General features: G+C 42.6%; 36 protein-coding genes and 2 long non-coding RNA genes across 58 annotated transcripts; 19 read left to right on the top strand and 19 right to left on the bottom strand.

Annotated features, from left to right (window-relative positions):
* Window positions 1–34,841: 34,841 nt before the first annotated feature.
* Window positions 34,842–38,925, bottom strand: Vha55 (V-type proton ATPase subunit Vha55). 2 transcript variants are annotated; one of them, XM_020955716.2, is made up of 3 exons: window positions 38,751–38,925; window positions 38,565–38,691; window positions 34,842–37,284 (listed from the first exon to the last, which is right to left on the bottom strand). In XM_020955716.2, exons 2-3 carry the CDS (start codon window positions 38,635–38,637, stop codon window positions 35,885–35,887), a joined length of 1,473 nt encoding a protein of 490 aa, XP_020811375.1. In that variant the 5' UTR covers window positions 38,638–38,691; window positions 38,751–38,925; the 3' UTR covers window positions 34,842–35,884. The 2 variants fall into 2 exon arrangements, with proteins under 2 accessions (XP_020811375.1, XP_020811374.1); XM_020955715.2 differs by having other exon boundaries at window positions 38,756–38,924.
* A 916-nt stretch (window positions 38,926–39,841) lies between these two features.
* On the top strand, window positions 39,842–42,237 carry Snx3 (sorting nexin 3). Its single transcript, XM_020955676.2, has 3 exons — window positions 39,842–40,429; window positions 40,748–40,843; window positions 41,375–42,237. The coding sequence occupies exons 1-3, from the start codon at window positions 40,253–40,255 to the stop codon at window positions 41,603–41,605; spliced, it is 504 nt and encodes a 167-aa protein (XP_020811335.1). The 5' UTR covers window positions 39,842–40,252; the 3' UTR covers window positions 41,606–42,237.
* Window positions 42,238–42,623: 386 nt separating this feature from the next.
* Window positions 42,624–45,116, top strand: Not10 (CCR4-NOT transcription complex subunit 10). Its single transcript, XM_020955726.2, has 6 exons — window positions 42,624–42,901; window positions 42,962–43,723; window positions 43,782–44,109; window positions 44,171–44,238; window positions 44,292–44,642; window positions 44,700–45,116. Exons 1-6 carry the CDS (start codon window positions 42,813–42,815, stop codon window positions 45,022–45,024), a joined length of 1,923 nt encoding a protein of 640 aa, XP_020811385.2. The 5' UTR covers window positions 42,624–42,812; the 3' UTR covers window positions 45,025–45,116.
* Window positions 45,117–45,180: 64 nt separating this feature from the next.
* On the bottom strand, window positions 45,181–48,545 carry LOC110186910 (lipase 3). 2 transcript variants are annotated; one of them, XM_020956230.2, is made up of 3 exons: window positions 48,033–48,545; window positions 47,601–47,770; window positions 45,181–46,285 (listed from the first exon to the last, which is right to left on the bottom strand). In XM_020956230.2, exons 1-3 carry the CDS (start codon window positions 48,147–48,149, stop codon window positions 45,343–45,345), a joined length of 1,230 nt encoding a protein of 409 aa, XP_020811889.2. In that variant the 5' UTR covers window positions 48,150–48,545; the 3' UTR covers window positions 45,181–45,342. The 2 variants fall into 2 exon arrangements, with proteins under 2 accessions (XP_020811889.2, XP_086696517.1); XM_086840391.1 differs by lacking the exon at window positions 48,033–48,545 and having other exon boundaries at window positions 47,601–48,020.
* Window positions 48,546–50,811: 2,266 nt separating this feature from the next.
* Window positions 50,812–53,304, bottom strand: LOC147642560 (uncharacterized). Its single transcript, XR_015273364.1, has 2 exons — window positions 52,136–53,304; window positions 50,812–51,582 (listed from the first exon to the last, which is right to left on the bottom strand). It is a non-coding gene; the product is annotated as an uncharacterized LOC147642560 (long non-coding RNA).
* A 3,024-nt stretch (window positions 53,305–56,328) lies between these two features.
* Window positions 56,329–61,550, top strand: Dtg (Dpp target gene). Its single transcript, XM_020955898.2, is given in 4 exon segments — window positions 56,329–56,783; window positions 59,267–59,620; window positions 59,682–60,444; window positions 60,446–61,550. Coding segments are annotated over 4 exon segments (2,028 nt in total). The 5' UTR covers window positions 56,329–56,644; the 3' UTR covers window positions 61,218–61,550.
* A 3,930-nt stretch (window positions 61,551–65,480) lies between these two features.
* On the top strand, window positions 65,481–65,926 carry LOC110186310 (protein Diedel-like). The gene has a single exon (XM_020955432.2). The coding sequence runs from the start codon at window positions 65,499–65,501 to the stop codon at window positions 65,841–65,843; it is 345 nt and encodes a 114-aa protein (XP_020811091.2). The 5' UTR covers window positions 65,481–65,498; the 3' UTR covers window positions 65,844–65,926.
* A 1,610-nt stretch (window positions 65,927–67,536) lies between these two features.
* On the bottom strand, window positions 67,537–69,619 carry LOC110186849 (uncharacterized). The gene has a single exon (XM_020956138.2). The coding sequence runs from the start codon at window positions 69,395–69,397 to the stop codon at window positions 67,661–67,663; it is 1,737 nt and encodes a 578-aa protein (XP_020811797.2). The 5' UTR covers window positions 69,398–69,619; the 3' UTR covers window positions 67,537–67,660.
* A 1,122-nt stretch (window positions 69,620–70,741) lies between these two features.
* On the top strand, window positions 70,742–78,274 carry LOC110186423 (xaa-Pro aminopeptidase 2). 2 transcript variants are annotated; one of them, XM_020955604.2, is made up of 8 exons: window positions 70,742–70,851; window positions 73,476–73,682; window positions 75,529–75,602; window positions 75,669–76,340; window positions 76,403–76,515; window positions 76,575–77,287; window positions 77,346–77,414; window positions 77,476–78,274. In XM_020955604.2, the coding sequence occupies exons 2-8, from the start codon at window positions 73,634–73,636 to the stop codon at window positions 77,889–77,891; spliced, it is 2,106 nt and encodes a 701-aa protein (XP_020811263.1). In that variant the 5' UTR covers window positions 70,742–70,851; window positions 73,476–73,633; the 3' UTR covers window positions 77,892–78,274. The 2 variants fall into 2 exon arrangements, with proteins under 2 accessions (XP_020811263.1, XP_020811265.1); XM_020955606.2 differs by having other exon boundaries at window positions 70,748–71,110.
* An 11,297-nt stretch (window positions 78,275–89,571) lies between these two features.
* On the top strand, window positions 89,572–95,414 carry LOC110186828 (uncharacterized). Its single transcript, XM_020956116.2, has 7 exons — window positions 89,572–89,830; window positions 91,741–92,104; window positions 92,163–92,407; window positions 92,467–93,285; window positions 93,388–93,685; window positions 93,741–94,018; window positions 94,091–95,414. The coding sequence occupies exons 1-7, from the start codon at window positions 89,619–89,621 to the stop codon at window positions 95,064–95,066; spliced, it is 3,192 nt and encodes a 1,063-aa protein (XP_020811775.1). The 5' UTR covers window positions 89,572–89,618; the 3' UTR covers window positions 95,067–95,414.
* A 626-nt stretch (window positions 95,415–96,040) lies between these two features.
* On the top strand, window positions 96,041–97,701 carry Gnmt (Glycine N-methyltransferase). Its single transcript, XM_020955982.2, has 4 exons — window positions 96,041–96,479; window positions 96,582–96,709; window positions 96,774–97,030; window positions 97,349–97,701. The coding sequence occupies exons 1-4, from the start codon at window positions 96,265–96,267 to the stop codon at window positions 97,616–97,618; spliced, it is 870 nt and encodes a 289-aa protein (XP_020811641.1). The 5' UTR covers window positions 96,041–96,264; the 3' UTR covers window positions 97,619–97,701.
* LOC110186711 (uncharacterized) lies at window positions 97,388–98,365 on the bottom strand. Its single transcript, XM_020955983.2, has 2 exons — window positions 98,129–98,365; window positions 97,388–97,911 (listed from the first exon to the last, which is right to left on the bottom strand). The coding sequence occupies exons 1-2, from the start codon at window positions 98,230–98,232 to the stop codon at window positions 97,731–97,733; spliced, it is 285 nt and encodes a 94-aa protein (XP_020811642.2). The 5' UTR covers window positions 98,233–98,365; the 3' UTR covers window positions 97,388–97,730.
* A 43-nt stretch (window positions 98,366–98,408) lies between these two features.
* Window positions 98,409–100,789, bottom strand: mbo (Nuclear pore complex protein Nup88). The gene has a single exon (XM_020955981.2). The coding sequence runs from the start codon at window positions 100,649–100,651 to the stop codon at window positions 98,522–98,524; it is 2,130 nt and encodes a 709-aa protein (XP_020811640.2). The 5' UTR covers window positions 100,652–100,789; the 3' UTR covers window positions 98,409–98,521.
* A 190-nt stretch (window positions 100,790–100,979) lies between these two features.
* On the bottom strand, window positions 100,980–103,309 carry Cyp313a4 (Cytochrome P450 313a4). 2 transcript variants are annotated; one of them, XM_086840387.1, is made up of 7 exons: window positions 102,956–103,309; window positions 102,700–102,897; window positions 102,459–102,644; window positions 102,314–102,386; window positions 102,142–102,268; window positions 101,492–102,080; window positions 100,980–101,423 (listed from the first exon to the last, which is right to left on the bottom strand). In XM_086840387.1, the coding sequence occupies exons 1-7, from the start codon at window positions 103,107–103,109 to the stop codon at window positions 101,263–101,265; spliced, it is 1,488 nt and encodes a 495-aa protein (XP_086696513.1). In that variant the 5' UTR covers window positions 103,110–103,309; the 3' UTR covers window positions 100,980–101,262. The 2 variants fall into 2 exon arrangements, with proteins under 2 accessions (XP_086696513.1, XP_086696514.1); XM_086840388.1 differs by having other exon boundaries at window positions 102,142–102,248; window positions 102,956–103,198.
* A 438-nt stretch (window positions 103,310–103,747) lies between these two features.
* On the bottom strand, window positions 103,748–114,244 carry kar (monocarboxylate transporter 10-like protein kar). Of its 4 annotated transcripts, none has more exons than XM_086840386.1 (6): window positions 112,722–114,244; window positions 110,323–110,712; window positions 105,683–106,047; window positions 104,852–105,620; window positions 104,679–104,780; window positions 103,748–104,133 (listed from the first exon to the last, which is right to left on the bottom strand). In XM_086840386.1, the coding sequence occupies exons 2-6, from the start codon at window positions 110,675–110,677 to the stop codon at window positions 104,096–104,098; spliced, it is 1,629 nt and encodes a 542-aa protein (XP_086696512.1). In that variant the 5' UTR covers window positions 110,678–110,712; window positions 112,722–114,244; the 3' UTR covers window positions 103,748–104,095. The 4 variants fall into 4 exon arrangements, with proteins under 4 accessions (XP_086696512.1, XP_020811646.2, XP_086696510.1 ...); XM_020955987.2 differs by having other exon boundaries at window positions 111,861–113,818; XM_086840384.1 differs by lacking the exon at window positions 103,748–104,133 and having other exon boundaries at window positions 104,218–104,780.
* Window positions 109,100–109,994, top strand: LOC147642559 (uncharacterized). Its single transcript, XR_015273363.1, has 2 exons — window positions 109,100–109,491; window positions 109,562–109,994. It is a non-coding gene; the product is annotated as an uncharacterized LOC147642559 (long non-coding RNA).
* Window positions 112,725–114,206, bottom strand: Su(fu) (suppressor of fused domain protein). The gene has a single exon (XM_020955838.2). The coding sequence runs from the start codon at window positions 114,204–114,206 to the stop codon at window positions 112,785–112,787; it is 1,422 nt and encodes a 473-aa protein (XP_020811497.2). The 3' UTR covers window positions 112,725–112,784.
* Window positions 114,245–114,466: 222 nt separating the features above from the next.
* Window positions 114,467–116,974, top strand: Arp1 (Actin-related protein 1). Its single transcript, XM_020956085.2, has 6 exons — window positions 114,467–114,623; window positions 115,374–115,438; window positions 115,498–115,672; window positions 115,735–115,886; window positions 115,946–116,492; window positions 116,557–116,974. Exons 1-6 carry the CDS (start codon window positions 114,576–114,578, stop codon window positions 116,698–116,700), a joined length of 1,131 nt encoding a protein of 376 aa, XP_020811744.1. The 5' UTR covers window positions 114,467–114,575; the 3' UTR covers window positions 116,701–116,974.
* On the bottom strand, window positions 114,791–115,452 carry LOC110186804 (uncharacterized). The gene has a single exon (XM_020956086.2). The coding sequence runs from the start codon at window positions 115,288–115,290 to the stop codon at window positions 114,859–114,861; it is 432 nt and encodes a 143-aa protein (XP_020811745.2). The 5' UTR covers window positions 115,291–115,452; the 3' UTR covers window positions 114,791–114,858.
* A 1,855-nt stretch (window positions 116,975–118,829) lies between the features above and the next one.
* On the top strand, window positions 118,830–121,285 carry NijC (Ninjurin C). Of its 8 annotated transcripts, none has more exons than XM_086840383.1 (4): window positions 118,895–119,643; window positions 119,700–119,908; window positions 119,969–120,145; window positions 120,629–120,926. In XM_086840383.1, exons 2-4 carry the CDS (start codon window positions 119,888–119,890, stop codon window positions 120,830–120,832), a joined length of 402 nt encoding a protein of 133 aa, XP_086696509.1. In that variant the 5' UTR covers window positions 118,895–119,643; window positions 119,700–119,887; the 3' UTR covers window positions 120,833–120,926. The 8 variants fall into 8 exon arrangements, with proteins under 8 accessions (XP_020811473.1, XP_020811476.2, XP_020811475.1 ...); XM_020955819.2 differs by having other exon boundaries at window positions 119,390–119,643; window positions 120,362–120,926; XM_020955821.2 differs by lacking the exon at window positions 120,629–120,926 and adding an exon at window positions 120,947–121,285 and having other exon boundaries at window positions 119,599–119,643.
* Window positions 121,164–129,207, top strand: Past1 (putative achaete scute target 1). Its single transcript, XM_020955813.2, has 4 exons — window positions 121,164–121,341; window positions 121,780–122,996; window positions 127,995–128,168; window positions 128,232–129,207. The coding sequence occupies exons 1-4, from the start codon at window positions 121,316–121,318 to the stop codon at window positions 128,435–128,437; spliced, it is 1,623 nt and encodes a 540-aa protein (XP_020811472.1). The 5' UTR covers window positions 121,164–121,315; the 3' UTR covers window positions 128,438–129,207.
* A 461-nt stretch (window positions 129,208–129,668) lies between these two features.
* Window positions 129,669–131,209, top strand: LOC110186514 (rhodanese domain-containing protein CG4456). The gene is made up of 3 exons (XM_020955711.2): window positions 129,669–130,783; window positions 130,852–131,011; window positions 131,077–131,209. The coding sequence occupies exons 1-3, from the start codon at window positions 130,663–130,665 to the stop codon at window positions 131,132–131,134; spliced, it is 339 nt and encodes a 112-aa protein (XP_020811370.1). The 5' UTR covers window positions 129,669–130,662; the 3' UTR covers window positions 131,135–131,209.
* On the bottom strand, window positions 131,034–138,273 carry PolQ (DNA polymerase theta). The gene is made up of 7 exons (XM_020955710.2): window positions 136,440–138,273; window positions 136,005–136,378; window positions 135,381–135,949; window positions 132,812–135,317; window positions 132,543–132,750; window positions 131,573–132,487; window positions 131,034–131,509 (listed from the first exon to the last, which is right to left on the bottom strand). The coding sequence occupies exons 1-7, from the start codon at window positions 138,022–138,024 to the stop codon at window positions 131,199–131,201; spliced, it is 6,468 nt and encodes a 2,155-aa protein (XP_020811369.2). The 5' UTR covers window positions 138,025–138,273; the 3' UTR covers window positions 131,034–131,198.
* On the top strand, window positions 138,228–140,792 carry LOC110186493 (kanadaptin). Of its 2 annotated transcripts, none has more exons than XM_086840378.1 (4): window positions 138,228–138,339; window positions 138,391–139,635; window positions 139,691–139,885; window positions 139,943–140,792. In XM_086840378.1, the coding sequence occupies exons 2-4, from the start codon at window positions 138,460–138,462 to the stop codon at window positions 140,693–140,695; spliced, it is 2,124 nt and encodes a 707-aa protein (XP_086696504.1). In that variant the 5' UTR covers window positions 138,228–138,339; window positions 138,391–138,459; the 3' UTR covers window positions 140,696–140,792. The 2 variants fall into 2 exon arrangements, with proteins under 2 accessions (XP_086696504.1, XP_086696505.1); XM_086840379.1 differs by lacking the exon at window positions 138,228–138,339 and having other exon boundaries at window positions 138,767–138,884; window positions 138,949–139,635.
* A 173-nt stretch (window positions 140,793–140,965) lies between these two features.
* Window positions 140,966–146,969, top strand: ChT (choline transporter). Its single transcript, XM_020955528.2, has 6 exons — window positions 140,966–141,639; window positions 142,527–142,914; window positions 142,972–143,556; window positions 143,651–143,972; window positions 144,049–144,321; window positions 144,379–146,969. The coding sequence occupies exons 2-6, from the start codon at window positions 142,641–142,643 to the stop codon at window positions 144,755–144,757; spliced, it is 1,833 nt and encodes a 610-aa protein (XP_020811187.2). The 5' UTR covers window positions 140,966–141,639; window positions 142,527–142,640; the 3' UTR covers window positions 144,758–146,969.
* A 988-nt stretch (window positions 146,970–147,957) lies between these two features.
* Muc91C (Mucin 91C) lies at window positions 147,958–153,741 on the bottom strand. The gene is given in 5 exon segments (XM_086839898.1): window positions 147,958–150,674; window positions 151,874–151,923; window positions 151,926–151,952; window positions 153,608–153,644; window positions 153,646–153,741. Coding segments are annotated over 5 exon segments (2,658 nt in total). The 3' UTR covers window positions 147,958–148,226.
* Window positions 151,610–157,168, top strand: LOC110186313 (uncharacterized). Of its 2 annotated transcripts, XM_086840376.1 has the most exons (3): window positions 151,610–151,678; window positions 156,226–156,710; window positions 156,781–157,168. In XM_086840376.1, exons 2-3 carry the CDS (start codon window positions 156,701–156,703, stop codon window positions 157,053–157,055), a joined length of 285 nt encoding a protein of 94 aa, XP_086696502.1. In that variant the 5' UTR covers window positions 151,610–151,678; window positions 156,226–156,700; the 3' UTR covers window positions 157,056–157,168. The 2 variants fall into 2 exon arrangements, with proteins under 2 accessions (XP_086696502.1, XP_020811094.1); XM_020955435.2 differs by lacking the exon at window positions 151,610–151,678 and having other exon boundaries at window positions 155,965–156,710.
* LOC110186906 (uncharacterized) lies at window positions 154,926–157,658 on the bottom strand. Its single transcript, XM_020956225.2, has 3 exons — window positions 157,441–157,658; window positions 155,310–155,396; window positions 154,926–155,232 (listed from the first exon to the last, which is right to left on the bottom strand). The coding sequence occupies exons 2-3, from the start codon at window positions 155,317–155,319 to the stop codon at window positions 154,958–154,960; spliced, it is 285 nt and encodes a 94-aa protein (XP_020811884.1). The 5' UTR covers window positions 155,320–155,396; window positions 157,441–157,658; the 3' UTR covers window positions 154,926–154,957.
* An 11,953-nt stretch (window positions 157,659–169,611) lies between these two features.
* On the top strand, window positions 169,612–179,719 carry VAChT (Vesicular acetylcholine transporter). Its single transcript, XM_020955336.2, has 2 exons — window positions 169,612–169,744; window positions 177,489–179,719. Exon 2 carries the CDS (start codon window positions 177,847–177,849, stop codon window positions 179,581–179,583), a length of 1,737 nt encoding a protein of 578 aa, XP_020810995.1. The 5' UTR covers window positions 169,612–169,744; window positions 177,489–177,846; the 3' UTR covers window positions 179,584–179,719.
* On the top strand, window positions 169,612–197,169 carry ChAT (Choline acetyltransferase). Of its 2 annotated transcripts, none has more exons than XM_086840372.1 (7): window positions 169,612–169,744; window positions 188,775–188,854; window positions 189,853–190,044; window positions 193,482–194,651; window positions 194,714–194,839; window positions 194,929–195,129; window positions 195,382–197,169. In XM_086840372.1, exons 3-7 carry the CDS (start codon window positions 189,892–189,894, stop codon window positions 195,577–195,579), a joined length of 1,848 nt encoding a protein of 615 aa, XP_086696498.1. In that variant the 5' UTR covers window positions 169,612–169,744; window positions 188,775–188,854; window positions 189,853–189,891; the 3' UTR covers window positions 195,580–197,169. The 2 variants fall into 2 exon arrangements, with proteins under 2 accessions (XP_086696498.1, XP_020811096.2); XM_020955437.2 differs by having other exon boundaries at window positions 194,714–194,860.
* LOC147642558 (uncharacterized) lies at window positions 190,097–191,144 on the bottom strand. Its single transcript, XM_086840374.1, has 2 exons — window positions 191,026–191,144; window positions 190,097–190,936 (listed from the first exon to the last, which is right to left on the bottom strand). Exons 1-2 carry the CDS (start codon window positions 191,033–191,035, stop codon window positions 190,281–190,283), a joined length of 666 nt encoding a protein of 221 aa, XP_086696500.1. The 5' UTR covers window positions 191,036–191,144; the 3' UTR covers window positions 190,097–190,280.
* LOC110186271 (uncharacterized) lies at window positions 192,194–193,617 on the bottom strand. The gene is made up of 2 exons (XM_020955383.2): window positions 193,032–193,617; window positions 192,194–192,975 (listed from the first exon to the last, which is right to left on the bottom strand). Exons 1-2 carry the CDS (start codon window positions 193,114–193,116, stop codon window positions 192,317–192,319), a joined length of 744 nt encoding a protein of 247 aa, XP_020811042.2. The 5' UTR covers window positions 193,117–193,617; the 3' UTR covers window positions 192,194–192,316.
* Window positions 196,853–197,896, top strand: LOC110186315 (uncharacterized). Of its 2 annotated transcripts, XM_086840375.1 has the most exons (3): window positions 197,238–197,378; window positions 197,438–197,529; window positions 197,596–197,896. In XM_086840375.1, the coding sequence occupies exons 2-3, from the start codon at window positions 197,523–197,525 to the stop codon at window positions 197,805–197,807; spliced, it is 219 nt and encodes a 72-aa protein (XP_086696501.1). In that variant the 5' UTR covers window positions 197,238–197,378; window positions 197,438–197,522; the 3' UTR covers window positions 197,808–197,896. The 2 variants fall into 2 exon arrangements, with proteins under 2 accessions (XP_020811097.2, XP_086696501.1); XM_020955438.2 differs by having other exon boundaries at window positions 196,853–197,529.
* Mekk1 (mitogen-activated protein kinase kinase kinase 4) lies at window positions 197,890–209,828 on the bottom strand. Of its 2 annotated transcripts, none has more exons than XM_020955761.2 (8): window positions 209,298–209,828; window positions 203,757–203,954; window positions 202,165–202,952; window positions 201,835–202,108; window positions 201,531–201,776; window positions 198,746–201,470; window positions 198,336–198,515; window positions 197,890–198,191 (listed from the first exon to the last, which is right to left on the bottom strand). In XM_020955761.2, the coding sequence occupies exons 1-8, from the start codon at window positions 209,507–209,509 to the stop codon at window positions 198,111–198,113; spliced, it is 4,704 nt and encodes a 1,567-aa protein (XP_020811420.1). In that variant the 5' UTR covers window positions 209,510–209,828; the 3' UTR covers window positions 197,890–198,110. The 2 variants fall into 2 exon arrangements, with proteins under 2 accessions (XP_020811420.1, XP_020811421.1); XM_020955762.2 differs by lacking the exon at window positions 209,298–209,828 and adding an exon at window positions 205,535–206,319.
* A 456-nt stretch (window positions 209,829–210,284) lies between these two features.
* Window positions 210,285–212,307, bottom strand: PGS1 (Phosphatidylglycerophosphate synthase 1). Its single transcript, XM_020956284.2, has 2 exons — window positions 210,961–212,307; window positions 210,285–210,904 (listed from the first exon to the last, which is right to left on the bottom strand). The coding sequence occupies exons 1-2, from the start codon at window positions 212,023–212,025 to the stop codon at window positions 210,485–210,487; spliced, it is 1,485 nt and encodes a 494-aa protein (XP_020811943.2). The 5' UTR covers window positions 212,026–212,307; the 3' UTR covers window positions 210,285–210,484.
* A 52-nt stretch (window positions 212,308–212,359) lies between these two features.
* On the top strand, window positions 212,360–216,124 carry gwl (serine/threonine-protein kinase greatwall). The gene is made up of 6 exons (XM_020956283.2): window positions 212,360–212,737; window positions 213,131–213,970; window positions 214,036–214,185; window positions 214,242–214,373; window positions 214,480–215,482; window positions 215,549–216,124. Exons 1-6 carry the CDS (start codon window positions 212,588–212,590, stop codon window positions 215,812–215,814), a joined length of 2,541 nt encoding a protein of 846 aa, XP_020811942.2. The 5' UTR covers window positions 212,360–212,587; the 3' UTR covers window positions 215,815–216,124.
* Window positions 216,125–216,243: 119 nt separating this feature from the next.
* On the bottom strand, window positions 216,244–224,767 carry Epg5 (ectopic P-granules autophagy protein 5). The gene is made up of 14 exons (XM_020956282.2): window positions 224,613–224,767; window positions 223,812–224,560; window positions 223,364–223,649; window positions 222,611–223,299; window positions 221,343–222,557; window positions 221,142–221,285; window positions 220,889–221,066; window positions 219,865–220,832; window positions 219,354–219,810; window positions 218,534–219,290; window positions 217,757–218,465; window positions 217,371–217,691; window positions 216,732–217,307; window positions 216,244–216,676 (listed from the first exon to the last, which is right to left on the bottom strand). The coding sequence occupies exons 1-14, from the start codon at window positions 224,640–224,642 to the stop codon at window positions 216,364–216,366; spliced, it is 7,392 nt and encodes a 2,463-aa protein (XP_020811941.2). The 5' UTR covers window positions 224,643–224,767; the 3' UTR covers window positions 216,244–216,363.
* A 942-nt stretch (window positions 224,768–225,709) lies between these two features.
* Window positions 225,710–265,178, bottom strand: LOC110186821 (sodium-coupled monocarboxylate transporter 1). 2 transcript variants are annotated; one of them, XM_020956109.2, is made up of 11 exons: window positions 264,909–265,178; window positions 262,073–262,138; window positions 236,355–236,587; window positions 236,130–236,277; window positions 228,478–228,652; window positions 228,268–228,403; window positions 227,633–227,792; window positions 227,154–227,372; window positions 226,714–227,092; window positions 226,498–226,640; window positions 225,710–226,428 (listed from the first exon to the last, which is right to left on the bottom strand). In XM_020956109.2, exons 3-11 carry the CDS (start codon window positions 236,563–236,565, stop codon window positions 225,942–225,944), a joined length of 2,058 nt encoding a protein of 685 aa, XP_020811768.1. In that variant the 5' UTR covers window positions 236,566–236,587; window positions 262,073–262,138; window positions 264,909–265,178; the 3' UTR covers window positions 225,710–225,941. The 2 variants fall into 2 exon arrangements, with proteins under 2 accessions (XP_020811768.1, XP_020811769.1); XM_020956110.2 differs by lacking the exons at window positions 262,073–262,138; window positions 264,909–265,178 and adding an exon at window positions 248,391–248,508.
* Between the last annotated feature and the right edge of the window lie 6,759 nt (window positions 265,179–271,937).

The raw sequence follows: 271,937 nt of genomic DNA, 5'->3' as shown, positions 1-271,937 counted from the left end.
GCCATGTTGGCCGATTGTACTTGTCTTCCAAGTTTGAATTGAAAAAGGCAACTAAGACGAGTTCAAGCAATTAATTAATTATTTATATAAATTAATGATAAACTAAAATATTTCAAATACCCTTTCGTAAAAGTATTCCTTACCCCACAACAAAAACATTACGCATACGCCATGTTGGCCGATTGTACTTGTCTTACAAGCGACTCAATATTGCCGTGACAGCCCGGCTGTTTAAGCCATTAAATGCATGACAAATTTGGCTTGTCAACAAGCGGAAGACGAGGCAAAAGTTTTTCACCAGTCATAAATTAGCGCTACGCAGCCCAGCTCGCCCACGAAAAAAGTCACAAAGTAAATTCCAATTAAAATTTCAGCGTAAATTCCGCAAAATGTAAATTATTCGAAATGAAGTCGTCGTCGTCGCTCGGCAGGAGTGAAGCTTTGCCATCAGGCGCTTTTGTCGGTGTTTTTTGCATTTGCGGTTGCGGCGACGCCAGTCAACAAACATTGAAAAAGGAGGACACCCTCCAAGCACACCCACACACACACACCACCCATACATGTGCGTAATCACCCCTTTTCAGCGTTCAGTTAAATTGTTTGTCTTCACTTGACGTGCTCACAGAATCCCGCCATCGAAATCCGAACTTACGCCGGGGTTAAGAGCCACCCGCAACTTGAAATTGCTTTGGGGGTGGATGGAGGGGTCCCAAGGAAGGAAGGAAGCCTTTAAGTAGACTATACATAAATGCCACCACCACCACCAATGTCATACCATGCACCCCCAACCCCCAGGCTTGAGGCCAACTAATACCGGCGAAGGAAAAAATAACGCCTTGCAGCAATTTTCTACATCAAAAGTCTTCACCTCTCGCTATCGATATATTGACGGGCTGTCAGGAAAGTCTGGCATCGCCGGCAGATATGCGAACACACACACGTGGGACTATTAGACTTCAATAAATTCAATTTACACAAATTTCAAATCCTGCCCCCATCCCAACGCCCCTGGCACAGACGCAACCTGCATCCGCAAACAAATCAAACAGCAAATATATAAGAAAACAAGGGGTAGTTTTGGGAAGCTTATAGGGAATGATGGATACCCTTTTGGGTATTCAGGGAAACCAGTAAAAGTATTGAAATAGTTACACATTAAATGAATAAAAGTTTATTATTTTACTTACATATATATTATTATAGATTATTATTATTATTATTATTATTTTTATTCTTATAGATACGTTTTAAAGTGAGTTTGAATATCTTATGGAGTTTTGACACTGCCTGTTGTATGATTAGTTAATCATCTTTTGTAATGAATCATCCGTTTATAATTGAAGCCATAAGGGTAAGAACTTAAATAATTGCACATCATATGTGTTTCTATATTCTTCAAAACCGTCTTTAATCTCTTGCAGGGTACTTTTCCCAAGCAGAAGTCAATCTTTATGCCAACTCATATGTATAAACAAGCCACACGCTCCACATGACACATACAACCGAATTTAAATTGGCAAACATCAAGGGACCAAAGGGTCCCACACGATTCCCTTTGACTTTGTCCCCCAAATGATATTAGGCATGCCTGCTGCAAATGCTCTGAGTTTTAACCAAAAAGTATTGCATCTGTCAAGGCGTTCTGGGGTTGCCAGTTGCCAGCCAAAGTGGCCCAGACTTAAGGGGAGCGTGTGAGATGCATAAGCGGCTTTCCCTGGCACGAAACCAGCTAAATTGCCAGGCGACTGACGCGACTGTCATACCCTCGAACGCTCTCAACTGCAGCTCAATATGCGACAGGCGACGCATCGTGCGACAAGATGCAAAACGCGGAAGCGGGAAACGCAAAACGCCAAACTGTTTTGGGCCAAATTCGACGAGCTGCGTGGCATGCGGGCAGCATAGCAAATGACTTTTGATTGACATGTTTGACATTTTGCACGACTGGCAAAAAATTGCTGGCTCAGCGCGGGCCCACGCCCATGGACACGCCCACATTTATTGCATTTTAAATGCGTCAGCATAATTCCCCCGTTTCCTCTTGCAAATGAAACTTTTGCGGGGATCGACTAAAAGGGAGATACACTAAGGGAAATGGAAGGATTGGCCAAAAACAGCTCCGAACAATTCGAGAAAATTATTTTATTTAAAGGGAAAGGGAAATCCTTTGACTGATATTATTTTAAGAAAGAAATATAAGTTAAAATTAATATTTCTCATATCTTTCCTCTAGTTTGTAACATTTTCTCTTACTGTATAAGATTGCTAAAATATTGAAAAGCTTGCAGCATTTTCTTGTTTCGGGGAAAAACCAACAATCCACACTCATCGTTGGCAACTATTCGACGTGCTCGTCTATGCCAAAGGTTGCGGCTGCTGTTTCAATTGTTTCAAGAAGAATATTTCTTTTCTCAAGAACCATCGCCTGCGCATGCCTTTTTCCAGGGGGGTGTGGGTGGAGTATAGGAAAAATAAGGACTCGAACTCATATAGAAAGGTCAGGGGAGGGCGCCTATACACACAAACATTTGCACAGTTCAATGCACAATTGATGGCAACAAAGCGCAAATGGAAGCGTCGCTTCTAGAGCTCCAAACGCAGAGCATATGAGTGGATTATGGACCCAGCAGGCACGGCGAACATCGATACCCATATTCCCATTCCGAATCTCATTCCAATTCTGATACCGATGCCCGAGCTATGCGATTCCATTTCGTTTGCTTCACCAAATTATGGCAGACTTGCGGTCAGGCGGTCATGGGTGCATGGGTGGGGCGACAGAGCCCGCCAAAGGGCCACTAATGATGACTAAAGTCCATTAAGTCGGCCATGTCAGCAGCAGGGACCGAGCAGACAATCGCCAAGGCACAATTGGCCATCAAATGGGTCAAAAGGATGCGGCGAAGGCTGGATCGAATCATTTGAATGCCGCGGGGTGAACGATAAAATAATGGGGATCTTCAACCCACCAGGACAAGCTAACACTAGCCCGATGTGGGTTTGTCATCTTTAAATATAATTAGGGCATATTATAAGAAGATGTAAAAAGATACAAAAATCTTTATTCAGGCAATAAATGACAAAGGGATACCTTTTGAAATTGAGCAAGGAAAAATGCTTACATTTTGGTATTTAAGCTGTAGACAAGCCTTTTTATTAGATATTCCAAAAAGGTATTAAATATATAAAAACAAATAATGTTTTACTCTTTCTTGTTTGACATTTTAATTGGACTTTAAATCTCACAAGGCAAACATAAAATATCTTTATTTTAACTTCAATATTTTTATATTCTAATTTCTTGGGTAAATTACACTTTTTTAAATATCATATCCAAGCTAAAAATGCATTAATTACAATTCGGATTTCTTTATAGTGCCAGTTTTAATGGGCTTAATAAATCTGCATATTACATTTAAAAATGTAAAACATTTGAAATTTTGTCAAATTTTAACAGTTTAATGATGTAACGTCTTATAAATTTTTGGAAAAATTAAAAAAAAAAATGTTTTTACCTGACATAGCTATATTGATTCGGCTGATCGTGCTTATCAAGAATATATATGATTTATAGGGTTCACTGCGTTGAATGCTTCTGACTGAAATTATTGTACCCTGAAAGGATATCAAAATGAAAGGTATGAAAGGTATATTACTTAATAATTAAAAAATATAAAACTTTTCAATAATATATGTCCCACTAGGAAAGAAATATCATTACCAATTTCAGACCCCCATTATTTTTGTTTGCAACACCAAGCTCTTTGTTTTTCAGTTCCTCCTCAGCCATGTTCTTTGATAAACCAAAGTTGGTTGAGGGCAAAGTTTCGTTGGAAAGTTTTCCCGTTTTAATTTAATATAGCACATATTGCCGGGCCGCCTGAACCTATAACCAATAACCATTGATAAAGTCAATTGTGCAAACGCGTCCAGGCAACATCTGTTTGACAATTACAGCCTGGGCTGCGTGCCTTTGCCGGCGGGCATATGTATTAAAAATATAATGCCCAACGCAACCAGATTACTGGCCGAAAATCATAATCGAATTATGAACAAATGGTTCCCGCAAAAACCATTTAATTGACTTTTGCACCGAACATGGCAGCAGGGAAACAAATGCAATAACAATAATCGTCATAAACATGGACATAATGTAATATGTATTTCGTGCGGTTGTGCTGCCCCGCCCCCCGATGGGAGCCTTGGCCCCTGCGGTGTCCTTGTATGCTTACCACCAACTTCCTGGACATTTGGGCACCTGGGCAGCCCAGGCCCAGCTGGGGAAGCCAACTAACGACGAGCAACAGAAAGCCATTTGACTAATGGATGCTGCCTGCCGCCTGGATCCTCCTCTCTTGCCACTTGCTACTGCCACTAAGGTTGCGATTGGCCTTCGCCCCGCCCCGCCCCGCTCTGGGGCAACTCCACCTCGTCCCTGAATCGCAATCTCTGGCCGGCTTTCAGTGACGGTTTGGCCCTGGCTTTGGTTCGGCTTTTGGTTTTGGCTTTTGCCATGGCCCAGAGCCATGGGTGGTGACTCCTCCAACTCTATACACATATGAGTGTGTGCGTGTGCCAGTCTGACTGTGTGATTTTGCGGATTTTGTCGAAATTACGAGCACGTGACAAAATCAACAAAATTAATTAATAAACTTTGCCAAGAATTTCCGTAGCTGTCGTCGTCCTGTGACAGTCCTCATATAGCCAGACAGCCATCTGAGTGCGGGATGTACTCGTATCTCTGGGTGAAGTCGTATATGGTGTTGAGCATCGCATACTGTGGCACTTTAACTTGAGGTATTTCTATACAGGGACGTAGTCGGGATCATAAAATAAGGGTGAACAGGTGAGAAGGATGTTTTGCCAAACAATTTGTCACTATAGTTAAAGGTAAGGTGAAACAATACTCAATTTTGTCACCATCTTTTATATTTTTCCCATTAAATTAAGGATTAATCCCTCTAGAGGAACCATGTGGTTGTAGGAGCCATTTATCGGAATGACATTCCTTATATAGATGTAATTTTACAAGTCCCGAGTTATCTCAATGCCAAAATCAAGCAAGACCTTCAAGAATGTTGTTCATTAGGTCTTTAGGCAATTAAATTCCAAACTCGATTAAACTTTTTCGGCCCCTCAGCGAGCTTGAAAATCGGTTTTAGGCCAAAAGTTGCTGAAAACATATTTGAGGTTTTTCTGGGAGCTAAGGGAAAATTCAGCGGAAGCCGTGTGGCATTTCTGCTGCGCAAATGATTTGCTCAACAGCTTTGTGCTGAAATGTACAAAATTAATAAAAGCATTTCTCTCGCCTTGTGGCACGATTACATCTGCTAATGCCACACAGGGAGCAGCAGCACCAGCAACTATACCTACCTACTTAACACCTCCCTCTGCCCTCTGTCCGCTTTTCCTGTCCAGAATTTTCCCCATGCTCCGCTTATCCATGGAAAAGCATAATTGTGCGCTTTTTTATGTGGCGTAGCCGTCTACAACATTTTCTACGGCTGTCATGTTGATATTACATCGCTTGTAAGCCGCTCCTCTGGTGTACTTCCCTGCCAATCCCTCCGCTATCCTCGGCTCGACATTTTTATTTTATTATGCTGCCTGCATAATAATTCCTGTCGCCTTGGCTCTCCCCACTTTGCCGGGCTTTATCTGCTGGCTCATAAAAATAAAGCGTTGCGCATTCTTTCACGCCATTTGCAGTTACTCTGATAAGAACTAGAGAGCTTCTTTAGCTTCTGCTCCCTGGCCACAGCTTCTGTTTGGCTGGGGCTACTCCAGATGTGTCGCGGGCACGGGAAGTGGGTCGCTTTTGGGGCGGGGTCAAAGGTCAGAGGCAAATGCCTTTTGTTTTGATATACGCCTGTCAATGTGCCAGCGATAACTGGGATCATAGAGGGAAACCATGAGTGTAGTCATGGCGGGGAAAAATACGCTGACAATAATTATATTTAATACGTAAATAACCTGCAGTCTTAAAGGAAAAACTATTCATTTAAACTATTAATTTAAGAAGCAGAAAAATGTGGAATTAAATGAAGGGATTAAGGGATTAAGGCACCCACTCGATTATTAATGCTTATTGTTGACTTCTTATTAACCTACCTTGCTCTCAGAATATATAAAAAATTAAGGGGTTTTGTAACTGGCAAATTCTCTTTTACAATCCTATATAATACTAGCTGTACCCTGCCACGTTCCTCTGTGGCATATTGTGGTTAAGAGGGCACTTCTGAATACATCAATGTTCCGGCAAAATCATCTTCCTGGCATAAGGTGAAGAAGGCAGTCAGAGTTGTCGCTGGCGGATTCAGGACTCTTTCTTGCACATTTCTTTCTGTGAAATAGATACGTTGACCATTCTCCAAATGGACTGCCAAGTGAACTAAAGCTGGATAGCTTTCATGAATTGGGAACGAACAAATTCTCCATGCAACCTCGTTGCTGCTTTTGTATCTTCCAGCCTGGTATTGAGATATTTCATCGACAACTCGTACTGCATTGCTGTCCCCATTTTCTGCCTGAACACCAAAAACTGCCATATCGCTGCCTTTATTCACGTACTTGCAGATATATTTAATCGATTTCACGGAATTGCAATATTCTACGTTGATGTGCGCTTTGTATGATTTTGACAATAGTGTTGAGTATGGAACCACCCAACGATTGTCTACCTCAATATCACCAATTCTCATGTTTAAAGTTGCCGAAGTCCCTCCATCTTCAGTTGACCGTCTCCTATACAGAGGATATCCATCGTCCCCTGTTACGGTGTTGGCTGTAAATGCTCGAGGATATCGCTTGGAACACTTCCCGTCTACCATGCATGGTGAACTTCGGTTGAGGGTACCACATGGGCCATTGATCATGTTCTTGATGACAACTGCATGCAAATCTGTATCAACCTCTGCCCGTGGAATCTCAGCGCATATCACATTGTCAATTTCGTCTGGAGTAATTTTATCATACAGCCAAATCAGTATGTGCGCATGCGGCAATCCTCTCTTCTGCCATTCTACTGAATACATCCAGCACCGCACAGATCCAAAAACTCCATGTTTCACAATGAAATCCATCAGTGACTTGAGCTTTTGTCTGAAAACACGGGCTGTGATGTCATGCCTATCCCTATACGATTGTCCAGGAAATAACAGCTGAACTATCTCGTCCCAAGCTGGATTGCATTTGAAGGTGATAAATAAGTCTGGACGGCCGTAGCAACGAACATATGCCTGGGCATCTTGAGCATATTCATGCATGTGGCTCGGACTACCTATGTATGAGGATGGCAAAATCGTGAGCTTTCCAACGTTGGTTGTATTACGGTCATTCATCACAGCATCCCTCAAATGGATATATTCCTCGGACCGAAGTTTGTTCTGATTCAATCGGAGGAACAGCAAACGTTGTTTCAATTTTTGCATACATATCGACAATGTACTGATGAAACATCTGACGACATTTCAATATATGATTGCAATCGGTCCTCCGAACCATTAACCTGTATGAGTAAAAGTTCATCGCGCAGCCGCGTCTCTCGGATGGAGGCCCGTTCTTCGTCAGTCATATTCGTAATCTTACGTCTTTTTGCTTCTGTATTGCGAATACGACGACCCAATCTCGACTTCTTTGGTGGCATGACTTCGTTTCTTACTGAACCTGAACAAAAAATAAAATTTGTATCTCCAATTTCTTCTTTCAATATGTTTTGAATGTTTGACAGGAAATGCTTTGATTTGCTTGTAGAGGGCGCAGTAGTAGGGGCACGGGGAAACGCTAAAAAATAGATATATTCGCAACCGCAGATAAGCTATCAACATCAAAAGTAGTCAATAACCGAGCTGGAACCTCAACGCATCTTCTCTAAAAATTTGGGCATAAACGGTTGAGAACTTTTCAAGTTTCTTCTTTCAATATGTTTTGAATGTTTGACAGGAAATGCTTTGATTCAGCTGGCTGCCTGTAGATGGCGCAGCAGTAGGGGCACTTGGAAACGCTAAAAAAATAGATATATTCGCCACCGCAGATAAGCTATCAACATCAAAAGTAGTCAATAACCGAGCTGGAACCTCAACGCATGTTGTGTAAAAATTTGGGCTTAAACGGTTCAGAACTTTTCGAGTCTATGAAGGATGTAGACACGAACAGAGCATTTTTATATATATAGATTATATATTTAATATATATTTCTTAGATATTTTCTCCCTCTGTAACATCCCACTCTTCAGGACCAATTCCAGCGCCTTGTATGCGTCATTATCAAGTGCAAATAATAAATCATGACAAGCCCTACCAAGCTCCAAACACAGAATAACAATAGCAATAGGCAAAGGGATGCTGCTTCTGGTGAGACTGAGATGCAGGACTCTCTGAGGCATAGATACAGATACTGTTTTGCTTTTGTTTGTTCATTTGTTTGCTCAGCAGATTTGCCGCCCTCTGGTGTATGTGTGTGTGTGTTGTCTTCAGCTATTGTGCCGCATAATTAATCATAATTTGTGTGCGTTTTGCGGCAATTAATAATTTGTATAGCATTCGCAACTGACACAGCTTTGATACACACACATACTCATAAGTGGGTTGAGCTCAAAACTAGGCAAATAGGTAATTAAATTTAAGAGGTCCCCGGACACAGTTGAGGTTGAAAAAAAGGGGGTTTCTATTATAAATTTCTTATGTAATAACTCAAAGATTCACAAACTGGCGATCTTTCGTCAATGCCAATGAAAGGGTTCTGCTTTGTTTCTGCCACTGCCACAGCTGCCTCTGCTTGTGATATGTTCTCATAATTGAAAAAGTTCAAGTACTCTCCGGGTGTGGGTGTGCCTGGCGGGAAACAGTGAATTTATATTTCTCCCGGTTCCATAACTCATACGCAGCGTTGGCCCAGCGAATTCCTAAACGAAACTTCCTTGTGACCATGGTTAAAATTCCTTTTTTATGGGTCATAAAAATTAATTTGTAAAGGGCTTACAAATATTATTCTACGAGTTTAATAAACAATGAGAAAAGGTAAATCAATTTCCTGATATATGTATTAAGCATTATAACTTAATATTATAAAGCATTTCGAATGTACATTCAACTTATAACTTAATCAATTTGTAACAATTGATGGTTATCTCATGACTATTTTCTCCCATCCTTTTATTCTTATATTTTCTACTAAAATTTAAACATTTTTTGCCATCGTACACTACACAGAGCTTGTCGGTTTATTTTGAGTTTTGAAATGAATTGACTTTCAAGTGCGCCACAATGTTTTGGCTGCCTTGCAGTTGCTGTTGCTGCAGTTGCTGCTGCAATTTTCTGTTGCCATTGCTGTCCTTGTGGCTGCTGCAGCAGCAGTAGCAGCAGCAACAACTGAAATTGCAGCCGACCCTTTGTTTTGATTGCAGTTGGTGAACATAATTTATGGCGGCTCAGTGGAAAGGCAAAAGTTTGCAGCTCCTAGACGCAAAAACAATGGGCAACAAATGTGGACAGTGACGTTTCCAGCAGGCAGAATTGGTAATAAACAAATAAAGAACCTTCAGTCGCTCAGCAAAAACTGCGTGCAAACTCTTTGCGTTTATTTGAGTTTGGTTTGTGTTTCCTGCCACAACTTGTGCTTGATTTTTCAATTTCTGTACGCAGAGAGGCAAAAAGTTGGCCGGTAGTTGATGCATTTTTTCCCCCAGCTTATCCTCCTTCCCCAGAGCGGCATTAATTGACTGATTATTTCAGTCAGTAAACTTGCGTGGAGCACTTAATTACATGTGTTCATTACGGGTTTCACAAGCTGCACCAGATGTGGCGTTGGTTGTTGATTCCGATATGAACTCTCAAGGATGACGACGGATGATGGCTGATGGCCTGGCTTAAATCAAGTATACATAGGCCAACTTATCGACAATGCAATTGCGACCAATGTCGAAAACAATGGACAGCAACGCTCAATCAACAATAATTGCCACAAGCCCAAAACAAACATGCAATCGCTTGGACGCACTTGGATTGTCCTCGAAATTTGTTTTGCATTCGTTTGTTTGCTGTGAAATTGGTCCAGCTAAGCTGAAATCAATTGAATCAGGGACAATGCATTGTAATGAATATTCAGCATTCATACAACAATCAATAAAACATGGGACCACACAGATTGACAAGTGCAGTTAAGAAATTGCAAGGACTAATGGGAAAATAAAGGAATCGTGCGGAGCTTGTGAAAATATTGTATCTGAATTATCCTTTTTTGTGTTTTTTTTATTAAATGTATTTTTTATGAAGCCACGCTCTGCATAATTTAATAGAAATCAATCCATTTGCATATTAGTTTGTCCACAAACTGTTATTCCATTACCAATCCTTACTACTCGCCTTGCAAAATGTTTGCATTTCGACGCGTACATACATTGTTTAGATTAAATTAGCATTGAAATTGAGTTGACCAACTTTCATTAACGAATCAGAATAACCATATTTGCCTTAATAATAAACAAAAAATTATTTAATTGATTGGAAATATTATGCTGATTAAATTAAATCGTTTATATATGTGTATGTGGTCTCAATTAATCAAACAAATTAATGCGAGATTAATAAATTTGATTAATTATAAATATTAAATGGGTTAAATTCATACACTCGTCATTTATGTGGTTCTACCATACTAATAAAAGAAGAAATGATTTCATAAAATATCGTTTGAATTAAACTTTTGTTGCGCTTTCAAGGAAATGTTTGTAACTTATCTCATTTTCCAGCTTTTAGGGTAAAACTTTCCTGTCAAAATTTCGACCACATTTAAAACTTTGGTTACTTTCTTAATACTTTTCCTTACCAAAGACTTGGCTCTTCCTTTTGTTTCTGTACACAGTAACTTTAAATTATCGATATCTTCCCGGGGAGGCCAGGACAGCGACCACTTTGACCTTTCTGGCCCCGGGAAGTGTTAACTCAATTTAAATAAATTCAACTATCGCCATGGCGGTGGTCCTGGCACTCTGGCCTCATAGAGAGGCCACGCACGTCTGCACGTTGCCATCGCACGACGCCATAAAAAAGGAGATTACCGGGATGCCAGGCAGCCAGGCAGTCAGCCAGCCTGTTCCCATTAAACGGCAAGGATCCTGCAGCCTGTCATGTGCAAATGAGCCAAATGCCGGAGCCACAACACAAAAGTGCGAACCGAAATGGTGTGACCCGGGATGTGACCAGGAGACGAACCTTTCCGACAAAGTGGCATGCCCAGGAGGAGAAAAACGAATCTCCTCCGGCTTGTTTATGGCGCATTTCTATTCATTATGAGTACTTAGGTCGGAGCCTGGCCCCAAAACATTTCTTTTATTGCCCGGCTGATGATGATTTCCATTTCTATTTTGGCTGTCCAAAGGCCAGCTGCTGCCCTGATATATCCCGCACTCTAATCGTCGGAGTTACACGCAATTAATTTTGCTTTGTAATTAACCAACGGGAGCCAACCACACAGGAAATAAATTTGGCTTAAATTTTGGCTTTCTTTTATATTAAATAAATTTATAAAAAAAAAGACGCAAGACTTTTGAGTTGAAATTAGCTTATAGCTTCATTACGCTTACAAGATTGCTTTGACAGTCGAATAATTAAGATTTTTTGGTATTCCAATCACAAATTTTATTTAAATAAATTTAATTATTAAATAATTTTCTAAGTTATAATGCCAAACTTTCTTTCTGTGCCGATTCTGTCTGCATTCTACTGCTGTGGTTGCTCTGCTCTTTTTTTATGTTCCTGGTTTTTATGGACATGCTCAAAGTCCATATAATTTATTGACAAATTTGCACATTTGCCACGAGGCTCAGGGTCCAGCCAATCCGGGATCCAAAAGGGGATTCAATCCGGAGATGAAAACAAAAGGGAGTGGGAGAGCTGAAAGCCATGCCGGGATGTGGGTGCCGGCGTGTGAAAACGTTGATTAGTGCAGTGCTCCGGCAGACGCTAATGAGTCCGCCTGGGGGCACAGTGCCAACGAATTCCAATTCCATTTCCAATTTGCGTCTCGACTCGGTCAAGTCACGCAAAAGGCAGCGGGGCACTAATAATAGCCGACGGTAATTACGCCCTAAGAGTTTTGTTACCACTCCCCACGCTCCGCTCCAGACCGTCTGAGAGCTTTTGTTGTTGCGAATAATGAAAATTATAAGCGACTTCCGAATTTCATTATCGGAATTAGATGTTCGACTGTGAAACTGGGAAGTTAGGGAAGCTGGAGAAGCTAGGGAAGCTGGAATCTGACTGACTGAGGCCTGATGGATTCTGCGGATGCTGCGCTAATTTGTCAACTGGCATAACGACAAAGTGAAACTCATTGTGGGCGTAACCGGGCGCTTCCGCGGCTCTTGGCCTTGTCAAATTCAAATTGACTCATTAAAAATTAAGTTCCCTGCCTACCCGCACACTTTTCCTTTGCTTTGTGAGCAAAGCAGCAGCAGCAGCAGAAGATTCGGAATCAGAATCCCCATCAGTAGCAGGAGTGGCAAAGGAAAATCCACAACAACGTTAACCAAATGATAAATAGCAAAATTAGATTTGACAGCCAAGCACGGGCCGCGTTTGGTTGGCAGCACAAATTGCAGCATTCATCTTGATTAAATTTCTGCTACGTCCATGGCTGTGGAGTTCTTTCCACCGACTTTAGCTGATTTGCTTGAGCTTGAGCTTGCTTTATGATGTGGAGCAGCCGCAACTTAAAGTGTGCTTAAAGGCGGGATTTCAAATCAAAATCAAATCTTTCAGAGTCGCCTCAGTCTGACAGTTTGTCAGAGTTGTACAGGGCTTCATGCCAGCTAATAATAATAATAATAACTATAATTTAACTGAATATATAGCAATGTAGAAGGAAGCCATATCTATCCGGTTGGAAGTGCAAACACTCTCCTGACATTGGCATTGTGTAATTGTGTCAGACACGTTGCCTGCTGCCGGGACAGGTAACTTAACAGCTTTAAGGATGTTAGATGCCTCTAATGCACACTGCGTCTTGCAATTAGCTGCCACTTCCCCCAGGTGTCACGTGTCTAGATGACAAAGTGATTCTGTTTCTATTATTCAAGCGAGCGAGCGAGCGGGCTGGCTGGGTGCAACTCATAAATAACATCTTTGCTGCTTGAGTAGCATCGCAGCTCACACACACTTGTGTGTGAAATTTTTTGCGCATATTTTTCACAGAGCACACATGTTGCACTTTCAGCTGCACCAGAAAACCCACCAGAAAACCCAGTGGCCACCCCATTCTTGCATGGCTGCTCCCGCTCCTGGATGGCACAATTCATTGTTCAGGTTCCGGGTGGAGTTTGTGCGGTGGGGAGTGGCCGTAGGACTGGCGTGTTAAATCAATTGGGAGCTTGTTGCTGGCTTACTTAGCTTCCGCTTCCGCCGGCTGCCATGAGTCCGTGCAGCATGCCGCATCCGCTGCTGCCGGCAGCACCACATGTGCTTCGTGTGCATTTTCTTCTTGCCATTTTTCATATTTCACTCCTCGAGTCTCCCCCCACACGGACTTGTTATATGCCACTTTAATGATGCCCAAGGAACATGCCAGTTTACGAGTATAGTCCCATTAAAGCAGATCCCACGAAACACTGAAGTGCACCCAAAAAAATAGGACATTCCTTGAACGAGAGTGAAACTGTGGGGATATACTAAAGGTTCATAAGGAGCTCCAATTTGGAAAGATATCATCATAATGGAATTTCAGGATTCTTGAAGTATTAAACAAATATTTTATTCCATAGTAAATTAAAGCTAAAGCAATTAATATCTAAACTCCAACTCAATATCCATAATCTAAAGGCCACATTTTTTGGCTAAGTGCTCTCTTTTCGGGGCCAGTTCGCTTTCGCTCGATTTCCCATCAAATAATGCAGAAATATGCCGAGCTAACTGGGCAAAAAAATAAAAGCAAAACATGGACCGTTCTCGGCCAGCCAGCCATAAACATGAAATGAAATTTAAAATAAAAAGACGAAAACGAAGCCAAATCTAAAAACAAAACTCAAGCGGAATCAGAAGCTGAGACAGGAAAAGGAAAAGGTAACGTAAGCTGGCTGCCATTAAATGTGAAGGTCATCGTGGCGTATGCGCAATATTTTATGCCATTAACTGCGGTTGACTGCCAAACGATGGCAAGGGGAACAGTTGAACACTTGAGTTCGCATAAGTAGCAATAGACATCTTTGATTCCACCCCCAAAAGGATCCCAGCCCCATTTCCTTCCGTTTCGTACATATCCCAGGACAAATCGCTTCCTCGACGAGCTCCATTGTCACTGATTGCATTTATATTTGCTGCAATTGTGTGTATGTGGTCCGGGTGTGTTTGTGTTTGTGTGTGGGGAGTTTGCCAAGGGGTGTGACTGCTAGTGGTTGTGCGATGGCAGATTCCCACAATGTCAATCAGCGTCACGCAATCAGTTTATTCTATTTATCAGCCAAGCAGCAGCTGACTAGCAATCCGCTCTGGAAGGACGGCGACAATGGCCCGAGTAAACACTGTGAATCCTTTGTGTACATAGCCTTCGTCCACACATAAATATATGTGTGTGGGTATTGTATACAGTTGCGGTCAAAACAAGAATGCTGAGACACAATGATGTAAATTTCTAGTCATTTATAGATTACTAAAGGAGGTACTAAATCAGTTATTACTTGAATCAAAAGAGAATTAGAATCTAGAATCTCCTTACATTTTATTCTTAAACTAAGTACATGTTCGAATCTATTTCATATTTATTATCTTGATATCAGGTGTAGGCAGCCCAAGTCGGTATAACTTTGTGTCAACCAAGACATTTCGATGGCAAAAGTGTAAATAAACAAATGCTTAGCAACAGTCAAGAGCAACGGACTGACATCTGGGACTGACTGACGAGTGCAAGAGCATTCAGCATCAGGAGGTTAAGGGATTCAGGATGGCAGCATCCGGTGGTGGATCGGAGGAGCCCCACCTGAGTGGCGGGTAATAAAATGCGCATTTGTGCACGAAATTACGACAGTTTAGAGCTGTTGCTCCAGTTGGCAGGCGGATTGACTGGACGCGCTCTGCTCTGAGAAGTTGAGAGAAAACCAGATCGAAGGTAATTCCCAGATGCCGGTGTCCAACGAAACTTTCCTTCTTACATTTTCACCTGAGGCCTGAGGCCAGCACAAGTTTCGGGTCAGAGCAAAGTTATTTTCAATAAGCAGCCGGCGGCTAAAATTGCGAAAATCAACAGGGAGCATAGTTGGCCACTGTTTTTGCAGCTTGTGCCTTGGCATCAGTTGCAAATACTCTGGCCGTGAAGTTGTGTTCTCAGCTTAACCCATTAATTACTTGCAAAATTTAAGTGTGGCAACTGAAAAGTACTAAAACTTGGATAGATGGCAAATAATTAATTTTACACCATTTTTTAAGAAGGTACTATTCTTCCTACTTAAGCATTATTGCACTGCTCCCATAGAAAAAATCGATTGAAAACTAGTTTGCTGACACAATGTAATTTATCAATGATTAAAGTAGGAAAAAAAACTTGTATAAGGTAATTTATTTTAAACCTCCTAAAGATTAGCCGACTGTTCCGAAAACTTTCCTCTTGTCCCACCAAAGGTTAAGCATTGGCCAAATGGCCAAAATATTGGGACAGCTTAAGGTTAACTATGGTCCAACTATGCGGAACATTATTAAGTCTTCCAGGGCTTTCTACCTGGCGAATGGCTAGTGTATACACGTAGCCTGGCGAGTACGCTTTACGGGTAATAAATATGCACGAGTGGCATTAGCGGCTCTGGAGGGCATGGCACACTCCTCCACTGGGCGATAATCTGGCTCTCCACCGAGTCCCGAGTCCCGAGTCCCGGAGTCCCGAGTCCCGGAGTCCCGAGTTCGCCCATTCATTTATATGCTGCTGGCAACTATTTTTATTGCATATTTTTTGGGGCTGTGGCGAAATTAATTGCACTTGAGCTATGTGCATTTACCGTAATGAGCTCCTGAAGGGAGTCATCCGTCCGGCTGCCTTCACGGGGGTTCCCAGTCTCTCTACAAAAGGACCCAAGTCGTGTGGGGGGATGGCAAAACGCTTGGCTGCAATTAACTTTAATTACGCCAACAATTGTCGCCGAGCTGCATGGGAGGGAGGAAGGGTAGTTTGCTGTTGCCGCTGCCGCCACTCGCTCGACTTGTTTAACAGCTACTTAAATCCGGGGCGCTTTTCAATTGTTGCACACATTGCTCATACGCCCCGTTGTGCGAGTAGTGGCATTGGCAACGGTTGAACGCTTAGCAGGCTACTAATGGAGTTATTCGTACAGGATTTTGTGGCACAAACCCGCCAGTTTCCGTCCGTTGCCATGGCAGAAGGCTTTTGGGCCACGATTGTGACTTGAATAAAATGCACATCAAAAAATGCAGCTTACTTTAAGGAACTAATATATATAAAATTGTTCAAACTGTTGTGAATATATGTTTGGTTGAAACTTATAATAAAATAATATGCACTAATTAAGTTTATCAGTTTTAGTCAGTATAAATAAATAAATATCACACCATTTCAGGGAATATAAGCCTCTTTAGTCTATAAAATCTCTATTACTTACAACAAATCTTTTCCCATACAATCACAAGTTAAAATCCCCAGTGATTCCAAGGGCTCTTTAGATTTTCTGGAAAACAAAGCTCTCTACCAAGTGCCTCGATATTTACCTATATGTTGCAGCATGTTCTGGGACAATCAGAGCTAATGATGCTGCCACTGCTGCACCATGTGCGCCATGTTGGGTTCGCAGGAGGAGGAGTCGGAGTCGGAGTAGGAGTCGGGGTCGCCCAGCGCCTCATTAAGCTTTAATGCCAATCGGTAGTTGGGGCTTTGGGCCATTGTGCGGACAGAGCCGCTTGTTAGCTGGCTGGTTGGCTGACTGGCAACATGTTTAGAGCAAGAAAGTGCATTTTCATTTACCATTTGCATTGTTTGCATGCTTAATTAGCCTCATTTGTGGCAGATGTAGACAAGCAGAAAGACAGCGGACGGTGAAACAAAAAAAGAAGGTGAAGTGAATACATTTTGCGGTGGCTCATTTTTACTCACATATTGACAGGAACCAGGAGCAGAGGAATTCAATTGAAGCACAATAGCATCTTGTGAATGAATGAAGAATGTTAATAATGAAGCTCAAAACAAACATGAATTTCAATCAGTTTCCATTTGAAAGCAACTTCGGACAATTAGTCAGGTCAGACACACACATTGTTTCCGCTCTCACAGCAATTTATCACTTGATGATGCCATGATGTTGGTTAAGCATCGCAATTAAATGGCCCGCGGAATGCATTTGCATCTTGAGCCGCAGAGACAGCCGTCAGATCGAGAACTTTTAATTGCTTGAAAATGCTCGCAATCAACGGCTGATGACTGCTGGCATTTGGCTCCGAGTGCTACCCCGCTGGGCGCGTTGATTGACCCAGCAAGCAAGACAATAATTTTATACAGAGAGAGAATTTAATACTACAACTTATGTATATAGTTACCTCCTACAGATTAAGCTTAAAACTATGAGGAAAACTAAAACAGAAATGTATATCTTTGAGGAAAGTTTTACCTTTACTGTAAATGGTTCAAAATATAAAGCATAATTTTGTTCGGTGTTTCCCTTAAGGCCTTCCTGGCTACCCGCATATCTGAATATGATCTGGCGGCTGTTGCTATTTTCTACTCGCCAAAAAGAAAGGGATATACACAGCATTCCCCTGACATTAAATTGTTCGTGATTTAATTTAATTTTAATTTCAATTTTTACCCCAATGCGCGTGTGGAGATCTGGACAAACAAACTTCACGGAATTAAAAACAAATTAAATTCTTCTCCGCAACATTTCACTTCCGTGCGCACACACACACACACACAACTCACGTAAGACAAACAACGTAAAGGACGAGAGGACGATGGGCGAGGACCTCTTCGCATAGTTTCCAAATTAAAGTTTGCCCCGAAGACACTCACACAGAAATCTATGGAAAATAAATAGAACAGTTTGGCCAAGTTCTATGGGTCGAACATGGACCCTCGGCCAGCGGCAACGTCATTAAAGCAATACTACGCATAGTTTGGAACTGGAGATGCTGGACGGAACAGGAGCTGGAGATGGAGCAGGAGCTGGAGCTGGAGCTGGAGCTGAGATGGAGCCCTATGGCGGCCAAGAGGTCAGCCAGGCTGCCACCCCCCAGCAAGTGAGCCAACGCTTCTCAGCAAAATTGAAACTTTTGATTGAATACAAACTACAATCTCGGCACCGGACGAACTTTCATTCAACACGATATAGAGGTATGGGTTGGGGTACTGCGTCTCGGATTCAGGAGGTAGAGAAGGAGGCATCCTTGATTGCCAGCCAAGCTCCTGGTTTACAGTTACCTGACCCCGCTCTGCGTTTGCCTTCGCCTTGGCCTGACTGTGAGCTTTCACGATGCCTTGCCTCCGGCTACAAACTTAGTTTTCTAAAATTAAAATAATACAATAAAGATTATATAACCGGCAGTCAGGGCAGGCAAGCTGAAAAGACTGCAACAAATGCACAAGGAGAAAAAAATTCATAAAAAAATATAATGTACAAAAGCTATAAACAAAAGAAATTGGTAATAAAATAATGCCAAGAGTTGTCAAGTTAATTGTCACTATTAAAATGCTTTAAAGGTAAAAACAATAATAATAAAAAGAAGAAAATATAATCTTAACTTGACAAGATACAAATTCAGGTACTTAATAGCATAACAACATATATTAAAATTAGACTTTATTCATATTTAATTGGTTATTTCTGCAATATAAATTTTCTGTGCACTTTAAAGATAAATCTCCGACAGATTTTATTGAAAAGCAAGGGCTGCAGCTTATAGTTTTTCCCTTTTGCCTCTAACTGGTAAATAATTTCACTTTAGATAATCGTTTTGGGGCAGCACATAATGCCCCCGAGATGAAGGACAGTTCTTGGAAAATATCAGCCATTTGCCAGATGTCCAATTCAATGTTTGGATGAAAAGTGGGCCGACATCGCTGGCATAAGCAATTGTCAGCTGCTCCCAGCATCCGATATTCCCAATATTCCCGCCAGAGCAGCAAGAGAGGAGGAGAAACAAGGACCCTGGTAAAATGTCTGAGGCGATAATAAGGATAATGAAGACAGGGAAAAGTTATGAAATCGTTGTCAAAAAGAAAGGCGAACGAAAGAACAAGGGGAGGAGGGAGAGAACAAAAGCAAAGGAAAATGTCTGGCGGGAAATTCATGCTGATGAAAAATGCTTTTCATGCGCGCTGCCATTTACCACGAATGTCGATGTGTCTGGCTTTGTGTGTTATGTTGTGTGTATTTCTTAAGCGCTGGCAGCATATTCATGACATGGCCAAAATTTGAAATAGGCCTAAATAAAAACAGCTGAAGGCCCATACTCACACTCACACCCACACTCTGATACACACACACCCGTGCACAAGTACCCATAGCCCGTAGCCAACAGGGACGACTTTTGGCCAACTCGAGAGCACAGAGTGCCTTCGGTCCTTCAAAGTAAGCCGACTTTAAAAATGTGGCTCAAACTCACTGGCAAACGGGGAAACCCACTCAACCGCACCCACAACTCGGCGAGCGGAGCGGTAAATGTGTCAACCAATGACCTTGAATTCGGCTCAACAGAGTGAGCGTAAAATGACCATTTGAGTGAATGTTTTGAGTGCCTCTGTTAGCCGAATTTTGAGTGCTGTTAGTGGAAATTTGATGAGATTTAATTGGGGAAACTCCCGGCAAGTGGAAATCCTAAACTTAAGCATAATAATTAGGTGGAGGAAGCATGTGGCCATAAATCGATAATTAATATCTGTGGCGCAGCATTCCCCCAGTGAGATCAGACTGGTTTCGAATTACACCTGGCCATCCATCATTGGCTGGCGGAAATTCAATACACCTGGCGGGGGCGGGGGAGGAGGGGATGGAAATGGAGATGGGATGGGAAATCTCAGTCTCAGGTACGATTCAGGTACCACAAGCATTTGTTGGCACGTTGTTAACATGCTCTTTGACAGTTGTCTCTCTGCCTCTGCCTTTGCCGTCGGCATAATTCTCATTAAAGTTGATTGAGCGAAAAACTTCATTACAAGGCTCTTCTTGCCTTGGCTTTTTCTTTTAGAATGTGTGTGTGTGTGTGTGTGTGGGTTCAGGAAATTAAATTTTGTGCCCCATAAGACACACGGGAGTAGGGATGACGGTGGTGAGAACAAGACATTTTGCAAGTGCTTACAATTCATTTGGCCCTTATTAAAATGCTTAACTAACCTTTGGCAACTTTTAGCTGCATCCGCAGCTGTCAGCGTCGCACGCCCGCTGCAAGGGATTATGTTAATCAGGGACTCTTACACAGCGCCAGCACTTTGCACTTTGCCAAGTTTCTTTTGGTTAAATAGGGGGGGAGGGGAGGTGGTGTGGAAAGATATCCCTTTGGTCCTTGAGGGGCGGCAGTGGGTTCCTTAAAGGCTGGGCAAAGTCACAAGGCCAGCGTTGTCGCGCGACTTTCCTGTTACTTTTCTGAAGCAACTTTTCGCCAGCGACTGTAAGCTGGCACTATAAAAGATGACTTCCTTCCGTTTTTTGTGCTCGAATTTCAATGCAATCTGCTGCCAGCAGCGTCCACTGTCCGATGCACTGTGGATAAGAATATTGATTATTTTAACTAAGGGTAATACTTGAGTAACAATTAGAATACCTTATATCAGCATAGGTAAAAAAGATGAAATAGAACAGGAGATGATGGAAAATCCTTTGTTCAACTTTTTGAGATATGTTTTGATGGAATGAAATACCGACTTTAATATCATATGGAAGATAACGTAATCTATGATACAGCGAAAAAATACTTATACGTTTTTACATGTTTATTTATACCCTTGCATTTCAGTCAGAAGCTTAAAATTAAGTGAATGAGTCATTTCCGACCCTATAAAGAATATATATTCTTGATCAGCATCAACAGGCGAGTTGAACTAGCTATGTCCGGAAAAAACTTAGTTTTTTCAAAAATTGTACAATTTTATAAGGGGTTACATCGTTAAAATTGGAAAAAATTGATAAAAATCCTAATTTTTTAAAATTTTAAATGGAGTATGCAGATTTATTAAACTACTAAAAACTAACATACGAGTGATTTCCGAATTAAAATTTATGCTCTTTTGGCTTAGTTATGAGATTTTTCAATTCGATTTGTTGAACAAATTTTCATATAAAAGTATAGATAAATATTGGGTCGAAGAATGGTATTATAATTATAGTCAGAAGCCAAAACAATGTGAAGGAGTCATTGTCGACCCTATAAATAATACATATATTCTTGGTCATTTTCTTTAAATACTGTCTTAAAAATATGTATGTACTCCGACAGATATAGTCTACAGACATCCCCTAATAATAATTATCTAATATTAAAAAAATTCTGTATTTAATTTATGCAAACAAAAAAGAGACCCCTCTGCCCCATTGTACTCTCTCTGTCCGATAGCGAAAGTAACATTTAATATAAATTTCATAGCATAAGTTTGTGCGCGTAACAAGTAGCCTATTAGCGCGCGGAATTTTTCATTTTCATTTCTTCTCTGGCATCATCTGGGCAGCAAATTAAGCTGATGCGACAGCTGCAACTGTTGCTATTGCCATGGGCCAGCGGCAAGGCAGAGGAGGAATTCCTGGGGATAATGGCCAGGAGTGGTGGTGCCTCCTGGCTTCCCGATGCCAATTTGCACCACCAAAGTCATCAACTACGCACACGCACGCCTCGATAAATTCAATTTACACGAATTTCCCAAGGAAAAGCGGGCAAAAACGGAGAAATTCCGCTATGTGGAGAAGTTTTGCAGGTGTGAACAGCAAGATAAACATACAGGTGTGTTTTGCGGGTGTGTTCGGGGGGCCTTCGAGGTGTGCGAACGGAACCAAGGGCGAGCCTTATTGGCATCGACATGCATTAGCCGGGCCGCAAATGCGAAGTACATACGGGGGCAAAAGTCAAATACACACCACACACACACCCCACACACACACACCACACACACCGCATACACCAACCACCAGCCACGTCCAACAACAATGGTCGAGAGGGGAAAAAAAGAGCAACAAGCTAAATTGCAAAAGAAAACTTTTTGTGCACTGCGGGCGCTGTTGCGGTTTCTGCGAGCTTGCCACAGCCGCCGGAGCTGGAAAAACCGCCGCTGGAAAAGCTGGAAAAAAAGGGGGTGGGGGTGAAAAGGGGTGGCATGAGTATAAAGTTGGTACACTTAAAGGAAAGAAGATCAGTCAACTTCCTGTTATGGTTTTTGGTCAGCCAAATGAAAGGAATTAAAGGAGGGGATTACAGTATTTTATTGATTTGAAAAACAAAAACTCTTAGGAAATTCCTTTTCATTATTATAAAGAAATTCTAATACTATTTTTTCTGAGTGCCAACAAAGATGTAGGTAGCCGGATCTCATTGAGCCACCGCTGATTGGAAGGACCCTATATATATACATATATGTATATACAGGTAGTGAACATCGACAGGTGCGTCAAGCCGCATTTATGTGTGCGGGAGCTACGTGCGGAGGTGTAAATTAAATTTTCCCACCATTACGGGCATTGCATGCCAAATACCAGTTGCCATAAAAAATTCAGTCATATGGAATAAAGCTATAGTTGTTAGCCGCCTTGATTTGTTCGACCAACTGCTTAAGACATTGTTCTTGCTTCACTTCTTCACTATAAATTTCATAATATCTATAAATGAAACTGTTTAAATATTCTCTATAATATCTATTGAAACTTTAACTCAAGTTCTAATAACACCGAAATATTTTCAAGAGAACACATTTTCCCCAAAGTAAAATCCAACATTAAATAAAAACCTGTTCTGACCGGGAAAAGTTCTCCTTCGGTAGTTGGGCTTTATTGTTCAATATTTTTTTTGGTAGGTTTCCTCCCTGCCGCAGCACGAAAGTTGCAAAGTTGCTGGCCTGGGTTACTAAAGAATCTGTGGCTGCCTCTCGATGGCTCCATTGCCATGTTCCCGGGCTTAATATGAAAGTAATGACTGAGAGGAAGGCAATGCCAAAAGGATTTTTCGCCAGAGGCATTCGGTGGCAAAAGAAACCGAACAACGCGAAGGACACTTTGTAATGGTGAGAGTGGAGAGTGTCCATTTCATTAAATAGCCGGGACAGCTGCCAGGTGATCCCATGATCCCGTTCCGTCGCCACTATGTGCCACTTTGCATGCCGGGGAGGAAGGAGCCTTTGAAAAATGCAGAACCATGGTAGCCCATTGACACGGGTCCTGTGATGCTGCTGTTGTCCATAGTGCTGCTCCTGCTGCTCCTGCTGCTGACCCCCATTAAATCGATTGGCCAGGTGCTGCAACGGTGGCTGATTAACAACGCGTAGGAGCTGCTGCCTCATAATCGATGGCCACCCTCAATCCAGCATGGATATCCATGAACCCGACCTGATGAATGGGCCCAGTGCGTCGTGCACACAGCAGAGTTTCGGACTGTTAAAGCCCCTTAAATATGTTTTAATTGAAATGCATTTGGGCGCATCGAACAATCGGGCAAACGAGCCAGCAGGAATGCGGCACAAAGGTCCTGCCGGTGTGAAGGACTCATTGTAGGAGCAGCCTGACAGTGTTGTCCAGTTCGAACTGGGAAATCGAAAAGCTGTTTAAACCTAACTAAATATAATTAATTAAAGACTTAAAGGGTTTCCAAGAAACTTTAATAATATATGAGAATTGATTGCGGTTCTTAAAATAAACAGTTCATTATAAGACCACAAAGCGCAGTATATTTGGTTGAAATTAATGAAACCTTCCTCCATTCTTAATATAATACTTTATAAATCATTTAATTAAGTTGAAATTATAATGCCTCTTTAAGCTCAACTTATAGATATATGAGAATTGATTGCGGTTCTTAAAATAAACAGTTCATTATAAGACCACAAAGCGCAGTATATTTGGTTGAAATTAATGAAACCTTCCTCCATTCTTAATATAATACTTTATAAATCATTTAATTAAGTTGAAATTATAATGCCTCTTTAAGCTCAACTTATAGATATATCTGTCCATTCAGCACTGAATCATTAGCGCTCGATTGCTCTACAACCTCAACCAATTGATGGCAGTGAACCGTCGAGGTCCTGGCCAGGAAACCCGAGCTGCCACAATGCTCTGCGTTAATTGGCTTAAACGGCTAGATGCCACATACACACACTCACAGCAACTCTTTGAGCCCCGTTGCTTGGAGATCCTGGCCACACATTTCGCCTGGATGCAGGACATATGTTACGGGCGCAGCAGTTCATGCATGCAAGGAAGCGAAGCCATTGCAACTCTCAAGGGGATCTGGGCTATGGGAAAAATGCGACTCTTAAATTGCTTAGGAAGCGTGCCAGACAGTGTCTTAATTTTCCGCAGGATGTGCGCAATGTCAAAAGCAAGGTTTGATAAATGGCCCAAGGGCCAGGAGCAGACCGCCGAAGTCAGCTCGGCATCCTGGCCACCCAGCATCCTGTGTGTGGTTGTGTGTGTGCATGCACCACACACTCTCTCTCTCACACACACACACATAAATATATCTACTGCACAGAGTTTTAGACTTGAATATTTATGTGATGCTCCTTGAAAAATGCAGAAAAAGAGCGTGGAAGCTCCGGAAAAGTTCGAAGGTTAACTGCTGGACAGTCGCACATATTTTGCGATTTATTTTTGCAGCTGCTTCCGGTTATATTTTTTTCTCCTGATAGAAGCACGCCCCAAACCGGACATAAAATATATATATTATTCGTATGTTGAGGGAATATTTTCAGCAATAAGTTACATTGTCATAAATCTCAGCGAAATGGGATTTAAATACTTGGGCAAGCCTTTCGGGGACCCCCACACCATTCACATCCCTTGTTAATTAGTCGCAAAACTTTCGCATTAATTAATATTTATGTGCGGCGGCAATGAAGTGGCAACCAAAGCCGACACTCAAAGTGTCGTCAAGATGAAATAAAACGAGTACGATTCGTATTCGTATTTATATTCACATTTATATTCACATTTACATTCAAATAATTTGCATTGCGCTCCATTGGAGTTGCGGGCTAATACGATTAGCTTGTGAAGCGTGGCAAGGACCGCCCCCCCTTAAAGGACATTTCAATTAATTGCGCATTTGCGGCTAAATTCGAAATTCAATTAAAATGCGAACGAGCTTAAAATGAGCAAACAGATCGGCTTTAAAGCGTGCTACATATTTTTTAATAATAATAATTCTGGCTACCCATCTCTTGTCCAATCAGCATTAAATTGCCATCAATATTTGTTGTCAGCTTTCTTTTTGGTAGAGACTTCAGCTATACAAACGTTGTGAACGGGAAAGTTTTGGTCGTCGCAAAACTTTGACGCCCCTGAACAAGTTAATGAAATTGGCAGCATTTGGCACAAGAAGAAGCTGAAGATGTCGTCCTCCCTTATCCCCATCTGTATGTCCTGGTTCCACTTGGTGCCAAAATGACAATTGAACTAATTGCTTTACTACCTAGTAGTACGTGCCTGAGAGGAGGTCCGCCAGGAGACCTCCATTAGCGGAAACGTCAGAAATATATATATTGTCATAATGATAAAAGTTATTTGTGCCGGCGAAAAGTTTCCGATTTTCAGCGAGCGAAATAAATTAGGCTGAGCGGCAGATATTTATCTTAATTTAGCAGGCACCTAAAGAGTTAAGAGTCAAGTTTAGGTGCCCAGCTGCGTACTAAATGCGAGATGCGAAATGCCAAATACGAGAAATAAAAGTACTTTCCAGTGCCTTTTTTTCGGTCGGTTCGCTCCCGTCGAAACATAAATAAATAAATAAACCGCTTTTCGGCAAACAAGCGCACAATAAACGGGGAGAGGCTGCCAAGGGACCAACGCGTCCAAATTCCAAGTGGCAAGTCCCGATCCCTGAACTGGACGGGGGCTCCAAACAAAAGGCAAAAAACAAAATGCGAAAGCAAAACAGAAACTTGGGCAAAAGCTGACTCCCGCACAGGCAGTGGTAGTAGCAAAATAAAGCGCAAAGACAAAGCGAAAGCAAAAATATAAATAACGAAAAAAGGTTTTTTTCGGGCTGGCCAAAAAGGGAAAGTAGCGCTGCCACTTGACGCCCACGAGTCGGAATGAAATTGCGGCAGTGTGGGAACGAGCAGCATGCCAATAATAAATCAGATCCTGGCCCACCATCCCCCACTGCCACTCCCACTCTCACTCCTACTGCCACTGCCGCTTCCGTCGCCTCTTCCCCAAGGAGGTCCTTTTGCCGGAAATGCGGCCTGCCCCAGCCGCCGACATCATTAACGCACGTCCTGAGCTCTCACAGGGGGAGGCAGCCCCCAAGGTGGCTCTTCTACCGAATTTAAATGCCAGCAAAGCGGCCAAGCCATTCGCTTTTCTTTTTTTCTTTTTGAGGGGAGACCTAGAGCTAGGGCAGCAAATCAATTTTGCTGTTAACACGGCATATGAATGATAGAAACCTAGAAATGACTCATGATATACAACGAAAAATTAATAAATATATTAATTATATTAATATATATCTCAGTGAACAGAAATAGTTGAATATATTGCGGTGCAGAGTCTTTCAAAGACTATTTGTATATATATAATTAATAAATATTTATACATATATAATTAGGTATATGTATAGGATATATTATTATACCTTTGCAGGGTATTATAATTTCAGTCAGAAACTCAAAACTACGTGAAGGAGTCATTTCCGACCTTATAAATCATATATATTCTTAATCAGCATCAGCAGCCGAGTTGAACTAGCTATGCCCGAGCAAAAATTAATTTGTTCAAAATTTTATAAAATTTTATAACGGGTTATCGTTAAAACTTTCAAAAATTATAAAAGTCATAATTTTTGTAAATTTAAAATTAAGTCTGCAGATTTATTGAACTACTAAAAACTAACATAAGAGTGATTTCCGAATTAAAATTAATGCTCTTTTAGCTTAGTTATGAGATTTTTAAATTTGCTTGGTAGAACATTTTATATAAAAATTTAGATAAATATTGGGTAAAAAAAATTGTTTTATAATTATAGTCAGAAGCCTAGAACAATGTGAAGGAGTCATTTCCGACCCCATAAATCATATATATTCTTGATCAGCATCAAAAGTTGAATCGATCTAGCTATGTCTGAGCAAAATTTAATTTGTTCAAATTTGTTAAAATTGTCAAAAAATCCTAACTTTTTTAAATTTAAAATTCAGTACGCAGATTTATAAACCTAATAATTAATGCATTTTTGACTAAGTTATGGGTTTTTAAAACGTTGATTTGATGAAAAAATTGTCCCATACAAATATTGACAAATATCGAACCAAAAAATGCGAATATTTTAAGATAAGTTATGATCGATTTCCGATTCGATCCTATAATTAAATTGCAAACTGCAAAGCTTCCCGATGTTTGTTTCCATACTTGTTATTAGAGTATTTTCTTTTCCTTCTTTACTTTTATTTACATTTAAATGTATTCAATTTATATAATATAATTTACAGAAGAATAAATTTCAAATTTCTTGTTAAGTTGCATGCTAATTTCTCCTCCTTTCTCCCAGTGTATGCCAATGTACGAGATGACCATTGTCGGACTCCCAGACCCTGAGTGGCGACATATTTTATGAGAAGAGCGCTGGTGGCCTTTGAAGGTCGCTGGCTGCTGTCAGACCCACGAAACGGAAATGGGAAAAGGGTTCCAGGCCAGGATGTTTGACTAACTCGGACATTTATATGACCCGGTAAAAAATATAAAAAATACAAACCCCCAAAAAAATGTCTTTATTGCTTCGCTGGGTGAAACAAAGAGGAAATAAAGGGAGCACGCCAAACAATAGAAAAAGGATCATTGCAGGACTCGGACCGAAAATAAAAAGAAGTGAATATATAAAACAATAAATAAGGCAAAGGTTTCATAAATATGCCAATAGCCGGCCATTAAAGCCGCCTGGCCGGGCTTTTACGAGGCCGCAGCAGGACGAAGATGCCGAAGGAGCCACTCTCCCACGTGAACATTTTCATTTGCGCCCAGTTTCCATTTATGTATTTATGTGCATACTTAATGAATTTAATGTTTTATTAATGCGAGCACGTCATTATTGTGTTCTTGTTGTTGCCTCGGCGCTGCTGTTCGTGTTATTATTGCTGTTGCCGCATGTGTCGGGCTCTTAAGTGACAAATAATTAACAGCACTTGTGTCGAAGGATCGCGCAAGGAGGCTGCACGAAGCAGGAAATTCTGGAAATGGCGGCCGGAGAAAGTGCCAGGAAAAGACAGCCAGGCGCCGCCGACGCCTCGAGCAGGAGAAGCTGCCACCGGCACCTGTCTATCCAAGTGAGTGTTCCATAATCTGTTTAATGTAATTTGCAATTTATATTAACCTATTGAAATTTCATTGGTATGAGCAGACGGGCAAAGCAATGAAAAAAAGGAAAATCATCTTCTTCCCCCTCCACTGGCAACTTCCGTTTCCGCTGTTGCCGCGGAAGTAATTTGAAGTCGCGTACCTTCAACATTTCTTTCCCACTGATCATTTTTAATATGTTTAATGGAAAACTTCGTTTCCTTCTCCGGCATCCATGGATGCGGATGCGGATGCGGAAGCGGCTTGGCATGTGGCTGGAGATTTGGAAGATGAGATGCCAGAGATGCCTCGACAGCATCGATTTCTCCTGTGCATCAAATGCATTATGAACGTGATTTATTCATAACGGTGCGCGGCGAATGCAAATTTTCGACATGTAACTGCAATTTGCATACATTCTTGCCAATATATATATACATACATATGTGTATAGACCAAGAACTGACTGCACAGTGGGACAGGGCCAAGTCAGTGAAGTCAGCCAAGTCCTGAGTACTCGTGGGCGTGCCCGTAAAATATTGTTGTATATGAAGATGGCGCACATGTGAGAAAATACGTACACCAGCCCCCGCTCCCAGGCTGTCGCATAAACGAGTTTATGTTGCAAGTTAGTACGCGCAATTTGCAATTTGATGTTCGCTTCCGACCCCCCCAAAAACCGCCTCCTTGAAGCTCCTTAGCTCCTCTCCCAGCTATATATCCATCCTGGCAGTGTGCAAAGTAACTCGGCAATCCAAATTATGGTAATTTGGCAAGCTCGACTGCGTGTCTTTGAGCGTGCACTTAATCTACTTTATGGCTGGTGGATAAGGCAGGAATCCCTCTTCAATTGCCACCAACTCAACTTTCTAGGGGTTAAGAGATTTAATTGGGAATCTGTCAGGGTTAGTGTGTAGTTTAGAATATAAATATTCTTTGATTCTGGATTTAAAAAAGAACTTAGAGAAATAGTTTGATTCTTATTGAAATTTAGTTCTATAAATACTTTGTTTAAATTAAACCTAAACTAAAACAAAGCTAGAAATTAAAAATATATATATATTTTTACATTCGTTCCCATATTTACCTAAATATAATGTTAACTTTTCATACACTTTTCCCGCCCTGCCTCGCACTCAGTTCAGAGTAAGTGATGTGTAAACAAAGCGTGCACCAAAGTGCGTACATTTACCGGAAAAAGCCAACCCAGCTTCCATTTGGTAACACACAATCAAACTGTCATTGAGTCGGTGGAAAACTCAATTGCGAATTGCGAATTGCCAGTGAGAGTGCCGAAAAGTGCATTTTGGCCTGCACTCGGCGGCACACACATCACGTATACGCCGCATGGGGTTGCACCCAAAAATACCGAAATACAGAAACCGTTACACTCCTTGCGCACATGTCCTGGCGAAAAACAAGCACATTATAGGCAAAACAAAGGCCAAATGGCAAAACGAGTGTGACGAGTAGAAAAGCCAAAAATTGCATATCCTGTAACGAGGAAAAAAGTAGAGATTGACGTGACAATCCTCTCTCTTTCAGCAAGTTACAAAAAAAGAGGAAAATTGCTAAATAAATATTCATGCCATGAAGTGAACCTGAATCCAATTTAATATTTACTTTTTTTTATATATTTTTACAAATTTTGGCACCCAGCTCGTTACTGTCGTTTGCATTGACTTTTCATTCAGGCCGGTAATTGAATTAAATGTCCGCTGACAAAAAGCAAATGAAAAGCGAGCTCGGGCAATGAATTAGCCAACTAAATGCGAGGCTTTAAAGCCCAACAAAATGGCTAAAGGAAGAAAAAAATATGCCAGTAAATCCCTTTGCCTTGGTAGCTTATAAAGCGACCTTTTTTTCCCCCTTCCGTGAGATGACTGATAAGGAAAAGGGTCACAATTAGTAGGTGTCGTCCTGCTGGTGCTGCCTGGGCAGCCGCTTAATATATCGAACTCTCGGCTCGCTTTGATATTGGAGCACGTTTCGGGTTCTCCGGTAATCTGGTCGATGCCATTAAATGCCAGGGGACGTCAACAATTGGCATAGTTGGGATTGGTTTGTTCCTAGAAGTTCTTGCCAACCTCCCCTATTCTTTTACTCAACCGACCCACCATTCGATACGCATGAAAATCAAACTACAATTAGGCACAGAACCGAAGACGGAAATCTGATTCGGAGCCAAGAAACGAGGGCCAAGAAGCACCGGAAAAAGTCAAAGAATAAATTAATATTTAATATCTTATAGCAAAAAAAACTAAATGAATTTCAAACCCAAATTCTTTATTAAAGTAATAAGCACGGAACACAGTAATTTATATATAAATTCAAGAGATTTGTTAGTTAATTTCTCTCAGTGCTAGAGTCAAAGGACTTGCCCATTGAGGCATTAAATGTCAGGCTTACACACTCCTCCCCCACCACAAAAGTCGGCTTACTCACTGACCAGTTTTGGGGGACGTGCTCTCCATTTGTTTTTATGCTTATGCTGCAGAATGGTCTTCGACTTGGTTTCCTACTTGGTCCCAGCTAGTCGCCGGTCCAATTTACCAGATTCCGGCGCTACTCTCCGGCCGTGACGCATCGAATTATCTGCGATCCGGGCTTAACTAAGCGGCAGGATAAATATCCTGCAGCGTTTGGGCCTGCCGGGCAGCTCCATCAAACCGATTGGCGGCAACCTTACGCCGGCGGTGGCGATTTGTTTAATATTTAATGCACAACAACAGCAAGAATAAACAGCAAAAGATGTCTGCGGGACCCATTTTATAAAATATCGCTCCGGGTCAGGCCAGACAAGTTTGTGGGCTTTCCCTGGCTTCCCTCCTTTGTGTGATTTATTTAGTTAAGCTGTCCCAAATCCGAGCATTGCACAAATCCCCGGCACACAAATTATGGAACCGACAGCCAGGGCCAGTCGAAGTTTCACCAAACTATTCCAGATTCGTTTCGAAAGGACTGTCTGTCTGCTCAATGGAGGAGTCTCCTGCTGCTCCTCCTGAAGCTGTCAGCTGGACTGTATCGAATGAGACGCACGAGCGAGCAGGCCGGACCCGGCTCGACCTAGGTGACAGACGCTTGACACATGGGGGTCCGGGACCTTTGGCAAAGTGTTAAATCGGTCGGCACTCGGCCGGAAGGTGACCCGGTCAGAGTCACCCTTTCACCCATTTCCCCATAGCAACTCCTAAGCAATTTTGCCACCGGAGCCCATCAATTTCCCAGCATCGATGTCGAAGGCGTTTGCTACTCCACAGGAAATGGAAACCGTAGATGGAACTGGAGCCTGGCACTCTGGCTGCTAATGAGTTAATTAGATGATTTAGTTGCCGCATTTTCGGCGCCACAAGGGCACATTAATTATAAACCCAATGCCGGAAGCTGGAGATGCTTATGAATTCCACATATTTACACACGCATTTAATCGAGTCGAGCACACAAACACACACAGCGGGCTCTGGGGATGAGTCCTGAGTCCTTGGCATCGCCAACTGATTGCTGTCTTCATGTCCTGCGCATCCTTCAGTCTGTCAAACACTGGGATAAATGTAGGGATAATATTAGACAATAAATAATTTGTAAAAACAATTTTGTATATTTTTTAAATTACCAGCTTATGTTCATAATTCCCAAATTGCTCATTCAAGATAATTCTGAAAGCGCTTGAAATTCTTTTAAGTGTGCTTGTGGGCTCATTAAAATCCGCATTCAAACGTTTGTGAAAACGCGTATTAACGAATCCTAGGCGCGAGTTCATTAATCGCAACGATTTTGCGGCCACAACCGCATCCTGGCCGCAAAAGGCGACATCTTGGGACTCTGCCAGCTGTCTAAGTGGTTTGTGTTTGGGGCATGCCGCATAAATCGAGCGGAAACGAGGCAGCCACCGAGGTGGAGGTGGGCTATGCGGATGCGACTGCGGAGGGGGGCCAGTGTCTGCCAAGTGGGCCGACCTTGCACTGACCATGACCCTGAACTTTTGCGAGCTGCGCCTCCTCCTAATGATGCCAGACAAACGTCTCGAAATGAGCTCGCACCGGGAACTGCATGGCCAATACCGTGACCCCTCCTTCTTTTTTCAGAGCAGAGAGTCAGCTTTTGACATGGCAAATCAGTGGAAGCCTTCTCATAAGCCCACTGTGTTGCAGTCTAGATACAGATACGAAGGCGAATCCCTGGCGCAGTAGGCGGCTGCCAATTGTCCTCCTTTGCTTTGTCTCTCTGCATTCCTTTTTCTTTTGAGTTTCCCCAAGCTTAAGCTGCTTAAATTGCAGCAAGCTTAGCCGGTCGCAATTTTCAAGCAAAGGCAAGCAGTGGAGCATCGCTTTGATTACAGAAATTAAATCTGCTCAAAAAAATACAGTAAAGGTCCGGCAATTGGCCAAAAGTTTTGGCAAGAACAATTTTGTTTTTTCCCTGCTGACGATGGGAAGGAAAGTTTTGTTTGTCGGGTGTATATTACACCATCAAACCGCCAGCGTCAACCGAATTTTTAACTTCATTTAGAACTCATTAAAAACTTTGGCATAATTGCATAAATTTGCAAAGTCAATGGGAAACTTGTCCAGGCAACGCGGGTGCCTGGCCAGCTTCCCTAAGTGGTGGTGGTGATGGTGATGGTGAAGCTTCGATGGCTTCTTGGAGAGCCCTGCCTATGGAATCACTCCAAGTTTGCAAGTTGGTCACGTGGTGGATCCACCTCCACTTACTCCCAACAAATGGGACACAGCTGTTGGAAGATGCAAAGCGCTTTAATTTTTATTTCCTTCTAATTTATGTATGTATACATTAACCTTTTGGTAATGAACGTAGTTAAATTATTTTTTTACGTAATGGAATATGAGGTATATAAGAAAACTTTAAAAATATGTATAGTTCACAATATTTTATAGAAAATATATTAAGATCACTAGGAATTAATGCAATATAAAATATATATTATTATGTTAAAAAAAATTAAGTAATTGCAAGTCATTGTTTATTAATGTTCAAATTTAGTAGCTGATCATACAACTTACTGGTCATAGGTACTTACTGTTCAGAGTTACTTAATGTTCATTGATACTTACTGATCAGAGTTACTTTCTGCTCATAGTTACTTATTGATTATAGTTAAATTAAATAGCTCGCTGCTCCTCTCTGCCTCTCCCCCTCTCACTCTATTTTAATCGCTCTATGTTAATCTCTAGAGGCAACTGCTTCTCTCCCACGCACTCACACTCACTTTCTCTGCTCTTCTCTGCTCTGCTCTGGACTATAAATAGAGGTGCTGAGGTCGCGCGCGCTTCAGTCTGTCCTAGGGGTACCTAGTGTTAACATCAATAGTGATAGTGCAAGTGATCAGCCTTCGACTTCAAAAATATGACGTGGCCAATAAAACACATCTGGATGACTAGGAAGAAACTCACTTTGGATGAAGTCACTATTCTTGGTCAATGTAAACAATGACGAAAGAGAATAGCCACGTGTCCTTTACGGCGGTAAGTCTTAACCATGACATTTATATTATGTATGAAGAAGCTGTAGGGATTAGGCCTAGTTCTAGACTTTATATTCCAATTTATTCCCTTATCGCCATGGTCCCCTTTACATACTTAGAAACTTACTAATACTTTTCAATACTTTAGATACTTACTGATCATAGTTACTTTCTGGTCCTAGATACTTACTGATCATAGTTATTACTGGTCCTAGATACTTACTGATCATAGTTACTTAATGTTCATTGATACTTACTGATCATAGTTACTTATTGGTCATAGATACTTATTGTTTAAAGGTACTTACTGATCCACTACATTCAACAACGGTTTCCCTGGCAGTTATATTAAAGAGTTATCCGATTTTCATAAAACTAAAAACGAAATTCTATAATAATAAAAGATAGCTTTGAATCAAATAAGATAAAAATATAATTTAAAAACTGTAAGTTATGATTTTATATTATAATTTATTTTCTGCAGTCCCTGTAGTAAACCATGATTCTATTATAATAAAAAAAATCATTGAAGTCATTTATTGCTCAGAATGACGGTGCCTTGAAAATCAAAGCTCCATTTAAGTATTTTTTTCCTATTAAAAAAACATTTCTTACCACTGTAAAAAAAGCTTTCGATAAGCTAAAAGAACCAAATATGAGCTATAGATAAGGCAAAAGCTTTTATATCTGTTAAAGTTTGTACTGCTGACTCGCCTAATTTGGCAGAAACTGTTAAGATAATATAGTCATTGAATTTCAAATCTATACCGATTAAATAATGATTCTTTTATGTTTAAACTTTGATTTTAAAATTAGAAAAACCTCACTTGTTAAATAATAAAAATACATACAAAATTAAGGCAGAAATTCTCTTCATAAAAGATATTAACCCACAATTGAAATAAACATTAACGAAATTTATTTAACATGATTTGGTGTGTAGTTTATTCATCATTCAAATGTTCTATAATTTATACATATTACATGAACTAATTAGCTGGTTTAAATACACACATATTATATATTTTAACATTTATTGTGTCGGCTGTGTTCATGATTATTATTAAGTGTTGTCGTTGCTGAAATAATCGGGCCGTATCATAGAACATTTCCCCTTTTCACGCTTGCGACCAGAGAGACAACAAACAAACAAATATATATTATAATTTATGCAACTTTATGTAATATTCATTAATTAAGAGACAAGGAAACAAACAGTATTTCATAGTTCTTTATACTTTCTCGTAGATTTTCCACATTTTTAAAACGATTTTGTTGCATTAAAGCATTTGTTTTTTGCACTTAATATTCCATTGTTTAGTTGAGTTGCTGTACAAATTGTTCACAAGGTTCGGTGCAGGGACAGGGGAACCGGGGGCGGGGGACTTTTGTTTAATACTTGTGCGAACTGGTGAAACGTCTAAATAAAACGCGGTTACAGGGGGGGAGCAAACGAAAGTAACAAAAAGAAGTTATTTTTTGTTGGAATGCTACGATTCTTTATGCGAAAATGATTAGACAAAAATTATAAACAATTCAAGGAGCACACACTTAAAACCTAACAAAAATAGTAAACTTTAACAAATGATTATTACAGGACAGTGTGTTTAGAGGCGGGGAGGCTAACGACAATCATTATTAGCAATTCAATTTATGTACATTGCAAGACGGTTTGTTTCGATTTCAATTTCAATACTAAAAACACACACTAGACATTAGAGTAGGTTTGCTCGCTTGGACAATATTCAACTAGTTATTGTTTTTGGCCGCGCTGGGGCGCAGGATAGATATTTTGTGGATGTATTGTGGTTTATGTATATATAGATATAGACGCATACACAGCGGGGATATTGCAGGTGGTGGTGGAGGACGCGCCGCACGATGCGCCGCCGCCGCCAGCTTAAATTATGAATGAAACAAAATTTTGGACAAAAATCAAAAACAAAACAATAAACAGAATCTAATGGCGCGAGTCCCTGGGATAGAATTCGGCCAGGATGGAGGCCGGAATACGCTTGAGCATCTCCTTGGGGAAGATACGCAGCAGCTGCCAGCCAATGTCCAGGGATTCGAAGACAGTGCGGTTCTCGTAGTTGCCCTGCGAGATGAAGTTCTTCTCGAACTTGGTCAAGAACTCCAAGTACAGCAGATCGTCGGGCGTCAGGGCCTCCTCGCCCACCACGGCCTTCATGGCCTGCACGTCCTTGCCGATGGCGTAGCAAGCGTACAGCTGGTTGGACACATCGGAGTGATCCTTGCGTGTCATGCCCTCACCGATGGCGGACTTCATCAGACGCGACAGCGACGGCAGCACGTTGACTGGAGGGTAGATCTGTCTGTTGTGCAGCTGACGGTCGACGTAGATCTGGCCCTCGGTAATGTATCCGGTCAAATCGGGAATGGGATGGGTAATATCGTCGTTGGGCATAGTCAGAATGGGGATCTGAGTGATGGAGCCGTTGCGGCCCTCCACACGTCCGGCACGCTCGTAGATGGTGGCCAAATCGGTGTACATGTAACCGGGGAAACCACGACGGCCGGGCACCTCCTCACGGGCGGCAGACACCTCACGCAGGGCCTCGGCGTACGAGGACATGTCGGTGAGGATGACCAGCACGTGCTTCTCGCACTGGTAGGCCAAGAACTCGGCGGCGGTCAGAGCTAGACGGGGTGTGATAATACGCTCAATGGTGGGATCGTTGGCCAAGTTCAAGAACAGGCACACGTTCTCCATGGAGCCGTTCTCCTCGAAGTCCTGCTTGAAGAAGCGGGCCGTTTCCATGTTGACACCCATAGCGGCGAACACGATGGCGAAGTTGTCGGTGTGGTCATCCAGCACTGACTTGCCGGGCAGCTTGACAAGACCGGCCTGACGACAGATCTGGGCAGCGATTTCGTTGTGGGGCAGACCGGCAGCGGAGAAGATGGGGATCTTCTGGCCACGGGCAATCGAGTTCATCACATCGATGGCCGAGATACCGGTCTGGATCATTTCCTCGGGATAGATACGCGACCAGGGGTTGATGGGCTGACCCTGGATGTCCAGGAAATCCTCAGCCAGGATTGGGGGTCCCTTGTCGATGGGCTTGCCGGAGCCGTTGAACACACGGCCCAACATATCCTCGGACACGGGCGTGCGCAGGATGTCGCCGGTGAACTCGCAAAGCGTGTTCTTGGCATCAATGCCCGAGGTTCCCTCGAACACCTGGACGACGGCCTTGGAACCGCTCACCTCCAGAACCTGGCCAGAGCGCACGGTGCCGTCAGCCAGACGCAGCTGCACGATCTCGGCGAACTTGGGGAATTTGACCTCATCGAGGATGACCAAAGGACCGTTCACACCGGACACCGTCTTGTAGGCTGTTTTTTAAAAAAAAAAAGATAAAAAAAGTGTTAAAAGTTTAAGTAAATAAGTTAAGTTTTGTTATAAAACACAGGTGAAAATATGTAAAAAATTTAAATACATTAACCAGGCTCTAATTATTTTCTTTAAAATAGTATTATATTTTAGTGTTACATTTGTTTCATAACCATTTTTGTTCCTATATTATATTTCTATATATATTCTAAATGGTAGTAGTTCATAATTTCCACTTACAAGCACATTGCTTTTCTTTAACTTCTTATTAGTTTTCATTACAACAAAAACACTAGCCGCGCAACGCTCACATGAAAGCGAGAAACTGATAAGAAAGCAACTGTCGAAAGAGAAGTGTAGTTGGGATGGGTTGTAGCGGGGTACGGTAAATTATGTCAGCTGACTGGCCAACTGGTTTTTAGCCCTAGCCACGAGAACTGCAGTTGGAATCTCATAAGAAATAGATAGCAAAAAGGAATCCTATAAGCTATTGATAGCGAAAAGGGCAGACGAAGTGCAGGAATCTAATGAGAAAAATGCAATAAAGAATGCGAAAGAGAAAGCAAGATAAAATTGGAAAAACAAACACGAAGTTAATTTACAATTCTCATGCAAAAGCACGAATAGTTGATTTATAAAAAAAGTAACTGATTTATGCAACATTTTCTTGACACATATAATTACTACTTATATTTAACTATCTTCTGAAGTATATTCCAGTTAAATGTCGGTTATAATCTTTATACAATATACTGAAACAAGTACTATTACTAAATTAAGAAAAAATTAATATTTCTGTTAAAATGATTAATTGTAAATGTACTCCCTCGATAAAAAGTAGTTAAAAATCGCTAAATTGACGACCTCCGCTGGGCAATCGGCCCGCCCGCCTCACACCCCGTTCGCAGTCAGGTGCCTTTGATTGTGTGCGAGTGAGCAAACAGCTGAGCTGAGCGAACGGTCATGTGACGGCGAAAATTTTCAATAGGAGTTAACTGATCGCGGTTGGGTGCTCCGCGGGGCTAATTAACTAATTCTGGATATCTTTCCATGCATGTAGAACATTTTGCAGATAAATATCTGCGAACTGGGACACTTCTTATGTTTTCAGTGGGTGGCGCAAGATTTTATTGATTTTTTCTCTACTCCGCCTCACACCCGATTCTTCGCGCAAACTGTCATGGCGGACTGGCGAGTACGTTTTTGCTTTTGCTGGCACTTGGTTTTCCCGATTTTTCACTTATTTTCCGCGATACTGATGGGGTTCACGAGGTTTACTCACTCAAGCGGGGCTGGGAGATAAAGTCCCGGGATACGGCGAGGACATGTTCCCGCTGGGCTTGCTGGGCGTTCATCTTGGCTTTTTTTTCTACGCCTCTCTACCTTCAAAGTGCACGGCAAATTTCGAGCTGCAAAAGAGGGTCGAAATCAATCTTGCACTTGCGTTTGAGGTTTTATTATAAGCTACCGTACAATTTTTCAGCTACGAACAGTACTGAGCGACACACACGCAAAAATTTGGCTGCGAAGTCGGTGCGAGTACGAGGAAAAATTGCTTTGAAACGGCCAGTGGAGCTAAATCTGTTGTGACGTCACGTGCCATCACATGACTCCCCAGGCGCTAGGGATTTCGCGCTCGTCTGGCTATTTTAGTGTAATTATAGCTAGATCTGGTATTTATTCTTTAGATTTGCGGTATTTTCGGCATCCAAAGTAAATATACAAATAACTAAACAATAAAATTTATCTAATTATGTTAATTTATTTTTGTTTTGTGTTTATTATAAAGTAAGCTTGTATAAAAACATCGATGTTTCACTAATGTTTTTATTGAAAATATTGAAAAACATTGATAGAAAATTCTTCTCGTCCAGCGAAAACTGCAAATTTTGGTTAAAGACATTATATATAAAATAAGCAGTGATTGCACAAAAGTCACTTATATTCCGATTCGTTATTAAGATTATTATAATAATAATGAGAATAAAGTATTCCGAATTATTTGTTTTACCTATTTTACCGAGATTTTACCGAAATCTCTAAATTGTCAAATTTTTAGAAACGTTTTAATTTTAGCAATTACATTTTCAGAACGCGGATTTATTATTATTATCCTTATAAAAATGAAACAAAAAGCAATAAATAATTGAAATTAATTCTATTTCGACATAATTATGTTTTTATTTATTATATTTTTTTTATTTTTTAAATTTTATTTAAGAAAATATCGTAAAATAATGTTAATAAGTAACAATTGAATACCGAGTCGGTATTAAAATATTTATTATGTAATCGTTGATTTTATCAGCAATATTGTTTTATATTGTAATAATATTTCCCTTAAAATCTTACGTTCGGATAAGCGATGTTCAACAGTGTTTGAATCAATAAATTTCTACTAATGAACCAAAAAAATATTAAATCCAATTTTTTACAGATATAAGGAAAATATTTAAAAAATAATTAGGATTCCAATGAATCCTACGTTCATAAAATATTCAAAAAGTTAAATAATTAGGGCAAATATTTTATTATCTTACGTTGTAGTATTATCAAGGTATTTTTGTCTGATCTGGCAGCGTTGCCTCCCGGGCGCATGCAGCCCTGCAAGGAGTGTGGAACATACTAAATAAGCCAGCACTAGGCAGGTTCATGTTAGCCAACAGAGCACTGTTAATTATTGGAAAGTTTTATTTTAATTAAATTACAATAGTTGTTTACACACACCCGCGACAAGTCTCCCGAAACCCGTAGAATTTCGGCATACAAACAGGACAACGGACGGAGAAGTGAAGCTGAGCCGGAGGAGGACTAGCAACAAAGAACGGCAACCACAAAGAGGGGCCGAGAAAACCAAAACCCGTTTCATTCCACTGCTGCTGCGGCATTTCTCCGCTCTCTGCGTGCGCTCTCAACAAAGGGGCGTCTCAGCTACAATAGTCGCCTAATCCGGATCCCCTGGCCACCAGTATGATGGTTGAGTCCGACGGCACCGCCGAGGCCACCCGCCGTCTCAACGTGAAGAAGCAGACCCTGGACGACGCCTATGCGGTGCCCGCAAACTTCCTGGAGATCGACGTGGTCAATCCACTGACCACCATGGCGGCGGGCAAGAAGCGCTACACGGACTACGAAGTCCGAATGCGGGTGAGTGAACTGGCTAATGACTGCAACCGCTGAATTGGCAAAAACCTCCGAAAAAGTGGCAAACCTCAGTTGATAACCGCTGGAATTCACATGTACGAGGCGACTTTGTCTCCGCAGCATAGCTGTGTGTGTGCAAGCGATGCGCTGGTGTGCGACGATACGCCTATAAAGCGAACCGGGCGATAAACATTAGTCACAAGTGCAGCGCACTGATTTTCGGGCTTGAGTCACGGTCGCCGCTCGTTGTCCATTCCGTTTCCGGCGGCATGCGGGTGTCAATTAACTATTAATTCATTTATATTTGTACCTTCATTCCAGACCAATCTGCCCGTGTTTAAGGTGAAGGAGTCCAGCGTAAGAAGACGCTACAGCGATTTTGAGTGGCTGAGGAATGAGCTGGAGCGGGATAGCAAGGTGAGAAGGCCACTAGGAGGGTATTATGATCAACCAACAACCAAGTTAGAAACAAGGATTTAGTAACATTATCAGAGAGTATCTGAACCAATCGGTGTTATTATCAGTCTGTTTTATAAGGATCTTCAGTCAAATTTCCATCTGAGATTCACATGAATCTCGTGAGAGTTTCGTGGGGGTTTGGTCTATGAAATCCCTTTAGTTTAATTCAGAAATTCAGCAAGTTATAGTTCAAGTCCCTCAATGCATATTAAGGGAATACTACTGTTTTCATTTTATTTTGGAACTTCATGTTCCCCTAGGGACCCGTTTAGCCTTATAATTTATAAAGAATTTTGCGAATTAGATGGTTTTGATAACCTTTATTGCATCGGGAATCGGGATATTTATGATAGTTTTAGGGCACTATTTTATTTAATTCTCTTTAAAATATGCATAAATAAGAAAGAAGTTACGACCATTTATCCATTTCATATTTTGACCCTCTGACTTGTGCAAAAACACAACTTAACCCACTTATAATATCTACAGATTGTGGTGCCGCCATTGCCTGGCAAGGCCTGGAAACGACAGATGCCCTTCCGCGGCGACGAGGGCATCTTCGACGAGAGCTTCATCGAGGAGCGACGCAAGGGACTGGAGGCGTTCATCAACAAGATAGCCGGACATCCGCTGGCGCAGAACGAGCGCTGCCTGCACATGTTCCTGCAGGAGAATGTCATCGACAAGAACTACGTGCCCGGCAAGATCCGCAACACATAAGACGGGCAAAGAATCTAACCATAGCAATGCAATGAAGCAAAAACAACAACTCGAACGAACAAACCCGCTACGAAATCTTTAGGGAATCCGTGTGTATGTGCGTGTGTCCGCTTTGCGAGATCGGAGGGAGGCTATGTAAAGCGAGAGAGGAGGCGATGGAGAAGGAATCTGTTTATTTTTCGACGCGATAAGAGGGCGGATGTGCTGCTGCTCAGTTAATGTTGAGAGCCCCCTTCTCACCCCCCGCGGGGACTAGTTAAAGCCAGAGCATTGGGAATTTTTAATGCTAAATTCAAGTTTATATGGTATACATTACAATATACATACATATATATATATATTATATACAATACAATATATTTACGAATAGTGTACATAATAATACATGCCTCCCGCGTCTCGACTCGCAAGGAGCAGCCCTAGCCCCTCCTCTCCAGCTTCCTGCCGATCCACTCAGTTTCTTTCTCCTTTTGACCCTTTGCAGCAGTAAGAAAGCAGCAAAACAAGTTAGGGAGCTATCCTAAACCCAAAAAAATCCGATCCCTGGAAAGTGTATGCTAATTATTGAATATTTTGAAAAAGTTTAGTGAATAATATTGTACTTCGAATCAAATTAAAATAATTGAAAAATACGTGATTACCGGATTTTTTTATTTTTACGAAGATTATTCTAAAATATCTTGGAAACTTAATTAAACTTAGTAACATCTTATGGCGGGGCTAATCATAGTCGTCACACAAGTCAAGTCTGCGTACATGTTCAAAATTTGCAGAATTTTCTATGAATACAAACAAAATAAATTCTGCAGGGCTGTGAATATAACAATGAAGAGAAACAACAAAATAAGCATTTAATTATCACTAGGGCAATTTAAAATTCAATGATTATTGCGTATTTAATTTAACAATTTAATCTTATGTTAACAATATTCAGAGGAACTGGTAACACTAAAATTTTTCATAACAAGTGCTGCCAGAAGCTGAAAGAATATACAATTTGACAAGATATGGCAATGTCAGTTTTCAATTTCAAGGCGAAAAGTTATCGAACAGCTTTTCGATATGAAATATGAATGTTTATAACAATTTATAACAGAAAGTGAATCAAAGGTACTCAGACTGAGTTGGCAGCCCGCACAAAAGCAGCTGATTGCGAAAATCAAGGAGTCAACAGGAGTTGGTTTTTTGTTTTTTATTTGTTTTTGGAATGGACTCGGCGGATTCCCCCACCAAGACGCAGGCCGTCGAGGACGAGAACTACAGCCTGTTGTGCCAGGCGCACGAGCAGTTCAATAAGTGAGTCTGCCGCCCGTAACAGCCTAAACGCCGATTCACACCCATTGGTTGCCGTTTCAGCTCGGAGTTCGATCGCTGTTTGGAGCTGCTGCAGGAGCTGGAAACGCGCGGTGAGAGCAGCGGTCCCGTCCTGCGTCACAACCGGGCGGTGGTCAGTTACCACAAGGGCGGATGCACCCAGCACGCAGCTCTGATGAAAGAACTGGAGGCACTAACCGCCGATGCGGACACATCCTCGGGGGAGGCATCCAGCGGCCTGACCCTCAAGCAAGGCGCCGCAGCTGCCACAGTGGCTCGCTATAACAGGGCGGTCATCTACTATCACCGTCACATGTACGGCACGGCGCTGGAGAAGCTGGCGCCACTGGTGGCACGCCTGGAAGCGCTGGAGAAGTCGATGGCGGCTCTGGTGGCCACGCTGCAACTGCAGCTTCTACTGGCCACCAATCAGCTAAACCGCGCAGAGGCCTTCCTTGACTATTTACAGTACAAGCTCAACCTGGTGGCCACGGCGCCTAGCAGCACCCCAGGCGAGGATGCTAATGCTGCGGCCGGCACAGGATCTCCACCCGCAGCCACACCCAGCACTGTTGTAGCCACGCCAGCAGGAACAACTGTGGAGGGACCCGTTCCCGGTCTGGGCGGTAGCCTGCAGCTACTGCAACTGCTCACACTTGTGCTGAATCGGAAGCCAGTGGTTATTCAGGAGGACGGAACGCCGGAGTACGCGGCTCTGAAAGCTCAGCAGTACTACATAATGAAGGACTTCCAGATGGCCGCCAAGCAACTGATGCGCATCAATAACGAGTGCACCCAAGCCGGGTGAGTTGTTACCATTTTAAGTCGAAGAATTGGTATGATGTAAAGATGTTCCTTTCAGTACTGTGACCCCTCAGCTAAGCACTTGCATCGCCAACAACATGGGCGTGATCCACCTGAGAGTTCGCCATTATGCCATCGCCGCCCAGTTCTTCCAGAATGCGCTCAATTTCGATAAGCAGCTGGCCAGGAATCTGCGCCAGAGCACGCTACAGACAATGAGTTCGGCGCGTTCGTGTGAAATTCTGTACAACCTGGGCGTGGCCATGCTGCATCTGCGCCGTCCCAAGGAGGCCTTCCAGTGCTTCCTGGTGCCCATCAAGCAGTTCCACAGCAATCCGCGACTCTGGTTGCGCATGTCCGAGGCCTGCATCATGGAGCACGAGGCGGTTAGTTCGATAATTCTTTCAATAAAAGATACAACTGCTATAATATTTATTTTCCCCACAGAAACTAGTGGAAGAGGACCGTCAGTCGCAGGCAGGAGGTGCAGCCCCAGTCTCAGCCAAGTCATATGCGTAAGTAGATCACTCTGGAACCTAGCAAAATGTAAATTTCGATTTTCTTTTAGCGCCCAATCAGCTGGAGTGCCGGAACCCACTCTGGAATTCGCCGCTTTGTGCCTGCGCAGCGCCTTGACCCTTACGCTTCACTACAAGGCCAGCTTCCACATGGCAGCAGTGTCACCGGAAGATGTAGACGCACCCGATCCAAAGGATCCGACTCAGGAGTCTTGGCGCCAGCCCCAGGACAACAATTTTTGCAATCCGTCCAAGCCAGTCACCCTAGAGTCGCTGGAGAATATGCTGGCCGCCATATATGCAGCGCACAGCTTTGTCTCCCTGCGACTTCGTGACCATGTAACGGCCTTGGAAATGGCCGAACAACTGCTGGCCTGCGAGCGTCTCTCCGATGCGCACAAGTACGTAAAGTTTTCTTTTCTTATCCTTCCTAAATATGACTTATAAATCCCTTTAAGATTGCTGGGTCACATGTACGCCGGCGAAGCGTTAATGCTGATGGGCAAGGCAGCTGATGCCCGCGACCACCTAGACCCCACGTTTGTGGGTACGTTAAATGCCTATGATCTGGAGACGCGCGACTGGCAGCTCAAATCTGTGGACGCTGCCCAAAACGTGGTCCGCTACAATCTGGCTGTGGCCATGGCCCTGCAGAACGACCTGCAGCAGGCGAAAACGCTCCTAGCCAGCCTGAACCATTCGCTGGTTGGCCCTTCCGCGCTGGCCCTGCGTCGCTTCATAGACCTCAAGATGGGGCCCGTCGTTAGCGGGGCGCCCATATAGACAACAAATTGTGTACATAACTAGACGGATTCAAAGCAGGAAAATTGAATGTGGATTTGTAAATATATTGAAATGATTGACCGACGTAAAAATGGGTTCTTTAGTAGGGGAATGCCAATTAACTATTTAATACATTTAAAAGTTATGCCCCTTTCATTTACACTAAACTATAAATTATTTATTTATTAATCAGTACATGCTTATATCCCGAGTTGATCTAGCCACATCAACCGCAGATTCAGTTTCGTAATTCTACAATTTGTTTTTGGCACTAGTAGTTCTGGCTGTGATCTCCGATCCCCGATCCCTGATCCCTCCTCAGCGACGCCGCTGCTCATAGCGATTCATGGAGAGTACGATGTTGTCGAAGATGTACTCTCTTACACCCAAGCCGCAGATGAAGTCAAAGTGGTTCCAGCGCTTCCAGGGAACCTTGTAGGCGGCCTCCACGTTCGGCAGCCGGGTAAGCAGTCGCCAGATGTCCGCTGGCGCCACAATGTAGTCATTCTCCGAAAAGAACACCGTCACCGGCGTGGTCACATTCTCCAGCGCGTATTCCGGCGGCTCCAGCTGCTGATAGTGAAGCCAGTTGCGCTCCGGACCGTAGTCATACTGCCGGAAGTGCGTGGACACGTAGCCCTGAAAGTAATGCATCAGCTGCTTGACCGATCCGCCCGCGGGAAAGTTGGCCATCAGATCGGGCAGAAGGGTCTTGTTGAGGAACCTGGTGTCATAGCCCACCGCCGGCCACAAACGGCTAATGCAGACCAGAGGCTTCTCGTTCTCGAGGCAGGTCATCGACAGGAACTTCTTGAAGAACTTATTCGTGGAGAACATCTCCACGCCCTCGAGCATTTTGGAAACGTAGTTTCGAGTGCCCAAAACCGGGCCGATGATCTTGGCAAGACCGCTTTTCGTGTTGCTAACATATGCCACGGGTGCCAGCAGAGTGGCGCTCTTGAAGACGGCATTGTACTGTGGCAGCATGGAGTTCATCACCAGGAAAACGGTGCCGCCCTGCGAAATGCCCACAAAATGGATGGCCCGTTGTCCGGTGCTCCGGAGCACATAGTCCACCTGGGCGGGCATGTCATAGACACCCATCTCGTGCCAGCTAAAGTCCCAGAACTCGCGCTCTGTGGTGTTACGCCACAAGTTCTTCCGGCAGTAGATGTTGCCCCGGTTGTTGCCTAACCACACATCGTAGCCGGCACGCCAAAGGAGATAGGCAAGGGAGTCCTCCCTACCGTTGAGGAGCCACCTGTAAGCAAATATTATAATAATTATCTTTAAAGTTATAAATGTATATCAATCACAAAAAAGATAGCAAACTTTGGAGAAGCTGAAGTTTTTATGCAGTAAATCACTTTCCAATATGTAAATTTTAACTTAATTTAAAGCTTGTAATGTAATATATATTTATAAAATCCAATGGTTTTAGTTTTTCAACTATAAGATAAGATTATGGTTATATGTTTTTAATGGGAAATAACTAATTCTAGAAAAGAACATATTTTCGGGAATCTGAAGTTTATATACCCATGTTTAAAATCGAATTATAGGTACGAGTCGGATATCATTATTTATCTATATTTTATTTCATAACTTTTTCGCCAAATCAAAAAACCAAAAATGCATTAATTATATTTGGAAAGCTTTCTATGTTAGTTTCGATTAGGTTTATAAATCTGCGTACTCAATTTAAAATTATAAATATTGAACATTTTTACGAATTTTTGACAATTTTAACGATGTAACCCCTTATAAAATTCTGAAAATGTTAAAAAAATTACATTTTTGTCGGACATGGCTTAAAAGATTCGCCTGTTGATGCTGATCAAGAATATATATGGTTTATGGAAATGACTCCTTCACATAGGTATAGGCTTTGGACTGTAATTATAATACCATTCTTTGTATCTATATTTTTATATAAAAATATGTTCTAAAAATCAAATTTAAAAATCTCATAACTAAGCCAAAGGAGCATTAATTTCAATTCGGAAACCACTCCTATGTTAGTTTTTAGTAGTTTAATAAATCTGCATACTCAATTTTAATTTTAAAAAATTTAGGTTTTGATCAATTTTTCGCAATTTTAACGATGTAACCCCTTGTAAAAATTGCAAAATTTTGAACAAATTAAATTTTTGTCGAACATAGCTAGATCGACTATGTTTTTGATGCTGATCAAGAATATATATGATTTATGGGGTCGGAAACGAATCCTTTACTGCGTTTCAAGCTTCTAAATGAAATTTTAATATCCTGCAAGGGCATAATAAATATCATATAAATTCATAGTAAGGTCTAATTTAAATCACCTTTAAATCTCGCAATTGTAAAATTAAATGCATTAAACTTGACTAATTAAGTGTTATCTGCATTTCATTCATTCACTAGAAACTAAAACAATAATAATAAAAATGATCCCCTACTCTATGACGAAAATAATGATAAGTAGTGAGCTCTTGACAATACTGATGTGTCGCTATATTTGTTTGTTTTCCCCATGTTCTAGCGTATCTGCCGACAGCGGAAGTATCTATTTGCAAAGTATCTATTAGCATACATACACATCCGAGGAAGCGTAGAGTCCCGAGAGCAGGAAGACGGCTGGTCGCCGGAGCAGGCTTCCCCGCTCGGGATCCACCTGCGGAATGCGATGGAGGGTCAACACATATCCATCCTTGGTTGTCACCGTGTGGCGCTCTACATTGTAGCCATCGTTCTGGATGCGCCGCACCTGCAAGGGATACGGATACAGGTAACAGGTAACAGGTTGCGATACAACAAGTGGAGGCAGGAAGCGAAGGTAGCCGAAGGCGGGCCGAAATCCAAAATGCAAACACAAATTGTTGGCACATTTATCGCTTGACATTTGGAGGCCACGCGACGCGTGCGTTGTGACACTCTGGGTAATTAGGCATTCCGCACCCGCACCTGCTGCTGCTGCTCTGGGGTTTACCTCCTCCTACTCCCGCTTTGGAACCTTTTGGAACACCTACCGCATCTGTGATGATGATTTCGCGCGACTGACGCACTGTGGCCATGCTGGTGGCCACCTGCTGCAGTGCGATCAGCGCCAGTGCCAGCAGCAGGCGCAACCGTCGCTCCCGTCGCATGCTGACCAGGATTAGGGGCCGGTAATGGTTACATGAACTGGGATTAAGTAACTGGGTAACCGATCAGAAGCCGAACCGGTCCGAAAACGAAAACGAAAGCTGCCCAAGGATCGGCAGAAAGACAGCAGCACTTTCTTTCCAGAGAGCGGAGTAGCGGCGAGCTTTCAAAAACGCCGAAAATGAAAATGAAACTGAAGCCCAACGGGAACCGAAACCGAAACAGAGTCGTATGAATGAATATGAATGGAGGAGACTGCAATTGAGGCGGCGGCGGTACCGCTAGCGTTCGATTCGAATGTGCTTTATCGACTGCGCATGCGTCTGGGGCTCGCAGGGCTTGCCACTCGCTCGCCGGCGGAGCAGCAGCTCTGTTCGGCAGAGGAGCGGGCAGAGCTTGAGCCCCGACCGGGTGAGCCAGCCACCTGCACGGCATGCCAGCATGCCAGTCAACGCGCTCTTAGCCAGACTTGGGCCCTGGCCAGAGCGTCGCTTCTGCCTCTGTGTCTGCCGTTTTGCCGGCAACATACACTGTGCATAATATCAATTGCCGGCGCCCCCGCCTCCACTAAATTCCCTGGCAGCTACTCCTCCACCTCCACCTGCTACCCCGAAAATCCAATCAGTTGGCACGCCGCCACGGCAATTTGAGCAATTATAGCAGCTTAGCGAAAGAGAGAACGCTCGACGGCATCCAAAAATAAAAAATAAAAATAATAATAAAACTGTCACCGCTGCTTACAGTGGGCGGCATCGCAGAAACAACCTTAAGATTGAGATTAAATTCGTCAGAAGAAAGTGAAATTGACCTTGTCTCTAAAAAAAAGTCTAAGCAACACTTTACTTTTCTAATTAAAATTATATTGCAATAACTAAAAAAGCTACATCTCTGCAAATAAAATGAGGAAAGACTGATTAAATTTTTTCCAATCTTACAAACAATCTCAAGTTGAAATTAAATTCATAAGAAGAAAGTGAAATTGACCTCGTCTTTCAAAATAAATGTAGTAATACCTAATACTTAATACTATTGCTACATATAGTAAAGCTATTACGTACAAGTGTATAAACTCTTCAAAACATCTTTAGAATGGGATTAAATTGACCTTGTATTTCTTATTATTTGATTAGGCATCTCTTACTAAAGCTTTGCTTAAAATGAAACATAAAATTTAATTAATTAATTGGTAGTTTAATTTAATATTGTTGAGCGAGCGGTAAACTGTATTAATTCCAGATAGGATTAAGTCTATAAGCTGCTGAACAATAGCAGAAAGTTTAAATGACCTTGTCTCCGTGTGTTATTGAAACAAGCTTAAATTAAATATATATTTATACATATTTATCTTTGCGGTTTGTAAAAGAATGATTAAATCTAACAAAAAGCGTTTAATCTCCAATGGAAATAGTTTGATGACTCTACATATTTTACTTTCCCCTATTAACCATATACGGTATAGGTATACCCAAGTTTTAATACTATTTAAATTAAGTTTTGAAATTGACAATTCAGATTCTTAATCATTTTAAATTGTTATACTTTTGTTATTTAATAATGTTAGGAAATAAATTTACTCTGTAACAAATTTCCTTAGTTATTTAATATTTAAATAAATCTTTCCCAACTCCAACTTTTTTCGAAGAAAGCGATTCATCGCATCTCCCATGATTTGACACCTCATAGCTTTGAAATCTGTTCAATCCGATAGAATTTGTGAGATAAAACCTGAGTTTCCCATTCAGGGCACATCGAACTCAGAGATAAAGAGAGAGATAAATACACCCAATAAGCCCAACAATGTGAACAATTACCGAGCCGTTAAATGTTATGCACATCACATACAAGGCATTCATAAGACACAATTGCTTTTTGAGCAGTGTATTAATTTTTTTTGAGCTACTTACTTACAGTTTTTTTTATATTTTTATTTTTGACTCTGTCGTGTGGCTGTTGCCTTTGGTTTTTTCGTTTTTCGGTTTTTCGTCGCATTGTTGTCGTCGGGGGCCTTTTTTTCGCTGAATTGCAATAAACTGTTGCCTAATGAAAACGGCGTCCGCTTATTTAGGATGTGGCCGGGCCAAGTACTTGCCAACATACCTACTTGCCAACATATCCGTACCCGTACCTATACCTATACCTATACCCCTCCGGGCTACCCATAGACGTGGTCGTCTCCTCTGGTGTTTATGTTTGCCCACTTGAAAGACAATCGACGGCAGTGCTCCCCCCACCGTCCGTCCATGTGCCAGCTCTCACAATTCATTCAGTGGAGCGATGGAGAGCTTTCTGTTTGTTTATATGGCTTTTTAATAGCTCGTCAACAGCTGCATGTGCCAGGGGTTGAACTCATAGCCACTACTGCTGTGCACACGGCTTCTCTTCGAGCTTCGTTTCATCAATGGGGACGGTGGACCGCTCCACTGGCCCACTGGCGGCATTGACCCACCACCGGGAGCACTATCAGCGGTCTCACCGGACTCACCGGACTCACGTACCGCACGAAGACGATGGAACATGGAACTAGTGCACCGCCATGGGTAGTGAGCAGGTAAGTTAACTTGGCTTTATGCCAAGGTATTGCTTATCAGCAATTTTTATGCTCTTATCTAAACAGTAAAGTGATGGATTGCAGTTAAATTTAAGTAAAAGAAAAATGCTTGGATATATATTTACTTTCATGTGTATTTATATTTGCTTCATATTTATTAGCTATGTAATTTCAAGGGTTTTCCCCTTAACTCTATTGATTTTCATTTGAATAAAGGGATGCATTGTTAGCTTTATCTTAGTTGTTTAAAGGTTTATTTGATTTTGATTTTAATATAGTCTTTACACATCGAGATTTGGTTATAAGCCAGATCACATACAGATCGTCTGTCAAAATATTCCACAGAGAATACGTACTATATGTCTTAACAAACTTCTAGCTTGTCCCAGAATTAATACCTGAAAATTTCCAATACAACAAACTAAATTAAACTTAAACTAAGCTTTAATACATGTTGTGCCCCACCTTGGCCTACCTTTCCGATCCCTGCCACTCTGCTGGGCAAAGGTAAAACCCAAGGCAATTTACTTATGTACACATGATTATGGCTCACATCTCAAATGTCCATTTGTTTGGCGTTAAAACAGTTTACGCTAATTCCTATTGTGACACATACGGCAGTGTTTGACGCGGCGGATCAAGTAAACTCTGTGGTTAACTGGTTTCGACAATTAAACGTTAAGTTTCAGCAGTTTCGGGGTATTTCGGGCTATGAAAACGAGACAGTGTCTGGGGACAGGGTCCGGGGGCTCCACCTTGTTTGGTTTTCTTTCACTTTCTGCTAATGGATTCTATGTAATTGAAGGCCTTCAGCTAACACACACTCTCCATGTCGCACTCCATTGCCAAATATATGTTTGTTTGTTTGCCTCCTCGGCGAGAGATTGCTGTAATCAAAGGGTATAAGTTATTATATAAACACGGGTATGGATAACAATCGGTAATTAAACGATGAGTTCATATTTCATTTATCTAAGTGAGATGTTTATGGCCCTTTTTACTTGTGACTCAAACCGTAACCAACGATACTGTTACCCGATATTAACCGATTCAATTTCATAATCTTGGAAAAAGGGGGGAAATCGCTTTCAGAAATCTGCATATAAAGTAGCGCTTTTTGGGGTATTAGTATCGTTAATTTTATATATTTTTAGATGGAATTATATTTAATTAGTTTTATTATTATATTTTTATAAACTGATGACATTAAACTGATTTCTAGATATTTATTTTATTAATTTTCCTTTTTTTGAGGAAAACAATTTGTTAAAGAAATGCTTGAAGCCTTAAAGATAATATCTACCATATACATATTATAATATTGCATTAGAAACTAAATTATAAAGATATCGTTATCATTAGATATTATATTTTTTAAAGGGTATTTAGATTTCATTCGTTTAAATGCGGAAAACCCATTTGCTTGTTGGAGTCACTCACCGTTGACAGTTGCGTGGCGTGAACTTTGTATTGAACTTGAAACTCTGATACTCCAGCTGGACAAGATCTGCATAATGCATAAGATGGCTCGGCCTGAGTGTGTGTGGCGGTCACAAATCAAAGGCTGTTTAGCTTTTCCGCCGAACAATGAGCTGACATTTCACTTTGAGTGCTGCTGCTATGTATGCTTTCTGATATGCATTCGGTTGCGTTTTCTTGTCTTTCTTTTTTTTCTTTCGTATTTCGATTTAATTTTTTCGCTTTTCCCTACCCGGTCCTCTGTGGAATTGCCCTCTGACTTCCGGTCCCATGGCGTTTTTTATCTGAACCAATAAGGGCGCTTATCGTCAATTCGCTGCCATCCGCGATGTCGTCTTTGGGTCATAAATCGAAAGTGATTGAGGTCTGCACAGCGAAAAGTTGTGACGAAGAAAATGTACTCGATAAAAAGTACCCTTTCTACTTTAAAGAATGATTTATGCTTGATTTAATCGCGAATTTTTTCACTCGAAAATGCAAAATGCAGAAATTTAGTTGCTTTTATTTTTACATTATAATGATTATTTCCAGTATCAAAACTCGTAAGAAAAAATATGCTCATTCATCCATTGGGATTTTTTTCCTTTATATCCTGTTAATTCCCTTTATAGTTTCACAAGTAACAACACATAATTTACATAACCATTTTTAAGGTATTTTTAAACCCTCCTTAAACCTACTTATAATTTAAATCTTCCCACCCATTTTTTCACCGTGTAAGGCAAAAGTGACTAACGCTGACTGTCACCACAGGTCGCTGCTTTATGATGGGTTTGATGATTAAGATTAGCCGTCCGTCGGGTCAGTGTGCTAATCCGGCGCTAATTGTTTCTTGATGCGTTTGTAACCAACTTCCTAACCAGGCAGAGAAAAAACCCGGAGACGCCACAGACTCCGCAGACAACCGCCGGCCTTGGCCAGGAGGCGGCGTCCCCTGTCTACCTGGACGAGTTGCTAATTACCCGACTCGGGACCATGCCCGCTCCTGCCCGGCTTGTGTTCAGTATTTACAACTCCCGGTTTGTGGGTCGTAAAACGCAAATAGCCACAAATAAAACTGAGAAACTGAAAGCAAAATCAAAATAACAAAAAGCCGCCTTCCCGCGTCTGCGACGACAACAAAAGGAACCAATGCTGAGAGGCATCGGCTTCGGCATCGGGAGGAAGTGCCGACGTTTCGTCATGACTAAGCGTGGTTACTCAAAGGGAAACCAATTGATTCCTTCCTGTTGCCGTCCACTGTCCACTATCCACTTTCCTGGGTCTACGACGAATCCACCGCAGAGCCACGACTGCAATAACAAAATCTAAATATTTAACGACTAAATTGAAACTGAAGGCGCGCGCTAGCTCACTCACTCACATCAGGCAAATTTTCCAGGCCCAACTTGGTCAGGCTGGATGGGGTTAGCCTGCTGGCATAATCAATAAAAGATAAACAGTGGGCCGAGCGACTCTACAAGCCCATTGAAATGGCTACATCACGTAATGGAAAACTTTACAGGGAAATCCCACACAGAAAATTGAGAAAAACCTCCAAGCAACTACCACACACTACTATGTAGCGGGTAGTCTGCACAGAGAGAAAGGTAGGTAATGATGATGGGAGGGATATATTACTATGATCCTATATCTATATAGTACTACATGGATTAAAACGAAAATAATGGGGATCTGGAACAGCTTTCCTAACTTTAAATAAATGAGATTATTAATCAATTAATATGTTTTATAACCTCAAATCTAATTTCGAACTAGAAAACTTTGTTATATTTGTAACCTCGAGGTTTTAATTAGTCAAACATATTATTAAATATTGAAATGCAATTAGTCCTTTTGGTTCTGTGTATTCCCCATGTGTGAGTACCACTCCGAGTAGGTAAGCCACAGTGGCTCGGTCGATGTCGTTGTCAACGTTCGTACGGAGAAGTTTGGGCATTCTGTCAGCCCGCAAGTAGTTGGTCTTCCTAACAGACCATCAGCCATTCAGTCACAGACGGGAAAGACCCCCGTGGACGGACCCCGATGCCCACAGATGCTGGAGGGGCACTCCGACGTTGCCTCTACTGCTGGTGCCTCCATTTGGATTGGACTGACTCAGGCGAAACAAATCATTCACAAACAAACACTCAAGTTCCTGAAAATTGATTCGAAGCAGCTGTCATTGGAGGAATTACCAAGGAAAGCTAATTCGATGGAATAGTAATTGAGTTTGCAGGTGTTTTAAATTGATTTTATTTATTTTCATTGATTACCTATTTATGTAATTGAGCAATATTATAGAGTATTTCTTAAGCAACATTAATTTTGACATTGATACTCTTGGAAAAGTATACTTATTTAAGTTAGAAGCCACTAAAGCAGTGAAGGAATCATTTCCAACCCCATAAATCATATATATTCTTGATCAGCATCAACAGGCGAATCTTTAAGGCAATGTCCGATCAAAATTTATTTTTTTCAAAATTAAATTGATAAAAATCCCAATTTTTTTTCATTTAAAGTTGAGTATGCAGATTTAATAAACTACTAAAAACTAACATAAGATTGATATCCGAATTAAAATTAATGCAGTTTTGGCTTAGTTATGAGATTTTTAAATTATATTTGTAGAACATATTTACATATAAAAATATAGATAAATATAATAGTCAGAAGCATAGAACAATGTGAATGAGTCATTTCCGACCCCATAAATCATATATATTCTTGATCAGTATCAAGAGGCGAGGTGCAAAATTTAATTTTTTCAAATATTTTAAAAATTTTATAATGGGTTACTCGTCAAAATTGTCAAAAATTGATAAAAAGTTAATATTTTAAAATTTTAGTTGGAGTATGCAGATTTATTAAACTAATAAAATCTAATTAAGAAAAGCTTACCAAATCAAAATTAAAGAATTTTTGACTGAGCTTTGATAGACTTTGCAGATATAGCAAATTCTGTTTCTTAAATTTAGCATCCTTTATCGCTAAGATTCAATTCACTGCATACTATGTGATATTTAAATTCAGATAATTAAATTTATTCTAGACATTTCGGATTAGCTTTAACTTTAGCAAACTCATTATACAAATGGCTAATTATATGTATTTCATTTTCAATTTATATGATATTTAAATACCGATTATATATGATATCAAATATTTGGCTAGCCTCCACCTTCTGGGCCCTTATTGTTCTTGCTCTCTTTTGTATTGGGAGGCTCTTGTGTTGAACCAAATAAACAAGAAAGAAAGGGGATCAACTGGAGGGGCTGGGGCAGGGGCAGGGGCAGAGGTGCCCTAGGTAGATCCCGGCCAGGCCGAGTGACCGGTGTGAAGAGGTGGAAAGAACGCCTGCGAGCGAATTGGCTGTTGCCTGGCACAATGAGGGCTCGATGTCGATGACGATGATGAAGACGATGTGCCTGCCACAGCCAAGCCAAAATGTTGGTGTGCTCTGCTTGAGTTTCCTATAGTATTTTCTATATACATACATATGTGTGTTTGTGTTTGACTTTGCTTTGGTTTGGGGGCCGGCGCTTGGCACTTACACTTATCAGAGGACCAACACATGGAGTACCGCCAGCCCACTGACTACTTTGGCCGCAGAAGCCGCCTGCTGCCAGGCCCTATTATTACCCCAAAGCAAATAAAGTCAAGCACTGCAACATTGGATCAAAGCACTGGGGAAAAATCTGTGTAAGAAACATAAGGAAATTCGAGGAAACCTAACATGAATCGAGGTATGGTAATTTGAATAAAATATATACATTGTCTCTAAAGATTTTATGTGTATATGATATTAGAAGACTTTAAGATACATTTTCTTGGGAATATTAACACGTTAACTACTAATACTCAACCTATAAAAGTTTAATATAGTTTTCAATAAACCTATGCACTTTTCCCTTCAGTGCAGGTAGGCAAAGGCAGAGGCAGCTGGAGAGGGCAAGATGCATCAGTGGCCGGGGCAGGCAGCGACGTCGTCATCGATATACGAGCTCGGCACATGCATTGCCTTGCCTTGAGTGCTGCCTGCCTGCTGCCTGGCCCAGCGGCAACAACACGAGCAACACCAGCAACACAAAAGCGGCAACATGGACGGCAACAGCGACGTCGACAGCAACAAGACTCACACAAAATTCCAGAGCGCACGCGTTCTCAACTTTAGTTCTTGGCGAGAAACCAACGCGTTCGGTTGTCGGAGGTGCGTGGTCTTTAATACAAAAAGCAGCTGGAATCGAAGTTGTTCGAAAACCCATCAACATCAGCAACAGCGGCAGCAGCTGAAACTGAAACTCTTCAGAACAATTGCAGCTGCAGACGTATCTGCAACGCAGTATCTGTGCGCATCCCGTGTATCTTTGTATCTCAGTATCTTTATATCTGCGTATTTGTGTGCTTGTGCTTGTGCCTGTGCCTGTGCCTGTGTCCGTGCGTGTTGGCCAAACTGGAAGCGACAACCTAATCAATCAGTCACTCAATATGGCCATTTCTAAGAGCCGCCGCGGCAGCTGCTTCTCCTCAAGGAACACAAACAGGCTGCTGGTGCCCAGCCCTCTGGATCTTCACCTGGGAAGCCTGCTCTTCCTGGCTCTGCTGGCTTCGTGCTCGGCTCTGACAAGTGAGTATATTCCAGACTCAGCTCCATCATCCTCATCATCATCATCGTCATCATCATTATCAGCATCTCGTGATTGTCGTCGTAATCACTTGTAGTTGCGGTCGCATCAGGCCTTTGACTTATATATCTGCCGTTTGCCGTTGGAGAGGAGACTCTTCTTTGGCTTTGGCTTTGGCTTTATTGCAATTTTCCTCGTTTGCCAGCGATTTGCGATTTTTGCGATATTGCCTGGCATAATTCAAAGAGTTCGCTCGCTGCAGTATGAGCGTAATTATGCCACTGCCGCGGAAGAGGCGACACCAAAACCGCAGTCCCTACTTGTATCTCTCCCCATGCTACATGAAAACGGTGCCACTTGGGTGTCAGATAAATGGCCCCATCGGCACATGCAACTTTAATTCCAACTCCATCGGCGTGCGAAAGTTCAATAATGTTTGGTAACAGGCCAATTGAGGCGGTCACCACAGTTCAAGTTGTGCGATAAACCCAAGATAGCCACCGCTATCGTCCAAAGGGATTGTGGTCTTCCAGAATGTGGGAGAGTTTCATGAGTAGCAGATATCGCCAGTGGGGTGAACAAACCCATATCAGTATATTAAATTAGTAACGGACTCCGGCAAAGGATCATTGATCATCATCTGATGGCGTGTGTTCCCCTGTGTTAAACATGTAATTTCTCTCACTTAAACATGCATTTTGGGTTTGAAAAACATAATTTCTTACGCACATAATTCCATTCCTAGTCCCAAAACAAAAAAGAGGGACTGACAGATGACACTGGCCTGGTTTTGGACCTCTGCCACTGCCACTGCAGGCTGCGTGGCCAAACACACACACGAAAAGAAGGAAAAATCGATTTTCTTTTTGTTTTATTTTCTCTAAACTCCAAATGCCATTTTCCTCATTTGGCTGCCGCTTTGTTTTCATTTCGTGCGGCATGCTTTGTCCCATTTTAAGACCCTAAGACAGACTCTCGGACGCTTGTCATTCGTTCCCAAGGGATTGGGATTGTGAATAGGAATAGGAATAGGAATAGAAATGGGCATGGACCGCCCATGCATATCTCAGGCAGGGGCATCTAATAATTCTGCCTTTCCAAGAATCGAGTTGCATCTGAGGAAAGGGGCTGCAGTGGATGTCTCCTCATAAATAAGCCAGCTACTTTATAGGCATAGAATGCGACAGGCTGGGCGGGTTGGGTTGCCCGGCCTGGTCTCGTTGCTTTGTTTATTTGGTTACTAATTTGGGATTCCTCGATTGCTGGTGTGTCTGGTGTGTATGGTGTGTGTGTCCGGAATGTTAATCACTTGGCGGCATTTTGAGTAATGGGCGCGGGCGGACGTCCCGAATGAGAATTCGGGTTCCCGAAAAATTGGGAGCCCCGTTTGTGAATGAATGTGTGAGAAAGTGGCTAGTGCCTCCGATGACAGCCATGATATGAATGGGCCATATCGGAGTCCGCCATATCGATGCGGCTTGCCAACGGATTGAGTGTCTATCGGAGACGGACGCCTATAAAGAACCCATCCCAGAGGCCTAATGGCAATCGTGAGGAATATGGATCTCATATTTGTTTATTAGTGCGTTGAGGGGGAAGTTTATCAACGTAACGGGTCGGCGACTATTAACATCGTTCGAAAATACATTTGATTAATTTTCGGTTTTAAATGCATTTTTCATAATTTCCTGGGGGGAAAGTTTTGAAGTAGAAGTTCTATCGATTTTGGGTTGGGTACTTAAAAGGGAGTGCTCTTAATTTTGTGTTTTTCTATTTGTGGAGAAAGCGGAGCACAAATGTTATTATAGGGTAATATCAAGAGTAATTAATTTTTATTTTACAGTATTTTATTTAGAGAAATCAGTTTTAAAGAAAACAACGTTTTCCCAATGTTTACTGGAAATAAATTTAATCGACAGAATGTGTATTTATTTATCCCTTGAAGTGTGAGCTGCTTCATTAGGTAATTCGATATACATATTTAAGTTCTTTAGTTCAATTTTTTTCAGTGGCTAGAAAAGCTAGAGCTAGATAAAAACGCATTGATGGATCGGAAATTTTATAAGAATGTATATATATATATATAATAATATTATGAAGTCTCTACATCTCAATTTAAATTTTTTTATAGAAACTAGGCAATGTGACATAGCTAAGGCAATTCACATAATCAACAAATACAGGGTATACCATAGTTGAGCATTACAAATATTTATATATATATGTAGAAATATATGTATATATATATATATGTCTACATTTTACACAATTGTATTTTACATGTATATAACAAAACTGGCGCTCCCATTCACCACTTTACTTCATTTCCGGAAATGTATACATTCGTACAAAATTTTTACATGCAGTTTGGTTTGTGAACTAGCTGTGATTTCGCGTTTTTCTTCTTCTAAGTATTTAAATTAATCTTAATTTATTGTATTTAATATTAATTCTTGATTTTAAAAAATTATTGATTTATTTTTAGTCGAGACCACAGAAGTCCCAGAAGTCAACGAAGTCACCACGATAATTCCAGCTCAGATCGAAGAAAGCTTACCCACTCTGACTTCAACAAATCAAAATGATACGACCATTTCTGGACATCCTGTAGAGAATCCCCAGGCGGATACAACTAATCCTGTTTTTTTTGTTCAGTCCAGTGAAGCCGAAGTACAAGATAGCTTTGTATCTGTTTACGGCGGTAACCTGGAACAGGATATAAAGAACGATGTCAACAGCGAGGTGGAGGAAGCACCCTCTTCAGAGGAATCACTTAAACAAACTGTTCCAAAAGTGACAGAGATTTCAGCACTAGAAACGGAGAATCGGGAAACTGAAGGTGAGTCATAATTCTTTATTGGTCATTTGAAAAAATTATAAGTCTAAACCTTTTCTCTTAGCTGCCGTCCAAAATGCCCGTGAACCCAAGACGCTTGAGTCACCGGAGACGGAGGGAAATCTTACGCCAGAGGCCCAAGCGGAACCGGAAGCAGTAACGGACAACATTGCCATGGCCAGTGAGCAGGACGACCCGGACTCCCTGAGTCTCAATGAAGAACGGGCCATCACTGAACAGCCCATCACCAAGACTAACCTATTGGCGTTGGAACAAGAACACAAGACTGTCGAGGGCGAGAACACCGGCACTCCGATCCCCACTTATGAGGAGACCAAGCACCAGGTGACCAAGAAACAGGGCGTGGAGGACCTGCTGCCCATCGAAGAGGCCCCTGAAGTTGTAGAACAGTTAGAAACTGCCCAGGAGGAACGCCAGTCCGAGGAGCCAAATCCGAACATAAACGAGATCGATGGAAATACTTCAGAGGACGTAAAAGCAATTCCAAATACTTTCTTCAAATCTGCTAGTGAGCTTCAAGAACAGATCGAAAAGAAGTCTGAGGAAGAAGCCAAGGCGGAAATAGAAAAGGAAGTGGAGGGCACAGCTCAGCCACAGGAGACAGTAGTGGAGGCAGCAGACGCTGAGGATTCACAACCTGGCGAAGAGGAAGTTGTTCTTGAAACCACGCAGATGAGTTCTTTTGAAGAGACAAAGCCAATAGAAGAGGAACTCAAGAAAGATGAACATAATGGAGAGCAAACCAAGGATAAGGAAGAGGAGCCTAAAGAAGAGGAGCCAAAAGAAGAGAAGCCTAAGGAAGAGGAGACTAACGAAAGAGGAACCTACGGAAGTGAAGCCTAAGGAAGGGGAGCCTATAGAAGAGGAACCTAAGGAAGAGGAGCCTAAGGAACAGGAGCTCAAAGTGGAAGAAGTGGAACATAAGGAAGAGGAGCTAAAGAAAGAGGAACCACAGGAAGAAGTTCACCACATCGATGCAGAAGAGCCCATCATCCCAGCAAGTCCAAGCTCCACTCAAAAACCAGTGGAAAGGGAAGTAACACCAAAAACTGATGCGGAATCCGTAGAAAATAAAGAAGAAGAACCTGAATCTGTGGAGGATAAGGAGAAAGATCAAGAAGCATCGGAGCACAAGGAAGACCAAAACGACTCCAACTCAGACTCCTCCTCGGAGGAGGAGACACACGAGCCCGCTGCCGATGAAGCCAAGCCCTCCTCCACCGACGACAGTACAGCTACTCCGCTGGTGTCCTACCCCCCGCACGATGCTGGCCAGACCTTTGATAGTAACTCGGCGGACGAGCACTCTGCCCAGCTCTCGGGTCCTTCCAATTATAGATCGACCTTGATCATCGCCCTGTGCTCTGGCACCGCGGTGATCTTCATCGTGGCCTCGCTGGTCATTTTCGTGGTCTCGTTTCAACGCCAACACGGCACCCTGGACATTGAGATGCAGGAGCAACGCCTGGGCAAGGACGATCGCGACGAGGAGGACGCTCAGGTGAAACTTCTCGAGGTGGATCTATCGACTCCCGTTATTGTATCCCTGGGCAACGAGGAGACGGACGAATGCCTATAGGATTTCTCTCGGCACTGGAAAGTGGATCACCTTGGAGATCCTTTGAGGAGGTCCTTTGACCTCGGTGCACTGTAAATAGCTATTGACCCTAATATTTCGACAAAGACTTGTTCACTTTGGTTTCTAAATTGTTGACTGAGAGAAGCTGCAAGCAAATCGAACGAAAAGCGAATCGAAACATCATTTGCCATACTGTTTAATTTTAAATACACTCTAGCCCCTAAGAATTGCAAAAGCTCCACAAATATTTATGTTTAAACATTTTCATTAGAGTTAGGAACCTTTTTTATTGTGTCTGATAAGAAGTCAGAATAAATATTTTCAATTGGTCAACATTTTGTTTTATTTATAAAATTATCTGTAAGAAGCTGGTAATCTATATATTATAATCTATATTCTATTTCTAATTTGGAAGGACTAAGACGAGTAAAATACGAGCTTTTTAAATTTCCAAGGTATTTGTGCCCTTTTACATCGTCTTCATTTCCTAGAAAAAAATAGACATGTTTCCGAATAATTTTCCTGGAAGATGCTAACTCTGCTAAATTGTTTTCTAGACAACAGTCTATAAATCAGAGTAGTTAATAGGACACTTAATTCGTATCTCTCTATTTCTCACAATGGCATCATCTAAAATTTTCTGCTCCTTATCGGGCTGTGATATCGTTTCTGGCCTATAATTTATATATTTTCGATTACCATCAAAAGGTAAATAAATCTAGCCAACTCCAGAAATAAAGGTTATATAATATATTATATGGGTTTTTTAAATAAAATGTCTTAAAAGCCGAATGAATAAATGCATGCGAGTTCGGTAAATTCCACATTACTACACTGAAATACTTACAATATCTATAATACAAATTGTAGATTAGTATAATAGTAATATAAAGCCGTTATAGTCGTCATGTAGAAATACTATATTCTAAGTAAATCAAAAGAAATGACGAGATGCATATATCATATGCGATAAAGGCCTTGCCTTTCTGTAATATTAAATTTGTGACAGTAAAATTGATTTTTCAGATTGATTATCTGAGAGTTTGATTACTTCCTTCCAAATAGCAAATATCTTCCATCAATCCTTATCTCTGTATTATTATTTAATTATCCAAGGAAAAAGTACCAAGTACTTTTAGATCAGACAGATTCCTGGTTAAAAATTACAATACTATTTCCTAATAATTTTCCTTATCAATCATTCCTTGTCTGTTAATTAAAATTAACATTTTCGAGGATTTACGGTTTGTCCCTTAACATAATCTCAATTCCCAAGAAATATATATACAAAATGTTTCCGTTTGTCGATTTGTGCAGATGGGATGGCCAAAACGAGCGCCTTTTGTGGACAGGGTGCTTGCAACATCTTCGGTTGCAACTGTGACGGCGGCTGTCGCACCGGCGACTGGAGCAGGAGCTTCAAGCAAAGGTATAAGAACTACGGAATCGATGTTTTAACAGTATCCTGGATCGTATTTCCTATTTAGTGTGCACATATAGCTATATAAAAAACGCTTTGCTTTTAGATTATTTTGTACATAGTTCGAAAGTAGAGTAACAACGATCTAAATAAAAGACGTCAGAGTTGTTGAGTAATTTGTAAACTGGTTTTATTAGGTGTGAGTCCTAACTAATCTGATACTCGTAAAACTACTTATCTTAGAGCCACACAATTTATATAAATAAACCCTTGTACTTCACATTTACTGTCCAATATTGCGGTGAACTTATTGACAGCTACAGTGTTTTTATTTGTACAGAAAATGCTATGGTACATGATAAAAACAATTTTCATTATTTGTTTTCTCAAAAGTTTTGACTCAAGCCCCTTTAAATTAAAAAAATGACCATAAACAATGCCAACTTATTTTTAGATTTATCATGCAGTTTAATATACATATATACGAAACCCCGAAAACTGTCTATAAATAAGAATATCTCCTGGCAAATATCAACAGTTTCTGTCTATATCTCACTATGGAATCAACACGAGTTTTCCTGCTCCTTATTGGGATATGCTGGTTAACCCTCATACGAAATTCGGATGCTGAGTGCTGTTATTCATCAAGAGGCTGGTGTGACGATGGAAAGTTCGTGAGAGCACAATATTGTGGAAAGGGTAAATGCAACATCTTTGGTTGCAACTGTGACGGCGGCTGTCGCAGAGGAACCAGGAACTCTTAGATTGAAAGAAGAAGTATTGAAGAATAACATTTATGTACATATATGTATGTGTTACAAATATAACTAAAAAGCAGTAGCATGTGAAGAACTCGATGAAGAAAGCTACGAACCGGTAGAATCGGTAATAAACCCAGCAAAGACAAAAAACTCCGAACACTTTCACTGTGCTGCAGGTTTTAATTCTGAAAAGCCAACAATGCCATTGTCAACGAGGTTTGTGGTTTGGGATTTAGGGAGTGTGCCAGTGGGTGTCATTTAACTACATGGAGAATGATTAAATCTAACTATATTCAGAGCCAAACTTCTTTTTGAGACCGGCATTGGCCACACGCCCCTTGAGCGAACGCACCGCCATGCTGGGCAGACAGCCGCAAGCCACCACGTTTATTCCAGCTCAGATCGAAGAAAGCTTACCTCTTATGTGTTTTTTAAATATAAATGTCTTAAAAACTAAATGAATAAATGCATGCGAGTTGGGTAAATTCCACATTCCTACTGTGAGTAATTAATAACATTTCTATTAATTTGAGATAAGCTCCTGAAATACTTACAATATCTATAATAAAAATTTTTAAATTGTATAATAGTAAATTAGAGCCGTTTTAGTTGTCATGTAGAAATACTATATTCTTAGTAAATAACAAGAAAGGAAGCTAACTTCGGCACGCCGAAGTTTATATACCCTTGCAGATAGAACTTCTATGAATAGGAATCCATGGAATATAAATTATATATATTTGTGTTAAAAAACAATGAAGTAATACCAGCTTTCATTTCATTCACCTATACATATTATATTTGCAGTTTTACATTCACTGATTTGCATTTTTATGGAAATTTGCCACAAAATTTAAGACTTATATAGAATGGCTATACCTCAAATTTGATGAAAATCAGCTGAAAACTAAAAAAGTTATAAATTTAATTGTATTAATTTCTCGATCGTTCCTATGGGAGCTATATGATATAGTAGTCCGATTTTCATAAAATTTTACACAAAATGTTAGAATAATATAAAATGGCGATATTTCAAATTTGATTAAATTCGGTTGAAAACTAAAAATGTTATCGCCACCGCGATTGTCAGTCTTCCGACAACAGCCACCGCCATTCTCATTCCTCTCAAATTTCTCGATCGTTCCTATGGGAGCTATATGATATATTAGTCCGATTTTCATAAAATTTTACACAAAATTGTAGAATAATATGAAACGGCTATATTTCAAATTTGATGAAAATCTGTTGAAAACTGAAAATGTTATACTTATTAATTGAATTAATTTCTCGATCGTTCCTGTGGGAGCTATATGATATAGCCGTCCGATTTTCATAAAATTTTACACAAAATTGTAGAATAATATGAAATGGCTATATCTCAAATTTGATCAAATTCTGTTGAAAACTAAAAATGTTATAATTTTTTTTTGTAAAACTTTTCCGATTATTTCTATGACAGCTATATGATATAGTCGTCCGATCCGGCCCGTTCCGACATATATACGAGTGAGAGTATATAGAAGACTAACTGCAAAGTTTCATTCAGATAGCTTCAAAACTGAGAGACTAGTTTGCGTAGAAACGGACAGACGGACAGACGGACATGGCTAGATCGACTCGGCTGTTGATCCTGATCAAGAATATATATACTTTATATAGTCGGAGGTGCCTCCTTCACTGCGTTGCAAACTTCTGACTGAAATTCTAATACCCTGCAAGGGTATAAAAAGAAATGATGAGAAGCATATATCATATGCGATAAACATGATGAAGACTTTTGACTTTGCCTCTCTGTGATATTGAATTTGTGACAGTTTAATTACTTATTGCAAAATAGCAAATATCTGCCATTAATCCTTATCTCTGTATTATTATTTAATTTTCCAAGGAAAAAGTACTAAGTACTAAGTACTATGATTAGACTAAGTACAAGTACTAAGTACAAAGTACTAAGATTAGACAGATTCCTGGTTAAAATTTGCAATACTATTTCCTAATAGTTTCACTGCAATGTGCTTACTCTGCTAATTTGTTGGCAGTGGGCAGCCTATAAATAAGAGTAGCTCACGGGATTTTAGTCAGTTCCTGTATCATTTTACGATGGAAACTAAACTTTTCCTGCTTCTCATCGGGATGTGCTGTCTAACCATCGTCAGACAGGCCCGTGCTGAGTGCTGCACTTCCTTTGAAGAAGTGACCTTCGGTATGGAAAGAGGCATTTGCGAGGCAGTTGGGGGCAATCTCGATGACACCGCCTGCCAAGTGATCATCTGTGCGGATGGGGTGGCGAGGAAGGGCGCCTACTGTGGACAAGGTCCTTGCAACATTTTCGGTTGCAACTGCGACGGCGGATGTCTGACTGGCGATTGGAGCGAAAGCTTCAAGGAAAAGTATCGGCAATACGGAATTAAAATAATTGATATATCGCGATCTCCCTATTTTTGAAAAATATAAAATGTGTAATTTTATCAGAATAAAAGGTATATTTCGCATACGAATTGGGTACACTGAAACCCAATAATTACTAATGATTTAGTGTGTACTTCTTACTAACAGCGAAAGGCCTAAGGTATTCTAAATATATGAAGAATATATGGGGCAATATAAATCCAGTTTAGCTTAGTGACTGAACCAGGGTATACGAAGATTCTATAAGATTAAGTTTTTGATAAGATGTACGAAATGAGATTTACATTTTAATTTATTTTTTATGTTAGTTTGTTGAGTTGAGAGCTATACTTATCAATCATTCCTTATCTGTAAATTAAAATTAACATTTTCGAGGATTTACGGTTTGTCCCTTAACATAATCTCTATTCCCAAGAAATATATATACAAACTGTTTCCGAATAATTTTTCAGCAATTTGCTGACTATGCTTGAATGGAATAGCCCCACCGAAAATAAATCAGTTCCTCCCTAAATCTCATCATGGAACCATCTAAACATTTCTTGCTCCTCATCGGGATCTACTGCGTAACCCTCGTAAGAGAGGTACATTCAGAGTGCTGCTCCTCTTATGCGGAAATCAATTTTAGAATGGAAAACGGAAGCTGCGATATGGTAGGTGGCACTGGAGACTCCATCTGCGACGCGTCGATTTGTGCAGATGGGATGGCCAAAACGCACGCCTTTTGTGGACAGGGTGCTTGCAACATCTTCGGTTGCAACTGTGACGGCGGCTGTCGCACCGGCGACTGGAGCAGGAGCTCCAAGCAAAGGAATAAGAACTACGGAATCGATGTTTTAACAGTATCCTGGATCGCATTTCCTATTTAGTGTGCACATCTAGCTATATAAAAAATATTATTATTTTGTACAAAGTTTGAAAGTAGTGTAATAACGATCTTAATAAAAGACGTCAGAGTTGTTGAGTAATTTGTAAACTGGTTTTATTAGGTGTGAGTCCTAACTCAGGTAACTTATCTGATACTCGTAAAACTACTTATCTTAGAGCCACATAACTTATTTAAATAAACCCTTGTACTTTAAATTTACACTCCAATATTGCGGTAACTTATTGACAGCTGCAGTGCTTTTTTTTTTGTAAAGAAAATGCCAAGCTACATGATAAAAACAAAGTTCACTATTTGTTTTGTCAAAAGTTTTAACTCAAAACCCTTTAAATCCAAATAAATGACCATAAACAATGCCAACTTATTTTAAGATTTATCATGCAGTTTAATATACATATATACGAAACCCCGAAATTGTGGACAGAAAACAGTCTTTAAATAAGAATATCTCCTGGCAAAACTCAACAGTTTCTGTCCATATCTCACTATGGAATCAACACGGATTTTCCTGCTCCTTATTGGGATATGCTGGTTAACCCTCATACGAAATTCGGATGCTGAGTGCTGTCATCCAACATTGGGCCGGTGTGGCGATGGGACGTTCTCGAGAGGCCAATATTGTGGAAAGGGTCCATGCAACATCTTCGGTTGCAACTGTGACGGCGGCTGTCGCAGAGGCATGTACTCTTGGTTTCAAAAAAGAAGTATCGAAGAATAACATTTAAGTACATATATGTGTTATAAATTAACTAAAAAACCGTAGCATGTGACGAACTCGATGAAGAAAGCTACGAACCGGTAGAGTCGGTAATAAACCCAGCAAAGACAAAAAATTCCGAACACTTTCACTGTGCTGCAGGTTTTAATTCTGAAAAGCCAACAAATGCCATTGTAAACGAGGTTTGTGGTTTGGGATTTGGGGAGTGTGCCAGTGGGTGTCATTTAACTACATGGAGAATGATTAAATCTAACTATATTCAGAGCCAAACTTCTTTTTGAGACCGGCATTGGCCACACGTCCCTTGAGCGAACGCACCGCCATGCTGGGCAGACAGCCGCGTTTCTGGAGGTCATCCAGCTTCACGGTGATCACGGTATCGATCTCCTTCTGGCGCTGCGCCTCTGCAGCCTTCTCCCGCTCGATGGCCAGGCGCTCGTCTTCCAACTCCCGGCGACGGGCCTTCTCCCGCTCCTCAATCTGGCAGGAGACGCCCGTGCGCAGGCAGTGCTTCTTGAGCTCCTGCTCGTCGGCCTCGCGCTTCATCTGCTCCTCTAACTTGGCCTGGTACTCGATCATCTCTTTAATCTCTCGCTCCCGCTGAACGTAGTAGCAGGCCTTCATCTGGCTAAGGTGCTCCATGTGCTCCAAGTTGGCCTTCTTGATATCGGCGGCCAAACGGCGTTCCTTCTCGGCGGCCTTGCGCTCGTTCTCCCTGTACTTGCGCTCCATCCGCTCGACCTCGGCGAGGTAGTGCATCTCCTCGCGATTGCCCTTAGCGTCGAGGGCCTTTTGGCCCACAGCGAAGAGGACATTCCGCTTCTGTTGCGCATCCGCCTCGATGGCCTCGCGTTCGGCCCTCTGTTCGCGGAGTTGCTTCTCCTTGAGCTTGCGGTACTCATAGGCACGGATCTCGTCCCGCTGATCCTGCTCGCACATCATGCGAACAAAGTCCTTGTGTAGCTGCATGTACGTATTGAGCTCCTCGCGGTAGGCAACCTTTCGCTTGGAACGGGACTCCACCTCGGCGGCCTCGGCCTTCTTGACCTCATCGATGGCGGCGCGCAGCTCGCGGGCATCCGCCCGGACTCGGTCTTCGGCCATGAACCGGAGCTGCTCCCGGTCCTTGATCTGCTCCCGCACTGCCATGCCGAACTGTTTGCGCCGCTCCTCCTCCTTCTGGTCGTTCTGCTCGACGGTGCCCCACTTGGAGTTGTTATACAGTAGATTCTTTCGGGCCATCTCCTCGTCATGGTCGCTTTGGATGCGATCGAGAAGCTTCCGCTCCTGGATCTGGGCCGTCCACATGGCACTGCACTTGGCCTCGGAGATGGCTCGAGTGGCTTCCTTGACCCGCACATCGGACTCATACTTGGCGTCCAGGGCCCGATGGAGCACCTGTAGTCTCTTTGCCTCCACTTTGCGGTCTTCGTCGATATCTTCATCCGCCTCGGCGTCGACTTTTTTCTGGGCCTCGCGTTCTTTTTCCCGCCGCTGCTCGTCGATGTCGTGGAAATATGTACGCATCCGTTCGGCCTCGGCTGTCTGGAAGCTCTGCTCCTCCAGCTGGCGCTCCTGCTCGGCCCGTCGCTCCTCGACAGTCGGTGGCCGCCATCCTCGCATCCGATCCAGGTCGTTCTTAGAGAGCTCTGCGTAGCCCTTGGACTCCCACGGCTGGCCCTTGATGTGAAAGAACGTGGCCTTGGCTCCGTCATAATTACGAGCCCGAGGTGGTGCCTTACTGCCGCCAGTCCTTTGTCCTGGCTGTGGCCCTGGCAGCGGTCTTGGTGGTATGGTTCCCGGCGGTAGGGTTCTTTTTTGTTCCTTCGGTTTCACTGGCTTGTCCCGGCGACTGCCGCACGGTTCGTCCTTTACTGTGTTCGTGGAAGGTGGTGGCTCCATGTAAATGGGCCTCTTGAGGCGATCATAGCAATCCGGATGGAGCTTTAATGCATTTCGAGCGCGACAACCCAGGACCATGGGCATCTTGGCCAATCGAGAGCTTACTGAGCCGGGAAATGAGTAGGAAAATCAGCAGGATAATGGTTAGGAAAATGCTGGAAAATATAACTTTCTAGCTGATTTTCTCCGAGCAATATTCGAGTCTTGGTCTGTTAGTGTTACTGGTTTGTTTCGTTTATCCCATATGACAGGTTAAAAGTGTACGGAGAGGCTTATCTGAAGGCCTGCTAGTAGTTACAAAATTTAACACACTTATATTTTTTATTTATATAAATATTAGATTATATATTTAATAATTTATTACAAATCATTGTCAGAACGTCAGATTGTTTCAAATGCCAGCTGCGGACTGAACCCCATTCAGAATTGGCTGCGTAAAGGTTAACCAGAAATGATTTATTCGAATAAAAATACATATATAGACCCGTAGTTCGAGTCCGCCTAATTGCATGTCAGGCCGGCGTATTGATCAAAAGCTCATTTGCCACTGCGGGCGGCTGGCTTCAAAGTCGATTTTTAATTAGTTCATAATGTCGAGAGCGACGCGATCTGTGCTCGGTTCTACTCTTTCGGCAAGCTTGCAACATAATAAATAAGAGGAGCATATATTGAACTCCCCAAATCGGTGGGTGCCATGGCACTCCCATAATTTTAGACGCCAACGAGAATGCCTCGTCGCTCCGTTCCGCTTTTCATCGGAAAATTGAGTGGTCGCCTCTGTGTGTAAATGGGCTAAATGAGCAGAGTGAAAATGAAATAAACAAAACGATTTTGAGATTAAGAGTTCGTCCATTCGGATATGGGTTTGTTTACGCGGGATTATGCAACCGCCCGCACAGTGGTCTCTGGTTTCTCCACTCTACTCCCTTTCTTTTTTTTATTCTTAAAGAGTCAATTTAAAAGCAATAAAATACCAATTGACAGCATAATTTTCCACAATTCCATCGAACTCAATTGCAAAACTCTTTCGGGGGAACGCGGAAACTAATGCCACAAAGACATTGCCATTGTTCCAGCTCAACTTGTAAGCCAGCATTGTAATCTCGATGAGCAGCCACTGTGTGACTTTTCCCCATTTTCTTCCGGACTGAGGAGGAATTTGTTAGTGTTGTCTGTCGATTGTCTAAGGCTAAAGCTCTCGCTCACGCGCCTTTCGCCACTCAGCTGTTCCGCTTTTCCGACTGATTTTCCATGCATGCATGGCTCTAGCCCCTCTCCCTCTCCCTCTCTCTCTCTGGTCTCTTGTGCTCTCACTCTCACTCTCGCTTGCTGTTGTGTGTGTGTGTGGTGGGTGTGCGAGCGCTTTTTTCATCTGCCACACACACACATAGGTATTTTTCGAAAAAACTAAATAGCAACATGAAAAAGTTTTTCAGTTTGCTTGTTGCTTTGCCCGCGTGCGGTTCGGTTAGAAATTTGCTCTTGATTCGAATTACCACGCGTGTATGTGTGATTTTGTGTCTTGGAAACAGCCACAGGTAGAAGATTCTTCACAGAAATCCACTGCTATTTCGGACAGCTGTGCAAACTCGGGGAAAAAAATAAATAAATAAATATGTAGTACCCCGCGTATACGTAACTTTTTGTCAGCACATCACTCAGCCGCAGTGTGGGCCAACATTCAGCTGCATTCATTCTGCAAATGCCGTGAACGATTTCAAATTTGTACAGCGTGCACCGTGAAAGTTTTCAAATTTGTTTTGCACCGTGAAATTTTATTAATTTTGTCTTCCCAAGGTGCGCGCATCCCATTCAATTTTTGAATTTTCCACCACATCGTGGTACATATACGAACGAAATAAACAGGCACACAGAGCGGAAATTGTGGGAGAATAAATACATACTTAAAGTGATCATAAAAACTAATTGGGAATAAACTTAAAGCAAAGTGCTTGGGGAAGTAAACTTAAAACTGGCAAAATGTTGGGAAAGTTTACTAATTGTGATCAAGTGATAAATAGCTAGGGAATATTCAAATGATACTTGAAAAAATGTATCGTACTCTAAATTTAATATTACTATTAGCTTAGTTCTTTAATCTATCCTGACTTTTTTCTCCGTGTGTCTGTTTATATGCTGGCGGTGTTCTTGTATGTTTTTCTTTTATTTCTTCTTTCTTTCTTTTTGGCAACTGTGTTTAACCATGTTCTGTGGGTGAGTCAGCGGCTTCTTCTTGGTCGCGGTCAGGGCAAAAAAATAAAACCGAAAGCAATGCATTTCATAGACGCACAACAAATGCGAGAAGCACCTCGCTCCCAATTCACAAAAAGAAATGTTCCCCAATTAGAAACGTAAACAAAAGGCCGAATATAATCCGTACGCAGGTGTAGGAATTCGTGTTATTATCCAGCCATTTGCGGTGTTTTTTCCACAGTGATATAATAGACTCCGAGATATCTGAATACGAGGACAAACGGCCAGTTGGCAGGGCCAGCAGATTACACACATTATGAGCCCGATTCGGTTCTTGGCAACATGCACCACATGCAAATATATAGTACAAATAGATGCACATATCGCTGAATGCTCAATAACTAGAGCAGCAGCATCATCTCGTTTTTGGTGCCAAAGTCAAGCGGATAATTGCCAGCCGGAGGCGGATCACAGGGCCACTTGCCATTTGCCACTTTCACATATATTACATGGCCTATGGTGCCCCCGCATATTATTGAAATTTGCTTAACCATTTTTCTGTTTTTTGTAACTTCGATTTAATAGTGACCTCTCGCAAACCATATTCATTTCACTGGCAAATGCTTTTGTGGGTTGCGGTGACTTTGGCACATTGTTGTGTGAATGGAATTGTTTGTTATGGGGATGGGGATGTGGGGCGTTTGATTTGCCATTTCTGACGCCAATACGTAACAATAAGAAACAGCACAAATTACCTCTAATGGTCCGCGTTACGCCCAGGCGGGAAATTGTTTTTGAATCGCTCAATTGAAAGCGAATTAAATAATTTCTTGGTCAGCGGGAAATATATATGTTAATCAAACTGGCTTTGGCACACAAATTGTTGCAATAACAATTGTTTTCGCACAAAAAATTAGCTCGTTTTATTGACAGTTTTGTCAGGGCACGCGATGTGCTTGATGGGATATCAATTATTACACTGGAGAACATGAAATTAGGTTCAGAAGCTGATTTTTAGTATAAATTTGATTTCATAAATACATTTGAGGTGTTTTATGGGAATCACCAGAACTGGTTTCAAACTATTTCTGAGTCTTATTTTGTCTTCAAAGTCAAAAATTTTATAGAATCTCTGTTCATTTCCCATTAAAAAATATACTTATTTATAATTTGTCATAGTTTTTATTTTTGGTATATGTTAAATAATCTACAGTCACTTCTCAAGTAGTAATAATTTGTTATCAATCAGTTTTGAGGGCCATCTGCCTTATGTCAATCCACAGCTCGCGTGGCGCCTCCCTTTAAGATGCTCTATATGGCATTAGATTGGAATAAAATCAGCATTATCATTAGTATTTGGAAAAATTTGGACAACTTGGGCAATCACCTCGGAAACCCGCCGCCCACACTTGGTGACTTCCACCATGATGCGGCATGACTCGCACGCGCACTGGCTTTTACGCTTCACTAATTAAAGCAGCAATTAAATATATATTTTGTTAAACTACAAAACAAAAGACAAACTGAAAAAATAGTTGCCAAATTGGCGTTTTCCAAAAAGAGACTGAAAGAAATCCCAATTGAATTGGGATTCAGACTCGGATTCGGATTCGGGCGGAAGTTATAAATTCCTAAGCGGTCTGATATCATTCCTATTTATATAGAAATGTCGCCGCCGGATGAGTTATTACCCTTGGGAATGGGGATTGGACTAGAAGTAGGTGGTCTGCACGGCATACCAATTAGAAGAAAGCGCCAGCAGGGCAACACCCTTTGCCACGAGCCACTCCCTCCAAGTACATAGGTGCAACAGCATGGCCAAAGACGAAGCCACAGACACTTTCCACGTTCCGGTCATTAACCGGAAAAGTGCATCGCACAGACAACTGGCCATTAAAGAGGCTGCTTCCCCTGCTGCTCTAGCCGCGATCATTAATTGCAACCATTTGATTTGTTTACACCCAAAAAGAACACACGGAAGCCACTACAAATTCGCGAAAAGTGCAGTGCAAGTGCAGGCAAACACAAACAATTCGCCGGGTTCCGGGCCAAGATCCCAGTTCCACGCGGATTCGGAATCGGAATCGGGAGTACATCGAGGGAAATTTTTAAGTGCAAATAAAAACAATGACGACAGCCAAATGGATTTGGCGCTTGGCGCTCAGCATCTTCTTGGGTGAGTACCACAGTCGCCACACTGCTAGTATGTTATTTTAAGGCCTACCCGATGTTGGTTTTATGGTCTTTTGATCGATTTACGTTATTTTCGGCGAACAAACGTTTCGCACATGGCCCAAAAGAACTTGAATTTTCAAGACTTTCCAACTAGAACTAGAATTCCCCACAGTGCGTCACGAAAGTATGCAAAAAGGCAGCCGCGTGTGATGGCATAATGTTTATTTTTACAAATGCAAACACAGCTGTGTCAGCTGGATGCCTCTCCTCCTGGTCAGCCTCTGGTTTTTTATCGTATATTTCGTTTAAATCACATTAACTAATTTCGCCAAGATGAGTATGTGGCTATTAACATGAAAATTAATTCTCAAATATTTCCACTTAAACAAAAGAGGCAAAGATAAACAAGAAAGGAAATTAGCTTCGGGTAGCCGAAGTTTATATACCCTTACAGTTTTCTATTGAATTATAGAAACAGATTAGAAATCGATCAATACTAAGCTTAAAATATTTAGCAATATATTTATATGACAATTTGTTCGACAAATCAAATATTAACTATCCCATAACTAAGCCAAAAGAGCATTAATTTTAATTCGGAAACCACTCCTAAGTTAGTTATTAGTAGTTAAATAAATCGACATACTCCATTTTAAATTAGAAAAATATTTGGATTTTTATCAATTTTTGACAAGTTTAACGATGTAACCCCTTGTAAAAATTGCAAAATTTTGAACAAATTAAATTTCTGTCGAACATAACTAGATCGACTCTGTTTTTGACGCTGATCAAGAATATACATAATTTACAGGGTCGAAAATGACTCCTTCACTGCTTTAGTTGCTTCTAACTAAAATAAATATACCCTTGCAAGGAAGCAGGATCGATTTTTGCTCATAATGCAGAAGGAACACTCTTTGGAAAAAAATACTCAGGATAAAATTAAATACACACAAGACTTAAAGCAGATCTAAATAATTACAAACTAAACATTGAAAACAATTCCAGCCACAAGACTAAATAAAACATTCGTATAAATGTTTCCTATATCATGCCCTTTAATATTCCCATTTCATGGTCAATGGCTTGCCCAAAATTGATTGGTTTCATACTTAAAAATGTTTCAATAAACAAACATAAGTTGGCAAACTGAATGAAATATTTATAAAACCCCCAATTGAGCCAAGGCAAATGTTTTTATTTAGCATTTTTGGCCTACCATGTCTATGGTTTTTGGCTACGATAAATCAATGGAATATATGTACTTGTGCTGCCGTCCATATGGCATATATTTGGCTATCCATCCATCCGTTTCTTCTGATATTTTCCATAGAAAATAAAAAAACGTTTGACAAATCGTACTCGAACAGCTGGCCAACGCCTCTTCACTCAGTTGTCTCCCTATTTTGACAAACCTATCATCACTGACCAACTGTTTCCCACCATTTCTTTTCTTACATTACGCATACGCAGCGTTGACTCAACTTGGGCGGGCAGGAAGAGCAGGTGCTGGTGGTCCGTTGAAAGTGAAATTCAAGTGAATTCTCAGGCTGTCACATCTCACTTGGAGGCGCGAGAATAAAAGTCATGAAAAGTAGAGATAGAGAGACGGGATCACGTCGCATGGCCGTTTAGCGAGCGTGGGAAATTAGGAAAAGCTACCGTGACGCACTTGCTGCTATTTTTGGTTCGTTAGTTGATCCATTAATAAATTTATACGTTTATACATATAACGAATTCTTAAACTAATGGCAACAATTTGAATTTTATTTATCAACATCTTTTACGACTCGCAAATATTTTGTTTCCCCATTTTTTTGATGTTCTTTTTTATGGATTGTTTGCAGTCGTTGGCTTCGTGGACGCGGACAAGCCCCAGGGTTTCCACCGTGAAATATGTCAGTATCGCAAGGGCAAGCATGTAAGTGAGGATTTAGATAATCCTTTCTTCTAACTTACTTACTCTTAATCCTTGTGATCCCTGCAGATCCAGCCCATGAGCGTTTATCACACCCGCCTGCTCGCGGTTCGCGAACAAATGCTGATCCGCGCCTCCCTGCAGGGGCCCGAGATTTATGGCTACCTGCTGCCCACCATGGACGAGCACCTTAACCAGGAGGTGGCAGCTAGGGATCAGCGGTTGCGTTACCTCTCCGGCTACACAGGTGTCCGGGCCGTGGCTGCCATCACGCACCATGGCGCAGCCATTTGGCTAGAGAAACGCTATGTCCAGCAGGCGGATGGGGAGCTGGAGTGTGACTGGGAGATTTACCTGGCCAACGGCAATGTCACCGTGGCCGACTGGTTGGGCAGTCACGTTCACCTGGATAAGCGTGTTGGCGCCGATCCTCATTTGGTGCCCCATGCTCTGTGGATTGAGTGGGAACGCCAGCTGGAGGATAAGTTCCTCAAACTAGCCAAGATCAACAACAATCTGGTGGATCTTATTTGGACAGATCGTCCAGAGACGCCCAAGAACCAGGTAATACAGGTGCAGGCCAAGGAGTATGCAGGCGAGAACTGGCAAGACAAGGTGAAGGAGCTGAGGAAGCGACTGGCCGAGCTGGCCTGCGATGCCATGGTGATTACTTCTCTAACCGAAGTTGCCTATCTGCTGAACATTCGCGGCACCGACATTCCCTACACACCTGTGGTGAAGGTGGGTCATATTTCTAACCTTTGCGGTTGGAAACCTTATATTTCCTCTTATTCCTTCAACAGTCATATGCCATTGTCAGCCAGGATGACATATTCTTCTATGTTGATCACCACAAGATCAGTCTGGGGATTGACCTCCACCTACGCACTGATTGCTACAATGAGGATTGCGTTAAGTAGGAGTACCTTCCTCCCCAATAGTATACATATTCTCTAATCACTTATAACCCTCTAGGATCAAGGAGTACAATCAGATCTGGAGCGATATTCGAACCTATGCCCAAATATGGAAGCGTGTGCTTGTTTCGGCTCCCTGTGTCCAAGATCTGGGCGCCTCGGAGGCCATATATTCATCCATGCCTGGCAAGATCGTCGTCTGGCACATCTCACCGATCATCTTTATGCGGGCCCAGAAGAATTCTGATGAGCAGGCTGGCATGCGGAGGGCACACATCCGTGACGGAGCCGCCATCTGTGAGGCCATGAGTAATATGGAGACACGCTTCCACACGGAACAGTGGACCGAGGAGAAGATCAAGTACGAGGTGGAGCTGTGGCGTCTCTCGCAAAACCATGCCAAGGGCCTGTCCCTGCGCACCGTGGTGGCCTACGGCGAGCACTCTGCCTTGCCTTACTACATCTCCAGCAATGTGACCAATATCGAGGTCTCCGACCAGAGTCTCCTGATCATTGAGTCGGGTGGCCAGTATCTGGAGGGCACCACGGATGTGTCACGTACATTTATCTTTGGCCAACCCACGCAGGAGATGAAGAAGGCGTACACTAATGTATTGGCGGGAATTCTACACTTGGCGCAACTCAAGTTTCCATCAGACCTGAAACCCTCCGAGGTGGACGCCCTGGTGCGTAGTATGGTGTGGAAGGATATGACTGACTATCCGCAGGCCACAGGTCATGGTATTGGCGCCTATGGAGCCGTCGAAGAGCGTAAGTGAAGGTGATTCATTCTCTGTAAATCTTTAGCTAATGTAAACTTCCACAATAGCTCCGATATCCGTGGCCTATGGCAGGAATAGCAGCTTCCATTTTAAGCAGGGTTACTTCTTCTCCAGCGGTGAGTTAGATATTGTCTATATATATTTATCTTTTCTAATCTAATGTTATATCCGCCACAGAGTCCGGCTACTACAAGCGCGATGACTTTGGAGTGCGTCTAAAGAACGTGCTGGAGGTGGTGGACACGGGGCACACACATCCCAGCGGCGCACACTTCCTTGCATTCCAGGACGTCACCATGGTGCCGTATGAGCCCAAGCTGATCGACAGTACACTCCTTAGTGCAGCGGAGAAGCGGCTTCTCAACGAGTATAATGCCAGGATCCGAAACGACATTGGCGACGAGCTGAAGAGGCTGGGCAACATGCGTGCCTTCTACTGGATGATGAACAAGACGCGACACATACGGGAATACCTGCCGGAGGACGAGTACCGCTCAGCGACTGGCGGCGGTAGTGGAGGCCATACCACGGTGCCTCTCCTCATCCTGGGCCTGACCATCGTTCTGGCCTCGATCTTTCCCACGCGATCGTAGTAGATCCTTAGCGTAACGATCTGTCTGTAATTATGTAGTCTTAGTTAGCTATGCAAATTAAACAAAAAGAAAGAGAGAATCCGGGACTAACAACAAAGTGAACCAATCGAGCAACCACAGCAACTGTTAGTATTTTAGTTATGGATTGAGTTAAAATGGAGTAAAGTCGCACCCTGCCGCACCGAGTTCCCTTCCTGTTTCCGCGGGAACTGGTCTTAACTTGAACCAAATATGTACGTAAACCGCAAGTGTATAAAATCTCTAATCGTAATCGACCAAAAATATGTTAAACTGTTTACAATTAATACGAACAATGTCTGTATACTTAAGGAATAACATTGTATAGTTTTTTTAAATGTGATTAAATAAAATATAAAAACAAATACAAATTGCTGAGAGAGGCGGGAAAAGCATGTTCTCATAAACGTTTATAGTAATTCGTAGACCAGGGCATATCATTTTCTAGAACAATAAAATTTAGTTTTAAGCTATTCCTTGAAATATTTAAATTTTTGTTTTGTTGAAGTATTTTTACATTATTATTACAGATACTTTACATGATTCCCTACATCATAGACAATGCATTGTACATTTTTTCATAGCCAACTTTAAGGCATTTTATTTATTAATTTCTTGGCTAAGATTGGTAGAAAAAAATACTAACATTTATAAAAATGTATGTTCTTCAAAAATGATTATAATACTATAATCCTAAAATAATAATCATTATAATGTTATAGTCCTAAAATAATACTCATTATATCTAAATTTCTAATTTATTTGAATTATTACACTTCTCTTATACCGTTCTTAAAATATATTAATCAACACTTATACCTTTTTAGGTCAAACAAATTTGTAATAAGACAGATCAATGCACTAAAATATACAAGTTTATAAATTTGTTAAAGCGGTAGGAGGAAAACAATAGGAATCGGATTATTATTACTCAAATTACAAAGATTTGATCTGGGACTTATGTATATCTATATCTCCTAGAATATTCTTATAAAGCAATAGATAATCGACGATAAAAATCACCAAATATTTATATATAAAAATGGTATCAGAACAAACCCCAATTTAATTACCAACCAGTTACTACCACAAAACTGTTTCAGATTAACACGTTAAGATTATCCAACCCACTTGTGTTCGTAATGGGACAACTGCCATCCCAATCGTTATTCAACGAGTGTAATACCGTCTTGAGATACATTTCGACTGACACCAATGGCCGGAGAATCCAGTTCGATGCCAGTGACAGGCCAGACAGGCGTCTTCGGATTAAGCCTGATCCCAAATGGGTCATTGAATGCAAGGAGCAGCCGGTCGTTTACGGTAAATGCTATTTATGTGCTCCTCTCTATTTGTGGCACATTTCTGAGCACCTCACTGGAGGAGTCCAAATCCCCCGAAACGAACTAGATCGCCCGCCTGGCCCAGTTTCGATTGCCACAAAGGAGCCAAGATGCGCCGCCAACTTCATTTTTTGTGGGCCTCGCACCAGAACCTGACACTCGCTTCGGAGATTCTGACAGAGATTGACCCATTTTTGGCCAGCAAGGAACCTGTTTCCGTTCCGATGATGCGGCGTTGCTGAGCTCCTCCGACCGCCCGACTGTCCGCCTGGCATGAATATGCGCGGTTATCGACGGCCTGGCCAGCACATGAATTAATTTACCCCGGTGGCCAGAGCCAGAGCCAGAGCCTTGCCATCGTCTGTCTAACGGTTCACTTGAATATTGGCCAGATATTTGGTTTCGGTCGCCGAATGGGCACGAGGCAATTTGGGCCACTGTCCACGCAGGTTTTTCCACTTTTCGGCAAATGGAAACTGGGCCTCTGGATCGAGTCAAGGTGGACGGCCGCGCTAAGAGCGACCTGACCTGCTCCAGAATTGATAGGATTACCTAGTTAATTTTTTATAAAAAAAAAGACATTTGACTTTGGTATTGTCTTGGTTTTAAAATATCTAATTATTATTACATTTGTATACCCCGCAGGGTATTTAGAAGCATTTAACGCAGCGAAGGAGTCATTTTCGACCCTATAAATCATATATATTCTTGATCAGCATCAATAGGCGAATCTTTTAAGACATGCCAAACAAAAATTTAAATTTTTCAAAATTTTGTAAATTTTATAAGGGGTTACATCATTAAAATTTTCAAAAATTGACAAAAAATTTTAATTTTCTTAAATGTTAAACTGAGTATGCAGATTATTTAGCCTAGTGAAAACTAATATAGGAAAGCTTTCAAATTTAAAATTAATACTTTTTTGGCTTAGTTACGAGTAATTTAAATTTTGATTTATTGAAAAAATTGTCATACAAAAATAACATTTGAAGCTTATTTGTGATCGATTTCCGATTCGATCTTATAATTTGATTTGAAGCTGCAAGGGTATATGAACTTTAGCTTTTCTTTCTTGTTGGATTTATAAATAATCAAAGATGAAAAGACTGTCTTTGATATAGGTTTTTCAGGCACAAAGCACTTCGTACTAATGACCCTTATAGAAAATGTCGAATCGAGCTCAAAGAATTATTCTTACTCAGACGGGTAAAGACAAGTATTCAATCCGCTAACACTTAATTATATTTGCGTAAGAAAAAAGTTACTTAAAATGCCTAATAGAAATACTACCGTTACGTTTTTTACAACATTTAGTTGTCTTTATGCCTTGGGGAAAAAGTTATTTAAGAGTGGAACTCCTTGTGACTTCTGTTGACTTGAGCGTGGCAAATTGGCGCTATTAGTGTCGTACTTAGGATCTCGCCGCAGGTTGCGACTGCTGGCCGAGTCCGATCTTTGGCTAATCCACTTCAGCCGAAGTCGAGCCGTCAGTCAGTCAGTCTGTTGGCCACTTTGACTTTGGTGTTGACCGAGTCCACGCAACAAAAAAAAAACTAAACTGGCTGCTGCATCGGCTGCATCATCTCCCCTAGTCTTGCTGTGGCACTGCCACTGCCACTGCCACCGCCACTGCCTCTGCCAGCGAATAGAGTTGGCTTTGGCTTTGGCATCGTCAAATTGGTCGGACGCAGTTAGTCTCGTTATTGACTTCGCGCACTCCGGTCGCTGCTCCTCCGACTGCCGAGATTTCCACATCTCTCTCCACCCATTTTTCTCGGCTGGAAAATGCAAATTACGAGCGAACGAAAGTGTTGTCGCCGACCGAAGAATAGGAACGTGACCGAGTCATTGGGAAAATAAGCAGAATTTGTACTTTGATTGCGGGGTTAGAGAAGAAAGTTTCAGCCGATGTTAAAGCCTTACTTGGCAATTTATAATCTCTCGAGTGTAAAGTGATTTGGCAGTGAATAATTTGACCAGGAAAAGCAGAACAAACTAAGGTAAGAAGAAGTGTGCTTAGTGTTACTAAATTACGTATACGACATGTGTGTTGCCAATTTGGTTTCTTATTGAATATAACACAAGATAAAAGTGGATTAATAATTTCTAGGTCTAGTTTTGCGTTAATTTTTAAAACTTTGTGATGTTAGTGCCTTGAAGTCTTTTCTACTTTCTAAATATCCATTTTACATTGAAACAATTTATTACTAATACGACCTGTGTTCAAAGGAAACCGACAATGCCTTTCAAGGCTGCATTATTAATTTTATATTGCGCTTATTAACTGCGCTTAGGCTGTATGTAGGCCAGACTGCCGTTGTCATTTAATGACAATTATTTCGCTACTTCAATTAAATATCTGCAATCCTAATTGCACGAAGAACGAAGAAGCCAGGCTACAACATTCTCCTGACCAAGAATGGCCTCTCAAACAACAACTGGACATGGACATCAGGTGTGTTTATAGTTGACAACCATATAAGCCTTGTTAGCAGAGCGGCAAATGCTTATTCGATTAGCGGGATTTACGAGAGTTGCACTGAGAGAATATTTAAACAATAATACATATCATTCAAGAATGTTGGTTTTAAACAAAAACTATATTTGCTAATAAAATTTATATTGGATAATATTAATAAATTATCTAACAATAACTGATAATGAATGGTTATATTATTTGTTGTAGTTTTATAACATACAAAATATTCTATTCTTAGTTTTAAATACAAAAGTATTACAGAATTTCCTAGTTGAACTCTATCCTAAAAATTTTTCTAAACCTCCAACCTTCTGGTTTTTACAATAATTTGTGTGCTCAATTTTATCAAACGTTCTTTTAATTCAGTTATAAAATCATCAACTGTGTATATTAAAGCTGTGCCAGCTGCTGTGTTGGTAGCTTCTTGGCGACGACACTGGTAATCAAGATCGACAAGTCATTTTTCTTGCTAAACTCGTTCAGGTCGCCATCGTCTGGCAGCCAACTTTGTCCGTTGGCCGCAATTGTTTCTAGCAGGGATCTCTCGGCTTTTCTTGCAATTATTTTCCGATTTTCTCCTCTCGGCTCGGAGGCTGCGTGACAGGTCCGCGGATCAGAAACTGGAGCACCGATGCGCAGTTGGCTTCAGTTGCAGCATCAGTTGCAACTTGTTTGCTGCTTCCAGCTCCGAAGGTGGGTCAGAGCCATAACTCCTCGACGGGATGGGATATAGATGGCTTAGAAGAGGAGCTTCTATACCCCGAGACACGTCTGTTTTGCAATGTATGCGACTATAATCGTGCGTTGAGCCATTTCCAATCGCCAATCACCGGAGTACCGCTATCGAACAATCTCTTTATCGGGAATGCCAGAATGTGCTAATGAAGCATTCTATTCTACTAAGAAGAAATGGAAGACCTACACGATTGAGTACTGTACATCAATGCATCACTTGTGTGGTGGTTTAGACTCGGGGGAAATAAAGGGGAATATGTAGTAACTAATTAGCCCAACAGAGGCACTAGGCTTCCTTTGGAAAACTACCTAATTTCTAAACTTATCAGACACTCTCCCTAAGGGCGGAGTCCCGCTGAGGGGTCTATCCAAAAATAGAAACGATTACAGTTGGCAGAAGCGCTAGCCCTTAATTTAAGCCATGGCCTTAATGGTCATCTGGCATTGCGCACCTCGCAATTATGAATGGCAATAAAGAAAATCTATCTAGCTTCCAAGAAGTGCAGCTTTCGCCGCGCCAACGCGATAAATGACAAGAAAACAATTATCTTGTGAAGCGGCGGGCAGAATTATGATCTTATCTTTGGCTAGAAGCGGCACTGGGCACTGGGCCACAAAGAGCACAGTTAGCCGGCAATCAGATGGTGTCAATGTGGTGCTCTTTCTTCCCCCTGGAAAAGTGGGGAAAACTGACCCACAAAGCACGCGCCATTTGAACCCAGCTGACCGCGATGAATGAAAGCCATTTAGCACCCACAACGGCGTTGAGAGAAGGCCAATTAAAAGGCAACTTTTCCAACAGGGCCATAAAACATTTCGGCCCGGAGAGGAGAATTTCCATGTTCAGAATTTTCGTGGCCAGGCAGCACTAAGGTTTCGAACCGATCCGGCCTGTGGCCAGGCGGTATGCAAATGCTTATGCAAAATACACATACTTATGGGAATTTATGGCGCAGAGTTCATGAGCACTGGCTGCGTCACGCTCTTTTGGGCAATTTCTTTGCCGGATTTCATTAACTACTCCACCTCCTCCTCCTCCTTGTGGCGGCCACGGGGGCATTGCTCGCTCAAGTGTCCATAATGCCGCCTGCCCAAAAGACTTTCATGCCTAAACACAATTTGGCACGAGTCAAATATGGCTATTAAGCCATGAGTTTCATGTATTTCCGATTGATGAAACGAGCCACGAGCTGAAATTATGGCCTTGCATTGCATTGATTGCCCTAGATCACACATTAAATAATTATAAAGAGGAATACCTTCAAGCAAACCAAAACTAAGTATATTCTTGGAATATTAAATCAATAATTTTATATGCTTAAATTTTTGGGTAAATCCAAGTTTTTCAACTATCATAACTAAGCTAAAAATACACAAATTTCAAATCGGATAGCTTTTTTCTGCTAGTTTTTATTGGGCTAACAAAGCTGCATACTGAGTTTTGAAATTAAAGAACATTCATTTTTCTGTCAATTTTTGACAATTTTAACGATGTAACCCCTTATTAAATTTTAAAAATTTTGAAAAAATTAAATTTTTGCCGGTCATGGCTTAAAAGATTTGCCTGTTGATGCTGATCAAGAATATATATGGTTTTTGGGGTCGGAAATGACTTCTTCACATCATTGCAAGCTTCTGACTGAAATTATAGTACACTTCAAAGGTATAAAATTAAAAAGGGTTTCAATTAAAAAATACGATAATTTAATCAAAATTATAGCTCATATTATTCCTGACCATTAATAAAATAGTAAAAATATGCAAACTAATCAATTATCGGCTTAAAGGAAACTTAAAATAAATTTTCTTGCCTGTGAAGAAAATGTAATTTAAAATAAGTAAATATCATAACACGGAATAGCTCAACATATATCCTAATAAAATACAGGAAAAAAACTAGCAATATGTGAAATTATGAAATGCAGCTTTCGTGCAGGAATCCAATTTATAAAGGCCATAAAACATGAACATTTATCAAATGCTTTTAGGTGATAAAAGAAGGAATTACATGGATTTAAAGGCAAAGGAAAACATACTTATTTAACTTTAAGACTGCGAATAAAATGTTTTGCTAACGTGACAACATAAACTAGGAAGTCCATTCAAAAAATCTCAAGATACAAAACCCCATTTGCATAACTCGCAAATACAGACATCTTTAGCTACTAACTGGGGTCCTAAAATCGTCACCTCGCCGGGTCAGTGGTCGTGATCTTGGCCAAGTCACGTAGCTGTTTGGGTCGTAAAGGCCGGCTATCCGTCCGTCCAAGAGCTTCTGCAAATTTCTTACAAAGACCATAAAAGCCGAGAAATTAATTTCTTTTTAACCACCCGCTGCTGCTACCTAACCGAAACTCCACGCCGGCGCGAAAAGTGAATCGTTATTGTCAGACGGTTGGCTGATGGAGGGGCGGGAGATGCCGTAATGAGTAGCACAATGCGACAATTGTCGTGTATTTTTTTTCGTGTCTCATTTTGGATTCGGGTTCGTGACGCAACTGCCAAGGCAGTCAGCTAATGAATGAATCGGGCCTCATGGAGCTCACTAGGGCAAAGGGAAAATGGAGTAGAGGAGTCCCCAGCTGCCATCTCTTTTGGGGGCCGGGCGATTCTACAAAGAAAGTCTCGCGAAGCGATTATGTTTAGCTAGGCTCAGCCTCAGAGTCAGGGAAAGTCATGAAACTTTAATTGCGCAATGTTTCTTTTTTTTTTTTGAGTAAATGATTTGAATAATTTGCAGAACTTGTCCACTCTAGTACACTGGGGAAAATGTTCTACATGACAGAAATGTACAACAAAGTGGTTAGTTATGAGAAATGATAGCGAATTGACATAACAAATATAAATGTTTTAAAAAATATAAATTTAATTCCTAAAGTGAGGAACTAATTAGAAAGTAATCACATTGGCGTATTGTATACATTCCGCTAAACCTAACATATTTGCATTTATTGAATCGTAATTTATCTATTTTTTTATATGAAAATTTTTGCAACACATCTAATTTTAAAAAGCTCATAACTCAGACAAAAAATCATGCTAGTTTTTATAAGGGCAATCAAACTGCTAACTTAAATTAAAATGAAAATTTTTGTCGATTGTTGACAATTTTAACGATGTAACCCCTTATAATTTTTTAAAAAATTTTTTTTCTTAACCGGAAATAGCTAGATCGACTCAGCTATTGATGCTGATTAAGAATATATATAGTTTATAGGGTCGGAAACGACTCTTTTATTAAGTTATAAGCTTTTGACTAGCGTTATAATAACAAGCACCAGTCAACATCATACTCTTATAGACATTTTTCGAACCAATAGAGGCATATATTTTCAGTAGGAGATTTTCCTATTGAGATCCAAATTTTCTCTCAGTGCATGCGCATGTCAGATACGCAATGCTGGGCACAAGACGAGCGCGAAGGAATTAAGCGAATCTCTTAGAGCACACCTACGCTACCCATCTCCACTGGCACCGGCACCGGCACAGGCACCCAACCCGACTCTGGCTCAACCCTCTGGCTGTATCTGTATCTTCAAGCTTGCCTGAGCAAAAAATACGACTAATTTCTGAAATAGTTGCCTCTGCAGATGCGAGCGAACCTTAAAACAGACACTGTAGCAAAGGCAACCTGGTAAATTGAATGGAGAAAGTGATGATCACGGTAGTATGATGTTACAGCGATATATTTGTTAAATAAATCACATCAACACTGACTGGATGCAGTTAACAGTTTGGCACTCAAATGAAAATTCTCTCTTAAAAGTAAAAGCCAGCTGCAGGGGACAAAAGAAAATTCTAGAAATTTGAATAAACCGTTGAAAGGGAAAATGAAAATGTATGCTCTTCGGGTTCTTCGAAGTTCAGATTCTGTTTTATCTCTTCAATTTAACTGTTTTCTCAAACATCAAATTCGAGCCATAAAAACGAAACCAGACACACACATGGGCAGGTCGAGAGACGACCTCTAGGCCCTAAAAGTAAGAGTTTTCTGGACACACAATAAACATCAATTAGCCTTGTTTTGCATTTCTTTTTTCTTTTCTTGTTTCACGTGGACCAATTTTAATTACTCGTCTTACTGTTAGCTCATGAATAAGCACGAAAAACGTTGACAAGAAACACACTCGAAAACATAAACATGGCTGGCCCGCCGATCAGAGGCCATCAAAATTGAAATCTAAAATGGAAATCGCTCAAAGTCTCGGACTCGGATTCGGATTCCAGTGGAAAGTTGGATTTTTACGGCGGCTCGCTTAAGAGTTTTTATTAGAGAAATGGAAACGGAGTTTTTTTCTTAATTGAAATCATCTTGAATTACGAGCACAAAAGCAATGTGGCACAATATTAATTCATTATTCATGCCCAGGCGTGGATCATAAAAAGTTTCATTAATATTCGAGTGAGAGAAGGCGTAATTCAATATGGAATGGAAGGATATTAATTATAATCATATAGTAGTTATTTTCGATTGAATAAAAGCTTAAGCTTTATGAGTCCTTGTAATTATAACAATGGCTTAAGCAATACAAGTTTTTAAAATAACTACAACAAATCTTTGTTTGCTTTCTTTGTATTTAGAACCCATTAAGCTACTTCATTACGCTTTTTATGAGGCTGTGTTCACTGAACAAAAGAAAGAAGATAGCTCTGAGTTTAAGATCTATCATATTCTTAATTATAGAACCCAAAAAGAAACATAGTTTAAGTACGAAATAAACCCATTACAAGAGGCTTTGTTGATTCTCATTTACAACTTAAAATGCAAATATAAGATCAACCATATAATAGCATTGCATGCATATGAATTATTATTGCGAGGCTCATTATCCGGAGCTTCGTTCTAAGCTATTCTTCAGCTATTCCCTAGATATTCTCCAGCTATACTCGATTGTCAAGCAGTGCCCAAGCGATTTCTGTAAAAAATGAAGTGCATTTTATGTTGGCAAACACACACAGAAAGGCGTACAACAGACCGCGGGCAGCTCCAATTATCGTAAGACTTGACCACGGTCATTGATTTCGAAAATGCCTTCACTGCTTCCAGTTTTCCCTCGGTCCCCACATGGCCTCCGGCTCTAGCTTCGCTCTCCACCTCTATGGCTCCCCGGTACTCCTAATCTCGAGCTCGTCACAGCTTCTGCGCTTGCGCAAATGGCAAAACCCGGGCCACCGGCATTTGGGCGACCCACGACGTCCCATTCGGCGTCACTGCGACAACGCTGCCTTTTAATTGCAATTGGCCCTCGGGGGCCTTTGTGGGGGAACCCTTACTGACATTGGCCTGGAGTTCGAGATGGAGATGCAACGGCGAAGGCGACATTGCCCAAATAACTTTGCGCAAATGCTCGACAACATTCACATGCACTGCAAGAAATTGACAGAGTTTCAAAAAAGTACTTAAAAAAGAATTTCAAACGCTATTTACAAAATGTAAAAAGTTGATTTGGTTTCTATTCTATCATCTATTCTGTCTATCTATATCCATAATATTTTAGGGAAGGTACAATTAACCATTAAAAAAGGTTGATTTTGATATTCTATTAGTATTATTTTTAGTTTTCTGGATTTATTTTAAAGATTAATATCGTATTAGCAAATAGTTTAGAGAATTTCTTAGAAACATTAACAAAACAAAGCAATTAATAATGTAATAACATTTATACTTAAATTAACTTAAATGGTAACAAGGAAATATTTAAAAAACGATTTAAAATTTTGTTAGTTACATTTTTTCATATTTTTAGACTGTTTGCTAAACTCTTTTTGTAACTACATTGACCCCTAGGTCACCTGTACTAGGTTTGAATAAACCCCTCTTACGCTACTTTTTTGCCACATAATGTGCAGTTTTGTTTTTTTTTCGCCGTGTGTGCCATATGCAAATAGAGTTGGCTGAAACCGTCCATCCAAACGGATAATAATACATAATGCCCCGATCGGCGGTGTCACCATTCCGGACCACAATCACTTTGTGGCTGTTGAAAGGCGACGGCTGTGTGGACGCGTTCGTCTTCATCACACACTTGAAAACAGAGTTTGGCCAACTCGAAGCTCGTCGGTTATGGCCGGGCATTCTCATTGTGCTGCCCACTTACGCCAGCGACGACTCTATTGTTGTTATGCCGCTGCCACTGCCGCCGCCGTCGCCTCACCTGAGCTCACCTGGGCTCTTTTTTCTTTCTCTTCTCCGGCTGGTTTGAGCCCGACTTCTGCCGCTGAGCCCCATCGACAGTCGCTGTGTGGCATTCAACGAACTCAGACGGACCCGGCCGGGCAGCCCACCTGGATTACCTTACCTTAGTTATCCCAAAAGCCAAGAGCCAGTCCGTCAGGTGCACTGGATTTGGCCGGATTGGGCGGTGTTACCAGTGTTTAAAGTTGAAGTTCAATAAGGCACAAGTAAATGGCATTTCCAATTGGCTTATACGAATGTGATTCAGCAGTGTGTTTAGTGTGTGTTTATTGTGTGTGTTGAGTGTGTGTGCTAATTACTGCGAATATATCTCGCTCTGTGGAGTGAAAGTATCTCATAGATGCAGCCGAATTAACTCGGTGCGTTTGAAAATAGCCAACATTTTTTCCGATACAAACCAACAATTGCATTTCTTTGCGCAATTTATCAGCGACCAAAGCAGACCAAAAGTGGAAAATATATGTCTAGAGTTTTTTTGTGAATTTTTAAATACCGATTTTGCAATACACCCTAATCCAATAATGTTGCTACATTTTGTCGGTTTTTTGGTTTATGCTTACAGCTAATTAATGAGCCGGCTGCAATGAGAGATGATTAGGCGAGTGACGATAGCCCCGCTGCAGCACGCCATGCAACACCTCGCGTTCGTCCCTATGCAAAGTGTGAGGAGTGCGCGGCGCTAAAATGTTGAAAATTAGCGTTCATTGCGCTTAAACGGATTGCATTCACCGCTAATTGCATACAAATTAAAAAAACACTAGCCAAAAAATACAACTCCAAAAGAAACAGCAACAAAAAGCAATAAAGAAAGAAAACCAAACAATAAAAACTAAAGACAAACCATTCGCGGAGAGTGAAACAGAAGTGAAGTGCAAACAGCGATTTGCATCCGCCACCGCGGCATTCCGCGTGTGCTTATCACATCCAAAAGCCCCCTCTAGCCTGAGAGGAGGAGCATGGTCACCTGCAAGGTGGACTCCCAATCCGTGGTGGCCGTTCCCAAAATGAACGCGGCCCGGTCTCGTGGCAAACCCACCGGCGGCAGTCACAGCAACAGCCACTCTTCCGGCTTTCGGCTCCTGGACGGCGATCAGCTCGAAAATAATTCGAGTGTCAGCCGCAATTCGATTTACAAACTAAAGATCGATCTCATGTTCGACGATTCCAGGTGAGTTTCCCTTTAAAATTTCTTTCGGGTTACGGGTCACGGGGTGAAACTTCCATTCAGTGATAATTGCAAGCAGACACAGACCCCGGGGAGGTGTGTTTTCCCCATTAGCCTCGCTCTCGATCTTGGGCCAAAACAAATCAATTAGTCTTTAAGTGTACACAGAGCGAAAATATTATTTTAGAATAATAATCAAAGTAGGTAAAGCCAAGAAAGGTTAACTTAAAGAAGTAACCTAAAAGGTTCTTCAGAATTTCCATAAATTAATGACTAGAATTCTGACTAAAAATCCTTTTGTGTTTATTTTATTATTAATAAAATATTAATTTTATTATTATATATTAACTGGCAGACTCAAAATAAACGAAACTACTTTTTTCATTCATATGACGAAATGTTCTTTAAGAATATTTGAAACATTTTAAGAAGGATTTTAATTAAGTTTCTTGATTATTTCTGGTAATTCGCTGTTAATAATTCTTTCTCTGCACCAACACTCTCATTTCCATTGGCCACCCAGCACACTTTCGTTCTCGAAACCACACAAACTAAGATAAAAAGATACAAAGATAGAAAGATACAAATATACCAAAGCCAAAAACAGAGAGTGAGAGATCTCGAAAGACATGGCAAGACGGCTGCTGCGTTTACCGTTTTGCATTTCCATAACCAACCAAAAAAATACTGTTAGTTTAAAATTAAAAAAACCATATATTGTCTGCAAAGAAAAGAAGAGGGGAAGAGGGAAAGATCTTCAGCTTCAGCGAGATGTTCCATAGATAGATCGACACTTGCTCTTCAGATAAATATTCGTCGTTGACACACATTCGCGACGAACTACTTAATTGATTGAGAAAGAAAACTATAGGCTGCTGCTCCCCGACTCACCTGTGGAATCCCCACACCAGTCCCATCCCAAGCTCATCTTCCAAACTCATCGCCATTCAAAACGCTCGACGTTCTATGGAAATAAGCATTTCCGATTTTATGTCAGCTAGCGGTAAACGGAATGGCTTGAATTGGGAACACCTTAAGCTGCTTTTGGCCATTGGTCAACGACCATCCCGTTCTCTCATCATAGAACTCTCTCATAGTGGTTCTCAACGAGTCCCAGGCTCTGTGACCTGGTCAGCAGGATGTGCTTGTGCCAATTGCAACTCCAGCTAGTTAGAGTTCAGACATAGTCAAGTCAAATATGCTAATCTCTGGTTGCTTTTACGATAATCAGTCAAACTTTCACAAAAACGGAACCGTTTTGTCGCACAGGTCTCATCACTAAACGTGTCTACTTGATGGATAGAACCGAATAGCTAATAAAGCAATAAACACTCCTATCGATTTTATACTGAAATTAAAATATATGGATCAGGAAAGTCCCTACTAACCATTGGAGATATATCATAGTAATGAATAGTATAACTTTATTAGGACTGCCGGCAAAAAACATTAGTAGAAAAAAAGAAGTTCTAGCGTACACAACTTAATGGGTCTTTAATCTAATGATTCAAAAAATATATTTGATTTTATACTTTAAATTTTAAAGCTCTCTTAAGCTGAAATTTAAACTTGCTAAGAACACAGGTAATAGCTAAGATCTTAAAACAAAGCGAATTAAGTAAGTTTTTAAGTTGTATAGATCAGGAAACGTAACCTGACTAATGAGTTTATTTGGATTTTAGTGATTAAATAAGAAATGTTTATGGAATTGTTCATGTTTACCTTTCAATATTCAAAAACAGGAAACCTCTAATCCGAAGCTGCTTTAATTACATGAATACAGTTTTTAAAGTGAGTGAGAACTTTCTGTAGGGGCGGAAGACTCCAATGCTCCACATCCCAAACTAGTTTCAGAAACATATACTTGGCTTTGCTCTTCCTATTTTACAATCCTCTACTTCCTCCTAACCCAGATCCATGCGAAGCAGCCGCCTTGACGATCCCCGCGGATCGCATCGCACTCGCTCCATCATCATGTATGGGCGCAGTGAGTTGGCCAGCACCAGTGGCGACACGCCACGCTCCCTCAGCAGCTTCCTCCAGGACAATGGACAGTCGGCCAAGGTGCTGGCCGAGGCGGCCAAGAAGGATGTGCAGCGGATCAGCAACAGTGTGCAGGCCCAGATCGAGCAGCTATTCACGGACGTGGCTAAGGACGCTACCAGTAGCTTCGAGGTTACCTGCCTGGGCGCCCTACCGCTGAAGGACAAGGTGACCAGCCTGCAGGGTCTCCAAGAGCCACTGCGTCAGCTATATCTAAGCGAGGTGACCAAGAAGGTAGGATGACTTTTAGGAGGACTGTATGGGTTTATTGATTGTCTGATTTATTTCTTAGAAGCTCAACTCTGGATCGCTGGATATCTGTGCCACCGGACTGCGGGTAAAGATCAGCACCCTCTCCATAGCTTGTGGAGCGGATGGTTCGGAGGAAGGCGAGGCCCTCATCACGCCCTTCCACAACATAGCCGTGTGGTCGGCGGTGAAGTTCGTCATTTCTGACGACGATGGTGGCGCGGCCTTTCTACCCCTGATAACCGATCCGGAGAACATAGACAAGACTGCCCTGTTCCAGCCATTGAGGTGGGTCTACTTACACTATTCCTGATAGTCCAAAGCTAACAATATTTTCCGTCCATCAGCTCCAGCGAGCAACTGGCGGTGGAGCACAGCATCCATGTGCATGCACCCATCTTTGCGGTGGTCATGCGCTCGGCCAACTCGCCCAAGGTGCTCGAGTGCCATGGTTTTATCTGCAAGAGCACCGAAGATGCCATTGTGATCGCAGCCACGCTCTACCAGAGCCTGATGGCCCACGTGAGCACCAGTTCGCGGCGGAACACTCCGCGAAGAGCTCCCCGTCAGCAAAATGGTGTCAGCTGCATTAGCATTGCGAGCAGCTCGGCCCTCGCGAGCTCCAACTATCTATCCCGCTCCCAGATTGTGCCTAGCGCCAACGGAAGGCGTAGCTCCTTTCGGGGGAGCACCAGCGTGGCAGGAACTCCCTCCCGCTCGGGAAGAAAGAAGCGGATATCGAGTAGCTCCTTGAGCTCCCACAGTAATGTCATCAACGAGGCCGCTGAGCTGGAGACCTCCACAGAGGAGCGTCGTCGCAAATCTCACAAGTCCAAGAGGGCTCCACCAGTGCCGACGACAGTGCCCGGTTCGGGAGGTCACCGAAACGGAGGTGGTGGCACCCCCTCCCGCAGTGGCAGCATTGTGTGCGGCAATGGTCACGTGACCCGCTTGCATCAGGGTGCACATTCCGGCAAGAAAGCCTCTTCTGGGCCAGACCTCTCGTCGAGCGTGGACGTGGCACCAGTCAATGGAGACATACTCACACGAGTGGCCATTCCCAGATCTGGAAGCTTCCTCAACACCGGTGGTCTGACGCGCTACAAATCGCGGGCTGCGAGGCGGCATTCCGGCAAACTCGGCGGCGGTGGCGGAGGCGGAGGAGGGTGAGTATTGTCACCGAACTGGGGGGCAGGGGTAGTTGGGAAACCCCAACTACTCCTGTCCCTGGGTGCGGGCAGCAGTCTGTTTGCAATCTGGGGGAGAAGGTTTGGCCTGGTTGATTGGCATCGCTTGAATTGTGCTTCTAGTTCCCCACTTGGTTTCAGCGAGCTGTTTAACGAATTTCGACTGCACGAGAACCTGCACTCGCTGGACGACATCCTGTACGCCATCATCGATGCCGACGGTATGTCCTTTAACGACCTGAAGCCCATCTACAAGGAATTCCTGCTCAAGCTGGCCGTGACCCTCACCCAGGACGAGCTCTTTCAGCGCTCCAAGAACATAATGCGGCGACAGAAGAAAAAGAAGCAGAAGCGCAAGGCGAGTGTCAATGGTTCACAGGTGGGTCTCAGCTCTTGACTTTCCTAACCTTTGGGTAACTTTCCTCTCTCCCCAGAAGAAGCCAAAGACTAGTTTCTTTGGAACCAAGAGCCTGAAGAAGGTCTTCCAGCTGGGTCAGTTCCGTTCCTGCCGCGGAAAGCTCGCCAAGCCGGCTGTTAAGGCCAAAGAGGGCAGCCTGGACAAACGCAAGATCAGTGCGCCCATCATCATTGGCCCACCCATCAGCCATGCGCAGCAACAGCATCAAAGGAACAGGGCGGCCACCAGTGGCTCCGACGTCTCCGTAGTAAGGAACGAGCATACCCAGGGACTCAATCGGAATAGCAGCAGCGGGTAGGTTCTCGCTTGAAGCTCCTAAACTCCCAGTAAAAGTCATTAAAGTTATTTAACCCCAATCCCCCTCAGGTACGTGTCCTGTTCGGAGTGCAGCTACGACTCCGAGTCCTGTGCCTGTGCCTCGGCCGATCGCTGCTATTGCAGCCTGCGCACCGAGCACCTGAACCACAAGCTGCGCCAGAAAAACGAACGTAACATGGCACTGGCCTCGCCCACCCGGAAGCCATCAGCAAATCAAAGTGGAACCGGAACTACGGCCACCAACCGGCACTCGCTGATCTCTTGCCGTTCAGACGACAAGTGCTACTGTTCAATGGTGGAGGAGGAGCCGGCCAGTTCTCTGGAGCGCGACTCAGCCAATAATACGCACACGGACACGACCACGTCCTGCGATTCTGACAGTTGTGTGAGCGCCAGCAAGTGCTACTGCAAGCGCACCCAGCGCCGACAGCGTTCCTCGGCGGCGGCAGCCATCAGTGAGGATTCCCTATCCCAACAACAGCGCAAGTCCCGTCCAGGAGGGGCAAGTGGGGCTCCGCGAAAGACCAAGCCCTCGGAGAAACTGGGCTTAGACTACGAGCTCTTCAACATCAGCGGTAGCGGGCAGCCGGTGCAGCCCCATGAGGCTCTCAGCGTAAAGAAGAGCGTGGAGGCGGCAGCTGTGTTTGCTGATATGAAACTCAGTCAGACGACGGACATCAAGAGCTTGTGCCCGCCAAAGGGGGCGGTAACAGCGGGACTGGGATCCCGGTTGGGCAATGGCAGCTGTCGATCGCAAGCCTCCTCCAGAAGGTCCTCGTACCGTACCCGAGAGTCCTTCAGCACGGATCGCTTGGGCGGAGGCCTACCCCTGGCCATGCCTCTGGGCAAGAGCATAGGCTTGGCAGGAGGCGGTAGCGCAGACAATCTGCTGGCCAACATCAAGGCCATGGAGGCCAAGGCAGCCTCCATTCGTAGCAGCGCCAGCAGGAGCCGCATGGGCAGCTACCAGTCGATGCGGGCAGTGAGTGCCTCCCTGGAGGACTCGCTGGGTTACTTGCCATAGATGTGGGTTCGGAATAGTTACGATGTACATAGCACATAAGACTACATACTCATATATACTACATATTTAATAGTAATTCATTTACGGCTTATGTTTCCCAAGACAATTATCGCCAGTAATTCAAAGCGGATCAATTATCTTGCGAAACGTAATCATGTCTAGCATAAGTACCTCCTATAGAACATCCAGTGTGACTTAATCTCTAAGATCTAATCCATAGAAACTCGAGGTGCAATATAAAGACCAACCATTGGAAGGACCAGATTCCTTGATTTAAAAGCAGTGCAATATTTATAATATATGATTTAATATTATTAAATACAAATAAAAACATGTTTTACATCAACATATGAAGATTTCATTCGGGAAAGATTGAAAATAAGTGTAAACAAAATAATTGCAGAGAGTGATTAAACTTATTTGAAAATATCAACTATTAAAAAAAAAAAACAATATTCACTGTTTTTATTTATTTAATTATAACAGCACGTGGGGAAATTCTAGGAAAATATACAAGTCATTGTTGAGCTCATACGATATATAGTAAAGACTATAAAGAAGGAACTTTTTAAGTTAAAGTAACTTTATCTTGTGTTGATTGTTACAAAGACTTTTATAACTTTATCTTATGTAGATTTTTATAAGATCAATAAACGATTAAGTTTTTTGATGACCGCAGGGACGAAGAAAACATAAGTGCTTTAAATCCTATTGGGTGCCGACGCTAACTTATATGTAAAAGTCTCATATCCTTGTCAAGATGCATATCACTCTTATTGCCTGTTCATTATTAGAGCATTCACTGTACCACTCACTTGCTTAGATATAGTGCTCTGTCATTCTATTTTTGACCACGGGATGCGATCGCCGTCGGCACTGGCTAATCACAACCGGAGGGTCAGGGTCAGGGGCAGAGACCCAAAAGCGAAAGCCCCGCTGGCGAAACACGTTCCGCCGGGACCAGATGTTGAAGCTCTCGCCGCTACCGCCATCGCAGGGCGCACGTCAAAGCGGGCGGGATTGATAAGATTACGGACTGCTGACTACTGCTCGGTGTGGCCTATGTATGTAGCACCAGCTGTTGGCTTCTGGACACCCCATCTCGCGTGGAGAGCTAACGTGGTGGGTGCGTACGGAGATGGAATTCATTTCGCTGCGATCTGCCGCCCAGAGCTGACAAACCCAGAGACCAGAGACCATGACCACCTCCGCTGATAGTGTGTTCGTTTCCCGTTCCGATGGCATCTCCGCCGAAGGAGTCCGGGACCAGTATGCCGATGGCAAGGCCGCCAAGGTGTGGGAGATCTTTATCGGAGACAAGAACTCCCGTACGGACAACTACAAGAACTTCCTGATCGATATGTTGCGGAAGAAGGGCTGCAAGCGGGTCCTAGATGTGGCCTGTGGAACGGGGTAAGTCATGAGGAGAGATGGCCTTGGAAAAAATTAAGGTTTCGACTTATTTTTGCATAAAATAGCCTTCGTATTCTAAATCATTTAAATATTTTTTTCCAGTGTCGACTCTCTTATGCTTGTGGAGGCTGGGTTCGAGGTGGTTTCCGTTGATGCTTCTGACAAGATGTTAAAGTATGCTCTTAAGGAGCGCTGGAACCGTCGGAAGGAGGCTGCCTTTGACAGTTGGGGTGAGTTAGCCGAGAGGAACTCCAAAAACCCCTATACTAAATAACATCGTCTTAAATCTGGCAGTCATTGAGGAGGCCAACTGGCTGACTCTGTACGATGACATTCAGGAGCATATCAAGGACGGTTTCGATGCTGTGATCTGCCTAGGCAACTCCTTTGCCCACTTGATGGACGGTTTTGGGGATCAGCGGGAGCACAAGCAGGCCATAGGCAACTTTGAGAAGTGCCTAAAGCCAGGTGGCGTTCTGCTAATTGATCACCGCAACTATGATAATATCCTCGAGACTGGAGCCACGCCCGCCAAGAGCATCTACTATAATGTGAGTATTTATATTTAATAATTTAAAGAATTTAAAATGATGTTCAGAGATACTGAATTTCGTCAGTGGAATTATGCCACATCATTTCTATATTAATTAAAAACTATTAAATGACACATTCCATTCAAAAACAACCAAATACTGTAGCGTCATCGTGGCGATAAGAGCGGCTGCTGCTGCTGATCTTGTTTTCGATCCAAGAGCAATTGCATCGCTCACAGATTTCCCCATCATTATCAACCTTATCGGTTTCACGGCTTTCGATTTAATTAATCCAACCTAATCCAACTTCTACGAATGACTTGGGACTTATTACAGACGAGTCACACAGCGGACATCAAGACATCCGTGCTTTTCTATTGCGGCAAGCCAGCCCTGGTCTCCATGGACTACCTGATCGCTGGAAACAAACTGACCAGCGAGTTCCGCCTGTCCTACTATCCCCACGAGCTGAAGCGCTTCCGTGAGATCCTTGGCGAAATCTTTTCGGAGAAGGCCAAGCACCAGCTGTACGGCGACTTCAAAGAGATGAGCCTGGTAAAGAATCCTGCCTTCTACATCCACCTGATCGAGAAGCCCGAGGTATAGGTTTAAGAAATTAGTTTGTATTCCACATAAGGTCACAGAACACACATCTACATAAATATACATTATAAAGTTCCTCGAAAGCACACAGAGTCGTCTTCCAAATTCCCTCCTTCTAAGCCAGAATGCAGTACCGCCCCACAATGGAGGCGAAGCACAGGGTAACCATGGCTGCCTCGATTACAAAGGGTACTTTCGCCTTCACAAAGTTGAACAGTCCGGTATACAGACTGGATAGGGTAGTCAGTAGGGTCGACGTCATCTCGCTTCCGCCAAAGTCAGTTTCAGACTGACAACTGAAACGTAAATAAAATCGAAAACACAAAAGGTATGGGCTACGAATTAGCGTTGCAAATATTTCGATTTAAAGAGAGGCTAAATGCTCGAAAGGCGAATTACAATCAAATACAGGAAAAATTCTATTAAGGTCTAATTTTTCTCTGCTTGAATCTGGTTACAAAAGTTTTCAAGAAAATGTAAAGATTTGACTTTATAGTACGGAAAAATACCAACATTGAATCATAGTATTTGTTACTTTTTTCTCTTTTAATAATTGTTATAAAACGTTTATTTTGGTTCCTTCCTGCACAACAAATTTCATCGGCGCTATAATACATTCTTATGAAGTAGACTGTTCTCCCGCTTGTTCTTTAACACAGTATACCGTATTTAAGTTTTAAATACAATATCAAATGGAGGATCGTCTGGCCTACACCTCTGACGCAATTTCATTAACATGCCGCCGAATACAAAAATAATCAAGAGAAAGAGAAAGAAAAAAAACTAAGCCAGCTTGGGGACTTAATCGACAAAGTGTTTATTTTATTATTAATAGGTTTCAGTTCCTTTACACCAGTTCAGCTTTACTTTATCAACGGAATCGTGGCGAATCACAAGAGTGTGTCGTCACATGCCAACTATCTTGTTGATGCGCTTAACGTCGATGATCTGGCGATTGATTTCGCCGGTCAGTTGGGTCAGAATCTCCTTTATGGTGCGGTGCTGGTTCTCCGGCAGCTCGTACGCATTCTGTTTGAGCTCCTCCTGACTCTTGGCGATATGATAGCGCTGTTTGTTGAGGGACTTTTTGGCTGCATCCAAACTGGCCGCCAAGCCCTTTGTGACCGTGTTGAGGCGCGTCACCTCCTGGGAGAACTCACGCTCGGCGACAATATGGTTCGGCAGCGCAGCATTGGCCTGCTTCATCAGGTTGTAGCATTTCCGGACAAGCAGCTCCTGGTTGTAACTTATCTCCTCAAAGCGTTCGGCCAGCTTGTGGGCACGCTCGCTGATCAGCTCGCGTTCCTGTTCCAGATCCTGGATTTCCTGGAGCTGCTGCTCTTTCTTTAGCTGGATCTGGTTGATGTGGCGTGCAAACGCGGTGCTCACCAGGTCGTGGCGTTTCAGGTACTGTTCGCGAAGCACATCTATTGCTTGGTTGAGCAGCTCGTAGCTCTCCTGCGCGGAGGGCGAGGAGAGCTTATCCGCCAGTATTGGCTGGTTGACACTGCGTTGCAACAGCGACTTGATCGTGTCCACAAACGACGGTCCACTCTCCTGTTCATCAATATCCAGGCCGGTCTTCGTGTGCTCACTGGGTGTCACCAGTAGCTGGGGATCGATAACCAGCTTGAGACTGACCACCTGACCGCTGCCCAGCAGGATGACCACTCCAGCAGGCATCTGCAGAAGGGCGATGCCCAAGACAGCGTTAATTTCCGCGCTAGAGTTGAACTTGGTGCACAAGATGTACTCCGCACGGGAAGAGGCGGTCAACTCTAGTCTATCATGTTCGGCCTCGCTGTCTAGGTAGCGCTGCAACTCTGAGATGAAGCTCACGGTGACCACATGCAGGCCGGCGTTGTGGTAGGCAAAGTACCGTAGCTCGTTTATCAGATCACGTTTCAAGTGGATGGGGCAGTTGTAGGCGGTCCCAGCTCCAGTTTTCGAAGATGACGAGAGACCCAGCTCCAATTCCACTGTCTCCAAAACGTGTATGACATACTCGGCGGGCTCGATTAGTACAAAGTCATCCACCTCGTTGAACGAATGCTCGGCGGCCTCCGCCTCCATGAGCAAGGCATGATGCAGCTTTCCATTGGATTCGGCCATCACCACGGTAGGCGGCAGCGAAGGAATGACCATAAGGGCGCACGACTCTAGACCATAATTGTCGCGAGCTTGGGGCGTAATGGTAATGGGGCCCTGCAGACGCGTCTTCTCCGAGTCTAGGCCAGTCAGTAGGATATAGATGTTGCCGTTCTCGCGCAGCACCAACACGGGCCACTCGATCTTCGCCTGCTTCTGCACGGATTTCGCCGCCTGCAAGGTCTGGTTTCTCTGACTGGCTGTAGTGTCGACCGTAGTTACATTATCCTGATCTGCATTACGGGGCTTGACTGCCGGAGCAATGTCAAAGTCGACGGCCACCTCACCAAAGTCGGTGAGAGAGGTGTTGGACGTGCCCCGCATTACTGAGGGACCCACTTGCCACACATGGCGCAACTTGGCGTGGTTGTAGACGCGAATGGTGTTGTTGTTAAGCAGCACCAGCAGTGTGGAGTCGGAGACTGAGTGCGGATGCCAGCGGATTTGGCGCACCTCCAGTGGGCTGTTCTGGAACAGCTGTGTATCCAGGCTGAATGTGCGGCATGTGATCTTCGCCTTGCCGTCCTTGAAGTAACCGTCGGGGCCCCAGCGGCGTGGTAGCTCGAGGATGGTAACGCCGCGCGGACCACCCAGCGCCACCAAAGACCCCTCGTTGGAAGCCAGCACGCGGTCCACATCTAGGCCCACGGCGTTGGCCGGTATAAGCGTCTGACACTGTATGCCGCCGGAGGCATGCTTGCCCTCCGGATCCGTTAGCGAGGCACGCCAGTTGCGCACTAGCAGGCAGCTGTCCTTTGCGTCCCAGGCGAACAGCAGGTCGTCCTTGCAGTCCAGCAAGTTTTGGGTTTTTTGCACCAGCGGCAGGCCATGGCGGATCTTCTCGAATAATTCCTCCTTGTTTAGTTCCAAAATATCTGTGAGCGACATGGTCCTTAGTTTATGTCACGCTCATAAACAGAATAAACAAAAACGTAAACTTAAACAAACTTCTGAATAAAATTAGCGTTTTGAACAAAAGCGTGACCGGACTGAATTTTAAAATGTTCTGCCACCGGATATTTCCTGCTTGGCAGCTGGGCACACTTTTACGCATAGTAACGTAATCCAAAACGTAACAGTTAACAGAAACGTAATAAAAAAAAGTGCTAGAAACAAATTCAAAAACCGGAAATGTTACAAGGTCCTGACAGAATATTATTAAATAATAAATAAATAAAGCAAAAAAAACTGCTGGGTTAGTTAGTAAATTTCATAATTTTAGGGTATGTAATTGTATTTATTTCATCATGCTTAAATTTTCTTAAGAACATTTTTAACAGAGCTTTAAAAAATTAAGAAAAATGAATAAGAGTCTCTTAAAATGATAAGGGATAAAAAATAATTAATACAAATAGTTTTGCCTGGATGATTATAGATATAATTCTATAACCCGAAATATCTAATTCCCTAAGATATTTATTTACAACCAACGCCGGTTGGAATTTAAATGTTTACTAATCAAGCTTAATTAATATTTAATATATTAGTAACAACCACATTTAGATTCGTTTTTGGATCTCTATGAGTGGCACAACTTTCAGCTTCAGTGTTATATCCTCCACGAAATAAAGATCCTCAAAGGGAAAGCTTGTCCTAAACTTGTAATTTCTTAACAATTTGGCCAGTGTCACTTTAGCCGAAATTAAAGCATATCTCCAACCTGAAATTAAAAGTCAAATAATTATTGAATTAAAGACATTTCAGTTTCTGAAAAATATATAAATCTACCTATGCAATTCCTGATACCCTTGGTAAAGGGTATGAATGCGTATGGGTGCTTATCCTGCATATTGTGGGGCAAAAAGTGATCAGGATTAAAGGTCTCTGCCTCGGGTCCCCATATTTTCTTGCTCCGGTGCATGTGGAACATGTCGATGGCTATCTGAACCCCCTGAGGTATCACAATTCCGTTGGACAACTTTAGATCCTGCGAAGTTTGTCGAGATACTACAGGCACTGGCGGCACAACACGCATTGATTCGTTCAGGATCAAGTCCAGATACACCATCTGCTGAATATCAGTATAGGTCACTTCGAAGTCTCCGGTATTTGGGAACAGGCTGCGTATCTCCTCGAAGGCCTTCTCTTGGTATTCAGGAAACATGGCCAACAGCATTAGGGTATAGTAAACGGTATTTGCCGTGGTCTCGAAGGCTCCGAAAACAATTATATTGGACTCGTCCACCACATTTTTCCAGCTAAACACACCCCGTCTTAGTAGATCCGTGGCTACGTTGAGAAATATGTTCTTGTCACTGGATTGGATGGATGACAATGACGATTCCTTTGCATCTGCGATCATCTTTTTCTGGATGAGCTGAAAGGGATTAAGAGAAAGTATCAATAAAGTTGGCTAAGATATCCTGCGGGACCCTTACCTTTTTGATAAACTCACGGATCTCGGTCTTGGCCTGGTAGTACTGCGATTCCTTGCCAACCAACTGGCGTATAAATCGGCTATTGAGCCACGGCGAGAAGCACATATCTGCCATGGTGTTCAGAGCACTATTAATGCATAATGCAGCAGTCCGAATCTCGTTCAACACTCACCATTGATACCGTTCCAGCAGGGAGTTGCTCCTAAAGTTCTCTTCGCTCTTTGCATCGCTTCCCATAGTGGTTTCTTTATAATACAGAATAAAAGCAATATTAAATGGACAAGCTCTAAGGAAGAAGGACTCGTTGAGTAACTTACGCGTAGCTACGCTCAAGGTAAAGCTCTGTAGCAGTGGTATAAGATCCTTCTCTCCATCGTTCTCCAGAGGCTTCAGTTGATCCAAAAGCAAAGCCGTCTCTCGGTTGAAAATGGGCAGGAAACTGAGTAGAACCTTGTGGCTAAAGGCGGGATTCAGCAACTTGCGATGGATGCTCCAGGAAGGATCTAGGCGAAGTCGTAGATGAGTAACTAAAACATATTCTCTACCAAACACACACACCCTTTAAGCTAAATAGTCCCATGCCGGCTCCATCGTCCACCGCCTTGTAGATGATGCCCTTATTGATGCAGTGCGGCGAGGTGAATATATCCTGAATCACCTGTGGATCGCTGACAATCATAAAAGGAATGGGTCCAAGCCATGAGAATATAACAGAGCCATGCTTCTCCAGAAAGATGGCAAACGAATTGAGGATATCTACATGGAGACACCAACATTATTATCCTTTATAATCCAAAGTATCATTTCCGAGCACCTTCACGACGGCTCAGCCAGTGGGCCATGCCCAGTAGGGGATATCCAAGTGGCCCTGGGACCTTGAGAGCAAACAGGTAAAACCTGCGCCGACTCCACAGGAAGTAGAACCATAGGAGAAAGACTAAGCTACACCATAAAGTCCAAGTCAGCATGCTGATAATCCTTGATTCGTATACAATCCGATTTCTATTCCGATTTCGACCGAGCAACCGAGTGATTTGAAGTGCGCCAACAGAGTGATCGTCTTTTTATAAGCCGGACGTGATGCCTGCTTTGGGTCGCGTTCGATCTATTGTCACGCTTAGTGCTCAATAATCGACCCGACTCCCCCAGCGAAGAAAAAAGAAAGAGCTACGAGCTAGGTGAGTCCCGTCGTCGTAGTGTGCCGTTTTTTATTGGTATCAACAAGGGGGGTCGCGCATACAAATCGCTATAATTTTGACTAATGGCCAGCGGTGACACGCCAAACACTTTGGGAATGTGAATTGGGCAATACAATCGATCTAATACGTCATCGATTGGGACGCGATCTGGGAAATCGGTGCTAATTATTACGTTGTGCAACCCATCAAATACTTAAATCGGCCTTGTCCCTAGTTCTGAGTAAAGAGTGGAACTAGTAAAGTGGCCAGAATCCAATAATTGTAGCAATAAATAGATCAATAACCCCCATAGAAAATAATTCCTAGATCAATTATTATTTTCAAACATTTTTCCATCATAACGTGCAATACATTAACAATGCAATGTAATTCTTTTCACGGGGATTACCAAATGAAAACAAAAATTATTTGTTGTATTATTTATTAAAAATTAAAATATTACGCTTATTTGGTTTTGAGAGAATATTCGCCTTAGTCTAGGTAGTATTATGCACGTGTGAAGAATAGGAGAGGCATCGGCATCTCCAGCGATCCGGTGAATGGGCATATATGCTTGGCAACATGTGCGGTAGATATGGTTTACTTTCAAGTTTAAACATATAGAATGAACACCTCGATTTTGCGCTGGCTAAGCTGTGGACTCCGACGACGGCGAGATTACAGCGGAAAATGGCAGAACTTTTTCTGAATTGCTTTTGCGAAAAGTTTGTGTGGAATTTTGAGTTAGTGCGGCGACTCTCTATAGGGGTCACTCTCTAGGACGCCGATCCGTCGTCGGTCACGGCGAGTTTCCCTAAAAAAGATGCACAGGAGAATACAGTTGGAGATGGTTTCTGGTTTCGATCGAGCTGCGAACTCCAAAGCATACAGCGAGGTATAGATATGCGACATAGGCTGGCATTTATTTACAGCAGGTTCCGATCAATGATGAGGCTTAAGAACTACAAAGCAATTAACAGCAATGGGATGGGGGTGCGGGTGCAGGTGCAAGGTTAGAGCGGGTCGGAAGTGAGTTTTGGTCATGCTACATTCGAATACAAACTCGTTCCACACCCAAGATGGGGTTACAGTAAGAAAAGTCAAGCAAAGCAAAGAAACTAGCAAAGACACTGGGTTAGTAGATGGAATAGTTATAGCGACGCCGCTTGGGGTCATCAGTCAGGGGCACGGACGACAAGCTGAGGCCGGAACCCCGGTCCAGCAGGGCGGTGTGCGAGCAGCTGGGCAGCATTGCGCCAGGGTTAGTATGAAGCGAGGTACTACTACTTGAAGGATGGTCGCAGGCAGCAGAGTCTGAGATGCGTGTAAGGCTAGGCCAAGGTGAGTCGGGGTACGAACCAGTTCCATTGTTGTCCAAATGTCCGTTTGATCCCTGGATAGTGGCTGCTCCGTTGGCTCCATTGCTAGTGGCACCTATCAGCGGAGCGCTCGATTTGGTGCCTGCACAGGGGAAGAGAAAATATTATCCATGTATACCTATAAAAATAAAATAAATAACCAAGAAAACGTACCCCCATTACGGGCTATCTCGATGTCTCCATTAGCCAGAACCACCGCTCGTGGAGCACTGACGCCGTTCTCCTCCTCCTTGACGCACTTCACCAAAAAGAGAAGCGAGGAGCCCAGCAACGGTGGCAGACCCGCAAGTATAAAAGGGACGGTATACGAATTGGTTCTGTCGAGAATCATTCCCGCCACTGGAGGTCCCACGGTCAATGGAATGGAGCTGAGACCTAGCAGGAACCCTATAGCCTGAGTGGCTCCCGAGGGACCACAAATTTCATAGGCAATAGGACCCAGCAGTGAGATAAAGCAGCCATCGAAGAGACCCATAACCAGGGTGAAGGACACCAAGACCACATACGAGTTGGTCAGCGGCAAGAGCAGAGTGACCAGGCCGATGGACACTAGGGAAAGCTGTTGCAGGTACATGCGATTCACACCCGGCATATCGGCAATGACGCCGAAGATGAGTCGCCCAATGCCGGAGGTGATGCCTATGCACATCACCGGAAGATTGACATCCTCACCCGGGAAATTCTTCTTTACGAACTGCATCATGTGGACGTAGGGCACAAAGTAGCCGAACAGGGCAAGCGGCACACACAGGGCCCAGATCACAAAGCGCTTTCGCTTCCAGATCTCCACATTAACAATGGAGCGCAGGAAGAGATTGATGCGCGACCTGCCGGGCTTCTTCTTCGGTGGCTCCGGCGGCGGATGCAGCGGCTTGTACACGAAGGAACAAATGATGATGAATGCAGACACCAGGCTCATCATCTGTTAAGAAAGAAACGAATATTAAACGTATTTACCTTGGGAAATAAGCTTCTTCTACTCACCCTTAAGGTGGCCTCCAGGCCATAGCCCACCAGGAGCTTGTCCAGACAGGGCGGCAGTATCACAGTGAAAACGCTGGAGCCGGCTGTGACAAAGCCACTCACCTTGCCCAGATAGCGTTTAAAGTAATGGCCCAGGATGGCCAGGGTGGGCGTGTAGGCAAGAGCCGCGCCCATCCCGAACATAATGCCATAGGTGAAGTACAGGGCGCTGATGTTTTCCGTGAAGAACGAGGAGAGCAGCAGTCCTCCAGCCGAGAGGACACCGCCAGCGAATGTGGTCAGCCGCAGACCGATCTTGTCGGTAAGGCAGCCGGCCACTGTGGAGAAGAGGAATGTGGTGCCAATGGCCAGGGAGCCAATGAGAGCTGTATGGAGAGGGGGAAAGTTATAAAATAAGTGTATATCCCCTATAAAATTCCCAAATAGCCAAGTAAGCTAAGCTGACCAACTGCAAAGACCAATTTCCTTTGACAAATCGAATCTTACGCACTTGCGGTTGATTGTGAAGCGAAGCGATTGAAACCAAGTCTGGATGTGAGCCAAGAGCCCAGGTGTTAACTGGGGACTTCCACGTGGATGCCGCAATAGTCGGGAAACCTGATCTACACTCGCGCAAGAGGAGTGGGATCTAGGACCAAAGTTTAAAGATTTTCCACTGAACTCAGCTGGGGGAATGGGGAGCCTGAATCCAATTGTTTGCGATGCGTAAACACTTTCGCTTGTTCCACTTTGGCACTTTGATTTGAAGCTCGATTGACAGAATCAGGTTAATTCTTTGTTCCCCGCCTGCCAAGCCGATCTAATGCTACGATAAGGTCTCCTCCACCAGCTGTGCAGCTGCAGCTTCTCTGTCCACTTTGGTCCATTGTCTGGGACCGCAAAAAAGGTAACAGATGAAAGTCCAAAGAGACAGAAAATTATCACCAAAAGCTAATCTCTTATCATTGATTTTAGTTCGAATAATGATTAACTTTTAACACTTTAGAAGATCTATTGATACTTCTCGTTACAACCCACAACAATGCGGATTTGAGGCCTCAATCGCAGTGGTTATCAAAAATATAATTGTACGCCGGAACTAGAGATAAGCTTTCGATTCAGCTCGCGTGTCATTTCGAATTTATTACTACAATCTGCGTTCTAAAGTGTCCGAGTTGAATTTTAAGAGCGTTGCGTATACCATTCATTATACTTGCTCATGTATAGACGGGGAGCTACTAACCTCCCTTGACCTTTAACCCCCAGCAATTGATATTTTTGTGCACACATACAGGCCTCTTGCGATTTCACTTTCACATTACTCGGATTTCCCTTGGAGATAAGTGAAATTCTACTGGTGAATATTGAACACTCTCTGGTAAAATATCTAATAGAAATCAAGGAAGTGTTTATAGAACTAGAAATAAAGTCCTACAAAAAATGGGCATTTAGCCATAGGATAGCCAAAAATCCATTAATTTCAATTCGGAAAGCTTTTCTGTGCTAGTTTTTGTTAGGTTAAAAAATCTGCATACTCAATTTACAACCTTAAAAAATACAATTTTGTGCAAATTTTTCACAATTTTAACGGTGTAACCCCTTATAAAATTTTCAAAATTTTGAAAAAATAAAATTTTTGTCAGACATGGCTTAAAATATTTGCCTGTTGATGCTGATCAAGAATATATAGGATTTATGTGGTCGGAAATGACTCCTTCACATTATTCTAGGCTTCTGACTATAATTATAATACCATTCTGTGACCTAATATTTATTTAAATTTTATATGAAAATATGTTCTAAAAATCAAATAATTAGGAAACCTCTCCTACGTTAGTTCTTAGAAGTTTAATAAATCTGCATACTCAATTTTAAATTTACCAAAATTAGGATTTATATCAATTTTTTGACAATTTTAACGATGTAACCCCTTATAACATTTTGCAAAATCGAACAAATTTTGTTTCCCTTAAAGATGGCTAGAAAGATTCGCCTGTTTATGCTGATCAAGAATATATATATATGTATATAATTTATGGGTCGGAAATGACTACTTCACTGCTACTTCTGAATGAAGCTATAATACCCTGTAAAGGTATGAAAAAAGATAGAGGTAGCTATCTTTGTGAAGGCAGATTGCAATGGCATCAGGGAAGAAAATTTGATATCAATCATAACTAAGCCACTGCCTTGCAAACTATTAAAATATAGCCATTATTATGAAAGATGAATACCTTTTCTTTCGTCAAGCTTTGTACATACAAATGTACTTAAATACATTTAAGTGGAACTAAATCTTAAAATCAGAAAAATGTTACAGTTCCACATGTTAAAATATAAACCTTTGAAAATGTAAGACTAAATACATCTTGTTCACCGCTTAAGCCATTAGAAAACGTGAATTGCATCGATAGAATATATTAAGAACTGCGATACAGAATCTAAGAAATGAAACACCAGCAAAGACCAGAGAAATGCGATTTCCGCATAGAATATATGGCAATATATATAACCCACAAAGTCCACGTACTAAGGGGAAAATGCAGCACATTATCTTAAAATAGAAACTGACCCACTTCGAGCGCCGCATGGATATCTTTGGACCATGGCTAACTGCGCCTAAATGGTGCCACGAGCGGGCACGTAACTCTCCCCCACATGCGCAGAAACCGTCTCCCGCAATCTCGGCCAGCGGCTAGGCAGTCAATGTCAATGCCACATATCACACTCTCTCTCTCAGGCAGTCAATGGCAATCCCACCGAGAGCTGCGTAGAGAACTATTAGATAATACCCACAGACGACGCCACACACACAATGCGAGGCGGTGCCAAAAATCTAAAAAAGAAACCGCGAACGGAAGGGGCTTTACATGGCACCGCTATGGCGTCTGGCGTTCGTCTGAGGAGCAGCCGAAATAGATCGCAATATTTATAGGACGACGCATACTCATAGCTGGCAATTGTTTCCCAATTGAAGTGACAATATCTGACGCAATTCTGGACGCAATTGCATGGCCTGGCATGGCAAGAGAGTTGGCGCGAAAGGCCTACGTTTATTGATCTTGACCTCCGACGATCCGCACGGATGAACCGATGGGCCACCCATCCATCCAATAAGCTCCACTAAGTCGCTGTAATGTGCTTATGGACGTGTGTAATTGACGGAGAGGCTGACAATTAATTGATGAATCGACACCGGCGATAAAAGTAGGGGAAAATATGACACAAGCGCCGCGCAAGCACAGCACCTCTCCGCAGAGCTCAGGTTCGGATTACGTCAGGTTTTAATCATATTGCGGAACTAGCTGAGCTCCGGCTGAAGCTCTAGCTCTACCTCTAGCCCAGGTTGTACGTTTGGCTCGTAGGAGGATCGCTGTCAGCCGGCAACACTTGGAGGGCTTCCTCGTCAACGCCAGCCGACCAAGTAACTGGGTCAGTGGCGGGTGCACTTTTGCTGGCGGCTTTTGTCTTCTGGCCGGTCAGTCATTCATTCTTTCGTGGAAGCGTCGCCACCGCCGGCCGTGCCCTCAATGCGAAGACGGGCCCACGCTGCGTATGCGTAATGCAGGCCACCGGTCAAACCTTGACAAACTTCGGCAAAATGCACTGAGCCCTTTACATAATGCCAGTTGATTGTGGTTGGGAGGACTTTGAGCTTCCGAAAAATATATATACTTTTTTTTTAAATCGAGAAGCAAATTGTCACAACTCGTTGCAACTCCGAGGAGTCTTGACATCGCCGTCCACCGTGCTCTTCGCCCTCGCGCCGGGGTGTTGAATAATGCTTTGTGATCCAATCAACTTTTAGCAATTTAATTCACTTGACGTCGGTACGTTTGGATTCCTATATCGTCACAGCTACTACGTACTACCTACAATGTTTTATTGAACCCAGAACAGCCAGCCAGCGGAGAGAGAGCAACAGCAAATCGCCTTGACTGTCAGTCGAATGTCCGTTGGAGATCCGAAACAATAAATTTAAATATTAATAACTTCCGATACAAATTTACTATAAAGAACATTGGCTATTAGCGTGTCTCTTTCAACAATCAATATTTGTTTTGAGTCCTAAACGAATTCAATTGAAAATGGAAACAATTTCACAGATCAATCCGTTTATGTTGGTCCCAAGTGGGGATGGTATAAGTCAAGGATATAATAAATGTTATATTATTGGTATTTAACACGAAAGTATACATAAATCCATACTTCGCAATATTTTTTTTCTTATTTGCATATGATTATATATTGCTCCGATTTAAAAATAAATACATACATGTTGATTAAGAAATAGCAATAAAATATTCTCTAATAAAACTGCAATTAAACAGAATCTGATTTATGTTTCTATTTAACATTTCGACTTGATTCAAATCAATGTCGGTGGCCCCCAGGCCATAACGTATAATTCATTCTATTTAGAGTACTTGGCAGGCAAGCTCCCGCTGAAACAGATAGTCGCCTGCAAAACAACAACTGCCCAGTTCCCATCTAATCTCATTTGGTCTCCTCCCTGCATAATTACAATCAACGCCAGCAACTTTCCATAAATGTGGAATTAATTTGCCGCGGGCTAAAGGGATTATTGGGACCAATTGCTGACGCTGATTCAAAGCACTTGCTTTCTTGGGAAGATGTCACATAGGAAGATAGATACTCACCCGCCTTGCTGGAGGCCTCGGTATCCCCGATGGCTGTGAGACGGTCCTTAAGCAGCGAATGGAGTACGCCGTATGTGTTGATGAATCCGAAGATGATGCCGTTGCAGAGGAAGGCACTGACCATCACCAGCCAAGCCCGAGCTCCTCCGTCCGGCGGCTCCTTGCCGTGTATGTCCCGACAACAGGGCGCCTCGATATGTGTCCCGTTGCCGTTTTGCACCGGAGCAGGCGCACCCTTGCCGTTGGCATGCACCACCTGACCGTTGGTGGCCGACGTGGCATGTCCATTGGTGGCGGGCAGAATGCGACCATTCACCTGCTTCTGGGTCTCGTTCAGCGGCTCGTTCTCCGCCATGATTGGCTAAGAGTGCTGGCTGGAAATATATTTACCTAGAAAGTGGGACTGGGATCAGTAATCGGTCAGCCACATTGCACCCAAATGTGGACTGTTGTTGACTCGCCGCCACTGCCTGCCGAAATGATAGGAGCGAGAATCATTTGCATTTCCCCATCCCGGAATTCGGGAAATTATCGCAGACTGACGGAATTGGCTAGCTAAATATTTGGGCACGTTTATCACTGTTTGCGCCCCCGACTAAGGGGAGTATGCAGTTTACACATTGCCTGCAATCCAATCCAGAAATCCAACTAAATGGGAGACAAAGGCACGTATTGCAATGCAATCCCTTCGTGAAGGGTGGGGAATCTAGCTGATAGCGACTTGTTGGGGAAGTTTGTTTCTAACCAAGATAAAGCTTTATAAACATGTACATTATTAATGTTTGAAATGTTCTAAGGGCTTTAATTGTTGCTTTTCTAAAATCTATTACAATCTAAAAATTTAATTTCTTTTAAGAATATAAAATTCTGATATAGTGTCTTTTTGTAGGACTCAACTTTTTGATATTATTAATATTATTGCATAAAACTGATTGGATTGCATGGATTGGTATAACCATCTAAGGTTTCGTTTGCTCAGAGGCTCAAATTAATATGCAACGACATAAATTTCTCTCATATCAGACACAGCTAGTAGTCTTGGATTTAGATTTCTCAGTTTAGTATCTGGTCAGCAACATTGTAATGCATTTTTGAGCTGCGCAGAATGCAGATTGCATTACAAGCGATAACTGAAATTCGTCGCATTTCTGAGATACATATATGCACGCCCTTGCAGAGTGTCCCCGCCCTCTGTCTCGTACGGGTACGGCTACGGGTTGGCTCTACGCCTACGGTCTGCTTGGTTCTGCAAACGTTTCTTTTTCCCCTCAAAAAACACAACAAAACCGAACCGCATTGGCGAAATTTCAATGTAACACGAGTTGGGAGGGAAACATTCCCGCTTTCTGTCTTGGCGACGGCTATCGCAGAAGTTCGCACTATCAACGGCGTCGTCCACGTGCCCGCTCGATGACGACGTACTGCCACCCAGTCCCACCCGGGGGGGTCACTGCCGAAATCGAAGGTCAGCGGGCAATGGTCTGGCCATTATGCAACAACCGGCAACAGTCGCTGTTCCTGGAGGCTTCCCTACGTACTTGTAAGCCGGAACTCCAGTCCAGTCCCGCAGGCGCAGGCCTTAGATCCACTAAAAGTCTCCGGGATTCCGGCGCGAACCGTGGTATCGAGGAGTGCGAACAGGGGTGACGGTCGGCGGCTAACGAACGGGTGGAGGAGAGCTTCGTGCGAGCACACAACCGAGCGCTTGCGTCGTCGACAGCGGAATGAAGAAAACTGAATTATTTTCCACGAGCTGTTTGCGAAAAAAATTCGTTCGCTCACTTGGCTCCCGTGCCTCAAGCACCTAATCAGAGAAACAGAGCAGCGGCAGCGCCGGCGGCGTTCTCTGCGGTAAACAAAAATTCACCTAGGCAACCGCGAAGATGGGCATAAAAACAAACGAGGCGCTAACGGGAGCAGATAACCAGCCACTCCGGGGTGATGTTGCTACTCCAGTTCCAGCTTCAGCTGCAGCTCCAGCTCTCGCTCTAGTTGCAGACAAACCACATGATCAAGGGCGGGATTTTGCGTTCAAATTGAAAACGCCTCTAATTGATCAATTCCCAGAATTAGAAACTGAAGCAGGCCGACACTACGCAGTGTCTTCAATTGGTGGCATAGGTGACTGACTGGCAAGTGGACATATCCGCCGCAGCCACCAAAGAGGAGCAAGCTTTTCAAAAGCGCTCAACAAGCTCTGACCCCAAACTGACTCATCCGGCGAATTGTTCGCTCCTGACGCTGGCGCCGGCGCTTCCTCTCTGTTAAACAGCGGATCAAAGGCCCGTCGAGTGCGTTCTTTGAGTGTGTATATATTTCGAGTGGGTGGACTCCCGCGGGAGCAAGAGCCCTGGCCACGTGTAAGATGTTAGATGAATTGTACAAAATGTAAAACTTACTTGTTAGTGGAAGATTCAGTTCGATTAATTTATAATAATACTAGCTAAATCGATCGGAGGGCTTCACAACTTGAGTGGAGGAGCACCGTCGAGGGACATGGGCAGAGCGGGTGGCAGCACGGGCTCTGGATGATCCACAATCAGCTTGAGGTTCCTGTCAGGCCACTCTAGCACGAGTCGCTGCTTCGGCTCACAGTTCTCGTCCAGACCCGCGCTGCGGAAGTCCTCCATCAGTCGTGGAACCAAATCATCAGGGATCATGACTTGTACCCAATAGCCAAGGACGCCGTAAGGCTCACTAACACTCACCGCCGATCCGGTTACAGTTTCAGCCAACAAAGTTAGCGCCAGGTGTTGCGCCTTGAATGTGAAGTGGCGCCCGTGCCGAATACGATCTTTTATGGCCAGCAGCAGGTACTTGGCCACGGTGGGCGCCAGCGTTATCTCGATGCCGTCCAGGGAGATGCAGTTGGGTGCCTGCGGCTGGTGGTCCAGCGGACAGGATTTGTGTAGAGAGTTGCTGCTCATTGACATCGAGACCGGGAAGCTTGGTTCTTCGCGCTTCAGCATCGTCTCCGTCAGAGGCCGATTGTTCTCCTCGTTGGCACACTTCTCACTCAACGACTGAAAGTCTATCTCCTGCTTCACTGCTTTGGTGGACTTCAGCTCGCGGAAGGTAAAGTCGGCGTTGACGCCGGCCAGGTCGGAGCCCTGCTTCTCCAGGTCATCCTGCAGGTTTAGCAGAGTCTCGGGAAACAGCTCGAACACGCTCATCGTGCGTTCCATGTTGGTGACCAGCCAGTCGCCGCCCGTCTGCACGTCCTGGCGCAGGAAGTTGAGAACGCCGCGACCATTCCAGCGAGAGGCCTGCTCCAGCTCGTTCTCAAACACGCCGACAATCTGGCAAAAGTCCACGGTGCCGAACGGGGTCTCAATGCAGCCCAGCTGCGGGTCCTGGGCCACCAGCAGGCTCTGCAACTTCGAGTTTTCGCTGCCATCCAGGCTCTTTCGCCACGGAATATTGTCCCCGAAGCACAGTCCGTTGCCTGTCTGGAAACAGTATCGTCCAATGGCCTGCAGAAGGTTGGCCGGCCAGGTTGGCGGACGCTGCGGCTTCTCCGGGCTCTCGATCTGCTGTCTCAGCTCCGCCTCAGACTTGGCCAGGCGGAAGGTGAGCTCAAATCCCATTCCCGAACGTGTGCTCTCCTCCTCACGCAGGTGAACCCGCTCATCGCCGTGCAGGTCGCTCAGTCCGAAGCTGATGTAGTGCCAGTGCGGTGGTATGTTCCTCTCCGGGTCTCCGGGGTAGTTGTACATGCTGATGTAGTCCAGCGGATCCTGGCCGCCCAGCCAATACTTGAGCAGCGTGGTTACCTGCAGGGGGTTCCGCTGCTCGGGGTACACCTGCGACAGGTGGTCGATGATGGCCTTTAGTCCCGGAGGAGGCTTCACTTCCGGTTTTTTGTCCAAGTTCGCTTCTGCCATTGCATCCAGTGGATTCGTCAAAACATTGATGGCCTATCGATAAGTGGTTGGTCGCAGTCGATAGTCTTAAAACTATCGCTTTGTAAAAATACCAACAGCCAGTACTATCATCTAATTTTATAAAAAAAATATGAACATATTTGTACTTTGTAAACTATGTTCAATTAAATTGACTTAATTTTTAAAAATTGGATGGGTATAAATCTGTTTTCCCATATTTTTCTGCAAAACCGATATCAAGAATAGAGAACCAACGATAACGATTTTTTACATTTTGGTATTTGCAGAGGTATTTTTTTAACGGCACACCAACGGTCACACTTACGAACTATTAAATAGAAAATTTGCAAATTTTTAAAAACGCACAAAATGGAGCCTTATGATGTCGTCGTTAACCAGCCCGTCGTCATAGATAACGTAAGTGCAAGAAGGGACCCCCAAACACCGTATATCAGCAGGAGCCGGCCAGTTTCAGGCGTTTTTCCAGAGGACAGTGACATCACCTGGTGCCCGTCCCTTTGTCAGCAAGCTTTTAAGCCGTCTTCGGTTGGCCAACATGACTAATAGAGGAAACAACAACTTCGCCAGATGCCAAACTTGGTTTATTTTTCAAACTGGCAATTTAGATCCAGAGATTGGATGATAGCTTTAGTTAACGCCCCAGCACACGGACACATGGCGCTGGGAATCCAAAGGCACTGCCCCTGGCATGGCGCCCCGTCAACTGAAAGCCCCTAGCAAACTCTAATTTGCGGCTGTACTCCATCGGATATACCACCGGTATGGGGTCCACATGCGAGGGAGTGCGCTTCTTTAAAACCTCCAGTTGTGGGTCCAGCTTAATGCCGCACTTGCCGTTGTGAGTGCTGAACCTCTTGGGGCGCAATAGCTTGTTGTAGGGGTCGCGGTACTGGTCCCTGTAGTTCTGGCAGTCCATGTAGAATGAGTCAACCTTGTACATTTCGCCGTAGTTGATGTTGTTAAGTCCAATCCGGGGCACAAACTTCAAGATCTCATTCCGCTCGTTCTGTGAGTTTTTGGACACCATCACCATGTCAACCTCCGGCACACTGAAGACTTCCATGCGTATAATTTAGATTTTCTCGTTTACACACAACCAATTTTTGTAAATTCACTAAAGTTATGTCAACTTGTGAATCTTTACAGGGCTCCGGTGTGATCAAAGCCGGCTTTGCTGGCGAGCACATTCCAAAATGCAGGTTTCCCAATTAGTAAGTACCCTAGACAACAATCCCTCTGTTTGTTAGATTTATTGACTTACTTCCTACAGCATTGGCCGGCCCAAGCATGTTCGGGTGATGGCTGGCGCCCTGGAGGGCGACATATTCGTTGGTCCAAAGGCAGAAGAGCACCGTGGTCTTCTCAGCATCCGGTATCCTATGGAGCACGGCATTGTCACCGACTGGAATGACATGGAGCGGATATGGAGCTACATTTACAGCAAAGTAAATAGGTTTTTATATGGCAGTAGTAACGCTTCCTAGCAATGTAACTCTTTTTTAATCAGGAACAACTGGCCACCTTCACGGAGGACCATCCTGTTCTGCTGACCGAAGCCCCGCTTAATCCGCGCCGCAATCGCGAGAAGGCAGCCGAGTTCTTCTTCGAAGGCATCAACGCACCTGCGCTATTTGTCTCCATGCAGGCGGTGCTTAGCCTGTAAGTATTTCCAGGAACTGTCGGTATAAAACTCTCCTTAACCGATTGTAACTCTGTAGATATGCCACCGGTCGCGTCACCGGCGTGGTCCTCGACTCCGGCGACGGTGTGACGCATGCGGTTCCCATTTACGAGGGATTCGCCATGCCTCACAGTATTATGCGCGTGGACATCGCCGGGCGCGATGTGACGCGATACCTGAAGACACTCATCCGCCGGGAGGGCTTCAACTTCCGGTCGACTGCCGAATTTGAGATTGTGCGCTCCATCAAGGAGAAGGTGTGCTACCTGGCCACCAACCCGCAGAAGGAGGAGACCGTGGAGACGGAAAAGTTCGCCTATAAGCTGCCCGACGGCAAGACCTTTGAGGTGGGACCAGCCCGCTTCCGGGCGCCTGAAGTCCTCTTCCGGCCTGATCTACTGGGCGAGGAGTGCGAGGGCATACACGACGTTCTGATGTACTCCATCGAAAAGTCGGATATGGATCTCAGAAAAATGCTCTATCAGAACATTGTGCTCTCGGGCGGTTCCACTTTGTTCAAGGGATTCGGTGATCGCCTGCTCTCTGAGCTCAGGAAGCACTCGGCCAAGGATCTCAAGATCAGGGTGAGATATATCTAACTTACTTAGGTAATGTGAGTAGTGGGTTACTCATTTTTTGCATTCACAGATTGCTGCACCTCAGGAACGACTCTATTCCACTTGGATGGGCGGTTCCATTCTCGCCTCGCTGGACACCTTCAAGAAGATGTGGGTCTCCAAGCGGGAGTACGAAGAGGAGGGACTGCGGGCCGTGCACAGAAAGACTTTTTAGTGTGTTTACTAGCTTAAACGCCGTATGTGGAAAGGCTTATTAAAATTTATATCAAACCCTTGTGTCAGCTAACATCAAGTACCCCGAGAAATCCGATACAACTGTGTGTATATGTTTTATGCATCAAATATGGGCGCAAAGTATTTAAAATGCTTTTTATTGAAACTGCTTTCCCAACAGCCTAGAAAATAAAGTACTAAAGTTAATAAATCAACCTGGATGCTTATTTGAAGCTGATCGTAAAATAAATTAAAATGAATTGAAGACTAAGAAACTGCAGGGTATCTTTGGAATATAAATAACTTTAATTAAAATATGTATGTACATATGATATTAAGCGCAGCATATATCCCAATGGCCATTAAATCCATTACATAAATAGGTACACCACACTGTACGAGTATCCATTGCGAAGAACTGGTGTCGCTGGATTCAGAGGTCGTCGGTGCCATGGGAAAGCCTCTGCCCAAGATCATGTCGCAGTCATTAATAGTAGAACACGCTATGGGGTGACGATCCATATTCTCGGCGACAGACTGTGCCATTAGAGTCGGGCGGCAATCCTGTTCGTTTTCGCATTTCCATCTTTGCAGACGAAAGTATTTGGGAAAGTGAAGCTTGCCGTAGTGATCACGATAGTGGTTCATGCATCTCTGACAATCCAAATTCTCCACATCTAAAACGGACAAGGGTACAGTTTCGGGAATGACGTTTCGAACTATTTGAGGTTCCTCCTCTAATTTGTTGGAAATGTCCCAATATTTCGCGTCGGGTATGGGAAATAGCATATTTTTGTTAATGGAAAACATGTCTACAACAAAATTTTAAGAATTTAAATAATTGAACGTTTTATGCTAAAGAATATATAACAAGGCCTACTTGATTTAAAAGTTTTTTAGATATTCATTTTATTTTTTGAAGCACCGAAGTTTTGGCTGTTAAAACGTATTAAGTTATTTAGTCAGAGGCCTAGAACAATGTGAAGGAGTCATTTCCGACCCTAGAAATCATATATATTCTTGATCAGCATCAACAGGCAAATCTTTTAAGCCATGTCCAACAAAAAGCTCATTTTTTCATAATTTTATTAAAAAAAATGTATAAGGGGTTATATCGTTAAAATTGTCAATAATAGATAAAAGTCCTATTTTTTTTTAAATTTAAAATTGAGTATGCAGATTTATTAAACTACTAAAAACTAACATAAGAGTGATTTCCAAATTAAAATCAATGCTCTTTTGGCTTAGGTTTGCGATTTTTTAATTTGATAATATAGATAAATATTGGTTCAAAGAATGGTATTATAATTACAGTCCGAAGCCTATAACTATGTGAAGGAGTCATTTCCGACCCCATAAATCACATATATTATTGACCAGCATACAAAGCAGAGTCGATCTAGCTATGTTTGACAAACATTTAATTTTTTCAAAATTTTGAAAATTTTATAAGGGGTTACATCGTTAAAATTGACAAAATTTGATAAAAATCCTATTTTTTCATAATTTAAAATTGAGTATGTAGATTTGTTAAACTACTAAAAACTAACATAGGAGTGGTTTCCGAATTAAAATTATTGCTCTTTTGGCTTAATTATGAGATTTTAAAATTTGATTTGTAGAACATATTTGCATATAAAATATAGCTTAATTTTGGGATAAAGAATGGTATTATAATTTTATTCAGAGGCAGTCATTTCTGACCCCATAAATCATAAATATTCTTGATTTTTTGAAAATTTTAGAAGGGGTTACATCGTTAAAATGGTCAAAAATTCACAAAAAGTTTACTTTTTTAAACTTTGAAATTAAATATACAGATTGATTAGCTCTATAAAAACTAGCACAGAAAAGCTCGCAGAATTGAAATTAATGCGGTTTTGGCTTAGTTATGATCGATTGTACATTGATTGATTGATCCTATGGCTAACTGCGACTTCTCGAAGTTAGCTCAATTTCTCGTTTAAGCTCAAATTCAATATCTTAAAGAATACCATCCCTTAAAGAATTGAATCAAACTCTCCCCACAGATCTCTCGATAGCAGTTAACCCAAAATAAATCAATAAATCTAAATTTCAGCTACATCAAAGCTCCTGTCATTAGTCATGACACCCTCGAAAACGCTCTTTCTGGCCAAGAGAGCCGCAAACCCGTCTCGTTTGCAGGCCGTGCTCTCTTGGTTGGGAATCATTTCAGTCCGCTGCCAGTTGTTTAATCGTTTGGTTGTGTCGACAACACCGTCTCCACGACAACATCGCTGTCAGGAGAAGTATCAACAATTGTTTTGGAGACAATGAAAACCAAAACCACTCGATTCGAACATTTTTGAGTGCTTTTGCTACGGCTTGCGAATTGTTTCCAAAAAGCAGCGGTGTGTGACCGAAAACCAAACTCAAATCGTGAAATAATATATAGCTTACATTCATTCATAATGGCTCAGGTGGCGGCAGGTGGTGGGGATCGAGTTAATGAAACCGAGGTGAGTCCAAAATAATTCTATCTTATAGTTTGTCATATTCAGCAAACTCTCGCACTGACCTTGATCTTCGTCGTATATCTGGTCATGAATTATTTATTTATTCGTGCGAATGAGCCATACCCCCGACATATCCCCATTTCTACCCACATCTCCATTTCCATCCCCATCCGTAATTGCCAGTTCCTGCAATTCTCGTTGCTGTTGTCTTTGTTTGGAATGTTCGTGCAGTTTAAAAGTGATATGTGCCCGCCCGGACCCGTTTGCCTTATACACCTTAACTCCGATGAGTGCGAATAAGCTTTTTAATTCCCACCAGTTGTTTGTTCTTATATCGATTTTATAATATTGTTGACAATTAGATGACTGTATACGTTAGTTTCGTAATAGTAATCATCCTTATTAATAACTGTAGTATAGTCAACACCTTGATTTTCTTCCAGAAAGCCGTAAAGCAAGCTTGGCAGGTAGGAAATAATATGTTGTTCTTTTTTAACCCATATTTTTCAATTTTATTTCATAGATCTTTGAACCTCTTCTTTGAAAACATCCTTGCTCCCAATGTCCGCCTTGTGTTTCATTAATTGAAGTGCTAAAGTTCTGTTTTCTTATCAGCCGGAGAACTGACATAGAAATGGCCAAGATAACACGGAACTTTAGTATCAGACTCCCAACTTCACTCACTTTGAATCTGTCTTTTGCACCGCTACCATGCCTTCTTTCCTCAATAATGTATAGTTCATACACAATCAGATTTAACAAAAGCTTTCACATTAAATTAAATTATTTCAGATGAAAGCTATGGACGCGAATAGATATGCCACGAAGAAGACAATTGCACAGGGCATGCTAGACATTGCCCTGCTGACCGCCAATGCCTCTCAGCTAAAGTACATCCTCCAAGTGGGGGAGCAGCATCAGTTCTACAAGCTCATGCTTATACTGATCAGCCTATCTATAGTCATGCAGGTGAGCTTATTTTTTATATATTATAATTTATTTAGACGTATGATAATTCCCAGTGTCCTACATAGAGAAAAATGTAATAAAGTTGGTATCATAATAATTAATTTTAGGTAAAATTTGATATATTTAAATTTCATATAGTAAATAGCGAACATTTCAAAGAGTTCTTAATGGAAATGACATTACGAAACTGACATTGTTGTGTTTTTCTCTGTGTAGGTCCTGTCAGGCGTGCTGAGCCTGTCCCTGAGCCTGCTGCGGGACTGCCGGCTGCACCAGCCAGAGTTTCACCAATCGGCAAATATCATAAACCATGTCCGAACGGGCTTCGCCTTTTTCACAACGATGATAAATCTGTTTATCTCAGCATTTGACAGTCGTTTGCCGCCGCCGCAGGGCGAGCTGCTGAACGATGTGAACTAAGGGGCTTAAGTAGTGGCTTACCACCATCTAACTTACATATCCATATATCCCATATTCCGACAGCTCCTAGTGGGCATTCTGTTTGTGGCCATCGGCAGTCTCAACATAAACAGGCAGCAGGATCAGACGGCGGCGATCATACTGAACGATGTTATTTTGGTCGTGGTTTTCATTATATCCGTGGTGAACGTTATCATATCCGGTTTCGGCATAGAGTACTCCTCGCAGCCGCTCAGGCTCCTCGAACAGCATGCAAAGACACCGTAACACCAACGATTTATACCAAAACCATACTGATTTAAAGCTATTTTGTACACTTAAGATGTAAAGGAGAATAAATAAAACTTATTAGAGATCTAAAGACATGGCATTTTTTCTCAGGTGGCTGCTGGAATACTACTGGTCATTCAGTCCCTGATCAGCATGCATAATCCCAAGGACAGAAGATTTGGCTTCACCATCAACCATTTTGTGGACGCCTTTATATTCCTCTCCGTCTTCTGCGACATTATGAAGATGAATTTCGGCCTTGATCCAGCCATTCCTCACAGCAACGATGACGATGTGGAGCTCATAAAGCCCTAGGTCTAAGTTCAGAGATCGGCGTAGCCTCTGATTATTATAGATGTTTTGACTGAACCATTATTCACACCTGTCTATCTTGATATTCAAGTTTTGTTACTGCTCCTAAACTTACCAGATAAAAACCTTTTTCAAAAATTTTGCGTATATTCCATAGAACCAGCTGCAATGGCTCGCCGGGATGCTGGCGACAGGTAAGCTTGAACTCAGATTCGAAAAGAGCGCGCCCCCAGCGCCAGTGTGACCGTCTGCGAAAGCTTCGAAACATTAACCGATAGCCGATATCAACAGCCAAAGCAGCGCTGCTACCACCGATAGCGATAACGATAGCCATAGTCGATTGTAGCCTTGGTCCGATATCGGTCCAGAGGAAAAAAGTTCATATTCCAAAAATAATACGTATACGCGCGTGAATCATTTGCCACACGTCCCAGCGCAGCGCCCCGATTCGAGTGTACACACCCGTCCGTAGCACACAGTCGCCGTAACTGCCGTGTATTCACCGTACTCCGCGCCAACACAACAAGAGCCGTACACTCCGCACTCAGCACTCAGCACTCCGGCAGCGCGACCCCTCGAAATTCCCCGTATTCCGGTTTGTGCTAATTGTGCTGGTCTTTCGTCATGTTCAGCTTCCTCAAGCGCGAGAAGAACACCCAAGAGGTGGTGGAGAATGTCATTGGCGAGCTGAAGAAGATCTATCGGAGCAAGCTGCTGCCACTGGAGGAGCACTATCAGTTCCATGACTTTCACTCCCCCAAGCTTGAGGATCCCGACTTCGATGCCAAGCCCATGATTTTGTTGGTGGGCCAGTACTCCACCGGAAAGACTACCTTCATCCGATACCTGCTGGAGCGAGATTTCCCGGGCATTCGGATCGGCCCGGAGCCGACAACGGATCGCTTCATAGCCGTGATGTACGATGAGAAGGAGGGCGTGATTCCTGGCAACGCCCTGGTGGTGGACCCCAAGAAGCAGTTCCGGCCGCTGTCCAAGTATGGAAACGCCTTCCTCAATCGCTTCCAGTGCAGCAGCGTGGCCTCGCCAGTACTGAACGCCATCTCAATTGTGGATACGCCTGGTATTCTATCTGGCGAGAAGCAGCGCATTGACAGGGGCTACGACTTCACCGGAGTGCTGGAATGGTTCGCGGAGCGTGTGGATCGGATCATTCTGCTGTTCGACGCCCACAAACTGGACATTTCGGACGAGTTCCGGCGCTCGATCGAGGCGCTCAAGGGCCACGACGACAAGATTCGCATCATTCTGAACAAGGCGGACATGATTGACCACCAGCAGTTGATGCGGGTCTACGGGGCGTTGATGTGGTCGCTGGGCAAGGTACTGCAGACGCCCGAAGTGGCGCGCGTGTATATCGGCTCGTTCTGGGACCAGCCACTGCGCTTCGATGCCAACCGCCGGCTTTTCGAGGACGAGGAGCAGGATCTGTTCCGTGACCTGCAGTCCCTACCACGCAACGCTGCCCTGCGTAAGCTGAACGATCTGATCAAGAGGGCGCGCCTGGCCAAGGTTCACGCCTTCATCATTGCCGAGCTGCGCAAGGATATGCCCTCGGTGTTTGGCAAGGACAGCAAAAAGAAGGATCTTATTAAGAACCTGGGACAAGTGTACGATCGCATTCAGCGTGAGCACTCCATCTCGCCCGGCGATTTCCCCGATATCAAGAAGATGCAGGAGGTGCTGCAGCACCAGGACTTTACCAAGTTCCACTCCCTCAAGCCCCACCTGCTGGACATTGTTGACAATATGCTGGCCAAGGACATAGCGCGCCTCATGGAGATGATCCCTCAGGAGGAGATGACACTCGTTTCGGAGCCTGTAGTGAAGGGTGAGTAGAGTGCCCTGCCTGCCTCAGCATCACTGATTCGCAATGTGTCACGCCGCACCAGCTAGTTTCCCGCATGATAGAACCGACATCCGCCGACTCATGACGGGTGGAATCACTGTAAATCCAACCGAGAAATCTTGGTTTTCCGCGAGCGTTTCGTTTTCGCTTTCCCATCGCGCTAAAATATTGCGCATGCGCAGCGCGAAAAATTCCCCAGTTAACCTAGTTTTTTTGCCAAGAAAAACAAGTTTTGCCCGCGGCGAAGAGTCGAGTAAGAGAGCTAGATTCGGTTGGAGAGCTAGGCCACAGCCAAATGTATCTAATGGATACAATTACAGCCACAGTTGCAGCCGCAATGAAAGCCGCTAGGAGCGCGCCCAAATGGACATCTGAAGTGGCTTTCATGGCGGCACCTTTCCCTGGCCACAGCTTCCTGTTTCTGTCCCAGTCGAATTATGCAATCCCGCTAGCAACGACTATATATAACCCTATATATTATATGCGAAGCATATTTGAGCTATATAAACAAAGTGATAAGCGCCAAAAGGCTGATAACGCCTGCAAAAAAAAAGTCAGTGTCAGTTCGGTGTTTAGCTAACACAACACACACGCACTTTCTGTGCCAATTTAAACATCGAGGTGGAAGCTAATATCGCACGAAACCACGTATGGTCGTATCATACACAAATGCTTTGTGATAACCTGCTACTTTGTACTTGAAAGTAGGCGCTGGGCGTGGCTTTTCGGAAATTCTAGTATTTGTATGTCAATTATTATCGAATTGCTTTCGTCATGGCAAGAAGTAAGCTAACTTGACTGTTCTCTCCCCTCGGGGCAGATAAGATTCCTTCGTTCGTTTATTCGTGCCCATGATGTAAGCAATGGAAAATATCGATAGCCGGCGACTTTGCCTTTATGTTGGACTAGCATGAGTCATCAGGAAAAAGCTAAAAGAAAATAAAACTAGGCGTACAGTTGGGCATGATAAATATTTCACACTCGAGCGCCCAGTGGCTGAATCGGATCTGGCTGGCTCTCCGGAGCAGACGCATCCAGGCAACCGTGACGAATGCCACGCACTCGAAGCCGAGCCAAAACGCCCAGCAAAACAATCATCAAGTGTGATGGGCGAGGCAGGGGGAGAGCAGGGGGTAGCCTATATATAGTTAATCAGAGACTAGGCGCCTCCGCCAGACAATCTCATTGTAGTCAATATAAATGTGAACATTGAAACTATAATTGAAGGGCAATTCCAGTTTTCTGCGACCTGTGAACTTTGTGCGTGGCCCCCGAGTTCAAGGCCTAATTACACTTTCCGTGGAGCTTTTCCCGCATGCACCTGTTCGCGTTCTCCCATGAATTGCTTAGTGGTGCCAGTTCCAGTGCCAAGTGTCTTTGTTTGCCCCGACCCTTATCGCGTTGCCAGGCAATGATGTTGCTCACCGTTCAGAGACTGTTAGATAAAAATCAATGTAAGGCCAAGTCAGCATGGTATCATCAAAAGGCGTCTTATCAAATAGCTTCTGAGTCGAAAATTGTCGACAAACGCACTCTGCTTTGTCCCCGTCTGGTCTGCAATGATTAGCAGTGCTCTAATTTAGTTTATCTGCCAAGTAAATAGCATAATTAAATAATAACTATGCCACTGTGGCTAGTAAAAGTTATATACTTGAACTAGGCATCGGTGACATTGGGGTTTTTTTGAGATAAAGTTATAAGGTAATAATTTATGTATATAATATAGTTTACCATTAGTTTTATATTCTTCAAATTTAACCCTATTTTTAGTTGCAATTAGTATGAGCTTAGAAAAAAACCCTTAAATATAACAAGATATATGTCATTTAAGATAAAAGCTTTGTGGAAATTTATCATTTTCTGTTCAACATATATCGAGAGGAAAAGCTATTTGTAAATATCGAAAAATATCCTTTTTTATTTAAAAAATGGATATACTTTTGCATTAAATTTCAATATAGATATTTTCTGCCTTTCCTATACTATTTTTTTTTGTAGAAAAAGCTGCCTAGCTAAACACCCCATTATTCATATATTATTATCAAGTAAATTCTCGTATACACACTATTCTTCATTCCCTATATGGATGGGGGCTCAACAAAAGTAAAGTCGAACGGCGTGTGATAGGATTATTAGTGTACACAAACGGCCAGACAAGGAGAATGAAAATAATTATCTCTTAATAGGCAAAGTAATTTAAAATGGCAAAAGTAAATAATAAAACTTTGAATCCCAATATTTACGGCCTTTAAGAGAGAGAGAAGGAAAGCTCTTCGGTGCACAGAGAAGATCGTTCCGTGCATTTGTCATGAGGCAAAGCTGTTCAAACAATCCCCAGATCCCAGCCAGCCGATCCCACCTCAACCCAGAGCTGAACCGGTTGTCGTCAGATACTCTTGATGGCGCTGGCAACCTGAGGCCGCGTATCAATTTGCAGCTCTCCGATGCTGACTTTGGGCGTGTGGCACCACTAAGTGGCTCATCCTCCGCCTAATCCGCGCACGGATTCCCGGAGGGGAATAGGAATTTTAGATGAACTGGCTAGCGCTAAGTGCAGGAAGAAAGCATTTACGATGATATATGTTCGGAATTTATTCCATTTCATTCTGTTTTTTACATTATTTAGCATTGTTGTCGGAGGCCCCGTCGTGGCTGATCTTTTCAGTGGGCCACTTGAGTGGCGTTTTTAATTTAACTATTAGCGCATTTCACATGACCTTGTGTGAAAGAAATCAAACCGCAAAGTATTCGCAAATCTATGCAAAATCCAATGGATGATGCCGAAAGTGATCGACACTGATGTCATACGATCATTATTTCACAGAGTGTGTCATCCGCCACATTCAAGTGTCGAATGTGTGTTCATTATGCTGTAGTGTGGAAAATTCGATAGCCTCTAAAAAAAAAACCCAGTCGCTCGCATTCGCTGCAAGTGAATGAACTTTTCGTTTATTATTACACCAGAGGCGAAGACATACCCCCGAAACGGAGGAGAAGGAATGCCTTGATAAAGCGAATCGCGATCAAACTGCTCGAAATCAAAGTCAAGAACTCTCGGTCCCCTAAATTAGTCGCTCTGTCTCTCTGTGTTTCTGTCACTCTGTGTGTATCTGTATCTCTGATTTCATTTATGTAGCGATAGCTGCACAGTTTCGACTTTATTTCAGTGCATTTCCGTTGTTTTGTCTTGAGTAATTGACTTGGTTAAACGCGAGAGATAAGTTTAGTAGATGCCCTATACAGATTTGAAGTAGAAATGTGTATAGAGAGAAAAAATATCAAAAAATCCTCCCTAAATATCGAATTTATTGCAAGGTTTTCCATAGCCTTAAAATATTAAAACAGAATCTAGATATCTATTTAATATGAATATATCTTTATTTTCTGCAATCCTTGTCAACAGTACCCTCTCCTTAAGGCTGAGAAATGCATTCCTAAAGGAATTTATTTTCATGTTCCACCCAATTTATTAATGAATTACAATTTTCCTATTACTATTTTACTTTTATACAAAATATAAATTTACTTTGAGGTCATACTTGTGGTAATGCTAATGAACTCGTCACTTTGTAGTTTGCTACAATTTATCAGCCTGATCTGGACCGTGCCCTCGATCGCACTTGGTCAGGTTTTGTGCTTCCATATTTTGAGTCACTTCCTTCACCAATCACACCGACACCGACACCGACAACATCACATGTTTAGCAATCTGTCGCTAAATAGTTTATACACACAGCTAACACGATCTTGCAGAAATAAGTTGTTCTGTTCGCCGCTCTTTCTGTTTGGTACTTGGTTCTTATCGTTTTTCGCCATTGGCACACTAATTTGCTTTTGAATCTGAATTTGAGTTGGTTTTCTACGTCCGATTGGCACTCCCGCACTGTCCAGATGCTCCACTGTAACAGTGCTCCTTCTCTGTCAAAACCTTCTTTCTCTCTCTCTCTTCTCTTCTTGCATACCCGAAGAGGATTCAGACGATGACTTCGATGTGGCCGCGGAGCCCGATCCGCTGACCCCCAGCTCTCAGCGGGAGCAGTTTGCCGAGCGCTTCGATCGCTGGCTGCAGAACCTGCGCCAGCAGCAACTCCGATTGTTCAGCAGTTGTACTAGTCGGGTGGGCAATGTCGAGAATGACACGGAACCCGATCCTGGTCCAGAAACAGTAGCTGAGACAGAAACTGAGCCAGAGTTGGCTACAGAGCAGGAGGTTGACACTGAGCCAGAGGTAGAAACTAGGCCAGCAACTGACCCTGAGCCGGATTCGGGAACAGGGACGGACTTGGACGTAAGCACCACTGAAGTATATCCTTTATATCAGTGGCACATTAATAGTTTTAAAAACTACAAATGCAAAATATTCCAAGCCAAGAATAAGAATATCTTAATTTTTGTAAAGTACATTTCGATTTTTTTGTATAATTTATTGTCTCCAAGTCTTGCCACCCCACCAGCAACAGCCTTTTCAATTGCCCGTTGCGACAGCAAGAGGCCGCAAACAAATTGAGCAACAAACAGTTGAGAGTGGCAACTTCAACAAAAAATAAAAAGTGAATTTAAAACGCACTTGGCAACCTGCACCGCCCGGTCAGCCGCCCATCTCAATTGCTCCCAGAATGCACCACAATTGCCTGTTAAAGTAGGTAGACGTAGTCGTAGCCGGCAAAGTACGTGCTTAAGTCGGTCAGCAGGCCTAGTCACGATACGGCGGCAACGTCAATTGCGGAGCCTAAACGATCTGAAGGTTTTAATTGCCTCAAATTGAATGTTTGTGCACGGCGACGCACCGATCGACTTAGATTACATGCTTAATTAATGCAAATAAGGGATGGGTGTACATATATGGAGGGGAAAATTCCAATAGCATATTGAAAATATCGTAATCTTTGATACATACAATCATTAAATATCTCATTTATATTTAAGTATCAATATTATTTATCCAAACTCATCCTTTTTCCTTCGTTTCTTCTGCATTAGGTGGTGCCTTCGAGGGAGTCATCGACGACCACGTCTCGCCCTTCGGCTACATGAAGGGTGAGGGTATCGATGCCGGCTGTGGAGAGCACGACTGGATCTGCAACAAGGACAAACCACGCACAGACGGCATATTCAATGGGCTGGGACCCGTTGATGGCAAGATATCCGGTGCAAGTAAGTGCCTTCTTGAATAATATCTGCGAGAGTAGGAAAGCTAATCAATAAATCCACTTACAGCTGCCAAGCAGGAGCTCATCAAATCGAAACTGCCCAACTCGGTGCTCAGCAAGATCTGGAAACTGTCCGATGTCGACGGCGATGGCTTCCTGGACTCTGATGAGTTCGCGCTGGCCTTGCACTTAATCAACGTCAAGCTGGAAGGCTGCGAGCTGCCCACCGTGCTGCCGGAGCACTTGGTGCCACCGTCTAAGCGCTACGATTAGTGCCCTGTAATATATATGCACCCGATCCACAGCCACACGTACACAAAAGATCACATAGAGACCAAGGATGCACTTTGTTTCGATTTGTTTTATATATTCAATCACTGTGCAGGCGACTGCCATTTTTATGTAATATACTCGTTATGAACGCGCTAAACTGGGTATTAAAAAAACACGCATTGAAACGCATGAGATATCAATCATAAATTCTTAGAATTTACAAAAAAAAAAAAATAGTATATTTTTGGATAATCGATTGTGAAGCGAGTAAAGCGGAGGGAGAAGTGTAAAGTGGAACCAGACTAAGCCAAGAGTAGTGTCTGTGTGTCGTTGTTGACTTAAGGAATGTGTAATGAAATAATTGTTCAATGCCAATGAAAAAGCATGAAGTTAAACTGTATACAATATCTAGGTTAAATGTCGATGCTGCACATCGAGAAGGGTCACTAATTTGCAAAAAGAACCACTTTTGATACGCAGTAGTATATAAGGAATATTGAAGTTTACAAACTGTAGAGCGTGGGCATGCGAAAGCATGTGTTTCCTGTATTTATTTTGCAATCCTATTTAATTGTTCGAAAGATGCCCACACACCACCAAGACCCTAAGGAGAAACTGATGAAAACTTTGTGCAATTTACATTTTCTTAGTGCAAATTATGGCCTGTGCTTCGACTATTTTGTAATTATTTAGTGAATTTTGAATATTATTAATTGTGAAATTGAAACTGATTTATAAATTGTATAAACAATAAAATGAACAATTTTGAATGTGCTTGTTGTTGGGTTTTTAAAAGTTGTAATCATGGAACAGATTTCTCTGTAGATATTTTCATTTTGAAAATATTTTTCTGAAAAGTGGTATTCTTATCGCTCTAATATTTGTATGTATTTTACATTTTCTTTAACTTAAAGAAATATATTTTTGAAAATTTGTTATAAAAACGTTTAGCATTGAGCCAAGACTGTCTTTTAAAACCCGCATAGATCGTTCTTTGTAAGAACACAAGTGCAGCATTTTATATTTTCAATTTCAAGAACACCTTGCCGACACTTAAACCTTTAATTATTTTAAATACCTTTTTTAGAATTACTAAGATTCAGTTGCAGATTTATTAGTCTGATAAAATCAAGCGCAGAAAAGATTTCCGTATTTAAATCAGTGCTGCTTTTGGCTTTTAGATAGTTTTATACACTTGCAGGGTATTATAATTTTACTTAAAGCATAAAACGCAGTGAAGGAGTCATTTCCGACCCCATAAATCACATTTATTCTTGATCAGCATCGAAAGCCGAGTCTATCTAGCTATGTTCGACCAAAATTAATTTTTTTTTCCAAAATTTGAAAATTTTATCGTCAAAATTGTTAAAAATTGATACAAATACCAATTTTTTTAAATTTAAAATTGAGTATGCCGATTTATTAAACTACTAAAAACTAACATAAGAGTGGTTTCGGAATTAAAATTAATGCTGTTTTGGCTTAGTTATGAGATTTTTAACTTTGATTTTTAGAACATATTTTCATTTTAAAATATAGATAAATATTGGGTCAAAGAATGGTATTATAAATACAGGCCGAAACCTATAACTATGTGAAGGAGTCATTTCCGACCCTAGAAATCCTATATATTCTTGATCAGCATCAACAGCCGAGTTAAACTAGCTATGTCCGACAAAAATTAAATTTTTTCAAAATTTTGAAAATTGATAAAAATCCTAATTTTATTAAATTAAAAATTGAATATGCAGATTTATTAAACTACTAAAAACTAACATAGTAGTGGTTTCCGAATTAAAATTTATGCTCTTTGGCTTAGCTAAGAGATTTTTAAATCTGATTTGTAGAACATATTTTTATATAAAAATATAGATACATTTTGGGTCAAAGAATGGTATTATAATTATAGTGAGAAGCCTATAACAATGTGAAGGGTTTTATAAAGCATATATATTCTTGATCAGCATCGAAAGCTGAGTTAATCTGACGTGGTAGTTAGGATACAAAATTTCGGGAAGTTAAATTCCTTAAAAATAATTTGTTGTATTTTTCAAATAGGTAATAACCACCAACTGTTAAATAAAAATCGTTATTACCTGAACAATCTGGCAGCGCTATAAGACCACTTGGTATATTGGAGGAGCGACGTCGCAGTCACACTAGAGATACGGAAGCTTACCGGGTTAATTTCGCATTGATTAAAGTATATTCTATAGAAACCTAAAATGGCCACCTACGAAGAAGTCAAGGATGTGCCAAACCATCCGGAGACCTACCTATTTGATGTGCGCAATGAAATAGAGCTGAAGGAAACCGGTGTCCTGCCTGCCAGCATAAACATACCATGTGAGTGGAGCTCCAAAGTCCAGGGATTTGCCGGCTTAATGGGAGACACACCCTTCTCTTGTTTCCAGTGCCCGACTTGGAGAAGGCCCTGAACTTGCCAAATGAGGAATTCGAACAGGCCTATGGACGTGCGAAGCCTCCAACTGATGCGGTTCTGATCTTTTCCTGCAAAGCAGGAGGACGTGCGGCCAGAGCTGCAAATTTGGCTAGCACCTTGGGATTCACAAAGTATGGCTTAACTTTAACATTGTTTTGTTTTTGTAAATTTATTTTTATTAAAATTATTCTTGCAGCGCGAAGGCCTATGCCGGTTCCTGGACGGAGTGGCAGGCGAAGGAAGCTGGGAATTAATTATTATTCCTTTCAAGATCCTATACAATTGATTACCCTAAATATAAAATATACATTTTAATAACTACACCCTAATTTCCTGTATTTCCCCCCAACTACGTCCCATCTTGAGCTTTACCTTGAGAGGTACACTGAGCTTCACGCAGTTCTCCATGGTTAGGCTGAGCACCTTGGCTATCTTTTTCGCCTTGTCGGCGGGCACCTCGAAGATCAGTTCGTCGTGCTGATGGAGCACGAGGTTGACTGAGTTTTCTGCTACGCCCAGCTTCTCCCGATAGCGAGAAATATTCTTCTCCATTTTGATGATGGCACTTTTGGCAATATCCGCTGCCGATCCCTGGATAGTGGAGTTGATGGCTTGACGCTCGGCTTGATCTGAAGAAAAGGGAAATGATTGTTAAATGATCAGAAAAAAAATCTTCCCGTAGCCCCATTTACTCTTCAATTGCGCCTCGCCACTGTTGATGTGATCCAAGTAGCGTCGACGTCCCGTAATGGTCTCCACGTAGCCATTGTTGCGGGCAAACTTTACCACCTTCTGGGTGTAGGTTCGGATGCCTGGATAGGCCTGGTGGAATTGCTCCGACACCATCTGGGCCTCCTGTTCCGTGCACTTCAGCGATTCTGCCAAGCTGCGCATGCCCATGCCGTAGACTATGCCATAGCAGATCTGCTTGGTGCCGTTGCGCATGTGCTCCGACACCTCAGACTCCTCTATGCGATTCCAGCGAGCCGCAATAGCTGTGAACAAATCCTGCGGTGAGTTCATCACCTCCACTAGAGCCTTGTCCTGTGACAAGTGAGCCAGAATGCGCATCTCCAGCTGACAGAAGTCCGCTGAGAGCAGGCACAGCTTTTCATCCGAAGGAGCGAAGGCTGAACGGCAAGATATGTTTATCCCGTCCGATCCCAGCTTTATCACAAAGTCCTTGGCAACATTCTGCAGATTTGGCTCCGTCATGGAGATCCGACCCGTCGCCGTATATGTAATGCTCTGACCATGGATACGATTAGACTCACAACACTTCAGCAGTGGCTGCATACTCTTTGCCAGAAGCGTGCTCAGCTTCCGGTGGGCCAGGATCAGCATTGAAACGGGTGAGTCTATCTTCTCTAGCACCTGCCGGGAGGTACTCACACGTCCCGACGGTTTGCGGTGGAGTCCCAGTACCTTGGCTACGGCCTGCGTAGAGCCAAGGTTAAACCGTGACCCATGCTGCTCGTAGATCTTACCCTCCAGCTTCTTCATCACGGCCACCATATGTTGGAAGAGACGCTGCAGTCGTTGCTCCTTGGCAGGAAAGCCCACCACCTCCATGTGGCAGAGGGACATCTGAATGGGCATTTCTATGTCTAAAAATACATATATATTTCTCTGAAAACATAATGTTTATAAACTTAAACTCACCGCGGAAAAACTTAAGCAGCTGACCATCGCCGATTCTCTCCAGATTCTCCAACTGTCCCTTGAGTATGTGCACTGTAACACAGGCCTCGATGGAGGCCCTAATCTTGGGTAATATGGCACTGGAGCTATCGAGACCATAGCTGGTATAACCGCGACCGCTGCCACAAAGATCGGCGAGAGCTGTGCACTCTGGAGCGAAATGCTGGCACTGTGAATTGATAAATTATTTATAATAATAAAATCGTAAAAATTAAATCCCTATAAGTTACCATATTCTGAAAGCTAAGCGTCTTGTCCGGCTGCAACAACCAGTTGCCCACTTTGGGATCTTCCAGCTTGACAGCGATCTTGCAAAGCTTTGGCATGGCCTTCAAGAGCTTCTTCAGCTGCTCCTTGCCGTCGTGCATGATGAGCGTTAGTTCCGGACGTGCCAACAGCTTGCACAGCTCCTGCTCCTTCAGACCTGTGGGAACCACTCCCTGCCCCTTCTTCTGCTCCTCCTCCTGCATATTCAAATAGTAAACCACATTGTCCGTTAGACAGAAGGATAATCCGGCTATGAAGCAGGTGTCGTCCACCTGGAACAGTACTTGCTGTCCGGCAGCAGCCTCTCGCTGCTCCGCCGCCGCTACTTGGTTAATCAACAGGTTGGCTCCAATCAGCGGCTTTTGCCTGCCTGCCTGAGCCTGCAGGGCTACGCTGAAGCCGCAACGTGTAGCCTCTAGGAGCTCCATTAGGGCCATTTGGAACAATTGTCGGTTGCCACAGATGTCAATGATGTCGATGCTGCTGAAACTCGAGGCATTGTCGTCCGCCTTAGAGCAGCTGAGAATGTGTGAGGCATTCAGGTGCAGCGGATTCTTGATCAGTGAGTTCTCCAGCGACATGTCTGAGAGCTCCATGGATGAGGCTGCGGTGGAGGAGTTAGTCGTTTCTGTGGGTACAGTCGCCGGTTCCTTAGACTGCGCTTTGGGACTTTGCATCCGCTGCGAACGTAGCTGAAATGAGCGCATCATTCTGGAAGCATGTGGCGTCAAGGCAGTGGCCACCACCTCCGGTTCTTTGGGCTGAGAGCTGGGAATTTCATCCGCTTCCGAGGATGCTGGCATCTTGCTATCGGCGGCCGTGAGGGCAGCCGTCACTCCCGAGCTGAGCATAAAGGAATCGTCTGCCATAAACAGATCCTCCTCCGCCGTGGAAGGCTTCCTTGAGGCAGTGCGACTTTGGCTAGTGGTCAGAGTCTGGGTGGGTGTATGATTGCGTGGACTCCTGCGGGGCAGGGTAGTAGGTGTACTCCCACTCTGCCTGCGTGTAGGGGTCACTGAGGACTCTTTGCTGAAGGGCTCCTTGAAAGGCTTGGGACCCAAGCTCCCCTTGACTGTCAAGTTCTCATTAACTGCCCAGTTCTCCTTGTCGTTACTACGTAGTTCCCTTTCCGTCTGAACTTGGCTTGGTTTTGGAGTAGTAGTTGCTTCCTTAACTATGCCTGGAGACCGCTCGATAGGGGGCGTGGCGGCTCGCTCGGTGCGTTTTTGGTTTATTTTCATCAGGGCAATCCGCCGGCGTTCGGCTATCTCCTTTCTTAGCAGCTCCTTTCGGGCCTGGGCACTGGTGCTGGGCTCTTGCTCTCGAGCTACAGGTGAATTAGAGATATTGTCCACGGGATTGGTTTCTCTATTAGTCTCTGATCTTTGTTTTTGAACTGGGATTAAAAGGTTTTCATTGGGGAATTCTGATGATTGGATTTTTGTTGATGTCTCCTTATGGGAGGAAACTGCAGGAATTGGCGCAATATCTTTTGTTTCAACAATTAAAGTTCGTGGTGTTGACTTTTCTGAGTGGGAATCCTTCTTCGACAAGCTCTGATTATTTATAAAGGGCTTCTTCGGAGGTATTTCAGATTTCTGAGTATTCCCAGTAGAGACCAATGATTTCAGAGGTTCCTCGGCTGGTTTTTTATTGGAATCTTTGTGAAGACTTTGGTTTAAACCTAGAGAACGGCGCTGTATTCTTTCGCTGTTCCTTTTCTTCCCTTCCACTCGTGAATCCATCTTGGGCACTTTGGGTTTCGAAGTGTCTTCAGGATTATTATTTTTTTCCGGGCTTGCCAGCCTGCGCTTTGACGAGGGAACCTGACCCTGAGCATGCTGCTCCTCTAAAGACATGTGCAGTTCCACTTCCATCCCGCTCTCCAGGGACTTTGGAGCCTCCGATGCCTTTGGATGTTCCTGCGTCCACTTGATGCTTCCCACCCCAATCTCGTACTGAACAAACTGGCGAGCTTCGTTAATCAGCAGCTTGGCAGCTTCCGCCACCGTCATGCCCGCCTTGCCCGTGATGAAAAAGTTACGTACCTTGTTCCGAAGGGCCGCTTCTTCGGCGTTCTCGTGGTCGTGCTGCTTCGCGGAGTCAAAGCTGAGCGAGTTGAAGAGCACTTTCTCGAGCTCCAGAGCATCCGCACCCGCCACCTCCACCAAACTGGTGAAGCCAGCATCGAAAAGAGCACGTGCTCGCTTCTGTGACAAATCGGGCAGCCGCATAAGATCGATTAGGTCCCGGTGAATGCCGAAGAACAGGCGGTCCTTAAACTGGGACACTATCAGGGCAAGGGTAGACCACTGCAGGGAGTGGCAGAAGGCGGTCACAATGCCCGCAAATGTGGAGGACATTTGCTGGAGACTCTGTAGCATACCGCGATGACACTTGAACTTGTGCACCACCACATTGATGGGTGTCTCGTTGACCAGCTCCTGCAGTGCCAGAGCTGTGTAAAAACTGGAGCCAAGAAGAAACGTACTTTATATTATAATCCAAATGGAATGTATCCAAACAACTCACCGCTTGTGCACCTGCATCTGTTTGTAGTCCAACTTCGTCTGCCCACGCATAGCCTTAATGAGAAAGGCTTCCTTGACCCCGACGAGTTCTCCCACCTTTTTCATGGCCGGGTTCAGTTTTTCCCACATGTCCAGATACAGCAGCCAGTCGAGATCCTGCAGCTGATAACACACGGAATAGGGCGTCACCAGGTAGACAGCATGCAGTTCGGACTCTAAGACGAAGCAGCGACGGGATTTCTGCAACTCGGCGAAGAGAATAAGGCCGTCGGTGGGTGGCATTGAGGAGGCCAGGCAGGCAGCTCCCAGACGAGTGGCCACATAGGTGGAGGACTCCGTCTCCTCATCGGTTTGAAGTCGGATGAATTCATACTCCACTAGGAAATCCAGGGCATCACTGATGTAGTTCCCATCAGAATCGTCTTCCGGCGGTGGCTCTACATCGGCGGAGGATGCTTCCAAGGCCTTTTGGGCACTCAGTAAAGTGCAATTGACAAACGAATCTATGTCCTGCCTAGTGCTGGCCACACCAGAGGATATGACCTCCAGGAGAGCGCGCTTCAAGTGAGTCTGCAAAGGGAGTTTTTTTTTTAGAGATTTCCAGAATTAAAGATAGATAACCTACACTCCCGTCCATCTCCAGGCAGGATGTTATGGGCTGCAGCTGCGCCGTCACCAGCTCCCGCCCTATGCGTGCATTGCTCTCCGTGCAGATAAGGATGGATTCCCCCAGCGTATCCTTGCCGGTTCGACCCGCTCGTCCGATCATTTGGCGGTAGGTAAGGGAGCTCATCTGCTTGCCTCCGAACAAGGGAGAGCGGATGAGCACCCGTCGAGCGGGCAGGTTAACACCCGAACTTAGGGTACTGGTGGCTACCAGAACTTTCAGTGATCCCGCCTTGAAGGAGGCCTCCACAATGTCTCGCTCTTCGGTGGTCAAACCGGCATGGTGAAAGGCACAGGCATAGGTCACAGATTTGGACATGACTGCATCAATACCTGGAAAGAAATAAAGATATTGATTGTATTTTTGCCTTATTTGTTTCCTTATCTTACCCACCTGTTGGAATATCTCTTAGCTGCTTTTTCACCTCCTCGATGGCCTCTGGATTGAGATTACCCCGCAGACGCTGACCTAAATCCGTGCCAGACTTTATAAGCCCGTGCATGGCAGTGGCCAGTTGGACGGCCAGGTTCTCGCACCAATCCTTCGAGGGGCAGAAGACGATGACGGAGCAGCCCTCCAGCAGAGTCTCGATGCACAGCTGGGCCACATGGTCAGAATCATTGCCCAGGGCCTGGCGCAGCTCCGCCTGCTGGGATACGTCGCGCAGGAACTTCAGCTGCTGGTCAAAAATCTTGGTGCCCACTTTTATCATCTCTTGCAGGGCCACTGGGCGATAGTCTGTAATGTACAATTCGGCGTCCAGCCAGCGCTGGAGCAGCTCCACATTGGCCAAAGTGGCCGACATGGTGATCACTTGAATCTGCAGGGCGTTGCGGCGCGACATGTACAGAATCTTGGCCAGTAGTAGCTCCAGAATGTAGCCTCGTCCCTTATCCGATATGAGATGCACTTCATCCACCACAACCATGCCAATGGTGTCCAATTTGCCGTGTTCCAGGAGCTTATTAATGATCGAATTGGCCTTCTCGATGGTGCAAATAGCCACGTTGATGCTCTCGAAGCCACCGGGTGGCGTGTAGCCTCCGAAGAATCCCTCCACTCGATAGCCAGCCGTGGTGAGCAGGTCCTGCAGGTAGAACATCTTCTCGCGTACTACCGATATGAAGGGCAGGATGAGCAGCACCTTCTTGCCGCGCTCTACTACAGTCTTCAGGAGGAGAATCTCGCTGACGAGCGTCTTCCCTGCCGAAGTGGGTGCCGAGTAGACCAGGTTGCAGTGCTCGAAAAGCACGCGTGGCTTGCTGAGGCATTCCACTTGCCAGTCGAACATCCGCAGGACGCCCTTCTTTTTGTATTCGTTCTGTATGCTGTGCGGCAAGTTCCAGGCCGCAATGGATTTAAGGGACTCCAAATCTGCGGGTGGGTTTCTTCTTTCGGGCGGAGCTTCGCGAATGCTAGAGGAATTGGGCGAAACTCGCAGCTGGTTAGGCGACATGCTGCTCAAATTCTGGGTGATGCGCGATATCTCGTGGTGGTCGCTCTGCTTGGCCAGAATGCAACGACTGCGCAACAGGTCCTCCTTCAGCTGTTGGGATGCCCGCTCATCCCGTGCTGGACACAGGAAGCTGCTCTCATCCAGATTGGACACATCCCGGTCATCTTCCTTGGCCTTGTCGTCCGCTTCAAACACATCCTCAGAGCAGACTTGCTTGTTCGAGTCGCCAGAGTTGCGATGGGGAACTCCTTCTAGAAGTGCCGCCTCGACCTGCGACACATTGACCACTGAATGCTCCGACGCCTTTTTGGCTTGTTCCACCTCGTAGGAGAACTCGTCTCGAAAAAAGTCCGAGTAGTTTTCACTCTCCTGAATGGAGGAAACCTTGGATTTCTTGGCTGCGCTCAACCTAGCCTTGGAATTTTGTGGGCGAAAATTTTCCTTACCGGCTGCCGTTTGCATGCCCTTCTCCAGCTCCATGAACGTGCTGTCGCCAAAATCGAACGACTGCGAAAACGCCATGGTACCGGAGTTTTTAAATATTATTTAAAAACATAAACTTAAAAAAAATAATATTATAAACAAAACATTTCAGTACGAAAAAAATAAATAAAAACAAAACAAAAACTGGCGGGGTCTTCAAGGCGGCCCTGCCAACTTAATCTTGCAATAGTTCTGTCCACTTTTGGGACAAACTAGAATCGGTTCACAGATTCAAAATAAATTAAAATCTAATTTCTATAATAAGTTAATATCCTAAGTTGAATAAAAAAAAAATTTTTTTTTAATAATTTCACTCTTTCAAAACATGTTCACAATTTCTTGGGACAACTGTTGGTATGTTTGGTATTCTTTTGCCGCTCAGCACTTGGTCACACTACGTCCCAGGTCAGCTGCGGAATTTGCGATTTTTTGTTTACTCCGTGGAAATTAAACATATATCGCGTCAGTGGCAGCATGAACGAGTTTAAGGTACCCGCTCCGCTGCCCAAGCCCAAAGTGATCGTCACAGAGAAGCCGCGCCCGGAGGCGCCCGCTGAACCGCCACCTCCGCCACCCAAAGTTCTGAAATCCTCGCCAGCGGCCGCCTGTCCATACAAGACTCCACGCTGGTCTGCTCCCCCAGCCGCTGACCAGATCTACAGCTTTGAGGTGCTTAAGTCGGGCCAAATCATCGATCAGGTTCGACAGCTGCAGCAACAGGCGGTCTGGACCTTTGGCCGCCTGCCCGAAAACGATGTGGCTGCCGCCCATCCCACGATCTCGCGCTTCCACGCCGTGCTGCAGTATAAACCCAAGGCACCGCCCAAGCTGGAGCAAGAGGCGGATGAGGAGGACGGAGACCAGGAGGAGACTTCTAAGAACGAACAGCCGGAGGGCTGGTACGTATACGATCTGGGCAGTACCCACGGCACCTTCTTGAACAAGCAGCGCCTGCCCCCGAAGGTCTTCATCCGCATGCGGGTGGGTCACATGCTGAAGCTTGGAGGCAGCACTCGCGTCTATATTCTGCAGGGTCCCTGTGAGGACGAGGAGGCAGAGTCGGAGCTCTCGGTGACGGAGCTGCGCCAAAAACGGGACAAAGAGCTCGCTGATGCCGCGCTAGAGCGGGAGCTGCAAATTCTGGCAGCCGAGGAGCGCGAACGCAACGAGGGCGTCAGCTGGGGTATGGGTGATGATGCTGACGAGGAGACGGATCTCACACATAATCCCTACGCCAGCACCAACAACGAGGATACCTTTTTCGACGACCCAAAGAAAACGCTCCGTGGCTTCTTTGAGCGCGAAGGTCTCAGTTTGGAATACAAGTGCGATGAGCTGTCCTCTGGCACCTTTGTCTGCCGCGTAGAGCTGCCACTAGATGACTCGAATGGAAGGCCAATTGTCGTCGAGGTGAATCACAAGGGTCGCAAAAAGGACTGCGTGGTTCAGTGCGCCCTGGAGGCTTGCCGCACCCTGGACAGGCACGGTGTGCTGCGTCAGGCCAACCAGGAGGCGCAGAAAAGAAAGATTGTAAAGACAGGCGACTCGGACGACGAGGATGACTTCTGGGATCGCACTGGAGACGTGGAACGCAAGAAGCAGCGTCTTGCGAGTACCGGTGCCAGTGTCACCTTGACCTATGAGGATTTGGTAGGTCGCGCTCAAATACTTTCCTGACATATTGTATAACTTTAGCCTTCAATAGCTTAAACAAGAGTGCGAACTCAATGCCCTCATGGACAAGGTGGAGCTCGAAATAGGTTCCTATCAACAAAAGGAAAGAAAACTGAAAGAAATTGCCGAAAAGCAGGAGACCGTTGGCGATGATCTGGACAACTTTATGGACATGCTCAACGAGGACGTCGAGCAACTAGACAAGACCGAGATCAAGAAACTAAGGGTTAGTAGCTGTCATTAAATAATCATTTAAAACCAGTCCTAATATTCATTATTCTAGTTAGAACAGCAGCGCCTTAGGGGCGAGCAGCAGAAGGTGCAGCGCTTGTTGAAGATAGCCAAGCCCACAGCCTTACCTTTTGCCACGGGCAAGGCAACAGCCAAGGATGGATCCCCAGGCCAGGAAGGCAGTGCAGTTGTCAAGCGGCAGCTGCCCATGATTGGCAAGCGGAATCAATTTAGCAAATTTAAGGTGGTCAAGGCGCCGAGCAGCACTCAGACCAAAACCCAATCCAAAGCATTTGCCTCGGACGAAGAGGAAGACGAAGAGGAGGAGGCCAAGGCAACAGAAAAGGACCAAGTTGGAGTAACTAAAGAAGATGAGAAAGCGACGGCAACGGAAGCTGTGAACTTGCTGGAAAGCGAACCCCCTGCCGAAGCGGAAGCGAGCAAACCAGCAAACGCTGAACCGGAAGTCCTAAAACCAGTCGACGTGATGTCAACAACAAAAGTTTCAGCGGAAACTTCAACAGCTCGCACCGACAGCGACGGCGACACTGTTGCTTTAGCAGTTGAGCCGGTGGAAAAGGCAAGCCACCTCGCAGACGCCACTCCGGAACCGGAAGCCGAGGATCTCTTGCAAAAGAAGCGACGTCAACGCCAACGACAGCGCAACAAACAGCGCCAGGATGTGGACATGGACCTGGACGAGCTGGCCGAGCACGAGGACAGCGAAAACTACGCCAAGTGGGTGCCTCCCACCAACCAAAGTGGCGATGGCATAACCCACTTGAACGAGAAGTTTGGATACTAGTTGAGAAACCCAATTTTAAGATTTCCTTTAAACTAGTCTAGACCCATAATTGATGTACTCTCTAAGACCCTCTCAATGTGACTTTGTAAATGTTTAACCACGGTGTTTTTATCCACCCGGGGGCACTCAACTTCTTCGAACTGGATGAGCTTTTCACCACCACTGCTGGCAACTTCCCCTGCGCTGACAACCACCCCTAAGTTGAGTTGAGTGGCGGCGTCGCTTCCAGGCAACAATTCATCCGCTGACTCGGCCAAAATTCCTGCGCACATACACAAAATGAACGCCCACTCGGCTCCAAGCGATTCCCGATGAAGACCACGGCATCGGTTTGCCGATGGGACTCCAGTACTTGAACTTCCAATTCAGTTATAATTTTGTCGCTCTAACCGCCAGCACGGTCCGACGGCTGACGTGCTTTAGTTAACCATTAGCCCCTAGCCCAAGACTGCCTCTATTTGTTTATTGAAACCGAATGGCGGCTTAAGTTTAATCGCAAAAATTAATTACCAACTAAATCGATACGCGTGGCGCACCGTCAATAAAACGAGGGAATCGAGTCCAACCTGACAGTTAAATTAGGATTATTTATATAAGTCGACCAAGTTCTGTGGTGTATCTTGGAGCCAGGTGGCACTGGTTTAATGCGTGCCTCTCACGTTCTCCCAACAGCCGGGGCACATGTGCGGGTTACACTTTAGGACGCGTAACAGTCCGTCTCAGAAGACGTCCCTTCGCTGGGGCGACTGCTGCCTGGCCTAAACTAGTGTATATAGTGTTCCTCCTGGACCAGGATCTCCAAGATCCCGCAGCTATAGCCACTACTTCATCCGTTCGACCACGAAATGTTGCATAAGCCGAGGCGCATTTGATTGGCGCGCTTCTTTGATTGCCGTCGCAACGCGTCCGCTTGAACTTGGCGCACTTTGTTCCCAAGAGCCGAGGTGAGTCTCTTTCCGTTCGATTGCCCGCAAATGCGCTGGGACATGCGCAGTATCCACATGGGGATTACAATAGCCCCAGCTCCGCTGCGCTCTGTGCTTTCCTCAATTTTTTGTGAATGAAGGAAACCCACCTGGCCGATGGTGTGGAGGGTGCCAGGTGTTGGGGATTTGTTTGTCGTGACAATGACGTACTACTTTGGGGGGAGTCCATGTCTGAATTGTTTATGTATTTTACATAAGCTCCCAATCCAGGGTTTTGTGCTCAGAACTCCGTTCTAGTTGTTATATAAGCAAATATAGTGCGTGCTGCAGGAATCATAAACTAATTTTCAGGAAATTAGGAATGAAGGCTCAAGAACAGACTGTAGTTTGGCTAAATATGGGCAAAGGAGACTGATTTAAAAAGGATTAATGGGGTATAATACACTTATTTTATAGACTTATTTAACCAGATATTTTAAACCTATGTCTACTATTTTCAATCGATTATTATTTAGATTTATGACCTTATCTTTTTAACTTGTAAATATTCTGTTAAGTGGGACTTTTAATAGGTCATTATTTGAACTACATATATCTATAAAAACACCGCTGTTAAGGACATGGTAGTTGCAACTGCCACTTAATTGCGCGCCATTAGCAAGGACGCATTTACGCGGTGGGCAAAGAGTGCTGAGACGCAATGGGCACCCACTCCTATTATATCCTTGATGGCAAAGGTCAGGCGCACCGATGGCCAGGGCCAGTGCATTGGCTTAATATTTAATGCTGCGTGCTGGGGCCAGTTAATTGAAAAATGAGCGCTTGCAACAATTATGCTCAAGGTTGTAACTCCATCCCTAACAACCCCACCACTCACCACCCTCCTCTCTGCCATTTCATTACAGCTAAAGGTCAAACCCGTTTCCAAAGAGTATTAATTTACACAAGCCAAGCGCGTGTGGAGAGCCGAGGTTACTGAAAGTATATCCTATAGCCAAGGACTTCCGTGAATCGCAGCCATGATCAATATCGCCGGCGTGGTGAGCATCGTGCTCTTCTATCTGCTCATCCTGGTGGTGGGCATCTGGGCTGGTCGCAAAAAGCAGTCCGGCAATGACTCCGAGGAGGAGGTGATGCTGGCCGGCCGCTCCATAGGTCTCTTCGTGGGCATCTTTACCATGACAGCTACCTGGGTGGGTGGCGGATACATCAACGGCACGGCGGAGGCCATTTACACATCGGGCCTAGTGTGGTGTCAGGCTCCCTTCGGTTATGCCCTGAGTTTGGTGTTTGGTAAGTGGATTTACAGATACATATTATTATAACTTCTTATACATTTCCTCCCCTCAGGTGGCATCTTCTTTGCCAATCCCATGCGCAAGCAGGGCTACATCACCATGCTGGATCCGCTCCAGGATTCGTTTGGTGAGCGTATGGGTGGGCTACTGTTCCTGCCTGCACTCTGTGGAGAGGTATTCTGGGCTGCCGGCATCCTGGCCGCTCTGGGAGCCACCTTATCCGTGATCATCGACATGGACCACCGAACTTCTGTTATTCTCTCCTCGTGCATTGCCATCTTCTACACACTCTTCGGCGGACTGTACTCCGTGGCGTATACGGACGTGATTCAGCTTTTCTGCATCTTCATTGGCCTGTGGATGTGCATCCCCTTTGCCTGGAGCAACGAGCACGTCGGCAGTTTGAGTGATCTCCAGGTAGACTGGATAGGCCATGTGGAACCTAAGAAACACTGGCTTTATATAGACTATGGGCTGTTGCTCGTTTTTGGAGGTATCCCTTGGCAGGTCTACTTCCAGCGGGTGCTCTCCAGCAAGACAGCAGGACGGGCACAACTTTTGTCCTATGTGGCCGCTGCAGGATGCATCCTGATGGCTATTCCACCGGTGCTCATCGGAGCTATTGCCAAGGCCACACGTAAGTGGGATTCTAAGTTATTTAAACTATGATTTTAAATTAATTATATTAATTAATTATATTCTAATAATATATTAACTCCTCTCTTTTACAGCTTGGAACGAAACTGACTACAAGGGACCCTATCCCCTGACCGTGGACGAGACGAGCATGATTCTGCCCATGGTCCTGCAGTACCTGACGCCCGACTTTGTGTCCTTCTTTGGCTTGGGTGCCGTCTCCGCCGCCGTAATGTCCTCCGCAGACTCCTCGGTGCTCTCGGCCGCCTCCATGTTCGCCCGGAATGTGTACAAATTGATTTTCCGTCAGAAGGCGTCCGAGATGGAAATCATTTGGGTGATGCGCGTGGCCATTGTTGTGGTTGGCATTCTGGCTACCATCATGGCCCTCACCATTCCCTCCATCTACGGATTGTGGTGCGTGTTGCAGGGATGCATTATTTAGTCTGACTGGCAGCTCATTAGCCTGAGTGTTTATCCTCTATCTCTCCAGGTCTATGTGCTCCGACCTGGTTTATGTCATCCTGTTCCCACAGCTGCTGATGGTGGTCCATTTTAAGAAACACTGTAACACATATGGCAGCTTGGCAGCATATATCGTGGCCTTGGCCATCCGACTGTCGGGTGGGGAGGCAATCCTGGGCCTGGCGCCCCTCATCAAGTATCCCGGCTACGACGAGGAAACCCAAGAGCAGATGTTCCCCTTCCGCACCATGGCCATGTTGCTCAGCCTGATAACCCTAATCTCAGTGTCCTGGTGGACTAAGTAAGTCTCTCCTATTATCCTATTATACAGAGAAAAAGTAAAACTTTTAAATTTTAGGATGATGTTCGAGTCTGGCAAGCTGCCGCCTAGCTACGACTACTTCCGCTGCGTGGTCAATATTCCGGAAGACATCCAGCGCGTGGGCGATCCCTCGGAGTCGGGTGAGCAGTTGTCGGTGATGGCAGGACCCCTGGCTAGATCATATGGGGCTGCCACTATGGCCGGCAAGGATGAGCGCAATGGACGCATTAATCCCGCCCTAGAATCCGACGACGATCTACCCGTGGCGGAGGCACGTCGTTTGAACCAGCAGACGGCGCAGGCGCAGGTAAAGAAGATGCTGGACACGGCCACCGGTGTGAAGCCGGCCGGCGGAGGCGGTGGCCAGTCTGGCATGGCCATGCCCACTCCAGAGCAGGACAACACGGCCTTCTGAGTAGAGTAGGCGCCCGGCGGAGCGAAAATCCCGGAGGGTCTCGCCAGCCGAGCCCGAAAGTAGGCTGCAGTCGAACCACAGAATTATACGATTTTAAGTTGCGCTTGTTACGGGGGATTTGAGACGACGGGGGCAATGGCAGGATCAGGAAGTTCAGGAGGATCAGGAGAATGAGTAAGGTCAGGATGGAATACAGAAAGTATTAGGACACGTACGTTAAACACACAAGTGCTCAGGTATAAAGTGCAGAAAGCTGATCGTAAGGTTTACGTTATCATTTAGCCAACTTATATAGTGTATAGTTTCCACAGAAGCTTAAAGCGTTCCATCGTTCTTGATTTTGCAGTTAGAGACGTGTCTTTTTGTGTAAATGTTCAAAAGTTATCGAAATACATATCAAATGCATTTTCCTCCGCCCGAATAATGCATTCAAATACGTATTAATTTAGAGAGAGAAAAGGTTCAGAAGCCGGAAAGGAGGCTAGAAAATAGGGTTTAGAGTGTCATAATGCCTAAAGCCGTGTCATAAAGAAACTCACAAGAAATATTAATAAACTATAGAGATATTACTTTGAAAGTTTTGTAAACTTAGGGCTTTATGACACTCGTAAAAGTGTAGACTAGACGCACGCCCAATAAACCTATATACGTATAAATGCGTAAGACGAGAGCATTTGTGTGTCACAGATGAGGCAGTCCCACTTAACCATTCCTGGCATTAGCATATCGGTATCGGTCATATATACTATATAGATGCATATAATGTGAATCATGTGTCCTTCCAGAACGAACAAAGCTAAGCAAGAAACACAAGTGAAATAATGGATAAACTAATGCAAACGAAACATATCAAAACGAGATACATATCAGTCGTGTAAGCTATATAGGAGAATCGAGATATATACACATACATCAACTAAACAAAATAAACGAGCAGCATGTATATGAGAGAATATAGTTGTGTAAGCTAAGAAATCGAGGCATATCAAGTTATATAGGAATGAATTTTAGCTGCTCTCAAAGAGCAAAGTCACATGGAATATTAAAGAGAAGAAATGGAAATGATATATGTAACATGTTGCGTCGTAGTACCTAAAAACAATATATACATATATTAATATATATACATACCTATACAAAATCATATACACCCGCATATATATATACATGTATCTAGAACCAGCCACAGAATTTAGAGAGTTATACCCAGGACAAACACTCCCCCCATTGATCCAAAAAACCAACCTGCATATTGGCTAGGAGAATATCTATTCTATATACACACACGCTGCCTGAACCCCAAACCTCAACTGGAAGCTGAAGAGATTCGTAAGAATCATAACTAATAACTAAATTGACATTTAATTGAAATATTCGATGGTGAGATGTGTGTTGGTTCCTCTTTTTTGTAATGTTCACTCGGCTCGTTTGTTAAAATTTCGTCCCGTTGGAGAGATAACTAAACTAAAAATCTATCTAAAAGCAACTCAAGTAACTAATATGCGTAACAAGCTGGATGTTAAGCCCTAAAAACTACAACAAACTCACTTAAGTGTAATAAATGTTGACTGCTTTTTGATTGAGCCTCGTCTGTTTGTTGTATTTGGGGTAAAGTTTTGTAACCTTTACATAAGCGAGACTACTTACTATACTTACTGAAGTGTTTTGAGTCCATCTAGGATATCCATCTAAACATATATATGTTCGTTGTTATTGTTATTATTAAATCTTGCATCAGATCTGAGTGTGTACATTTCGATAAAGTTCAAATTTAACTACATTTCCAGATAACTTACATAATTAACATAATTAAGCGCGTTTCTTTGTGCAGATGTTAACCAGATTTGTAAATAAGCAACAATTACTCGTTTGTAATGTTACTATCAACTATCAACCAAAACCACCAAATAATTTATGCATTCAAAACGAAATAATTCTGTTTTGCAATTAGTTAAAAGAGTATGTACCTATGTTATTGTTAACTAAACTTGGTCTATCCATTCCAAGTACTTTTAGTGGAATTATGTTAACCAAAGAAAAATAATTAAAAATAAACATGAATAGGAAAAATGGTTACGATATACACGATGTATTATGATCAGATTAAACCAAACCGAATACATATCAATGTTTTAAGCCTAGCAAAAGGGAAACGAAAACAAGTATTTAATAAATAAAAGGTATATAAATATATGGAAATGGTTTCTCCCCAGTCTCTGTCTGTTTATTTATTCTATTTCTCAAAGCTTAGTTGACTAACCAACTAAGTGACTTACCAAGTAACTGACTAACTGACTGACTTATAGTCTCAATGACTGACTGACTAGCTTGTGAAATAAATACAAACATTACCGAGCAACAAAAGCCGCCATCGTCGAGTGACAATCTCCAGACAATGGAATGGTATTATCGCAGGTGGAAATTTCTCAGGCCAAGTTAAAGAGCAAAGAGCTCTTGTCGGTGTGGCATCTCATCGGTTCCGCAAAAACAATGCAGTTCTGGGGGGTTCCCCTTCACATGTGTGGCAACTATGCGACAGTTACTTATATTATTTAGTCGAGAGTCAGGCCGCTAAGTTGCCAAAGTCGCATCTCAACTGATTGCAATTAGCCTGCTAATGATACCATTGCCGCCGCAATTAAGTTGTAATCCTAATTAGATCGGAATCGCCTGATAATGATGGATGGTAGAACAGCGCCGCCCACCGTCATAAGACCATAACTTGTGTCGCTCGAGAATTGCCCCTAATTGTGGTCGGTGTCGTGTCAGCTTCTGTGGCTAATGTTGCTGCCATGTCAGTGGTTGTGCTTCTGCTGCTATGTGGCTCCGTGTCTATGGCTATTGCATCCGGTATTCTGGCAAAAATTTGCATTGTTTGCCGATTTGAACCTTCAACTGTCACTGGGTCGGAGCAGCAGCTCGTCTTCACTTGTCTTCTTCTTGGCCAATTAGCCGAACGGAAGAATTTCTCGAATGCCTCGGACTTGGCCTGTGTCACGGATGTGAAGGGAACCGATCGCCCAGAACTGATGGCCATTGCACAGAAAACAATAATAGCCATGAAATGATATTTGATTATATCTGCTTTCTTAAAATGAAGTATTGAAATATACAAGTTAAATATAGAGAATCATGGAACTACAAGTGAAAAGAAGTGATTGCTCTGGATTAAAGTCTTAATATTAATAGTATCTTTGTTTATGATTCTTCATCAAGTTGTTTATTTAACAAACGTTTGGTCTTTTACATCTAATGGTACAATGAATTACGGCTAAAGTTCCATGGGTTCCATTTTGGGAAATACGATAGAATGGGCGAATTGCTGGTCAATTGGGGAATAATTTACAGTTGCGAGAGATGACATGAGGTGGTTGTAGATGGTGCTGGTGGTGCATAATGGTTGCTGGTGGCTCCTGGCAGGTGGCTGAGTATTCAAAGGCACATGGCGAACGCTGGTTGGGTGATGGCCTTACTTCTTGCGGTAGGTGTAGCCACCATCGGCGCTGTAGCTCTGCTGGATGGTCTCGGGCACTTGACTGGGTCCGCTGTACTCGTAGCCGGAGTCCTGGGCTGGGGCGCTGGGATATGGGCCAGAGCTGGAGGATCCACCAGTGGGTGGGGCACTGTAGCTGGACGATGGGCCGCTGGGGAAGTTCAGAGCGGGACCGGCAGCAGGAGCTCCATAGGAGCTGGAAGGAGCAGAGGGATAGCTGCCGGCGCTACTCGAGGCCGACGATGAGGCGAAGGATGAGCTCGATGAGTGATGGCTGGATGAGAAGGATCCGGATCCAGATCCAGTTGATGGAGCTCCGTAGGAAGAGGAGGGGGCACTGAAGGATTGCGATGGTCCTGAGGCAGGTGCTCCGTATGAGGATGATGGTGGCGAGATAGGGGCAGAGTATGAGTTAGATGGTGCCGCTGGGTATGGTCCGCCGCTGTTCGAGTTGGGACTGGGTGCGGAGTATGAAGAAGAGGGAGCTGACGGATAAGATCCTCCGCTGTTTGAGTTCGGGCTAGGAGCCGAGTACGAAGAGGAAGGAGCCGATGGGTAAGGTCCTCCACTGTTCGAACTGGAACTGGGAGCGGAGTATGATGATGATGGAGCAGCGGGATAGGGTCCACCAGAGCTGGATCCAGCTCCAGGAGCCGAGTACGAGGAAGAGGGAGCCGACGGATAAGGTCCTCCACTATTAGCTCCAGGGCTGGGTGCCGAGTACGATGATTGAGGCGCTGCTGGGTAGGGTCCACCGCTGTTGGATCCCGAACCTGGTGCCGAGTAGGATGAGGATGGAGCTGCAGGATAGGAGCCTCCGCTGTTGGCATCCGTACTGGGAGCAGAGTACGAAGAGGAGGGAGCAGCCGGATAAGGTCCGCCACTGTTCGATCCAGAGCTAGGTGCCGAGTAGGAAGACGAAGGCGCCGATGGATAAGGTCCTCCACGATTTGAGTTTGGGCTGGGAGCGGAGTACGAGGACGAAGGTGCCGAGGGATACGATCCACCACTGTTGGCACTGGCGCTGGGTGCCGAGTACGAGCTGGAGGGAGCCGAGTGGAAGGATCCGCCATGGGATCCACCAGAACCCTTGCTCGGTGCACCGTACAAGGACGAAGGAGCTGCAGAAAAGCTGCTTGATCCAGATCCGCCGCTGGGAGCTCCGTAGCTGGACGAAGGTGGGGAGACTGGCTGGAATGAGGACGAGGGTGCTCCGTACGAAGATGAGGGCGGTGCCGCGGGTGCATCATACGAGGATGGTCCCGAGGTATAGCCACTGCTGCTCAGACTCTGGGTCTTTGAAGGAGCTCCATAATTGGTCGATGGCGCCGAGGCCAAGGGAACAAAGTTGCTCACACTGGGCGCTCCATAGTTGGACGATGGCTTCGATGGTCGCGGTGCGGGTGGCAGATAGGAGCTGACAGGTGCCTGAGGGGGTGCTCCATAGCTGGGGGATGGTGGTGGTGCAGGTGCCGACTTTGGTGGTCCGTAGGATGAGGATGGCGGCGCAGGAGCTCCATATGACTTGGATGGTGGTGCGGGTGCTCCATAGGAGGAAGAGGGGGCAGAAGGAGCCCCGTAGGATGAAGAGGGGGCAGCAGGTGCTCCAAAGGAGGAAGATGAGGTAGAGGGAGCACCATAGGACGACGATGGCGGTGCAGGCGGTGCTCCATAGGACTTTGAAGGAGCTGCTGGTGCTCCATACGATGTGGATGGGGCGGCAGGAGCTCCGTATGACTTGGAGGGTGGAGCAGGAGCTCCATACGAAGAGGATGGAGCAGAAGGAGCTCCATAAGATGAGGAAGGAGCAGAAGGAGCTCCGTAAGATGATGAGGGTGGTGCGGGCCTAGGGGCTCCGTAGCTGGAAGAAGGCGCTGACTTGGGTGGTCCGTATTTAGACGAAGGAGCTGGGGCTCCGTAACTCTGAGACGGAGGCGCAGACTTCGGGGGTCCATAGCTGGATGAAGGCGGAGCACCATAGCTCTGCGAAGGCGGGGCTGGCCTTGGGGCTCCGTAGCTGGAGGACGGGCGACGATGGTGGTGTTGCTTCTTGGCCTGTTGCGGTGGTCCATACGATTGGCTCGGGCGGCTGGGTGGCGGCCCATAGCTAGACGAGGGGCGCGAGGCCGGTGGACCATAGGAGCTGGAAGGACGCGGAGCCGGTGCAGGATACGGTCCACCCGAGGAGGCGCTCTGCGAGGGCGCCGAATAGCTGCTGGACGGACCGGAGTTGAACGAGGGCGCTGGTCCGGAGGCGGGTGGCAGATAGGAGCTGGGTGGCGGGGCCCCATACTTGGAGGACGGACGCTGCTGGGAAGTGGGGGGCAGGTAGCCATTATTCAGCGGAGCCTCGCGCTTCGCCGCTCCAACATCGCGGACCAGAGACGCGGCGACGATGGCCACCACGCCGATGACACCGAAAAGCTGCAGCGAAAACGAGGAAATTGGCAAAAATTAGCTTTTTGTGCCGCATCGAGATCGCGTTGATCGATGATCCACTCTTTACTTGGAATGTACACCGATTTACAGTGAGAGAAAATCTTGGTAAAAGTTGGAAAAGTGAATTCTTCATTCCCATACAGGGGCTTATAGTTTTAGTCAAATTCTTGCAAAACAGTGAAGGAGTCATTTCCGACCCTATAAATCATATATATTCTTGATCACCATGGGCAGCCGAGTTGAACTAGCTATGTCCGACAAAAATTTAATTTTTTCAAAATTTTGAAAATTTTATAAGGGGTTACATCATTAAAAATGTCAAAAATTTGAAAAAATTTCAATTTTCTTAAATGTTAAACTAAGTAAGCAGTTTTTTTAACCTGACAAAAAGTATCACAGGACTGCTTTCCGAATTAAAATTAATCCTTTTTTGTCTTACTTATGATATTTGAAAAACTGAGATTTTTCACAAAAAATAATAATATACTATTATTGATCTCTAAAGGGACATATTTTAGGTGATAAATTGTGAAGAAGTCATTTCCGACCCTATAAATCATATATATTCTTGATCAGCAATAAAATCTGAATCGATCTGTCATGGCAGACAGAAACAAAAAATTTGAGCCATTTTTGGAAAATTTTATAATCACTTAAATTGTCAAAAATCAAAATAAAAATATAAAAAAAAAAATATAAACATGTAAAATTTTTAATTTTAATGCCTTGATGTGTTAAACTAACAATAACTAGCACAGAATACCTTTCCAAATTGGAATGAAGGCATTTTTATAAAGTGCAAGGGTAGCTTCACGAAGTTATCTTCTTTCTTGTTAATAGTATGGAATTCATTATTTAATTAAGGGAATGGTTGTGATCCCATTAACAGTTTTCTTAATTTATATTTAACTACTATAATATAGTAACAAAATAAATATTAATATGGCTTATACACACTGAAAGGGTCTGCAAACTTTGGCTTTCCGAAGGTAAGTTTCCTTTCTGGTTGGTAATATATCATATTGCATTTCTTTCTCCCTATACATTGTTAGTAAGGGACAAAGGAATTCACTTGCCTAAATATTAAACAACTAATTAGCATTGCTAACTAATTAAAAGATAAGCTCGTTTCGCTACAATTATCTAGATTTAACAACATATTTTCTTCAAGTGAAAACACAAACACTCACCACTCGCATGGTTGCTGCTGCTACTTCTCCGGGGGATGAGCTCTCGATGCGCTTTGAATGCAAATTAACCGAGCTGCAAAGAGTATGAGGGAGAAAATCAGTTGAAAGTGGATTACCAACTAAAAAATAGTTATAGATAGATTACGTTGATGTTGCATAAGCTTTTTATTCGCACCATCGCGAAGACTCCGACAAAGACGATGACCGGTTAGACCTTAATCGCTGCCGTTCAATCTTGGCTCAGTTCGTCGGCCAATGCCAAGAACTGGCCAGCAGCCGGAGCGTGTCGCCCGGCGGCATTGAGGCGCTGCCACTTAATTTGGCTTTTAGGAAAAATCGCACAAAAATCGCGCAAACACAAAAGCCTCTACAATTGCTGGCGAATCCCAGAGAAACTTTTCCCTTTCTTTTGGGGGCGAATTGAATAAAAGGCCAAAACGCTGTGGGGGCGTGATCCAGCAGTGGTAGCAAAGCCGTTAGCTGGATTTTATGACATTGCAAAATCAGTCACGACTACTTAAAAGCCCTCTTTCCCCACTCCCCACGCCTCTATCCCCTATCCCCTATCCTGTTGCATGTGCAGTGAGTCACACATATTTTTGTCTCCAGCTACTGCTGCCAATTACTGTCTCGCCTCGTGGCCCCGGGCTTCATCCCGCTGGCTTTTTGTTGGCTCTTTGGTGACAGACATCAGCCCCCGCGGAGTGTTATTGTTTAACTTGTGCCGCTTGTTTAGTCGTTGCTGCAAAATTTTAATTATTTTTCGAAGACCGCACAAGTGACTGGAATGACCCGCCGAATGTGAGGCAATTCCTAATTGGCCATGCCGCTTATGCAAGAATTATGGCCGATGACAAGGCCGAAATGCAGAAAGTCTTATTCAGTTAATGAAAATAAATTTAAAGTATATCCTGCTAAAAGTTGTTTTTATATATTTCACTAAGTTGGCTTAGCAATCTTTCTACTTCAAGATTAGTCAGGGAAACTCTTTCAAAGCGCGAATAATTTAGGGCTTTAAATTGTATTTCTTTAGTTTTGAGGATCATCATGGTTTGAAGTTAAAAATCCTAATCAGTTTAGCTTGTCTAGCTGAACAATTTGTATAGAATTCGGTTTAGGAATAGTTCATTAAACGGATACCTATTCCTGAATTTCTATGTTTAAAATAATAATATTGAGCAGTAGCATTAGAATTTTAATATGATTCATCCTATTTCTTTACTCCATACTTAATCAATAATATACAAAATTCTTTAGGAAATCCAGTATGAATAAAGAAGATTCTTTAAGTTTTCAGTTGAGGTAACATTGGCTGAGTAAAGTTTATAAAATTGATACTCTAATATATATTATTAATAACAAAAAACATTCTATCTATAACATTTTTGATATTTAATAATGGTAACTTTCCAAATACCAATTGTTTTTCATTTCGTTAAATAAAGATCGTTAGCCTGAACTCTGTTTATTAAAATATTACCACTTTTTGTTATAACAAAATGTCTGTAATAAAAATTAGTTAGTAATTAGTTTTCACTGATACAAATTAAACGAAATTGGTAGATATTTTGCTTCACGATTTACGATGATTTTAAAACATCCTGTTCGAAAGGCTTTGACACTATTTTAAATATAATATTTAACGATGAAATCCTGCTCAAATAGTTTGTAACACTTTTGTGCTTTTACGATAAATTTCGATAATCCTTTTCGAGGGTTAACACTAACCGTTTTCGTGGACACCAGCTGCTTCTTTGATATTTGGTTTTTGGGAGGCACTTCACCAGACGATGCTCTGCCGATGGACAAATGCGAACTACACTGCTGTTTGATGCGCAGCATGCACTTTTATACAAAATCATAACCGGGCAAAGCCACAAAAAGCCAAGAAAAAACATTGGTAAAAACACTCACAACAATAACAAAAAAACACTAACAATAACAATGCGGACAGACGAAAATCAAAAGCTTCGAAGAGCCAAACACAATGCGAAGAAGACGCTGGCAAGTCTTCGGCGTCGAGTTGTGGGTACTTTATGTAACACTCCAAATGCACTCACTCGCCACCAGCCACAAGCCACCAGCAACATCTGCCACAAAATAAAAACAACAAAAAGCAAAATTCAAAACACCGCCGGAGGCAGCAAACAATAATGGTAAAGCGATCGGAAAGCTTTCTGCTTTTGCTTTTGCTTTTTGCCCTGATAAATCCAAATCGATCCGATTCCAAGTTCAGTGGCAACATCTGTCATCACTACACGGTTTTACCTTTGCATAAATCATAAAAGAGCGTGCCGCTTCAAATTAATATCAATAATTGCTTTTTATTCGAATGTTCGATGTTGGTGTGCAATTAATAAAATGTACATTTTGTTAAAAGTACTTGTAATATATTTGCAATACGATTTTGTAGTATCAAATCCACTAATTAAAGATAAAATATATATTTAAAAAGAAGTCACATTAGTCACATGCTTAAACTAAATTCAAGTAAGAAATGCTACGAGTTTTGATAAAAAAAAGTTATGAATAATATTATACTCAAAAGTCAATTGACTTGTTCAAAATTTTAATCTTTGTATGATTAATAAAAGTATGTACTTTTTTTTATGACTCTATTATTTGATTATGCCTTTTCAATATTGCTTTAAAAAACTCAAGTATTTTCTCTTAGACAAGTTATTTTACGGATAATACATCTAATATGAAATTTCCTTTAGATAAATAAAATAATGGCTTTAAAACTTTATATCAGAAGTGGATATTTGGGATTTATAGTGTAATTCTCACCTCGGTAAGATGCATTTTTGTTTGAGAAAATGTAAAGGTAAATGGTAATATGCGAAAGACTTGGAAGTAATGAAACATTTAAATTAAGATCATCAAATTATTTCTACATTTTAAATCCATTAAAAATAGCTACATCAAAATAGCCATATATAGTCTCTTATACCCACAGTCAAATATTTCATAAATAAATACATTATCACAACTTTCCTCGATAATACTCCCCGGTCCCATCAATCAATTAAAACCAAAATCATGGTGCAGTTATCAACATTGGGTGGGTGGTTTATTTTAGGCCACAGTTGGCGGCATCTCCGGTTTCTTCCAAATGTAACTGGCCCAGGGGATGCACTCCTTCAGCAGATGCATGTAGGCCAGACCCGAGGGGCAGTCGACCTCCTTGGCCGCAGTGCCCAGCTCCTCGCAGAGCCAGTACTTGGCGGCGTCAAAGTGATGCGGATAGGTCTGTCCCACCTCGGACTCGTCCTTGCAAGCGGAACGACCCGCATCGGAAGTCACGCTGGCCACCAGAAAAGCGGCCACCAGGAAGGCGAACAGAGCAGCAACTACCGGCATTGGGGGAGGAAGGGAAAAAATTAAGCAATCGATGGGGAAATAACTTTGAAAAGCAACCAACACCCACCAGACTTCATTTTCAGCTGTGAAAGTTTTCTCGATAGAAGGAACCAACTGAGGCCATTCCATTTTGGCCACGGAACTTTTATACTTTCTGTGGAGAGCCAAAAAAAAGACGTAAAAACAAGAATAATAAAAGTATTGACATTTTGACACGCGCGCGCATCCGTTGATTATTATCTGGGGAGCAGAATCAAAGAGCAGAGAGTTGCTCCGAGATAGGAAGCTGAATCTGCCACAATGGCAAATAATATGGACCCGGGGGTGAAGAGGAAATAAAATTAGTAAATACTATATATGAAAAATAATGTTTTAGTGAAGTAAACTTTTGATAAAAGCTTAAAATCTCTTGCACTGTCTCTAAATGATATATACTTAAATATAACTAACCCAAACTATGTATCACTAATTGATGCTCACAAGCTAAAATTTATAAGGTCTATAAGTTGACACCCTTCATAATACCCACGACTAGTTACTGACACCTTGTCACGTGTAATCCCAGATGGCATACCGAATCCATAATCGCATATTTTATATATTTCCATAAAACAAATGCTGAAATATGAATTCGTTTAAATTGTGCAACATTAAAGTCTATCGGCCCATTCATTAATTAATTGCTGACCAACTCTTTGATGCTTATTTCTTTTTCGTTTTATTTTTTGTAATATTTATTGTAGTCTCTTTTGTTTTTTGTTTAGTCATTTTGCAAAAGTATTTTGCATTTATGGTAACTGTTTGTTTTTTTGTGGCTTTGTTTGGCATCGAAACCCCGCAGCGATTCGGGCGCCAGGCCACTTGACCAATATAAATAGCAAAACTAACAAACCTATAATAAAAATAAAGAAAAAAAGACAAAACTAAAAACCGTTTAGCAGCGAAAACAAAAGCCCTGAAAATAGCTTACAAAATGTTTACAGTGTTTAAAGTGTAATTACAGTTTCCGCATTGAGGGAAAAAGGGGTTTTGCCAATCGGCCAACACAATATGGCCAGAAGGAGACCGGAGGAGACCATCGGAGTCTGGCAGATGTCAGATGACTCTGCATGTGTTAAGCTGACTGATTATTTCAGGCTGGCCAAGACGATGGAGGCACCGCGCAATGCAGCGGCTAATTATCGATTAAGCCGACACGCTCGGTCTCTCTGGGGGCCAAATCCAATTAATGCGGCCAAGTGAAATGCGGCTCGTTATGATTGCCCAAAATGATGGTGAGAAGCAGCAGCAGCAGCGAGCAGCCGGGCGACATCCGCAGACGGGGAACTAAAAATAAATCAAAACTCATTTGGACTAAGTGATTTTCGCTGTGCAACAAGTGCCCCGCTGCAGAGCGATAAGGCCTATAGGACACTATAAATATGCCAATTTTCGGCCTTCGATTGCAACACTTTCATCATGTACAAGGGTGAGACATCACCTTAACTTCTCTCCCTAAGATAGAGACTAACTTCCCCTTTCCGCTCCCTTTTTGGCAGGCACTTTCCTTTGCTGCCTGCTGCTGGGCCTGATCCTGGCTCTCAGCTCCGCCTACAACGGCCAGGACATCTACGCCGAGCCCAACTGTGCCATCGTCGAGGATCACGCTCGCAAATTCCGCGACATCTCGGACCCCACCCACTACTGGGTCTGTCCCGAGGGTCAGGAGAAGGCCGACTACATCCAGTGCCCGGACAACTACGCCTTCATGGAGAAGGAGCAGTCGTGCGTCGTCTGGGAGGAGTGGAAGTGGGTCGAGCCCTACACCAAATAAACCGAACCTAAGCCCCCACGCCTCGTAAACAGCACAAACTCTAAGCCATTTCTATTTCTTTTTCCGCTGCCGCCAAGTTTTGATTGGATTCGATTGGATTTCTCAGAAGGGAGACGGGCTCAATGGTGGTGTAAATAAATTAATTATATGTCCTAACTTTGGTCAGTACTGTGGCATACAGTGAAACTTCTCAGGAAACAATCTTGGTTGCCTTTCTTTGTAATTTCTTCGGAATGGGTAACTTTAATATTGGTTGAATGACGGTAAAAGATAATCGGTATAGTATTAGTACTTTGGTATATTAAAGAATTTCGGTTGATTAAGTAGTAAATATTCCTTGTCAGTTTAACGACATCAAAGATTTCGTTCGTGTTGTAATACTTACGTAGTTCTTAGGTAAAGGTTTCACTGTACTTGCATCATCTCCCCTCTACCTTGTAGGCTTAAATACTTTATAGACTTTTCTCGTACAGTCTTAAGAAATTATGTTCATGTAACTCAATGTCCACGTAACTTTGACATGTGCTGGTATTCGAAGTTGGATACATAGTTTCCCCTGTGCTGATGCCTTGGACCTGAACTTGGGCCTCGACCTGAGGCTGAGCCCGAACTCGAACTCGAGCTCGAACCCAATGAAGCAGAACTTTTAATTAACCAAGGTAGATACAGAAACACACACACACAGCCTGCTGAGGAGGGTTCCCAGGGGCCCTGGGGCCACGGCAGCTCTCGCATATATCACATACTCTAGCCGGAATATGAGATACGTCTGATAAACGATAATTAGGCAGTGCGTGTCTGTTGCGCTTGTAATGTTATCTAACACCTTCGATTGGCAATCAAAGCCGTTGCCGCTGTGCTGCTGTTGCTACTACAATCAATCAACTCGCATTGTGCCCGCTCCAAAGTCATTCAAAGTACCCCAAACAGAGGATGAAAAACTGAGTCAGACGTCTCCAGTCCGGGGTGCTCCAATTCGGGGCTTAACAAAATATATAAATTGGGTGCTCGCGCATATTTTTGTATTTTTCCCTTCAGGTAAAAGTCATAAATATCAAAGCGTGGCGAAGAGAAACACAAGCGCTCGCATTAAAAGTGAAAAGTACTTCAATAAATTTAGTTAGAAATCATTGCCGCAATGCAAACACCTGAGTATTCGAGATGGAGTGTTCGTGGGCACGTTGTGTGGATCCCGATGCCCCACGGCGGATTGAAGTGCCCATCGATGGCATCACATAATGAATTTGGGTTCGGAGGTGCCGTAGCTGTGGCCGGTGCTAGTGCTAGTGCCGTTGCCTTACCCACGGATCTCTGAAGAAAGTCAGCAGCAGTGCGGCGGTGGCCTTGACAAGGCGAGGAGACACCATTATCTGCATGCAGATAAGACCTCCGAGCCCATCGACTAATGGCAATGACAATGGTAATGGCAATACACCACTGCCAGTGGTACTGCTCCGCTACAAGTAATGGTAATGGCGATGCCAACTAGGTACGACTACAGAGAAAGAAAATAAAGCTAACAAAACAATGATAAAGCTATATTATTATATTTATTAAAGAAAACTTGCTAAAGGAATTATTGAGAAGTATAAATTCTTTAATTATATCTACCAATAATTTGAACCTATTTCTTTTACATTAATTTTTTCTACAGTGCTCTGTGGCATAAAAACAAAGCACTTGCATTAGTTGCCTCATTTGCCAATACAATACGATACGAAACGGAGTGCGGTGTGGGTTTTATTTTTATCAGATAGCTGATGCTGCCTCATTTCTGGGTTAAGATGAGCTGCAGCTCCCATCTCGAGTGTGTCGTCGCACTTGGGCAGCGCTATTACTGCGTCAACGACTGCCATAATTATTCCCATCATTACTTTGATGTATAAATATATATTATATCCATGCATTTATTCAGAGTTGTGCAAATAAGGCAAGTGAACACTTATCAAACCCAACTCTGACATTGAACCAATTTTTCTGGTCTTTGTTTTCAGCTAATAATAAATAAATAAATGCTCATCGATGACGAAACTATATCGTGACAAATTCTTTATAGAACATTAAGCTAAGTGCAGGAAATTAATGGGTGGCTTGATTACCTGATATACAATTAACGATTTTTTGTTTAATCAATTTGAAAAACTGAAGGAGAATATTGAAAATAAATTAATTTTCAAGCTTTGGAAAAGGCACAACATTTATATATATGGTTTAAGCTAACAAATACTTTGACTATAAAATACATATAAACCAAAGTCTTCTATTATTTAATATGCCAACTGTCCTTTTGTTAGGTAACCCATTATATTAACAGAAAATAACTTAATTACCTTTAGGGATTACCTTCACTGACCTTGGCTAATCGCACCAAGCTCCGCTGTGTGTTCCGAATTTGTCCATTTCCCACCGCTGCTGCCGCTCTTTTGTAATTATCTATCACAATCTATCTCAATCCAGATGCCCAGCAAAAACGGCAAGACAGCGCCGGTGCTTTGATTGATGGCTCCACTGATTTGACTGATAAGAAAACATATGTACACACCGACTCTGCCAAACATATATCCCTAATACATGGCCTGTCACAGGCCAGGTGAGTGACAAATTGACATGTCTCAAAAATGATGAATTTTCCGCCGAGGGGGCTGTAGAGAGAGAGGAAAAGCCAGTCTGTGAAGAACACAAGAAGAGAATCCAAATGACCTTTCATCGGACGGGCAAATAAATTCAAAGCGACATGGCACCGAGAACCGCCTTCAAGCGTTTTGAAAAAAATTGTATTTGAGTGGCGGAGTGTTGAGTTTAGCATAGGTCAAAGTTCGCTGCTGAAGCGGGATTTTGGTTCAAGTCCACTGCTGACGTCAGTGGCCTGTACCCACATCAGGAGCAATAAGCCGCAGCTGAAAGCGAAACCGACAACGATACCCCAAAGTGAAGCTGGGAAATGGGAGATGGAAGCCTGTGAAGCTGGGAGGAGTATCTCCTGCATCTCACCTTGCTCTATCTGGGTTCCTCCCCTCCATATAATGCCCATTAATTTTTCAGGGCCTGGCCCCCTCTGTCTCTCCTTTAGGCATTCGCCATTTATATGCATTAAAACTTTATTCCTTTATTCTTTTGCCACGAAATGTCTCTGCTCATCCGAAATGATTGTCGGGGCCTCAGAGTGATTGAGGTCTGTCATCTGCAGACTGTTAATTGAATGAGGACTTATTCAGACAGACAAAGGCCAAACTTGTTCAATATTTCAGTGAAGAGAACATCGGTGTTCTTTGTGTGCCCTAAAAATAATTGCAACATTGTTTGCCTTATCATTTCTATCGGCTTACACAGCGAAATGAGTTTGTAATATATTAATACAAGAAATGAAGCTAACTTCGAGAAGCCAAAATAGGTTATACAAATCAAATTTAAAAATCTCATAACTAAGCCAAAAGAACATTAATTTTAATTCGAATTAACTCATTCTTATGTTAGTTTTTAGTAGTTTAATAAATTTGCATACTCAATTCAAAATTTAAAAAAAAGAACGATTTTTATAAATTTTTTACAATTTTAACGATGTAACCCCTTATAAAAATTTCAAAATTTTGAAAAAATTAAATTTTTGCCGAACATTGCTAGATCGACTCGGCTGTTGATGCTGATCAAGAATATATATACTGTATAGGGTCGGAAACGATTCCTTCACAACATTCCAAGCTTCTGACAAAAATTTTAACGCACTTCAAGGGTATAAAAATCTAGTTGTAGTGTTGCCAAAACTTGAAACAGATAACATTGAGCGGAAAACTTTTTCAAAGACAGTTAAGTAACACTTTTTGCCAAGTTTGTGTACTCCAAATTGCAGTTGTAGGGAAACGTTAAAAGTCTTTTTTATTTTACTAAATTTTGAAAGTTTTTGTTTGAATAAAATAAAGTGAGCCAAATTTTGACTGAATGAATGAAAGCCATATTTTGACTGGCTCTCTCTGTATATTTAGATATTACATTTGCTACTTTATTTAATGAAATATATATAAAGTCAATCAATCAATCTTTTAAATGTATTACCATAGTATAATTCTCAGTGTAAGCCCCATACACACACATTTATTCCTCGACAAATTCTCGGCAAATTGCATTTAACATTTTTTTATTGACTCAAAACAAAAGAAAAGAAACAATGAAAGGCAATGCAGCGGCAAATGCACGTTTTGAGAAAGGTTATGGCACTAGGTCTAGTCTTTTGCTCCTTCGAAAAGCTTTCACCACACGGACTCCCCTCCATTCCAGCCCAGTTGAACAGCTGGTGAACAGCTGGAAGCCACATGTTGCTTGGAAGATGCCGCTGGAAGGCAGCATTCATTCTGCCAGGAAGCCAACGGCTCCGCCTACTGCTTCCAGTCCGACTCCTAGTCGTGTGGGTGTATGTGTTCGTGTATGTGTGCGAGAGGAACATTTCGCACTAGTATGCGAGGACAAGGCCACACCCACGCGCTGCGGCCATGTTTGAATGAAATAACAGTAAAGGCAAAAGCAAAATGGCAAAGTCAATCGTGGGGGGCCAGGTGGGGGGCTAAATACATTTTCAGGGAACGAAACGGTATGGCAATTGGAACAGTAATTCGAATTTAGGTTACAGGCCAAAGGGAAAGAGAGCCAGAGACAGAGAGAGAAGGAGAAAGACGAGGGCGGGGGCAGTATAAATTAACTGCAAGTGCTATTTTTGTTGTTGTTTCGCGCTTTGTAAGTTAGTTAAGGTCATCGAAATGTCAAAAGTTGCATTCACCGATTTGACACCCGGCGGGGTGTATGCGGGGTGTACTATCACGCATACACACTAAGTGTTTGTCCCGCTGACATTGCGGTTGATAACCAAAGAAAAACACGCGACATTCGCAATTAAGTTTTGCAAACCTCATCGTATATGTATATTAATCTGCATATATCCTTGTAAATATATTGCTCGCCTTGGGATTAAGCTTAGCCTTGCCTTTATTTTTGGCAGCACCCTAAACTCTTTATTCCGTGGAGATTAGCTACCATGTCGTCGGCCATTGTTAGTTCCTTGGGCTCTCACTTACACACTTCAACACTTTCGGCCGCCATTTTGACGGTCGCTGCTGCTCCTTTGAAATTCCACCACTCACACACACACACACATACCCATGCATACACACTTTGAAATTCCTCGATACAGTTTTGTTGTTACGCTTTGCGCCGATTTCTCTTCCCTTTCCTTTTCCATTCCTCGTCTTCCTGTATGGATGTGTACTCCCTCTCTCTCTCACGCTCTCCGTCTCACTTTATTGCCATCTCCCTTGCTCTGCGCAAAGCTTTGTCTTAATTTTAATTTTATTGATGTTGATATTATTCAGTTTGCGCAGATTCCATTAGATTTGATTGCCGACCAAATGTTAATGCATTCTCTGTCAATTTCTTCTAATCTGTTTGCCAATTCCCGCATTAGTTGCCTCGTTTTGCTATCTGTATCTGGTAAATATGTACAAATTACATAGTAAAAATAATGTTTTCTTATTAATTATGGGGTATCCCTTTGATAAATAAATAATATTATATGGTTTCAAAAATTAATTATGGTTAGACTTAAAGACTCAAGCTATGTACCTTAATTTTAAGCAATTTTATATATTTTCTCTACTCAAAATTTAAAGTTAAAGGGCTCTCCCTTTCTGAAAGTTTAACTACCTTCAAGTTATACCACACCCGAAAACTCCACGGGGTCCAGTTAAATTAACTCGTAACTTAATACTCACCTCGAACTCCATCTCCACCTGTCCGCTGATTAAATTGCGTTTCGCTTGGGAAATTACAGGCTTGTTTCACCATCAACTGCAGCTTCCGCCTTAACTCTTTACCTTTTCCCAAGGACCATAACTCCCCCTTTATTTGTAACAAGGCAGCAGCTCATGTTACCCTTCTTGGGGCGGGGTCCAAAGCCCCACGTCACTCGTCCTTGGTTCTGGATCCTTGGTCCAAGCTCCTGTCACACGCACTGTGTCGACTCCGGGCATAAAGGACGCAATCAATTGCAACTATAAGTACTCGCAATTAGTGTTGCCCGGGGTTTATGCAATCAATGCAAATGGAACGGATTGAAAGTATATATATATTTGCAGCGGTTTTCGCTTGCTTTATGAATAGCAAATGAGAAGGCTGCAATTCGATTCGAATCAATATGCAGTTGCAAAGTTAATGTCATTTCGCAGAGAGCTGCTTTAAATGGATTACAGAAGGATTACGATTTAACTTTTGATCTGACAAATATAGTATATATAGATTTTATGTGAATTTCAAGGGGATATTTGTTATTAAGCATGACTTATTACTAGTTCCTTTAAGCTCCAAAATTAAGGGTAAATCTAAAAAGAAGCTATTTCATTAATTCAAAATTAATTTAACTTTCTATTCCTCAAAGTACTCTTGTTATCCAAACAATTATTCATTAATCTTTGCTTCTTAAACCATTTATCAATCTCTTCATCAGTTTATGACAAATGCATTTATTTTATGCAATATTTAATTAAACTGAATATTGGCAGGAGACAAGTCTTGATTAAACCTCTTGAAAAAATTCAGCTCATGATATTAATAAATCACTTCTTAAATATTAACAGACAATTATGGTCTCATATTCATGAGTTTCCAAAATTAATTTTGAAATTTACCTATAATTTAAATTTCTTTTACAATAAAGTCTAAGTTATAGCTCTCCGCACTGATATGAAAAAGTATCTTAAGCCATTTCTCACAATTTTGGCTGAACTCAATCTTTTTCTAATCCCCCCAAGACATAGATATATATATGTTGCACTGTAAAATGTCTTGACTTTTCCCATTTTGTTGCACCTTCTGCCCCGGTGAATCCCAAAGTCACGAGCAATTCTTGAGTATCCATCATATCTGGTTTACCTTTGGCAGCCACTCGCTGTGCTGCGTCAGCTTCGTTCCACAACAAACTTTCGTCGCAGCGGGATTCGGATGTGGATGCGACGGTGACTGCCGTCAAATGTTTCGCCCTGGGGAAGCTTCTGCCAGCCGCAGGAGACGGGACGGAGACCAAATCCAGACGTGGTCGGTGACAGCGGCAGCAACCACTCAACCTGCAACTGGCAGCTGGGAGCTGGGAGCTGGAAGGTATCCTGCTGTCTATCTGGCTGTCAATATCACAATATCACACAAAAAGGATCAGGTCGCTGGCAGTGGAAACATTTGAGGGAAAATATAATTTGCGCCTGATGGGAAAAGGGGTTTTGGTTTTGTTTGGCCGGCAGGACCTGCCAAAAACTGACTGGCTGTGCTGCGGTTGGAGGAATCCAATTAGGCCAGTGCAGTACACAATTTAAACCATTTAGCGTTAGTTCCTGCCTCGCCGCGAGGCAGTTCTGATGAGAAGATATTCAAAAATACACACACGTCGTATGTATATCTGCTGGCATAAAAATCGATAGAATGTAACGAGCTAACCAGCACCGGCAGGGTGGATGTGGGCGGCTCACCTTGGCCAGAGCCAGAGCCAGAGCCAGAGCCAGACCCAAAGGCGCAGCGTGATATTTTACAAGTGTTGGTTTTTCTTTCTGTTTTCTTTTTTTATATTTGCTGTTTTTCCTACTACTGGTGGTGGTGGTGGATCCGTTGTGGACTCTGGGTGGTGGTGGTGTCTGTTTTACGGCTCGCTTACATCCAAGCAGATGCCAGACTAACCCGTCATCTAATTGCCAAAAGGCGTACCCTCTGTGCCCTCAACGGCATTACTTCACTCGTGTCGGCATGACTGAATTCCTAATTGAAAATAAACATTAAGGTACGCAATTAAATATGCTGCAGTCTCCTGGTGTTGTTTACGGCCCTCGTTATCCCCACTTTGAAGTTTATTCTATCCTCATTCATCTTTTTATTGCCGCGAGGCTCGAGCATCCCTCCTGTGGGAGCTTTCCAACGACTTTCAGTCACCTCTCGGTGTCGAATTTCAATTGTTTGCTCCACTTTGCCGGCGGAGAATTAATTAATCGCTTAGCCGGCTCCATTTCGCAACATGACAAATGATGGGACATCTCTCGGGTCAAACAATTAGCTGTAAATTAAATTTGAATTAAGCTTAACTGCGGCGAAAATCGACGATGGCTATAAGACTTTACAGGTGATATTCAATAATAGGAATTTAGAATTCAGAAGATCATGGAAAAATCAATTTTTCCTTCCATCTGTATTTCTTTAAAAACAAGAAAGGAAACTAACTTCGGGAAATCGAACCTGGCAGAGAAAATCCTTCATAGCTTTGTCAAAAATCCATTAATTTACAATTGAAAAGCTTTCCAATGTTTGTCTTTATTAGGCTACTAAATCTGAATACTCAATTTGAAATTTAAAAAAATTAAACATTTTGGCAAATTTTGTCAAAATTAAATTTTTGTCGGACATATCTTGAAAGATTCGCCTGTTGATGATGATCAAGAATATATATGATTTATGAGGTCGGAAATGACTCCTTCACATTGTTCTAGGCTTCTGAATATAATTATAATACCCTCCTTTCACCCAATATTTATCTATATTTTTATATGAAAATATGTTTTACAAATAAAATTTAAAAATCTCATAACCAAGCCAAAAGAGGATTAATTTTAATTCCAGAAACCACTTTTTGTTGGTTTTTAGTAGTTTTATAAATCTGCATACTCAATTTTAAATTTGAAAGTATTAAGATTTTTATCAATTTTTGACATTTTTAATGAAATAACCCCTTATAAAATTTGAAAAAATTTTAAAATTTTATTTTTCTACCGGATATGGATAGATCGACTAAGCTATTCTTGCTGATCATGAATATATATATGCTTTATAGGGTCAGAAATGGGTCCTTTACAGGGTTTAAAGCTGCTGACTAAATTTAAAATACCCTCTAAGAGTATAAAAATTAAAAAGTTTTAAGCATAAGTAAAACGTGAAGAACGCTTGTTTTTAATTCGGAATCTCAAGTATTCCAACTTTATTTTGCAACTTCTTTTCTTTCAATTTTCTTCTGCAGTTTGGAATAACGAAGTTGGCCTGTGTTTTTTGTATAGAACATATATTTCTTGCTGCTTTGTTTTGTGTACAAGCTTTTTGTTTGGTCTATTGTGGGCGCCTGACGAGGCCAGGTTTCTTGACGCTTTTTTCTTCTTTGAGTCCGCCTGCCTACCTTTGCGTGCCTTGTAGACATTTTTCTCCGCTTTGGCCGCATGGTGCGTACCAGGTAACCTTGTTTCCAACCACTTTTGGCTGCTTTTGGCCAAAGTACATTGGCCCGACTTGGCCACGCGGTGGATGGCTGGGCTATATAATTTGGACTTTGCACACATAGGACTTATACCCGGTAGTTGGAGGAGATACAGGATAATGTATAAAACAGAAAGAATATTTGAAATTAACATAATTAAGATTACTTAAAGATAGAGCTTCTTAGTAAATATTTGAAAGCGTCTTCTTATGTATCCTTATTTATTTATATTCTTTATAATAAGATGGTTCATAAACTAATATATTACCAGGTATTACTTTGTCGAGGCAAGCCACTTAGTATATCGTTCTTCTTGTTTTATATTTAAACCGCGCGCAAACATCCGCAGAAGGCACACCCACCCACCCATACACACACAGGCACACCCACACCCAGCCACAACCACTTTTCTCCTGCTAAGGACACGCACACGGAGCAACCAGGCACACCTTGATTTACCTTTGAGAAGAAGCCCCTGCTCCTGCTCCTTCTCTCACTCCACCTCCGAGTAGGATTCATATCGATCGCTGCATTAAAAGTTTCCTCCCTCAACTATGAAAATAAAACCAAATAAAAAGAAGCTGCAGAAATAGTTTGCGTTTTTTTTTTTGGCGCTCGTAATTGCCTTTACGTGGCTGGATTTTGAAGGTTCCTGACTGCTGATTGGGGAATTCGGTGGCAACAAACTTTGAATGCAGACCGAAACTTTGTGTAGATATTAAAAAGTAAGAAAATAAACACGGACTACCGATGGGAAAGTCATTTTCATGCACTCCAGCTCGATAATCAATCAATAAAATGGCGATAACCTTGACATGACTTTCAGTTCAGGCACCTGTTCTTATTTAAGTTGTGAATTGTAAATGGAAATGAAATAAACTAGCGGAATATCGTTAGCCCCCTGTCATTCCGATTCAGTGGGTCAGTTGGGAGCGCTTTTCCTGTAAATTAAAATGGAAAAACTTCTGCCCTAATCACCTACAGCGACTTGCCAAGCGGTGAATAAATTGTAACTTTTTTACAGCACCTTCTTTACTTACTTTTTTTAGATCGAAACTTTCTGCTGCATAAGAAATGTAACTCAAGTGACAGAGGCAAAGAGTTGAGACAAAAAGGTGTGAGAACGCAGCGGAAAAACTTTGTAAATTTCTGTGTTCATCTGCTTTTGAATTTATTATGTTGGCCATGTTTGGGACTCGGTTTTATGGTCTTAACATAATTTCGTGGCCTTTTGAGCCCAAGAGCACAAGTTAGGGCTTGATAAATTGCAGAAAGTGCTTGTCAAGTGATAAATGACAAAGAATTGGCAAATTGTGTGACAGTCCTTGGGCCGAAATAAAAAGAGAAAAATATTCTAACAAAGGACTGGTCAGGGGAGATCCTTGTGGGTGACCAACACACCGACGTCTCTGCATTGCGGACCTGGATTTAGACCAGATATTAATCAGTGGCCAAGCTGTTTGCCAGTCTCATTGTTAGCTCTATTTGAGGGGGTATTTTGAGGGAGAGAGGGTATGTGGGAATCGTCTGTTTATTGTTCGGGCAATTGCAGAAATTAACAAAGAAATTGCCCAGGGTTTTGTGTGGGTGTTGTGGAAGAACAATATTACATTATCGTGTGCAAATAAAAAAGGATAAATTGATGTATCAGTGTATATGAACTAAACGGTTAAAGGTGGGTAGATGATAGGGGTTGAATTAAAGTATCATACCAAAAATTGACTTAAACGAATTTAATAATTCGCATCCTTTGAATCAATATTTATATGACATTTTTATCTGACAACTCAAATATTAAATAAATGCATATCTTAGCCAAAAAAAAACATTAAATTCAATTCGGAAACCTGTTTTGTGTTAGTTTTTAGCACGTTAATAAATCGGCATACTAAATATAAAATTTAGAAAAAGTAAATTTTTTTGTCGATTTTTGAAAATTTTAATGATGTAACCCCTTATAAAATTTTGAAAAATTTCAAAAAAAAAATTGTTCTACCGAAGATGGCTAGATCGATTCAGCTTTTAATTCTGATCAAGAATATATATGATATATAGGGTCGGAAATGACTCCTTCACATCGTTTAAAGCTTCTGACTAAAATTATAATTCCCTACAATAACATAAAAATTAATTTACAGAAAGGAGTTTGCTGCTTAAAAAATGCTTAAACATTAGCACACATAAAGTTTATATCTAGAATATCCACATCTTTACAAGTTCCCTAGCCTTCTTGTGACCACCAATTAAGCGTGAGGAAAATGTCGGTTTATTGTCCAAGCAATTGCTAAAATTAACGAAGAAATTGCACGATTGCTGTCCAGGGAATTACGTTTGTTGTAAAATAATTACATTCTGTGTATGAGAGTGTGTGAAAAAAGCAAACAAATACATTGAATGAAATAAAATTCTTTGCAGCAAATGAATTCCTAAGAACCCAAACCCACCTTACATAAGCCCTTAAATGTATGCTACGAAAAAGCACGCAATGACAAAATGAGGGAAAAAGCACAGCCGACCAGCGGCGACCGACAGGTGAGAGAGAGCGTGTGCTTCCGAAGGAAATTGATTTTCTTCGCACGACGCGAATAGAATTTTATTCAAATGTGCCCAACTGGGCGAGAGTAATGGGCCTGGGAACGTACGGAAGGAGGAAGGACGGTGCGGGAAATGGAGGGGGACGGCAATCCAGGAGCCTTTGCCAATTGGCCGGATGCCCGGCAGTGGAGCAGGCGCATGCGCCATGTGTCCTGCGCCATGGAAGGCTCACGGCAGCGGCGGGGAGCAGATCTCTCCGAACGGCACAACATTCCAGGCGCACTCCGTCGTCCATGAATACCGAATACCGACAAAGCGAACGAAACGGCGAGAGCTCTGCCCGTGGCTCTGGGCTGTCAGACAGAAGTTACCTTTGCTCCTGCCCGGACGACTGAACGCACGCTGCTGCCGTTAGTCGCCGTAGTCGTGGAAACACTCCCCGGAGCAGCTCCCAGAGCCCAGTTCTTTTTGTGAGCCACAGCGGACGGACCCAGAGCCAAGCTAGAGCTAATCCGAGCGAGGTGTGCTGAGCGAGCGTTGACGGGTAGAGTGCTTGACGGGTAGAGTGTCAGTGTGTCCGGTGTGTGCTTTTTGGTGTGATTAGCGCGCGCGCTCCGTTTACATAACACCTCGCGCGCGTTTTTGAAGCAAGACCAGGACCAGGAGTCGTCCGTCCAGGCAGTCCAGGAAGTCGCAGTCGTCCAAGGAGTCGCGAACGTGGCGTCCAACGAGGCCAACACCAGCGCCGCGGGCAGTGGCGCGGAGTCCGCCGCCCTGTTCTCGAAATTGCGTAGCTTCTCCATTGGCAGTGGGCCCAACTCGCCCCAGCGTGTCGTGTCCAACCTGCGCGGCTTCCTCACCCATCGCCTGAGCAACATCACACCGAGCGACACAGGTGAGCAAGAACAACCAGCAAGGACCAGCGAGCACCAGGTGACCATCACTGGGCCCACGCTTGCATAACGTGTCCATCTCCGTGAGGGCATATAATTAAAATTAAACAACATCTCGCCCGCAAACACTTGAGCTTAGCAAGTGGTTCGTCCTCGTCCTCAAAGGCCTCTAGCCCATCAGCGTTGTCCTTTGGCATATAGCGACCCCTGCCTACCTCTAGACCTCAGTCCCTCCCTGGACATGCTTAGGTATATATATTTTTCATATATTATATATATATGTATATATATGTATGTATATACTCTCCTCGCCACTTGCCACATTTCACAGGGTAGACACATTTTATTTATGGCCCCAAAAAAAGAACGAAACTCGTAGGTTCGTCGTAGGTTGGCAGGTTTCACTTCGCTCAATGGAACGTTCGGGACTGGAACAGTCACCATTCGAACGCTGAGCGCTTCTTATGTAATGTCCATGGGAAAATCAGGTGGCTTTGGTGCTGAGGAAAAATAAGGGAAACGTTTTATACCTCTTTACATTTTAAAAAAGGATTGATTTTAAATAATTGCCATTCGAATATGGGTTTAGATATTTTTTCCTGACGATTTTAAATATATTTAAGGTAGCAACTAAGGGTATAATATATACATTTTAGTTAAACTATTTGTATTGTAAACAGAAAATTAGCCCTTGACCAAATTTAACTCGATTTTCAATGTTTTTCTATACAAAATATCACTACCATTTCTTAAATAAGTATTTGGACTAAAATATACACTCCCAAAGACACTTTTTTGTAATATTAATTAAAGTAATTCTTTAAAATTAAATCAGTGTTCACGTAACAGCCAGAAAACATGAAATAAAATACATACATATACCTTTAAATACATCCCAAAAATAGAGCTTGGAAAGCTGTTTATAAACCGTACACCTTCCGATTTATGAAACCTAATTAATTCCCAGCCAAATCGAGAAAGTCTGCCTTTAGAGACAGCTACTTAGAATCTTTACTGATAAAATACAAATTAATAATATAAAAAAAATATATATAAAACAACAAATAAAAGTTTTAACATTCCCAGTTATATTTTTTAAAAGCTTAACATAAACTTAATAACTGAAATGTTATAGGGATAAAATGTACCTCTCAAACTGCTTAATATTTTAAACATTTCATCAAAGCCAAGTATGTAAAGGAATTTTAGTACCAAAACCCTAAAAATTTCAATAGTTATTTACAGTCAAGTCCTTTCTGCTGTCACTTAATTAAAAGATAGAATCCGAAAACAACTGCCATCATTAAATTGGGCAGACTAATCAAATTTGTGTCGGTTGCCCCATTAAATCATTACAATTCTTCTCTGGGAGGAAAGTGTCGATGGTCTAGTCCGTGGTCTGGTTGGAGTTCATCGAGTCATCGACCGACACCACTGACATACCACCAAGGAGCCACCTGCCGGAGCGAAGCAATTTTCTCTGGTACTGCGGCTGCTGCATAATGAAGGCAATAAATATAAATTTCACACACAAACACAACGCAAACAGGCAACGGCGGCGGTTGTCGTCATTAGATTGTTTGCCTTGTAGACGCGTTTGTATCGCTGATGTGTTCATAGCGGTTTCGTGTCAAAACAAAAGGGGGGTTGCTGGGCATCCCCTTTATATTCTGCGTCCTTCCGTTTCCCCCGATCCCGGCCAGGCCCGAGGGGATGGAACAGAGACAAAGGCTGGCAGGAAGGTAACTCGTAATAAGCTAAACGAGAAACAAGTAACGCATTTGTCTTGATGCTGTCTGATAAAAACGGACCAGGACCAAGACAGTATCTCGAGGGTTGCCAGCATAGAGCCATCACAGGCCGCAAGGGGGGAAATGCGACAAGGAGCTGGGGAAAGTAAGAGAAAATGGAAAAGGGAAGGAAAACTGAAGCCAAAGCTACATCAAAAGTCGTCGTAAACCGGTCGCTGATGGTGTTGTTGATTGCTCCGCTTTTGCCCATCTACAAATGGTTACATTTTAGGCCCAGAGTTCGATGCTGGAAATTAGCAATTTGCCACAACAGTCAGAATATCGCAGCCATTAATCAAAATTGCACTACAAGAAACTGTCTTGCGATGATATGAATATGAAATCAGATTATTGAGTTTGTTAAATCTATAAGGAGGTAGGATTTAGAATTCTATAGAGTCATATTACTTTGTGATCTAAGATATACTATATCGCAGAATGATTTCAAAGAGAAATTTCCATGACTTTAAGTACTTTATATCACGGATTTTATATTTTCTTATGGTGTACCTGAAAATAATACATCCTAAAAGTAAATTACTTTCATCCCCCACCCAAAAAAGAAAAGGCAATAAGTGTTGCAAGTCCAAGTAATTTATGTGCAAATCAATTTGTAATCCAACGCTCAAACGCTGACCAAAAAGGGATGTTCGATGGAAACTGGCCATGTGTGCGAATAGCAAGGACATTAGACACGCAAAGCCACCCACGGGCGGGGAAAGAGGAAACCATTTGGCACTCACTCTTACTCAGAGAGAGTCCCCCATCGTCCTGGGCCACGCCCAGTTAATGTTTTGATTTATAGGCAGCCCCACTAAAGGGGCCCACTCATACGCCCCGTGGTACAAGAGCGGCAACAACAAAATGGCGCCTCTGCTCTGCCTTTTGTGTGCTCCTTTATTATCCTACAAGGGAGCCCGGAGCCCGGAGCCCGGGATACCGAGTTTGAAACGGATCCTCGGGCTAAGTGGCTGCTGGTCCACTGGGAGTTGATAAAAGCAAAACAGCAGCAGCAATAAAGGCCAAAAAACAAGAACTCTAAGAGGGTGGCTGCAAACACGTTTCGCCTGAAAAGGATCCACAACCGAAATTGACATTTTCGTTGTGTTCCCAGGAAAAACTTTTGCAATTAAAAAGTATTTCCAGCTAAGCACACCCATCCCCAGCTAACCCAGTTAGAAAACTCACGCAATCGATTGCCTCAAAAAGACAACGGACAAGACAATTAAACTTGAAACAGAAATGTCACCAAGACAAAACACCAGGCACTTGGTTGACGGAAGAGGGTTAAGGTAACCGAGGCAACTACGGCGCCCAGTTAATCGATCAAGAGTGGCCAAGGTGAGACCACCGAAGAGTGCAGTAAGTGGAGGCTCATTAGCTGACCACGGTTCATTAGAGGCAATTGCTCAGGTGCCGGCGCCAGTTAACGAAGTGAGTTCCATACGTGGCTTATGCGCCGGCGAGCACAACCACGTGGAGAGAGGTGAACTTCCTACAGTTTTGGTTCGATTTTTCTATTACACTGAAAATATAAAATGGGAATAATATTCTACATTGCACTTTTAAAGTTTGGTTAAAAACGGAACTCACTTAGGAATAAAATGTAAGGTGTAGATGAATGGAGTTTTCCCTCTCTATCTTTTTAAACAATCTTTGTTCGTCCTGATAATATATTTAAAAATTGCTTAGGCTTAGAAGAATGTAAGAATGTCAGATTTTCAGATATTTTTTTGTTACATAATATTTTTAAATTACATAATACTTCCTAGTAAATTTCCGCTAATTAACAGTGTAGAATTTCGAACCCCTGACCCCTGCCAGTAACTTCAACCCTTCGAAGAGGCACACCACTTGAACAAAGCAGCTTACACCACTTGCGGGGAGTTTTACAAGCCCAACTTTTCGATGGGGTGTCCAAGGGAGAAGGGATGGTATATATCTCTGGCCTTACGAACACTTGTGAGGATTTTCCGCTGCCTTTTGTCAAGTGCCTGCGTGCGAAATGCGGCTTACCATAAATATTATGATATATTTTATTTGCTGTTTATTTAAGATCCCGTCCCCAGTCCCCCCTCCTGCACTCCTTTAAAAAGTAAAAGCAAAAAGAGAATTCCAAATGGTCTAGATTATTAATTTTAATGGTATACAAGAATATTCGGCTGTGTTTTGGAGCCCCGGGTAGCCATGGCGAAGCGCCAAAGCTCACGTTGCCATCATCTCATTGCAAATGCAAACAGCCCCCGATACGGGCGATATTGTATTTTTTATGTCTTACCCTTCAGGAGAATGAAATTGTATTTTACGCTGATTACCTCGTCAGACAGACGGCAGGCACACCCAGCTGTCCACGCCCCCGCAGAGTCACAGGCTGAAAAAGCGAATGTAATTTCATTCGGTGGCCCCCTTTTTCCTTTTTATTTCTCGGAAGCAAACATCCTTGGAAGGTTTTTGTGAAAAACGACAGGAGCAGAGAGCAGCCAGCAAGCTGCGAATGTTCCCAGGGTTACGGTTGCGGGTGGCAAAAGTCGACGATCATCCTACCATTGATGTGAAGGCGTGATGTGGGTGGGCTCTTTGAGCTGGCAAAAGCCAAAGAATACTCCTGAATTGCTGGCCCAGATCCCATTTTGCACTTTGTTGTCTGGCAGAAGATTAAATTTGGGCTTCCTAACAGGCTTCGCAGCTTGGCTTAAAGTTGAGCTTTATGTAAAAGGAAAACTACAGTTTCTCAAAGTTATTTTTACCTGGAGAGAATGTCTTTAAAAGGGGTCTTTCAAATTAGAGTTCTATAATTATTTTATACAAATGTTTAAAAAACAATGAAAACCCTTGCTTTAATCTTAAATCTTAACTTTTTTAAAGTCCTTTTTGTGCTATTTTTTGTCTGCTATTTTATCCAATTATTTAAAATAAGCTGGAGAACTTTGCTGGCACCTGAAGCATCCCCCTCAGATAGTCTATTATTAACGAAGCAGAAAGTAGAAACTAAATTTGGCCCAGGAAAACAAACACATGGGCTGTCATAATTTACTGCGGTGGATGCTGCATAAAAGATGAACGCTTGGCCTGCTAATTGAGCTGGAGTCGGAAGTTGCCGCTCGACCCCACAGAGCAACATGAAAGCAACCCAAAATCCCCAGCAGGACGTACCAACAAAGGGCCACTGGGTTGAGACTGGGGGGCTAGAGAGCCGTGGTTGTGGCTGGGCGGAATGAAAATGAAACTCAAAGCAAAAGCAAGACTGAATCGAAAATTTTGTATAAATGTTTATGTATCCGGCTGGGAAATTCGTCAGCTGTCCATGGAGCTTTGCCAGACAGGGCGTAAAAATCAATAAAATTATAAAAGCGTAAATACAAATTGCTATAGCTTATACATAAACATATATGCACAAGGAATAACACATAATTGGGTGTGGGTTTATGCAGTTACTTTTCAAGATATTTCAAATCCTCCGTATTTGTGTGAATAAAGACATCGCTTTATGTATATTTCTCCTCTCTGTCAGGAGTGCCACAGGAATCTGGAATTCGCAAATTGTGACATCCCCTGTCTTTAAATTATATTCCTCTCCAAATAATCGAACTGGTTACAATTTTTGGTGCTATATTTCCTGTACATGATAATAATTACTCTTCGCACACACTCTCAAAGTACATTGAATTCAACATTTATCTATGGTTTGGGCCTTATTATAATCAACATGTAGGCACACGTTTCTGCACTTGACTCGAGCAGCTGCAGGCGACCAACCCCTGACGCTGATATATAAAGGCCTGCCAACCACCACCACCCTCAGGGTCAAGTGCGGCCACCCACCTGACCCACCAAACCCACCAGACCCACTAGACCCACCAGACCTGGGCCTCCCTCCTGTTATTGTTGCTAGGGGAAAGTACTCAGGCATGGAGAAAACTCAAAAATTAAAGTCGCTGGATGGAAAAATAAAAGCAAAACCAGCGCGTACAACATAATTGACTCATGGGCAGACCGGGGGCTGTTACCTTATAATATATACACACACACACACAAGGGTGAGTGCCACCGCCCTCGATCAGGAGACTTGGCCCAAGGTTGTTGCCGGGTAGGTTTTGGGGCTGATACACGGACGTGGTCATGAAAATTTAATGATAAAACGAAATGTTTTTGTTACGTCTCGCATACGGCTCATAAGGGGGCGGCTTTCAGCCCGGACTCCGGAGGGTGTGGGCTCAGAATGTGGGGAGCGACTCATATTTATACCCAGCACACGTCGCATTTTCATGTTTACCAGCAAAAGCGCGGGGGTGGCTGCTCGTCGAGCTCTACAAGGTAGATAAATGTTGAAATTAGATCAGCATTGATAGCGCTGGCTCAGCAACGATATTGGCTACACCTAAATTTAACGAAACGAAGCCCTAATGAACAGGGGTGTCACTTTACCAAAAATATCACAACTCATACCTTTAAGGGAAATTAAACAAGAGAAAATCCTATTTTAAAACTTACCATTTTGATATAATTTACATACAAGTATTTATTTTTCTATTGTGTTTTATACAAAATATCTTAAAACTTTACATGCTATTTGTATTATGAGCTGGTTTCAAATTTTAAATACATTTAAAGGTGTCTTTCTGTACCCTTTCGCAGAGTAGTATAATTTTAGTTAAAAACTTGCAACGCAGTGTAGGAATCATTTCCGACCCTATAAAGCATATATATTCTTGATCAGAATCGCCAGCAGAGTCGATTTAGCTATCTCATGAGGGGAAAAAAAGTTATCAATTTTTTTAAAATTTTATAAATTTTATAAAGTATACATTGTAAAAATTGTCAAAAAATTTATCAAAAATTTTCATTTTTTTAATTGCAAATTAAGTTTGCAGATATATTAAACTAATAAAAGCAAGCACAGAAAAGTTTTTCGAATTGAAATTAAAGAATGTTTGGCTAAGTTATGCCCAAAGGAAGGATGAAGGATATTCAAAACTTCGACTTCTCGAACTACATATTTTTATTCTTTCTTTTAACTATTTTTCCTATTACTAATTTTGCGGCTGTTTATTGAACAAAGCTTTCAATCAAAATCCCTATATAATTTGTTGTAAGCAAACACTTTAATTAAGTAACAATAGTAATACATAACTTAGTTAGGCTTAAAGCAAAAAACCGATTATTTTAAAGAAGGAAAGTTAGAAACGCTATTTGCCACTTGTCCCTCCCCCAGTGATTAATTTGGTCGGAAAACTGTCCGACAAGTTAAGCTAACATTTCTCCCCAAAATAAAATTTCAAAATTCCAGATCAGGAATGTTCGTGGGTGGACTTTCACTCTCTTTTTGTTTCCTTGCTGTTTGCGTGCGAGTCGAGGGTGTCCTTTTTGTTTATGTGTGTGTGTGTGGGGGCCAAAAGCAATAATTATAATTGCAGCTTCGATGAGTGGAACCACGTGACTCTGAGGACTCTCCACTCGGTTCTTTTTTAGCTCCAAAGCCCACCACAAATCCAATTAAAATAATTGCTTCCCGCCCTTATAACCAACGTAGACCTCCGCTAATACGCGATGACTTAATTGTAGAATGTTCTTGTCCTTGTTCGGTATTTGTTTTATGATTGAAATGTGTGTCCCTCGATTAAAATACAAACATAAAGAAGTACTAAAAAATCAACAACAATCTTGTGTAATCGAAATAACGCGTTATAATGCTGTTGTGACAATGCCACGAACTAAACCTAATACAATACAATCTCTGTTCACCAGCAGGGCAGCCTTTTGCAACACAGAAACAACATTTCAATCATAAAATAATCCCAGCTAACAAAGAAGTAAAACCTAGTTAAGAAAGAGGGCGAGAGATAGATCTTGGGTAACCCCACAAAAATAAAATAAAAGAAAAACCAAGGCGAGTTATAGAGAAAATAATAAAACAAAAAGAAAAGACTAACGAAATCTTGTTTCTGTGTCGTTAAAGGTTGTTCACTGGCATGCCAACAACTCGTACACCTCCGACTCCGACAACTACACCAAAACATGTAAAACCACATTGCGGCAGGAACAGCAACAGAAACAGTAACAGCAACAGCAGCAAAGGCAAACACAGTTAACCACAAGCAACGAAAAACCACCTCAAGGAGAGAAAAGGAAACGGAAACCCAAAACATAACCGGAAGCGGCCATATTTGTAGCGAATGCTAAGCGATTTCCGGCTGAGACCATGAACGCCGCCAGGCCACTTTGAGTACAAACCAAAAGAGATAAGAGAAATAAAAGAAAAACCATAATAAAGGGAACATATCGTACTCCTCAGCTATCCATAAGAAGCATTCAACATGGCGGGCGCCTTCCAAATACCTGTTATCAACCTCGAGGTGCGCGAGGTCAAGGAGATCGTGTGGGAGAAGATCCAGGAGCCGGTCAACCAGCGCCGCCTCATCCTGGTTATCGTGTCCATAGCTTTGCTGCTGGACAACATGCTCTATATGGTGATAGTGCCCATCATACCCGACTATCTGCGAGAGATTGGCAGCTTCGATGACGGGCCCACGCCTCCGCCTCTGCGGGATAATATCACAGGCAAGATCATACCAGTGCACCATGATCACCATGGCCAGGACTCTGCTACGGGCATCCTGTTCGCCTCCAAGGCTATCGTTCAGCTGATGGTGAACCCTTTTTCGGGCGGTCTCATCGATAAGATTGGCTACGATATTCCCATGATGATCGGCCTGACCATTATGTTCTTCTCCACGGCCGTCTTTGCCTGCGGCAGCAGCTACAGCGTCCTGTTCTTCGCCCGCTCGCTGCAGGGAGCCGGCTCTGCCTTTGCGGATACCTCAGGACTGGCCATGATAGCCGATCGCTTCACCGAGGAGAATGAGCGGTCACAGGCTCTGGGTATAGCGCTGGCCTTCATCAGCTTCGGTTGCCTGGTGGCTCCTCCGTTTGGCGGCGCTCTGTATCAGTTCGCGGGCAAGGAGGTGCCGTTCCTGATCCTGGCACTTGTCTGTCTGCTGGACGGCCTGATGCTGCTGCTGGTGATGAAGCCCTTCAAGGAACAGATCAAGCAAAGCAAAGAGGTACAGGACCAGGTGATACCCATCTGGCGCCTGCTCATGGATCCCTACATCGCTGTCTGCGCTGGAGCTCTGACCATGTCCAATGTGGCACTCGCCTTCCTGGAACCAACTATTTCGCTGTGGATGGAGGACACCATGACCACGGAAAATTGGAAGATTGGCATGGTGTGGCTACCAGCCTTTTTCCCTCACGTCCTGGGCGTGGTAATCACAGTGAAGATGGCTCGCAAATATCCGCAGCACCAATGGCTAATGGCCGCCGGCGGATTGGCCCTGGAGGGTTTGTCCTGCTTCGTAATACCGTTCTGCAGCGGCTACAAGATGCTCATGCTGCCCATCTGCGTGATCTGCTTTGGCATCGCTCTCATCGACACGGCCCTGCTGCCCACGCTGGGCTACTTGGTCGACGTCCGCTACGTGTCCGTGTATGGCAGCATCTACGCCATCGCGGACATCTCTTACTCCATTGCCTATGCAGTGGGTCCGATCATTGCCGGCGGCGTGGTGGAGGCCATCGGCTTCACGGCCCTCAACTTCCTCATCGCCTTCTCCAACCTGGCCTATGTGCCCGTGCTGCGCAAGCTGCGCAACATCTACGACTTTAAGCCCTTCGAGAACGAGGCCAATATCCTGATGCAGGACCCGCCGAACAAGGAGTACCAGACTTATGTCATGCACGACCAGAAGCCGGTGGAGGGCGGTGTAAAGAACCACCTGGAATACGGGCAGCAGTACCAGCAGGAGCAGGAGACCAATCTGGATGACCAGCAGTACGACTACCAGCAGCAGCAGGGATACCAGCAATCGGGTGGTTATCAGCAAGATCAAGGCTATCAGCCGGGATACCAGGAGCAGGGAGGCAGCTATGCCAGCCAGGGACAGCCCCGAGTGGCCAATCCATTCCAGCAACAGCAGCAACAACAACAGCAGCAGCAACCGCAGAGCAGAGGTCCTGGCGGACCCGCGAATCCCTTTAGGCAAGGATTTTAAACTGTTGCCCAGTCTTAAACCGTGTTCTTTTGCACATCTCCATGTGCATTTCGTTCGATTATATCCGTTAAACAAATGACCTATATAGTATATATATAATCTACACAAAACACATATACCTACATATACATAAAAATAGTATAATAGACATATAGGCAAGTGGTACGTACACTATAACGAGCATAACATGCAGATAGTTAATACAGCAGCTAGTTAATGCCTTGCACTGCACCAATTTTTGTATTATACACGTAATGTTGAAGCAACTAACTAAAATCGGTGATGGGAAGGGTACACTTTGGTTAACCTGGGGTACAGGGGGATATATTATATTAAAGAACTTCAAGATCCAATTAGAACAAGAGGTTCCTTATTAATTTTTTAAGATTAATAGTTTAGGAGAGATCGATTTGTAATTAAAAGTAAAATATTTAAATCAATACTTTTGAAAACCAAAAAATAGTAGAAAAAGTGTCGGCATTGCAACTTTCATTAAAATTCAGAGAAGAATACTTATTTAAATACACCGAAACTTATAGATCTCTGCACCCTGGTTATCCAGAAATATAACTACCCATCATCGATCAATCGCATATATGCATCAGCATATATATCAGCTATATAGTGCGATCCGATCGGGTCGCCTATGCCCTATACTCAGTACTCATGCAGCCGTTTTCGTGTCTATCAGTCAGTGAAGCTAGAGAAACCAAAGCTAAGATTAGTTAGTTTTTAAGGGGAAACAGCACTCCCGCCATATGAAATACATATACACCTGCATACTATATACATATATGTATCAGATATTATATACACACGCATATATAAATATATAGATATATCTATATACAAGGTAGCCCTAAGCGGCGCGGCTGGTCAGCGGACCACTTTCGCCCGAGGACCGCCGTTTCACAGGCAATGGCATTCCATATCGCAGACATATCACAAGTTGCACAAATCGGAACCAACAAAAGGGAAACTCTTTCGGGTGCCATTGTGGCGGTTGCCGGGCCGGAAATGGATTCCCGACCAGCCGGGCTATATGATTTCCGGTTTGCAAAATATTTTCGGTTCAACGTTTGTTAACATAAGACACAACCAAGGTAACGATACATATCAGAGTCTCGATGGCTCGCCTGTTAAAATTACCAAAAGTGATATTACTTATTGCTACTAGTCTACACCTACATACATATACATAATATATATATCGTATCATATCGGTGGCATACACCCTACTTTTAGGCCCGTACATGACCATGTACATAGGTTATATATATATATACATAAAACCAACCAATGGAAACAGAGATCATGTTTCATATTTACCTACCAATCAATTATTATTTGCTTGTTGACTCTATGAGCAAATCGGGCGGACCGCCGATCAGGTGGGACCGCCGCCATAGTAGATCTTCGATAGCATAGCATATATATAAATGTGTGTACCTTGTCTATAAGATAAAGAGATAAAAACTATGGATAACGATTAATACAGTACGATATTTTTGATTCGTTTCGACTGCACACCACTTTTTGAGGGCCGTTTACGGCCCCTATATATTATACACTTTTTAGCTGGATCTCGAAAGAGATTTATTATATATATATATTTATATTCATATAAGTCAACTGATCTTTTGTATACAACTAAACATGCGTATATGGATGTCAGGGGAAGATAAGAGGTAGCTATGTGTAAATTTGTCAGTTATTTACGAGCATATATATCACAGACTCTCAGCATCCGTGAACATATCAGTGAAACGGCCATTTCGGAACTAGAAATTTAACTAGAAAGATTGAGAACATGTGTATCTTATGAATTACGAAAGCAATTTACAGAAATGCACTTATTTCGGAATAGTTATTATAATTTATTCACTCATAATATATTTATATTATGAATATTTTTAATATTATGTTTCTCTTAACGAACCCAGCAAAACAAAATTGTTGTCTGTTTCTAAGATTTGCTTGGTTTATACTTTGTTTTCTTAGTCAAAATCTAAGTGTTTTCACGTTCTTAATTTTTATAATTTTATTATTTTTAGATTTACTAATTAAAAGTATTTTTTATAAGTCAATACTCACATTACACTCAAAATACTTACAAAAAAAAATTACGGAAAAACTATAGAAATACTCTTAGCTATAATATGAATTAAACTCATGAAAAAATCTCCCATCAAATGTATCAATTAAAACGAAGGACAGGTGACGACGAGGCGAAAGGATAAAAGTGTTAAAGCAACCTTCATATATATGAGAAGCAAAAGCATAAAAACCAGAACAATTAATATAGTCGATAAAAAGCATATATATCATTATGTAACATATTATAAATAGAAAGTTTATTTAAGTAGCTAACAATAGAATTTTAAATAAGAAGTAACCGAAACATAAATAAACTTAATGAAACCTCAAGAAAGCAATATTTATTTAAGTTTCATCTAAAAAAAACCAACCCTGTAAAGTCTTCAAAATACAAAAAGTTCCCTTCCTTAAATTCTTAAATTATGATATTTAATAAATTTCAACTTCATAGGGCTTTCAGGGCTGGATGTAGATAGATGTTACATTAAATTTCTGGCCGTCAAGATTTCAATAGATTTTAACCAAAGTTTGGTAGAGCGCAACATGTATATGAATCTTCCAGTTTGGGTTTTATAATTATATTATTATCTACAGCTAAGAAATAACCATCACATAATATAGTCAAGGAGCAGGATAAAGGATCCTCAGCAGTGTGCCGGCAATGTGTAATAACGTACTAAAGAATTAAGAGCAAATGGAACGCATAAACTAGATGTGTTACTAAGAAAACGATGTATGATAAAATATATATAAATGAGAATATATATACATTTATGAAATGAATTACAAAACACGATAGCAGTTAATTGAATGGTTATACTCGGCGTATTACAAGTGTTGAATGTTCAATATAGCATTATATATGAATTATGAATTATTAAACGCTATGGATAATTAATTAATGAAAAAACAAATTAATTTTTAATATCTTACAATTACTATATGATATAGGGGACTTTACCTTACCGATGGTAGCACACAGACTTGAATAATTTCATATTTTTTCATATGAGAAATAATATTGACGATGCAGATGCCTCTCTCCGACAGTTTCTATGTGTTGTGCGTGTGAAGAAACGTTTTAGAAAATTTTAATTGTAAACCCTAGATGAAATATAATGAGTTTGTAAGTGAAGACCCCAAAGAGTTCAGTTTTGTATTGTATATAAGGCATATATATTGTTAGTTTCGATGAAAGGCAGAGTCAAAGTCAAAGTGTTTCAAGTACATTTACATATTATAGAGTACAGAGCTAAATTAATACAAAAAGTCTTTGCAACTTTGTTTCGGCTAATGTTATAGACGTTTGTGTTACATATTTAAACAATAATTATTATTACGATAAACAGTGGAAATTATTATAAAAAATAAGCAAAACCAGAAGCAAAGAAAACCTATACCTACAATTTTAGCCAGTATCCAAAATCCCAGTTCTGTGACGTTGCTGTTCAATTTCCAAGTCTATCCATCTATATTCTAAACGTAATTATGTTTGTATCTGAATATCACAACGTTCTGCTATCCCCAAAAACTAAACAAAAACCTAAAACAATACAAATTAAGTGCTATGCATATAAAAAACACGAGTGCGTATATCGATGTTCGATGACTTTACATAGCTAGAGCCAAAATATCCTCAATAATCAAATGTATACTATACGAGATGGCAAATAATCAGGAACTGCCTTGGCCAGCCGAGCCTTAAAAGTATATGTATCCTTGAAATTCACAGAGCTTACACAGAATTCAAGCTATAAACCAGCGAAAAAGCTAAAATAAACCAAACTCTTACTCTGTAACTTCAAGGATATGCAGCTAAACAAACACACAACTCCCACATCGGTCTATGAATTTATAAATGTATTTGAACTGCATCGAGAGAGAATTTCAAATTACAGATGCCAGGTTGCAGATACAGATACACAGGCAATGTTATGAATATTGAATCGAAATTTAACCGAACGTACGAGTATATAAAGCATACCACGAATACAGATGATATTGGCATGAGCTATAGAGGAACGATAATGCATTATTACAGAGCCACACACACACCCCAAACACACCCACAGCCACACAGGAACAAACATAACACACACAACAAACAAAAAGAAAAAAACATGTACTATTGAAATATAATTGTTAACCATGAAAAAAAAAACCAATGTCTTTTAATGGAGAGTGACAGATTGTCCGATCTATTAATGATTAATGCAATTAATTAGCTAATGTTTGGGGGGCGAACGAAGGATACAAATCTGGTATATAGAACGGTATGTGACCAGGTGGCAAGGAAACTTTTCCATCTCCCTTAGTTTTCCAGGGGGGAGGCTACATCATGTGCTTGCCAAGGCTGGGGGGATGTGCGTGCCCTGGGGCCAGAAATTTGTGTGGAAAATGAATTTATGTTTGCAATTTCCATTAGCAACTTTGGCCTGAGTCACGAACAGCCACAGCCGGAGGCTGGGCAAAAAAGTTTCCCTCTTTATATTTACGGGGAGGATGACCTCAGGCACAGGGCCAGATACAAACAACCGCAAAAAGGGAAGGTGGATCTGGGAACACTTCGTGTAGGTATCTTGTGTGTATCTACCAAAAATATACAAAGCTTAACCGCAAGCCACAACCTAAGGCCAAGTCAGCCAAATCAGCAGGAATCCCCCAAGTTGCAATCTCCGTCACAATACGTAAGCAATTTACGCTTTCCGCTTGTTTCAATCCGAACAATTACTGGAATTTTCAATGCCTCAATGCGGCAGTTAATTTGGGTTTGGCGCACAAAAGTATGCTAGGTATTTGCGGCGGAAAGAAGGAAAATAACGGTAACGAGAAGGACCAAAAGCGCAACGTAGACGGCAAGTGGACGCCGTGAAACAACAGCACTAAGACCGTAAAGGATTTACGGCTCAATTGCGATGTGCGTGCGACGGGACATGCCCACCTCCTCCTCCTCCCCCCCAGCATCCAATTCCGATCCACCCTTGAATGGAATAAAGCCCTTTACGAGCAGCCAAAACCGAACAAAAGAAGGAAACTCATTCAGTCGCCCATTCATCGCTTGTTCCGACATCCGACAATGTTATGACCCCGGCAGCATCCCCCTACACGCAAACAATTTTATACGAGTCCTTAAATTATAAAAAACCATTGCAAATATTTAAGTTAAAGTTTAATCTATATATTTCATGTGAATTAATATTAATATTTCTATCCAAACATATAAGTTTCATTGAATTTTTCGCTAAATTCAATGTATCAAAGTGTACTTTGAGCGCTATATCTTTGTGGCTTCATTATGTTATATTGAACTTTTGTCTTAATGTCCTTTTTGTGCCTCTCTTATATTATAAATTTTCTTTCTGTGCAGTTGCCACCACTGCCTAGACTGGTACCAGTCCTGGTTTGCGGTTGGGGTCCCAATACCAATCCCAGTTCCCGCTCCCGGAATCCGTAGGCCAGCTTGTTCGACGGGTGTTTTATGTATTCGCACCGTGTCGCGCCCCGCTCCGCCTCCTTGGGGTGCGGATTTGTTTTGCCTTTTTAAATTCTTCTCCTTCATTTGCGCCGGTTGCTGGCATCTGCTATTCGGGGCTGGTTCTAATGAGCCACGCTCCCAGGGTCCTGGGGTTGACTGTTGCTAAATTGGAATCATGCCGGCAGAAGAAACATTATTTTTCATTGGGATTACATTTTTATCGCATTGTCTGACAGGCGGCAGCAGTTGGCTGTCGCCGCAGCGCCTTCCGCCTCCCCGAATGCCTTGAATTCGAGCTTGATTTTTGCAGCTTAATAATGAGCCCTTGGTTTACTGACGCGTTTTATTGGCCAGCGTTTAAAGTAGGGGCGTGTTGGCCATAAGCCTGCGGAATCTTGCCTGTTAATGTGCGAAATGTCCTCGGCGTTTGCTCTCCCATCAGCATCATCATCATCCCATAAATTCAGTCATTATAATCAAAACATACATATATCGATCCGAAACCGAAATCGAATCATGAGTTGGCACAAAAACTGACAGATACGAGCAAATTGAAGCAGACACTCCAGGGGGAAAGGGGAAAATCCATTTCTTGGGGGTAAGTCCGGAGCCGGAAGTCCACAGAATCTGCCCCTGTAATGGTGCATGCATATCTGATTAGCCAGACGGCTGTCATCCTAATCAGAAGTCCTGGCCATCAATCAATCAATTGGAAAAGCGTCTCTGCCAATGCATATAATTGGAGGTGATTTGGCGGCTTAGTCCGATTTTAGCAGCATGATGTTGATTTTTAAAGAATAATAACAATGGACAATAAAACAGGATACACGAGCCAAACACTAATTCTAGAAAGTTTAAAACGGTTATGTTTAATTTGTCATAAAACGCATTAAAACAATTCCAGCAGTTCATAATGGAATTTATAAATTTCGGGAAATAAAGCTAACTTCCAGAAGCCGAAAAGTAGTTAGCCAAAAACATGGATTCGAATGCGCTATTTTTATGGGTAAATCACAGTTTTTGAAATATCATAACTCAGCCAAAACTAAATTAATTTCGATTTGGAAAGCTTTCCTGTGCTAATTTTTATAGGAATAACAAATCTGCATACTCAGTTTTAAAATTAAAACATATGAATTTTTTTGTTAAATTTTGACAAATTTAATAATATAACCCCTTATAAAAATTTGCAAAAAAATTGGCAATTTTTTTTTGTCTAGCTAACATTTCAGATCGACTCGCCTGTTGATGCTGATCAAGAATATATATGATTTGTAGGGTCGGAAATGACTCCTTCGCCAATTATAACCAAGAACACCTAAAATATGTTCCTTATATGTAGGAACTATAAATCAATATTTTTATTTGATCATTTTTTGTAAAAAATCAAGTTTTTCAAATATCATAACTAAGCCAAAAGTGTATTAATTTCAGTCCGGAAAGCAGATCTGTACTTTTTTTTATATATTTATATATTGTTATATATTTAAAATTACTCAAATTATAATACCCTGGCCAAATATGGGTACGTTATTAGAAAGATGTTTCCAATTTAAAGAAATAATAAATCATCAGGTGTGCCCCAAAAATCTCAAGGGTTTATAAATCGCATTAAAGGTGTCTGAAAGAAAGCAATGATTTATTTCAATCTATGATTGCTTCTGGGGAAACCTCTAACGTGAAATAGCTTTGAGTTAAAGGAAATTCCCCTGACAATTCTTATGCTATCGCATATACTTTCAATATAATACATTGATTTAATACATAATAATGTTTTTAAATACACACAGGCCACTCTACAGCTAGTTTTAAAATAAACGAAGGAATTATAGTTAATTTTAATGTTTTGTTATCTATATGACATATATATAAACCCTTATAGATTTATATTTTATGTTAGAATTTATATATAATATTAGAGCGAGCTTGTTTTGACCTCGCTTATACTCCAGCTTTTTTTTCTATTATTAAAGGAAAATATGACAGACTTTTCCAACTTTGAGCAAACGAACTTGCGACCGTCATTTATATTCATTTACAATGTTTTTCTCATTTTCCGTTTCCGGCTGGGCAGCGGAATACTTCCTAATTGGAATTTATCTTTAAACATCAAAGTGAAACATGGTATGCGCTTCCCTTAACTTTTTGTAAATTTTATATTTGCTTTATTAAGCGAGCGACATTAGCCTCAACTCTAAGGCAAGAGCAACCCGCTGGGTCGGGGTTTAATTACTTAATTTGAATTTCTCAACAACGCTCGGCCTAATACAATTTATTACACTTTCCAGAGATCGCCAGAGATGGGTTTACTTCGGACAGGTTGCAGTGTTGTGGTTGCTCCGGCAGAGACAACAATAGAGCGGAGGTCCAAATTGCCGCCACGTGACTCCATTGTGTGATTACCTCCGCCAGCTAGTTGCCCTCGTTGGTGGGTTTGTTGGAGGCATCTTTAGTGAGATAATGAAAAAAGGATAATAAATTGCATTAAATTTGACATCGTTGTGGGAGCGACGCGTGCCACTCCCCAAACCTTATTCCTTTAGCAAAAAGGGAGTCCTGTTTGCCTGTTTCTGGTCGTTATTCCTTTCATCCCGATTGCCATAGAATAACTTTTATTAATAACATTATGATTGTCCTTCCTCTAAAGCTTTTCAATTCATGAGAGGGGGAAGAGCTTCAAAGCAGTCAATGCTTTGACACTGAAGTGTCCTTCCCTTCAAGTGGCCGGCAATTTAGATAAGAGTTTTACTATTATTATTGGTATTAATGAAATTTAATAAGCTTTAATCTTATAGTTGCCCTGAAAATGCTTCAAGATTTCAGAGTTCTTTTTGCACAAAAAGTAATGCAAGCTCAATCAAATTTTCTACGAATATTTTTCTTTGTTCCTTATTGATAAATAAAGATGGAGCTTTGTGAAATTGTCTTTGAAAGGTGGACAATAACAACCCATCACTCAGACCTCTCCAGGCCACGTAAACTGAAACCGGAAATTCGAGCTACTCGGGCGCAATGGCAACCGGAAGTGCTTATACAGTTGAATTACAGCAATGACAGCTAAAGTTTTTATGTGCCTGTCAGGATACACACTCATACACATGTACGAGGCGATGGACAGCCGACACAGGAAATGAGCGGGGCTTTAAGCCCGAGAGTTTTCAGTTTCCGCTGCCAAATTTTATTGCATTCTCTTTCCAGGCCGGAAGCCTGGCCAAGACAATAAATGGCAAACTTGCACGAATTTGTAGAAATCTTTTGGGAAGACGATAAATGGTTTTGGGTCACTTTGGCAGCAGTAATTTGAACTATGCAACTGAAGATAAGGGAAATCAAATCAAGGGTTGGCTTAGCCATTGAATTCTCCATGACGCATGGGCTATACATCTTGGTTTGGTTTTTTTTTGGGGGGGCTGTCACTCAATCGATAAGGGTATAGGTATGGGTATAGGTATTTTTTCGGATACCGCTGGCATCGGCAACGACAGCACTTGAGGCGGCTGACAGTGATTAACTAGTCTAACGATTCTAACAAATTACTCAACAATTTAATTTGGTGTTCAACAAGTGGTTAATCAGCGATCGTTGCGTCGCATTTTGCTTGTTTTCTTTGTTCCTCTAGGATGGAAAGACTCGATTCTGTCGATTCCGAAGAAATGGCTCTCCACCGCCGAGTCCGTGGACGAATTTGGATTCCCTGACGTGAGTACAAATTGATTAAACAACAAAATTCGAATTTCCTACTCTTTTCCTCCAACAAATATTTACCCGAGGGCTGCTACTTGAATAATTCAAAGACAAACACACACACAGAGAGACTAATCCTGTTTGTTATAATTACAAATGCAAATAACGAGGCGGGCTTTTGTATGGCAACGTCCTGGCAACAACCTGCCAGGGCTTTTGCCGGGCAAACAAACCTGATAAACCAACCTAAGCCCAACGCCCCGTCTCACACTCACCTGCAAAAAGAGCACAGCAGCCCGGGGAACAACCCCCAAAAAGGGCCGAGTTAGACATCAAAATTGTAAAGGGGATACCGCTGACAAGGACACAAAAACTGACAGGCGGCAGGATATTGGGTATACAAAAAAAAAAAAGATTTCAGTCGCTTTGAAAGCGGAGAAACAGGAAAACACTGAAAGTCAATGACATGTTGACACTTTTAACGTTACTACGGAATTTTTGTTAAGTGCAAAATTGTGTTTTTACCAGCAGGTAGACCATACAAAGGTCGGCATTTAAATATTTATTTTTAGCTACAAGTTATTCTTGAAAAATAATATATATTATATTTTGCTTTTCAATTTTCTTACTTTAACCTGCACCTATAAATGCAAAACCAAACCCACGGGGGAATTCACACAACTCAATTCTCAATTAAAGTTTTCCAAATAAAAAATAGAGGGTGGCTAGGAAAAATGTCAAGGAGCCGGAGGACAATGTCAGATTCAAGTATTGCCATTTCCCTTTTTTTGTGATTTGAAATTCAGTTCCCAAGGGCATAAACTTGTGTTGTTGCGTTGAGGGAAACTTTCCATTCAACGCTCGATAATGCCATGCATACAAATGAGGAAAATGGGGGAAAAATTTGGGGAAAGCCCTGGCATAGCCAAGAGTGTCTAAGATGAGTGGATGTGAAATAAAATTAAATTTACAAACCGGCAACCCTTTTTTTTTCTTCTTCCCTTTCGGTACAGACTCTACCCAAGGTGCCCGTACCGCCGCTGGAAGAGACGATGGCCGACTATATACGCGCCCTGGAGCCGATCACCACGCCGGCCCAGCTGGAGCGAACCAAGGAGCTCATCCGGCAGTTCACGGATCCCCAGGGCATTGGACCACGACTGCATCAATATCTGCTGGACAGGCGTGAAACGGAAGACAATTGGGTGAGCACATTAAGTTATATATAGTATTTATTTAGAATTATATATAATTTAGGAATTTGGTAAACTTTGAATAACACTTTTTATTTATTGTTATTGTTTATTCTTCCTTTCAAGGACTTTGTTTAATTAAAAGAGAATTTGTAAAATGCATGATATATTTCATTCCAAGTGCGGTTAACACTTTATTCAGCCAAAAATTCTGGGTTTGGATGCGATCGTCTCGTCACGTATGGAGTTTACTTGGCGGTGGGCGCCTCGGTGGCCACTGGGGGTCCGTTGTTGATGATCGGAGCGGTGGGCACAGGCGTCACCGGAGTGGGCACATTGTCGTCATTGGGAGACGGAGGCTGTGGCACAAAGATGGTGGTGCCCGAGGGTGTGATGATGCCGTCGCTGCTGGTTGAGCTGGAGCCGTCCGAAGGACCCTCGGTGGGGGGCATGGGCACACCCGAGGTGGTGTTATCACTGGGTGGAGCCTGAGTGGTGGTAGTGGAGGAGGATCCTGGAGCCTCCGTGGTCGTGGTGGTAGTGGTAGTAGTAGTAGTCGTTGTGGTCGAACTAGTTGTGGGTTCATCTGCTATGGCCACGCAGCTGGCATTGAAGGGCAGGCCCGCGCATTGGGTGGTCGGAAGGTAGGTGTCGCAGGGCTGGCAGTTCTGCATCACATAGCTGAAGTACTGGTTATTGGGACAGGTGGTCAGGGTGGTGGTGAACGTGCTGCCACTCCCGGAGCACTGATAGTAGGTCTGGGCATTCTCGTAGTTCGGCAGCTTGACGGTGGGTGTCGGACAGGAGAGAGGATTGATCTTTTCCTGGTACTGGGGCGTCCTCGAGCACTGCAAGTAAGTCTGGGCGTTGACAGCCACCAGAGCGGCGAAGAGCACAAAGATCACTTTGGGTCAAGGAGGAGGAAGAGAAGAATCATCATTAGTTAGGGGCTACATCCTGGCTGCATCCGCTTGGGGGGACCGCTTTGCTTACCGGCTTTCATGTTGGCTACTGTTAGTTTCGGGCTAATTGCGAGACTGAAGGAGATTGCGTCTGGCTGCTAACTCGGCTCACCGATCACTGATGCACTCCAGCCGGCTCCAAAGCCTTTTTATGCCTCCGTGGGCCATGTCAGACACGTTTAATCAGCCGCTGCTAGATTAATTCGTGTCTTGTCGGTCGGGGTGCGAAATTGAAATCAGCAATGCCAAACGCAACCATCGAACCGCTCCTAATTGCGCCTTAGACTCGCGCGAGGGCGGCCCCGAACTTCTTCGGGTAATCTCGCCCAGATAACACTATGGGCGGAAACTATTCCGAATGGAGACTAGGAACTAGGAACCTCTCATTCCAAATATGTCATGTCAATTAGCATGGCCGCTAGATCATCTTCTCCGGCAGCAATGACTTCATTGAGTTTTCTACCGAATTGAAATTCTCGGCACTTTATCTTTTGGCATTCAGATAGCAGCCAAAAAAAACTTTAGAACATCATCAGAATGTTGGGGAACCACGGTCTTGGAGTGCTTAAAGAGGGTGATGTTAATTCTTGAATATCTGGGGAAGCCTTAGCAATGGGAGAGATGTGCAAGAAACTGATTTATTACAATAATTATCAATATATTTTGGTGTCGGTCAGTAATCTTTGGGTTAATGTTGAGATCGGTCAGAAAACTATAACTGATGAGAGACCATGATAAGGATTAAAATATCTGATTGTCTCTACAACACCTTTAAGTGTTTTTCGTATAGAGTTTCGTTTTCAATTATTGATCTATTATTTATATAATATAGGTATATACATTCTATTTATTATTTAATGTTATATCATAACTCGTTAATTATTCATATCTTTATTCATATTTCTCCCATTAACAACTAGGAATAACCCAATAGTTATTCAGTTCTGACATTTTGCTCCTATCTGTGCCTCACCTTTTCCTTATAATTTTACATTATCGGAATCGGATGTCAGCTTTGGTGTTGTTGGTGGGGCATATCAAAATATTCCGTAAATAACAAGAAATCGCAATCACTTAACATTTTTTTGGACCCTCTACCTCTACCTCGATCTCTTCCCCTGCCGCGATAAGGAAGTTCTGGAAACAACAAGCCTATTCCCGATACCGTTCCCCACACTGAGAAATATAGAAGAAAGTCATTGCCGCCTTCAAGTTAGATATTTAATTACTTTAAGTTGCTATTTAGAGTAGTGAATGGCATTCCGCTTGCTTTACGATGGCGATCTGGGTCGAGATTAGGATTTAGAGTGGAATTGTGGTTCTTAGGCGGAGGCTGGCTTCTTCTGGGCCTTGCTAGGAGGCGTGGGCTTCTTGGCGGCCTTGGCTGGAGTGGGAGGAGCGGGCTTCTTGGCAGCAGCCACGGGCTTCTTGGGAGCAGCAGCGGTGGACTTGGCGGGCACCGGAACTGCGGGCTTCTTGTGGGGCACAGGGATGGGACGCTTGCCAGCATGTGGCACGGGCTTGGCCACATCAACGATGGCTGGCTCCGGAGCAGGGGTGGCTGGAACGGGGAGAGCCTCCTCCTCCTCCTCGGGCTGGTGTTCGTGGTGGTTTCCGTGATGCTCGTGGTGCTCGTGGGTCTCATGAATCTCGGACTCATGCTGCGAGTGGCCATTGATCATTGGCGGTTCCTCATCGATCGTGTGCATGGTGATGGGAGCCTCGGTGGGCAGGACGTCCATGGGTGGGGCTGGGATGTAGTGAGCGGGCGTGGCGCACTGCTGCAGGACAAAGGTGAAGAGCTCCCCGGGAGGACAATGGACGGTCAGCTGGTCACGATACACGCCCTGGCAGACATAGTACTCCGAGTTGCTGTGGTAGCTGGGCCAGCGGATGCCGATCTCGTTGCGAGTGCACTGCAGCTTGTAGTCCATGCGGGCCTGGCTCAAAGCCAACAGGCTCAAAAGGGTCAAGGCGAACACTGTAAAAGGATCGAGAAAGTATTATTTATATTTCTCGGAAAAGATCCTCTTCTACCTTTCATATTGTTGCTGGGTCCGTTGGTTATCCGTGAATGTTCAGGGGAACTGTGATACTGCTCTTTCAGCCGACCAATTGCCATTATTTATACCAGTCCCATAGCATCTTGCTATCAGCGATCAAGTTTCTGGTATCTGCGATCTTTCAGGTGATTTTTTCACTGATGATAGGCCGCTCCCAAAAATGTGGTTCCAAAATTGTGGCTAATTGAATTTGTGTCGAACAAGTAAAAAGGTGGATCCTCTAACAACATTTTCATGTAGCGCCCTTGCCAAAAATTATTTCTAGACATAATCAAGGCCCAAAAAAATGTTAAGAACTCCTTTCTAGCAAGTTTTAAAAATGAAATATAGCTCGAATCTTCGGTTAAATCATTATAATTTTAATCTTATCAGATAATATATGACCCTAAGTTGATCCTTGAATCCATAATTAATTTCTCCCCAGGCCTACCATTACTGGCTAAACGACATGTACATGAACATCCGTATCCCCTTGCCGATTAATTCGAATCCTGGCATGGTGTTTCCGCCACGTCGCTTTAAGACAGTCCACGATGTGGCCCACTTTGCCGCCCGGCTGCTGGATGGCCTACTGAGTCACCGCGAAATGCTGGACAGCGGAGAGCTACCCTTGGAGCGGGCCGCCTCCCGGGAGAAGAACCAACCGTTGTGCATGGCTCAGTACTATCGCCTGCTTGGGTCCTGCCGTCGTCCTGGCGTGGAGCGTGACTCCCAGTACCTGCCGTCGCGGGAGCGATTGGCCGACGAGGATCGTCATGTGGTCGTGTTCTGCCGCAACCAGATGTACTGTGTGGTCCTGCAGGCCAGCGATAGGGGAAAGTTGTCAGAGAGCGAGATTGCCTCCCAGATCCTGTACGTCCTGAGCGATGCGCCCTGTCTGCCCGCCAAGCCGGCGCCTGTGGGTCTGCTTACCGCCGAGCCGAGGAGCCGCTGGGCTTTGGATCGCGAGATGCTGCAACAGGATGAGCAGAATCATCGCAATCTCGAGCTAATTGAGACCGCCCAGGTGGTGCTGTGTCTGGACGAGCCGCTGGGCGTAAACTTCAATGCACGCGGCTTCACCGGTGCCACGCCCTCTGTCCACAGCGCCGGGGATCGGGACGAGACGAACATGGCCCACGAGATGATCCATGGCGGTGGCAGCGAGTACAACTCTGGGAATCGGTGGTTCGACAAAACCATGCAGCTCATCATCTGCACCGATGGCACCTGGGGTCTGTGCTACGAACACTCCACCTCCGAGGGCATAGCTCCGGTCCAGTTGCTGGAAAAGATCTACAAGAAGATCGAAGAGCACCCGGATGAGGATACTGGCTTGCCCCAGCACCATCTGCCGCCACCGGAGCGCCTGGAGTGGCACATCAGTCCGCAGATACAGGCACGATTCGGCCAGGCTTGCCAGAGCGTGGACAAGGCCATTGACAACCTGGATTTCTATGTGTCCCGCTACCAGGGCTATGGCAAGACCTTCATCAAGTCCTGCCAGGTCAGTCCGGATGTATACATACAGTTGGCCCTGCAATTGGCCCACTATAAGCTCTATGGCCGCCTGGTGGCCACCTACGAGAGTGCGTCCACTCGGAGATTCCTGCTTGTGAGTTGGAAATGCTTTTGAATACCAGAACTAGTTGAGAATTTACTACTTATCTTTGGCAGGGTCGCGTGGACTGCATTAGGGCCGCCAGTACTGAGGCCTTGGAGTGGGCCAAGGCCATGTGCCAAGGCGAGGGCGCCAATGTTCCCCTGGAAAGCGATCGCGAGGATGAGGAGGAGTCACGCAAGGTCAAGTTTAGCATTTACAGTGTGGGTAGTCCGACGTATAATACCCACATCCATGGGAACAAGTAGCTTATCTCTGCTCCCACCCACAGAAGGACCACCTGCGTGAGCTTTTCCGATGCGCCGTCGCCCGCCAGACGGAGGTAATGGTAAAGAACATCCTGGGCAATGGCATCGACATTCCACTCCTGGGTCTACGGGAGGCCAGTGTGGACGTCACCGGCGAGATGCATGAGCTGTTCAAGGACGAGTCCTACAATATCTCGCAGTGCTTCCTGCTCTCCACCAGTCAGGTAGTAAAGGGCCGGCAGCTGGAGATCTCAGCCAAGTGGCTCCTTGTCACCATGTACTGTCTTGCACTGATATTTCACCTCTGCACCACTTAATCCTAATTCTTGCACCACAGCACAAACCATTATGCACTGACCAGCGGCACCGGTATGCCAGGTATCTGCTAAAAACCACTATAATATATATTCTTCGATATTATCCAGAGGATAGTCAAGGATTCTTCTAATATCTTACTCGAAACAACTCCCAAACAGGTGGCCTGCAGCACGGACAGCTTTATGGGCTATGGACCGGTGACGCCCCGTGGCTACGGATGCTCCTACAATCCGCAGCCGGAGCAGATCGTCTTCTGCGTGTCGGCCTTCTATGCCTGCGAGGATACGAGTGCCTCGCGCTATGCCAAGTCGCTGAAGGAATCGCTGGACATAATGCGAGACCTCCTGCAGAACTAGACGCACTCCGATCCTTGATCATCGGAACAATAAACATATCAGTAAATGTACCTTGTAGCAGGTTAGCGAACGAATCTAAGTAAGTGTAACTAGCGACCGCCCGGGCGTTTCATTTGTGACCAAGCACCACCAAGCGAGCCACCCCCAACGAGGGTGGGAGATCCAGGAAGGAGGATGAGGACGATAACGAAAATCGGAATCGAAAACTAATGTCAATCACTACCATGTTGAGACAGAACTATAAACGCAACCCATTCGCTTTACATATCCGTTTACCCCCCAAAAAGGTACCCCCAAGTAGTTGAAAAAATATAGGGCAACTTTAGTCAATTAAATGTTTTAGAGCCATTTTATGCGCCAACTGTTAGTGCTGTTATATCTGAGTGTGTTACTTGTGCAATATCAAAATATATAAATATATATCGGGGAAACCGAATTAGCTGAGCTTACACCTTGTTTAACCCCCACTAATGCGATGGTATGACACTGTATAACATCTTGTTAGAACCTTAAAGAGGAAACTTTACATATATGGACTATATTTATCACATATATATCGCAAAGTTAGAATATGTTATGTTAATATGTTATTATTACTCTCTAACTTGTATTATCCATATTTAGATTTCTTTTAATATTTGAAATATCTGAAAATGGCTGCTTTCGAATCCTGTTAATTATAAATTATTAACGTTTAAAAATGCAGTGTCATACCCGTATAACCACGTCTTTAACTCGAAAGAAACCCCACAAGTATGCAATACTTTATGTTACAAGTGTTGAGTTTAAAATTCTTTATATATAAAAGAATGTTATAAAAGATACTATAGCGAAAGCTAAAGCTAAACAACACAGGAAAATATACTAAAAGTTAAAGCCCCCTTTGCTGGTTACTGCAATTTCGTTGCTGTTCGTTTGAGAAATTATTAAAAAATTATAAACTACATACTATATAGTGTCTGTTGAGATGTTTCCATATATATAATCGTGTTTTAGAGAGCAAATGGTATACCGTAACTAAGGGCTTTTTGGATGGCATATATATACATACAACCCTGAATTAGACAGAAACTTAGAGGATTATATATATATATATCTAGAGAAATCATGTACGCGTATAGACTTGAGACGTAACAATACATATCAGTAAATTTACATAAATCCTCGGGAAGGGAGGTAGAGGGATATAACTATATATATATATATGTTTGTCTGTTCAAACCGTTAGTGAAATGTATATGTTTCGGTAGTGATTGGAGGCTATCAATATTCTACAAGAGTGTTTACATAAATATTATATACGTATGTTATTTACAAGAGAAATTATATATGAGAAACGTTAAAGGACAACCAGATACATAATAACATTATAAATAAAACTAGTTGCTGTGTTCATTGTTGCTATATATGTATGAGTATCTTCTAAACTGTTAACCGATCTATGTATCTATCCTGTATTCGATCTGTGTACCATTACGTTACCTTAACCTTACCGTTCGGTTTGTCGTTAAGTTTGACTTGTTTACAATAAATGTATGCAAAAATAATCACCAAACAAATAAAAATAAAATGAAATGCATCGCGAACCAAGACCAGAGCATTATTCCTGACCTACAAATGATCTGGCCCTGGGAATTATAGTAAATATACTGTTTTTTTATATAGCTTTACCTTGGGTAATTTTGTATGTGTCATTTACTTTGGTGGCTATTTCCAAGAATAGATAACCCTTCTTCCGCTTAAGAAAATTTACCCAAAATCCAGCTCATCGGTGGCGCAGTTCTTCATATATCCAAGTGGTAGTGCGCCGATAAGATAGATATATTGGTTTCCAAAAATTAATTAATATTTAAAATAGAGATTATCCCCATGGCCACATACTGCTGCCCATAAAAACCCCCACCAGCTGTCGTCTGGCCAACAGTCTTTGCGAATCCGTCAACATGAAATGTAAGTAGAACCAAGGTGACACCTCTGGCTATAACCATGGACTAACCGCCTTCAATCCGTTGGCAGACTTCAACTTGCTGCTCAGCCTCTGCCTGGCATTCATGCTGTGCACCTCGTGGGTCTCAGCTTTCTCCAGTCTGGCCCCTCCGGACCCAACCCCGCCAATTGGCAATCCCCCCGATGGCGACGCAGGCACTGGCTTCCCGGGACCCCCGCAGGCGGCACCCACCGAGGCCATGCCCGAAGTCAGCACCGAGTACCCACTGTACGGTGTTTAGGGAGGCATCTTTGCTGATCTATGATTTGTGAATTAAAAGCTAAACTGCAATTACAATTAGTTACGCATTAAATGACTTGGGATACGGTATGTTGACAGGCTTGTGTCTTTACTTTATACGGGGTATATATTTTGTCCAACATAAAACTAGGCGTGGCCATTAAAATAATCGACATTCACATAATTTAGACACTAAACAAAGTGCCCACCGCTCTGCATATGCATCATATGCAGTGGTGTGCTAAGTAAAACAATAAACGGAGGCTTCCGGGTGAGCTCAGTCACCAGCCAGGACACAGGACAATTAACTCGTAGCTACATTCCGCCTGAAGGAGCCTCGCACCTGCATCTGCAATTGCTCGCCGCTGCATTCGTCTCGACCGTACTATAAATAGAAATAAATCGATGATAATATAGATTAGAAAGTATATCAAGAAATATCGAAATATATCAGAGAAATTTTATTGAGCAATGTTACAATATACTTATGTGTGGTTCAAGACTGATTTCGATATATCTTTAAACTTACCTTGCAAAAATTTTGCTCCAGCAGCTCCATGGCCGTCAAACGATTCTTGGGATCATGTTGCAGACAGTGATCAATGAAGTCGTGTCCTTCTTGGGAAAGACTTTCCGGTGCCTGCGGCTTCTCTCCCATGCCTACTTTGAACATGATCTGGAAATTGGAATCAAACTGAGCCCAAGGACGCTGTAAAGAAAATATAGGTTCATTAAATATAAAGCTTATAAAGACAAGTAAAAGAGCAGTCAGAAATTAATCTAAAATGATGCATTTTTAGGTATTAAAATCATACAATTCCTAAATCCTAATTGCTCCATTACTGTATAAATGAATAACCCAACGTTGTGAAATGTGGTCAAAGCAACGCCAACCCCATCCACCTGTCGAATTTCTTATCTGTAATGCGAAGCACTCACCTTGCCCGAGGCCATCTCGACAACGACACAGCCCACCGACCAGATATCGGCGGCCCTGCCGTGGCCATCGCTATTGGTCTTGGTAAACACCTCCGGCGCCATGTAAGCCTGTGTGCCGACGTAACCCTGCAACTCGCCGGGCACGGTGGTGTGCGCCTGGATCTTAACCGCCGACCCGAAATCGCCCAGCTTAAGGCTGTTGCTGCCGTCCACGAGGAAGATGTTGGCCGTCTTAATGTCGCGATGGACAATGCCGTGTTTGTGTAGCTCTGCAACGCCAGACAGCAGCTGGGCTGTGAAGCGGCGGGCCAAAGCCTCCGGCAAGCCGGCGGTAAGCTCCACCAGCGACTCCAAAGTGCCCTCAGAGCACAGCTCCATGAAGATTAGCAGCTCCTCGCGGTGTACTTCGATGCCATAGTAACGCACCAGATTTTTGTGCTTGATGCCCTCGAGGATCTTCAGCTCTTCGGCCACGTTCTTGAGCGCCCGCGTCTCTCCCGGCTGGATGGCAATCTCCTTCATGGCCATCAACTCCCCCGTGTTGTTGTTCACCGCCGTATAGACCTTGCCGAAGCGTCCCTGGCCGATCTTAATGCCCCGATGCCAGCGGAAGTGAACACTGCGCGCCCTTATGTGCACCTTGTCGCTGGAGTTAAGGGCCTTCACCTGGCCAATGAGACGGCGCTCGCGTAGTCGCTCCTCCAGGTCCAAATCCAAGCGGTTTACGGCATCTCTCACCCTCTCTTGCCGCAAGGCCAGCGGCGTGCCCTCGATGCTGCCCTTTCCTGAGGAGGCGGGCGTCGGCGGTGTCTGTGGCACCAGAAGCCGTAACTCCCCATTGGGACTCCTTTGGCAGGGAGTGTCCACATAGTCGGCACTCTCCACGGAGCTATACGTATTATTAGACTGTTGCAGGAGGTCCTCCTTAAGACTGAATTGCGGATGCAGCAGCTTGTTGTACGGCGGCGACTGCAACGGTGGCGTGTTGGGATTGAGCACCATTCCGGCGGACATGGGCGTCCGGGTGGGCGTTCTTGAGCGCGAAGTGGCCGGCGACGAGGTCTTACGGGTGCGCGGTGAAGCCTTCTTCTTGGCCACCTTCTCAGGCTCTGAGGTGATGCCAATTACGTGTGAAATACAGCGATCCATCTGTTGCTTCAGCTCCTCGAACTGGTGCTCGTCCAAGTGCTGGGTAATCTGTGGGTCGCAGGCAAGAATAAGGAATTCCAGGCCCTGGAAGGCCCAGCGAGGACGCATTCCACGACCCCGCTCACAGCGCTCCATTACGAAAGCCATCCACATTTTGGCGTAGGCAATGATGCCGAGCGCAAGGTCCACAGTATGGGCCCCGCTGTCCTTTTGGTCCATGATCCGTTGCTCAAACAGTCTGATCACATCCTTATGGTACTCAAATCCAAACTTATAGCCCTGGTGGAGGATCTCCCGGGTGCGGGATAACACCGCCTGCTTGTCCTGTTCGTCTAGATCACGCATGTTGCTCAGACAACAGCGTCTCTGGACGCCTTGAATGATTGCCGTCAGCTTGTTCCGCACCTCCAAGACATCCTGTTGAAGTAGTTTGAATGCCGCTTTCACATCGGAACAGATGAAGTCGTGCTGCTGATTGGCGACGTCATGCTCATAGTGCTCACGATGGAAGTCTGTTGTCTCCACGTCGCGGCAAAAAGTCTTGGCAAAGAAAAGAACCTTGATGGAGCGCTCCCGCTCCACGGTGAGCAGAGATTGCGTCTCTCGGCAAATGGTCAGCAGCTGCCACTTAACCTCCTCGTTATCTTCGCTATCGGCTGTTCCCTCGATCTGCTGGTCCAGCTCCACAGTGCGTTTAACCAGGCGATCGGAGATATTCCTCAGCAGCTTACTGATGATGCCGCAGAACTTCTGCGAGGCCAGAGTGTGCATGCCCTTGATCATGGGACTGATGAGCTTGGTGAACATCCACTCCTTCTCCAGCACTGACTTCTGGTTGCCCTCGGGTACGGCCACCAGCACCAGCTGGTCGATGTACTCCAGGTACAGCTCGAACGTCTTCCTAACTGTGGCATCGTAGTGATTCAGAATGTTGATGTAGCTCACTAGCTCCGCCTCGTTCTCCACTAGCGCCGTGGTGATGTGCCGCTGATAGCGCTCTCGATGGGTCAGGGCCAAGGTCAGACCCTCCCTAAGCTCCTTCATCAGCTGTTCCAAGCTCAAAGGATTAGGTCGCACCGGTCGCGTTTCAAGGCGCATGCGCAGGAACTCGTGCATAAACTGCAAGGGAATGCCGCTCAGGAAGACGAAGGTGGGAATGTAGGACGGCAGGTTTATGGACTGGGCCTCCTCGCTCCAATACCCATAGGTACGCAGCTCCACGACCTGCTCACGGCTTATATGTGGGTCCAATCTCGGCACATCTTCCTCTATAGCTTCCGCATCCAGCTCAAAGTCAAAGTCCTCCGCTCCGGGCTTCTCCAAGGCAATGTGAGCCTTGTACAGCGCCACGTTGTGCAGCTTGTGGAGAAAGGCCAGCGACTTGGCTAGCCCACGACTCTTCAGTACGTTCTCAATAAACTTACGATACAGGGCCGAAGACTGTTCCCCGGTGCCATTGTTGCTGCACGTACCCAGCGGCTCCACGCTGAAAATGTTTATGTCATGCATAGATCCTTTGCGCATGTGACTGTGCGAGCACTCGCTGGACAACTGACTAATCTCTGTAGAGGTGGATCTGTAGAAGGTAGGATTATAAAGTATATACTGCAATCCAGGAAAGATATTTTATACTTACTCATTACTGCTGGAAGTCTCTCCAGGCACGTGCGTGGCATCGTTCAGCATAAACTGCACCTTGCAAGGCGTTACGCTGCCGTTACGGCAACCCTTACGAGAGCCTGTCACACTGGGCGGTTTTGAAGAGTCCATCGAGTTGACAGCCGAGTCATCATTGTCCACACCTGAGGCAGAAGAGCTTCCACTGTCCGAGGCCATGTATGATGAGGTGCAGACGGGCCACGAGAACTTCTCATCTTGCAGCCTGCGAATATCAATATAACATTAATTTCAAATAATGAAATCCGTTCAGGTTACCCCACCTGGCCAAGATCTTGCCCAGAATACTCAGCTTGAGCTTGTTTTGCTTGGTTATGTTATACCACAGGCACATGGATTTGATGCGACCCACAAAGCTCTGTGACTTATAGATGGGATGCAGGGCGCCCATGGCCTGTGAGGAGGGATAAAGAGCTTCGGCGGCCTCCAGACGCGTCAGCATTCCCTCCACCTCGCGAAGCGCCAACTCCTGGTGATCCATACAGTCCTTACAGTACAGCGACATGCAACCCTGGCACATCTTGCTGGGCAAAGGAGCTGGAATGGAATTCAGTTATAACGTTGGGGTTTCGTAATGGTAACAAGAGACTTACAGCTGGCATTAGAGTTACTATCGGAATGGATGCCGCTGTCCAGACTTATGAGGCTCGGCTCGCGGCGGTAACGCGGCTGGAACTTATAGCTGATGATCTGGGTGAGCAGATCGGAGACGCCTTGACGCGCCTCGAATAGGTACTTGTCCTGCTGTTCCACCGTTCGATCGGCCTGCCAGGCTTGCAGCTCCAGCCAGATGAGATCCTTCAGCTCAGTCTGCCAGGTGTGTTCCTCCTGCGACAGCTTGGCGTCCTGCCGGTCCACGCTGCCAAGCTTGATTAGATTGGCGAACGTATCGTGGAAGTCCTTACGCTTTCCCAGCCCAGCGGTTGCCCTGCCATCGCTCCTCAACATCCCGGCTGGCAGTTGGGCTGCAAAAGCCAGCGGCGGTGCCGAGGAGCGATAGCCAATCGGCCGCGAGGACACGCAGCGATACCGATTGCAGCTCTCCACTACCTTGGAGGCAATGCGCAGTGGGATCGGTGCCACTGCCTCCGAACTGAGCGGCATGATCTTGTCCAGGGACTCTAGGGGATGAGCAGTCTCGTGGAAGCTGTTGCCCCGCGGCGGCGCCACCGCTGTCGTGGCCAGCGAATTCTTCATTTCGCGCTCCGAATCGCGCAGTAGCGATTGAAGCCGTTTGTCTGTCCTCTTGGTTTCTTCGTTGACGAACATCTCGTTGAGCAGGGCACAGTCCATGGTGTTGCGGCGCAAGACCCGAGAGCGGGCCATCCGGGACATGCCCTTCTTGGGGGTGGCGCCCACGCTGCCCGGCAAATCTGTGGAACTAAGGAAAAGCGGATAGGATAGGATCATTGGAATATATAAAAAATAGCGGATATCATAAATAATAAAACAATATCGCTCTCAATATGAAGATGGATATATCGTAAGTATATCGAGGTGTTAAACAAGAAAGGAAACTATATTTAGAAAGCCGTAGGTTATTTACCCTTGCAGTATGCTATTGATTCTTAGGATGGAATCTCATAAAATATTCTTCCTTAATGATCGATATTTATTGTTATTTTTATATGACCATTTTTTAAACAAATCAAAGTTTAAAAATCTCATAACTAAGGCAAAAAAGCATTAATTTTAATTCGGAAAGCTTTCCCAAGTTAGTTTTTATTAGGTTAATAAATCTGAATACCCAAATGAATCCTTCAAGGGTTTTTAAGCTTCTGAGTAAAATTAGAATACACCGCTAGTGTATAAATATGTTAAATATCACAAAATATCGGATTTATCGTTAAAATATTTATATTATCGAAAAATATATAACATCAAGGGCTAGTAAATTTATTGTTACAATGAGTCATTATATTCCTTCCTCTATACTTTCTAAAATTTTATAATGACACTGGGAAGTACAGTAATGACATCAGCCATAGTGATGGCACTATCAGGTGCAGCATATGGCAGCATATGGCTGTTCCGTGTGTATGCTTTCGGCACTATTGCGGATCACGCGCCTAGCAGGGACACAAACCCTTATCACAGCACCTCCGATGCCATATATCTGTCACATATATCCATATGGAGTACACCCCAAACACTCATATTGCTGATATGGGGGATGGATACTTACACCGCCACATTGGCCACCTTCTGTTTGCGTTCCCAGTCGCGGTTCTTGATTTTGAGCCTGGTACGCGGTGGCGTGGTGCCGAATGCCTCATAATGGGATAGCTCATCCTCGGGTGGCATATCCTCCTCGAGGGATCCAATCCGACTGCCAGACATCTGTAGCGGCCGCGAAGGCGTCTGCTTTACACGGTACTCCACTCTGCAAGATACAGATGCAGTTATGGATGATGTTAATTCATGGTTTTAACGGTTTTTTTTTTGAGCTAATCTAGGCGAGCGTTTTCCCCAAATTATTTGCTAATTGGAGCGGAGAACAAGTGCCGTCTAATCGGCAATAGGTCTGATAAATTCACTCTCTGATGACTACACTTAGAACTAAAAGTAACGTATAACTTTATTAGAAAGATTTTAAAAGTAAACATTAGTTTAATTTAAATTTCAACAAGAAAGGAAGCTAACTTCGGCACGCCGAAGTTTATATACCCTTGCAGATAGAAGTTCTATGAATAGGAATCAATTCAATATAAATTATATATATTTGTGTTAAAAAACAATGAAGTAATACCTGCTTTCATTGCATTCACCTATACATATTATATTTGCGGCTTACATTCACAGATTTGCATTTTTCCTCTACATCAAACGATCGTTTGTATGGCACCTATTTGATATAGTCGTCCGATTTTCATGAAATTTGAGACTAAAATAAAATGGCTATACCTCAAATTTGATGAAAATGTGTTGAAAACCGAAAAAGTTATAATTTTTAATTGTTTTAATTTTTCTATGGGAGCTATATGATATAGTAGTCCGATTTTCATAACATTTTAGGCAAAATTGTAGAGTATAGTAAAATGGCTATATCTCAAATTTGATCCAATTCTATTGAAAACTGAAAAAGTTAAAAAATTTTTTGTAAACATTTTCCGATCATTCCTATGGCAGCTATATGATATAGTCGTCCGATCCGGCCCGTTCCGACATATATACGAGTGAGAGTTTATAGAAGTCTAACTACAAAGTTTCATTCAGATAGCTTCAAAACTGAGAGACTAGTTTGCGTAGAAACGGACAGACGGACAGACGGACAGACGGACAGACGGACAGAAGGACAGACGGACAGACGGACAGACGGACAGACGGACAGACGGACATGGCTAGATCGACTCGGCTGTTGATCCTGATCAAGAATATATATACTTTATATGGTCGGAGGTGCCTCCTTCACTGCGTTGCAAACTTCTGACTGAAATTATAATACCCTGCAAGGGTATAAAAAGCAAATTCCGAATTTCATAATGCAATGCAATGCCTTTGCTAAAGTTAAATAAGGCACTGAAATGAACAACCATATACCAAATTTTATATAAACAAATATTTGTTAAAACTGCTGGGTTTCATAGCGATTCTCCCTGAATTCATTCTTGAAAAATTAAAGAAGTCAAATTTAAGCAATTGAAATGAAATTATTGTATGGGTCAAGTTAAAAAAAACTTATAGTGATTTATTCCGAGTGTTTCATGTGCAAATATGCTGTTTTATCAAAGGGAATAGACACAGAGGATTTTGGTAGGACCCTTATCTTATCGGAACGCTGCTGCGGATGCAGACAGCCGCTTGTCACGCATGTGATTATGCCTTAATTTGAGCGGAGGTTTGATTTATTCTAGACCAAATACGACAAAAAATTCCAGATATTGGCTGGCAATTACTCGCGTGCTCCAGTTTTTGGCAATCGCGCCACCCTCTTTCATCAGCCCATTGGCGAATTTCACTCACTTTTTCCGACGCATTTTGCGTAAAAGCTGGAATCACAGTTTATTATTTGCAGAGTCCAAATCCCAATAACTTCAAAACTGCCGGCCACGATCAACGAGTCGCAGCGAGACGAGAGAACTTTAGAGTACAGCTAAGTAAGTAAAGTACTCTTTCTCCTCAGCTGGCTGATTGTGTTCTATCGCAGCAATCTAGGGCTGTTATTACTTCGGGAACCCTCTCGAGCTTGGAGTCCCCCCGCCAATTTATGTACATCTAATTGCACGGCACAACACTTCGTAAGAAAAAACAATCATAAAAAAATACAAAAACAATGGGAACGCAACGAGCACGAGCGGAGAGCAAACAAGAAGGCGACAGCTCACAATTACAAGCGGAGCGCAGAGAACTTTAGAACGATGACTGGGCGTTGGAGGAGTCTTTCCTGGTTTCCCGCGGGGTCACCAGCACTGCACTATCTATCTTGCCCGCTGTAGTTTCGGGTCTATCACAACCCCTTTCGTATTTCATAACGCGGAACACTTGCCGCGGCAGCCAGTCAATTTATTAGCACTTTTAACAAGAATATTATACCCCCCATCTATTCGCGCTGCCTATACTATACTATACGGATGGATCGGTATGTACTGCGAACGAGTGTGTGCCGGGACAGACGGCGCGGTGTCGCCCCCAAATCGACTGCTGTTCTCTACCAACCGCGGCGAACTGGTCACCAAAGTCGCAAGCGGCGAGCGGTGAAGTAGTAAGCTCCGCAGCTCTGGCCATTGAGCAAGAGTATAGTGAATGGTGAGCGCCCCGACGCATCCGATTGTTTACCGCCAGCGGAGAGCAACTGGTGGGTGGCCACCTAACTTGGCAGTTGTGCCAATCTGGCCAGTTTTCTACCCTTTTGCAGGGTATTATAATTTAGTCGGAATAAAATGTATCAGTATCAAAAGTCGAGTTAATCATCAATCCCTCATCAATAATTAAACTATGCATTTAGTTCTGTGACTATTCTTATTATTATATACATAAGTCGAAGAGAGGAAAATGCTCAATTGTAAATGTAAAACAGTAAATATTGTTATAAGACTCTTTTATTCAGACAGGGATCAGAAATATTATGAGAAATACTATTAGAACATTATTTTGTTTGTTGTTTTTTTTATTAAATTGTCATACTTTATTAATTTTTTGACGCTAAATTTGCAACAACACAATTGAAAATACAAATAAAGAGTTAAAAAGGGTAAGAGATAAAAAAAAACAATAAGAGAAAACGCCAAATAAAGAGAGACAGAAAGAGAGTCAGAAAAAGAGAAGAGATGTGGAACGCAAGTGGTTATCTGATCGATTGAGTGGGCCGTATCCCCGTTTGTTTGTGGTTCGTGATTGGTTTTTAACCGCGCGAATATTTATTATTAATTTATGGGATTTTATTATGTACGCTGACTTGTTAGCTAATTAGCTCTGTGCTGTGTGTTTATTCAAACACAGAGAGTTCAGTTCAGTACTTTGTATATTTGCAGCAGCTGTAGAATATTCCCCGTAAAATCGAAGGAATCGATTCGTGTTGAGTCAATCAACTGCTGGCAGATTGTGTGTGAAAATCTAAGCCATTATTCATAGGTTGTTGTCTTCTGTAGGGTGTTCCGCATAGTCACGTGACCAACGGAGCGTATACTTGATATGCTTGTTGTGTACATAAGTTACACATACGCACCGTGGTCCCCCATTCATTATTAATCATCGATCAGTTTTTCCACAGGGATCCGATGTCATTAGTTTCCCGGTAATAAAGCTAAGCAAGAAACGAAGGTTTTTGCAATCCAAGCCTTACATGTGGGAGTTTTCCCTGATTTAAATTTAGGTATTATTTTAATTAAATTTTTTTACTTCACTTAAAATTGAAGGGATATTTTTATTTTTAAACCAAAAATAAACTATAAAATACTATTCTCTTTAAATTGTTCAATTGTGAAATATCATTCAATAATTATTATTATAAGTAAAAACAAAATAATGTTACCAATTCTGAGTTATTTTCTTTAAAGGGAAATACTAAAAACACATTCTAATGAACTAAATTTAAGTTTTAAAATCACGTTCGGAAAAGCTAAAATTAAAATTGAGAAATATCGCGAGTATTGTTTGGTTTTCCAAAAAATACACACAAATAAAGCCTTATATGAATAATGTCTATGTAAACATGGCATTTAAAAGTACATTTGGAAAAATCTAAAATTACTATTAATAACACAGGCACGTGTGTGCGAGTGGGTGAGCGCTATGCGGAAATGTTTTTGAGCAATGTATGTACATATGTACACGCCATAATTATGCTTATCAAAAAAACAGACGAAAAACCAAAACCCACTGATTGTATCGCACGCAGGCCAGATTGCCCAGAGAGCGAGAGAGTAGAAGTGTGCGGAGGAGTCGTCTCTCTCCTGCAAGTTCAAGTACAATTGTTGCAAGAGAGAGCTAGATCTGCCGCTCTCTCGGCCAAAAACAGTTAGGCGAGACCTTCGATATTGGAATTCCATTGATACAAAGCTTTGGAAACTCGAGAAGAAAGCGAATTCGATTTCAAAACAGAATAACGAAAGAGGTTACAAAGCAGACTGGGCAAGAGCACGTATTAAACGCGTTTTAACTTCCAATCCGTCGTCCATCTCTTTCCCCCTAAAACAGGTATGCGAGTTGAAGAAGAACACGATTGGCGAGATAAAGAGATAGATACATGGAGACAGAGAGAGCAAACAGACACCTTAATTTCACCGAATTCCAATTGGAGGAGGAACAGGTGCCAAAAGAAAATTGATGTCTGCACCGATTTTCTTTTCTTTTCGTGCCAACTTGCGACATCCGCCAATTCCTGCGAATTCGCGGCCCACTCACCCATCCATTCGCCCCACGGAAATCAAATCAAATTTAAACAAATTATGAATAAGCCCCTGCGAAAGAAACAACGAAAAATCGTAATTCCCTCTAGGTAGGTGTATGTATGCCTCGCCTTATCAAGCGGCCCCCACCACCACCGTTATCAGCAAATATCTTGGAAGACTCGCCCGGCTGCGAACACAAATACCGCTATGATAAATGCCCTAACATATACAAATATAACGACACAGGAAGAAAAAACAACACACGAGTCAAATTCCACTTAAATTTAGTTATTAAAAACCTAATAAATATATTTATCAGGAAACTTACATTTACTTTAACGCTTTTAAATACTGGACCTCAATATTTTTCTTGTTTAAAAAGCTAAGAATAATAATTTCACACTCCCTACCATATTTTTCTTTTCCTTTCATACAGCTTTACCGGAATCAATGTAAATGGTTAAAAATAATTCAATTGATAGCAATTTTAAGCTTTTTCTCAGTGCATCTCGGCATAATTGTAATTGCGCTGCACGCAAAGTGTTCAATTTCAGCCTGAATTCACTTTTTTTATGGCTATCTTGCAGTTTGTTAAATTCTCGGGTTCGTTGAGCCAGCAACAAAAACAAAAAACATTAAGAACAACAATAACGTGGCCAAAAAACACGTTGTTTACGTTTTAACAATTAAAACTGGTGAAATGGGAGAGGTAAGTGAATGAGAGAGGCGGCAAGAGTGGGGGGACTAATACAAGCAGAGCTTCGAAAAGTGAGTGAGAGAGTAAAAGATACAAGGGCAGAGAGCGACGTAAGCCGTGTTACGTGCAATTTTGCAGACTTTCATGTTTGTATGCGGGAAAACCCCGAAAAATTCCATCAGCCACTGAGCCGGCTCACCTTGCAACATCCTCGTCCACGCTCTGCTCGCGTCGTAATCGTATGGGCGGAATGGGGGGTGGCGGGAGTGGCGGCACCGGTGGCGCATCGTTACCGTTGCCATCCTCCTCCGCCCCCGATGCTGCGTTCGTTGCCGGCGTCTTTTGGAGCTGCAGACTCTGCTGGAGTGCCAGGTAATCCATTGTGCGCCTTGTGCGACGAAGGTTTGACATTTTCGCCAATTCTCTTTCTGCTGTTGCTTTTGCTGTTGTTATTCTTGGAATCCGCACACTAGCACATGCCAACAGCACAAACACTCACACACAGTCGGTAGCACTAATACTAACACTTTAGTAAGCACGCGCCACGACTTTTTTGTTATTTTCTATATGCTTTTTCGCTCGACGATAATCAGATTTATTTTAATTTAACTTTCACGGCGAGCACCACACACATAACGGCACGCAGGTAAAGCGTCTTACCTGTTAAAAAAAAAGCAGCTGACTAGAGGGCTCAGGCATCGATACATCGAATCGATGTTGCTATGGAGACAATCGATTCTTTGTTAGCCGATAGGTCGATTATTAATTAAAAATTAAATTTTAATACTCAGAAATTTTAAAAAATAAAAAAATTCTCAAAGTCTAACTTGTTCTAAACTCTAAACAAATTACATGAAATAATGATACAAAAAAATATACATATTTGCAGTTGGGAAAAGTGTGGGTTGAGGTGCTGGCTAATCGGTAATCGATTAGAAAGTCCGTTTGGCGCTCAGCTTTAAATAAGAACTTTTTTTATGATGGAAAGTCGGCTTTAATTTTTTTATATTTACATTTTCTTAAATCCCATAAGTTGTAGAAAAAACTATATATAAAAATCTAAACTAATTCTTGGCCTTACTTTTTTTATAACAGATGACCCCAAAGATTTGGTCTAATTCTGAAAACCACAACCACCGTATAAGTTTGAACTCTCAAGACCCTTTGCTGATAAGAGAAACGCGTGTTTCCCCATTTATTCGGGTAAAAAATCCGCTTTATTCGTTAACAAACTATAGCCTGTGTACAAAAGCAACGATCACCAGCAATAGAAACATACACTTGCCCAGGGCAATTATTAAACACGAATTAGAACTACAGTAACTATTGGGAGTGGGTTGGGCCTTAACAACAACGAAAAAAATTTAACTATGATCGGTAAATAGACTAAAAGAAGTTCCTGAATATGCGTACGACGGCCTGAACCCATCGCGGCACTGGTCGCTGCACAATCTCACGCTCTGCCGTCTGCGACAGGTCATACAGCCGATCCGCCTCAGCCTGCAGACGCTGACTGAGGTCCTTGTTGGCCGTGACCAGGCACACTTGCGTCTCCAGATCGCGATTTACTGAGCGTTCGCCAAAGTTGGAGGAGCCAATAAGCGTGAGGTTGGGCAGTCGTGCCTCGGGCAGGTAATACCACAAGCCCTTGGCATGGTAGGTCCAACCGGGCTTCTCGTACTCGAAGAAATTGACGCGATGGTTCTGCTGCCGGCGCACCAAGCTTTCGTAGAAGCTCTTGGCTATCAGGGTGTAAGCGGCCGGAATGCCACCAGCAGGTCCCTTGGCGCCCTGGAAGCCATTAGCCTGGGAACAGTATAATAAATAATAAGCAAGAAATCAAGAAATACTTCATCACGTACATTGGGATGCGCCATCAGGATGCTGCACTTTGCCAGGCACTTGTGCGTGATGGTGTCCATGTACTCCTGCGTTAGGTTGAAGTACCCAGTGGCCAGTTTGAGCCGCGATCCGGCCACGCAGTTCGAGAGCAGGCGCTTCGTAACGACGCTGTCGTGGTGGATGCCAATCTGCCCCATCTCCATTAGCGGAAAAACCCACGTGTCTGCTTCCGGATTTAGCTCTCTTGCGCGCGCCTGTCGCTGGAACGTTTCCTGCACAAAGTCCGCGATCCGCTGTTTAGCTAGCTGGATAAACTGCTCCTTGGTGCCCTCGTACGGCAGGATGCGCCAGTTGCGGTGTAGTCCCTCGCTGGCATCCGGCGCCACCGCCAGACTAAACTCCTGCACCCGCTCTATGAACTGGGCATAGAAGTCCGCCAGCGGCTTGTCTTCAATGAGTATGTAACGATCCTGGCGGTTGGTGAAGTAATCATTGGACAGATTGGCCCCCGAAATGATCACGGCATCGTCGAAGAGGTAGACCTTCATGTGCTGCAGCCCGAGCAGCTCGTTCCAACGCGGCGGCGCCAGCCGCTTGGTCATCCCGCGCAGATCAGGCGTGTGGTACAGCGAGAGCTGCACCTGGCTGGAAAAGTCCCGAACCAGGGGCAGCAGCATGGTTTTCGAGTTGAGGGCGCCGCGGGTGCCGCGTGTGAAGTCCAGGAGCACGTTCAGCCGCAGCGCTGACTCCGCCTTCAGGCTGTGACGCAACGTCTGCACCACGGCGCTCTCCAGCTGACCGGTGCCCAGGTACAGGCTGGCCAGAACAATCCGGCGCTTGGCCCGCGCAATACGCTGCACGAGAGTGTCGTAAAAGTGTTGCGGCTCGTGGATGACCTGGATCTGGTCGCCGCGCAGCGGGAAGCACGGCGCCAGGTTGTGTAACCAGGTGAGGCTCTCCAGGGCCGGCGCTCCCGTAAAGCCAGCGTTGGCCAACAGGTTGGGCGTTTGCTGCAGGCAGCCGAGGAAGTCGCACTGGGAGACCGGAGCGAGCTCCTGGCTAAACAGGCGGCGGATGTAGAACATTGCGATGGCGGGTACCGGATCTCGACGGCTCCTTACTGGCTATGGGCGGCGGTGGGGTGATGTAAACGTATGGCGCATTGCTCACTGTCTACTGCGGGCTATCTGACACTCACTTCCATTCATGGGAGCCTGCTTTGCACGTGAAATTTGAATTTCAATAAAACGTAAATGTTTTCAGCTCCCACCAAGTGCGATAGAGGTGGAACAACATCGATTTATTATCACGAAACGAAAAGAGAGCGCAATTTGTATAGTCTGGCAACGCTACCGCTGTTTTTTAGTATGACCAGTTGTCAAGAAGGGAGAAATCCTGTCAATCCGTTGAAATCATTACAACCTTATTAACGAAAAATGAGTCGTGCACACTAATATTCCCACAAATAAAAAAAGGGACGCGCTGCTTTAAATTGTTATTTGAAAAGTTGTAAAAGTGCAATAAACAATCTGTTGGAACGTGTAACCAATACTCTGTATAAAACGGGCCTGGCCTTGAAACCCGTATCGCAAACCACTAAGAAAACTGCGTTTTTAGTGCGCATCAAGAGTTGGAAATCTTTGAGATATGGAAAACGCTGATGCGACTTCGCATTCGGATCCCCATATCGACTACAAAACCCCCAAGAAGACAAACTCGCTGTACGACAGTGAGCAGTTGCTGGACAAGATCAATATACTGACCACCAAGCCGGAGAATCACTCCCAGAATGCAAAGGTAACCGCGGGAAAGTTGTGTGACGACACACGTGTAGTTACAGTTATCCTAGGTGGGAATTCGAAATGCGCCAAAAGTTTGTTTTTGTTTTTTAGGCAAAGAATTATTAACGAAAAAAAAGATATCTTACAAATTGTATAGTTTAAAAAAAAAAAAAAACATTTTATTAAGTTCTAAAGAACACCACTCAAATCATAGCATTATTTTTGTAAAACACTCCAGATTCCTTTCTTCCTCCTTCTTTCTTTTCATTTTCTTCTGGCTTTATACAGTTAACTGTTACACTGGCTTCTCGATAAAGTGATCTCTTAAATGTTTATTGTTTAATACTGCTACAAAATCAATATTTAACATGAATAACTTATTAAAAATAATATTAATACTCCACAACAGCTTCCCACTATCAAGGACTTTGTTATCATCAAGCCCATCAGCCGCGGCGCCTTCGGCAAGGTGTTCCTGGGCTACAAGAACAATGACTCCAACAAGCTGTTCGCCATCAAGGTGATGCGCAAATCGGAGATGATCAACAAGAACATGGTCTCGCAGGTGATCACTGAACGCAACGCCCTGGCTTTGTCCCGCTCCCAATTCTGCGTGAGCCTCTTCTACTCTCTGCAGTCGCTGTCCTACGTCTACCTGGTAATGGAGTACATGGTCGGCGGGGATCTCAAGTCACTGCTGGCCATGTACGGTTATTTTGACGAGGTCACTGCTCGCTTCTATGTGGCCGAGATGGTGATGGCGCTGCAGTATTTGCACCAACACGGAATCGTCCATCGGGACATCAAGCCAGATAACATGCTGCTCTCGGCCAGCGGCCATGTGAAGCTCACGGATTTTGGCTTGAGCAAAATAGACATGCGACGGGATCTGGAGATATCGGATTTGATCAACTGCTCGCCCAACTTGAATGCCCGTACGCCGGGACAGCTGCTCTCGCTCACTTCGCATTTGTCCTTTGGTTCCGAAAAGAAGCTACAGGATTATGGTTCCGTTATGACCGGACAAGCGGCGGGTATAAGTGGGATGACGACAGGCACTGGCACCTCCCACCTGCTGCAGGCCATCAACAAGCATAGTCTGATCATGGAGCTCTCGGACAGTGAGGGCGACACTTCTCTTAATGATGCAGAGAAGACAAGCGACAGCAAGATTTCTGGAGTATCGCCTTTTTTCTCCGCCGAGGAGGTCAACGAATCTATAACGCATACGTGCACGACCAATAACAATGTGGGTAGAGAAATCTTGATCCTTGAACAAATTAATACAGCAGGTTGTGTGTTTCTACCTTGCAGCCCCAAGACAGCAGCTCCTCTTGCTCCTTTCACACCTGCACCTCGGACGATATTAGCAAGTGTTTGCCTCTGGAACCCACTGGAACTGCTGCCGAGACAGTGTCCAACAAGCGCCGTGTGGAATTCGCCCTAGATACGGCCAATTGCCAGGTGAGTGGCTATTGCTGGAGCCGAACCAGTAATTTCTATATTTATTTCGCATAAAGGGATGCAAGCTGGCCGTGCAGGACAGCAGCAACATGGCCACCAACAATGGCGGCAAGCATTTGCCAAAGCTGGAGACTGCAAACGATGCTTCGTTTGAGTTTTCCATGGTGCGCAGGCGGTCGCTCGACGAGGTGCGTTGCATGTGCATGTGTTTGTGGTTGTCCAGTCTGTCTTTTAGCATTTTATTTCAACAGTTATTCTTAAAATGTATAATTAATAAGCCCCAATCCCGTCCAGCGCAATCGGATCTCTAAGGGACAGGAGGACTCTGGCGTCTCAAGCCGCAAGGGCGACGACAACTCCAGCTGCCACCTGAACCTGAATAGTGAGAGCACGGCCTCGTCGATCGAGAAGAACGCCGAGAACCTTAGCCAGTCCAAGGAGGACTTAAGCTGCTCGGACTATTCGCGCAGCTATAATATAACAAATGCCAATGAAATGAGCGGCATCCACATGAACTCGCCCTTCCGGAACCTATCCAAGCACTTCAAGCGTCCCGACTTCCTGCGTGGCATGAAGCGGAAGATAAACCTGGTCAACCGTTCAGACAACATGTCCAACATGGATGCCGATGGCTCTAGTTCGGGCACAAGCAGCGCCCACACTGGGCTAACCCAGGAAATCGAGATCCTTAACATTGGCAGCAGTACGCCCAAAAAGCGAAAGGCCCGTTCATCGCCGATACGGGGAGTGCTCAAGGTGCGATCCCTCTCCGATGACGAGCTGCCCATTAACCATCTGCTCGGACCGGAGGCGAATGTGGCTAATGTGGTCTTCTCCACGCCCGTCTCTTCGCAGAAGCTGCCACGTCGGGATGGTGGTTTGTTGGGAAAACTAAAGGCAACACGATTTGCTCTGCCCCTGTCCATAGAGAATAAGAAACGCGAGCATGCAACCATCGAAAAGATGTCCGGTGTGCAGTATCATTTGAAGCTAGCTGACGATCCCACAATGTCGCCTATTAACCATGGAGCTGGGAACATACCAAAAACACCAAAGAATGTGAACATTAACACGCCGTTTCGTACCCCAAAGTCGGTAAGGCGAGGGGCACGTGTCTCCAACGAGCGAATCCTGGGCACCCCCGATTATTTGGCACCGGAACTGCTGCTGAAGCAGGGACACGGTCCAGCCGTCGACTGGTGGGCATTGGGAGTCTGTTTCTATGAGTTCATGACCGGCATTCCGCCCTTCAACGACGAGACGCCTCAGAAAGTATTTGACAACATTCTAAACAAAAGTAAGTAAACCTTACACCAGACCCATTACCCTCATGTCTCCTTATACCTCCCTGGCTTGCTTTCAGATATCGAATGGCCGGAAGGCGATGAGGCATTGTCGGTTGATGCAATGGAGGCTGTGGAACTCCTTCTGACCATGGATCCTGCCGAGCGACCGGCTGCCAAAGAAGTGCAGCAGATGCGACACTTTGCGTGCATTGACTGGGAAAATATTGGAAACACGGAGCCGCCGTTTGTTCCCACACCCGACAATCCCACGGATACGGGATACTTTGAGGCGCGCAACAACTTGCAGCACCTGCAGCTGTCCAACTTTGCAGTGGAAGACTGATTCCCCGTCTCAGCAATGTCCCAAGCGCTGTGTCCATGTTATTTTTATTATTTTTTATGTAGCAATATCCACAGAGTAGACCTTTAATGTTCACTTGTTATCGTTCGTCTCTAGCCCTATTTATATTTATATTCTCGTTTTTAAATTCCATTCAATTTTATCATTAATCATTTCGATGATCATAATCCCTCGCTATATCTCTAAATTCGGTAGTGAATTCGAGTTTGTTATTGTAACTACGCTTAAACAAATAGCTTCAAGTATAAACCCTCGAATTGTAATTAATAAAGTCATAGTCTAAAAGATGAAAGGTCCTCTATATCTGTAATGTACAATTTAGGCTAAAAATAAGCATGTTACGGGCTATCTCTGGTAGTAGCTAAAATTGTATAAAGAAAAATTGCTAGTATATCTTATAAATTTCCGAAATTGCAGCAAATTGATCACTTTATTCACCTTAAACCTAGATAGAACAGATATAATATATAGAATATATACAACACTTGAAAAATAACACATCTGGCTGTATTTGGTCACTCGCTCGGTTGGCTACGCCGCGCTTAGCTTGAATTCAAAGTCCCAGACCTCTGGAATGGTGGTGAGGTAGCTTTCCTCGTAGAAGATGCTGATCAGTCGACAGACCATATGTGGTACGGCCCTGACATCGGGAAAGGTGGCCTCCTTAAGCAGGCTCACAGCCCGGACAATGAGGGGTTTCACGTCAGTGAACTTCTTGTTGGCCAGCAGCATGGAGAGCTCACGCAGAGCGCTTTCATACTCTTCGGAGGGCAAACGCAGGTCCCGGTTGGCCGGAAACAGTGAGAAGATGACACAGGCCAAGCAACGGGTCAACACCTTTCGCCTTCAGAGGGAAATAATTAAGATTTAAGGAGTTCCAAGTCCTATTAGGATCTTACCTGTTAGTAATGACTTCCGTCTTGAGTCCAATTGCGCCCAGCAGCCCATCGCTCCAGCCCTCGGCCTTCGTTGAGGCAATCTGCAGGTGCCTGGCCAGCATATAGAGGGGCTTCTTCATTTGCTGATTCGTTTGCAGTATTTTGCAGCCACGCGCTACAATCACACCCCAGACGAGGGCCAAGCGGGGCTCTGTCTGCGGATTCGTCTTGATATTCTCTAGCAATTGGGTCAGGTCCTGGAAGAAGGTCACCTTATCGCCATCCGTGGCAATTTCCTCCACTTTGTATACCACAAATACGTGAAGGGAGAACAAGTAGCCGCCCTGCATGATGGGCATTAACTCTAGCTTGGGCAGCGACATGCTCAAAGCCTCCATCAAACCCATCCAGCTGGGTGCGTGCCAGGGGGCACTTTCCGACGAGGTTCGGAAGTAGCTCTCCATACTCGCCTCCAGCAGCGAGTAGATGCTGGCGATGTAAGTGTTCAGGTGCCCGATGGCGGGCAGCGCAGAGTTCATCACCAAGTTGCCCGGCGCACACTGCTGCTGCCAACGAATTAGTGTCTTAATATGGATGCTGAAACGTGATTAAAATGTATTTTAGCAATTATTTCCTGTGATTTTGATTGCTAATTCGTACTTGGACACCTCCTGGCTCTGTGCTTGAGTGGGCGCAACCAGTTCCAGCATCAAATTAAGAGCCTCCCGGCGCTGTTCCTCCGGAGTCCTATGCTCACTGCAGCTGCTGATGGCTCCGTCTATGCTGTCCAACAGCTCTAGAAAAGCCGTGGTAAATGCACGCTCACCCTCCTTGGTGGCGAGCAATTTCTTGTGCTTGGCTCCACAGGCACGCTGCAGGCGAACCATAGAACGGGTGTAGAGCATGCGCTTGGCAGTGCCCAGAACAACGGCATCCTGGGAAGAACGTTCCGGCAACATGGCACATGCTTGTCGAAGAAGTCTGCAAAGGAAAAGGTTCCCATTTAATTAATTCATGAGTTTCGCTTTGGGGCAGACAAGGCTTACTCCAAGACAGCTCTATCCGCATAGTTGCTCTCGGCAGGGAGCTTCAGGACAATGGCAGGCTCCACGCTGGCCACGAACCACTTAAGCAGCTGCTCCAGCTCGCTGTACTCCACCAAATGCCATGGGTACTGAACGGCTTCCTCGAGGATTTTGCTCGTATTCGGATGGATGTGAATGTTCGGCTCAAAGGCAATCTTCACAAAGATGCCAAACAGTCGCGACAGAATGGCCACCGGCTGGGACATCTGGGCAAACCAGGCGCTCCAATCAATCCGGATGAAGATGTGCCCCAGCATGGCGTGTGACTCCGGTAGGAATCGTTGTAGGCTATCATATAGCAGCTCCACGTGCTGGGCCGGCGGCAGGAAACGCTGCCAGGGAAGCTGAGCCAAGCCCTCATGAATGGGCGCTAACACATGACCGGCGATGTTGGGCTGCGCAAAGTGATGGATATACCAGGCGAAGACATGCTCCAGAATCTTGTTCGACGACGGAAGATACTGCAGCACTTGCAGTATAATGGCGACGAAGGAACGGATCATCAACTTGCTGCTGCTCACATGTTGCTCGCTCCAAGGGAGGAGCACCTTGCTCTGTCCGGGAGTGAGCTGCCTTATCCAGTGTGCCACGCCGCTGGTTGTTTGCTCGGTATAGGGAATCAACCAGGGACTATAGGTCTCCACAATGGATCCAAAAACTATGTCGCTGACTGTAGAGTGAATTAAAATATATATTTTCTGTGAGAGTTAGGTTAGTTAGTTAGTTAAAAACACTCACTCTGATCAGCTAGCAGCTCCTGGTAACTGCAAATGGCCAAAGCGAGCAGCACATGGCCGAAGCAGGTGAACCACAGCACCAATGCCTGGCAGTAAGCTTTGTGCTTGGGATACAACCCATGCAAGCCGTGATGCAGTCGCTCCTTTTGGAAGTGTCGGGACAATAGCAGCAGTGTATCCGTGGCCGCCTTCAAGGTAAATAATTTCTGGCGGCGCGAGAAGTCAAAGGCCAGTTCATGCACCTCCAACTCGTTCTGGTTCAAAGCCAACTCGGAACAGTTGGAACGGACTAAAAGGGCATTGAGCAGATCCAGCAGAACCACTGGCATTAGCTTTTGATCCGAAGTGCGATCCAACACCAGCTGCATCACCTCGCCAAAGTGTTGGGGGAAGTCATAGGCGAAAATGTGCACCAAGTGCCGGCGAAATTGATCCTGCAAAAGGCTACTATCCGGCTGTGACCAAGCCTCTAGTCCCTGGAGCACCAGCAAGAGCAAGCGATTGATCTCACTGAGCTTCGGCTGATAGGCCTCCAACCAGCCCAACAAGTCGAACTTGGAGAAGAGCACGAACAGGATCTGAGTATCGCAGTGCTTAAGGTGGGAGTCAATGAGAAACTCGTACATGGGAAGGAAGTGCTCGACATCAGTGCGGCTGGGAACAAAGACACCAGACAGAAGCTCCAGAAGATCAGGACGCTTCAAAGCCAATCGGAGCACGGCCAATCCCTGCGCGGCCTGATCTGCTTGCAGGAAAACCTTTCAATTAAATTTATAATTAAGATATAGTTTAATGGGGAACCTAAACCTTCTCTTTCTTACCCCAAGCTTCTCCAGCACTTGGAAATACAGGTCATGGGTGGGCTGAAACTTCATGGTCACCTCGTTGAGATTGTCCACCAGATGATAGAAAACTTGTACTCCGATCTGTGTGACTCTCGCTTCCAAAGGTGCCACTAAGAGAGCACCAATGCATACGCCAAACTCCTCGATGGCCTGTGCAAAACTATCCACGTTCATGGCCAACAGCAGATCCTCTACAATCTTGTCGTGTCGCTCGCGATTCTGTGTCTGTTTGCGGGATATAACCTCGTTGATGCGTATATGCTCCGGCATCAGGGTGATCTTGGCAGGCGCCGTACAAGTCCGCTGAAAGAGCAGGGAGTTGCACTCCTTTCGCCTGGTCTCTTCGTATGGAATCATCTGGTACAAGGCAGGCACACTCTCCAGGTAGTTGAGGTTCAGCGAATTCAGCTCGGACGTCTTGTAGTGATAAGTGCTAAGAGAAAAGGAATTATCAGGCTGTCGATATAATCTTATAAATAAATCTTACTTTGCCGTTGAGTTGAAAGTGTTGAGGCGCTTTTTCAGTAGATTCATAATATTGCCATCGATGGGCGGCGTCTGAACAGGTTCCAAGCGAACATGACTAGGGATCGGTAGCACCTTCTCGTAGGTGTTGAGCAGGCTCTTAATGTGCTGAGCTGGCGGCTGTCGCGGCTTCGGTTGCACCGGTGTCCTGGGTGCCCTTTGATTTGCGACTCTCAACACCTTTCGTGCCCACTGATCCGCCTGATGTCGCTGTTCCTTGCGCAAATTGGCAAGGCACAGGAACTCCGTCCAGTGGTTGACATGACCACCCAAAAGCTCACGCAGCTTCTCGCAGTTGTACTGCGCTGGCAGTGCCTCGGCATCGCTGGTGAACCTATTGATCTGGGTATCCTCCAACCAAAGTCCACAGCTCTGCATCAACTTGCAGCAGCTGCGGTAGAAGTGGGCCATGGCATCATCGTTGGCGTTCTTAGTGGCCATTGCCGAGTAGTACGCCTCGGCGGACTTCAGTTGCGACTTAATACTTTTCATTAAAGGCACATTGTGTTCGTAAAATTTGTCGGCGACTCCAAAGTTGTGACTAAAGTTCAGCGATTCGTTTTCAGTAGGCACTCGCCACAGATACAGCTCGAAAAACTTCTGACACACGATGGGAAACAGAGCATGATTGCTGTCCATGCTGGCCAGCAGCTGCGCATACTTGAAAATCACCAGTTGGCTTGCGGGAAAGGCAGTAGCCTTAGTCAACGAAATGGTTTTCTTGAGAGCCGCCTCCAGGGGCTGAGCGGAAACTTGCCGCAAAAGTTCCGGCCAGGTGCGGCTATCCACCAGACGGAATTCGATCTCGAGAAGAACAAGATTTAGCCAGCAATTTTGAGGCGAGATGAGGGGAATGCGTGATGGTGACTGACCGCCGAAGAAGGCCTTCAATGCAGATCCTTTGGGGGCTGACTTCCAGTCCGTGCAGTCCTTTGAGAATGGTTACAGAGGATAACTCCATATTTATCAGTTACTTTAAGGCTTACTTTGTAAAAGTTGTAAAAGAACTCCACAGCCTGCACACGGCAATCGGGAAATTGATAGGATATACGCAGCATTCTATCAAGGAGATACAGTAGATTCGAGTTTTGTGACCAGCCCGGCAGCGTGGTAAAGCAATTCAGCCAGATATTGAGCAGATTGAGAGGTGAGCACAGTCCATAGCTAAAATATTGCGAAGTTTTAATAGTTATGTATATTTAAACGAGTTTAATAGTTAAATATGTATTTAAACCTTACCTGGTATAGGAGACAATCTGATTATGCAGCATATTGTCTAGAAGCTCCAAAATGGGTCCAATTGAGTTGGCATAGACCATGTCCTTAGCCAGCTTCAAGTAAGTTCTGTCCGCATTTAGCAAAGTAACTAAAAGTCTCTGGAAACTATTTAAATGCATTATAGTTAATTAATCATAGTGGAAAATAAGAGTGTTAACAAACCTCTCGCAATTCGCCAACGTTTCTGGAGTCTCCAGGAAGAGTGGCACAATCAGCTCCAGGCACCGAATGGTGGCCGCATGCCGGTGATCCAGCAGCAGTTGCTGCAGCAGATTAAATCCATGCTGGCAGATCAACGGAATCGAGTGACCATGCAGGCTGACCAGCATGCCCACATAAAGTGCCAGCGGGCGGTTTTCGTTGACACCTTGGAAAACCATTTCCAGACGCTCCATTTCGGGTATAAAAAGCAACGGCTCTGTGGGGTGTTGAAGGGTACGTTTCACCGATTCCACTCCCTGGTCCATGAGATGTAGTCGCAGCAGGGAAATCATGCGCCAGCACCAGTTGGTAAACTGCTCCCTAGTCGACTGAGTGGAGTCGATGAGCGATGAAACCTGACGCACACTTTCCGAAATCCCAGAGGTGCCGATAATTTCAGGAGCGTACTTGTTAAGAGCCTCGTTCACCAAATGGGCCATGCGCACATGAATGTTGTGGGGCAGAAAGAGTCGTCCCTCGATATCCAAGCCCCAGTTCAAATGACCGATGATCAGGCGCGCCAACTGACTCTCCGAGGACTGGTAATCGAAGTGAAGCAGCCAGTTGGACAGCACCTCAAAGCTGTCCATGCTCGGGTGCCAGTTCTCTAGCGGCAAAGCCTTGAAGAGATAGGCCGCCTGGTCGACTTCACCAAAGCGCATTTTCAGCTGAACGAGCAGGCATCCAAACAGATCCTCATCCATCAAGTTGGCCAGCATATCGCGTGCAGTCTTGTAGCAAATCTCCCTGGTAGATCGATGGATATAACCAATGTAGAAGATATGCAGACAGACGGCCTTTACTAGGCCTCCATCCTTGGAGCGATTCCGATCGTTGGCCATCTCGAAAAAGGTCTGCAGAAGGTAGTACATATCCTCGGGCGCCACATCCGCATTGGCCAAATCAAATTTGTTCCAAAAGTCGTTGGCTTGAAAGGCAGCCTCCGCATTGCTTACCAGGTCATTGGTCAAGTCCGTGGGAAAGCCCACGTTCAGGTAGTAGAACAGATGCCAGACCACCTCGGCATCTAGGGCGCCGAAGGGCAGAGTTGAGAAGTACTGCCATGTGCCCAGATTTCGTGTGCGATATATATAACCGCAGGCACGGATGAGCAGGGCTTGCAGCTCCACCTGGATGCGTTCAAGCAGGTCCAGAGACTTGGGCAGGTTGTTATTTCTGTCAAAGAAAGGTGTTAAAACTGGTATATGAAGTGCTTTCATTTAACTTACTTGAACAATTCGTGATAATCGAAGACATATTGCAAAGTATGACGTACTAAGCGTCCAAGACGTTTAGCCAATTGTTTGTATCTTTCGTTGTTATAGGTCAACAGCCCCTCACCCAGTGTTCTAACCAATTGGGAAAAGAACACAACCACGGAAAGCATTTTCTGGGCTGAGATCATATCCGGCTCGAGTATGTAGTCCTCCAGGAACTTTTCTATATTCATTGCTGACATAAATATCTTCTCGAAAGGCAGTTGGTTTAGGAGGGCAATTAAATCACTCTCTTTCAGTCCAATGCACTCGCCGGTCGGTGTGTGAGAGTCCTCGCCATCCGAGTCCACCACTATCCAGCGTTCCGTTGCTCCCGTGGACTCTGTCAGATCAGAGTTTGCCTGGGCCTGACTCTTAAGATACTCATTTCGCTTCTTGACGGGCATAAGGAGGATCTGTAGCACGGCCATGCAGTGATTCAGTTCGGGAGAGTTCAATTCGAGTGGAAGCTCATTGTTTTGGGTGCTGCGACCCATTGCTTGCATGCCCGGCACTTGCAGAAATTGAGCGGCCCACGAGCCAACACCATTTGGACATCGCAGGATGTTGAAGAGCAGGAACCAATGGTCTTCTCTAGTGGCCAGCAAGAGTTGCAAGGCAATCAACTTGCGCAGCCATTCCTTAAGGTCCTTATCGAAGTTCTAAAGGCAAAAAAGAAAAGAGTGAGTACGTCTTTGCATGAGAACAAATGAGTAAAAGACAAACCGCATTGGGACTGCGACGCCGGACGAAGCTGAAGAGTATCGAAATGGCTCGCCTTAGCTGAGAAACGCACTCCAGAGCTGGGCCGGACTGCACCCTATTTAATGTAATCCCCGCCTGGCCGTCTGTATGGGAATAGGTTAACAAGTCGTTGATGATCTGATCTACCTTCACTTTGGTTATCTTGGCTGTGATTAGGTTGTTGGTGTATGTATGGCAGACCAGATCATAGAGGCTCATGAGATGAGTCTGCGCCAGTTCCAACTTGATGGGATTCACCTTGATGAGACTGATATACGATAGGGATCAGTGGTCAAAATATAGCAATTAAAGTTAAAATCTATACATAAAAATATCCAAAGAATTTTATGCATCGATTTTAACGAGTGCAACGGAAAAGCTTATTGTTTACATTAATTCAACCTGCAGTACATATCTCTATTTCACTTACTCGTAGGTTACGCTCTCTTGCACCACGTTGCCATCGCCGCAGGTTCCCGAAAATGTACGTGTCACCGGCTCTCGCACCCAGATTTGTTTCTGGGTGTCTGGGCACGATTTGCGCAGCTTCTCTACGTCATGGAGATTTGAGGTCAGCTTCCCCTGCAGTTCGTAGTACTCCAAAAGGGCAGCATACAGTGGATCCGATTCGCTGGATTCTAGCAGGGAGTTCATGAGAAACTCCAGCTCAAACTGTTTGGCCAACTTGAGGTCGGGACAATCGTAAATTTGCTTCAATTGCTCGGCACTCAGTGGATTTATGTGGCTCCGTGCCAGGGCGAAGCCAGTGGGTGAGGACTCCGCCTGACGGTAGACAATCTTTGAGCTGTGCTCCTCTACCTGGGCATTGGACAGGTGCATGGGCTGCAGGTTCGGGTATTGAACAATGCGGACGTTAGTCGAGGGCGGGGCTGTTGGAGCACTGGGCTCGGTTTCTACTTGGTTTTGGGTTTCCATTTCCTTTTCCGCTTGTAGTTCTGGTTCGAGTTCAGGTTCTGGTGGCAATTCCTGAACATCGCTGGAGATGCAGCAATCGTGACTGATAATTGGCTGGCCACTGGCCAGAGCAGCCACTCGCTCAAATTCCTCCAGCAGCGACACATTTTCCACTGGTCTTTGTTCTTCACTTGTTGATAACTCTGCAGTTTCGTCTTCCTCTTTTTGGGCCTGCCGTGCGCCTCCACGAGTCTTCTTGGTCTTCTGCAAAGGATTTGATCAGTTTCGGGGTCCGATTTGTTTTGCATTAACTCACATCCTTCTTGGGCTTGACTAGCGTGGCCATGGTTCACCTTTTAATTTGCTGTTTCCCGAGCTTTTTGCGTTTTATTTGTGCATCATCGTCTACGCCGCTAAACAATAAAATCCCCACATAATAGGGATGGGAGAAACAAGAGACCAGCTGGGGCAATCACGAGCATGAATAACTATCGTATGGTTTGTACACGTTAAATTTAAATTAAATTTGAAAAATTGCAAAAAAATTTAAAATATTTTACCTGAACGAAACTTAAAATGTTCTTTTATTAAAATCAATTATTAAAACAAAAAACCAATTGTCGAAAATTATTTTTTCAAATATCAATTTATACAAATCTGTATATTTGTAACATACAGACGGGTTCAACTGTTTATAAACTAGGCTTCAAATAACTTTTTTTTTAAATGTCAATAAATTAGTCAATAATTTTCTGAATATTATTCGCCACAAGCACAAACTACTATCGCATGATTTGTACACGTTGAAATTAAATTAAATTTATAAAATTTCATAAATTTAAAAATATAATATCTAAACAAAACTTAAAATATCGTTGTTTAAAATTGGTTATTAAAACAAAAAACTAATTGTCCAAAATATATTATTGTATACGTTGAATTTAAAAAATATATTATATATATATTTATAAAACTGCATTCATTTTTATATATTTACAAATCCCTTCATTAAAATCAATTAGTCAAACAAAAACCAAATTGTGAAAAAGTATTTATTCAAATATTAATTTGTATCTGTAGATATGTAACACATAGTCGGGTTCAACTTGGAATAAAGTTTTTCTTAAAAATTACCTACATCTACCATTAATTTTCTGTACATTATTGAATATTTGTAAAAGTCTAGAAAAATACTATTTTTTTAAATTAATTATTTAATTCATACAAAATATTTCGTAAAAACCTAATTTTACTCGACTACTTGGCGTGACTCACGTCACGTCGCGGACACCTGTAGCCCTGCCCATCACTTTCCTTATCGATGGCTATCGATAACTGCACTGATGGGCAGCACTGGCCAAGTTTTACCGTTATACGCGCGAAAAAAGTGTAAAGTGGTATCGAAATATGCGGTTTTTCTTCTGTTATTATATAAAATTACGTTTTATTTGTCTTTATTTATTGCACGCGGTAAGTACATGCGAACGAGTTGCTACAAATGCGCGAACATTGCTCAACAACAGTCGCGCACGGAAATCACAGCATCTTTATAGACTTGAAACACTTTGCTAACTAATTTGTCTAGTCTAAGGCTTAGCTTACTAACTATGGACTAAGTCGGGGCTAACCAGTCATAGATTAGCCCTCAGAGCGCAGATCTCCCGGCAAGTTGGCGATACACGCCCGTCTCGCCCGCCCCCGGAACAATGTCCAGCTGTATCCTACTGCTGTCGCAGATGGACTGCTGGTCCGCCGCTACTCCATTGGCGGCGGCTGTTCCCTCGGAGGTGGTGAACACCACTGCAATGGGATTGCTCTTCTCCTTCTCCTCCGGTGAGGACTCGTAGCCATGATTGACCTTCTCCTCCTTGCAGGTCGTCGTCGTGGCTGAGGAGTCACTGCTGCTGCGTCCGTTCAGGCCAGACTCCTCTTCGTGTTTGACATAGTATGGCTTTCGTCCGGAAAAGCGCTCGCACAGACGGAAGATTAGGGGATGCAGCAACTTCCCGTCATAGGCGTCATCGGGATGCTGTGTCAGCAGACTGATCACTGTGCCAATGATCACGGTGAGGGCGGTGCCTATCAAGCTGTAGTACATAAAGCTGATCGAGTAAAAGCTCTCCAGGCCGGATCTAGGGGAGAATCAGGTAAGAAAACATTATACTCATGCAATTTTCTCATTCAATATGTGACCAATTTACCTTTCAGGTGCTATGGTGGGCGGTGTGGCCACAAAGCTCTGATTGTAGCCATCGAGGGGAGTGTGAGTAAGCAGCCAGGGCATTTGACCGGGCTCAATAATGGGCTTGGCAATGGACTGGGAGAAGCTGTGATTAGAGCATCCCTGCGAGTAGATATAAAAGAGACTCCATTAATATTCTACCATGATATATTCTATGATCTACCAAAAAACATACCTCCGTTGTGGTGGGCAGCATAGGATTCGACTTCTCAACAGTCATGCCGCCGCCAATGATCCACAGCACAAAGGCGCAAGCAGTAACCATACCAGCTGATGTACCCTTCCAATTGGCAATTGGCACCATCATTGCCAATATAAAGCAACCCAGCAGAGGACCCGATGTGGCCGAAAACACCAACAGCGAGGATTCAATTACACCCGCTAGCAAACCCACGCCAAAGGCCACGCACATGATAATCAATCCACAGATCACGGTGATCACCTTGAGGATTCTAAGTTGCTGTTTGTCAGTAAGTCCCTTGAATTTTGGGAATTGCGATATGAAATCCTCCCACACGACAGTTGCCAGTGAGTTCAAATTGGACACCATCATGCTATAGGAAAGCCAAAGTTTATTCAGTGACTCTTCTAAAGAGGATTTATTCCATTACTCACCACAAGGCTCCATTGAACAAAGTGGCCATGAAAATGCCCACAAATCCAGGCAGAAAGCCAAGCTGATCCTCCACAAAGAAGGGCAGAATCTCATCAGTTTTCTTTATGTAGCCCTCGGCATACGGATCACAGTTGATGTACGTGGAGTAGATGACCATGCCGGAGATCCAGGACAGTGAGAAGAAGAAGAAGACCAAAGGGACATTGGTCAGCATCACACTGAAAAGGGATAAAAAGGAATTTAATAATTAGGAATAAAACGGATTGTGGTTCTTAAAATTTCCCGCTGTGGATCTAATTCAAGGTAAGTTATTTAAATAAATAGAAACTTAGTTTTAAAGCACAAAGGTTTTAAAACAGATGAGTGTCGCCCTCATGGCACGTACCCATCCCTTTTAAACTTGTCTGGCACTTTGCTTTGGTAATCTTGAATTCTTCTAATTTCCGGTTTATTTTATTTACTTTCAGGCAGTACTTACCGACGCACTTGCTTCAACGACTTGAGACTGACATAGCGCTGCATAAAGTTCTGCTGGCAACCAATCTGGGAGAGGGACATAAACAGCTGTCCCAGCCAGGCCGAGGTGGTATCCACTCTGACGGTCATGTCGCCCGTAAAATTCCAGAAGTTGAGACGACCTGGGAATAGAAGGGATGGCAGATGGAGGTGTCTTTAGTGCAAGTGCATGGCCAGGAAAAGATTGCGGAGAGGAGCAGGTGGAGGCATTCCCAGGAGCCCGACGATTGCCGGCACAATGACAGCCAACAACTCAAACTCGAGTGACAAACGCTCCGCCGTCACACATTTATTACTGTCGTCATGCGAGGCTGCCATTTCCGCCGCGCCCTCCCCCCTTTCGGATTCGGAGGATGCCGCTGTTTTATGCCACTTTTATCATCATCATTTATGTGCATAATGAGCCGGGGCGGAAACAGAGGAGGAGCCACAACGGCCACCCACAATGGATGCCATTTTAATAGTCATCATTCGTCAGCACACTACACACTACACACACTCCCCGTGGCACACATCCCCTGGCAGCTGGCTAATAAGCTGCCATGATCAATCGAAACACATCCCCAAACCAGCAACAACATTCAACTGATGGCTCACCATTGTCCCGATTTAGCTGGTAGACCTTCTTTACGCCGCCGGTGGAAATGGTGCCCTGGATGCAAACGGCCACGGTGACAACGAGAATGGTCAGCGTCTGGATGACATCCGCATTGATGGCTGCCTTCAGGCCGCCCTAATGAGTTCAAATAGGATGAGAGAGAAATTTAAATATTTTCATCGTTAAATCGCCGGCATTCCCGAACATACCATAATGGTGAAGAATATGCAAATGATGGCCATGCCCGAGATGGAGGCCCAGTAGGGTATGCCAATCACCGTTGACAGGGCCACGCTGGGCGTGTAAACGGTGATGCCCAGGTTGCAGATTTGCCGAACAATATATGTTGCCGAGGCCAGGCATCTCACGGTGCGGCTCTTGAACCTGGAAAAGGACGAAGGAAACAGGAGCAGGTGAGTGCAGGCTTTAATTACGAAGTGCCCTCTTGCACTGTAGTCATTTATTTATTTTTATTAAACTTTTAATGTTTTGCTCGTGGTCCCTTCTCGGTTTTCGCTTTTGTTTTTGTTCTTATTTAATTTTTTTTTCTAGACCTACTACCCCCTTTTTATGATTTACTACCCGCTGTAAAGAAGTTATGTGGAATCGGGAGCCGCGGGGCGGGGGTTAAATTTACGACATGGGCGAGAAAAACCTAAGAAAATTGGCGGGTCCGTAACTCGTTTTGATTGTTTTTATAGTTGAGCCGGGCGCTTTTATGGGCTCGGGTTGTAAAAATTTGTGTGTTAATTTGATGCGAAATGTGCGACAAGATTGGGTGTGGCCACTCGCCTAATGATCGTTTAGTATGCGTTATGTGGCCGAATGGGGGCGAATGTCTCAAGTGCCTGAGCACACGCATTTGCCGACTGAGGGGCTTAAATAAATAAACTGCTTTACGTTCGTAATCCTTTGATTGGCATCCTGAGCTTAAAGTTTGCTCGAGTTAACAGTCCGTTACGGAACTATTAAAATGAGTTTAAGAACCTTTGAAAACGATAAGTTTTATGGATAGGGATTCCAGGATATATCGATAATCAAAGTTTCCGATATTTTCGATATAATATTAAGCGAGAGAGCTTATATTTAAAATATAAATACAGGTTTTAAGAACGTATTCATTGCAATCCTGATCGAATGAGAGCCTTACAGCTGTGAGATGCACTGTGTCTTGCAATCACAAGTAATTCCTTGTTGAACATCTAAGCTGACTGCATAATCCACTTTTCCCCGCACCTCCACAACAACTCCTTTGTATATCTCCCTACCCTTTGCCCATGTCTGTTTGTCATTCGGTGTCTCTGCAACCCACTAAATGATTAATTGCCCTTGGCCAATATTGATCTGAGCCGTGTTGGGCTGTCAACGGGCCCTGGTCTTGGAACTGGAACTGGGACTGGGACTGGGTTACAGGACATGAGCGATTGGAGACACAGGTGTTCGACTTGTGGATTAAATGCATATTTAGATGAATGACCTGCTCCTGCTCCTCATTCTACGTAATAGTAGCAGGAAGAGAGCTGCAGTATATTTTATCTTTAATCGCCTTAATGTTCTTTTGGTTATTATTAAACTGTTACCGCAGGCTGTGTGAGGGAACTCCTGCCTTTGCCCTTGCCCTGATGAGTATTAATTAATGATGATGCACTTTTCCAATAAGCAAACATCAATTGACAATTGGAAGGAGGGGCACCCAGATGCCCGGATTGCTGTGCATTAAGCAAGCTTAACATATTTACCCATTCGACTTTACAATGTTGGCTGGGGCTTTTAAGCGGTTTACATGACAACGCGTCGTATGCTTGATACACATTTTAATTGCGACATTGCGTATGCGGGCCGAAGGAAAACAATCTGAAAATCCGCCAGAGGCTGAGGGATGGTCCTACATAAAAGCCTGGCCAATTTGGCCAAGGACGACATGTATGACAGTCGCTCTTATACATATGTGTTGATTGAATGGGCGTGGCAATGGGTGGGATTTCGGTTTCAGTTTTGGTTTTTCTGGTCCTGGTTCTCGGTTCGGTTTGCTCGCTCGGTTGGTCAAACATTTATTTAGGCATTCGGCTAACCATTGTCTCCCATCCATTTGGTGTTTCGTGTCTTTGCTTTTTCTTGATTTTCCTAGGGCTGGCTGAGCTTGTTGTGGAAATTGATAAAGAAATATTATTGTAGGATACAATATCCTACACACACACACAGGGATACGCATGTAGCATATTGCTGCTTGCGGTCAATTTTAGCCTGATATGTCAATTTAATATGATTTATGGGATTTATTGTTTTCGGCCGCCTCTCTTCCTTGAGCGAGTGTTTTTCTACGTTGTCTGATTGTGGCATTTGTTTCTCATTTAGCCTGTTAACATTGTGTTCATCACAATAAGTGCTAGGCCGGGTCCTGGCTTAGGATTTGCCTCTCCTCTCTCTCTCTCTCTTGACGTCCTTGTGTCTGTCTGTCGGTCGTTGTGTCTGCCTGTCATTTCATCTGCTCGATCCTTCTCCTCCGACTGTGTGTGTGTGAGTAATGACCTGAGGCTGTCACCATCGTCCAGTTGATTGAACGTTGTCCTGGTCCTGGCTTTTGTTTTAGTTTAATTGATTTAACTGAGCCGCTCTCGCTCTCACTCTCTCTTGCCTTCTCCTACTTGCTTGAGTTGATTAAAGACGTCCTGCGATGCGATTGTCGCTTAATAACTTTAAATGAAATGTAAGTGCCGCAAAGTATGCAATAATTGCTGCAGCCAAGCCAGCGGGCAAGCAATTACCAGCAAGGACACTCGCAGCTCCCAACTCCCATTAAGTTCTCCTTCACACAATGCCAATGACCACGGATGGGTGTGAAAATGGGCTGTAGAAGCAAACCCAGTGAGCAGGTCATCATCAGCAGGCGCGAGGGAGCTGCTCACCCAGCCATTAATTGAACACCAGGTCCTGCAGCAGGAGGAGGTTTGTAGTCCCCTCACCGAAAATTGAGTTTGGTCTGCAACTCGGACCCATCATTTATCATGGCAAGCCACTAAGCCAGTTTTCGGCCAGAAAGCCAGGCGACAAAGGCATAAATTAATGGCAAATTTAATATGACGAGTGGTTTTGTACAATGGCCAGATAATCGCCGTTTAGAGGCAGTCAATCCTCATCCTCAACCCACATTAGTTGCTAGTATCCTTGTCCCCTGGGAGGGTCGAGTTAATTTTACAATCAAAGGCAATCTAAAGCTAAAGGTGGCTCAGGTGAGAAGGGTGACACATTTGATTGCATTAAATGTCATGCATAAATAAACATAATCAGCCATATAAAGTCGGTGCTTCTGAGTGCCAACGAGCACTGCGTTAAAAGCCGCCCACAAATAAAAAAAAATGGGAGATAAACAAGTAATGGAATCGAAAAGGAAAAATGTAAACGACTGGGAGTTACCCAGGGAATTTGAATTGCAAGAAAGAATATTCGTTTAAATTTCAATTTCCTCAAAAAAATGCATATGAAATTTGCATCGATTGCATAAATTACAGATGCAAGCCATGAGTTGTTTTAATTAAATTTACCATGAAAATAACAGAAGCCAAGAATTCCCAGAAGTATAGTGGTACAGGAATAATAATATTCAATTTATTGCGGGGAAAGTGAATTAAATAATGGCTTTAATTATTACAAAAATAAAGCTTGGATGTATTTCATATTTTTTTAATATGCTTTCAACTTTGCTCTGTTACATATTTATGAGTTCTGTTTAAATTCCTCTATTATTACATATTAAACGCTTTATCTTTTGATAACTATTATAATGAAGTATCTTTTCTTTTTACAGAGTTTATAAACAAGAAACCCTGAGTCTTGCATTCTAAGAACTTTACTCTGTCCGAAAACAATGTTGTTTTCAAACACCTTTTCGTTTAGTCCCAATATACCTTTATTTTTTTGCGCTTTTCCACCACACACACCCACATGGGTTTGTGAGTTACTCCCAAACAACTTTGTTGTCTTTGAATTGCAAATCACGCTCTCACTTTGTAGCGCCGAAAACGTCTTTATTTATGCGTATGCATGGTGTCCTCAAAAAAGGCACCGACCTCCCAACCCTTCGCTGCTCGGTCTGTTTTTGCCAGGTTTCCGTTTCCGTTTTTGTGTTCATTTGGAGCGAGCACTTTGTGTCCCCTTGTAGTCGTAAATAAACCAAAAGGAAGCCGAAATGCATTTTTCCCATTTGCTAAGTGCTAACAACTGTTCGCATTGATCTCTACTTCGGGCTCTGGATATCAATTTATTTACATGTAATTGCCACCCCACAAACACCGGGAGGAGACAGGAGCTGGGACTGAGAGATGAATTATCTGGGGCGAACAAAGCCAAAGTTTGCTTGACCATTGAACTCGATGGCGGCCAGATAGCAAATCTCTGTGTGAAGCTGGCTAACACTTGAGTTGGCAGCGAGTCAAGGGTCATGCCCCTTCCACGTCTTCACCTCCTGCTCCTGCTCCTGCTCCTGCTCCTCCTTCCTTGAGTGGCAGACATCACTTGTGACAGGCGACTGACAAGAGTGAGAGAATCCATGACTTGGTGAGTGTGCGTGTGTGCTTGTCTTGGGCTTTTTGTTTCGCAAGTTTTTGGGTGGAAGATTCGGATTCAAGCTTGATGCTTGATGCTTGATGCCTGATGCCAGTGACAGGCAACAACACGCGCTATTTATAAACATTATGGCACAAACGAATTGTCATACAATTTGTCAACAGCCTCAGACCGAAGTGGCTTGATGCTTTGTTGTTGCCTTCCTTCTTTTTTCCTTATTTTGGCTTTCCCCTGACGCTTTTTCTTATATATCCTATAATCCTACACTAGAGGGGTATATTGTAAGTATCTGTATTTAAATTAAAGCTAAACAAACTGCTTAAAATCACAGAAAATCTTAAGATTTATTGTGAGGGATAAAGGGTACTTATGAGGTTTCTTGGTAGTAACTTAAACATACTTAAGTATGCAATGTCCCCTCTTGATTTTTATTGGATAGGAATACTTAACTAAAACCTCAAGTTAGCTGTAATATATTTTAAGGAAGTTTCTTTAAAATCTTTGTAAATAAATACCGAAAGTTTATAGGATTTCTAGGTATTCTATGATTCCTATTTTTTATTAAAACAATCCTAAGTACTCAGTATTTTCTAGTCTTAACTCTCAACAAAATCGGTTTTTTTTCTTGTATTTTCCTTTTTGTATTGTCATCGTGTTGCCAACGTCAAGGCTTTTGTCTTTTCCTCAATGTTTTTTTCGTGAATCTTCCCACACACACACTCGTTGTCTTGTCCTGGTCTGTTCTGGCCAAGTGGCTTTTGCCAATTTGTAGCATATTCACTTATCGGCTTCTGTGTGCGCCCTAGACCCCATTTCCATAACCATTTCCCTTGTCCAAAGGATCGGCTCAGCCTATTTTGATGAAGTTGTATGCATAAACATGTCGCGGGGCGCCAGTTGCGATGACAAGCGACAATGAGGCAACCAACTTTCTTCTTTTGGGGCAACATTTGGCCATGTTGCGCCGCGTCTCAACCCTTTCCCTTTCTCTCCCTGGCTTTTCCTCATGCCGCCTGCTTGTCTTTTTCTCGTTTTTTTCCTTTTTTATTTCTTCACTTTGGGGCCAAGCCAATTGACTAAGATTGATGGCAGTTACTCGACTCGTTGGCTCTTCAATTAGTTTGAGTGTTGCTGCGTCCAAGCCGAATAAAGCAAACATTTATAAAATGGTATGCTTTTGGGGGGAACTAACTTTATCGGTCATTGATTTGGTCATTAATTTAACTGGACTTTTGAAGCCATACAAAATTTAATTGCTTTTGAGGGAATTACTTCATCATTTTGATCATAGACAAATTAATTACCTTGATACTCAGTTATTTTCATTGAAGATTTACGTTTTTTTGAAGAGGAAAGTGATTAAGTACACTTGATTTAATATGAATTTTTGTTATAACATAAAGTCGGAAATGGTTAACTTAAATTAGGAGTGCTTAGCTATTTTAACTGGCAGCTAAAATAAATGAAACTAACTTTGGGAAGCCGAAATCGCAGTTTCCAAATTGGTTATAGTACTGTATCGAAAAATCGAAAAACCCATAACTAAGCCAAAAAAGCATTAATTTTAGTTTGGAAAGCTGTCCTATGCTAGTTTTTATTAGTTTAATAAATCTGCATACTCAATTTAAAATTATTTAAAAGTACATTTTTTTTCAATTTTTCAAACCTTAAATTTATAAATTTTCCACCTTATAAAATTGTAAAAATTTTTAAAAAATTTAATTTTTGTCTAACATAGCTAGATCGATTCGCCTGTTAATGCTGATTAAGAATATATATGATTTATAGGGCCGGAAATGAGTCCGTCACAGCGTAATGTGCTTTTCAATAAAATGAAAGTACCTTGAAATGGCATTAATATTTGTTCTCTGCATTTCGTTTCTGCATCTTTAGCATCGAAAACACCTAGTTCTTATTTATTTCAACACAAATTTAAACAATTAATCATTTATTAAAACTTTAGTTAGCTCTAACTATCGCTTATAAAATACCCTCCCTCAAAACTGGTAAAAAATAATTACCAAATAACTCATTGATTTTATCATTAATTTCGCTTTAGATTCTAAGTAACCAGTTCTTCTTGCATTTCAGTTTCTGTTTATGCTAATTCCCAAAATAACCTACCAGGCAAACATTTAAATAATTTGCCAATTCTGCACAGCTTTCACTTCACTAAGTTTGGTTCGGTTCTGGTTTTCCCCCACCGAAAATTTTGTCAATGTACGGCACATGCCAATTAAATTTCAATCAAATTATGCTCTGTCCGCCAAGACCACCCTCGCCCCGCTTCGCCTCACAACGCTTGTTTGTCTTGTCAGTTTTTGCAATTAATTGAATTCTGTTGTCGAAACTGCAAAACATTTGATAACAAATTTGTTAACTAATTTCGAACTTAAAAAACAATTAGGCCCACGAGGCGACAACTTGCGACAGATGGAAATGGAAAAAGGGAATGGGAATGGGACATGGGAATACGAAACGGAGGAGTCGTCCGAGATAAACTGACGACAACTGGGACGGCGATAGCATCCGGGACCAAGTCCGAAACTGAATCCGAGTCCTGGCTCAAGTTGGAATCCTCGGGCAGGGCAAGGACAAATCTATAGATTATTTGCTCTGCCGGCTTGGCTTTTGTTTGGCCATTTGTTAGAGGCTCATTGTTGCTGCTTTTGTTGTTCGTTTTTTGTAAAATGTAATTCAAATTTATTTAGCAACGCAGCAAAACTTGTGCCAGAAGCAGCAGCAGAAGGTAGAGACAACAAGTGGGGATATCTTATAAGCCAAGGTAGACGAACTTTAAATACCTGGCAGTTTACCTTTAACGATAAATTCTCAATAATTCTTGAGGCAATACCATGGTTTTCTGTATAATAAAGTTCTAAATACCTTAAAAAATATACTTGCAAAATTGTAAAGTTTAAAAGGAGTTCCTGTTCCTTAATAAGGATACTTTCTACTGTTTTTCTTGCAACTTAAAGCACTATTAATGCATTTCTTTCTGTACAATATACCCTAATTACCGCGTATAAAAACAGAATCAGACCTGAGCCCTTGGCGCGTCTCTGTTTAGTTTCATTTGGCCTTCTTAATGAAGAATAAAATTGTGTGCGCTTCGGCGATAAGGCGAGAGGAGACACAACACGACGCATTTGGCGAAATTAAAATGAATGTTTAAATAACAATTTTCCTGTTTGCCGTCTTTGTCTTGCTTCGCTTTCGTGCTAATTAAACGATGTGACGCTCGAGGGAGTGGACCTTCCCTACGTTCTTTGTGGAAACTTTAGACTTTAGGACTCACCTTAGATCGATGTACTGATAGACAGAGGTGATGCCCAGGTTAAAGTAAACGGGGACAAACATGAAGCAGACTATGGGATAGGCACTCATCATGCCATAGATGATCTCCCACATGGCAGAGCCGCGATAATACAATTCACTGGGATAGCCTGTAAAGAGATACATTTATAAATAATGCGATAGAAAATTCCTATAGTTAGAATTTATTACAAGTCCAAGAACTCACCCAGTACTGATCGCACTCCCAGAGTGCCTCGGGCTATGGATATCATTACGGCCACAATCGAAACTCCGCCGGTGGCAAATACATAATCGGCCTTGCTGCGCTCCTTTTTCTTGCCAAAAATGCGTTTCCATAGCGGTCCCAGGACTGTGATTGCTATAAACAGCACAAACATCAGATAATCCCAGCCCAGAGTGCTCAGATCCTTGGCCATGTTGTTGGTATTGCTGTTGCTTCTGTTCACAGAAGAAAAAGACAAGAAAAGACAAAAAAAGAAAATCAAAATTCAAGTTGGTCACCGGCAAAACTTTCTGTTTTTTTCGGAGGATTGCTTTTAGGTGAGATGTGAGCTGGATAAAGCGTTTTCCAGCACAGTTGAGCATGTGCATGTTAGTCACGCCCGGTGGACATAATGCCAACTGAGAGCTCGACGGCCGCCCCCCTGAGTGGAGCAGGAAACTTGACAACATTGTTGCATATCCGCAGGCGAAAAGCAAAGGGGGCCGAGCTGCGGTCTGGTGCACCCATCATAACACATGCATTCAACCCACCCAACCCGAGTTCCGAGCAACCACCCACTCAACCTCTTAGAGGAGGATCCGGGCCCGGCCAGGCCAGGCCAGAGCTAAAGCCAAATGAGCGGCAAAAAGCGTCAACTACACGAAACTTACACCGAACAAACACTCTAAAAGAACAGAAGGGAGTCTGTTGTATTTGACCTTATTTTTATAAATTCTTTAGTGATTACAGTGATATTTGAGGGACAAATATATTGTGTAAGATAATTTTGTAAAGTATTCTGTGCTATTTCATAGATCAGCATACCGAAATTCAATTAAATCGTATTATAAATAAGGAAGTTATTAAACAATTATGATTTAGCAGTGTTTTATATCCGTCCTGCTCGCACTTATATTAGATGGCTAAGCCGAGTCTTGAACCCTGGTTTTGAACTGAGTTTCGGTTTTTAATGTTAATTTTGAAATCAAAAGTTAATTATATACTTTTATTTGAAAAGTCGAAGGGAATGGAATGCTTAAAACTTTGGTTCCGGGGTCCTCACACTCTAATTAATTCTTTGACTTTAAATTTTCATATTTTACCAATAATATAACTAAATTTATACCAGTGCACTCCAAAGGAAAACGATACCCGTTGTTTAAATTTATGGACTGCACTCTACTCTCTGACATATGTATGCATCCATGTAGTTTCGCTCTAAGGACATTCCACTGTACTTCAGTTCCTGCAAGTGTACCAGAAAGGGCAAATCAGAGGATTCGGGTGTAGGGAGAGGGAGGAGGAGCAGCTTAAGTGAGACTTTGGCTGGCGACTTTGTGTTTTTATAGCTGAGCCAAACTGTTGAGCTGCCCTGCCCTGGGATGCCCTGGGATGTCAGAGGGGCCACGCGACCCAAAGAAATGCCATAACCCAGCTTAGGATTTGCTCCTTCACCTGAAGCTGTCGTAAAGTAGACTTCTTGCTCTTGATATGCTCAAAATAGTTGCCCGAAGACTTCAAAGTGGTGGTTTTTTCCCCAATCCGGGGAAAGTTTCAAAGACAAGGGGGAAAATAATTGGTACAAATGTTTCACTGGATTTTCAGTTTTAGCTTTTATAGTTTATATGCTTCAGTGATGGTATATAAATTTCAAGATTTTCCAAGTTTAGTATCAATTAAGAGGTATTAAAAAAGTTGAAAAAAGAGTGCTAAAGAGCACTTCAAATTTTAAGGTGAAAAAGGAAGAAGAATAGAACTTGCAGCTATAACTGATTTTTAGTTGAATCTGGGAAGATAATTTTGCCATATTTTTCATTTTTTTTAGTTATTTTATGTTGACTAAGATTCTCAGATTTTTTTTAAAGTCTGAACACAAAACTAAGCATATAAATCTACAAATAATAAGTGGCTTTTTCGTATAATGAGCTTCACCCCCCTCTATTTTTATTTAATCATAAATTGTCAAAACTTTTCTTTATATCTTTGCCCTAGTATTATCATTGAAATTGATTTTTAGCTTGTCACTTACACATTTCTCTTGAAACTTTAAGCTAGGTTTGAGTTACAAATCTGCCAGTCACAGATACATTTATTGGGACTGAAATATACCATGCAACTCACAAGCACAAATCCCATGATTAAAACGAATTGATCATCTGTAGAAAGATGTATCTTGAACCCGTTGGCAAAGGGTCAAGCCATTGGTCAAATGTTTTTGAGTGTCATTCGGTGGTCATCATCATCATCATCATTTCGGTCATTCGTTTTTGGCTGGCCAACTAATTGACAACATTTAGCATGCAGTTTCGCCTTCCTCTCCCGCAAACCCCGTCATTTGCCATCGTTTTGGCTTTTATCTGACATGCTGTCTGGCTTTTGTTTTGCCTGGGCTCTGTCAAAACTATTAGTCATGTTGTTTTTACCCGAGCTTAGCTTTGTTTAAAGCACAGCTGCCGTGTCACTTGCCTGACAGTCGCAGGAGCGGGAGCAGGACTCGGAGTAGTTATATCCGACTCCTTGTCCTTTTACTTTTTTTGGGGCCAGGCGATAAGCCAGCCGCTCTGGAGACGACAAAAGGACAGTGGGGGAGAGGACAGTGACCGGGAGCAGCCAGAAGTCAAAGTGGACAGCTCTGAGGGCACACTGATGTGGCATTGTGCGTGCCAGGTTGTGTGCAAAACGTTATTTTCTGCTTGCTGAGCTTAAGCAAATTATCCGTGATCCATACAAAAGTGCCACCTGCACTCCCCCAATCGAGAACAGGCAGAAAAAAAATAGTTATTTAAAGTTAAAGTAGCTTTGAAGATCAAATATTAAAGTATTTTCTGCTTTAAATAATATGTAAATACCAAAACAATCAAAGAAATAATTCCTATTATTTCTGTTCATTGATTTTAGTTAAATTTAAACATTTTAAATGATTTTAACTAGTATTTCATGACCTAGTTTCTTTCCCAAGTGTATTTCCTAACCATTTTAAACGGCTTAGTTTGATCGATTTAGTTTCTAGTGTGCTCTGGCTCTTTTGTTTGATATGCGAACGAGGCGTATGTGGCCACAAAATGTCCAATAGACAGCGACGACAATTTGCGCACATTTGCATCAAATATGTATGTAAAATCCTGGCCAAAAAGAAAAGAAAAAAAAATAGAAAAAGGTAATAGGAGGAAAGCTGTGCGCGGAGGGCGGCTAAGCTACACGTATGCATAAGTTAGTAGGGCGTGGCAGTGGATGGAGCCTCCTTCTCCCCGTATCCGGATCAAGCTGGCACTTGAAACTTTTTTGGCCAAGCCAAGATGGGGCAGGTTTTTCGGTGGCAGGATGCTGCCGCCATATCCTGCCACTTGCAGTTAATATTCATGCAGTTTTTTGAAAAATTATACAAAAGTTGGCGACATGTGGGGAGGAGGTGAGGAGGGTGCCTGTGTGTGTACGTGCACGTAAAGGAGTCTTCGATGCCAAGGATCATAAATTATAAAGCAGCTTGAAGGAGGGAGCAACAAAAGAAACAACGACCCGTTGACATGTCCTGAGTCCTGGCTGGCATGCGTGTTTGTGTTGTGTTGCCTGCCACTGACAGCCACAATGGAAAGTTATTAAAAATAAAAAGCCGGCAAAACTGAAGACCGCGTAAGCGCTTGACTTAACTTGCTCCGTCGTGGCGTGGGAATTTATGACCCTCATGAAATATTCAACATATTGCCCCCGATGATGGCCAGAGCCGAAAATCTGCCAAGATCCCGCAGACTATGAAAACCCTATCAAAAACACATTTTACCCCCGGACCCAAAGGAGGATGCAAAAATTGCAATGTAACAAAAATGCCGGAATGCCAAATAAAATAAAAAGGGACGCCGGCGTCCGAAGCTGAACTTAATTTGCCATTTAATGGCCTGCAGTAGTGCCGCCCTGCCAGCTGACAAATTGAAAATGTAATTTAGCCCAAGTGCAGCATCGGTCGCCTTGCTTTTGGCCAGTGGCCAACTACTACTACTACTACTACTTTTACTATTATAGTTGAAATAAGGAAACTGGGAAAAATGTGAAGGATTTTCCCTTCTTTCCACCTCTGCTCACGCTGAACATATGAAAAACTTTCCTTTTTCGCTACCTGGCATGACTTGGCCAGAGGGAGTGTGTTCCTGATCCTCGTTGATGGGCAGCTCGAACGCTCAAATTGTGGCGGGATAATTATGGTAATGTTCTGTGAGGGGAAATTACAATACATTGCCACATTGTTGCATATATGAACGAACGAGCCAACGAACGAACGCAACAACTTGTGCTGCACACTCAATTTATGCGCCACTTCAGTTAAGTTTATGCGTGGGGAACGCTACAAAGTTGCATGCATTTCATGGTAATGCTCCTCGAAAGTTTGCTCCAGCTCACTGCATTTGGCTAATTAATGCACTGGCAAAGTCAGTAGCAGAGAGAGAGAGAGGTTCCCTCTGAGTGCCAATCAAACTTTTATTTGACAGATTTTTCGGGCAAAGGATGCAACTTCGGAGCGCTTTTGCAAAGTGCAAAGTGTTGTCCCAATTCCCAAGCGAATCTTTAGCGAATTCATTGCCACCTTTTTGTCTTGGTCGTATGTTCTTGCCAATTGGCTTTTGGCGGCTCAAACGGGTCGAGTGTCTTGAGTTTTATTTATTTTAAGTTTAACTCTTAGGTGGTGCACTTGAAAAAATAATACAATCAAAAATACCTTCTTCCTAATCATTAATGTATTTGGAAATGTATAAAAAACATGCTTTCTTAAGGGATATTAAATGAGGTCAAAGAAATATGCACAATACTTAATGTTTTATTCATTCTTCAACTTAAATGAACAGCTACTCAAACTCTCTCACTTCTCTAATACACGCTACTTAATTGTCCGAGTGTACTTTGTGGAAATTGCAGTTAAGTCAAGTGACTGCAACTTTCTTTTTGTTCTTGCTTCTACACTTATTGTTTTTTTTGTAGTATTATTTTTTTTTGTTGGTTTCTCCGCTGGCAAACTTCGGTCGGGTTGTTCATCTTCTTCATTTTTGCTGCTCCGACTGCTAAAAGTTGTTAAATACAAAAGTTTGCCACTTAATACCAGTTCGAGTAATGAAATACGAGTCAAACTGTAAGCAGCGATCCCCAGCAGTTACGTTCCTTTCCCTATCCCTCCAAAAAACAATCCTTCCAGCAAATTGAAGTTGAAGCATGCGGTTGGCAAACTTCTTCCTGCCATTTGCCAACATGCAACTGTTCTCGACGGGCATTTCGCCAGCCCCTTCTGGGCCAGTCCCAGTCCCAGTCCCTGCTGGCCCAAAACCCAAACTCGATTGCATTTGGCAATTGTTTGTTTAGCTTTAACCGACGGACGCTTTACACATGTTCTCCCCCCGGCGGTGACCCAAGAATTTTGTGCGAAACTTTAGTTTGATTTCTTTCTCGACCACGTTCGCCTTGGCCAGGCTTAATGAGAAAAGTCATTGGGCCACGCCCATGTGCGGTTGATCCTCCTCCACTTTCGGGCCACTTCCTTTGCTCCCCCTGGTTGCACTCTGGGCCCAGGTCAAAGTCATTTATCAAAGGATGCCCGAAAAATAAATACTCGACTTAAGTTGGCTCTTATTTATTGTCCGCTGACTGTTGTTGCCAACCGAGGAAAATATAATGTCAATTTTTCAACTAGCCCCCGGATGGGGTTGAACTTTCAATTGCGATCATTTATAACGAATGGTGGGAATCAAATTCTCCTTTACCTTTCGTCCACTCGGCGGAAAGCATCATTTTCCGCGGACATTTTTATAATTTATTTTCAGCATGACTTTGGCAAAATGTAGCCATTTGAAAGCGAAAGAATAAAAACAAAATAAAAATAAATGATGAGAAGGAAAATAAACCAAGTGCAGAAAGAATTTCCTCGCACTTTGTAAATTTCGCGAAAGTTTCAACAAAAGTGACAATCGCAACTTGTTGTTGCCTGTCATTGTGGCCCTGTCGCATTTCAGACATGAAGTAAAGTAAAACTTTCCGCGTTACAAGTTGTCCTGTCAAACAATTAGGCAGGCTTCCTTTCCACTGCACAGTGAAAAAATTATAATAATAAAGATGCAATGTCAGTTTCATGTCAAATAAAATTTTTGTTTGCTACAAATAAATGATAATGAGTAATTGATTAATGGGTTGAGTAGAACATTTACTTTTGACTCTTAATGGATTTCTAAAATGGGCTTATTTTGGTTGCTGCAGGAATTGCAGTTGAAAATGTTATATCAATATATTAATACTGTATCAATATTTGATTCAAAAGTTGATATCATATATTTAAAAATTGATAGTTTAAAGTGGCGATACATGAACGATAAATAAATACTCTGATTAAAAATATTGATATTTTTAAGTTAATTGCAATATATTTCGAAATTTCGATTAACGCTTTCGATATTTTCCATAAGATATTGAAATTGACATTTTATCGATACATTCTAAGGAACTTCTGTTTTTGCTAAGTATCCCCCAATCTTTATATATGGTTTTATATGCCACTTTACAAAACTAAAACTCCGATAACAGTTTTTCTCTGTGCAACTTGACTTGTCCTTCTCTTGGATCCTTGGCCACAGCTTAAGCAATTTGCTGGTCTCTGAAAAGTATGCTACAAAAAAGCGCGAGCAGAAAACGTGTGAGAAGAAGGAGAGTCATGAAGCATGGCGGCATGGGGGCTTGGGAAGAGCATTAAAGCGGTCGCCAAGCCACTTGCCAGTCGCCACATGCTGTTAATTTGATCAACATCAGACCGGCGACTTCATCCCGGCAATTTAGTGGTCAGCCCCCAGCGGCAGGGCATCTAGGACAGCCGGCTAATGCTCGGGTTTTGCGTTGCAACTTGCGAGCGTGCACAACTAATTTCCCGTTGTCGCCACTTTCGTGTCCAGCAGTAGCACCCAGAACACTCGACACCATCGAGTGGCCCAGTGGCACAGGAAAAGCTGTTTTTCCTCCCCACGTCTAGTTCTTTTTTCTTTCCCTCCTCTATATATATTCCATTGCCGGCCCCTAACAAAGTTTTCATTACGCGTGCTGTGCAAAGTTCTCCCGCTGAAATTTCTGGTTCCCTTTCTCTGGTGTTGCCTTTTTTCTTGCAATTTTCCAGGCGGTCTAGGGTTTCCACCTGCTGCGGCATAGGAGTGGGGGGGGGGGAAACAATGGGCTGCGGTATCTTTTCATTTTGGTTTTCCCACTTATTTTTTCAGTTCGCTCGCATTTTACAAATAATTGGGTTAGTTAGTCGAAGGGTGCAATGTCTGTTGGCCCTTTTTGTTTGCACTCTTTAACACCTCGAAGTCCGGGACATTAGCCCATTGTTGGTTAGCCACCTGTGGCTAGAAAGGATAACATGCTGAGAAACGAATATATACATATATTTTTTAATGATTTTATTAAGCAAATAACAATGTTTACACAGAATGCATTTACATTGAGTACTTGCTTGAAATTCAATGTATTAAATTCAACTTCAAATGATTTTCCTATTTGTCGACGTTGTTTGTTTTCCGTTAAATAGCTTTTTTATTATGCAAATAAATAATAACTGGTTTAATTTAATTTCTTGTTTGAATAATTTTATATAAATTGAGTTTTTATACATTTTGCATAATGTAAACACCATTAGCTTTAATTAGTTTTCCCACTTTGGCCGTTTACCTGAATTTGTTTTTATTTTCTGCTCTGCAAGCAGCAAGCATTTTAATTTCCCTTAAGGCCAACGTTCAAAAAGTAGACCCAGTAACAACATGTCAAGATTTCCCTCAGCTGCCAATGTTAATGACCGACAGCGGGGAATCCTTTTGGGCACATAAATTTGCATCCGACAGAGGATCCTGTCAGGAGGCAAACAACAATTTGTCTTGTAAACGAAACCGAAAACGAAAAGCCACTAATCATCGTTTAAAAAGCTGCCACTTGACATCCAGCCCAGCACCTGTCCAGCTAATTGAACTAATGAAATGCTCTTGCCATGACCAGTACCCAGGTCCTGGCTCCTTGCCACGTCCTGTGAGATTGTGGAATTAAAAACAAAACAAAAAAAAAAGAGAACTAGCTTGGCTGGGTTCCTTTGTTTGCACAAAGGCTGTTGATAATAAATTAGACTGACTCTACACATTTTTGTCACCATGGAAATTCCACAAATGGATATTTATGGCTCGGCCACCTCACCACCTCGAGTCTCCTCTGGTACAAAATAGTGCCACCTGCCAGCCTTATCGGTGACCAGAGTCGCCACCCACCCACCACATCCCCTTTTATTGGCCACGTGCTGGCGATTTGTTCAAGTGACCGGCTATCATTGGGGACCCTCTTTATGTCCGGTCGGGGACATCATTGTCCAGTCTGGTTAATTAAGTATTTATGTAATGAGTGTGCATATGGAAATATTTTAATTATTTATTTATGTTTGGACAAGCAAGCGAAAGTCATATACTTTAATATGGAAAGACCTTTGATTATTTGCTTATATTTTGAATATTGCAGAAGGCAAATCTAAGTTTTCTTTTTAAAGTTTGAATTCCTAAGCGGCACTGGCCTTGTATTTTAAGGTTGATACCCCAACGAAATGTTAGGTATTTCCAGAGAAATATCCAAGTTAATGAACTCTTTTCTCTAAGTTCTTGTAATAACTTAAAGTGGCAGCTTATTTTTAGCTTGCATTTTACAACAGCAAACTAATTTTCCTTATCTGTTTATGCTATTTTCTGTTGAAAGTAAAGCGAAATTGAGAAGCATGTAGAGTTTTATATTTGTGCAAAGTATGTGCTGTTGGATTTTTAATTAACTCAGGGATAAACCTGGACGCTGCTGGACGTTGCAGCCCTCGATCTTTGATGGCCAAAGTCAGTTATTAAAACTTAAATTCACTTAGGTGAAGCACAAAAAAATTAGCCATGTTTCCTTCATCCGGCTAAAGTGGAGGTGCAATGTAGGAGGAGGAAGTGGAGGAAGGATATGCAGCCAGGATTTCAACCCGAAACGACAAAGTTGCCAGCGGGTTAGCCGAGTGGGTGGCCCTGATAGCTGCTGCACAAATTGTTTTGCTGGCAGCGTCAACTTTATGCCAGCAACAATGTAATTTATTTAATTCCACCCTTTTGGCCCCATACCCCTTGCATGCTGATGCTTCTAATTTTTTCACGCTGCAAAGCAATTTAAAATGGCAACTGTTGCCAAGTCACAGCATCCTTTGCGCAGCAACCCCTCCGGTTTTGTGTTGATTTCATTTGAATTTATGCTAAATTGTCAGTTTCGCAGTGCGTGTTATCCTGCTGGATTGTCTGTTGTCCTTAGTGTTTTTCCGCGGGAAACGAAAATAAACTCCCCTCGCCTCGCTGAGAATTATAATTTCAAATGATTGTGCGTACAATCAGTTGTAATTAGCATATTTAATTATATCGCGCATAAATATTCATGAGTCGCGCACAAATTGCAGCTAACTGAAGGGGAGACAAGCTTAGAGCACAATTAGGGGACAAACTCCAACTGGCCACTACATGCGATTGATTGATGGCCCGATTGATTGATTGATCGATCACCGGATGGTGATGGTACAAAGTTGCAGCCACACGTAACGCTGGCCAGTGGAAAGCAAACACAAATGAAACGTACAAGGGCAAACAATTGAGCAAACACTATCAATATGCAATTAACGTCATGTAAACGATATTTACAGATAAATACAGTTCTTCCTCGCTTCCTGTCCACATTTTATCGGCTTAATTGACAGGAAAATATCACAAAGGGGGCGGTGGCGGCGGCAATTAGTTATTGTCTGCACTTCAATGCAAATGCCACTTTTCCTATCGGGTGACACTTTAAATCGATATTGCATTATTACCTAGACGGCCATTACTCATACGCCGTGTGTGCGGCAGGCGTGCAACGTTTATCTCTTTCGTATGCTGTTCGTTTTAGGCAATTGAATGCCACATACACTGACAGAAATATATAGCTATAGCATATATGAAAAATATTTCAAGATATTTTTAGGTTTGAAAAGATAGACAACTACACAAATTATCAAATTTTGTTTGCAATTTTTAATTTTTCTCCCAAATAAGTATTATTTTTTGCTTGTGTTTGAAAACTGCGTGCTTCATCCAAAATTAAAGGCAATTAGTTTGGACCAGTTGCAACAGTTTGTGGCAAACACACATGTTGCAATTAGGAAATTTGGCAAATTGTTTTGCCCGACACCCCCGAAAAAAATCGAAATTAATTTCCCAACTCTCCCGTTCTCAAAAAATAAAAGCAGACTATGCCAAATTAGCCAGCAGCAACGGATGTTAACATTTTGCCAGGCTCTCTAGGACATGAGTTAATTTACATTTGGCCAGCCGGAGCTCCGAATAATCGTTAGATTATCCTGTTGCAACAGCTCTCAGTCTCCCCTCTTCCCCTGCCTCTTAGCAGAGGCAACAATAACAATCACTTAAGGTTCTCTTCAAATTTTTTACACAGCTTCTCTATAATGCCCTCTATGGCATGACGTAGGATTTTTTCGATATGTTTTTTTGTTTTAAAGTTATAAATTTTTAAATCAAAAATTTTGTTAAAAAAAAAAAATTTTTTTTTCAAAGTGCTCCCATTTGCTCAAAAAAAATTATTTCCAAAAACGGCTACGTCATGCTATAGCCATACTTATATAGCTTATAAAAAATTTTTCTTTTTGAATTTCGGATAACAAATGTGGTGTGCAGCATGTACACCATCCGACCATTCCCTAAAAAAAATTCGTTTTTTGACTGGCTATATCTCCGAGGTTCGTAAATATTTTTTTTCTTTCAATAAGTATTTTTTAGTTTAACATATGTACTTTGATGTACTAATAAATAAAAAGTTGTATTCCCAATAACTTAGTCAAAATGAATTTTTGAAAAACCCTCCAAATTTCATGCGTTCAGGGTGGTCTACCCCCTTAATAACTTGGCCAAAGTGTAGCAGCAATTACATGGCCAGGAAGTGAGAGTCAGAGGGGAGGGAGTCATGTCGCTGGAACAATGACCAAAAATACAAAGTAAACTCCCCGCCTGGCAGCAGCTTGTCCAGAAACAATGTCGCCAAAAATTTCTGCTTGTCTTGATTGACAGCAACAACAGCTAAGACAAGGGACAGCTACTAAAACATTTCGTCATCTTGTCTTTGTGTGAAATACAGTCAGGAAAATTTATAATTGTTATAAGTCAAAAATTAAAGAATTAAAGTCAACAAAAGATATATAAAACCTCTTTAAATCATTTCAAAACCTTGCTATAAATTTATATTAATTCATATATTTTCCCTCACTGTATATAATCTTGAGAGGTTTGTCCTTAAAGTCGCTTTTCTGTTGCCGCCACCTCATTTATTAGCCAACTAGTAACATTTCCCCGTGCCCCATACTATTAGATGTTCACAAGATGTGTGTTCCTTGTGTGGGTACCCTCGAAATCTTGTCCTTTGTCATAACTGCAGGCAGCTTACTTAGCCTGCTTACACTCCTGCTCCTACAGGGTCCTTAAGTCGGCCAACTGGCCGCATACGTAACGAACTCAAATGAAGTTGCTCGAAAGTGAATCAATTTGCATAGAGTTTATGCTCCTACAGCCGTTGCTACTCGTCGTCGTCGGTTGTTGAGAACTCATTAAGAACATTGTCTGGAAACTTCCGGCTGAGATTGAGCCTAGAGCTTCCGCCAAAGCGGAGAAACACTTGCCGGGGAAACCCAAGGTTCTTAGCCCGGTTTTAACATATTAAGCTTACTCAGCAAACGGCACACTTGAAGGGTAATCGTATTCAACGACACTTAACATTGCCCGGATCACAGCTGAAACGCAACTGATTCTTAATACCTGCCTTTCAATGAATCAGTCAAAAATATTTAATTTAAAATTTATATTTTTTGTCACCGAGTCGCACACAAAACGTAATAAAAAGACACTTAATGGGTCACCAACAAAAACCGCTGACAGCTGTTTAAACTAACCGCTGTGAATTTATATTCTTTGTATATGTTTTTTTACTCACGTGAGAGAGTGTAAGAGGAACAAGGAAGATATTTGTGTATACGATTTAAATTGTCCACTGAAAAGGGAGACTGAATGTCCGACCTTGCCTAAGATCGTACTGGAAATGCAGGCACCTTCTGGCCCAGTGCCCTTATTTATAAGACCAAGATCTCTATCGCTCCCTGGGAATTTACGTAGTAAATATTAAATACCAAAGCAAATACCGAGGCTGCCGCCTGTTTCGGCAGGTGTTTTTTTCCGCAGAACGTGAACGCAACCGTAAAGTTGTTCTTGTTGTACTTGAATATCGAGTTAAATGGAATCGCGCTAGACACAAATGTTTGCCAGACAATAAAATAATACAATATAATGAGCTAACACGTCGTCAGTCAGTCAGTCAGTTGTTGTAGTGAAGATAGCTCCCCAACATCATCATTGTGGGTGGGAAGTTGCCTCGACCTAGAGCACTTAATCGGAAGTGTTTTTCCTTGCCAGAGACTTTATCTAAATGAGAGCTGAGGCCCATAACTCATCCGTAGTTCATACGTAGTTCTAACTAATTACTGCCGGTTGTAAGTGGACTTAATGCGGCGTAAGGCTGCGAGAGGTTTTTGCTTTTACTACTCTGCAGTCATGATTAACTTCGTTTGCATGATATATATTCCTGATCACTCGAAGAGAGAGCAACGTACAGGAGTTTATGGCAATGTAAAGTGTAATTTATGGCTACCACTTGGTTATTTAATGAGGCATAATTTTCATTTGCCACAAAAAACTTTGCCACCACAAATTTCAAGTTCATATTCGAGTGGCTTTAGCTTTGGCTTTAGATTTAGCTTTGGCATCAGGTTGTGTGCCATCTGCTTCATAAATTTTCATTTGGCTGAAATCATAAAGTGAAAAAAGGAGGCGTCAGGAGCAGGCGCTTAAATATCCTCCTAAGCCCTAAGCTGGCATTGTGGGGCTGATTTTGGTGTAGCAGATTTAATTTATGTTTCATTTTTCACACCAACAAGGGCCGAGGCCGTCCTGGCAATTGCCAAAGGTGCTCGCTCCTCCTCCTCCTTCGTCCTTTTCAACAAGTGCATATATACCTACATACATATCAATGTGAGTGGGTGGCTTTAAAAGGGGCTTTATGTCCCTATAAATATGCAAAATTTATGCGGATGCTGTTGCCGGTTTCCTACCGGCTTAGCCACACGGAAAACGGAAAACAAAATCCAAAAACATAACGGCCAAAAAGTTGCCGTTGCCTCCCTTTTAACATGGCCAACTAATTGAAATTTACGCTGAGCCAAGCGGTTCTCTTCTCCTGCATTTGTTAATTTATGTATAAAAGTTGTAAGAGGCTCAAATCATAAAAATTCTATTGACTTTGCCGGTTCATTGACATTCAATAAGGTTGCATAACAGAACGCAGCTTTTACTTTCCATAAAGTTTATTAAATTTCCTTGTGTTTGATCCTTGAGAGTTGCTAAGGGGATAAGCCTCAAGTTAAAATGTCTTTTGATAGCCTCTGAAAGAGTTTCGTATTAAATGGAATCCGCTTTAAATAATACCTTGTTTAAAACATACAAATCAGTTAAAATAAAAGAGAATGAATTAATGCACATTTAAATCAAATAAAATAATGTTCGTTCTTTAAATCCTATTTGTAATCCTGCTAAGCTAATATTTACTGCAAATATTATTTGTACTTATTTGAGTACATAGCGTATTTTACGCATTTTTCGGATTAAGCATAAGTTAATTTAAACTGCATCAGGTTTTATTCACTAGCTGATGAGAGCACTGTTTGCTTAATGCTTAAATATTCAACAGCGAAATCGTTATCAAAAATTTATAAGCTTTGTGAAAAATATTCAATTTATTTGCAGCGGCAGCCATATTTTTGTTGTCCTGATTGTTTTTCTGTATACTTTTGTTTGTTTTTGAAATGGTATGTTATTTTTTCTTTCTTGTTTTTTTTTTTTTGAATGTATTATTATAGTTGCAATATTATTTATGTTTTTACCCTCTTTGGTGATGGTTGAACGGAAGAGCGACGAGCAAAGAACTGCAAAAATTTTGTGCAGAACCACACAAATCAATTTGCAATTGTGCTCATTGTGAAAATGCGAATGAAAATGTTTTTATTACAATAGTTTTGATGCGGTTTTTATTTATTTACCACAATAACAATAGCAGCAACAACTACATCAACTATAGCTCCACTTTCCCCTCTTTCTGCCTTTGCATTGTTATGTTTTTAGTTAAATTTTTGCAGCTGTTGCGTTTATTTTTTTGCTTGAATAGTTTTGAAAGTGTGTGTATTCTGAGGGCAATTGTTAAGCCGGCTTTGATGCATTTTATGTTAGTTTTGTTTTTGCCTAATTGCCCAGGAAAATAGAATTTCCGAAAATATGACACACCTGCTCGTCTCTACTCATTTGCATTTTTTCTACAGGCATTTTGAGTATTCATTCGAAATGTGCAATATTTTGACAATTCCATTATGATACGAAAATTAAATGAACTGTAACACCCGGGATTAATTTAATTCGAGTCTCTAACTAGAAACAACGAGGCAGCTTCCGTAGCACAGCTTGAAGTATTTATCAAATGTCATTAAAAAATTAACACATGATTCTAGGAACCATTTTTCACACCCGCACTCTCTCTTCTGGGCGGAATCTCTACCTCGCTTGCCACTCGTCAGCACTTACCTTTAATTAAATGATTTATGCTAATTTTGCGCCGCGTTGCCAAGTTAATTAAATTCCAGCCGCCTCCTCTGAGACTCTCTGAGTCTAGAGATGATTAGTAGAGGAGGTTCCGCTGCTCCATTTTCCTCTGATGTGGCTATTGTGGAACGTTGGCTGTTTGCCGACTAATTGTTGGTAATATAACCATCGATTAGCTCTATGACACAATGAATGAATATTGTTCAGTGTTAATATTTGTCGAATGCACAGTGTGTGTGTGTGTGTGCCGAGTTCAATTGGGTAAATATTGATCATTTCGCAATTTTTTAGAGTACACAATAAAAATATTGGGTATTTTCAAAAGAATTTGTAAGAAGAAATAGGAAAAGGTATAATGGATATTCTTCCCTTATCCCTTAACAGATGATTTTATTTGAAGTTGTTGACATAAAATAATTAAGTTTTCTTTAATAATATAATTAAAAATATTTCATTTTCCAAGGTGCAACACCAAGATCAAGTTGATTGTAGTTGAATAAATAACAAATACTCATTTCTGTGCACTGGACATAGAGCCCTGAGGCATAGAGAGAAAATGCATACAGCAAAAAGCACAAATCTGAGATACTTTATAGTTCATTTGACTGCACAATTTGATTGCTTTCTGTATTGTTTATACATATTTATATATGTGTGTCTGTGTGTGCTTACAAATTTAAATTGGATTTTGAATTATACAAATTCCTCACCACATTAAAAGCCAAAGGTTTTAGCTGAGCAAATTAAAGTAATCAAAAATGTCTGCCAAATTAAATCTATTTGTCTAACAGACACTTCATCATCATCATCATGTGTGTGTGTGGGCATCGTTTCAATTAGTTGAAACAAACAACTCGAAATGTAAAAATGGTTACTAGAAAATAGAAATAATAACCTCACCCACCAGACAGCCTCCCAGAGGCGATAACAATAAACAATCAACTGGGCCCGCTGAGTGGTGCTATCTCTCTGAACCATCGGGTATCTATCAGCCATCAGCCATCAGCCATCGGCATTCATTTGCGTGTTTTCGCGTGTAAAGTGTCACACATCGGGCCGAAACTAATTGGTAATACAAAACAAACCTCAAAACAATACAGGGCACTGCCAAAATGGATACTGTACGAACACGTTTTTATGCACTTGAATTGCTGGTCTCGATTTAATTGTATGATTTTTTTTTTACATTAAAATCAGTTAACCTTTCCATTAGTCTGCTTCCTGGTAACTGGTACATTACCCTTGATTGTTATTTCTTGATAACCAAATGTTGGGGTTTTTTCCCACAAAACAAAAAGGGCTCCATTACTCATCTTAAATTTTTTCCAACTTTAGGTTATTTCCTTTGCTTTCGCTGATGGAAAGTTATTTTGGTAAACGATTTGATATTTAATTAAGTGATTTCCAAATTAAAATTCAACTACTGATTATTATCGTATTCTAATTGGTTTTTCCCCGAAGAAACTGTATTTTATCAGCTTAATTATCAGCTTTCTACTTAAGTATTCTTGATAAAGAATTATTGCGGCAGACATATTTGTTCTTAACAAATTATCACGGTGGCCATATTTATTTTTTTATTAACAAATTGTTATTCGATCATTTGTTATGATTGTCCGTCTATCTTTAAGTACCCAATAAATGTTAAAATTGAAGTGCCGTCTGATTGTATAGTTGGTTTTGATTCAATAATCTCGTGACCAAGATTATTCTAATTGGCCATAACACTATTGTCTTGATAAAGTTGTGACTAAGTAAAGAGCAAAACAGATGAACCAAGAAAGTCTGCTGACGACAGCAAGCCAAACTTTTTGAAAAACAATTCTGAATTTACGCACGTGGTTAATTGTATTGTATCAAAATGTCAAATACACAATAACAATTTAAAATGTATTGTTTTTATTATTGAAGAAACAAATTATGCTAATAATTGAACAAAGTGTTTATTTAGTCGAAGAAATGGGTCTACTATTATCCGTAATATATGAAAATGAACAACCAGATCTTATGATCTTTTCTTGAAAATGAAGAAAATGATTTAAGGATTGTAAAGGAACTGTAAAGAATAAGCTTATTCCTAAATCCCAAAGATTTCCTGCTCCGAAACAAAGTATTTAAGCCTCAATGCATCTTTCTATTTGTTTAAATTATGAAATTTATTACAAAGAGAAAACATTAATCAAAAACTTATTTGGTTTTCGCGCAATTTCTGGGAACTCAGGCAGATTAACTTAACCAAATATTTCCTGAGAATAAAATCTCAAACCGCCTGCTTGTGAATATACCAAATTCTTAATTCCTTTATCAGTCTGTCTGGGAATTCTGGCACTGTCCCTGATGATGAATAAAGTAAATATAATTTGCTTTTCATGAATTATCATTCACGTTTTCAAACATTCGCATTACACAACCCCCGAGAGGAGATAAACCCTTGTCTTATCTTTAAGTCATTGTAGATATCGGGCTTGCTTTATGACAGATCTTCTCCGCGTTAAAGTATAAGTTTGCCGCAGTTGCACTCGACACGGCGTCTGTATTATTGCATTTATTTATTTTTTATCAACAAATTGAGTTCTTGTGTTCTCGGCAACCGACAGGCAAACAAGTAAACCGAGCCACTCAGATACACAGTGGCCATTGTCATTGCCGCCCTGACCGCGATCCCGAAACCCTGAAACCCTGAAACCCTGAAAGCCGCCTGATGGTTTGTGGGTCTGAAAACCCTTCGGAAAATACTGGAAAATACAGTGGAGAATGAGACCCCCGAGGACGCGTCGATGGCTAACGAAGTGCGTCTGGGTCGACTTTAGTGGCGATTCATTTGTTTGAAGGGCGGCGGAGGATTGCACTTGAGTGATTTTTTATTGTGACACGTGCATGCTGTGCAGCAGCAAATTAAATGCTCCGTCCGCAGTAACAACAATGAGCGATGTAGCTCCAGGGGCCGCAAAACGCACTCTCTCTCTGACAAGCAATTAAAATGCGTTGCATTTCAGGGAAAACAACAAAAAACAAGAGACGGAAAATTGGTAAATGCTGAATGGTTTAATTGCAGCTCAAGCCAACACACACAGTTTCAATTTTCCATACCAGAAATGGTATATTTCCATTCATTATTAATTATTTTTAATGACTCCCACAATGACAGTGACAGAGCCGGGAATATGCTTAAAAAACGATTCAATTTAAATGGCTTTGGTTTCACTGAATTTCTTTTGAGCTGAATAAATATTAAAATTGAAAAATTTGTTTGTTTGCAAGCTTTTTAAAGCCAGCGTAATATATTTGCACAATTTATACCATTTATTTGTCATTATTGTCTGACTAAAAAAAGGGAGTCTGGTCTTAGCATTTATCATGTGCTTATTTTATACCCACTTTTTGGTGCTTCCCTGACTCAGCCCAGTGGCAGCTGTATTAATATTTACTTGGTGTTATTCATGATCGTTGGATATTTACTCGACTGCAACAGTAAAGCACGTGATCATAACCACTAAGCTCGTTTCAGGGGGAATTACATGAAGTTCAGATACAGAGAGACCATGGACCACATTTCACATGGCTGGACATTGAACGCGGATTATTATATTTTAGCTTACGCCTGGTCTGGGATTAAGAATGTAATTAATTTGAGCGCATATTCATATCAATGCAAAGCTGCAGAAAAATAAACAACGCTTAAAATAAACAGAGAGTGAGTTCAAAGGACAAAGGCTCAAAAGGAATTTGCAGTATTGCACAAAAAAATGTCTGCGAAAAATATATAATATAAATAATTAAATGCATGTACTACCAAACAATGCCTGGACGAAAAGAGGGCGTGGCCCTATAACAACGCCCGCTCATTATTTATAATATATATGTATATATATATGCACTTTCAGCGCCTACTGCCTTCCCAAGATTTATGATCCCCGAAGCAGGAGCAGCAAAGCGCTCCAGGCCAGGCCAGGTCCAGCTCCAGGACCAGGTCCTTCAGGGCCAAAAGGGGCAGCAGCGGACACAGAGATTGACATAAATAAAGTGGGTCTGGTCGGTTAGCCGGTTGTTTCGTTCTGTTGCCTGGCCAAAGAGCATGAAAACAATTTCTTGTATGTACTTTTCGGCCTGCCGGCTGCATTTACAACAGAGACAAATGCAAAAGGCCTGGCCAAAGATGAAAGTTCGATACACTTTTTTTTCGGTGCAAATTCATTGTATAGAGATTTTGGCAGACTGCTTAAGTTACTTTTTCAGTTAAAATTAAATAATATCAGATTTACTATAGAGTTGGAAACGTTCAAGGTGTAGTTTTTTGAATAGGATTTTATTATCAATATTAACTTGGTACTGTGTGACTTTATTATAGAATTACAGAAAAAATCTCTAATGAAACATACCATAAACAATGTCATAACTGCACAATGTTTGCATTTTATAAGTGACAAACACGAATTACATAATTCATTCTGTACTTTAACATTGGTTTCTTAAAAAATATATACAATCATTATCAGAACAAAAGCTTAACAAAATAAATAAATTTTTTAAATCACAAAGTCATATAGGCATAATTGTTGCATTCCCCAAATGATTTGTACAAATTAAAGCTTAACTTTTGTATTTAAACACTTTACATCCAAAAATTAAAACATATTTGAATCATCTATATATTTGTTAATGTTATCTTCTAAATGCAGCAAACTCCTTTAATCTGTAACTATACCTCTCTTGGCAGAGAGCGATAATAATAATTTTTGGACGCGACAGGGCCAAGAAGAGCAAAACGAAATCAAAAGAACAGAACACAAATTTATCTGTGGCGATTTATGGAGCATGTTTTGGGCCCATGTCGAGAGCACACACATAGCCAACATAGACACACTCATCCTTACACACATTTAGAGCACTCAGGACGAAGAAAGGGGGCGGTCCTGGAACGTCCTGCTCGTTGAGTTCATAAATAGCGATGTTGCATGCAACTTGAAGAGCAACTCAGTTCAGTTCACTTCTGGGTCTGGCTTTGGCTTTGGCTTCGGGGGTCTCTAATTTTTATGAGCATGTTGCGTGCAGCTGGAGGGCAGGCAGAGCATGTGCAGCATACTTCAAGGCGTTACACCCTCGAGAGTTTTCCTGCCTTAATGTCGTGACGTCAGGAACAAAAGACGTACTTGACTGCAAAGTTTTGCATTCGGTTTCCATTTGTGTGATTTTGTGTAATTTAATGGCGGCACTGGCAGAAATTTAAATTGCTTTATCATCATACGCCCCGTATGCCCAGCGAACAATAAAAATTATGCCACATAATGGCATCGCCTAAAATGGGCGACAAAAAAAAAGGAAGCAGAAATGGAAAACAGTATTTTTCAGCCCGTTTTCATTCTGTGTGGATGTGTGTGTGTGTGTGTGTGTGTTGTGTGTGTTGCATGTGGCAAGCAATTCGATCAGTTGCCAGCGGCGAGCACCAATCATTTCGGTCCCGCCAAATAGAACAAAGCAAATGTGGCTCTGATAACTGGCGGCGGGCTTTCAGCGTTGCAAACTTTGCCACAAAACTATCAGCAACACTGCTGCCTGCCACTTCATTGCGGCAGTTCTTGTTTTTGCCGTTCGAGTGTCGGCCAGGCACAAGGAGAATCTGCTGAAAAGGAAGCCACCAATGTCGAACAGGATTGTAATGCACAAGAAAAAAATGGAAGATTAAAATACATAATAGTTTACGAAAATTAATTACAATTCTATAGTTACTTTTAAATAATGTTAATCCCAAAAGTTAGAGAAACATTTAAAGGCTAGTTGAAGGCTTAAAGTTCTGACTGCATTTTACTAAGGGGTGTTGTTTAAACTTTAACTCTGATTTTTCTCTTTAAAATTATAATAATGTTCTTAAAAATTACCTTAGAATTGTAGATAGATCTTTAAAGTCCCATTTTTTTGAGTGCTTTGATTTGATTTCGCTCGAGTTGGTCGGAACTGTGTTGGGTTGGTTTGCTGTCTGCTTAGCGTGTTGGCCAAACAGAAGTGGAAGCCACAAGAAACTGTGTTCGGCTTCCGTCTGGAGCTTCTGGGTTACTCACTTGGCTTGGCCCTATTTCCCAACCAACTTTCATTGATTACTTTGTTATGGATTTTTTTTTTGTATTCTTTCCATTTCTCCTCCTGCCCGAGTCCCGAGTGTGGTTTAGCTTGGGACTGATTTGCAACACAGGCAACTAGCTTCTCCATTGATTGAGGCAATCAGAGCTAACGAAAGGGTGCCCCAAAGTTTGTGCAATTTCATATTTCTTCTTATTCAATGTGGTTTCAACTCCACTTGGCATTGCTTAAAGATATGAGGGGTATCATGCAATCGACTTTAAAAACCGCTGCAACATTTTGTCCAATCGAAGCGCAATTAAAATGCGAACCGTGCCCAATGCTTATGATTAGAGCAAAAAGATCGCCGCAATTTTATGCACGTAGCACCGCGATTCAACTTCAAATAGCCGGAGCATCGCATTAGCCGGGAATAATAATATTCAGGCAGCGTCCAAAAGCCGTCACCGTCGCCATGCCAACAACAATTAGCCAGAAGTTGAAATACGAGAGTTGGCCCAGAAGCCAAGAAGGTGGGGAAGAAGACGACGGAGACGGAGACGGCGACGGTTGTTAATAGTGTTGAGGATGGCCCGCTGGCCTGGAGCTGCGTCTGTGTCTGGAAATTGGGACTGGGACTGCACTTAAGCACAGCGACTGGATCTCAACTTTGGCCAAATGGAATTGAAATGACAAGTCGTTAGGAGGGAGGGGAGAAAATATGGGCTGGGCTGGGCCCAGGACACTGGGAGAAAAGGTGTGAGACTTGAGCCGATTAAAAATATATTTGACTTGGAAAGGAATAAACAAAGAAATACATTTGTGTTGGGGGTTAAAAGTTGCTTAAAAAGTCTGTTTATAAGGTAATTAATTTTGTAAACAGTATTATTATATCCTCTATTTATGATAGATATGACATTGTGAGTTCATTATCCATTGTTGATTCTAAATTGTTGAAATGGTCAAAAGAAGCTCTATTTTATTATAATTCTCAACCAGTTCATGCAAGTGCTAATTAAAAAGAACATTAAGCTATAAAACAATGTAGATATCTTTGGAATTATTTACTTTTTTATCTGACAACTAAAAAACTAAGCAAATCTTATAAATGTACTTCGATTTCTCATCTCTTGAACTCACTTTTTAAACACCTCTCTTCACGGGTAAGGAAATTGTTCTCAGTGTGTTGAAACGAGTGGATCTGGATGGTCTGTGATGCGGAATGGGGAATGGTATAGGGGTATGGAGTATGAGGATATGATGCCCAGCTGGATGCCGCCTATTGGCCTGTTGTTGTCACATTTATCACGGCTGTCCGATTGCGGGGAGAGCGACGTGGCTTATAAGCAAAAGAACTTGCTGCAGGTCAAGTTACGAAGCGGCTAAGATTTGGCTTAAAGACGCAAGAAGTCCCTTCTGGTTCCTTGGTGATTTCTGCAGGCAGACAAATGAATCGAAATGAATCCAAAATGAAATGAAATGGAACAGGTAAGTTGCATTTAGCCCGAGGACGTCTTTTGTGCGTGTTTGTGTGTGCTTGGAGTTCAATGAACTAACAGCCATGCAAACTGCAAAATGTTTTCCTTTTTTTATTATTGCATTTTCATTGATAAATGCCTGCTGCAGAATGCATGTTGCATGGCCCTGAGACTCTGTTGCTCCTTTTGGTTATTTTGGTTGCTTGTTTGTTCGATGGCAATTCGATTTCTGATTGCACGGCATGCCCCGGTAGGCATAATGCCTTCTTTTAATCGACTTAAACCCAATTTGGGTCATATGCAATCAGTATTAGAGGGGCCCCAAAAAAGGTAACCGAACTCGCCGGCAAGTCATTCAACTTTTGTGAAATGTCTGCGAATTCTCTGCCATCGATCTGTATTGATTAGCCAAAAATAAAAAATAAAAAAAAACCGGCAAGAGTTTCGCTCTATGGGAACTAGTTTTTATTCATTTTTAATGACACCGCTTCGATTCGATTTAAAAATAGTAGAGTCGCCTCATGTGATGTCAATTAATCAATCGAAATAGCTAGAAGTTGCTACGGTTTTTTGCTGAGCAGACCAAAAATACAAAAATAAATAATCACAATCATCTGGCAAAGTAAATTTACTCGAGTGCAGCCTCAGTGCAAAGTCCACATGACTCAGAGATTCAGAGACTGAGGCTTTAATGTTTACTATCTGCACTGGCCAAATAATTAACAAAATCAACAATTCAATTTATCCAGGCCACTTGCAGCAAGGTGTCAATGTCAAGTATTTATAGCCTTAAGTCAATCAACCGATCTTCTCTGAATTTCCATAATAAGTTTATTGCCTCTGTAGTATTTAATATTTCATTTATATATTTTTAACTGCGAGTATGTAAATGCTGACTGCCTGCAGTTTTGCTATTGACATCAAAGTCGAGCCAAAAATGAAAATGTTATTTTCGTCGCTTGGCTGAGTGGCTATTTTGAGACTGGAAATCAGTCTGCAGATTATTGGCAACCGGTATCGTTTCAGTCACGTGGTTTAGCAATCGGGTTTGGTTTGTTTTTCCGAGTGGTTGATATAGTGGTCATGTGCTGTTTTTCCATTGCCTGATTGCCGAGGCGAACTCTATGCTGCTGCTGCTGCTGCTGCTGCTGCTGCACAGATAGCAGGCGGAGTTAATGCTTACATAGCACTCGTGACTTGGGGGGAATTAAGATATTTATTTCCCATAAAAAAATACAGTTTGGAGTTTAAATTGGATTTAAGCAAGAAATTAAGAATATATATTAAGGGAAGAATTCTATTCTACATAAATTAAGAGAGTGCTTTAGTTTAAGAAGAAATGATAAGCCAACAACTCATTCAAAAAATATTTCTTAACTCTATAAAATACATTACATTCTTAAAGAAACCCCTCTCTCTACTATTATTTAACCTTCCCCCTTTTAAACAAAATGATGTGAGAATTAAGTGAATTTTCGTTAAAGTTTACTGAATAAACAATGTTAAGTTCTCGCCACTTGCACTTGTCACGCGATTGTCTGAGGGGGCCTGTCGTTGTTCTCATGCTAATTGACTACTTTGTAAAATTATTGTAATTTCGCATAAGAAAATATTGCATGAAAAGCGAGCGGAAAAATTGGGAAGATGTGCGAGGAAAAATCCATGGTAGCTCGCGCTTTCATTCATGACCTGTCAGATGTCAACAGAAATGTATAAAAATTAACAAGAGCAATAACAAGAAAAAACCATTCGAGTATTGGCATTAAATTGCCATCAACAATGCTCTCGTCTCGATGAAATATTCATGAAATATGCTCCCAGAGTGTGTGTGTGTGTGTACTGTGTGTGTTTATATTGAGGATTTGACTTCATTATTCGGTTTGCTGTGCGGTCGCAGGTTGCGGTTGTTGTGGTTACATTGAACCATTCGTGGGTACACTCGTAAAATAGTCACAAAAACCCATAAATATCTTTTGATTTTAAATAAAATCATTGATAAGTCAAACGTAGACTTTCCCTACTTGTATATTTATTCCCCAAATTCATAGTAATCTTGTAATTTCCTCCATAGAAATCTTGTATATCTTTAAAACACACGGTTAAGTTTTATTTTTCAGTGCAGAAGTTTGAGTTTTGTCCTTATTATTGGCGGGTTGAATGTTAATACCAGTCTGACAATCTGTCCGATGCGGGCTCATGTTTAATTAGTCAATGTTTGTCACAAATTCTGACATGTACGCTTTTCAATCGATGCAACTCATTTTAAAAACTTCGCATGCCCGATGTTGGTTCGGCTCTAAAAATAAAACCAATTTTAATTCCAATTCCAATTCGAATACCCAATACTTGGCCACTTGGATGACAGCTGTTGTTGTTGTTGCTGCTTTTGCCGGTTTTTTTTTTTTTGCTGCATTGGTAGTTGCACAAGAAATATCGTTGCATATTTCACGCCAGCATTGCGCGAATATTTATCAAGTTACCCATAGTCTCTTTAGTCCTGGGGCTTTGCTCCCTTATTTTCTATATACCCTAAGGATAGGGATTAATGAATTTGTGGCTTAATTATAAATATTATATTGAAAAAAGCATTTCTTATTTAAATCTTTCATTGTCAAAGATAGCTGGAAGCTTGTTCTCTTTGGTAACCATTTTAAATAAATACAAATTAATATTTCGAGATATTATTCTATCATTATTATACCTCCTTTATAGCTAGTTAAAAAGAGTATTTAAACTCCCGGTTTAGACTCCTTAAAATCCTCCGTTTTAAGAGCAGCGTCTTTGGGGGCGAAATAAAAGCCAGGAGAAGCTGCCGGAGGACGGATGAAAAAATAGTTAAAATGTAGATTTATGCAAATGGGACGCATAGCTCGCTCGCTAGCTCGCATCCTGTCCCATCTCGCATTCTCTGTATGCCAATGTGTTAGTAGCTCGCCGCCAGGCGATTTCCCGCCCACTGTGCGCCCGCTTTCGTGCGCTTTTTACCCCACTGTCGGTCCTCGGGACTCAGCTCTCAGTTCTCAGTTCGCTTGCCAGTTCCCTGCCGGCTGTCCGTCTGCCTGTCTGGGTATTGAGTGTATTGCATTTAATATTTATTTGCTTTTATTTTCACTCTTTTTTTTCCGAGCATTTTTCTTTGCCAGCTTTTGCGGCAGGAGGGGGAGGGGGGGATAGGGTAGAAGAGAGTTCTATTCAGGTGGAAGAGGAAAATTAAAAATGCAATTGCGATTAAAATTGCATGACAAATGCGCGTCGGCAAAAAGTGTTGCCAAAGGGGGTTTTGCATGTTTAGCGCCCACCCAATGCCCAATGCTCAATACACAAACCCAGAGCCCGTTAATAGTTATATCCACGCTGGGAGACAGCCACGCAGATGCTCCGTAGTATCTCTGATTCACGGATCTTTATTTAAAGCATTCCAGGTAAATCAATTCACACTTACCTTCAATCAAATCCACACCAAGGGAAAGTGTCACCGTTGTCAATTTGCACGAATTCCGATATGTTTCTGAGTGTTTATTTAGCGGAAGAAATGAAGAAGTTGATTTTGTTTATTAGCACGGCGACATAGATATATTTTTAGCTTTTATTACGCATAAATCGGGCACATCATTGTTACAATATTATATATATATTTAATATATTTATTTATCTGTTTATTTGCGAGTCTGCCTGGCTGGCTATCTGCCCATTTTCTCTTTTGTAGAATTAAATTCTTATGGCAACGGCCGCCACACGCGACACCCGGCTATATTCTATATTCCCTCCTCTACCCCCTTAGTATATATCTTCTACATACGATATCTTTGTCAAAGTGCATTTAGCAATAAACAAAAGCATGGGGATGAGAACAAGGAACAATGACTGTGTGGATGCTGCAAAAGAGCATCAGTGGCAGTGACATAGGAATATGCATTTCAAGGCAATATTTAAGGATGACACTGTATTTTTTGGGATTTGAAAGAATAATGGGTTTAAATATTAAATGTTACAATTTTTCTAGGAACTTATTTGTGACTCAAAAAAGTACTACATTTTGATTTTATAAAGATTAAAGATTTGGGATTTTTTATTTCAAATATTTCTCTGTTTCTTTCATGTTTGTTTTAATTTAAAAATTGTCTGCTTATTATTTCGTTGATGAAACGCATGGGTTTATCTTACAGATTAAAAATTCGCTGAAAACTGAACTATATATATATATTATTTCTATTTGAAAGGATTACTTCTTTTACTAAGAAATTAAGTTTTCAAGGCTAAAATCCTTTCACTTTTCTGTTGCGTGGTCCTTTTCAAGTTTTATGTGTTACATTTATTTTATTTATTTTTATCCCAAACAAAATTTCGTATCTAATTGAATATTGTTTTAAACCTTGTATAATAATAAGTTACATATATTGCTTTTAAAAAGGAATGCAGCAGAATTTTTGCCTTGAATGACCTTTCTTTCATCTAAGCTATTACAATTGCTATATGTGGAATTTAATTTCATTAATATTGAATATTAAGCACTGTTATATTATTGAAGTAATCAAAAATTTAATTAGTATTAAAAAGTTTTAATATGTAGTTTAAAATTATTATAAGAAGGAATTCTATCACTCTTTGTACACGTGATGTTTTAGGAACTTTCTATATGTTTGTGTAAATTTATTTCTAGGTCAGATTAAATACTTTAAAATATATTCACTCTATATATATAACCATAAATTATAGTTTCATTTTGAACAGCAGTTCATTTTGAATTTAATCACGTGACTAGTGAATGATTTGATAATTTAACCGGCGCCAAGCGATTTGCGTTTATTTCAAATCTTTTACTTTTTGTTTTGATTCCGGTTTACGCTTTCTGCTTTCTGTTTTCCGTTTTCAGTTTGTGTTTCTTTTTGGCCGGGCTTTTTGCTATTTTTGTTTTTTGTTTTTTTTTGTGTTTTGTATTTTGTATTTTGTGTTTAGTTGAAATTTTTGGGATTCATTCGTCACCCTTTCGCGCGCGCTCTCTTACACTGGCACTCGTCTGTCCCACGGCTGATGGGGGACTGAATGTCAAATGATTTGGCCGTCCGATGGTTATGCTTTATTTATAACGGCACTAATTAATTTTCACTCTTTCGGCTGGGCTGGGCTGAAAAATGGCAGCAAATGGAAATGGAATTGGAAGTGGAAATGAAAATGAAAATGATGTGGACGGTGATGCGATTGTGATTGGGGGATAAGCTGCCGACCGGCTACGAGCGACTAATATAATTTGCGGAAATTGTGACACAGCACTGGGACCGGGGGGTAACCCAGGTAATTGCACCCGGCTGTAGGGCTCAAGCTCAAGGCCCCTCCCCTCGCCCACTCTCATTGTTATTTGTTATTAATTTACCAAAGTCACAAAAACTATATTAAATTACAGGTAAAGGCTTTATTTATAGTCACAAAACGGGTGAAACACACGTGGGACTTGGATAGATCTTGGCGGCGATATTGTTTAGGGAGGAATTTACATAAACAAAAACATATTGTAAATATCGGTGACCAATCTATATTTAATTAGCCAGCGTGCGGCGTTGGTTTGTTCGGGAAACCTGTTCGTTTTGTTGCCAGCTGACTATTTAGTGCTTTATGTGGCATATTTGAAAAGATTGACTTCAAATCGTTTAAATTTTTGTATATATGTTTTTTATTTTTGTTTTGGTAGCTCGTTTGCATTGCTAATGAATTCAGGGGAAGAATTTATGGCTGACCATGTGAAAAGTTCGTAAAATATTTAACATTTGGAATTAATTTATCAAAATCCGAGAAGCGACAGGCCATAAAAAAAAACTAAATACAAACTGCCGTTTCACTGGGCTTGTTAGTAGAAATTGAAAATTCATTGGGAAGGAGAGGAGGAGTTTGGAATTTATTCCACTTCAAGTAGTGTTTTTCCGCTTAGTTTTTGGTAAATTTGGTCGCGGAATTTTATGAAATCCCCCCCAAAAAATTTTCCACATCTCAAGTGTGGGGGGGGGGATGGGGTCACCCACGACCTTCGTTATCAGAAATTTCTGTCACGTCCGCACGAGTGACCCAAGGGCCCTCAAAGGGTTATGTAAATAACTAACACTGCCTCCCCTCGGCTTCGATTGAAGATCGCGTGATTGTAAAGCCCCCCGATAAAGCCGAACTTGTTCAATCAATTTTCCGTTTATCGCCCACACTTTATACTTTTATTTATATATATTTTTGCATTTTAATGCAATGTTTTATTGGCACGCTAAGATGAGAAGCAAATAATAAATTTCATTTACGTTTTTCAGCTAGCTGGCTAGTTTGCTTCCGTTTTCGGGCGAGCACTTTTTGTTCAGTTTTTCTCGTTTTTTCGGGTATATTTATTTTTTGAGTATTTGAGTATTTAAGTGAATTTCCACGAGCTGTGCGGGATCGATTCGGAACTGCGTCTTGTGTCTGCGAGCGCCACGACGGGTTTGTTTTCATCGCCAGCTGCGGGCCTGCCTCTTGGGCGGCGTTTATTTCTCCGCTGCCTTGCTTCGATCTTGTCGTCGTCGCGGAAGGTTCGTGCTGCGCTCCGTTGACGCTGACGCTGACGCCGGCGGAGACGGTGACGGTGACGGAGACAGAGGCGGCGACGTCTCTGCTGGGCGTACCGCCAGCGTCAGCATCAGCATCACCGAGCCAAAGTCCCAATCGCAGCAGCATTGATTCCACCAAAACCCCAAAAGGAACAAGAAAAAAAAAAAAATGGAGGGCTTTCAAAGGAACCCGAAGAGGGGAATACCCTTCAAATATATCTGGGTAAATTAAGGAATCAAGGAAAATTATTGTCAGATTTTAGAAATTATTATGGGATTTATTTAAACAAAAGAATTCTCTGATCTCAATAAGTCAAATAATTAACTGATTAGTTTGATTGTAACAATATCTTAAATAAACAGAGAATTAAAGAACCAGAAATATTTTTGGATGCCAAATTTTATATTCTTTCAGTTTGCAATAGAATTGTAGGACTTCATCGAAAATCGATCATAACTAAGCTTCAAATATTCGCATTCATTGAATCGATATTTATCGATATTTTATATGACAATTTATTCGACATATTAAAGATTAAAAAACTCATAACTGAGTCAAAAAAGCATTTATTTAAATTCGGAAAGGTTTTCTAAGCTAATTTTTATTGGGTTAATAAAACTGCATACTTAATTTAAAATTTAAGAACTTGAAGTTTTTATCATAATTTTTCTATTTTAACGTCTTATAAAATTTGGAAAAAATTGATAAAAAATGTTTTTCTACCGGAAGTAGCCAGATCTATTCGGCTCTTAATGCTGATCAAGAATATATATGATTTATAGGGTCGGAAATGATCCCTTCAATGTTTTTCAAGCTTCTGAGTAAAATTAGAATACCATTTATTGATTAAAATTTTATCAATATTTCTAAATGAAAATTTGTTCTACAAATTGAAGCCTAAAAAACCCATAACTAAGTCAAAAAAGCATTAATTTTAGTTTGGAAAGCAGTTCTATGCTAGTTTTTATTATATTAATAAATCAGCACACTAAATTTAAAATTATTTGAAATTAAAATTTTTTTTAATTTTTCAAAACTCAAATGTCAAAATTTTACACCTTATAAAATGTGAAAATTAAAAAAAAATTAAATATTTGTCGGACATAGCTAGATCGATTCGCCTGTTGATGCTGATCAAGAATATATATGATTTATAGGGTCGGAAATGACTCCTTCAATGTTTTAGCTTCTGAGTAAAATTATAATACCCTACAAAGGTATACAAATATTCATAAATGTAAAATATATTCCTATATGTTTGTTTTACAGAAAAACCCTAAACTAACACTAATTTTAAAATCCTTCTATTCTGCTCAATTCAAAAAGATTTATTTACCCATCAGATCTATAACCAATAATACCCCTTTAATAGAGTATAATGAGCGAGCATCTCTTTGGTGGCACAAGCAAATATCATGGATTTGTTTACGCACTGACTGCGGTGGCACAGAGCCGGTTTTATTTTCGGGCCCCCACAGCCCACAGCAAGCCCGTTCCGTGCTCCAATCGATCCACTGACCAGTGACCACCACTGACCACCACCATCACCACCACCAATACTGGCCAAGCCAATGGATTCTGCTCGACAGAGTGCATTTGCCTCGTTTTCAGCTGCGAAGCGAAAATACATTCAAAATGCCAGTGCAAACATGGCAACGTAACGCGATATAATTAACACATGCAACGCTAACAACGCTAACAGCAACAAATGTAGATAAACAGACAGCAATTGCCGGCTAGCTGCCCTTTGGCCAATTACAAGGGAGTGGCCAAGGGGAGAGGGGGGGACTCGAGGAGCAGAGTTCAAGTGCATGGGGCAAAAATTCAATTTTCTGGCCCCTGAGTAAGGGGAATTTCCTAAACGGGTTCCGTTCAAAAACAGTGACTCATAACTCATAGTCGCGGCGTTAATTATACCCCTAACTAAGCGTTAATTGTACAAACCAACCACATATTTGCCACCAGTACAGTGTATAGAAAAATGCTGTATTTATGTGGCAGGTTCAAGGAGGCAAAGGATATATATGCAGATACACTAAAGAAAATGACTATTATTGAAAAACCTATAGATATTTCAAGTTATTAAAATAATAATAAACTCAAATAATCTCTAAATATAGGATTCATATTATTTACTGCTTTATCTAATTATTTTTTCACAGTGTCCTTCCCTATTAATCGCTTCGTTTGTCCTCTAAGTTGTCGGCATTCGAGCCCGAGTTGCATGTTGCATACTTTTGCAACTTTTGCCAACTTCCGGCAACAATTTGCTTTACGCGCAGCCATAGAGAAGTTTTGTGCATTAAACACAAAAAACACTGTTAAATAATTTAAGCACTTTTACGATCATTTTTCTTTCGGCCTGTCGACTGTCGACTCGCATAATCATCTCCAGCGGAAGTGTCCTCCCGCCATCATTTCGGAATATCCTGGCCATAGTGCCTTAGTTTATGACCGCTAAGCAGGGCGGTGGTCGACTGTTTGGCGGTTGGCTTGGTTGTGCCAGTGAATTAGCACAAGCCGCATGTTAGATTTGTTGATAACATGCCACACCCCCTTTAACCTGCTTCCTGCCCCCTGTCTCCCCACAAGTCGTTGTCCTGTGTGGGTGAGTGTGTGGGTGGGTGCGCGTGTCCTTAGCCGTGCAGTTAGAGGCTGTCAAGTTGAGAATTTTATGCGAAATGTTTAGTAATTAGTTGCATCCGCAAGGGGAAATTACTTAGCACAGCCAACCGCAAAAGTCTCTTGCCACCGCAACAGCACCCTTAGTCCTTAGTCCTGAGTCCTTAGTCCTATCTGTCATTTCCCTCCCCCCGTGTGCGCCGCTCTAGCTCTTCCATAAACTGTTTTGCCTGGTTTTGGTGCAAAAGTTCAAGCGTTGGCAAAATGTTGACAGCTTCAAGAAATACTCGTTAGGGGTGATAGCTGCCTCACATATCTCACACTTGGGGAAAATGGAGTTAAAGGAAGTTGTTTCATTGAAATTCTAGAACATACTTTTTGTATTTTGGTAACACATCAGTTAGAGTATAAGGTTATTCAAAGTAGCTTCTTTAAAGTAAATTCAACTAGTTTTCTAGCTCCAGGAATATTCATTTTGATAGTTTATGTTTGACTAAGATAAATTACCCGAAAGAAGGTCTTTAAAACTATGACAAAATATAAACATTTATAAAATTTATTAAGCTCTGATTGTCAGCCTTAAGAGTAAATGTTTGAAAATGATAAATTACCAAAAAATTAAAGTGTTTCTATCTCTACACAAACTTTTCATGCTAAAAGTACACGCTTAATATTAAGAAATTTTTGATTAATAATAATTATTTAAATTAATTTTTTGACTATTTTCTCTCTCTGTACGGATTTAGACGTCTTTCCGTATGCTCGCTTCTGTGTGTGTGTATAACTTTGTATCTATGAGGGTGAGCGAGCTCATTACTCATACGCAGCGTGCAACGGGACTCCTGTTGGTGCCAGGCGTTAAATTAACTAATTAAAACTTGCACAACTCATGTAGCCGTCTCTCTTCTATTTTTCTCTCTCTTTCCAAGCATAGAACCCAGCTCGGTGCTTCTTGTTTCGTGACAATTATTCGCGGGTGCTTTTAATTTTAATTTTTTTTCTAATGCCAGCGACTTCTGACCTGGTTGATAAACGTTGCCGGAACAACTGAAACAATTAGCACAGTGGCTGGCATTTGGATTTAGCCCGCAGGTTCTCAGTGCGTTCCCATGTGTGTGTGGGTGTGTGTGTGTGTGTTGCACGAAAGTTATGTGTGTGTGTGTGTGTGTGTGTGTGTAGCCCAGTTTTTTGCACCTCGCGAACCGGCGGCGTCACGTGTGTAATTAGCACCTGGCGCTAACTGACTCGCAGACGGGCAAACAAACCGGCTTGACAAACTTTGCATGCTGCTGGCGGCTCTCTGTGATTAATGAGACTGTTGCGGCTTCGTAGCGTAAAGAGCTCTAATTATTTAATTGCGCTCGCAAAACAATTGATCGCGAAAAGGGAACTTGAATTAGCCTTACACTTGGTTGCATAGGATGACACAGATTTGATTTATTTTAAATTAAAACAGTTTTTGACACAGATTAGGGGACATTAGTTAGCTAACTAAATAAGAAACTTGATTTAAATAAAATGCTTACACTTTTGGTGGGAGTAAATGCTGGGCGGATAAATGTCACTATGCTTAAAAGTAAATAACTAAAACGGATTAAAGTATCTTAGTCTACGGGAAAAACATAAAATAGATAAAGAGAAATCAATTAAAAGATATTTAATAATATATTTTGGCTGTTGATATTCCTAAAAAACAAATCCTCATTTCATAGTTGTACATAAGTAATGAATATAAGATACATTTTCTTTATTTTTCTATGGCATGCTGAATTTAAAATTGATAAAAGCTTTCTTTTTCTCTGGCAAATATTTTAATTAAATAAAACACTCTTTTATCTATTGAATTTTGCAGATTTAAATGTGATACTTATAAAAATGTTTAAAGTGATGTTGTGATTCATAGAAATCCAAGTCTGCCGCCGAATTTTCATTTCGGTAAGTGAGATTAAATTTGCTACAATTTATTTATTAATAATACCTTTGACTCATGTTTATAAATGTATACATATACATTCAATTAGACCTTTAATTCAAATCACTTTCTCAAGAATTCAATAAGTAGTCACTGTTTTCTCTTGAACTAAAATGTACTTTGTAACTGAATATTCTCTGATTTTAATTCATGATCTGTGATAATTCAAATTAATTCGGGATTTACAAGTCTATTCAGGTGAAATCATTAGTAATCAAAAATATGTGTAATTAATGCCATGAGCCAGGTTAACTTTACTGTTACCTGTAAATTACTTGGTCAATACTTAAGGTAAACCGAAAAGTAGGCAATAAATCTGTCGCACACTTACCTTAACAATCGGAAGCCGTAAAGTGTGCTGCTATATTTGGGATGCTCTGCTGTCGTCTCACCTTTTGTTTGACTGCAATTTTAATGACCGGCGGAAAATGGCAATAGCAATGTCAAGGCTGCCCCAGTGGGGAAAATCAATAAGCCCAAGAGGAGCCGCACTTTTGGAGCGGCGTCTGCGCAAACAGGAAATTAAAATGCCATTTAATATGCCGCAGTGCCCATCTCACGAGGATTTCACTCCACCTCAGGTGATAGAAGGCCCACAATTTATAGGGCCTTCTCCCTTGATAACATATTTATTATCAGGAATTTCGAGTATTTGTCGCTGCCACCAGGTGAGAGAAAAGAATGAGACGAATGCATTTAAAGAATTTTAAGAATACTTTCGGTTTCTATTTTATTCAGTTATGATTTCTGCTTTTCCGCGTTGGGTTTTCTTTTCCGATTCGCTTAAAGAGAGTAAGTTTTAAAAGGTTTGCTGTTGTTTTTAGTGTTTTTGTTTGTTCGCTTTAGCTGTGATTTTGATGACTTCGAGTTCAAGTTCAAGTTCGGACTCTGCCGTTTAGTTTTAATTGTTATCGTACTGTTTAATTTCAATTAGATCTTTATTGTCCCTTCTACTGGACATATGTTTGCACTTAGCTAATAGTTATACATTATCATAGTTATCCAAGTATCGTATGTTCTATATTATAATAGGTTCTTAGCTTAGACTAGAGGGATCTTTGGAAAACTCACTTTACTCTTTACTGCTTTTTGCTCAAACTCAACGGGTGTAGGGACAGAAGGAACAACAAAACTTAAAGTTTTAAATGCGTTTTTTAGTTTGTTGGTGTTCTGCTGCTGCTGCTGCTCACAGAAATGTACATTTTGTTTATTTTTCGGGGAGTAATTTCCTTGGGGGACTGCTCGCTTTAGTTTTATTTAGTTTAGTTTTTAGTTGAACTATGATATATGATTGCCTAAATGCTAAAAGTTGCCAACTATTGTTGTATTCGGGACAAGAAACTTGGGTTAGGGTTCCGGCTTACACTTAGTCTTAGCTTTTGGTAAAATTAAATACTTTTTAGTTTACTGTTCTCATGACTTATATGCGAAAATTCAATTCTTTGGTGGCTTCAATTTGCAATTTTTCGGTTGCTCAATTTACATTTTTCATTATCGTTAATCGTTATCGTTATCGTAATCGTAAGTGTGGTATATTTAGGATGTATGAACTATAACATGGCGTAGTTTATAGGTATTTACAATGCTTAGTTGTTAGGCTAAGTAAGTTTGAAATGCTCTCTTAACACTATACTTTGAATTTTGATTAAAGTTCTCTTTGTGGGTGGTGTGAGTGTGTGTGTATGTGGTGGTGCTCTACATGCAACCAAGACGTTAAAAGGGGCTCAGATTTTAACGCTTTGACCACCTTGCGAGTGTTGTGAATGAAACGATGACAAACCGAGGAGAATCGTAACTCATAGCACCATGTTACTTCGTTGTTAGCTATGTGGACACTACTACAAATATATGTTTTTTTGGTTTTTTTTTAATGTAATGTAACGAAAAACAATAGAAATGCTCTCAGCTGAAAATCAACAACAACGACTAAACTTACTTACTTAATCTGTATGTGTATTTTACCCTTTGTTAACTACAGTTTATTAATCATAACTTACTTGGCTAAGGAAACTGACATGCAAATTTGTGCAGCGTTTTATTTGTTTGTAATGTAAATGTAAATTTATGCTTTTGTGTTTTTTACTTCTGCTTATCTTTTGTTTTTTGTTATTTTTTTTGGGAAGAAACCTTTCGGAATACATACACTTACTTA

Source organism: Drosophila serrata, unplaced genomic scaffold (genome assembly GCF_035046125.1).
Source record: "Drosophila serrata isolate PLE 108 unplaced genomic scaffold, ASM3504612v1 contig_382, whole genome shotgun sequence".
Taxonomy (NCBI): Eukaryota; Metazoa; Arthropoda; class Insecta; order Diptera; family Drosophilidae; genus Drosophila; species Drosophila serrata.
The sequence above is the reverse complement of the archived record's forward strand: the minus strand, read 5'-3'. Positions and strand labels throughout refer to the sequence as shown.

Bases quoted from the DNA above. Each gene is read 5' to 3' on its own strand.
- Vha55 (XM_020955716.2), bottom strand. From the start codon at position 38,637: ATGAACGCCCAGCAAGCCCAGCGGGAACATGTCCTCGCCGTATCCCGG. The intron at 37,285-38,564 runs GTGAGTAAACCT...TTTAAAAAACAG, and splicing joins TATCTCCCAGCCCCGCTTGA to CCTACAAGACGGTGTCCGGT.
- Snx3 (XM_020955676.2), top strand. From the start codon at position 40,253: ATGATGGTTGAGTCCGACGGCACCGCCGAGGCCACCCGCCGTCTCAAC. The intron at 40,430-40,747 runs GTGAGTGAACTG...CCTTCATTCCAG, and splicing joins ACTACGAAGTCCGAATGCGG to ACCAATCTGCCCGTGTTTAA. The intron at 40,844-41,374 runs GTGAGAAGGCCA...TAATATCTACAG, and splicing joins AGCTGGAGCGGGATAGCAAG to ATTGTGGTGCCGCCATTGCC.
- Not10 (XM_020955726.2), top strand. From the start codon at position 42,813: ATGGACTCGGCGGATTCCCCCACCAAGACGCAGGCCGTCGAGGACGAG. The intron at 42,902-42,961 runs GTGAGTCTGCCG...TTGCCGTTTCAG, and splicing joins GCGCACGAGCAGTTCAATAA to CTCGGAGTTCGATCGCTGTT. The intron at 44,643-44,699 runs GTACGTAAAGTT...AATCCCTTTAAG, and splicing joins CGTCTCTCCGATGCGCACAA to ATTGCTGGGTCACATGTACG.
- LOC110186910 (XM_086840391.1), bottom strand. From the start codon at position 47,905: ATGTCAAGCGATAAATGTGCCAACAATTTGTGTTTGCATTTTGGATTT. The intron at 46,286-47,600 runs GTATGTATGCTA...ATTTGCTTACAG, and splicing joins CTCTACGCTTCCTCGGATGT to GTGGCTCCTCAACGGTAGGG.
- LOC110186310 (XM_020955432.2), top strand. From the start codon at position 65,499: ATGGAAACTAAACTTTTCCTGCTTCTCATCGGGATGTGCTGTCTAACC.
- LOC110186849 (XM_020956138.2), bottom strand. From the start codon at position 69,397: ATGCCCATGGTCCTGGGTTGTCGCGCTCGAAATGCATTAAAGCTCCAT.
- LOC110186423 (XM_020955604.2), top strand. From the start codon at position 73,634: ATGACGACAGCCAAATGGATTTGGCGCTTGGCGCTCAGCATCTTCTTG. The intron at 73,683-75,528 runs GTGAGTACCACA...GATTGTTTGCAG, and splicing joins GGCGCTCAGCATCTTCTTGG to TCGTTGGCTTCGTGGACGCG. The intron at 77,415-77,475 runs GTGAGTTAGATA...TATCCGCCACAG, and splicing joins GGGTTACTTCTTCTCCAGCG to AGTCCGGCTACTACAAGCGC.
- LOC110186828 (XM_020956116.2), top strand. From the start codon at position 89,619: ATGGTCACCTGCAAGGTGGACTCCCAATCCGTGGTGGCCGTTCCCAAA. The intron at 93,686-93,740 runs GTGGGTCTCAGC...CTCTCTCCCCAG, and splicing joins CGAGTGTCAATGGTTCACAG to AAGAAGCCAAAGACTAGTTT. The intron at 94,019-94,090 runs GTAGGTTCTCGC...AATCCCCCTCAG, and splicing joins AATCGGAATAGCAGCAGCGG to GTACGTGTCCTGTTCGGAGT.
- Gnmt (XM_020955982.2), top strand. From the start codon at position 96,265: ATGACCACCTCCGCTGATAGTGTGTTCGTTTCCCGTTCCGATGGCATC. The intron at 96,480-96,581 runs GTAAGTCATGAG...ATTTTTTTCCAG, and splicing joins GATGTGGCCTGTGGAACGGG to TGTCGACTCTCTTATGCTTG. The intron at 96,710-96,773 runs GTGAGTTAGCCG...TAAATCTGGCAG, and splicing joins GGCTGCCTTTGACAGTTGGG to TCATTGAGGAGGCCAACTGG.
- LOC110186711 (XM_020955983.2), bottom strand. From the start codon at position 98,232: ATGTATTATAGCGCCGATGAAATTTGTTGTGCAGGAAGGAACCAAAAT. The intron at 97,912-98,128 runs GTTGGTATTTTT...TTTACGTTTCAG, and splicing joins AACAAATACTATGATTCAAT to TTGTCAGTCTGAAACTGACT.
- mbo (XM_020955981.2), bottom strand. From the start codon at position 100,651: ATGTCGCTCACAGATATTTTGGAACTAAACAAGGAGGAATTATTCGAG.
- Cyp313a4 (XM_086840387.1), bottom strand. From the start codon at position 103,109: ATGCTGACTTGGACTTTATGGTGTAGCTTAGTCTTTCTCCTATGGTTC. The intron at 102,387-102,458 runs GTAAGTTACTCA...TGTATTATAAAG, and splicing joins TACCTTGAGCGTAGCTACGC to AAACCACTATGGGAAGCGAT. The intron at 102,269-102,313 runs GTGAGTGTTGAA...ATGCATTAATAG, and splicing joins CTGCTGGAACGGTATCAATG to TGCTCTGAACACCATGGCAG.
- kar (XM_086840384.1), bottom strand. From the start codon at position 110,677: ATGGCGGAGAACGAGCCGCTGAACGAGACCCAGAAGCAGGTGAATGGT. The intron at 105,621-105,682 runs GTGAGTAGAAGA...CTTTCTTAACAG, and splicing joins GCCTGGAGGCCACCTTAAGG to ATGATGAGCCTGGTGTCTGC. The intron at 104,781-104,851 runs GTACGTTTTCTT...TCCCCTGTGCAG, and splicing joins CGAGATAGCCCGTAATGGGG to GCACCAAATCGAGCGCTCCG.
- Arp1 (XM_020956085.2), top strand. From the start codon at position 114,576: ATGGAGCCTTATGATGTCGTCGTTAACCAGCCCGTCGTCATAGATAAC. The intron at 115,439-115,497 runs GTAAGTACCCTA...TACTTCCTACAG, and splicing joins AAATGCAGGTTTCCCAATTA to CATTGGCCGGCCCAAGCATG. The intron at 116,493-116,556 runs GTGAGATATATC...TTGCATTCACAG, and splicing joins CCAAGGATCTCAAGATCAGG to ATTGCTGCACCTCAGGAACG.
- LOC110186804 (XM_020956086.2), bottom strand. From the start codon at position 115,290: ATGGAAGTCTTCAGTGTGCCGGAGGTTGACATGGTGATGGTGTCCAAA.
- NijC (XM_086840380.1), top strand. From the start codon at position 119,539: ATGACTGTATACGTTAGTTTCGTAATAGTAATCATCCTTATTAATAAC. The intron at 119,644-119,968 runs GTAGGAAATAAT...AAATTATTTCAG, and splicing joins CCGTAAAGCAAGCTTGGCAG to ATGAAAGCTATGGACGCGAA. The intron at 120,146-120,361 runs GTGAGCTTATTT...TTCTCTGTGTAG, and splicing joins GCCTATCTATAGTCATGCAG to GTCCTGTCAGGCGTGCTGAG.
- Past1 (XM_020955813.2), top strand. From the start codon at position 121,316: ATGGCTCGCCGGGATGCTGGCGACAG. The intron at 122,997-127,994 runs GTGAGTAGAGTG...CTTCTGCATTAG, and splicing joins TTCGGAGCCTGTAGTGAAGG to GTGGTGCCTTCGAGGGAGTC. The intron at 128,169-128,231 runs GTAAGTGCCTTC...ATCCACTTACAG, and splicing joins TGGCAAGATATCCGGTGCAA to CTGCCAAGCAGGAGCTCATC.
- LOC110186514 (XM_020955711.2), top strand. From the start codon at position 130,663: ATGGCCACCTACGAAGAAGTCAAGGATGTGCCAAACCATCCGGAGACC. The intron at 130,784-130,851 runs GTGAGTGGAGCT...TCTTGTTTCCAG, and splicing joins TGCCAGCATAAACATACCAT to TGCCCGACTTGGAGAAGGCC. The intron at 131,012-131,076 runs GTATGGCTTAAC...TTATTCTTGCAG, and splicing joins AGCACCTTGGGATTCACAAA to CGCGAAGGCCTATGCCGGTT.
- PolQ (XM_020955710.2), bottom strand. From the start codon at position 138,024: ATGGCGTTTTCGCAGTCGTTCGATTTTGGCGACAGCACGTTCATGGAG. The intron at 136,379-136,439 runs GTGGGTAAGATA...ATTTCTTTCCAG, and splicing joins GCTAAGAGATATTCCAACAG to GTATTGATGCAGTCATGTCC. The intron at 131,510-131,572 runs GTAAATGGGGCT...CCTTTTCTTCAG, and splicing joins TGGCGAGGCGCAATTGAAGA to ATCAAGCCGAGCGTCAAGCC.
- LOC110186493 (XM_086840378.1), top strand. From the start codon at position 138,460: ATGAACGAGTTTAAGGTACCCGCTCCGCTGCCCAAGCCCAAAGTGATC. The intron at 139,636-139,690 runs GTAGGTCGCGCT...AGCCTTCAATAG, and splicing joins CCTTGACCTATGAGGATTTG to CTTAAACAAGAGTGCGAACT. The intron at 139,886-139,942 runs GTTAGTAGCTGT...TCATTATTCTAG, and splicing joins CCGAGATCAAGAAACTAAGG to TTAGAACAGCAGCGCCTTAG.
- ChT (XM_020955528.2), top strand. From the start codon at position 142,641: ATGATCAATATCGCCGGCGTGGTGAGCATCGTGCTCTTCTATCTGCTC. The intron at 143,973-144,048 runs GTGCGTGTTGCA...CTATCTCTCCAG, and splicing joins CCCTCCATCTACGGATTGTG to GTCTATGTGCTCCGACCTGG. The intron at 144,322-144,378 runs GTAAGTCTCTCC...TTTAAATTTTAG, and splicing joins TCAGTGTCCTGGTGGACTAA to GATGATGTTCGAGTCTGGCA.
- VAChT (XM_020955336.2), top strand. From the start codon at position 177,847: ATGGCGGGCGCCTTCCAAATACCTGTTATCAACCTCGAGGTGCGCGAG.
- ChAT (XM_020955437.2), top strand. From the start codon at position 189,892: ATGGCCGACTATATACGCGCCCTGGAGCCGATCACCACGCCGGCCCAG. The intron at 194,652-194,713 runs GTGAGTTGGAAA...TATCTTTGGCAG, and splicing joins CCACTCGGAGATTCCTGCTT to GGTCGCGTGGACTGCATTAG. The intron at 194,861-194,928 runs GTGGGTAGTCCG...TCCCACCCACAG, and splicing joins TCAAGTTTAGCATTTACAGT to AAGGACCACCTGCGTGAGCT.
- LOC110186271 (XM_020955383.2), bottom strand. From the start codon at position 193,116: ATGGCAATTGGTCGGCTGAAAGAGCAGTATCACAGTTCCCCTGAACAT. The intron at 192,976-193,031 runs GTAGAAGAGGAT...ATCCTTTTACAG, and splicing joins ACCCAGCAACAATATGAAAG to TGTTCGCCTTGACCCTTTTG.
- Mekk1 (XM_020955761.2), bottom strand. From the start codon at position 209,509: ATGTCAAACCTTCGTCGCACAAGGCGCACAATGGATTACCTGGCACTC. The intron at 203,955-209,297 runs GTGAGCCGGCTC...TGTATCTTGCAG, and splicing joins GTGGACGAGGATGTTGCAAG to AGTGGAGTACCGTGTAAAGC. The intron at 198,516-198,745 runs GTGAGTGCTTCG...TTTTCTTTACAG, and splicing joins TCGAGATGGCCTCGGGCAAG to CGTCCTTGGGCTCAGTTTGA.
- PGS1 (XM_020956284.2), bottom strand. From the start codon at position 212,025: ATGTTCTACATCCGCCGCCTGTTTAGCCAGGAGCTCGCTCCGGTCTCC. The intron at 210,905-210,960 runs GTACGTGATGAA...TACTGTTCCCAG, and splicing joins TCCTGATGGCGCATCCCAAT to GCTAATGGCTTCCAGGGCGC.
- gwl (XM_020956283.2), top strand. From the start codon at position 212,588: ATGGAAAACGCTGATGCGACTTCGCATTCGGATCCCCATATCGACTAC. The intron at 212,738-213,130 runs GTAACCGCGGGA...ACTCCACAACAG, and splicing joins ATCACTCCCAGAATGCAAAG to CTTCCCACTATCAAGGACTT. The intron at 214,186-214,241 runs GTGAGTGGCTAT...TTTCGCATAAAG, and splicing joins TAGATACGGCCAATTGCCAG to GGATGCAAGCTGGCCGTGCA.
- Epg5 (XM_020956282.2), bottom strand. From the start codon at position 224,642: ATGGCCACGCTAGTCAAGCCCAAGAAGGAT. The intron at 221,286-221,342 runs GTTTGTTAACAC...GCATTTAAATAG, and splicing joins ACGTTGGCGAATTGCGAGAG to TTTCCAGAGACTTTTAGTTA. The intron at 220,833-220,888 runs GTAAGCCTTAAA...CCATTCTCAAAG, and splicing joins TCTTTTACAACTTTTACAAA to GACTGCACGGACTGGAAGTC.
- LOC110186821 (XM_020956109.2), bottom strand. From the start codon at position 236,565: ATGGCCAAGGATCTGAGCACTCTGGGCTGGGATTATCTGATGTTTGTG. The intron at 236,278-236,354 runs GTGAGTTCTTGG...ATCTCTTTACAG, and splicing joins GGGAGTGCGATCAGTACTGG to GCTATCCCAGTGAATTGTAT. The intron at 228,653-236,129 runs GTGAGTCCTAAA...GTCCTTTTCCAG, and splicing joins TATCAGTACATCGATCTAAG to GTTCAAGAGCCGCACCGTGA.